General features: G+C 39.3%; 2 protein-coding genes across 5 annotated transcripts; both read right to left on the reverse strand.

Annotated features, from left to right (window-relative positions):
- Window positions 1–78,461: 78,461 nt before the first annotated feature.
- Window positions 78,462–83,699, reverse strand: KCNE5 (potassium voltage-gated channel subfamily E regulatory subunit 5). Its single transcript, XM_036270054.1, is given in 4 exon segments — window positions 78,462–78,677; window positions 78,680–78,817; window positions 82,083–82,209; window positions 83,683–83,699. Coding segments are annotated over 4 exon segments (498 nt in total).
- Window positions 83,700–114,980: 31,281 nt separating this feature from the next.
- Window positions 114,981–234,315, reverse strand: ACSL4 (acyl-CoA synthetase long chain family member 4). 4 transcript variants are annotated; one of them, XM_036271809.1, is made up of 15 exons: window positions 234,200–234,296; window positions 163,539–164,069; window positions 163,096–163,273; window positions 153,984–154,093; window positions 153,725–153,863; window positions 151,436–151,586; window positions 151,158–151,281; window positions 147,658–147,729; window positions 142,943–143,082; window positions 141,995–142,167; window positions 139,063–139,137; window positions 134,608–134,799; window positions 132,618–132,732; window positions 122,336–122,493; window positions 114,981–115,810 (listed from the first exon to the last, which is right to left on the reverse strand). In XM_036271809.1, exons 2-15 carry the CDS (start codon window positions 163,887–163,889, stop codon window positions 115,653–115,655), a joined length of 2,136 nt encoding a protein of 711 aa, XP_036127702.1. In that variant the 5' UTR covers window positions 163,890–164,069; window positions 234,200–234,296; the 3' UTR covers window positions 114,981–115,652. The 4 variants fall into 4 exon arrangements, with proteins under 4 accessions (XP_036127702.1, XP_036127703.1, XP_036127705.1 ...); XM_036271810.1 differs by having other exon boundaries at window positions 114,982–115,810; window positions 163,539–163,778; window positions 234,200–234,315; XM_036271812.1 differs by having other exon boundaries at window positions 114,982–115,810; window positions 163,539–163,775; window positions 234,200–234,300.
- Between the last annotated feature and the right edge of the window lie 54,043 nt (window positions 234,316–288,358).

Here is a 288,358-nt window from a genome sequence, read left to right on the forward strand (position 1 = left end):
TTACCTCTCCCCACCCCACCATCCATCCCCCTTCCCTCTGAATTTTGTCAGTCTGTTCCCTACTTCCATGTCTCTGGATATATTTTGTTCATCAGCTTATTTTGTTCATTATATTCCACTAATAAGTGAGATCATATGATACTTGTCTTTTCTGACTGGCTTATTTCACTTAGCATAATACTCTCCAGGTCCCTCCATGTCATCTCAAAGGGTAAGAGATCTTTCTTTCTTACAGCTGAATAGTATTCCGTTGTGTATATGTACCACAGCTTTTTTATCCACTCATCTACTGATGGGCACTTCGGCTGTTTCCAGATCTTAGCTACTGTAAACAGTGCTGCTGTCAACAATGGGATACATATATTTTTTTCTGCTTCGGATTTCAGGCTTCATAGGATATACTCCAAGAAGTGGGATCACTGGGTCAAATGGCAGTTCTATTTTTAATTTTTTGACGAAACACCATATTGTTTTTCATAGCGGCTGCACCAGTCTGCCTTCCCACCAGCAGTGTTCTAGAGTCCCCTTTTCTCCACACCCTCGCCAACACTTGTTGTTTGAGGATTTGTTGATGGCGGCCATTCTGACAGGTGTGAGGTGATACCTCATAGTTGTTTTAATTTGCATCTTTCTGATGATTAGTGACGTTGAGCATTTTTTCATATGTCTCTTGTCCATTTGTAGGTCTTGTTTGGAGAGGTGTCTATTTTGGCCCTCTGCCCAGTTTTTAATTGGGATCTTTGTCTTCCTTTTGTGGAGTTGTATGAGTACTCTATGTATTTTGGAAATTAACCCCTTATCTGATGTATCATTGGTAATGATGTTCTCCCATACAGTGGGTTGTCTTTCTATTTTGATGCTTGTTTCTTTTGCTGTGCAGAAGCTTTTTAGTATGATGTAGTCCCACACATTAATTTTTGTTTTTTTGTTTCTCTTGCCTTAGGCATTGTATCATTGAAAATGTTGCTGGGCGTGATGGCTGACATTTGGTTGCCTATATTTTTTCTGGGATTTTTATAGATTCATGAGTCATATTTAAGTCTTTTATCCGTTTTCATTTTATTCTTGTGTGTGATATAAGTTGGTGGTCTAGCTTCATTTTTCTTTTGCATGTAACTGTCCAATTTTCCCAACGTCATTTATTAAAGAGGCTGTCTTTGTTCTTGCCATCTTTGTCAAATATTAATTCAGCATAATGTCTTGGGTCAATTTCTGTGGTCTCTGTTCTCTTCCATTGATCTTATGTTTGTTCTTGTGCCAGTACCAGGCTATTTTGATTACTATGGCTTTGTAGTATAACATGATATCCAGTATTTTTATCCCTCCTACTTTGTTCTTTTTTTTTTTTTTTTTTTAATATTGCTGTAGCTATTCGGGGTCTTCTTTGTTTCCATATAAACTTTTGGTGTATTTGTTCTATTTCTGTGAAATATGTCATTGGTATTTTGATGGGGATTGCATTGAGTCTATAAATTGCTTTGAGTGGTATGGACATGTTAATGATATTAATTCATCCATTACATGAACAAGGTATTTAATTCCACTTTTTTATATCTTCCTCTATTTCTTTTTTCAATGAACTGTAGTTTTCTTTGAAGAGGTCCTTTACTTCTTTGGTTAAGTTTTTTTTCTAGGTATCTTAATTTTTTTTGCCGCAATGGTAAATGGGATTGCTTTTTCAGTTTCTCTTTTTGTGAGTTCATTGTTGGTGTATAAGAATGCGGTCAATTTTTTGACATTAATTTTGTATCCTGCTACATCGCCAAATTCGTTTATTAAATCTAGTAGATTTTTGATGGAGTCTTTAGGGTTTTCTATGTACAGTATCATGTCATCTGTAAATAATGACAGTTTCACTTCCTCCTTTTCAGTTTGAATTTCTTTTATTTTTTCTTCATATCTAACTGCTGTGGCTAAGACTTCTAGTATTATGTTAAATAAGCATGGCGAAAGTGGACATCCCTGTCTGGTTCCTGTTTTTAAGGGAAATGCTTGTAGTTTTTGCCCATTGAGTATGATGTTGGCTGTAGGTTTTTCATATATGGCCTTTATTATGTCAAGATATTATCCCTCTATTTCCACATTGCTGAGCCATCAGAAATGGGTGCTGAATTTTGCTTTCTCAGCATCTAGTGATATGATCACATGGTTTTTATCTTCCAGCCTTGCATCCCTGGGATGAATCCCAACTGGTCATAGTGAATACTTTAGTTAATGTATTGCTGGATCTAATTTGCTAATATTTTGTTAAGGTTTTTGGCATCTGGGTCCACCAGGGATATTAGCCTGTAGTTTTCTTTCTTAGTAGTGCCTTTATCTGGTTTTGGAATTAGAATTATGCTGGCCTCATAAAATGAGTTTGGAAGGTTTTGTTCTCAAATATTTTGGAATGGTTTGAGGAGAATGGGTGTTAGTTTTTCTCTGAGTGTTGAGTAAAACTCCCCCATGAAGCCATCTGGGCCTGGGCTTTTGTTTGCTGAGAGAGTCTTGACTATAGCTTCAATTTCCTTATTTGCTATTGGTCTGTTCAAGTTTTCTATCTCTTCCCAGTTCAGTTTTGGAAAACTGTTTTTCTAGAAATTTGTTCATTTCCCATAGATTATCCAATTTGTTGACGTATAATTGTTCTTAGTATGTTTTAACAATCCTTTATATTTCTGTGATTTCATTTGTTACTTTTCCTCTTTTGTTTCTGATTTTGTCTGCTTGGCTCCGCTCTCTCTCTCTCTCTTTTTTTTTTTTTTTTTTGCTTGTTGAGTCTGGCTAAGGGTCCATCCATCTTCCTTATCTTTTCAAAGAACCAGCTCTTTGTTTCATTAATCTTTTGAATCATTTTCTTTAGTTTCTTTGTTATTTATTTCTGCTCTGACCTTTACTATTTCTTTTCTTCTAATTGCTTTAGGTTTTTCTTTTTGTTTTCTTTCTAGTTCTTTAAGTTGTAGGATTAGAACGTCAATTAGTAATTTTTCTTATTTCTTGAGGTAGGTCTGTTGTGCTACGAACTTCCCTCTCAGGACTGCATTCACTGTGCCCCATAGTATTTGTGTTGTTGTGTGTTCATTTTCATTGGTTTCCAGGACATTTTAAATTTCTTCCTTAATCTTGTTGATAACCCATTTGTTGTTTAATAACATTTAGCCTCCATGTGTGTGAATGTTTTTGTTGTAATTGATTTCTAGTTTCATGCCATTGTGATCTGAGAAGATGCTTGATATGATTTCAGTCTTCTTGAATTTGTAGAGACTTACTTTGTGTCCTAACATGTGGTCAGTCTTCGAGAATGCCCCATCTGTACTGGAGAAGAATGTATATTCTGCAGCTTTGGGGTGAAATGTTCCATAAATATCAATTTAGTCCAACTGATCTAGTTCATCATTTAAGGACTCAGTGTCCTTGTTAATTTTTTGTCTAGATGATCTCTCCAGTGGTGTCAGTGGGGTATTAAAATCCCCCACTATGATTGTATTGCTATTGCTCTCTCATTTGAAGTCCTCCAGAAGTTTTAAAATATATTTTGGTGCTTGTAAGGTAGCCAGGCGCCGCCGGTGGGAGGTGGGAAGAAACCAGAGAGCCAAACAGCCGAATAAGCAGAAATCAGGCTTTATTGAGTACACTCCGGGCGGGTTCACAGACTTGGGGGGTCGAGTCCCAGAAGCCGCGCCCGATGCTGGGGTTTGTGATTTTTATATCTGCGCCTGTGGCAGCGGGAACTTGTTGTTAGGGTTAGGTCCTGAGGGGCTACGCATGGGGGCCCCTGGAATGTGAGTCTATTGTCCCGGAGCAAACAGTTCCTGGACTAGGACAGGAGAATGGGACAGGAGTTGATCTATGAGTTTGGGGCAAACAGTTCCTGAAACAGGGAGGGAGTTTAGGTTGGGTAAGCGAAGTAACGGCTGAGCAGTTTGCCTGGTGCCAGTTCCCAGGCTCTCGGACATTCCTGACTCTGTGATATAGGAACAGGGGCCAGGTCGTCTTTCTGACTACTTCCTGCTGGACAGGGGCGGCGTCAGGGGGGGGGGGGTGCCGAGTCGGTGTGGTCCGAGTTCGGGGGACTGGTCAAAGGCTGGTAATGTTGTAGCATCATTTGGTGGACCTCTATTGTCCGTGTGAGCTGTGCGAATCGGTCCTGGATGAAGCGGAGCAAACAGGGGGCAATTAGCAGTATAATTATTATGATGATGGTTGGGCCGAGGAGGGGGAGGAATAAGGAGTACATGGAGGAATTCCACCAGGAGGAGGCGTCTACTGAGAACTTTTGTTTTTTTAGTTCTGAACTTAGCTGGTGGAGGGTTTCAATGCGGGTTTCTACCAAACCTGATTCGTTGATATAATAGCAACATTCTTCCCCAAGAAAGAGATAGGTTCCTCCGTGTTCCGCTGTGAGAAGGTCCAGGGCGCTTCGATTCTGCATCGACAGCTGGGCCAGGGAGGTGATCTGCCTCTGGAGAGAAGCTAGGGACTCAGCCGAGCTGTCAATAGCAATCTGAAATTGAGATTCTAAGTGTTCTGAGGTGACTAAGGAGTGTGCCAGGGCACCCCCTCCCAGCCCAGCAGAGACAGCCGAGGCTGAGAGGGAGAGTCCCACTAAAAGGGGTAAAAAGATTGCCCGCTTTTGTTTCGGGTTGTAATATATGTATTTTTGTTGGAATTCAGCAGGTGTGTAGACCATGAGTTGGGGGGTTAGGGTGACAGGCAGGCAGAGAAGAGTGGGATCCAAGGGGGTCAAGAGGGTTTTCGATAAGGTATGATTACACCAGAAGAAATAGCCTTTAGGGGCAGTTAAGTTGAAAGTGGGAGATTGTGTGACATTGCAAAGGTTGGAAGAACTGTTACTGTAACAAAAGGGAATTTGAGAGAGATCAGGAGGCATATATAGGGTTACATCGGCAAGAGGAGTCATAAGTTTTGGTGTGGTGGATGTCCCGGAGCAGTTGAGAGCGGCGGGATAAGGGACCGCAGTCAGAGGAGGTTTTCCTAAGGTTGCACACATTAAACAAGATGAGAGGTTGCCTGCCCCAGTGAGATTGGCTAGCATTAGACCCTCCTGGAGGAGAGAGAGCCATGAAAAGGGGGAGGTTTGGGCAGCTAATTGTCTGGTGAGTAGGGATTCCTGGGTCTGGATGTCATCGTGGACTCCGCCAGTAAGTTGGACTAGGGCTCGCCAGACATAAATGTGGGAAGATGGCATATGGGAGTACCTGGAGGAGTATACGGCCCCCCTCTGAAGGGTCACCCATTTGGAGTCAGTCGGATCAGAAATAATGAGGGAGAAGGACTGTGTGCGGTTCATGGTGCGGCGATAGAGGGAGATTCCTGATGGGGATTGGGGGGTATTGGGCCTCTGGGCTGCATGAATGTTGCAGCTGCTCCATTGACATCCCATGCAGGGATGCCAGGGGCTGGAGGGGGACTGGCAGTGAGTAGGCAGATCCTGAAGGAAGCAGACTGCGGGAGCCCATTGGTTCTGTGTGAAAGGGTTTTTGAAGTCAGTGAAATTTAGGAAGAGAGGGTTTTTGCATCCCGTGGATGGGCAGTCGGTGGTAGTGAGTAGCCATCCCTGGGTATAGTGTCCCTCTGGATTTCGACAGATTTTAACAAATCCAGTCGTGGAATTTTCTGTGAGATAAAATCTCCAGACAAAGGTCTTAGTCTGGGGTCCTGTATTTGAGTCTGAGAGACAGAGGACCAATAGGAGTAGCGGTTCAAGGGGGGTCATCCTGAGGGATGGCCTTTTTTATCCTGGAGAGGTGAACCCACGTGGAGATGCCCAGGACCTTTGCTGCTGATGGGGTGGTTAGGACGATCGTATAGGGTCCTTCCCACTTAGGAGCAAGGGGCTTTGGGGAAAGGGTCTTTATAAAAACCTGGTCCCCTGGGGTGACCCGCTCCGTCGTTCCTGCCCCCGGGCTGGGCTCAGGAAGGGTGGAGTTAGCGTGTTCCCGAAGCAGGGAGTGGGGAAGGGAGAGGTAGGGTAAGTATGAAGCTAGAGGAGGCGGGTGCAATGGGGATGGGGCCGGCAGGAGGAAAGGTCGGAGTAGAGGAGTTCGAAGGGGCTCAGTTGGGAAGGCCCCCTCGGGGCAGCCCTTAGGCGGGTCAGAGCCAAGGGGAGAAGAGTGGGCCAGGACTGACGGAGCTCTAGGCTGAGCCTGGTCAGATGTTCCTTGATGAGCCCGTTGGCCCTTTCAACTTTACCAGACGACTGAGGGTGGTAGGCCGCATGCAGCTTCCACTGTATGTCGAGGGAGGTGGAGACAGCTTCTGTGACCTTGGAGATGAAGGCGGGCCCGTTGTCTGACTGGATGGAGGTAGGCAGGCCAAAGCGAGGGATGATGTCCCAGACCAGGTGGTCAGCTACAATCCCCGCAGTTTCTGAGGTGGTGGGAAAGGCCTCAATCCATCCTGAAAAGGTATCAACCATAGTTAAAAGATATTTAGGATTCTTGTGTCTGGGCATGTGGGTAAAATCGACCTGCCAGTCCTGTCCGGGGAGATGGCCCCGCATCTGGTGAAGTGGGCGGCGGATGTGGCAGGCCCCCTGGCTGTTTGTCCTGGAACAGGTAGAGCAGGAGGAATGGACGGCTTGAATAGTTTGCTGGAGGCGGTTGGGGTGGAAGAGGGGAGAGAGGAAATGATAAAGAGCCTTAGGTCCAATATGTAGGGACTTGTGAATGTCAGAGATTATTTGGTATCTCTGAGAATCTGGGAGGATGAGGAGGTTGTCCTTGAATGCCCATCCATCCTTAAGCTGGATTTCCGGGGAAGATTGAAAAAGGTCTTGTTCTGTGGAGGAATATTGTGGTCTGTATGTTTTTGAAAGAAAGCATATAGCAGAGGTGGGGTGTGCACGCACTATGGAGCGAGCTGTCTTATCGGCGAAGGCGTTTCCCTTAGCAACAGGGGAATTGGAGGTCTGGTGGCCTTTGCAATGCATAATGGCCACCCGCAAAGGCAGTTGGATGGCCTGAATGAGCCTAGAAATGAGTGTGCCATTGAGAACAGGCGTTCCCTTGGTTGTGAGGAAGCCTCGTTCCTTCCAAATTATACAGTGGGAGTGTGCGATGAGAAAGGCATATTTGGAGTCTGTGTATATGTTGACTGTCTTATTTTTGGCCCAGATGAGGGCCCGGGTCAGGGTGACTAGTTCGGCCTGTTGTGAGGTGGTCCCTAAGGGGAGGCTGTTAGCTTCTATGACCTGGGTGTCACAGACGATGGCATAGGCGGCCCGCCGGGGCCCCGGCGGTTCGGAAATTGAGTTGCCATCTATGTAAAGGGTATGTTGGGCTTCTGGCAGGGGATGGGCCATTAGGTCAGGTCGGGGAGATTTAGATTCCTCTAAGATTTCGAGGCAGGAGTGTGTAGAGACGGGCAGGTCAGAGACAGGAAGGAGGGTAGCTGGATTGAGAGGGCTACAGTTGGAGAGGGTGATAGAGGGGTTTACTATAAAGAGGAGGTGGTACAGCTGGAGTCGGGAGGGCCCAAGATGGGCCAGAGCCTGGTGTGAGAGAAGGTCTGTAAGGCGATGGGGAGAGAAGACCTGTAATGGTTGTTGGAGGTTGATTTTCAGAGCCTTGGTGGTGAGATCGGCTGCAGCTGCAAGAGCTCGGAGACAGGGTTGCCATCCGTGAACCGTGGGGTCCAGCTGTCTGGAAAGATAGGCTACCGGTACCAGAGTTGGACCCGTCGGTTGGGCTAAGACTCCAAGAGCTAAGTGATGTCTCTCCTCAGTATATAGGACAAAAGGTCGTGAGGGATTAGGTAAGGCCAGGGCCGATGCTGAGCAGAGGGCCTTCAGGAGGGCCGAGAAGGCCTGGCGAACACCTTCGGGGGATGTCAAGGGCCCCTCGGGCGTTTCCTTGGCTGCCAGATAGAGGGGTTTGGCTAGAAGGGCAAAGCCTGGGACTCAGTGGCGAAAGAAGCCTACCAGTCTCAGAAATGACTGGATTTCAGCCGCCGAGTTAGGGGGCTGCAGGCCCCGAAGAGCCTGTAGCCTGTCGGTGGTAATGGCTCGATGGGTCGGGGTGACTAGGAGGCCAAGGTAAGTGACAGACGAGGTGGCTATTTGTGCCTTCTTGGAGGATACCCGATATCCCTTGCTGCAAAGGAAATTCAGTAGGAGGGTGGTGGCCGTGAGGCAATCGGCCTTGGTTGGTGAACAGATCAGAAGATCGTCTACATATTGTAAAAGGGTGGAGGGAGTTAAATTGCAAGCAAGTAGGTCTGCAGCTAATGCTTGTCCAAATAGGTGAGGACTGTCCCGGAATCCTTGGGGGAGGACCGCAGGTCAGTTGTTGAGCGGTATTGGAAACAGGGTCCTCCCAGGTAAAGGCAAATAGGAAGTGGGAATCCGGGTGGAGGGGTATAGTGAAGAAGGCATCCTTGAGGTCAAGGACCGAAAAATGGGTGGTGGTAGGGGGAATGTGAGAGAGAAGGGTGTAGGGATTGGGGACTACTGGGGAAATGGGGACGACCGCTGCGTTGATGATGCGGAGGTCCTGAACAAGGCAGTACTGTCCTGAGGCCTTTTTAATGGGGAGAATGGGAGTATTACAAGGTGAATTGGTGGGGATCAGGAGGCCTTGTGTCTTAAGCCTGGTGATGATGGGCAGGAGTCCCATCCTATGAGCGTGTGAGATGGGGAATTGCGGGCGATTAGTAAAAGAAGATGGGTCTTTGAGTTTAATTAAAACAGGAGTGTGGTGGGAAGCAATGGTGGGGGTATCCGTGTCCCAGACCTCGGGGTGGACTCCAGGTAGGAGCTGGATGTTGGGGTCTGGGTCAGGCTCAAGGTCGGGGCCTGGCACCAGTGCCAGCAAGAAGGTCTGTTTCGGGGAGAATGAGATGCTTGCCTGGAGTTTGGACAGAATGTCTCTCCCCAGGAGGGGGACTGGACATGAGGGCATGACTAGGAAGGAATGGGAGAACGGGTGACCCTCAAATAGGCAGTTAAGGAGGGTCGTCCGCTGTGGGGTTGAGGGTGATCCGTCAATTCCCATGACCAAGACCTGGGAAGGAACCGTAAGGCCCGAATGAGAGGGAAGGACAGAGTAGGTAGCCCCCGTGTCTACCAAAAAGGAGACAGACTTACCCGCTACCTGGAGCATGACCCTGGGCTCGGCGAGGGTAACCGGAGTCGAAGAGCCAGGGCCCCCTCAGTCGTCCATTAGCCCCAGCAGTTCTAGGGCCGGGAACGTCTGGTTCTCAGTCCCCCTGCATTGAGGTGCCGAGGGCTGAGCCAGGGTCGGGCAGTCCGACTTCCAGTGGCCCATTTGTTTGCATTGAGGGCAAGGCTTGGTGGGGGGCCTAGGCTGCGGACAGGCCTTCGCCCAGTGGCCTTCCTTTCCGCATTTGAAACAGGCGCCTGGGGGCGTGTGCTGTCCTCCTTTGGAGGTCAGTCTTTTTGCCGGTTCCCCTGCCGGCCGGAGGGCCGCTACCAAGGCTTGGGTCTGGAGGCTGACCTTCTGCTGCAGCCGCGCCTGCCGGGCTGCTCCAACTGTCTCCTCCCGGGCGTTAAAAACTTTAAAAGCGATTTTTACCAGGTCTCGGATGGGAGTCTCAGGGCCCTCTTCAGCCTTTTTTAGTTTTTTCCTGATATCTGGGGCATACTGAGAGATAAAGTGAGATGCTAGGATTGTGGCCCCGTTGTGGGACCCCGGGTCTAGGCGAGTGTAGCGAACCAGGGCCTCCTGCAGGCGGTTGAGAAAAAGGGCCGGGTTCTCTTCGGGGAGCTGGGTAATTTCTCTCAATTTGTCATAGTTAACTATTTTATTGGAGACTGCGTCCATACCCCGAAGGAGGTATTGGAGCATGAGGTTCCGGCGCGGAATATTAGATCCAGGGCCGGCCTGATAGTTCCATGCAGGATCGTCCTGGGGAACTGCTTCATTGCCGAGGGGGACTGTATTGTCTATTAGGTGGTCTCTATCTGCCTGCTGCCTGGCGGCAGAGAGGATACGCTCATGTTCCTCAGGGGTGAGAGTGGAGGTGCAGATTACTTTGATGTCATGCCATGTCAGGTCATAAGTCTGGGACAGGTATCGGAACTCTCTGATGTAGGTTGAGGGGTCAGCTGAGAAGGATCCTAACCTCTTTTCAGTCTGAGAGAGGTCCTGGAGGGAGAAGGGGACATGTACCCGCACCAGTCCTTCTACCCCAGCCACCTCGTGGAGAGGGGCCAGGACAGCAGGCGGGGATTGGGGAGTGCGAGATCAGGTATGGGCTGCTTTGGGAGAGCCCAGGGGGTCAGCGGTAGGTGGGGCAGCCGGAGCCGGGTCAGGACCAGGGGGGTCTTCTCTGAGGAGGGTTGGGGGAGGCGATAGGTGATCAGGGAGGTCATCAGGCAGAGAGTAAGGAGGGGGGTCTATAGGAGGTGCCTTTGGAGGAGGGGAAGTCTGGGCTAGGAGAATCTGGAGAGTGGAGCAGTGTGAGCAAAGGTCAGGGCGGGAGCAGAGGTCCCAAAAAGCCTGAATGTCTGGGATCTCAGAGTCCTTTCCGGTCCGCTGGCAAAAATTGGCCAGGTCCCGGAGGACATTAAAGTCAAAAGTACCCGTAGGCGGCCAGTGAGACTGGTTTTCTAGGGTGTATTAAGGCCAAGCGACCTGGGACAAGAAGATGAGTTTCTTCTTGTGGAGGGTCTGAGAGTATCCCAGTTTGGAGAAATTTATAAGAAGACATCCCAAAGGAGTCTTAGGGTCTATTTTGGATTCAGAGTTTCCCATAATTTAGTGGCCTTCCGGACCCCTAAGTGTCGGAGGAGAAAGGGTATGAGGGAGGCGTCCCTTCCAGATACCTGTCTCCGGACAGAGATAGAGGGGTGAGTGAAAGGCGTCCCTTTCAATCAGTCCCCCTATATAGACTCCAGGAATCGTGAGGGGAGGGCTCTCCGCTGGGCTGAGTCTAGGACGAGAGACCCAGGCGGGGACACAGGGGTCCGGCAGGAAGGGAAAGGGATCGAATTACTTACGGTTGCAAGCCCAAGCCGTATCTGCCGGGAGCTCCGAATTCAAAGCGGTGGAGGGCAGCACGAGGCAGGGAGAGAGAGAGGGGGGACTCTCGCCTCAGCCTGCAGGGACTGAGGCGGGTCACAAAACCCCTCTCCTGGGTTTCGGCACCAGATGTAAGGTAGCCAGGCGCCGCCGGTGGGAGGTGGGAAGAAACCAGAGAGCCAAACAGCCGAATAAGCAGAAATCAGGCTTTATTGGGTACACTCCGGGCGGGTTCACAGACTCGGGGGGTCGAGTCCGAGAAGCCGCGCCCGATGCTGGGGTTTGTGATTTTTATATCTGCTCCTGTGGCAGCGGGAACTTGTTGTTAGGGTTAGGTCCTGAGGGGCTACGCATGGGGACCCCTGGAATGTGAGTCTATTGTCCTGGTGCAAACAGTTCCTGGACTAGGACAGGAGAATGGGACAGGAGTTGATCTATGAGTTCGGGGCAAACAGTTCCTGAAACAGGGAGGGAGTTTAGGTTGGGTAAGAGAGGTAACGGCTGAGCAGTTTGCCTGGTGCCAGTTCCCAGGCTCTCGGACAGTGCTCCTGTATTTGGTGCATATATGATTACCAAGGTTATATCCTCTTGTTGGATTGATTCCTTTAATATTATGTAATAACCTTCTTTGTCTCTTATTATGGCCCTCATTTTGAAGTCTATTTTATCCAATATGAGTATTGCTACACCAGCTTTTTTTTTTTTTTTTTTTTTTTTTTTTTCATTTCCAGTTGCCTGGAAATTTTTTTTCCATTCCTTCACGTTCATCCTGTGTGAGTCTTTTGTTGTGAGATGGGTCTCTTTTAGACAGCATATATGTGGGTTGTTTTTTTCTTATCCAATCAGCTACCCTATGTATTTTGATTGTATCATTTAACCATTTACATTTAAGAATATTGTTGATAGATACTTATTAGTTGCCATTTTTATTTTATGCCTGTGTTCTTCTCTTTCTCTATATATTTATTCTTCTTACAGCAGTCCCTTTAGCATTTCTTGCAGTGCTGGTTTGGTGGTGGTAAATTTCTTTAGCATTTTTTTTGTGTGTGTGTGAAGCTCTTTATTTCTCCTTCAATTTTGAATGATAGCCTTGCTGAATAGAGTAGTCTCGGGATTCAGACCCTTGCCTTTCATTGCTTTGTATACTTCATGCTACTCCCTTCTGGCCTGTGGTGTTTCAATTGAGAAGTCAGCTGACAGTCAAATGGAATCTCCCTTGTAAATAACTTTCTGTCTCTCTCTTGCTTCCTTTAAGATTTTTCTTTGTCTTTAACGTTTGCCATTTTAATTGTGATGAGTCTAGCTGTGGGTCTTTTTGGGTTAACCTTGCTTGGGACTCTCTGTGTTTCCTGGACTTGTGTGACTTTTTCCTTCACCAAATTAAGGAATTTTTCTGTCATTATGTCTTCAAACAGGTTCTCTATTCCTTTCTCTATTTTTCTTCTTCTGGTACCCCTATGATGCAAATGCTGTTATGTGTTGTATTGTCCCAAAGCTCTCTTAAACTCTCCTCTTGTTTTTTTTAAATTTTTTTCTCTAAATTTTCTCTAAATTTTTTTGCTCTATTGGGATGTTTTCTACCTTGTCTTCTAACTCACTGGCTTGGTCTTCAGCTTATTCTAATCTACTACTGAATCCTTCTAAGGTATTTTTTATACCAGTTATGTCATTCTTTATTTCCTCTTGATCTTTATTCATGGCTTCTACTACTTTTTTTAAACTCATCTTTATTGTTGAATGTATCACAGATGTTTCTTCCTTTTTTCCCCATTGACTGCCCTACTCCCCAATCTCGCCTCCACCCCCCTTCCCCGCACTATTGTCAGTGTCCATTGGTTATGCACATATGCATAGAAGTTCTTTGGTTTGTCTCATCTCACCCTCCCTCCCCTCTTCTCTTTGAGGTTCATCAGTCTAACATCCAATTTGTACTTCTTAATTCCTTCACCATTTTTCCCCACCCACCCCCACCCATTTGGCAAGCAACAAAAAGTTATCTATATCTATGAGTCTGTTTCTGTTCTGCTTGCTCATATTGTTTGTAGATGTTTTTGTTGATAAATATGTATTAATTGCCATTTTATTGTTCATATTTTTGTTCTTCTTCACCGTCAAGAAGACACTTTAAAATTTTATATAATACTGGTTTGGTGGTGATGAATTCCTTTAGCTTCTTCTTGTCTGGGAAACTCTTGATATGTCCATCGATTCTAAATGATAAATTTGCAGGTAATCTTGGTTGTAAGTCATTGCTTTTCATCACATTGAATATCTCTTGCCACTTTTTTTTTTTTTTTTTGACCTGCAAAGTTTTTTTTTTGAGAAATCAGCTGACAGTCTTATGGGATCCCCTTTGTAGGTAATGGACTGCTTTTCTCTTGCTGCTTTTAAGATTCTCTCTTTGTATTTAACCTTTGGTATTTTGATGATGATGTGTCTTGGTGTGGACCTCTTTGGGTTCAACTTTTTTGGGACTCTCTGTGCTTCCTGTGCTTGTATGTCTGTTTTATTCACCAAGTTAAGGAAGTTTTCTGTCATTATTGTGTCAAATAGGTTTTCAATTTCTTGCTTTCTCTCTTCTCCTTCAGGTACCCCTATGATGCAAATGTTGGCACACTTAAAGTTGTCCCAGAGGCTCCTTACACTATCCTCAATTTTTTGGATTCTTTTTTTCTTTTTACTGTTCTGATTGGGTGTTTTCTGCTTCCTTATATTCCAAATCGATGGTTTGTTTCTTGGCTTTACTACTCTACTATTGATTCCCTGTAAATTATTCTTTATTTCAGTTAGTGCATCCTTAATTTCTGACTGGCCCTTTTTTATTGTTGTTGATGTACTCATTAAGTTCCTTGGAGGTCTCTCTAAATTGTTTTTTTTTTTTTTAATCCTCACCTGAGGACATTTTTTCGTATTTTGTTGTTGTTGTTGTTGTTCAGACAGAGAGGGAGAGAGAGAGAGGAAGAGAGAGAGAGAGAGAAACATCAACAAGAAAGGGACACATTGAGTGGCTGCCACCCGCACGACCAACCAGGGCCAGGGACAAACTGAGGTACATGCCCTTAGCGGGAACTGAACACGGGTCTCTCTGGACCATAGGCTGACGCTCTAACCACTTAGCAAAACCAGCCAGGGCTCTTTAAGTCCTTTGAAGGTCTCACTAAGTTCCTTGAATGTCTCACCAAGTTCCTTGAGCAACTTTATAATCTGTATTTTGAACTCTGCAACTTTTAGATTGCTTATCTCCATTTTGTTTAGTTCTTTTCCTGCAGTTTTGTTTTGTTTTGTTTTTTAATTTGAGACATGTGTCTTGGTCTGCTTTTTTTTTTTGGCTGTTTCCCTGTGATTGTTTCTATGTATTAGGCAGAGTTTCTATGTCTCTTAAGCTTTGTAGGGTGACCTATTGTTGTAGGTGCCCTGTAGGATCCAGTGGCACAGCCTCCTTGATCACCCTAGCTGGGCCCTCAAGGTCCACCCCTACTGTGGACTACACACCCTTCTCTTGTATTTGAGTCTTGATTGCTGTTGGCATATCAATGGGAGGGATTTACTCAAGCTGATCAGCTGCAAGGACTGGCTGTACCCGCTAGACACTGGCCTCTGACTATCTTGGAAGATCAGCTGTGCAGGAGCCACCACACAGAGCAAGACTTACTTCATCAGGGCTCTGGTACCCACTGAATGTGTCACTTGTGGAGGTGGTTGGGTGGTGGTGTTTTGATGTGGTCCAAAGCTGTTCACTGAGTGTGCTGGCTCTGGGGCATGGTCAGCCACTGCCTGTATTCTATACAAGGCCACCTGGCATAAGCTACAAAGTGATCCGCAGATGGGTGCTTATTGTGCTGGGCTTGGAGGTGTCCAGGAAAAGCCATGTTGTGAACCAAGGTTGGCTGCTTCTAGTGCCAGGCCTGGGGCCACTTAGCAAGAGGTATGGGGCTTGCTGAGACCAGATGCTGCTTGTTTGAAAGATTTTAGGACACTCCGAGAGGATCCAAGACAGACCAATTCTATGGTAAAGCCTTTGGAAACAGCTTGTGTGGGCCTGAAAGTTGGGTGTGATAGGGCCTCAGGGAATCACCAAGGGAACAAACAGTGTGAGCCAGGGTGCTGGAATTTCAGATATGGTGTCTATCTGCTGCCCCAGGGAGGGACTCACCAAGGGTACATCAGCCTCTGCCAGCACATCTGTCCAGGGGAAAGCTGCCTCACCAGCCTTCGTCCTGTGGCCAAACAGCTCAGTTCTTCCCTGTATTTCTCTGGTGCCCCTCAAGCTGCCTCCCTTTGGAGCTCAGAGGAAGCAAGTCCCAGTTAGTTTGTGTGTGGGCCCTTTAAAAGGAGCTGTCTTGGGCTTCTACAGCCTCAGCCTCTCTCTGTCTTAATTGATGCTGGTTTTACGGCCAGAAGTTTGGGGACTTTTCTTCCTGGCACTGGGACCCTGAGCTGGGTGCCTTGTGTGGGACGGGGACCCATCACTCCTCAGGGAGGTCCTTCCCAGCCGAGGTGTCTCTCCTGATTTTTACCAGCCCATTCACACCTCCACCCCTCCTACCAGTCTTTATGTGGCAGCTGCTTTAATTTTGTAGTTGTAAAACTTCAGCTTGATTTCAGGCAGTTCTGAATGATGGTTGAGTTGTAGTTTAATTGCACTTTTGATGCGGTTGTGCGAGGAGGCAATGCTGCATTTACCTATGCTGCCATCTTGACCCAAAGTCTCTACCTTTTTTTTTTTTAAAGCTGATGTAGTTCCCACTGAGCTCTTTATAATTCTCATTAAGTTGTTTGTAGTTTTCATTGAATTGTTTGAGCACCCTTAGAACCACTGCTTTGAATTCTTTAACTGACAGACTGCGTGCCTCCATTTTATGTCCTTCCTTTTCTGGTGATTCCTCCTTTTCTTTCATTTGGGTGTTGTTTCTTTGTCTCACCATTTTAGCAGTCTGGTAGTTCTAGGCTCAGTGAGGGATGCTGGGATGTGTAGGCAGGTCAGTGTGTATCAGATAAGGCTGCTGTGCCTCCCAGACTGTTTTGGTGTGTGGTGCCTCTTGCCTGCTGAGGGTCCTGGAGGATTGAGAACTGGTGGCTCGTATTAGTCTGTTGTGGTGGGCACTGCTGGAGTGCACTGGTCCCACATGTGCACAGCTGCTGGGACATGCGGGTCCCACTGGTGGGAGGTTCCTGGTGAGCACAGGGTTTGCCAAGTTTTTATAATTTTACTCATGCTGTTGAGCTTTCTCATGATTACTACTCTGAACTGTCCCTCTGATATCTTGTTTAACTCTATGTCATTTGTTTCATCTTTTGTTGAATTACCTTGTTCTTTCATTTGGGATTTGTTTCTTTGTTTCATCATTTTGGCTGTCTCAGTAGATTTTGAAGCCTTCTGACTTTTCCTTGTGTGTGTTGGTGTTTCGCTGGTTGTGGCTCTCTTTACTGGGTTTGGATGAGTGTGAGAGGACCCACGTTAAACACCACTGTCAAGTCTTACTTTCCTGGGAAGTTTTGAAAGCCCAGGAAAGGTTCAGCTATCCTCTAGCTTTCTGACTGAAGGCTGTTAGTCCCTGTTACTTAATGTGCCTCAATTTGGAGCCCTCAGCTGAATGAAAAATCCCTCAGGTGTAAGAGGATTTCCAGTGGGTGTGGCACTTGCTTGCTATCAGACTTGATGTTAATGAACCTAAATTTGCATTTCTCTGGCCTGTCCTGGAGGTGTTACATTCCTATGGGAGGGGCCCTTGCTTCTCCCAGGGCTCTGGGAAGCAGCTCTTTGAGTAAGATGGCTACTGTCCTGTGAGAGAGTGATTCAGCCCAGAATTCCCTGGGTCTACCCCTTCAGCTTTCTCCTGATTCAGGAGCCCTGGACTCTCTCCACACAGTTTCAGTCCAGTCTGCCCCACCCCCACCCCCACCCCGCCAGAGCCCAAGGTGAGTGGCTGTAGCTGATTTGGTGCTTTTAAAAATCCTCATTTTCTCAGCAGGAAAATGCAGCCCTCTACTGCTGTCCATGGGCTCCCAGCACCCCACTCACGTGTCTCCCGTTTCCTACAAAGCTTGATTTGGTGTCCTTTTTCTGTCCCTGGTTGTATTGGCTCTCTCTGGCTGTTCTTTATTTTGTTTTTCCCAATGATTTGTCTTTATTTTAGTTGTAGTTCCAGTTTGGTCCTGGGAGACGGTTTGTGTAGCTTCCATTTACTCTGCCACCATCTCAAAAACCTGTATTAAAACCTGTTAAAGTTCCATGGTATTTATACATAACATAGAGTTAGGTTCTGGACTCATATCATTATAATCAGGTTTTGCACCCACTGGGGTATCCAGCAGAATACAGGATGGGGGGAAAGTAGGTGTACTGTTGTGAGTATGCAAAACACAGAGTTTATTATTGTATTACTACTTATTAATTATTGTGTTATTTTTCATATGAACAACTGTAAACCTACTTTTGCCCCACCTTGTATTTGAAGGTCTCATGGGACAATTCTTTGTCATGTGGGAATGCTGTGAACATTACTGAAGTTGAGTATCCTTATCCTCTTCTCACATTAATAATGTCTCCCAATCATTGTGATAAACAAAAAATGTTCCTACAAATTTCTCAATTGCTCCCTAAAAAGAACAGTATCACCAGAAACACTGCCCAAGTGGAAGGGGATGAAAGTGGAAGATGATAAACTTTCCAGTGATTCAGATTTTTATATGAATAAGCCAATTAGTTCATCAGAGAATCTTTCACACTGGGCTACTGAGGATTGACACAAAAGAGAAAGAGGGGTTGGGGACTGGTTGGGGGAGTAAGTTTTGGTTTGGAAAGATAAAGTAGGCAGAGTCAAGAGGCAGAAGAAGGCATAAAAGGAAGAGAAGCCTCAATGCCAGATTCCAAAATTGGGAAAGTTATTCAAGACAGTGTGCTGTGAATATTTCATCTAACACTGTAAAGCTCCTCCATGAGGGATCTACCTACCAAGACCACTTTAAGTCCCAAGAGGAGTCCTGGCCAGTTTGGCTCAGCGGTTAGAGCATTGGAGCATGGGTCAGAGAGTCCTGGGTTCAGTTCCCACTAAGGGCACGTAACTCAGTTGCAGTTTGTACCCGGCCCTGGTTGGAGTCATGTGAGTGGCAACCACTCCATGTGTCTCTCTCACATTAATGTTTCTCTCTCTCTCTTCCACCCTCTCTCCCTCCTCTTCTATCTGAAGATAACTGCAAAAATGTCCTCGGGTGAGAATTTAAAAAGAAAAGAAAAGACCCAAGGGAACCTTGGGACAACTAATAGCGAGGAGGGGAAGAATCAGTACCTGTACTTGAAGTGGGCTGGGAAGACTGAATCCAAAACTTGAGAATATTTCAATGTGGGTCAGTGGAAAATGGGTCTGACAGTTATACAACTTTATTAAATGTGTGAGGATGTTGTATTCTGGAGCAAAAGGGGCAATGAAGTCAACATGTGCCTTTTCTGGCAATGCCCACAAATGACATTAGGAATGATTCCACCAGCTTTATTTTCCCTTAACTAATATTGTCACAGAAGTCCCAGCTGTTTACTGAACTCAGTTTCAGGGTAGGGGGGCAGAATGAAGAAGGAAACAGGCTTAACAGATATGCAATTGAGCCAAAGTATAAGGTGGCTCAGAATAACTTAGCAAGACAAATAAAGCACTTGATACAGGTTCGGTGCCAGGAGTCAAGGACCAGATATTGGGTCCAGTTGCCCTGAGTGTAAGATGGCCAAGTGTTGGAAAGGCACATAGTATGTGGTAGGGAACAACAAGAATAACAGCCAACATAGAAAGTCTAGCCTGGGGGCAATGAGGAATTGGGGAAAGCAGCTGTTAAGGTGATATATTGTAATAATCAACTGCCTATTAGGCAGGTGAAAGGCAAGGGTCAGGTAAATACACTATGAGGCCACACTTATTGCCTCACAAGAAATAACTTATAAGTTATGTTAAAAGAAGAAATACAGGATTGCGGCAGACAGGACTGGAGGGAGGGTGAGAGAGTGAGCAAGTGTGTGAAAGAGTGTGAGTAAATGCCAAGGTAGATGACCAAACCTGAGAAGTGCAGAGACACGAAGCAGAAGGTTCCTGTGCTGTGGATGAAGCAGCCGGCTACAATGGTGAGAGGCCTTTCAGGGCTGTTGTTCCTGTGCCATGGGGAGGTCCCACCATTTTGGAAGATCCCTGGTCTTCCCTGTGAGGAGGCAGTGGGAACAGCTAGGGCCCAGCAACCTGAGCGCACAAGCACACCTGGCACCATCAGACCAGTTGACACTCTGTGACAACACAGACCAGTGTACAGTAATGGAGTCCCCAAGGTGCCTGTCCCAGAAGCTGCAGACAGCCCGGAGCCCAGCACCATCCCCCATAGTAGCAGCCAGATCAGGGTAAAGATATTTCCCCAGCAACAGAGGCTGGGACTCAGACATCCATTCCCAGGCAACAGAAGCACAGACCAGCAGCTGAGACCCATCCCCCAAAACTACAACAGCTGGGAAGGAGTTGAGACCCATGGGACAGCAGCATTCCCCAGCCACCACCTGCGAGACCTGGGGCTCCACAGAGGCCTGTGTGGTTCAGCAGCTCACAAGAGCAGTGGGAAGCCAAAGCCCAAGAGAGACTGGTGCAATCCAGCTGCTCACCCACAAGACCTACAGGGTGCAGAGGCACCAGAGAGGCTGTGCAACCCAGCAGGAACTGTGTGATCAAGTTACCGACATGGCCTGTGGGGTACTGAAGCATCAGAGAGGACTATGCAACCCAGGAGAGACTGCACAATCTAGTTACCCATGGGGCCTCTGGAGTGCTGAAGCACCAGAGAGGCCTGTGGGACCCAGAATCCCATAACATAGGCATAGAGCCTGGTTCCCAAAGGGACTGTGCTATCCAGGTACCCATGGGACCTGCAGGATGCTGGGGCATCAGGAAGGCCTATGCAATCCAGCTGCGCATAAGATTGGCATAGAGAAAGTAAAAAAATGGAGGCGTAGTGAATAGAAGCTACACAGATGATCTCCCAGGACAAAATGGGAATTACAACTAAAATAAAAACAAATCCTCAGAAAAAAAGCAACAGAAAAGCAGCAGAACAAGACCATATAACCAGGGACACTGGTAGGATCTGCAGAGGTGCAAAGGATGGCGGGCTAGGAGCCCATGGACAGCAGCAGCTTTACCTGTGAGTAGTGCCCTTGGGGAAAAAAGACCAAGCCCATTCCACAGTGCAGAGAGCCAGGACAGAGCGCTAAAATAGCCACAGCCACTCACCTGGGGGCAATGGCAAAGGGAAGGCAGACTGGGCTGAAACTCTGTGGGGAAACAAGGGATTTAGAGGGCAGTCAGAATTTTTGCTGATTTGCGGCCACAAAATACAATGGCCAGTGTGCTCCTTCCCAGAGCTGTGGGGAAAATCAGCACCCCCGCCCCATCAGAGATTCAGACTTTCCCAGGTGAGGCAAAGAAATAAAAATTGAGGCTCATTAATAACCAGCATTTATCCCACCTCCTGGAAATCCTCTTATGCAGAACAACTGGGTTACATTCTAAAGGACTGAGTAAATGAGACTGCTAGCCACTAGTAAAAAGCTAGAGGATAACTGAACCTTTTCTGGGCTTGCAAATCTACTGAGGAAAGTAAGACTTGACAGTGGTGTTTAACGTGGGCCCACCCTGGCTCATCCAAACCCAGTACAGGGAGCCACAAACAGCAGAACACCATCACCCACAGGAAAAATTTGGCAGGCTCCAAAACCCACTAAAATGGTGAAACACAGAAACAAATGCCAAATAAAAGAACAAGAGAACTCTATCGAAGATGAGATCAATTAAATGCAGCTAAGCAAATTATCAGAGGTAGAGTTCAGAGACATGATCTTGAGGAAACTCAACAGCATGAGTAGGGACATCAGCACCAAGAGAAAAGATATAAAAACATTGAAAACCGACCAAGTGGAAATGAAGCAGAAATTAAGTACACATTGGAAGGACTAACCAGGAGAGTAGAACAAGCTGACGACCGGATCAGTGAATTAGAAGACTGGGTAGAAAAAATTCAACAAATCAGAAAATGAAAAGGGAAAAACAATTAAAAAACATGAAGACAGCTTAAGAGAACTGTGGGACAACTGGAAACGTAATAACATTTGCATCATAGGAGTCACCAAAGAGGAAGAAAATGGGCAAGGGTTAAAGAATATATTTGAAGAAATAGTGACAGAAAACTTTCCTAACTTGGTGAAAAAAAGAAGCATTCAAGTTTAAGAAGCACAGAGAGCCCTATGTAAGAAGAACACAAACAGGCCCAAACCAAGACATATAGTAATTAAAATGCCAAAAATTAAAGAAAAAAAGAGAACCCTAAAGGCAGCAAGAGATAAGCAACAGGTTACCTACAAAGGAAACCCCATAAGGCTCTCACCTGACTTCTCATCAAAAACACTACAGGCCACTACAGAAGGGAGTGGCATGAAGTAACCAAGGTCATAAAAAACAAGGATCTGAATACAAGACTACTCTATCCAGAAGGCTATCATTCAAAGTAGAAGGTCAGGTAAAGAGCTTTCCAAACAACAACAACAACAACAAAAGGCTAAGGGAATACATTAACACCAAACCAGCACTGCAAAATATGCTAAAAAAACTCCTGTAAATAGTAGAAGAAATAGAAAGAAAAATAGAACCACACTAAACAAAAATGGCAATAAATAAGTACATATCAATTATTACCTTGAATGTGAATGGTTTGAGTACTCCGATAAAAAGACATAGAGTAGCTGACTGGATTAGAAAACATGACTCACATATATGTTGTTTACAAGAAACTCACCTCACAATAAAAGACTCACATAGAATGAAGCAAACAAAAGAAAAAAAAACCTGGGGTAGCAGTATTCATGTCTGATAAAGTAGATTTCAAAATGAAGGCCATTACTAGAGAAAAAGAAGGCCACTACATAATATTGAAAGGATCTATCCAACAGGAAAATATAACCTTGGTAAACATAAATGTACCCAATTTAAGAGCACCAACATATATTGAAAATATTTTTGAGGACTGCAAAGGAGAAATCAACAGCAATACCATCATAGCAGGGGACTTCAACCCCCTGCTGACATCACTGGATAGATCATCTAGACAAAAAATTAACAAGAAAATACAGACTCTAAATGAAGCATTAGATCAAATGAATTTAATTGATACCTACAGAGAATTACACCTCAAAATCGCAGAATTCACATTCTTCTCAAGTGCACATGGGACATTCTCAAAGATAGACCACATGTTAGGACACAAACTAAGTCTCTACAAGTTCAAGAAGATTGAAATCATATCAAGCATCTTCTAAGGTCACAATGGCATGAAACTAGAAATCAGTTGCAACAAGAACATGCAAAGACATTGGAACACATGGAGGCTATATAGCATGTAATTGAACAATGAATGGATTACCAAGGAGATCAAGGAAGAAACTAAAAACTTTTTGGAAACCAATAAAAATGAACACACAACAACACAAAATATATGGGATGCAGCGAAAGCAGTTCTGAGAGGGAAGTTCATAGTATTACAGGTCTACCTCAAGAAACAAAAAACATTTCTAATAGGCTATCTAACCTCACAACTTAAAGAACTAGAAAGCAAGCAAGCAAACAAACAAAAAACCCAGAGCAAGTAGAAGGAAAGAAATAGTAAAGATCAGAGCAGAAATAAATGTCATGGACACCAAAAATACAATTCAAAGAATCAAGAAAATGAAGAGGTGGTTTTTTTAAAAAAATAAACAAGATTAATGGACCCTTAGCTATACTCATCAAGAAACAAAAGAGAGAACCCAAATATACAAAAGCAGAAATGAAAGAGGAGAATTAACAACTGACACCACAGAAATACAAAAGACCTTTATCAAATACTATAAACAATTATATAGCAACTAATTCGACAATCTAAGCAAAATGGACAAATTTCTAGAAACACATAGTTTCTGAAACTGGACCGGGAAGAGATACAAAAATTGAACAGACCAATAACAACTAAGGATATTTAAGAGGTAATCAAGACTCTCACAGCAAACAAAATCCAGGCCCAGATGGCTTCATGGCAGAGTTTTACCAAAAATTCAAAGAACTAACACCCATTCCCCTCAAACTATTTCTAAAAATTCAAGAAAAAACAAAAACAAAAAACTTCCAAACTCATTTTATGAGGCCAGCATGATTCTAATCCCCAAACCAGAAAAAGACACTACAAAGACAGAAAGCTACAGGCCAATATCCCTGATGAACATAGATGCCAAAATCTTGAACAGCATACTAGGAAAAAGGATGCAGCCATACATCAAAAAAAATTATTCACCATGAACAAGTGGAATTCATCCCAGGGATGGGAGGCTGGTACAATATTTGCAAATCAATAAATGTGATACACAATATAAACAAAACGAAAGACACAAAGAACATAATCATATCAATAGATGCTGAAATAGCATTCGACAAAATCCAGCACTCATTTCTGATAAAAATGCTCAGCAATGTGGGAATAGAAAGAACATATCTCAACACAATAAAGGCCATATATGAAAGACCTACAGCCAACATCATACTCAATGGGCATCAACTAAAAGCATTTTCCTTAAGAACAGGAACAAGACAGGGATGCCCACTTTCGCCCCTCTTATTGAACATAGAACTGGAAGTCTTAGCCACAGCAATCAGAGACGAAGAAAAAAATAAAAGGGATCTAAATTGGAAAGGAAGAAGTGAAACTGTCATTATTTGCATATGACATGATATTATCCATAGAAAACCCTAAAGACTCCTTCTGAAATTTACTAAAATTAATGAATGAATTTGGTGAAGTAACAGGATACAAAAATAACATCAAGAAATTGATTGCATTCTTATACACCAATGATGAACTCACAGAAAGAGAAACTGAAAAAACAATGCCATTTTCCATCGCGGCAAGAAAATTAAGATACCTAGGAATAAACTTAACCAAAGAACTAAAGCACCTATTTGCAGAAAACTACAGGATATTGAAAAAAGAAATAGAGGAAGATATAAACAAGTGGAAGCACATACCTTGTTCATAGATTGGAAGAATTAACATCATTAAAATGTCCATAATACCCAAAGCAATCTATATATTTAATGCAATCTCCATCAAAATACCAATGACATATTTCACAGAACTAGAACAAATACTTCAAAAGTTCATATGGAATCAAAAAAGTCCCCAAATTGCCACAGAAATCTTGAAAAAGAAGGACAAAGTAAGTGGGACCACAATATCAGATATCAGGTTATACTGCAAAGCTACTGTAATCAAAAGAGCCTGGTACTGGCATAAGAACAGGCATACAGACAAGTTGAACAGAACAAAGAACCCAGAAATGGACCCAAAACATTATGCTCAATTAATATTTGACAAAGGAGGCAAGAGCAAACACTGGAGTAAAGACAGCCTCTTTAATAAATAGTGTTGGGAAAATTGGACAGCTACATGCAAATAAAAAAAAAAAAAATGAAACTAGACCATGAATTTACACCATACACAAATATAAGCTCAAAATGGATAAAAGACTTAAATGTGACCCGTGAATACATAAAAATTCTAGAATAAAATGTAGGCAACAAAATTTTGGACATCATACGCAGCAGAATTTTCAGATACATCACTTAAGGCAACAGAAACAAAGGAAAAAATGAACACATGGAACTACATCAAACTCAAAAGCCTCTTCACAAGAAACAACTATCAAAATTGAAAGGCAACCCACTGTATGGGAGAGCATGATTGCCAATGATACATCAGATAAGTGGTTAATATCCAAAATATATAAAGTACTCATACAACTCAACAAAAGAAAGAAAAAGAACCCAATTAAAAAATGGGCAGAGGGTCCTGGCCGGGTTGGCTCAGCGGTTAGAGCGTCGGCCTGCGGTGCAGAGAGACCCGGGTTCAGTTAACACTAAGGGCATGTACCTTGGTTGCAGTTTGTCCCCGGCCCTGGTTGGATCGTGTAGGTAACAACCACTCAATGTGTCCCTTTCATGTTGATGTTTCTCTCTCTCTTTCCCTCCCACTCTATTGGAACAAAATATGGAAAAATGTCCTCGGGTGAGGATTTAAAAAAAATGGGCAGAGGAGCTAAATAGACACCTCTCCAAACAGGACATACAAATGGCCAAGAGACATATGAAGAAATGCTCAACATCACTAATCATCAGAGAGATGCAAATTAAAACAACAATGAGGTATCACCTCACACCTGTAAGAATGGCCACCATCAATAAATCATCAAACAACAAGTGCTGGTGAGGGTGTGGAGAAATGGGGCTCTAGTACCCTGCTGGTTGGAATGCAGACTGGTGCAGCCACTATGGAAAACACTATGGTGTTACCTCAAAAATTAAAAATTGAATTGCCATTTTACCCATGATCCCACTTCTAGGAATATACCCTTTGAAACCTGATACACCAATCAGGAAGAATATGTGTATCCCCATGTTCATAGCAGCACTATTTACAATAGCTAAGATCTGGAAACAGCCCAAGTGTCCATCAGTAGACGAATGGATAAAAAAGCAGTGGTACATATACACAATGGAGTACTATGCAGCTGTAAGAAAGAAAGATCTCTTATCCTTTGAGACGACATGGAGGGACCTGGGAAGTATTATCCTAAGCGAAACAAGCCAAGCAGAAAAAGACAAATACCACATCATCTTAGTTATTTGTGGAGTATAATGAACATATCAGTCTGAGGAATAGCGTAGACCCAGAGACATGGAAGTAGGATACAGACTGACAACCCTCAGAAGAGGGGTTTTGGGGGAGGGAAGAGATAAACCACAGAACTTATATGCATGTGCGCATAACCAATGGACATGGACAACAAAGCCAGGGACTGGGTGGGGGAATGGGGAGGAAGGAGTCTATGGTGAAAAAAAGGAGAAACATCTATAACAAAAATAAAATTAAATAAATAAAAAAATAAAAATAAATTAATAAAAGTTATTTAAAAGTAAAAAAAAAAAAAAAACAATAATAAAAATGAAAATTAATATCAACAGTTCAGTAATTCTCCCCAAGTAAAGGTTGCTTAAAATTATCTGAGGGTGGGAGAAAATGCTATTTAAAACCAGATACCCTGGTCCTAACCCTAGATAAGAATCCCTGCCTTTGCAAACCACTGATATGAGTAGAAGTGTGTCATAGCACTCAGATGTCTAGGGACAGAAGTGAACAAATAAAAAGGTGAGAATCACTCTTCTCATCTAGTCCAGTTTTGCTCAAAATATAGTTCCCAGACCAGCAGCACTGCATCACGTGGGAACTGAGTAGAAGCGCCAATCATCAGGTTCTATTCCAGAACTTACTGAATCAGAAACTCTGGAGATAGGATCCAGCAAATGGTTTTTGCCAACCCTCCAAGGGATTCTGATGCACTTTAAATTTGTTTTTCTTATTTATTATCTTTATTGTTGAATGTTTTACAGATGTTCCTCATTTTTCCCTCATTGACCCCCCCTCCCCACTCCCGCCACCCTCTGCCTTTTCCCACACTGTTGTCTGTGTCCATTGGATATTCATATATTCATATAAGTTCTTTGGTTTATTTATTCCCTCCCCCCAACCCCCTTCCCTTTGAGGTTTGTCAGTCTAGCAACCAATTTGTACTTATTAATCCCTCCACCTTTTTCACCCATTCCCCCAAACCCCCTCCATCTGGCAACCAACAAAATCTTCTCTGTATCTATGTGAATGTTTCTGTTTTGCCTGTTCATTTTGTTTGTAGATTCTATCGTCGATAGATACGTATTCATTACCATTTTGTTTATTCATATATTTTATGTTTTTCTTCAAAAAGACCCTTCAACATTTCATATAATAATGGTTTGGTGGTGATGAACTCCTTTAACTTTTTCCTGTCTAGGAAAGTCTTTATATGGCCATTGCTTCTAAATGACAGCTTTGCCAGATAGAGTAATCTTGGTTGTAGTTTCTTGCTTTTCATCACTCTGAATATTTCTTACCACGTCCTTCTGGCCTGCAAAGTTTCTTTTGAGAAATCAGCTGACAGTCTAATGGGAACGCCCTTGTGGGTAACTAACTGCTTTTCTCTTGCTACTTTTAAGATTCTCTCTTTGTCTTGAACCTTTTGCATTTTGATGATGATGTGTCTTGGTGTGGGCCTCTTGGGGTTCATCTTGTTTGGGACTCTCTGTGCTTCCTGGACTTGTATGTCTGTTTCCTTCACCAAGTTAGGAAAGTTTTCTGTCATTATTGTTTCAAATAGGTTTTCGATTTCTTGTTCCCTCTCTCTCCTCCTTCTGGCACCCCCAAGATGCAAGTGTTGGCATGCTTGAAGTTGTCCCAGAGGCTCCTTACACTCTCCTCATTTTTTTAGATTCTTTTTGTCTTTTTGCTGTTCTGATTGGGTGTTTTTTGCTTACTTATATTCCAAATCAATGGTTTGCTTCTTGGTTTTACCTACTCTACTGTTGAATCTGTGTAAATTATTCTTTGTTTCAGTTAATGCCTCCTTCATTTCTGACTGGTGCTTTTTTATGCTCTTGAGGCCCTCACAAAGTTCACTGAGGTTCTCACTAAGTTCATTAAGCATCCTTATAAGCAATATTTTGAACTCAGCATCTGTTAGGTTGCTTCTCGCCTTTTCGCTTAGTTCTTTTTCTGGGGTTTTGTTCTGTTCTTTCACTTGGGACCTGTTTCTTTGTCTCCTCATTTTGGCTGCCTCCCTGTGTTTGTTTCTGTGTATTACTTAATGAGTGGTATTGAGCTAGCTGAGACCAGATGCTGCTTTTTTGAAAGAATTTCGGAAAACCTGAGGCAGGATCCAAGACAGGCCAATTCTATGGTTAGGCAACTGGCAACAACTTGGGTGGGCCTGAAAGTTGGGTGGGGCAGGACCACAGGGAATCACCAGGGCAGAGCATCCAGTATGAGCCAGGTTGCTGGAGTCACATATATGGCGGCTGTCTGCCGCCCCAGGGAAGGGCTCACCAAAAAACAAAGGCCTCTGTCAGCACGTTTGTCCTGGAGAAAGCCCCCTCTCCAGCCCGTGCTCCATTGCCAAACAGCTAAGTTCTTCCCTGTATGTATCTGGCGCCCCTCGAGCTGCCTCCCCTCCAAGCTTAGAGGGAGTGAGTCCAATAAGTCTGTGTGCGGGCCCTTTAAGCGGAGCTGCTGGGGGTTCCAGCCACCTCAGCCTCCCTGAGCCTCAGTTCCTGCTGGTTTTTTCAGCTAGAACTTATGGGAACTTCTCTTCCTGGCACTGGAACCCTGAGCGGGGCACCTTGTGTCGGATGGGGACCCCTCAGTCCTCAGGGAGGACCTTCACAGCCAATGTGTCCTCCTGATTTTTATTCGCCACACGTGGGTGTGGGACCAGTTTCTCCACCTCCGCCCCTCCTACCAGTCTTGATGCTGCTGCTGCTTTAATTTTGTAGTTAAATTTCATAGGACTTCCATTCAGCTTGATTTCAGGCGGTTTTGGATGATGGTTGTTCTGTAGTTTAGTTGTAACTTTGATGTGGTTGTGGGAGGACGTGATACAGAGTTTACTTATGCCACAATCTTGCCCAGAAGTCTGCACTTTCAAATTTGAGAATCACTGCTTTTGCCAAATACAAAGCCTTTAAAAATTATCACCCTCCTTGGCAAACCATCTACCTTCCACATCTCCCTGTAATAATTGAACCCATTGGACCACTCCCTTTTGCTTAACTATCTCTTTCTTGGTTTCTCTAATTCCTCCTGGTTTTTGTTTCTCCTTCAAAGTCTTCTTTTCTCTTCCCTTTAGAAAATGTGAATGTATGTCCAATGTTCAATCATCCGCCCCTAAATCCTTCCTTCTCCATTCTTCTTCCTTCATTCACTCTCATAATTGTTTTTTGGTATGTGCCCCTAGCGAGAACTGAACCTGGGACTCTCTGGTCTGCAGGCCAATGCTCCAACCACTGAGCCAAACCAGCCAGGGCTCTGATAATTCCAATGATCATTTCTGTGTTAATGCAGCTTGACATCTAAGCCCTTTATGACTAAATACCTATAGGCTAATATTAAACAGAGTTTTCTACCAAGTGGATATCCAGTCACTGCTTCAAATTCAAGATACACAACCTTCCCCACTCTCCATGGCAAGTTAGCTCATGTTTACTTTGATGGTCCCTTCTCTCTTCTCATCTAATGCATCTAAACATCCCATTTAATGTTTCTTCACAATGTCTCCTAGATATGTCACTCTCTATTCCTTTTCACTACCCAAGTCTAAATTCTCAACATCTCCCACCTGAACTTCCTAAATCAGCGGTTCTCAACCTGTGGGTCATGACCCCGTTGGGGGGGGGGTTGTATGACCCTTTCACAGGGGTCGCCCAAGATAATCGGAAAACACATATTTCCGATGGTCTTAGGAACTGAAACACCACTCCTCTATCGGTCTCCAGGCAGGTCCACCTACATGCAGATACGTCCACATACAACATGAGGAACTGTATTAAAGGTCACGGCATTAGGAAAGTTGAGAACCACTGTCCTAAATAATCTTTAAGATCTTTTGCAGTCTCTCCTCCTTCAATCCCTTCCAAACTGCCAAACAGCTGTCCACAATGACATTGTTTGCATCATATTACTTCCCTGCTCAAAAAACTTTTGTTAGTTTCCTATTATTCACTGCTTCAAATTTAATTGTTGGTTATTAAGACCCAACACAATCTGGCCCTTTACTTTACACCCATCAATCCCGCATCTAGTGATTTTGTTCATATCGTAGGTGTCATATTGTGGAAGGCACCTAAATGTTAGCCATGACTGCAGTAAGTATTCTCCCTGGATTATTCTTAATTTATCTTAATCAGCTGGTTCTTAATCCCTGGATTGGAACCCCTGACCCTTCAATAATTTTGATGAATTGGTGCAAATGTCCTCTCTACCTTACTGGAATCATCTCCCTACTTGACCCTTGGTTATGCCCACAACTCTGGCTTTAATATCACCCTCCTGTAGCTTAGGGGAGAAAGTTTGTTCCACCAACACTGGTCCTGAGGAACCCTTCCAGCTATACAACTCATCTACTACCTCCCTGTTTTCCCCATCAGAATACCTTCTTGGTCATTACCTGTATATTAAACTCCTCATTCCAGTAAATCTGCTTACTGAGCACCCACAAACATACACACACTTCTCTCATCCTCATGATGAGTTCTTTGTTTTTTATGTTCCTTTAATAGTCTATCAGTTTTTCAAGACTCATAATGGCCAGCCTGTCTGAATTCCCTGCACTCATAGACTAGACTGGCTTGGATGCCAATTAGTAGATCAGAGTCTGAGATTAGGTTTCAAGGGAACACAAGGGCAGATATACTTTTCCAAGTTGCCCAAATCAGGCACAGAAAAAGAACAGTAGGTCCATTCCAAGTCCAAGTCTTTGAAATGGAGAAAAAGATGAAGAAATAGTGACATAAGAAGCAAACATCCAGTTCTAAGGACTAGAGCAGGGTCATAAACAATATGTTGGTTTAAAATATTAAACTGTTAATCCAGCCAGTATGGTTCAGTGGTTGAGCATCAACCCATACACCAAGAGGTTACCAATTCGATTCCCAGTCAGGGCACATGCCCAGGTTGTGGGCCCAATCTCCAATGTGGGGCATGCAGGAGGTGGTCAATTAATGTTCTCTCTCATTGATGTTTCTATCTCTCTCTCTTTCTCCCTTACTCTTTCTCTAAAATCAATAAAGAAAAAAATTTTAAATAAATAAAAATTAAATTGTTAAATGTTAAAAGTAATAACAGGTCAAAAAATGAATAATTATCATAAAACAAGGAGAGTGGTGAAATATTTGCCAGGAACAAAGTTAGACATTCATGGATCAGTTTATAGAATGGCAGAAGTATGAGGGTAATATGTTGGTTTAAAGGTACCTGCAGTCTGTGTTTAATGATCAGAATCTTTTTTATTCTGTATCTCTCTCTAATTATCACTTTATTTTTCAGTCTTGATAACTTTGTTGGATTTTATTATAAATTTAATGATATAATTCATATGTAGTATATTTAATTAGAGGATATAAAAGAAGTGTTACTGGAGATTAAAGTAAAATTATTGCCAAATTTAAAACTTCAATAGAGACCTGGTCACTGCTAAAAACAATATTAGTTTTCCAGAAGACAGGCTAGAGAAATAGCACACAATATTAGAGCAAAAGCACTGGGAAATTGAAATTATAACAGAATACCTAAGAGATATACTTGTAGATATACCCTGAAAACCTGATATAAAAGATTTTGGGAATAAAAAACATTTTATAAAAGTGATAATCGAGGAAATGATAGAAAACTTCCCTGAACTTACAAATTCCACAGATAAGGAGAAAAATTTTACAAACTAAGAAGAGGCTTCTTTTTGTTTGTTTTTGTCAAGAAAAAGCAGAGTAAGACCAGAGCTCTCATGTTCCTCAGTGAAAGCAAGAGGATGATGGAATAATATCTGTATACAACTGAGAGAAGAGGGATACCATTTAATAATTTTATATTCATCCAATGTATCATTCATTTTTCTGGGCAAAAGATATTTTCAGACACTCAAGGACTCAAAAAATTGCTAAAGAAACTACTCTAATCAAATTGCAATGAAATCAAACCAAAGATGTCAAGGTAAGTAAAGATTTAGGGCCCAAGAAGCAGTGGTTATAATGTATAAAGCTAAATATAAAAAGGGTGATGATAGTGTGACAGTTGGCTGTAGTATATATTAAGTAAGAGTACTTTAAACAAAAGGTATATATATTCCAAGGGAAAACTTCTTATCTGAACTATAACAGTTACAGCTTAATTGGTCTCCCCACATCCTATTAGTCATCTATAATCAATTCACTTTGCAGTAGTCATTAATCTTTATAAAATGTGTGGCAGAATGAAGGGAACATGCTTATTATTTAATGTTGATATATCTAAACAGAAACATAGATTAAATGGTTGTTAAAAATAAAATGTAACTGCTAGCAAAACAGAGCTATATTTACAAAACTTATAGACTCTTTGGGGAGAGGGAGAGGGCAAATAAGGAATTTTTTAAAAACTTGATATATCTAGTAAAAGTAAAAAAAAAAAAAAAAAAAAAAACAAGAAAAGGATAAACAAGAAGTATAATAATGTATACGGCATGCTTATTTTACATTTTGGATCATTTATCTTAATAAATCGGCTCCAAATATATAAAAAAGGAAGTATAATAAAACATGATAGAAGCAATAAGATCAAACATATTTGTTATCACAAGTGAGGATGAGTTAAAAATGAGCTGAAAATAAAACTACAGAAAGACTGCATCACACAAGTGCAAACATAAAGCAGGAATAGCAACATTAAAATCAGATAAAGTGAAATTCTAGGCCAAGTGAATTAAACAGAACAAAGATACATTCTCATAATGATAAAAGGCACATTCCACAGAGAATTAATGTCATAAACCTGTGTATTAAACAATGTAGCAATGAATACATAAGAAAAAGTTAGAAACACAAAAACAACTTAATAGAAAGCCATAGCACAATAGGAAAATGTATATACCTCTTTGACTATTTTACAAATAAAAGGGGACATGCCCGGCCTATGTGGCTCAGTGGTTGAATGTCAACACATGCACCAAGAGGTCGCTGGTTCGATTCCTGGTCAGGGCGTATGCCCAGGTTGTGGGCCAAATCCCCAGGGGGGACATACAGGAGGCGGCCAAACAACGTTCTCTCTCATCGATGTTTCTCTCTCTCTCTCCCTCTCTAAAATTAATAAAGAAAAAAAATTTTAAAGGGGGAGAAAAAATAAGCAAGGATATAAAGAATCTGAATAATATAATCAACAAGTTCAGTTTAATATAAAATTGAACCTTACACAGAATACATATTCTTAACACATACCCATAAAACATTTCTAGAAACTAAACATATATTTGGCTAAAAAGAAAACTTTATAAATTCCAAAAGGTAGAAATTGATAGCTGCATTCTTTGACTAAAATAAAATAAGAAATTAACAAAAAGGATAATTCCCCCAAATTTAATATTTGTAAATGAAGAAATACTCTTCTGAATAGTCACTGGGTCAAAGATGAAATAAAAACTTAATTATCTAGAAAACAAATTATCTAGAAATTAATGAAATAACACTTCATAAAATAAAATCTATGAGATGTGGCTAGAATTAAACTTTGAGGAAAATTTATAGCCTCAAATATTATTATTAAAATAATAGTGAAGCCCGGCCTGTGTGGCTCAGTGGATTGAATGTTGTCTCATGGACTGAGAGGTACTGGTTTGATTTCCCGTCAGGGCATGTGCCAGGGTTGCAGGCTCCATCCCTGGTGGGGGGCGTATGGGAGGTGGCTGATCAATGTTTCTCGCTCACATCAATGTTTCTATTTCTCTCTCTCCTTTCCTCTCTCTAAAAAATCAATAAAAACATATTTTTAAATAAATAAATAAAATAATAGTGAAAACAAATGAACTAAGAATTTAACTTAAACATGGAGGAAAAAACAACACTAACTTAAAGAAAGTAGAAAGAAAGAATTAATAAAGATAGAAACTAAAATTAAAGAAATAAAAACTACCGCCACCATACAGCACCCCCCACCATTGCCTCTCCCACGAACACAGACACACAAAGGATAATGGGTAAAATGAAAATCAAAAGATCTATAAAATAAACTACCTTTTTCAGCAGCCTAATTTTTTGAATGAGAGCAAAGATTAAAATGTATACTATTAGGAACTGAAAATGAGAAATAACCACTTAAATAAGACTTTGAAATAAGTTAAGACAAAATTATAAGCAACTTTTCAACAACTTTGAAAATCTAAAGAAAATTAACAAATTTCTAGGATGACATAGAGTATCATAATTACTCAAGAAGTGGTAGAAAGTCTGCACAGATTCCAGTAATCATAGGGGGAAAAAAAAACAGAAAATTTCTGAGCTCAATCCACCCTTAAAAAAATAATAATAATTTCTGTATTACTCAAACTGTCCCAGATTTATATAGATCACCCCAATTTTTTTTACACATGATCTTTAAAAAATGTGACAACAGAATAAAGCAAAGAAAAAAAACTATAGACTACTTTCTTACTTATAAATATGGATGCAAAATGTTTTAATAAAGTATTAGCAAATGTATTCCAGCATAGTAGTAAGAAACTAATTCACTATGAGTAAACAGGATTTATTTGAGGAATGTGAATATGGTTAAATTAAGTAACATATCAATATAATTCATTACATCCACAAATTAAAATAGATTAATGTTATATAATTTTATCAAAAGGTAATGAAGCTGCATTTACTATAATTCAGCAAGCATGGCTAAGAGTAACATCTTTAAACAACAAACTTAGAAGGAAACCCCTCAATCTGATAGATTGTTCAGCAAAATCTAATGAATACTATGGGAATTACTGTGAGTAAAGAGGCAACATCAGGCCTTAGTCTGCTCCGGACCTGCCTGAGAGGGAACTTGGTCTCCCACAGCACTGAAACAGAAAAGTTAACATAAATGGAAATATTGTGTCTGTCGTGGTAGCTGTATGGAACTGCCCATGGGATAGGCCATCTGTGATTGCCAGCTGCACAGATAGAACTAAATATATAATAATGCACCCATTGTTTTACACTGAGAAAGAATGGATGTTGGCCAGATAACTGGGATCAAACTGTTAGACTGTTACCTTGTGCCACACATAAAAGAAATTTCAAATGGACTAAAGATTTAAATTTTCATATGAAGACCTTAGAAGAAAATATTTTTATTTATATATTTATTGCTTTTTTATTTATTTATTTTTATTAATTAATTTATTTATTTTTGTTACAATGTTTCTCCTTTTTTTCCCACTAATATCCCCCTCCTTTCCCACTCTATCCCCAGCTTTGTTGTCACGTCCATTGTTCATGCATACATGCATATAACTCCTGTGCTTTATTTCTTCCCCCCACCTCCTCTTCTAGGAATTGTCAGTCTGTACCCCACTTCCACGACTTTGGGACTACCCTGTTCCTCAGACTGTTATGTTCATTATATTCCACAAATAAGTGATATCATGTGATATTTGTCTTTCTCCCCTTGGCTTGTTTCGCTTGGGATAACACTTTCCAGATCCCTCCATGTCGACTCAAAGTATAAGAGATCCTTCTTTTTTTTATTATTAATTAATTATTGTTACAGATGTTTCTCCTTCTTCCCCTACTGATTTTCCCCCCTCCCTTCCCACCCTGTCCCCAGCTTTGTTGTCCATGACCTTTGTTCATGCATACATGCATATAAGTTCTGTGGTTTATGTCTCCCCCACCACCCCCTATTCTGGGGATTGTCAGTCTGTACCCCACTTCCACATCTCTGGGACTGCCCCATTCCTCAGAGTGTTATGTTCATTATATTACACAAATAAGTGAGATCACATGATACATGTCTTTCTCTGTTTAGCTTGTTTCACTTAGTATAATACTTTCCAGGTCCCTCCATGTTGTCTCAAGAAATAAGAGATCTTTCTTTCTTACAGCTGCATAGTACTTCATTGTGTATATGTGCCACAGCTTTTTTATCCATTCGTCAAATGATGGACATTTGGGCTGTTTCTAAATCTTAGCTATTGTAGTGTTGCTATGAACATGGGGGTACATACATTCTTTCTGATTGGTGTTTCAGGCTTCTTAGGGTATATTCCTAAAGTTGAGATCACTGGGTCAAATGCAGTTCAATTTTTAATTTTTTGAGGTAACACCATATTGTTTTCCATAGTGGCTGCACCAGTCTGCATTCCCACCAGCAGAGTACTAGAGTCCCCAATTCTCCACACCCTTGCCAACACTGGTTGTTTGATGATTTGTTGATGGCAGCAATTCTGACAGGTGTGAGGTGATACCTCATTGTTGTTTTAATTTGCATCTCTCTGATGATTAGTGATGTTGAGCATTTCTTCATTTATCTCTTAGCCATTTGTGTGTCATGTTTGGAAAAGTCTATTTAGTTCCTCTGCCAATTTTTTAATTGGGTTCTTTGTTTTCTTTTTGTTGAGCTGTATGAGCACTCTATATATGTATTGGAAATTAATCCCTTATCTGATGTATCATTGGCAGTCATGTTCTCCCATACAGTGGGTTCCCTTTTCATTTTGATGGTTGTTTCTTTTGCTGTGCAGAAGCTTTTGAGTTTGATGTAGTCCCATGTGTTCATTTTCTCCTTTGTTTCTGTTGCCTTAGGTGATGTATCAGTGAAAATTCTATTGCATGCGATGTCTGAAATTTTGTTGCTTACATATTTTTTCTAGAATTTTTATGAATTCATTAGTCACATTTAAGTCTTTTATCCATTTTGAGTTTATTCTTGTGTATGGTGTAAGTTGATGGTCTAGTTTCATTTTTTTTTTTTTTTTTGCATGTAGCTGTCCAATTTTTCTAACACAATTTATGAAAGACAATTTCTAACACAATTTCTTTACTCCACTGTATGCTCTTGCCACCTTTGTCAATATTAATTGAGCATATTGTCTTGGGTCCATTTCTGGGTTCTCTATTCTGTTCCATTGATCTATCCGCATGTTCTTGTGCCAGTACCAGGCTGTTTTGATTACAGTGGCTTTGTAGTATAACCTGAAATCTGGTAATGTGATCCCTCCGAGTTTGACTACTGTGGCTATTTGGTGTCTTTTACAGTTTTATATGAACTTTTGAAGTATTTGTTCTAGCTCTGTGAAGTATGTCACTAGTATTTTGATAGTGATTGCAATGAATCTATAGATTGCTTTGGGTACTATGGACATTTTAATGATGTTAATTATTCCAATCCATGAACAAGGTATGTGCTTCCACTTTTTTATATCTTTCTCTATTTCCTTTTTTCAATGACCTTTAGTTTTCTGCGAATAGGTCCTGTATTTCTTTGGTTAAGTTTATTCCTGGGTATCTTAATTTTGTTGTTGGGATGAAAAATTGGATTGTTTTTTTAGTTTCTCTTTCTGTGAGTTGATTGGTGTGTAAGAATGCCGTCAAATTTTTGACGTTAATTTTGTATCCTGCTACTTTGCAAAATTCATTTATTAACTCCAGCAGATTTTTGATGGAGTCCTTGGGGTTTTCTATGTATAGTATCATGTCATCTGCGTATAATGACAGTTTCACTTCCTCCTTTCCAATTTTGATTCATTTTATTTTTTCTTCTTGTCTGATTGCTGTGGCTAAGACTTCCAGTACTATGTTAAATAAGAATGGAAAAAGTGGGCATCCTTGTCTTGTTCTTGTTCTTAACAAAAATGCTTTAATTTTTTGCCCATTGTGTATGATGTTGGCTTTAGCTCTTTCATATATGGCCTTTATTATGTTGAGATATAATCCCTCTATTCCCAGATTGCTGAGCGTTTTTATCAGAAATGGATGCTGGATTTTGTCAAATGCTTTTTCAGCATCTATTGATAGGATCATATGATTTTTATCTTTTATTTTGTTTATGTGATTATCACATTTATTGGTATGTGAATACTGTACCAGACTTGCATCCCCGAGATAAATCCCACTTGGTCATGGTGAATAATTTTTTTGATGTATTGCTGGATCCAATTTCCTAGAATGCTTCTCAGGATTTTGGCATCTATGTTCATCAGGGATATTGGCCTGTAGTTTTATTTTTTTGTAGTGTCTTTTTCTGGTTTTGGAAATGCAATTATGTTGGCCTCATAGAACGAGTTTGGAAATCTTCCTTTTTCTTAAATTTTTTGAAATAGTTTGAGGAGAATGGGTATTACTTCTTCTTTGAATGTTCGCTAAAATTCCCCCATGAATCTATTCGGGCTTGGGCTTTTGTTTGCTGGGAGAGTCTTGATTACATCTTCCATTTCTTTTGTTGTTATTGGTATGTTCAAGTTTTCTATCTCTTCCCGATTCAGTTTTAGGAGACTATGTGATTCTAGAAATATGTCCATTTTGCTTAGATTGTCGAATTTGTTGTGGTGCAATTGTTCATAATATTTGTCAACAATCCTTTGTATTTCTGTGGTGTCAGTTATTATTTCTCCACTTTCACTTCTGATTTTGTCTATTTGGGTTCTCTCTCTTTGTTTCTTGGTGAGTCTAGCTAAGGGTCCATCAATCTTGTTTCTCTTTTCAAAGAACCAGCTCTTTGTTTCATTGATCCTTTGAATTGATTTTTTGGTCTCCATATAATTTATTTCTGCTCTGATCTTTACTATTTTCTTCCTTCTACTTGCTCTGTGGTTTTCTTTTTTATTGCTTTCTAGCTTTTAAATTGTGAGGTTAGATAGTCTATTAGAAATTTTTCTTGTTTCTGGAATTAGGCCTGTAGTGCTATGAACTTCCCTCTCATAATTGCTTTCGCTGCATCCCATAGATTTTGTGTTGTTGTGTGTTCATTTTCATTGGTTTCCAGGAAGTTTTTAATTTCTTCCTTGATCTCCATGGTAACCCATTCATTGTTCAATAACATGCTATTTAGCCTCCATGTGTTCCAATGTCTTTGTATGTTCTTGTTGCAATTGATTTCTAGTTTCATGCCATTGTGATCTGAGAAGATGCTTGATATGATTTCAATCTTCTTGAACTTGTAAAGCCTTAGTGTGTGTCCTAACATGTGGTCTATCTTTGAAATTGTCCCATGTGCACTTGAGAAGAGTGTGAATTCTGCAGATTTGGGGTGTAATTCTCTGTAGATATCTGTAAAATCCACTTGATCTAGTGCTTCATTTAGAGTCTGTGTTTTTTTGTTAATTTTTTGTCTAGAGGATCTATCCAGTGATGTCAGAGAAGTGTTGAAGTCCCCTGCTATGATTGTATTGGTGTTGATTTCTCCTTTGAAGTCCTCCGGAATATTTTTAATATATGTTGGTGCCCTTAATTATGTGCATTTATGTTTACCAAGGTTATATCTTCCTGTTAGATAGATCCTTTCAATATTATGTAGTGCCCTTCTTTGTCTCTAGTTATGGTCTTCATTTAAAAATGTATTTAATCAGATATGAATATTGCTACCCAGTTTTCTTTTTCTTTTCCGTTTGCTTGAAAATATTTTTTCATCCCTTCACTTTCAAGCTATGTGAGTCTTGTTGTGCGGTGGGTCTCTTATAAACAACATATTGATGAGTCATGCTTTCTTATCCAGTCACCTATTCTGTGTCTTTTTATCGAAGCATTCAAACCATTCACATTTAAGGTGATAATTGATATGTACTTATTTATTGCCATTTTTACTTTGTGTGGTTTTATTTTTTTTTCTATTTCTTCTACTCATTACAGCAGTCCTTTTAGCATATCTTGCAGAGCTGGTTTGGTGTTAATATGTTCCCTTAGTTTTTTTATTGTTTGGGAAACTCTTTATTTGACCTTCTATTTTGAATGATAACCTTGCTGAATAGTGTTAGACTCAGATCCTTTTTTTTCATGACCTTGGTTACTTCATGCCACTCCCTTCTGGCCTGTAGTGTTTCTGTTGAGAAGTCAGCTGAGATCCTTATGGAATTTATTTTTTGTAACCTGTTGTTCAATAACATGCTATTTAGCCTCCATGTGTTCCAATGTCTTTGTATGTTCTTGTTGCAATTGATTTCTAGTTTCATGCCATTGTGATCTGAGAAGATGCTTATCTCTTGCTGCCTTTAGAATTCTCTCTTTGTCTTTAATTTTTGGTTATTTGATTACTATGTGTCTTGGTGTGGGCCTGTTTGTGTTCTTCTTACTTGGGGCTCTCTGTGCTTCTTGAATTTGAATGCCTTCTTTCTTCACCAAGTTAGGAAAGTTTTCTATCACTATTTCTTCAAATATATTCTCTAACCCTTGCCTGTTTTCTTCCTCTTCAGGGACCCCTAAAATGAGAAAGTTATTATGTTTCCAGTTGTCCCACAGTTCTCTTAAGCTATCTTCCTGTTTATTAATTGTTTTTGTTTTGTTTTGTTTTGTTTTGCTTTTGCTTTTCTGATTAGTGAATTTTTTTCTACCCTATCTTCTAATTCACTGATCTGGTCCTCAGCTTCCTCTACTGTGCTGGTTAGTCCTTCCAGTGTGTTGTTTATTTCTGCTATGCCATTCTTCATTTCCACTTTCTTGGTTTTTAATGTTTCTATATCTTTACTCAAGGTGCTGATGTCCTCACTCATGCTGTTGAGCTTCCTCAAGATCATGGCTCTGAACTCTACCTCTGATAATTTGCTTAACTGCATTTTATTTATCTGATCATGGACAGAGCTCTCTTGTTCTTTCATTTAGGATCTATTTCTTTGTTCCACCATTTTGGCTATCTCAGTGGGTTTCGGAGCCTGCCAAATTTTCCCTGTGTATATTGGTGTTCTGCTGTTTGTGGCTCCCTCTACTTGGTTTGGATGAGCCTGGGTAGGCCCATGTTAAACACAACTATCAAGTCTTACTTTCCTCAGTAGATTTGCAAGCCCAGGAAAGGTTCAGTTATCCTCTAGCTTTCTTCTGATGGCTAGTTGTCTCAATTACTCAGTGCCTTGGAATGTAGCCCTGGTGTTCTGTCTAAGAGGATTTCCAGAGGGTGGGATAGATGCTGGTTTTTAATGAGCCTCGATTTTTATTTTTTTTGCCTCACCTGTGAACGGCTGAATCTTTGAGGGTATGGGGGCAACTCCTTTCCCCCACAGCTCTGGTAAGGAGCACACTGGCCACCGTACTTTGTGGCCACAACTCAGCAAAAACTCTGAGTGCCCTCCAAATCTCGATTGTCTCACAGAGTTCTAGCCCAGTCTGCCATCCCTCTGCTGTAGCCCCCAGGTGAGTGGCTGTGGCGATTTTAGTGCTCTGTCCTGGCTCTCTGCTCTGTGGAGCATGCTTGGTCTTTATTCCCCAAGGGCACTGCTCACAGCTAAGACTGCTTCTTTCTGCGGGCTCCCAGCCTGCCACCCTCTGGTGCCTCCTCAGATCCTACCATTTTTCATGGTTATATGGTCTGTCCTGCTGCTTTTCTGTTGCTTTTTCTGAGGATTTATCTTTATTTTAGTTGCAATTCCCATTTGGTCCTGGGAGGTCATCTGTGTAGCTTCCATTCACTCAACCTCCATTTTCACATCCTCTATTTCTATGTTGTGCACAACTGGATCACACAGACCTCTCTGATGCCCCAGCACCCTGCAGGTCCCACAGGTAACTGGATCACACAGTCCCTTTGGGGACCTGGCTCTATGCCTATGTTACGGGCTGCTGGATCACACAGGCCTCTCTGGTGTTTCAGCACCCCACGGGTCCCACGGGTAACTGAATGGCACAGTCCCTGCTGGGTCGAACAGGACTCTCTGGTGTCCCCGCACCCTGCAGGTCCCGTGGGCAGGCAACTGGATCGCACCAGTCTCTCTTGGGCTCTGGCTTTCCACCACTCTTGTGGCCTACTGTGTCGCATAGGCCTCTCTGGTGCCCCAGCACCCTGCAGGTCCCGCTCGAGGGCAGCTGGATCACACCAGTTCCTTTTGGGCTCCAGTTTCCCACTTCTCTTTTGAGCTTCTGGACTGCAAAGGCCTCTGTGAAGCCCCAGGTTTCACCACTGGTGGCTGGGGAGTGCTGCTGCCTCTTGGGGCTCAACTCTTTCTCAACTTTTGCTGTAGTTTTTGAGGATGGGTCTCAGCTGCTGGTCTGTGCTTCTGTTGCCTGGGGATGGATGTCTGCTCCCAAGCCTCTGTTGCCCGGGATATATATCGACTCTGATTGCTCTGCTACTATAGGGGATGGTGCTGGGCTCCCGGCTGTCCATGGCTTCTAAGACCGGCACCTTGGGAGCTCCAGTACTGTGCACTGGTCTATGTTGACACAGCTTTTCCACTGCTCAGATGGTGCCAGGTACACTGGTGGGCTCAGGTTGCTGGGCTCTAGCTGGTCCCACTGTATCCTCCCGGGGAAGACCTGGGATCTTCCAAAATTGTGGGACCTCCCAGTCGTGCAGGGAGAAGTGCCCTGAAGGGCCGCTTGCTGCAGTAGCCGGCTGCTTCTGTCAACAGCACAGGAACCTTCTGCTCCACGTCTCTGCACTGCTCGGGTTTGGTCGTCCACCTTCACGTCCACTCACACTCTCTCACACACTAGCTCACTGTATCACACACTCATCCTCCCTCTGGCCCTGCCCACCACCATCTTCCAAAGAATATTTTATAACCTCAGATTGGGAGAGACCTTTTTAATTAAGACAGGAAATTTAGAAGCCATAAAGATTGACAAATTTGACAACATAATTTAAAACTTTCTGTAGGGCCAAAGACTGTGTAAATATCCCACTAGAGAAAATATCTGCAATTCAAATGAAAGAAAACATTTTAATAGCCCTATAATATATATAATTCCAAAAATTATCTTAGCAAGCACCTACCGATTATGGTAGAGGTTGGGAATGGGCAAATCACAGAAGTGAAAATATAGATAATAAGCATATAAAAAGTTTCCAACCTCATAGGTTGTCAAGGATATAAAATATAAATTATTGGATAGCATATTTTTACCCCTTAGATTGGCACCATTTAAAAATATTGATAATATTCAATACTGGCAAGAAGATAAGAAAAAGGCCACTCTCTTACTTTAGTAGACTCTCTTATCTCTAGTAGAAGAGTAACTTGCTAAGACCATTTTGAAAGGTAATATGGCAGTAATTATAAAAAATTTAAAGTGTACAAAACTGTAATCTGGCAAACATCTTCCAGTAGTTTATCCTAATATGCTATTTTTTATAAGTGACCAGAGACCTATGTCCAAGGATGTTCACTACAATTGGCAGTGACAAATAAATAAAGGAAACAATCTGATGGTTCATCAGAATGGTAATGGTTGAGTAAGTTACAGGACAGCCATATACTGTAATACTAAAATGCTGAAATAGAACATGAGTTATAGCTCTACATCTGTTGGCCAGGAGAGTTGCCCATAATATATTGTTGCTTTTTAAAAAGATGCAGAGTGCCCTGGCAGGTTTGGCTCAGCGATTAGAGTGTTGGCCTGCAGACCAGAGTCGCAGGTTCTATTCCGGCCAAGGGCATGTACCTCGGTTGCGGTTCATTTCCGGCCCTGGTCAGCATCATGCGGAAGGCAGCCAATCGATTTGTCTCTCTCACATCGATGCCCCCCCGCCCCGACTCTACCTGAAGATATTTGAAAAAATATCCTCTGGTGAGGATTAAAAAAATTTAAAAGATGCAGAGTATTGTGCATAGTATGATGCTATTTTTATTTTAAAATAGGTGGGAAAAGGGACCATACATCCATGTACCTATATAAGTGCAAAGAGAAAGACTCAAAGGACAGTTCTGCTCACACTTACATACAGTCTTTCTCTGAATTATACTCAATGCAGTTCATGCAGTATTTTGAATAACAAGCTACAATTGAACATTTATATGGTAAATATGCTCTTGTCTATCAAACCAAAATACTTCACTTCTGTCAAAAGATTGTGATATTGTAGCTCTCCTGGTATATTGATTTAAGGAACATGTAATAAGCCATAAGTGTTCAAAAACAGAGAACATCTACAACTTTGTTAAGGTCTTCAAGTTAGAAAAGCCAGTATCAATACTTAAATCACCCTTTGCGTGATTGTGTATGTATGTGTGTTTATTCGTATTCTCATGGAGAAAAGTGTGAAAGATCACACAACAAACTGTTAACACTGATTGTACTCCAAAGATTGTGTGGAAAGGGGAAGTTTCTTTCCAAATACATCTTTGAATCGATAACAAGTATGTAATCTCAAAAAGCACTTAGCAAAAGGAATTGAGGAAGGAGAGAAAGAAAGAGCAAGCAAGGAAGCAAATTAGAGAAAAGAGAAGAGGGAAAAAGGAACGAGGTCAGCCTCAGCCTGGGAGCAGCTAATTCCTGGTCTTCTGCACTAGCTGTCTCCAGAGGCCAGGACTGGTGGGCACTGCAGTAATGTGGGAAGAAACAGGACCAAACTTAGTCATTTTCTGAAGCGCACCTAGGTAAGGAGAGCAAGTCTTTGAATCCATATGGGAGCGATTGCTGCCAAAAGTAGAGGGGAAAAGACAAGTGGGTGGAGTCCACCGCCCATGTACAGGAGCCAGGGGTGGGCTCATCAGAGACACCCTTGTGAAAGCTCCTGCTGCACCACATCCGGCTGCCCTGTCGTCCAGGACCACTAACCCCTTGAGCCACTGAACTCAGATAAGGCAATACCTCTTGCCACCAGAGGGTGAGAAACTGAAGGATGAGGTGAGGAAGCACAAATGATCAAAGCGGATAGGTGCGGGACAGAGACAAGCCAGCTACTATTCCATTTCTGCTCCCACTGGGCCCTGACCTTTAAGGGGGAGTCAGTGGACGGATCTTCTCTCTGCACCCTGGAAATGGGCAGACCCTGGGACTAGGGATGGGAAAAATACTTTTGGGAAGAGGGAGAGGCCTGACTCTGAGAAGAAAGAGCATGGAGCTGAAGGTATCAGCTAGGAACTCAGTCCCCTCATCCTGCCAACCCTGACCATTCGCCTTGAGGCCTTTCACACCAGTGAAGAAGAGGGGAGAAGTTGAGCACCCAGACCCTGGATTCAGATCTCAACTCTGCCACTTGCTAATTGTGACCTTGGGCAAATTACTTGACTTCTCTTGGATTCAGAGTCTTATTTGTAAAATAGGGACAATAATATTATTAATCCCCTCACAGGGTTTTGTGGAAGGTGAGAAAAAAGAGATTAAAGATAATGTATATGAAGTAGAGAGCCTGGGAAATTTTAAGTACTCAGTACCTCTTAGCTATTATTAAACATTAATTAATGTGTCATTTGTGTGCAGAGTCCTAGACAAGGTGCTGAGCCTTAATAACCAGAGGGGCTCCTTCCACTATCTTCAACCCCTCCCCAAGTCTTCTTCCTACCAGTGCCAGATCTAAAATTCTGTCTTGTTTTGGAGTGTCTTCAGCTGTTTTCTCCTTTTCCTCTAGCCTGCTGTTGGTGCCCTGTACCCCACAATCCCTTGGAGGACACCTTCTCTTGGATAGTGAAGTAAGTAGGGGAGCTCTCACACAGTCTCCGCTCTTCCAAGTCCCCGTAGAACCAAAAAAGGAATACAAAACCCTGCTTCTTAGGCCTTTGGGGGTACTTAAGGCTACCAGCAAATGCTTAACATTTTTTCCCCCTCAAGCATGTGCAGTTGTCGGGTGTAACACTAGCCTCCTTCCTCTGTGAAATGTGTGAACGTGCTATGGTCAAGCATTCTGCCTATTGATTCTCTCATATTCCACTGAGTTGATCTCTTTCTGCCCCCATTAACTCCACATAATGGGCACTTGTTCTTTCAAATCCAGGTAGACCCCCACAGATGGCCAAGTGTTATAATGGTTAACCAACCATCTCTTGTTCCCCATCTCTACTCAGAATATGTTATTCTATATATGAAAATGTAGGGTGTAAGAAGGAAGCCAAGAATTATCTTTGAACCATCACTGGTTTTGCCAAAGTATAAATATGATGCAGCAGAATGTGTCTAAATAGTCCCCAAATAGACCCAGTGCTGAGGCTATGCTCATGTCTGGGCATTCCCAGAACTGATTTTACTATCCAGCTTCAAGTCTGAGCAGAACATGGTGAGGAATTCTCACTTGATGTGGTGCTGAGTAGTCAATCGTTCAAGATTAAAAAGGCTCTTGATTTAGGAGACATTTGTTATGGAAAGATTTCAGTCCCCTTTGGGGAATCTCCTCCCCTTGGGTTTGCTCTTGCTTGCCCTAACCCCCAGATTCTCCTCAGGCAGGTTTTAGCCACTGCAAGGATGTACCTGCATGTAATTAGCCTGGACTACTCTGGGCAACCATAACTTTCCACATTTTCATTTATTTTCTCCAAGTTCTCTAAGTAGACATGCTTCTTTTTAGTTATTTATCATTAGCCACATCCACCCAACATCATGTCTTTAATATATATGTTTATTATATCTGATTCCAAACGTTAAACATGATTATGACCAATATGCATTTTTTATGATGCAATGTTGGGAAAAATTTGCAGACAGATCTAAAGTAGAAAGTCCTATAATTTCCTGTCTCAGTAATAACCACTATGTTTGTTGTATATTCCTTCACATATTTTTCTACTCTATACATATTTTTATTTCTTTTATTTTTAACTTTACTTCTATGTTTCTGGGTCTATTTTGTTCATCAGTTTGTTTTGTTCATTATATTCCAGAAATAAGTGAGATCATGTGATATTTGTCTTTCTCTGCTTGGCTTGTTTTGCTTAGGATAATACTCTCTGGGTCCCTCCATGTCATCTCAAAGGATAAGAGATCTTTCTTTCTTACACCTGCATAGTACTCCATTGTGTATATGTACTACAACTTTTTTATCCATTAATCTATTGAGGACACTTGGGCTGTTTCCAGATCTTAGCTATTGTAAATAGAGCTGCTACAAACATGAGGGTACATATATTCTTTCTTATTGGTGTTTCAGTCTTCATAGAGTATATTTCTAGAAGTGGCATGACTGTCAAATAGCAGTTCAATTTTTAACTTTTTGAGGTAACACCATATTGTTTTTTATAGTGGCTGCACCAGTCTGCATTTCCACCGTCAGTGTACTAGAGTCCCCTTTTCTCCACACCATCGCCAACACTTGTTGTTTAATGATTTGGTGATGGCGGCCATTCTAACAGGTATGAGGTGATATCTCCTTGTTGTTTTAATTTGAACCTCTCTGATGATTAGTGATGTTGAGCATTTCATCATATGTCTCTTAGCAATTTGTTTGTCCTGCTTAGAGAGGAGTCTATTTAGTTCCTCTGCTCATTTTTGAATTGGGTTCCTTGACTTCTTTTTGTTGAGTTGTGTAAGCACTCTATATATATTGGAAATTATCCTCTTATCTGATGTATCATTGGCAATTATGCTCTCCCATGCAGTGGGTTGCCTTTCCATTTTGATGATTGTATTTTTTGCTGTGCAGAAGCTTTTGAGTTTGATGTAGTCTCATGTGTTCATTTTCTCCTTTGTTTCTGTTGCCTTAGGTGAAATATCAGTGAAAATTCTGCTGCAAATAATGTCTGAAATTTTGTTGCCTACATTTTCTTCTAGGATTTTTATGGATTCATGAGTCACATTTAAGTCTTTTATTCATTTTGAGTTTATTTTTATGTATGGTATAAGTTGGGGTCTAGCTTCATTTTTTTTGCATGTATTTGTCCAATTTTCCCAACACCATTTATTGAAGAGGCTGTCTTGACTCCACCGTATGCTCTTGCCACCTTTGTTGTATATTAATTGAGCATATTGTCTTGGGTCAATTTCTGGGTTCTCTGTTCTGTTCTGTTGATCTATATGCCTGTACCAGTCTGTTTTGATTGCAGTGGTTTTGTAGTATAACTTGATATTTGGTATTGTGATCTCTCCTACTTTGTTCTTCTTTTTCAAGATTGGTGTGGCTATTCAGGGTCTTTTTTGGTTTCATATAAACTTTTGGAGTATTTGTGCTAGTTCTGTGAAATATGTCATTGATATTTTGATGGAGATTGCATTGAATCTATAGATTGCTTTGGGTAGTACGAACATTTTAATGTTGTTAATTCTTCCAATCCAGAACAAGGTACATGCTTCCACTTTTTTATATCTTCCTCTATTTGTTTTTTCAATGTCCTGTAGTTTTCTGTGAAGAGGTCCTTTACTTCTTTGGTTAACGTTTTTCCTAGGCATCTTAATTATTTTTACCACTATGATAAATGGGATTATTTTTTAGTTTCTCTTTCTGTGAATTCATTGTTGGTGTATAAGGATGCTGTTATTTCCTTCTTTCTTTCTTTCTTCTTTTTTTTTTTGTACATCCCCCTAGCAGGAACCAAACCAGAGACTCTCTGGTCCGCAGGCCGATTCCCCAACCACTGAGCCAAACCGGCCAGGGGCTGTTACTTCCTTGACATTAATTTTGTATCCTGCTACTTTGTCAAATTCATGTATTAAATCTAGTAGATTTTTTATGGAGTCTTTAGGGTTTTCTATGTACAATATCATGTCATCTGCAAGTAATGACAGTTACACTTCTGTCCTTTCCAATTTAGATCCCTTTTATTCTTTCTTCATGTCTTCATGTCTAATTGCTGTGGCTAGGACTTCAGTACTATGTTAAATAAGAGTGGTAAAAGTGGACATCCCTGTCTTGTTCCTGTTCTTAAGAGAAATGCTTTTAGTTTTTTTCTGTTGAGTATGATGTTGGCTGTAGGTTTTTCATATATGGCCTTTATTTTGTCATGATATGATCCCTCTATTCCAGTGGTTCTCAACCTTTGGGTTGTGACCCCTTTGGGGGTCAAACAACCCTTTCACAGGGGTCACCTAAGACATAACAGTAACAAAATTACAGTTATGAACTAGCAACAAAAATAATTTTATGGTTGGGGGTCACCACAACATGAGGAACTGTATTAAAGGGTCAGAGCATTAGGAAGGTTGAGAACCACCGAGTGAGTCTATTCCCACCTTGCTGAACATTTTTATCAGAAATGGGTGCTGGATTTTTTCTAATGTTTTTCAGCATCTATCTTTCATTTTGTTTATGTGGTATATTATATTTATTGATTTGTGAATATTGGACCAGCCTTACATCCCTGGGATGAACCTACTCATTCTTTTTGCCAAATTTTCTTCTTTGTTTTTGATGTGTAAGAGCTCTATGATAGTAGGCTCATTGTAATATGTATTGGAAATGTTCTGGTTTTAAGTTTTCCCACAATTTGTATTTCAGAGTGTTTATGGTAGAGCTATGTTTCATTTTCTTTGATTTTGCCTTTTTCATGTTTTGTTTATGGCTTTGTCATTCTCCATCTCTTTCTTTTCATATAAGAATCCTTCAAGGTAGATAAACAAGACCTAAAAAAGTGACATTAGTTCTCCCATGGTCACACAGATGAGTATGAAACGCTGGACTTAAACCCAGGTCTTCTAATTCCTAATCTAGAACTTTTCCCTTTACCAAGAAAGAGTAGAAATAGTTATCTCCACTTAAGAGGAAGGAAAACTTCTTTCTCAATGCCTGTTGTTAAATCCTGTGTATACTTCTATACACAAGTGAGCTACCGGTTCCATACTATACATTTATGCTTACCAATCTCAACTGGGCCCTTCCTACTACTCCACAATATTTGAGGTTTTCTAATTAGTTCATACAAACCTTTTCCACAATGACAATTTCAAATATTCTTCACTTTTATCAAACCTCTGATCATCCCCCATCACCTCCCTGCTCTCTCATTTCACAGTGAGAATAGAAACTATCAGGTGGAAATGTTGAACTTCCTGCCCCAACCCTCCTAAATCATCTAGTGCTTCCTCCCCCATCCTGTCACAAAAAAGAGAGGAGGAGGTTCCATTCTTTGTCTTCCACTCACTCCAGGACCCAGCTCCAGCTCTCATCCCCCTCTCTTTCCTGTATCTTCACTTTCTCCCTGTATACTGACCATCCTCTCAGTATTTAAACATGCTCAAGATTCTTGCTTCTTGAGGAATAGAAACAAATACAAACACTTGTCTTCAACCTTAGGTCCTCCTCCAACTCACTCCTTCCAATTCTGCAACTATAAAAGCAAAGACAGATCCTGTCTTGTGGTAAAGATGTCTGGGATGCTATGTGGGGTATCAAGTTGCTAAAACCTGTCTTGAAGATAAGGGGGAAAAGATTGCTTGCAGTAAGGGGACAAGTCTTCTTTGGGAGAAAATTTTTTTTAGCTTACTCTTGGTCTTCTGGACCCCTTGGCTGAGTTTAGGACTCTCTGATTAGGAGAATGGCCAGAAACCAACAGAAACTTTGTAAACTACTGTGTGAGCCCCCAGGCTCAGAGACTGATGGAACAATTTATTAGTGACATTATAAGACTCTATGCATAAGCAGGCTTAGATTTGGACCCTGCTAACTCAGTATGGAAGAGAATTAGGGAAAGGATGGCTTGTTCAACGTCTGTCTAAATCACCTCTCCAATGGCTCCTATAGGAGCATGTGGTACCGGACAGGTCCTTAAGCATAGACTCCAGCATGCCTCTGATGGCCATCTATCAGAAGAGCAGATGTGGACAATGGACTCTGGAGTATAAGTAAAAGAGTCGAGTAGTTAGTAGAGCTGACAGAGTGGTTTATAGGCACATGGGAGGCATCACTTTGGGGGATTCTCAGAAATAATTGGGGGGACTCTCTGAGAAGGCCAACTTTTAACCTGGAGCAACTGAGGGATGGGGAAGTACAGAAACTTGAACATAACTCTAATATGACCTAGAGTACAGGCTGGAAGGGTTGGGAAGCCTTTGGGTCACAAGACCATGCCCAATCATTCAAAAAGCAGAACTCACATTATATTGAGTCCTGAGCATTACATCTTTGAGATATCCTTTCTTCTTTTCCAAAGGATAATCAGGGCATATTGAAGACAGGGCCCTAGCAGCCTGTGGATGAGCCTTTCTACCCCCAAAGGAATGGACAAGATGAGAAGTAGGCTCTATCACATTGCATTTGGATTGGGCCTGGGCTTAGAGGAGAAATGTTGCTTTGCTATAATAGATGAGAGCAGGCTTGTTTCATTGAACCCTATAACTCCCTTCTGATGAGCCGACAGGGCTCAGTGGCAAGCTGAGCATTTTGTTTAAATTTTAATTCTCTGCTAAAAAACACTCCCACTTAGGAAAGCTCTAGTCAGTGTCACCAGACATGCATAGGAAACAACTTCAGCCATGGGAAAGAGGTCTTTGCAATTGGCAAACATCTCTAAGACCAACCTAGATAAGATAGCCTGATGGGTTGTAATTGTCGGTGGTCACTCCAAAGACTCAATGGGAAGGAGTAGAAGAACAAAGACAAGGAAGATAAAGGGGTTTTGTAAAGAAAATGTGCAGAGAAGTGTAACATCCCTCTTCATGTTACTTGTTTTTAGATGGAAACTCCTAGGAGGCAGGGTTTACATGTTGCTCAGAGAGCACTCAGTTAGCAGTTGTTCTCTATAAGATGTGCATTGTAGTTAGTTGTCAGCCTCAGAAAATGGGCTTCGTAAGTACCACTGTATGCCTTAAGCACTAAGCAGAACTTTCCCTGGGGGAAAAATATCTCTGATAAATTCCTGTTGATCTTGAACCTGGAGATCTCAAATAACCACAAGTCTTTCTTTGGGTGATTATGTACTGAAGTTTGAGGAGAAGAAGATGGCAGTAGAGATATTTTTTAAAACATAAAACCAAATTTCAATGAATGACTTGAGTTCTATGCAGATTCTGGAGAATTTTCTATAGTTTCTAGAGATACAGACCTGACCAATAGACATGTCTGGCCTCTGAGATTTTTACAAAATCCTTAAATGCATTCAGAATCCTGAAAGAATAATTCAGTAATGTTTAGTAGGGTTTGGGCACTGTCAGCGTTCTACTGTATTGTCATTTTTTTTTTCTTTATTGATTTTAGAGAGAGGAAGGGAGGAGGGAGGAAGGGAGAGATAGAAACATCGATGTGAGAGAGAAACACCGATTGGCCACCTCCTGTATGCCTCCCACTGGGGATCAGGCCTACAACCTGAGCATGTGCCCTAACCAGGAATCAAACTGGTGACCTCTTGGTGCATGGGTAAACACTCAACCACTGAGCCACACTGGCCGGGCTGTATTCTCATTTTTAAAAAGACAATATTTGTATGGGAATTTGTGGAGGCTTTCAAACTAGAGGGAGGGAGGGAAGTGGAGAGAGAAAAAGAGAGAGAGATTGAGATTGAATATTTTCCATTTTACAGGTGGGCAAATCTCCTTAAATAACACTAGGGTTTATTTGCTTCCTTAAATGCTTAGAGAAACCAGGCCAGGGAATGGTCTGTTATAAGTCATTTCTCCTTCAAAGCTACCTAGTTACTCACATACGAAGTTTACACAAGCTGTACTTATTTCACTGTTTAAGTAATGAGTTGAAGGACCATCTATCTTAAGCTGCTGTAATTTGAATTTAACCTCCATGACTTGACTCAAGTCTAAAGTGACTCCAAGAGGATGTTCTTACTGACAGCAGTTGGTAACTCCAGTCTGGTAATCACTGATCTCAAACACCCTGAGATTTTCATTAAAGCTCTGCCATCAGCTTTGCCTCTACTCTCCTAGATTCAGTATTATCCCTCTAAGATGAAATGACCTTTGTGAGAGGCAACACAGCATGATGGTTATGAGCACTGACCCTAAAGTCACTCTGCCTGAGTTCCAATTCCCCCTCTGTCACATGCTAGTAACTTTGTTGAGTTATTTTGTACCTCTGTTTGCTTATATATAAAATGAGAATTTATTGAGACCACTTATATAGAGCACTTTGACCAGAGTCTAACAAGTAGTGAACCTCTTACAAGTCTTTACTATTATAAAGCCTGGGCTCCCCAGGCCCTAACTTTCACTCCAGATCCACTCTAACTGATTGCTTCATATCTGCCCCTAAAGATCTCTAAGAAACTCAACATGTCCATAATTGCCTCATGTCTCCATTTCTACCTGTACAAGATTCCACTTTTTATTTACTCATCCCCCTTTGAGGTCACCATTATTCATCAGCATGCTGTCCAAACCTAATGAGGTTGGCCCATCCCTCTCACTCACCATCAATATTCTATCAGTTGCATAGCTCTGCCAGGTCTACCTTTTCAAATTTTCCAGTCTGGGTAATGAAAATGTTTTGAACTTACATCATCTGTATATTGTATTGTGTACATGCCACCCAAAGTCAAGTCTCCTTCCATCACCATTTATCTCCCCTTTACCCTCTTCTACTTGCCCCATCCCCCTTTACAACTCTGGTAATCACTATACTGTAGTCTGTGTTTATGAGTTGCTGTTTTATTACTTAATCCCTTCACGTTTTTCACCCAGCCCCCAACACCGCTCCCCTCTGACAGCTGTCAGTGTGTTCTCTGTATTTATGAGTCTGTTTCTATTTTGTTTGTTTGTTCACTAGATTCCACATATAAGTAAAATTATACGGTATTTGTCTTTCTCTGACTGGCTTATTTCACTTAGCATAATACACTGAATAAAATTGTACACTTGAGCCCTGACCAGTTTTGCTCAGTGGTTAGAGCGTCAGCCTGAGGTCCAGAGAGACACGGGTTCGATTTCCACTAAGGGCGCGTACTTTGGTTGCAGTTTGTCCCCGGCCCAGGTTGGTTGTGCAGGTGTCAGCCACTCGATGTGTCCCTTTTACGTCGATGTTTCTCTCTCTCTCTCTCTCTCTCTCTCTCTCTCCCTCCCACTCTACCTGAACAAAAAAAATGTCCTCAAGTGAAGATAAAAGATGAAAGAAAGAAAGAAGGAAGGAAGGAAGGAAGGAAGGAAGGAAGGAAGGAAGGAAGGAAGGAAGGAAGGAAGCATTGTACACTTGAGCCCTGGCTGGTTTCGCTCAGTGGTTAAAGTGTCAGCCTGCAGACCAGAGAGTCTCGGGTTCGGTTTCTGCTAAGGGCACGTAACTCAGTTGCAGTTTGTCCCTGGCCCTGGTTGGGGTCGTGTGGGTGGCAACCACGCTATGTGTCTCTCTCACGTCGATGTTTCTCTCTCTTCCTCCCTCTCTCCCTCCCGCTCTATCTGAAGATAAATGCAAAAATGTCCTTGGGTTAGTATAAAATAATAATAAATTGTACACTTGAAACCTATATAATTTTATTCACCATTGTCACTCCAAAAAATTCAATATAATTTTTTAATATTCTGAAATTGATAGTGATGATAGTTGCACACCATGTGAATGTACTAAATGCCACTGAATTGTACACTTTAAAATGGTTCAAAGGGTAAATTTATGTTAAGTGTATTTTACCACAATTTAAAGAATCTGTCCATGTTTTTCCACCTCCATAGTTACCACCATAGTCCAGGCCACTGCTGTCTCCTCCTGAATACTGTTATAACCTCTTAACTGGTTTTTATGCTTCAATTTTTGCCTACCAACAGGGTTACTGATCCCATAGTTCTGAAGGAAGAGCCTGAGAATCTGCCCTATTAATAAGCATTCCTCAGAGTGCTTACTAAAGTTTATGAAATCACTGCCTAGAGGATGAAGTTCAAACTGCTCAGTCTGGCAAGATCTTTCATGTCTTCCCCTAGTGTGTCTCTCATCCCTTTATTTTACTTTTGCATATAGTTGCTTTATATTTGGTCAAGAATGATAATTGGGCATGAACTGAGGAGTAGGATTAAGAGAACCAACTCTCTGAACTTCGAGAAGAAAAGGAGAGTTCCAATTTTAGATTTTAGCTCAGATTCTAGTTCTAACACATACTAGCTATATGATCAAAAGTAAGTTACTTAAACTTTCTGGTCCCCAGTGTCCTTATCTGTTTTTCTAAGAAGCATTATGCTACAATCTGGCTGTGAGAATAAATTAAATAACACATGCCAAGTGCTTAGCATTTGCATACTTTTATTTAAAAACTGGTTTTTAAGCTTAGGGAAAAAAGAAATGATACATGTTAAAGACATAGACTTTCAATAAAAATCAGAGCTGTTTTCTCCAAGCTTAGTCCAGTGTGTGGTCCATATCAAGAGCTAAATACTTTTTTTCTGCTGCTGTTGTTATTATTAATTTCATTAAAATTGGGACTAAGAGCAAGCAAACAGGCAAAGAGCTTAAATTTGGCAAAGTGAAGGAACACATCTTCTTGAGAGACAGAAGCATTTGAGATGGCTATGTGGAGATGTCTCAGATTGAAGCTAAAGAAGCTCCTGTCAATTGTCCTCAATCTTCTCAGTAATGAAGGAGGTGAAGTCATCTCCTGAGAATGAGGGGGTGGGGTGGGGCTGGAGCTTGAAGAGAGGGCAGGAAGTTTGGAGCAGCTGCTGTAGGGAATGTGATAGGGAGTCAACAAGCCGGGAATGAATGGATTGTTGAACAGCCAGAGGGGCCAGTTTAGGGTAGAGTATGCATTGGCAATGAACCCGCTGAGTAGGGTTTCTCCAAGAGCCAAGAATGGAAACAGTCACCTTGAAGGAGTCACCCAGGGCTGTATATTGGGAAGCCAAAAAGAGGACAAAAAGTTATGGTGGTGAAGGATTCTAGGGTGAGCACAGAAACAGTGGAACTATCCATAGACTTAGGCTAAAAAGAGAGGCTCACTTATTCATTCAACAGATATTTAATCACCACATACTGTACAAATATTATACAAGTGCCTGAGCATGGCAGATGCTGTAAAGAACCATATAAAAATCCCTGCATTCAGCATATATCCCCACAAGGACTTGCCCACAAATGTTCACAGAAGCATTGTGAAAAACTGGGAACAATCCAAATATTTATCCTTCAACATGTGAAAGGACAAACAAAATTTAGTACATCCCTGCAACTGCTCAGTAATAAGGAGATAAGAAATATTGAAACATGCAAAGACATGGGTGAATCTCATAATCAGTATGCTGAGTAAAATTGCATACTGCATGATTACATTTATCCAAAATTCTAGAAAATGCAAATTAATATAAAGCAACAAAAAGCAGATCATAAATTTTCTGGACAGTAGGAAGAAGGCACAAAGGATCACAAAAACTATTGGTGATAGATATGTTTATTAATTTGATTTTGGTGATGATGTCAAAAACTTATCATTATATCTTTTAAATGTGTGCACTTTCTTATGTTAACTATACCTCAAATAAGTTATAAATATTTCAAATTGACCTAAAATTTTTGCCTTCATGGAACTTACAGCTTATAAGAGAGAGACCGACAATAAACTAGTAAATAAACAAACATGATATTTTTAGACAGTTTTGACTTCTGCTATGAAGTTAAAATAAGTTAATGGGATAGAGAATAGGGTAGAGGCAGAGAAAAAGGGGCAACTAAGTTGGTCAAGGAAAGCCCCGGGGCAAGTGTCATTTGAACTGAGACATGAACAATAAGAAAGAAAGAGACATGAGAAAACGTGGAGGAAGAATATTTCAGGCAGAGGAAACAACATGCAAAGGCTCTGGGACAGAAATGAGCTTGATATGTTCAAGGAACAGCAAGAAGATTAGTGTAACTTGAGTTTATTGAACAAGAGGGAATGGTATCAGGAGATGAGGCTTAGAGAAGTCAGCAAGGGTCAGATCACATGGAGCCTTGTAGACCATGGTTAGGAGTTGGAATTGTATTCTAATTGTACAGTTAATCCAATAGAGGAACTTAGGTGAAGATGGTATATAATCTACTTTATGTCTTAATATTGCTCTGTCTATTGTGTAAAGAACTGACTGCAGAGGGGCAAGAGTAAATAAAGAAGACCAGAGAAAAGTCGGTCAAGATGGCAGCGTAGGTAAACGCGGTATCGCGTCCTCCCACAACCACATCAAAGTTACAACTAAACTACAGAACAACCATCATTCAAAACCGCCTGAAATCAAGCTGAATGGAAGTCCTACAACTACGAAATTTAAAAAAGCAGCTACATCCAGACTGGTAGGAGGGGCGGCGGCGCGAGTGGTGGCGGCGGCGGCTTGGCAGCGAGACGGGCTGGTCCCACACCCAAGCGTGGTGGATAAAAATCAGGAGGCTCCCGCGGCTGGGAAGGTCCTTCCTGAGTACTGAGGGGTCCCCGTCCCACACCAGGTGCCCCGCTCAGGATTCCAGTGCCAGGAAGAGAAGTCCCCATAACTTCTGGCTGGAAAAACCAGCGGAAACTGAGGCTCAGGGAAGCTGAAGCGGCTGCAGCCGCAGGCAGCTCCCTAAAGGGCCCGCGCACAGACTTATCGGACTCTCTCCCTCTAAGCTCGGAGGGGAGGCAGCTCGAGGGGTGCCAGAGACATACAGGGAAGAACTGAGCTGTTTGGCACTGGAGCGAGGGCTGGAGAGGGGGCTTCCTTGGGGACAAACGTGCTGTAAGAGGCCTTTGTTCCTTTGGTGAGCCCTTCCCGGGGGCGGCAGACAGAAGCCATATCTGGGACTCCAGCAACCTGGCTCACACTGGTAGCCCCACCCTGCTGACTCCCTGTGGCCCCGCCCTGCCCCACCCAACTTTCAAGCCCACCCAAGCTGTTGCCACTTGCTTAACCATAGGATTGGCCTGTCTCGGATCCTGCTTCAGGTTTTCCCTAAATCCTTTCAAACGAGCAGCATCGGGTCTCAGCGAGCCCCATACCTCTCATTAAGTAATACACAGAAACAAACACAGGGAGGCAACCAAAACGAGGATACAAAGAAACAGGTCCCAAATGAAAGAACAGAACAAAACCCCAATAAAAGAACTAAGCGAAATGGAGATAAGCAACCTAACAGATACTGAGTTCAAAATACTGCTTATAAGGATGCTCAATGAACTTAGTGAGAACCTCAGTGAACTTAGGGAGGGCCTCAAGAGCATAAAAAAGGACCAGTTAGAAATCATGGATACACAGTTGAAGGAGGCATTAACTGAAATAAAGAATAATTTACACAGCTTCAATAATAGAGTATGTAAATCCAAGGAGCAAACCATCGATTTGGAATATAAGGAAGCAAAAAATCCCCAATCAGAACAGCAAAAAGAAAAAAGAATCTAAAAAAATGAGCATAGTGTAAGGAGCCTCTGGGACAACTTCAAGTGTGCCAACATTCGCATCTTGGGGGTGCCTGAAGGAGAAGAGAGAGAACAAGAAATTGAAAACCTGTTTGAAACAATAATGGCAGAAAACTTTCCTAACTTGGTGAAGGAAACAGACATACAAGTCCAGGAAGCACAGAGAGTCCCAAACAAGATGAACCCCAAGAGGCCCACACCAAGACACATCATCATCAAAATGCAATAGGTTCAAGACAAAGAGAGAATCTTAAAAAGCAGCAAGAGAAAGGCAGCTAGTTACCTACAAGGGAGTACCCATTAGGCTGTCAGCTGATTTCTCAAAAGAAACTTTGCAGGCCAGAAGGGAGTGGCAAGAAATATTCAGAGTGATGAAAACCAAGAACCTACAATCAAAATTACTCTATCCTGCAAAGCTGTCATTTAGAATCGATGGACATATAAAAACTTTCCCAGACATGAAAAAGTTAAAGGAGTTCATCACTACCAAACCGTTATTATATGAAATGATGAAGAGTCTTTTTGAAGAAAAAGATAAAATGTATGAACAAACAAAATGACAATGAATACATATCTATCAACAATGGAATCTACAAACAAAATGAACAGGAAGAACAGAAACATTCTCATAGATACAGAGAACATTTTGTTGGTTGCCAGTTGGGAAGGGGGTTGGGGAAATGGGTGAAAAAGGTGAAGGGATTAAGAAGCACAAATTCATTGCTAGACTGACAAACCTCAAAGGGAAAGGGGTTGGGGGGTGGGAAGAAATAAACCAAAGAACTTATATGCATAACCAATGGACACAGACAATAGTGTGGGAAAAGGTGGGAGGGGAGCGGGAGTGGGGAGGAGGGGGTCAATGGGGGAAAAATGTGGAACATCTGTAATACATTTTACATCCAACAATAAAGATTTTGGAAAAAAAAAAAAAAGAAGACCATTTAGGGAGTGTTAGGTTTATTAGAAATGATGTGGGGTATATCTAGGGTGGTAGAAGTTGAGATCATGAGAAGTGGTAATATGTAGAATACCTTTTTGGAGATAGAATGAAAGGACTTGGCAACTAAATTGAATGCAGAAGGGTGAGGGAAAGAGTATAATCAATGACACTATTTTGGCTTACCTATTTACATGAAAAAAAAAAAACAAAAAAACAAGTAGATAAAGTGTCAATGCCTTCTAGCCAGTGACAAGCAAGAACAAGCCTGTAGTTGAACAAGTTGGATGTATTACTCATGATAGCAAGGGAGATTTCACACCATGGAGAACCATAGATGTCTAAGTGAAAGGTGTAAGAAAAAGCTTATTATTGGATTGGATCTTATGTTAGGTGATTTTAGGCAGGGTCCAAGTAAGCAAGTGTTCGCTCTGGATTAGATGCTTTAGAAAGTGAGGGTAAATATATGATTGGGTATTTTTCTCTTTTTTTTTTTGAGAGAGAGAGATGTCTTGTTCCACTTATTTATACATTCATCGGTTGATTCTTGTATGTGCCTTGACTAGGGATCAAACCCTCAACCTTGGCATATTGGAACAATGCTCTAAACAACTGAGCTACCCAGCCAGGGCTATGATTTAATATCTTAATAAATCTTATGTAGAATGAAGGAAAGCTACAGTGAGACTAAAGCTGAATGGGTAGAGGAGAAGAAGTCATCAGATTAACAAGGGAAGAAGGACGGTTGGTATTGTGTGAGTTTCATAGTAACCTTGTTTTGTCTGTACTTAGATAACTTTTGTCTCACTTCATCATGGTCATAGACATTTCTTTTCTTTTTTCTTTCAAGTGTTTTATTTTTTTAAATATATTTTTATTGATTTTTAAGGGAGAAAGGAAGGGAGAGAAAGATAGAAACATTGATGTAAGAAAAAACAGCTACCTCCTGCATTCTTCCAACTGGGGATTGAGCCGGCAACCCGGGCATGTGACCTGACCAGGAATCAAACTGGGACTTCTCAGTCCATGGGATGATGCTCAATCCACTGAGCCATACTGGCTGGAGAAGACATTTCTTTTCATTAGACGAGTCTGATGTTGGTGTTCTATGAGGTGGTTTATATCCAACAGGAGTATAACATGGTCTACCCGAGAACACAAGTCCAGCTTCTTACCAGCAGTGAGGCCTAGATGTGAATGTCAGACAAGTTCCCAAATAATTTTTCTTTCTCAAGTTGAAGGGCACATTTTGGGGGAAGGGACTCAAAAGTTCTGAGAACTTATGCATATAAGCATAACCAATGGACATAGACAACAATGTTGGTGGTGGGGGTGGGAATGGGAGGAGGATGTCAATGGGGGTAAAAGAAGAAACATCTGTAAAAAATTAATTAATTTAATTTTTAAAAAGTTCTGATTTGGATATGTTAACCTTGAGACAGGTTTAGACATCCAAGTAGAAATGTTAAGTAGGCAGTCAGATATGCAAGTCTAGAGCTCAAAGTAGGAGTTTCAAGAATAAAAAATATATAAATTTGGGGATCTTTATTATAAAGATGGTATTTATATATGAAGATGATATTTTGCATGTTGGTACTAGTTGACATCACCAAGGTACAGAGAATAGATGGCACAGAGAAGAGGTCCCAGAATGGAGCTCTCAACATTGAAAGGTTGAGGAGATCAGAAGGAACCAGCAGAGGAGACTAAGAAGAGAAAGGACTGGTGAAGAAGGAGGCACACCAGGATATCTCTTGTTGAAGACAAGAGAAAAGTTTCAAGGAAGGAGTGATCAATTGCATAAAATGCTGCTAAGTTGTCATAGAAAACGACGACTGAGAATTGAGTATTAGATTTGGCAATATGCAGGTCATTGGTGACCGTGACAAAGCAGTTTACATGGTGTGGTGTAGATGACAACCCCATTACAATGGAACAAGGCAAGACTGGAAACTAAAATTACTGAACATTTACCCTGAGCCAGGCACTATGTTAACTCCTCAGTCCTTACAACAACCCTAAGAGGTAGGTAGTATTTCTTACATCCAGTTTACAGATGTGGAAAGGAAACTTGCAGGTTAAATAACATTCTTGACATTACCCAGCTGATGAAAGGCATATCATATATTTGGACTCAGGCAGTTTGGCTCTAGAGCCCATGCTCTGTGTAGTACAATATTCTGTTTTAGTGGATGATGGGGAAAGACAAAAGGTAGAGGCACTTGAGCTGACTAACCTCCCTGGACTTGCTAGAGAAAAAACCAAAACCTCCAAGAGATGGTACCAGTTACTTGGGAATTGGGATGGAGACTAACCCAGCTGATTCCAGAAAAGCCTCCTCTAAGCAGGGCATGTTATTTGACCATGGTCTTGCTTTGGTAGAGTTGTATAGGGAGATAGCAGGGAAATGATAGGAATTTCATCCTTACAGTCCTCAGGGGATACATCTTAATATTTATTCCCTCATTCACATCAACCATTCCCCTCCAATGTCCAATGGACAGAGGCCTAGCTGGGGAGCAGGCCAAAGGTTATCACCACTTCTGCTTGTCCCAGTGACTTCTATCTTCAACCCCCATCCCATACTCCACAGTTAGGTTACTCACATGGAAATGTAGTTGCTCTCTTAGATGGCTGAAGGTTACAGTCTTCCCAAAACCCCCAAAAGTAATATTCTGTTTTAGTGGATAATTGGGAAAGCCAAAGTTCTGTTCTTGAATTACCACAATGGTGTGACTACAAGAGCAGCCTTACCCATATCAGATTTGAGAGTCTTAGGACAAACCCCCCACTTCATACCTCTCTCCCTTACCTGATGTCATTTTTTTAATTAATTAATTATTTTTGTTACAGATGTTCCTCCTTTTCCCCCCACTGATTCCTGCCTCCTCCTCCCTCCCCACCCTGTCCCCATGTTGGTTGTCCATGACCTTTGTTCATGCATACATATATATAAGTCCTGTGGTTTATCTCTCTCCCACCACCCCCTGTTCTGGGGACTGTCAGTCTGTACCCCACTTCCACATCTCTGGAACTACCACATTACTCAGACTGTTATGTTTATTATATTCCACAAATAAGTGAGATCATGTGATACTTGTCTTTCTCTGCTTGGCTTGTTTTGCTTAGGATAATACTCTCTGGGTCCCTCCATGTCATCTCAAAGGATAAGAGATTTTTCTTTCTTACACCTGCATAGTACTCCATTGTGTATATGTACTACAGCTTTTTTATCCATTCGTCAACTGATGGACCTTTGGGCTGTTTCCAGAACTTAGCTATTGTAAACAGAGCTGCTACAAACATGAGGGTACATATATTCTTTCTTATTGGTGTTTCAGTCTTCATAGAGTATATTTCTAGAAGTGGCATGACTGTCAAATAGCAGTTCAATTTTTAACTTTTTGAGGTAACACCATATTGTTTTTTATAGTGGCTGCACCAGTCTGCATTTCCACCGTCAGTGTACTAGAGTCCCCTTTTCTCCACACCATCGCCAACACTTGTTGTTGAATGATTTGGTGATGGCGGCCATTCTAACAGGTATGAGGTGATATCTCCTTGTTGTTTTAATTTGAACCTCTCTGATGATTCGTGATGTTGAACAATTCATCATATGTCTCTTAGCAATTTGTTTGTCCTGCTTAGAGAGGAGTCTATTTAGTTCCTCTGCTCATTTTTGAATTGGGTTCCTTGACTTCTTTTTGTTGAGTTGTGTAAGCACTCTATATATATTGGAAATTATCCCCTTATCTGATGTATCATTGGCAATTATGCTCTCCCATGCAGTGGGTTGCCTTTCCATTTTGATGATTGTATTTTTTGCTGTGCAGAAGCTTTTGAGTTTGATGTAGTCTCATGTGTTCATTTTCTCCTTTGTTTCTGTTGCCTTAGGTGAAATATCAGTGAAAATTCTGCTGCAAATAATGTCTGAAATTTTGTTGCCTACATTTTCTTCTAGGATTTTTATGGATTCATGAGTCACATTTAAGTCTTTTATCCATTTTGAGTTTATTTTTGTGTATGGTGTAAGTTGATGGTCTAGTTTCATTTTTTCTGTACTGCAGGCCAACGCTCCAACCGCTGAGCCAAACTGGCCAGGGCTAGTTTCATTTTTTTTAATGTAGCTGTCCACTTTTCCCAACACCATATATCAAAGAGGCTGTCTTTACTCCACTGTATGCTCTTGCCAACTTTGTCAAATATTAATTGAGCATATTGCCTTGGGTCCATTTCTGAGTTCTTTGTTCTGTTCCATTGATCTATCTGCCTGTTCTTGTGCCCGTACCAGGCTGTTTTGATTACAGTGACTTTGCAGTATAAGCTGAAATCTGGTAATGTGATCCCTCCAACTTTGTTCTTCTTTTTCAAGACTGCTGTGGCTATTCAGGGTCTTTTTTGGTTCCATATGAACTTTTGAAGTATTTGTCTGAGTTCTGTAAAGTATGTCGTTGGTATTTTGATGGGGATTGCATTGAATCTATAGATTGCTTTGGGTAGTATGGACATTTTAATGATGCTGATTCTTCCAATAGATGAACAAGGTATGTGCTTCCACTTTTTTAAATATATTCCTTTATTTCTTTTTCCAATGAACTGTAGTTTTCTGCGAATAGGTCCTTTATTTCTCTGGTTAAGTTTAATCCTAGGTATCTTAGTTTCTTGGTTGCTATGGTAAATGGGATTTTTTTTTGTTTTTGTTTTTGTTTTTTTTTTTAGTTTCTCTTCCTGTGAGTTTATCATTGGTGTATAAGAATTCCATTGAGGAGGAAAAAAATGGCGGTGGAGTGAATGGAAGCTACAAAGACCATCTCCAAGGACCACACTGGAATTACAGTGAAAATAAAGATAAATCATCAGGAAAAAGCAACAGAAAAGCAGCTTGGAGGACCATATAACCAAGGACACCAATCAATCCTGGTAGGCTTGTGGAGGTGCAAGAGGGGGGCTGGGAGCTCACAGACAGCAGTGGCCTTAGCTGTGAGCAGCGCCCTTGGGTTAAACTCCCAAGCGGCTCCATAGCACACAGACAGGACAGAGGCTAAAATATCCACAGCCACTCACCTTGGGCTCCAGCAGAGGGAGGGCAGACTGGAATAGAACTGTGTGGGGACACTCAGGATTTGGAGGGCGCTCAGAGCTTAAGCAGAGTTGTAGCCATGTAGGACGTTGGTCATCTTACTCCTTCCCAGGACTCTGGGGAGAGGCAGCGACCCCTCCCTTGGAGATTCCACCCCACCGGGTGGCCATTGAAATGCAAACTGAGTCCCATTAACAACCAGCATCTGCCCCACTTTCCAGAAATCCCCTTATGCTGAACACTTCAGGGAGTTTTTAACTCAACTGAGTGGCCAAGGCTCTTCAAGTAACCGCTACTGATAGCCTCCAGACAAAAAGCTAGAGGATAACTGTACCATTCCTGGGCTAGCAACTCTAACCAGAAAAGTAAAACTTGACAGTGGTGTTTAATGTGGGTCCTCCCTAGCTTATCCTAACCTGGGAGAGGGAGCCACAAACAGAAGAACACCAACACCCACAGGGAAAATATGGCAGAAACCAAAGCCAACTGTGATAGCTAAAATGGTGAAACACAGAAACAAAAGCCAAATGAAAGAACAAGACACCTCTACTGAACATGAGATAAATGAGGTGCAGTTAAGCAAGTTAACAGAACTAGAACTCAGAGCCATGATCTTGAGGAAGCTCAAGAACATGTGTAAGGACATGAGCACCATGAGTAAAGATATACAAATGTTTAAAATCAGCCCGTTGGAAATTAAAAACCACTGTGAGAAAATGAAGAATGACATATCAGAAATAAAGAACACATTGGAAGGTCTAAACAGCAGAAGAGAGGAAGCAAAGGACCGGATCAGTGAATTAGAAGACAGGGTAGAAAAAATCAACCAATCAGAAAACCAAAAGGAAAAAACAATGAAACAACAAGAAGACAGCTTAAGAGAACTGTGGGACAACTGGAAACGTAATAATATTCACATCATAGGAGTCCCCAAAGAAGAAGAAAATGAGCAAGGGCTAGAGAATATATTTGAAGAAATAGTGACAGAAAACTTCCCTAATTTGGTGAATAAAGAAAGCATTCAAGTTCAAGCAGCACAGAGAGCCCTAAGTAGGAAGAATCTAAAGAGGTCCACACCAAAACACATAGTAATCAAAATGCCAAAAATTAAAGACAAAGAGAAAACCCTAAAAGCAGAAAGAGATAAGCAACAAGTTACCTACAAAGGAAACCCCATAAGGCTTTCAGCTGACTTCTCAACAGAAACACTACAGGCCAGAAGGGAATGGCATAACTGTCCCAAGGTAATCAAGGTCATGAAAACAAGGATCAAAATGCAAGACTACCCTGCCCAGCAAGGCTATCATTCAAAATAGAAGGTCAGCCCTGGCCGGTTTGGCTCAGCGGTTAGAGCATCTGCCTGCGGTCCAGAGAGACCCGGGTTTGGTTCACGCTAAGGGCATGTACCTCGGTTGCAGTTTGTCCCCAGCCCTGGTTGGTCGTGCGGGTGGCAGCCACTCGATGTGTCCCTTTCACGTCGATGTTTCCCTCTCTCTCTCTCTTCCTCTCTCTCCCTTCCACTCTATCTGTACAAAAAATGGAAAAATGTCCTCGGGTGAGGATTAAAAAAAAAAAAAAAATCAAAATAGAAGGTCAAATAAAGAGCTTCCTCGACAAAAAAAAAAAAAAAAAATGGCTAAGGGAATACATTAGCACCAAACCAGAACTGCAAGATAAGCTAAAAATACTGCTGTAAGTAGCAGGAGTAATAGGAACAAAAATAGAACCACATTAAACAAAAATGGCAATAAATGAGTATATATCAATGATCACCTTAAATGTAAATGGATTGAATGCTCCAATAAAAATACACAGAGTAGCTGATTGGATAACAAAGCATGACTCATATATATGATGTTTACAAGAGACCCACCTCACCAAAAAAAGATTCACATAGGCGGAAAGTAAAGGGATGAAAAAAAGTCTTCTAAGCAAATGGGAAGGGAAAAAAAGGTGGGGTAGCAATACTCATATATGATAAAATAGATTTCAAAGTGGAGGCCATAACTAGAGACAAAGAAGGCCACTACATAATATTGAAAGGATCTATCCAATAGGAAGATATAACCTTGATAATCATATATACACCCAACATAGGAGCCCCAAAATATATTAAAAATCTTCTGGAAGACTTCAAAGGAGAAATCGATAGCAATACAATCATAGCAGGAGACTTCAACACCCTGCTGACATCATTAGCTAGATTCTCTAGACAAAAAATTAGCAAGGAAACAGAGACTCTAAATGAAACACTAGACCAAATGGATTTAATAGATATCTACAGAGAATTACACCCCAAATCTGCAGAATTCACATACTTCTCAAGTGCACATGGGACATTCTCAAAGATTGCCCACGTGTTAGGACACAAACTAAGTCTACAAGTTCAAGAAGATTAAAATCATATCAAGCGTTTTCTCAGATCACAATGGAATGCAACTAGAAATCAATTGGAACAAGAACATGCAAAGGCATTTGAACACATGGAGTCTAAATATCATGTTATTAAACAACAAATGGGTTACCGAGGAGATCAAGGAAGAAATTAAAAACTTCCTGGAAACCAATGAAACTGAACACACAACAACACAAAATCTATGGGATGCAGCAAATGCAGTTCTGAAAGGGAAGTTCATAACACTACAGGCCTACCTCAAGAAACAAGAAAAATTTCTAATAGATTATCTAACCTCACAACTTAAAGAACTAGAGAGCAAACAAAAAGAAAAGCCCAGAGAAAGTAGAAGGAAGGAAATAGTAAAGATCAGAGCAGAAATAAATTACACAGAGACCAAGAAAACAAGTCAAAGAATCAAAGAAAAAAAGAGCTGGTTATTTGAAAAGATAAACAAGATTGATGGACCCTTATGTACACTCACAAAGAAAAAAAGAGAGAGAACCCAAATACAGATAATCAGAAATGAAAGAGGAGAAGTAACAACTGACACCGCAGAAATACAAAATATCGTTAACAGCTACAATGAACAATTATATGGCAACAAATTCGACAATCTAAGCAAAATGGAAAATTTCTAGAAACACACAGTCTCCCAAAACTGAACCATTAAGAGACAGAAAACATGAACAGAAGAATAACCAAATTGAAGATGTAATCAAGACTCTCCAGGCAAGCAAAAGCCCAGGCCCAGATGGCATCACAGGGGAGTTATACAGAACATTCAAAAACAAACTAACACCCTTCTCCTGAAACTATTTCAAAAAATTCAAGAAGGAAGACTTCCAAACTTGTTTTATGAATCCAGCATAATTCTAATTCCAAAACCAGAAAAAGACATTACAAAGAAAGAAAACTACAGGCCAATATCCCTGATGAACATAGACGCCAAAATCCTGAACAAAATAAAAGCAAATCAAATCCAGCAATACTTCAAAAAAATTATTCAACATGACCGAGTCAGATTCATCCCAGGGATGCAAGGATGGTACAATATTTGCAAATCAATAAATGTGATAAACCACATAAAAAATGAAGAATAAAAACCACATGATTATATCAATACATGCTGAAAAGCCATCAACAAAATCCAGCATCCATTTCTGATAAAAATGCTCAGCAATGTGGAAATAGAGGGATCATATCTCGACATAATACAGGCCATATATGAAAGACCTACAGCCAATATTATACTCAATGGGCAAAAACTAAAAGCATTTCCCTGAAGAACAGGACCAAGACAAGAATGCTCACTTTCACCACTCTTATTTAACATAGTCTTAGCCACAGCAATCAGACAGGAAGAAAAAATAAAAGGGATCCAAATTGGAAAGGAGGAAGTGAAACTGTCATTATTCGCAGATGACATAATACTATACATAGAAAACCCCAAAAACTCCATCAAAAATTTACTAGTCTTAATCAATAAATTTCGCAAAGTGGCAGGATACAAAATTAACATCAAGAAATTGTCAGCTTTCTTATACACCAATAATTAGCTCACAGAAAAAGAAACTAAGAATACAATCCCATTCACCATTGCAGCTAAAAAATTAAGATACCTAGGCATAAACTTAACCAAAGAAATAAAGGAACTATTGGCAGAAAATTACAGGTCAATGAAAAAAGAAATAAAGGAAGATATAAAAAAGTGGAAGCACATATCTTGTTCATGGATTAGAAGAATCAACATCATTAAAATGTCCATATTACCCAAAGCAGTCTATAAATTCAATGCAATCCCCATCAAAATACCAAGGATATACTTCACAGAGCTCAAACAAATACTTCAGAAGTTCATATGAAACCAAAAACACCTCACATAGCCACAGCAATCTTGAAAATGAAGAACAAAGTAGGAGGGATCACATTTCCGGATTTCAGCTTATACTACAAAGCTACTGTAATCAAAACAGCCTGGTACGGGCACATGAACAGGCATATAGACCAGTGGAACAGAACAGAGAACCCAGAAATGGACCCAAGGCAATATGCTCAATTAATATTTGACAAAGGTGGCAAGAACATACAGTGGACTAAGGACAGCTTCTTTAATAAATGGTGTTGGGAAAAGTGGACAGCTACATGCAAAAAAATGAAACTAGACCATCAACTTACACCATACACAAGAATAAACTCAAAATGGTTAAAAGACTTAAATGGGACTCATGAATCCATAAAAAACCTAGAAGTTTCTTAGGCAACAAAATTTCAGACATCTTATGCAGCAGAATTTTCACTGACACATCACATAAGGCAACAGAAACAAAGGAGAAAGTGAACACATGGGACTATATCAAACTCAAAAGCTTCTGCACAGCAAAAGATACAATTATCAAAATGGAAAGGCAACCCACTGCATGGGAGAGCATAATTGTCAATGACATATCAGATAAGGGGTTATTTTCCAATATATAGAGAGTGCTCACACAACTCAACAGAAGGAAGACAAAGAACCCAATTTAAAAATGGGCAGAGGAACTAAATAGACACCTCTTCAAACAGGACATACAAATGGCTAAGGGACATATGAATAAATGCTCAACATCACTAATCATCAGAGAGATGCAAATTGAAACAACAATGAGGTATCACCTCACACCTGTCAGAATGGCCGCCATCAACAAATCATCAAACACCAAGTGTTGGCGAGGGTGTGGAGAAAAAGGGACTCTAGTACACTTCTGGTGGAAATGAAGACTGGTGCAGCCACTATGGAAAACAATATGGTGTTACCTCAAAAAATAAAAATTGTACTTCCATTTGACCCAGTGATCCCACTTCTAGTAATATACCCTAAGAAGCCTGAAACACCAATCAGAAAGAATATATGTATCCCCATGTTTGTAGCAGCACTATTTACAATAGCTAAGAACTGAAAACAGCCCAAATGCCCATCAGTAGACGAATGGATAAAAAAGCTGTGGTACATTTACACAATGGAATACTATGCAGCTGTAAGAAAGAAAGATCTCTTATCCTTTGAGATGACATGGAGGGTCCTGAAGAGTATTATCCTAAGCCAAACAAGCCAAGCAGGGAAAGACAAATATCACATGATCTCACTTATTTCTGGAATATAATGAACATAACAGTCTGAGGAACAGGATAGACCCAGAGATGTCGAAGTAGGGTACAGACTGACAATCCTCTAAAGAGGGGGGCGGTGGGGGAGAGTTAAACCACAGAACTTATATGCATGTGTGCATGAACAATGGACATGGGCAACACAGCTTGGGATAGGGCGGGGCAGTAGGGGGTTATCAGTTGGATAAAAAGGAGAAACATCTGTAACAAAAATAAATAAATTAAGTAAATAAATAAATAAATAAATAAATAAATAAATAAATAAATAAATAAACAAACATGAACAAGACAGGGATGCCCACTTTCACCACTCTTATTTAACATAGTACTGGAAGTCTTAGCCACAGCAATGAGACAGGAAGAAAAAAATCCATTGTATTTCTGTGGTTTCAGTTATTATTTCTCCGCTTTCTAATTTTGTGTATTTGGGTTCTCTCTTTTTGTTTCTTGGTGAGTCTAGCTAAGGGTCCATCAATCTTGTTTATCTTTTTGAAAAACCAGTTCTTTGTTTCATTGATCCTTTGCATTGTTTCTTTGGACTCTATGTCATTTATTTTTGCTGTGATCTTTACTATTTCATTCCTTATAATTGCTGTGAGGTTTTCTTTTTGTTTGTTTCTAGTTCTTTAGGTTGTGAGGTTAGAGATTCTGTTCAACATTTTTCTTGTTTCTTGAGGTAGGCCTGTAGTGCTATGAATTTCCCTCTCAGAATTGCTTTCGGGGCATCCCATAGATTTTGTGTTGTTCTGTGTTCATTTTCATTGGTTTCCATAAAGTTTTCAATTTCTTCCTTGATCTCCATGTAACCCATTCATTGTTCAATAACATGCTATTTAGCCTTCATGTTTTTAAACGTCTTTGCATGTACTTGTTGCAGTTGATTTCTAGTTGCATGCTATTGTGTTCTGAGAAAATGCTTGATATGATTTCAATCTTCTTGAACTTATAGAGACTTATTTTGTGTCCAACATGTGGTCTATCTTTGTGAATGTCCCATGTGCACTTGAGAAGAATGTGAATTCTGCAGTTTTGGGGTGTAATTCTTTGTAGATATCTATTAAATCCATTTGATGTAGCACTTCATTTAGAGTCTGTGTTTTCTTGTTAATTTTTTGTCTAGAGGATCTATCCAGTGATGTCAGCGGGTGCTAAAGTCCCCTGCTATGATTGTATTGTTATTGATTTCTCCTTAGAAGTCCTCCCAAAGATTTTTAATATATTTTCATGCTCCTATATTCGGTGCATATCTGTTTACCAAGATTATATCTTTCTGTTGAATAGATTCTTTCAATATTGTGTAGTGGCCTTCTTTGTCTCTAGTTATGGCCTTCATTTTGAAATTTATTTTATCAGATATGAGTATTGCTACCCCAGCTTTTTTTTGCTTGAAAGATTTTTTTTTTATTTCTTCACTTTCAATGTGTGTGAGTCTTTTGTTGTGAGGTGGGTCTCTTATAAACAACATTGATGAGTCATGCTTTCTTATCCAATTAGCTACTCAGTGTCTTTTTATCAGAGCATTCAGCGATTCACATTTAAGGTGATAATTGATATGTACATGTTTATTGCCATTTTTGTTTAGTGTGGTAATATTTTTCTTCCTATTTCTTCTACTAATTACAGCATTCCTTTTAACATATCTTTCAGTGCTGATTTGGTGTTAATATATTCCCTTAGTCATTTTTGTGTGTGTCTGGAAAGTTCTTTGTTTTACCTTCTACTTTGAATGAAAACCTTGCTGGATAGAGTAGTCTTGGATTCAGATCCTTGTTTTTCATTACCTTGATGACTTCAGGCCACTCCCTTCTGGTCTGTAGTGCTTCTGTTGAGAAGTCAGCTAAGAGCCTTATGGGGTTTCCTTTGTAGGCAACGTGTTCCTTATCTCTTGCTGCCTTTAGGATTCTCTCTTTGTCTTTAATTTTTAGCATTTTGATTAGTATATGTCTTGGTGTGGGCCTGTTTGGGTTCTTCTAACTTGGGGCTCAATGTGCTTCTTGAACTTGAATGCCTTCTTTTTTCACCAAGTTAGAAAAGTTTTCTGTCACTATTTCTTCAAATATATTCTCTAACCCTTGTCCATTTTCTTCCTTTTTGGAGACTCCTATGATGCGAATATTATTACCTTTCCAGTTGTCCCACAGTTCTCTTAGGCTATCTTCATGTTTTTTAATTATTTTTTCCTTTTGGTTTTCTGATTGGTTTATTTTTTCTACCCTGTTTTCTAATTCACTGATCTGGTCTTCAGCTTCTTTTACTCTGCTGTTTAGTCCTTCCAATGTGTTCTTAATTTCTGCCATGTCATTCTTCATTTCCACTTGGTTGGTTTTCAAAGTTTTTATATCTTTATTCATGGTGCTGATGTACTTACTCATGCTGTTGAGCTTCCTCAAGATCATGGCTGTGAACTCTACCTCTGATAATTTGCTTGGCTGCATTTCATTGATCTCATCTTCGATAGAGTTCTCTTGTTCTTTCATTTGGAATTTGTTTCTTCGTTTCATCATTTTGGCTCTCTCAGTGGGTTTTGGAGCCTGCCAAATTTTCCCTGTGGGGGTGGGTGTTCTGCTCTTTGTGGCTCCCTCTACTGGGTTTGGATGAGCCTGGGTGGGCCCACGTTAAACTCCACTGTCAATTCTTACTTTCCTCAGTAGATTTGCAAGCCCAGAAAAGGTTCAGTTATCCTCTAGCTTTTCTCTGGTGGTTAGTAGTCTCAGTTCCTCAGTGCCTTGGAATGTAGCTCTGGTATTCTGCCTAAAAGGATTTCCAGAGGGTGGAATAGATGCTGGTTGTTAATGAGCCTCAATTTTTATTTCTTTGCCTCACCTGGGAAAGGCTGAATCTCTGAGGGGGCGGGTGCTGCTGCTTTACCCCACAGCTCTGGAACAAAGCACACTGGCCACCATCCTTTGTGGCTGCAACTCAGCAAAAACTCTGAGTGCCCTCTAAATCCCGGTTGTCCCCACAGAGTTCCAGCCCTGTCTGCCCTCCCTCAGCCGTAGCCCCCAGGTGAGTGGCTGTGGCTGTTTTAGTGCTCTGTCCTGGCTCTCTGGGCTGTGGAGTGGCCTTGGTCTTTATTCCCCAAGGTCACTGCTCACAGCTGAGACTGCTATTGTCTGCTGGCTCTCAGCCCACCACTGTCTCATGCCTCCACAGATCATACCAGTGTCCCTGCGTATATGGTCCTGTCCTGCTGCTTTTCTGTTGCTTTTTTCCTGAGGATTTGTCTTTATTTTAGTTGTAATTCTCGTCTGGTCCTGGGAGATCATCTGTGTGCCTTCTATTCACTCCGCCTCCTTTTTCACATCCTCTAAGCCTATCTTGTGTGCAGCTGGGTCACGCAGGCCTCTTTGGTGCTTCAGCACCCCACAGGTCCCGTGTGTAACTAGATAGCGCAGTCCCTGCTTGGTTACACAGGCCTCTCTGGTGCCCCCACACCCTGCAGTTCCCAAGGGCGGGCAACTGGATCACACCAGTCTCTCTGGGGTTAGTGCTTTTCACTGCACTTATGAGCTACTGGAGCACACAGGACTCTATGGAGCCCTAGGTCCTGCTGCTGGTGGCTGGGGAGTGCTGCTGCCCTGTGGGGCTCAACTCCTGCTCTGCTTTAGCTGTAGATTTTGGGGATGGGTCTCAGCTGCTTGTCTGTGCTTCTGTTGCCTGGGGATGGATTTCTGCTCCCCAGCCGCTGTTGCTGGGGGTATATCTGGACTCTGATTGGGCTGCTACTATGGAGGATGGTGTTGGGCTCCAGATGTCCGCGGCTTCCATGACCAGCACCTTGGTAGCTCCACTATTGTGCACCGTTCTGTGTCGACACAGAGTGTCCACTGGTCTCATGGTGCGAGGTGTGCTGGTGGACTCAGGTCACTCAGGCCTAGCTGCTCCCTCTGCCTCCTCCCAGGGAAGACCTGGGATCTTCCAAAATGGCGGGACCTCCCTGTGGCACAGGGAAAAGCGCCCTGAATGGCCGCTTACCGAGGTATCCAGCTGCTCCTGTCCACAGCACCAGAACCTTCTGCTTCGCGGCTCTATACTGCTGTGGTTTGGTCCTCCACCTTCATGTCCACTCACACTCTCTCGCACACTCACTCACTCTCTCACACACTCATCCTCCCTCCAGTCCTGCCTGCCACCATCTTCCCTTACCTGATGTCTTAAAACCACCCTTAAAGATGAATGTCTTGGATCATCACTGGAATGAATAGCAGATTAAATGAAAATGGGTAAGATCATTAGACCCTGGCAGTAGGGAATGAACAGTTTTGCAGAACTGGGATTGGGAATGGGAAGAGGAATCTTGAAACAGAAAAAGGGAAAATGAGATAGATACCAATCCCATAGTTCTTTGAAAGTCTAGTCCTGACCACAGTGCCTCCAGAGGAGTAGCCACATGAGAAGCAGAGCAAAATTAGCATGACCATTGTCTCTACTCTTTCTTTTCTGGGCCCACTGGAACTGCAACTTCTACTAGATCACATCTAGATCCTAAAAAGAGCCAAGGGGAGATCCCCTGTCTTTCCAAGAACTTGAGGTATTTCCATGAATAGGCATCTTGTGGGTCAGGTATATGGGAATTCAGCACATTCCTACTGAAATGCAGTCATTCATGGCCACCATGACCCCCTCCCCCCATAGTTCTAAGAGTATCTGGCAATAAGAGTAGGATGTGATTCAGCCCAGCAGGTGTGACTCAGTTGGTTAGAGCATCGTCCCATACAGCAAAAGGTGGTGGGTTTGATTTCCAATGGGGCACAAACCCAAGTTGCAGGTTTAATCTCTAGTTGGAATGCATGCAGGAGGCAACCAATTGATGTTTCTCTTTCACAATGATGTTTCTCTCTCTCTAAAAATCAGTAAATTAAAAAAAACTGATTGCTCTTTTAAAAAGGCACAAAGACTAGGGTGTGATTTGAGAAGCTGTGCAAAGTACAGTATACTCCAACATGTAAACATTTCAAGATATCTCTCTTTTTATATTCCACTGAAATCCATACTAGAGATATTTTTTCTTGGATTTTATCATTACATTGTCCTCAGTGATCTAGTATAAAATATGAATACCCTAGAGGGGGAGTCACTTGAAGCAATAATTAAGCCATGCTGCTTCTATATAAAGTAATTTGGTGCTTGCCTTTTTCTGTGGCTTAAAAGGATACCGTGGCACCACAACAGGAATGTACTTAACATTATTAATCTGTACTCTTTTGCAAATGGCTAAGATAGTAAATTTTACATTGTGTATATTTAACCACAATTTAAGAACATATATATCTGAGATATCCCCCCTGTATGCTCGGACTGCACTCTTTTCAGAAAAAGAATGTCACCAAGACCCTGATCTCCTTCAAATCACAACTGATGGGGTTATCAGGTCCCATGTTCTGAGATTTTGCACAGAAAGAAAAGTTGCATTAATCACATTATTTGTCTTCCTGGACAGGCTGTAGGTTGCCAATTAACAAAAGAGGCTGGAAAGTAACCTCCTATTCAACTTCTCCCAAAGCCATTTTGATGAGTGGTTCAAGTTCACTTGGATTGACTGTCGACCAGTCTAACCTATTCACCCTTGGTGGTCCTCAGTCATGCTCTTTTACCTTCACAGAACATTCTACATTGCTCTTCCCCCTACCTCCCTCCTAAAGCCCACAGCCCATTATTCTTTCCATTCATTCTCTTCTCTTATGCCTTCTCTCACTCACTGATCTGTCTTCAAACTCTAGACTCCAATCCTGGTGGAGCCCTGAAAATACTGTATTATTGTCATAATTTGTTAAAGGCACTGTGAGCACAAAGGTAAAGGGGAGTAAGGATGGTGAGACCGCTACACACAGATTCCTGGTCATCCATGATTCTGAGATTGGAGAAATTAGGCTCAGAAATCTGGGGAATAGTAGCTTAGTCTCTGCAATCCTCTTTTTAAGCAATGAGAGTAAACTTTACATAATGAAGAATTTTGTCTTCCCCCTGCCCCCACACAACTTCCCGAAGAAGGAAAATGAGCATATAAACTAAACACCTTATGCTTCTATAGCTGCTCTACTTCCTCTACCCCTTTCCCATATGTTATCTCACTTCATCCTCAAAGCCCCACCACTATGGAGATGGACCCAGAGAGTGTAAGCAGTTCATGCTGAGAACAAATCTCTTAATTAGCGAAGCTAATGCTGGACTCCAGTTCTCCTGATTCTGGTCCTGTTCTCTCTCCAACACCACAGCACATTTGCTTTAGCATTCAGGCAAGATTCCTTGGAAAGTATTTATTTGTTGATACAAATCATTTGCAGATCTTTGGTTTCTAAAAGAGATGGCAAATTGCAACAAAGATGAAATGTAAACAAATGAAAGACCCTATTTATATCCCACTAGAAAATTGAATCAACAACACAGAATTATGTCTGCAATGGAAGAAAAGCTTCATTTATTTTTGCACTGTCTATGAGCACTTCCAGACATTGAAAATGAAAACATGTTTAGTTTGACTTTATTGCAAGCCTCAAGTTACAAGTAAAGGATCATGGGTCTTCTTCATTATTATTATGGAGCAAAGTTCTGAACCTTAAGTGAAACAGGATCTGCTTACACAGAAGAGAGAAATAGACTGCTGGTGGGTCAAAAAAAAGAATATTCTAATTTATTAAAATCACATTAAGGAGAAGGCTAACATTTTCCCAATTTGTATGGTCAGCTCACGCCATTCAGGAATACATTATCAAAACTGGGGATTGGCCAAACATCTAGTTTTTTTTTTCCTTCTCTGTCTTTTACTGAGCACAATATGATCACTTCTGTGTTGTCAACACCCCCACTGGGTGGTAGAGTGTCCAGATGTCTAGGAAACTTCATCATCTGGGACACAGTTACAACCCTGAGAGCATTTGAAGAAAGTGGTTGGCAGTAAAGGAAATCACTCTCCCCAGGCTTGCTCACTTTTTTTCACTGGGAGAGTTCTGTTGCTACTCTTGCTACATGTTCTTACTGGGCAATCTAATCATAATAAAAAGCTTAAAATATTTTTAAAAACAGGAATATTTTTTTGCTGTGGGATTTGTTTTTCACAGCTGACACATTAATGTTTATTATAGGCATTGTCTGAACTTCTCCCAGTTTCCTTCCTCTTTCCTTCCTTCATTTATTTATGGCAATATATTTTTAAATGTCTATGAAAAATTGTTAAAATGTTTACAAAGTTTCAACACCTAAATCGGTGATTATATTTCATTAATAAAACAATTTTGTGTCCCCAATTATGCCAGATAAGTGAGTGACATTGTTGTACTGAAATACAGACACTGTTGTAATCATCTGTCCCCCGTTATGCCAGATAAATGAGGGGAACTGTTGTGCTTGAAATACATTGCTGGGGAATAACCTCCCAGAATGCATCTGGCATGGCTCAATATCTGTCCCCTCCCTCCACACATTGCACTCAGGCCTTCCTGCCTGGCCTGGAGATGGTCTCACAACATCCATCTCTTTCTGTCATTATCTGGACTGCTACCAATCCCTGTCCCCCACCTGCAAGGACCAGGGACTATCTTAATGCTGAAACTAGGACTGGAGAGGAGTCAATGGAGCAAGGCCAGTGTATCTTCAAGGAGTCAACCCTGGGAATGAAAGTAAGTTAATTTAATTTTATTAATAGCTCCAGTAAAGTACCAGATGGGCTACAAGGTCAAAATCAATGCCTTGGATGAGGTTTTTGTATTATCAATGTATTTAAGTTATCCATAATCTCTTTGCCCTGCTATTATTGAGAAACACTGAGCCAGCTTGCTAAAATTCTGCATTTTTGATGAAGCCCAAAGAGCTATCATCAGGTATAAGCATTTAAGCCCTAAGCAAGCAAGTTTCTGATGACCTTCTAGAGACAAAGATAATAAATCAATAAACATACACCTCTAGCTTTACCCATCATTGGTTAAGATTACTTAGTTCAAGCATCTTCCCTCTGACTTAAGATTTACACTACTTGGTGGCTTTTTCTATTTCAATAAGCCAATTGTTTGAGAGAGTTACAAAAGTGCCTTCTCAAAATTAACCATGATAATAGTTATGAGAAGTATGATAGGTTTTTTTTTTAGTGTATCCTCAAAAACTGCATTTGAAAGTGCTTCAGAATTAAGGAAAAGGGAGAAGAGAAATAATAAAATTGCTCTAACTTTTGAAACACTTGAAAGATAACCCATTTAGACATATATACCTTTTCCTCACCCACAATCACATCTATCCTATTAGAACTGGATATGTAGATATAAATATCACCACAATCCAACCCCCAAATCTAAACATTATTTCCAAAACAAACAAACAAACAAAAAATCCTCCTCTAAATAGTACTGCGTCTTAAGGCTGGGATCTTTGAGAGAAGGGTCTTAGGTTATTGTTTAAACAACCTTTATTACCTGCTTCTGACATTCTCCAGGTTACAGAGCAGGAGACATCTGAGCCTTGGGTTCCATGGATGAAGCAGAGAGCTTCCATAACAACTGAATCAATAGAGGAGAAGCATTTGGAGGTATTGGGGTGATGCACCCAGCAATGATTACTCACAGCAGAAGATAGATGGCAACATTACTAAAAATCAGGCAAGTTATCTTTGGGGTGACAAGTAGGTGCAAGAAAACCATACAATTGGATCATAGGTCTTCCCATCCCCTTTGTACCCCTCCCTGCCTTCAGCCCCCATTATGTCCATTCTATCCCCCAGACTGGTCCTAATGTCCTTGTAGCTCCCTGCTGAAAGAGGAGGGGAGGGAAATGATATTTAAGATCTCCTCATTTTCTTTATCTCTGTCTCTAAAACAACAGGAACCTGGAGCTGCTGCAGCCAGCCTTGCAGTGATGGCAAGTCCATTGGCTCTGCAGAGTGAGCAGTCCCTGGCAGCCCTTGGAGCAGCTGCCAGTTAGACGGCCCAGAGTTCTGATAGACTTCATTGCTTTAGTTCAGTGCCAAGTGTTGGACATGTTGGTTTCAGTTTCCAGATGGCTTGAGCATGGGTTTTCTGAAGACAAAACAGCAGAGGCAGTTTAATGCATTTGGATGTGCAGGGTGAGGATGGAGGCATGGGGGAGAGGAGAGAGAAGAGGGAGAAACTGGCCTGAAGTGGGTGGTGCTTCTTCCAGACAAGGTCTCCTGGCCTCTCATCACTGTCTGGGCCTCAGGTGAGGCGAACCCTGGAAGAGGAGAAAAAGAAAGGCAGGGACTGCGCCCAGGGATAAGAAAGATGACAAAGGCCAGAGCAGCTGCAGCTGTGCCCTGGGCAAGGGCGGGCAGCATGGCCGGGGGGGGGGGGGGGGGGGGGGGGGGGGGGGGGGGGCAAGCTGACGGCAGCCCTCAGGCGGCGGGCAGGCGGCGAACTGGTGGCAGTCTCAGCGTCCGCGGTGGCCAGGGCTCACTGGTGTTCCGGGCAGGCCTGGGACGTCTCATCCTTGGCCTCGAGGAGCTTGCGGGAGCGGGTGTAGGCCAGGATGAGGCCTCCAGCCAGGCAGGCGTAGAAGATCATAATAAGCAGAATATAGAGATAGGCGTCATTGCCTTTGGCGCTGGTCACCTCGCGGCCAAGGAAGGATTCAGGCACGAACCCCATGCCCATATTGGAGCCGGGGCCGGGCTGGTGCCCAGACCACTGGCGTTGCCCCGGTAATGCAACTCCAGCAGCAGGCGAATCAGGAGGGTTCGCAGCCACTGGCTCTCAGTGAAGCTCCTGGCTGTCAGGGAGTGACACCGCGGCTCCAGAACGCTGCTGACCTTTCACCCTGAACAAGGGTGAGCAAGCAAGAGATTGCTACGGAACCCAGCTCTCCTGTGGGCTACGCAGTGGCTAGGGGCGCCTGCCACCGGGCCTCCTTATCCCCAACCCACGCCCCTCCTCCCCTTCCTCACCACGCCCCCTGCGTCTCAGGCAGTCTCTTTCCACGCTCTGGCTGTCTGGCCGCTCAGGGGAAAGGGGACAGCTGGTAGGGGGAAGAGAAAGGGACCGGGAACGGGGCGGGGGGGGGGGGGACTCGAAATGCGCGAGGGCCCAGGCAGCACAGGCAGTCAGGGCAGCTTGCTGGGGCCAAGCCTGTACCCTGGGTTTCGGAAAAGAATTCCTTTCAAGTTCTGACACCTGCCCTGCAGGCCCAGCTTTGCCCCAGATACAGCGTCTGGCCCCCAAAAGCAGGCCCTACCCCCGAGGTTCCTTCAATTTTTCAGTAAAGCATTAGCCGGGACTCTTGGTCGTCATCTTATGGCAATTACAGTCATAGACAAGGACCCTGGCCCAATTTGTGTGTGTGTGTGTGTGTGTGTGTATTCCAATAAAACTTTATTGGTGGACATGAACATTATTTAAATTAATTTATTTATTTTTGTTATAGATGTTTCTCCCCCCCCCCCCCAGATTCCCCGCCCTGTCCCCAGCTTTGTTGTCCATTTCCATTGTTCATGCATACATGCGTGTAAGTTCTGTGGTTTATATCTCCCCCACCACCCCCTCTTCTAAGGGTTGTCAGTCTGTACCCCACTTCCATGTCTCTGGGACTACCCCATTCCTCAGACTTTTATGTTCATTATATTCCACAAATAAGTGAGATCATATGATACTTATCTTTCTCTGTTTGGCTTGTTTTGCATAGGATAATACTTTCCAGGTCCCTCCATGTCATCTCAAAAGATGAGTGCTTTCTTTCTTACAGCTGCATAGTACTCCATTGTATAAATGTACCACTGCTTTTTTATCCATTCGTCTACTGATGGACATTTGGGCTGTTTCCAGATCTTAGCTATTGTAAATAGTGCTGCTATAAACATGGGGGTACATATATTCTTTCTCATTGGTGTTTCAGGCTTCTTAGGGTATATTCCTAGAAGTGAGAACATTGGGTCAAATGGCAGTTCCATTTGTAATTTTTTGAGGTAACACCATATTGTTTTCCATAGTGGCTGCACCAGTCTGCATTCCCACCAGCAGTGTACTAGAGTCCCTTTTTCTCCACACCCTGGCCAACACTTGTTGTTTGATGATTTGTTGATCCTGGTCCAATTTTTTTAACCTTCATTCCTTCCCCGAGATGATGAGAGCATCTTATTCAGATGGTCAGACCAAAATCAATGATGAAATGGTTAGGCACTTGCAAGAAAACCAACGCAAATTAGCATTCCCTGGACTTCCAATAAGGTTTCTGATAAAGTACCAGCCTCCTTGGAAGTACCCTTGCTCTGATCTCCTGCCATATTTTTAGAGGTGCCTACACATCTTAGCATGGGAATGCATCATCCATCATGTGACCATGTTTTAACAAGGTAAGCCATCTTCCCAGAAAGGAAATCAAGTTCTTCTATTAAAAGGATTAGGGACATTAAAACAGCCCTTTGACTCAAGATGTCTCTGGGTCTGAAAAGTGCCAGTTCTAAAAAATATACTCACCTCCCCCATCCCCATTCAGTTAGGCCAGCACACACTTCTGTCTAGGCCCTGCTGGCTCAAAGGTTTGCTTTATAGTGAGTACGAAGGGGAAAAAAAAACAAAAAAAAACAAACAAACAAACAAAAAAACGAGGTGGTTCTGGTCAGATCTGGTTGTAAGTGGTTACCAAGTAAGACTAGAAAAAAATGAAAGGAAAGTATACACCCCTATGCACACCTTGAAAATCAAGCTAACCTGTTCCAGACTGTGCAGTCCAGGGGCCATTCAATCTGCAGGTGCCATGGTTTAAAAAGGAAGGTTTTCTGGTGCCTCTTCTTACCATCCTCTCAGGGACTACAGTCTTCAGTTGTTTGGGGTGTATGGTTGGCACAAAGTATATCCAGGGTCTCAAACAGAGCCTTCTCAGAGACATTCCACATAACCCTGACCACTGGCTCCCTCCTAATCACCTTGCCTCAATGTCCTCACTTCAGAAGATCTCAGGGAAGAAATGTTAAAGTGACTTGGCATGACAGATGCCAGAGGGCACAGACAGGAAATTCTCAAAGCAGTACCAACCTAGGGACAGGATTGTAAAGCTAAAAGACTCCTGTTTATGTGTTAAAACATGCCCAGAAATCTCTGGGGATTATTTGGTTGGGGTGTGGAAGAAGAAGCCCCTTCACTGTAGCATAAAAATAATCAAACTTGTATTATACTTTCAACAGTTTATGAACTACTGGGATTATTCTTGTTTTCAGAAGAGGAAACAAATTCAAGTAGTTAAGTAGCTGAACTAGAATGGTAAAGTTTGACCTTGTTCTTTTCAGTTCTAACACATTAATCTTGACACGTGGGTGGTATCCCTGAACTGCCTCTTTCTTCCTTGGAACCTTCTAGAGTTTGGAACTTTCTGCCAAAACTGCTCTCTGTAAGTAAGTTCAGTAACAATCTCCTGGCCAAATTCAAAGGTCTCTGCTCAGTTTGAATGCTTGACCCTCAAGGATGAATTTGATACCATCAAACCACCTACTCCTTCCTGTAACTGTACTTTCCTTGGCTCTCATGGCATTGCATTCTCAATTTTCTCTTCTTATTTCTTACCCATCATTCTCTGTCTCCTCTATGGGCTCCTTTTCTTTCCTCCTCTAATTAACTGTTGGAATCCCCAAAGACTCAGTCCTCAGCTATTCTCTCTTAACATCCATTTCCTTGGAAAGTGTCTCCTTACATGGTTTCCACTACCACCTGGCATATATTTAGGCAAATTTGAATTTCTAGCTCTGATTCTTCCTTGGTAACATCTCTCAGATCCATGTGCTCCTTCCTTTCTGGTCTTATTGCTACAAGCTTAATCCAAGCTTTCATTACCTCAGGTCAAATATACAAACTGAGAGTCTACTGGCAGATCTCCCTGCCTATAACACAATCCACCCTTTTATGGCTAAAATAACTCTCCAACACCACTTCCATCAATTCACCCATTGTTCATAAACCCAGAGTTGCTCTGCATTGCTTCTTGAGTGGAATCCCACCTTCTTTGGTGGGCCTTAAGTCCTCACCACCAATAGACAGCATCTCCTCACGTTTGCACTTGTAAAATAGCATATTCCTGGAGTTACTTGCCAATACTCTTTGTCTTTTGTCTTCTTCAAATTTCACTGACTGAAGGAAGCCTTGCTTGAAACCTTTGTTTGTGGTCTCAGAGTCTTTACAACTCAGACAGCAGCATTCAATGCAGAAAATTTGGAAACTACAGAAAAAAAACAAGAAAAAAATTACCAATACTGCACCCATGTGCTGCATGCATACAACACATACACACACACAGCTCACACATGATTTTATAGCCTATTTTTTTCACTTAATGACATATTATGAAAATTTTTCTATGTCAATTTTTATATTTTATAACATCATTGTATTATCTATACAGTATTCCAGATTATGGATTTACTATTATATATTTAAATCACCTCTTATTGTGAGACTTTTTTGTTATTTCTGAGATCTTGCTATAAAAATAATGTTTTAATGAACACATACAAGATTAACTCTAATTCCAATAAAAGACATAATTACCAGAGCAAAAAGCACATTACTAATTCTCAGAAGACTGGCATCGAGAGTAGAAGATGTGTAGAAGGGGGTGGAAATAGGACTGTAGAATAGTTATAAAATTTAAAAATGCCCAACAATCAGGAAAAAAACAACAGGTATGTGTAGGAGGTATTCTGGCTTTCTTTTCATGCAAGGGGCTGCTGGGTGTCCCTTCAACTCCCAGTTCCAGGCCAGTCCTGAATGGCTGAAATGCAAACCCCTTATCTCCACCACACTTAATGTAACTGCAAATTCATCAGACAAGGATTTAGTCTGCTTCCTCCCTAATTTTCTATCCCCCTTCTACACCTGCCCCATACCTGTTGAATAATCATCTTTTTACCCATCTTCAGAACTCATTTATTTCCTGAATGGTAATCAAGTATATTGACAAAGGGAAGTAATTTATAATAATGTATTTAGATTTTAAAAATGTCTTGGAAAAAGTTCTGTTGCATGCCAAGGTTGTTTCTAAAGTACAAATGAGGCACCACAGACTAGGAAATGCTTTCACCATTCCTTGAGACTGTGAGTGCTTCCTGCCAATAGTGTAGCTCCATGGAAGTTGGTTAAAATAAAGAAAGAAAGAAAAAAAAGAGGAGAAGATTTCATGGGACAGTTCCTGAATCCAACTGAGGCTTCTCAGTTATTCTATGGGAATATGTGTGGCATTTTAGGGGCCTGGGGTTTAGTTAAGATCACAATAGCTGGGGGTTAGAATGTCCTCAGGGGCTTCAAGCACCTACCAAAGAGACTTCTTGGGGGTCTTGGTGGACTTGTGATCAGGTCACCCCATATCCAGGCCATATACTGAAGCATCAAATATGGTCTCTGAACTCATTTATCAAATACTTAGCATGTGCTAGGCATGTTACATACATTATAGTAATTAACATTACGACAGCCCTATGAGGTGGGAAGTGTTGGTATAAAAATATCTAACAGCAGTATGTCTTGCACATGGAACAGTCAGAATGGATTGACAATCAGAATAGATGCTGGCTATAACCAGTATAGCCTTCTAGAGCCACACCATCTTGGGGCAAAGAAGTAGGAGAGTGGTACAGACTAAATAGCTTCCTATTTCCCAGAAGATGAATCTAAGATCTTATCTCCTTGAGCTTACAAGCTCTCCTGGGTCATTCGGAACCTCCCTCCTCCCTGTGGATGTTTCCACCTGTTCCCTATGCTCATTGTAGGTAAGTGAAAAGCTCCCTTGCCTGGAAACCCTCTAAAGCAGTGGTTCTCAATCTTCCTAATGCCGCGACCCTTTGATACAGTTACTCATATTGTGGTGGCCCCAACCATAAAATTATTTTTGTTAATACTTCATAACTGTAGTTAAGCTACTGTTATGCCTTAGGCGACACCTGTGAAAGGGTCGTTCGACCTCCAAAGCAGTCACGACTCATAGGTTGAGAAGCGCTGCCTAAAGTACTAATATGTATTACAGCCACCCCTTTCTCCCAGCAGTTTCTTTTTTATTTTATTTTATTTTTGTTCTTTTTATCTTTATTGTTTTTTAATTTAATTAATTTATTTTTGTTACAGATGTTTCTCCCTTTTCCCCTCCTGATTTTCCCCTCCCACTCCCTCCTCGCCCTGACCCCGGCTTTGTTGTCCATGTCCATTGTTCATGCACACATGCATATAAGTTCTGTGGTTTATCTCTCCCCCACCAACCCCTCTTCTGGAGATTGTCAGTCTGTACCTCACTTCCGCGTCTCTGGGACTGCCCTATTCCTCAGACTGTTATGTTCATTATATTCCACAAATAAGTGAGATCATATGATGCTTGTCTTTCTCTGTTTGGCTAGTTTCACTTAGAATAATACTTTCCAGGTCTCTCCAAGTCATCCCAAAGGATAAGAGATCTTTCTTTCTTACAGCTGCATAGTATTCCATTGTGTAAATGTACCACAGCTTTTTTATCCATTTGTCTACTGATGGACATTTGGGCTGTTTCCAGATCTTAGCTATTATAAATAGTGCTGCTACAAACATGGGGTACATATATTCTTTCTGATTGGTGTTTCAGGCTTCTCAGGGTATATTCCTAGAAGTGGGATCACTGGGTCAAATGGCAGTTCAATTTTTAATATTTTGAGGTAACACCATATTGTTTTTTATAGTGGCTGCACCAGTCTGAATTCTTACCAGCAGTGTAGGAGAGTCCCCTTTTCTGCACACCCTCGCCAACACTTGTTGTTTGCTTCTTTTTATCTTTATTGTTGAATATATTACAGATGTTCCTCATTTTTACCCCATTGACCCCCTCCTCTCCATTCCCGCCCCCCTCCTGCCTTTTCCCACACTGTTGTCTGTGTCCATTGGTTTTGCATATATGCATATAAGTTCTTTGGTTTATTTCTTCCCACTCCCCAAACCCCCTCCTCTTTGAGGTTTGTCAGTCTAGCAACCAATTTGTGCTTCTTAATCCCTTTACCTTTTTCCCCCATTCCCCCATTCTCCCTCCCATCTGGCAACCAACAAAATGTTCTCTGTATCTATGAGAATGTTTCTGTTCTGCTTGTTCATTTTGTTTGTAGATTCCATTGTTGATAGCTATGTATTCATTGCCATTTTGTTTATTCATATTTTTTATCTTTTTATTCAAGAAGACCCTTCAGCATTTCATATAATAATGGTTTGGTGGTGATGGACTCCTTTAGCTTTTCCTTGTCTGGGAAACTCTTCATATGGCCATCAATTCTAAATGGCAGCTTTGCAGGATAGAGTAATCTTGGTTGTCTGGGAAACTCTTCATATGGCCATTGATTCTAAATGACAGCTTTGCTGGATAGAGTAATCTTGGTTGCAGGTTCTTGCTTTTTATCACTCTGAATATTTCTTGCCACTCCCTTCTGGCCTGCAAAATTTCTTTTGAGAAATCAGTTGAGAGTCTAATGGGAACTCCCTTGTAGGTAACTAACTGCTTTTCTCTTGTTGCTTTTAAGATTCTTTGTCTTGAACCTTTTGCATTTTGTTGATGATGTGTCTTGCTGTGGACCTCTTGGGGTTCATCTTGTTTGGGACTCTCTGTGCTTCTGGGACGTGTATGTCTGTTTCCTTCACCAAGTTAGGGAAGTTTTCTGCCATTATTGTTTCAAATAGGTTTTCGATTTCTTGTTCTCTCTCTTTTCCTTCTGGCACCCCCAAGATGCGAATGTTGGCATGCTTGAAGTTTTCCCAGAGGCTCCTTACACTATCCTCATTTTTTTTGGATTCTTTTTTCTTTTTGCTGTTCTGATTGGGTATTTCTTGCTTCCTTATATTCCAAGTCTATGGTTTGCTTCTTGGCTTTACCTATTCTACTATTGAATCTGTGTAAATTATTCTTTATTTCAGTTAGTGCCTCCTTCATTTTTGACTGTGCATCCTTCATTTCTGACTGGTCCTTTTTAATGCTCTTGAGGCCCTCACTAAGTTCACTGAGGTTCTCACTAAGTTCATTGAGCATCCTCATAAGCAGTATTTTGAACTCAGCATCTGTTAGGTTGCTTATCTCCATTTTATTTAGTTCTTTCCCTGGGGTTTTGTTCTGTTCTTTCATTTGGGACCTGTTTCTTTGTCTCCTCATTTTGGCTGCCTCCCTGTGTTTGTTTCTATGTATTACTTAATGAGAGGTGTGGGGCTAGCTGAGGGCAGATGCTGCTTGTTTGAAAGAATTTAGGAAAACCTGAAGCAGGATCCAAGACTGGCCAATCCTACAGTTAACCAACTGGCACCAGCTTGGGTGGGCCTGAAAGTTGGGTGGAAATCACCAGGCGGGGAAAATAGTATGAGCCAGGTTGCTGGGGTCCCAGATATGGCGGCTGTCTGCCGCCCCAGGGAAGGGCTCACAAAAAGGAACAAAGGCCTCTGACAGCATGTCTATCTCAGAGAAAGCCTTCTTTCCAGCCCGTGCTCCAATGCCAAACAGCTCAGTTCTTCCCTGTATGTCTCTGGCGCCCCTCGAGCTGCCTCCCCTCCGACTTAGAGTGAGCAAGTCCGAGTAAATCCATGCGCAGGCCCTTTCAGAGGAGCTGCCTGGGGCTCCAGCCACCTCAGCCTCCCTGAGCCTCAGTTCCTGGTGGTTTTTCCAGCCAGAAGTTATGGGGACTTCTCTTCCTGACACTGGAACCCTGAGCTGGGTGCCTGCTGTGAGACGGGGACCCCTCAGTCCTCAGGGAGAACTTTCCCAGCCGAGGTATCCTTCTAATTTTTATCCGCCAGGTGTAGAACCAGCCTGTCACGCCTCCGCCCCTCCTACCAGTCTCGATCCAGCTGCTTCTTTAATTCTGTAGTTGTAGGACTTCCATTCAGCTTTTTTTCAGGTGGTTTTGAATGATCGTTGTTCTGTAGTTTAGTTGTAACTTGAATGTGGTTGTGGGAAGACATGATACCGTGTTTACCTATGCTCCATCCTGACCCGAAGTCTCCCAGCAGTTTCTTAAGGACATTACTTGTTGGCTAAAAATTCTTAAATGGGCAAGTCAAATTATCACCTTAGTGTGGCTTTTGAGACACTCTGCTCTCACTTGAAGATACCTTTCAATCATATTTGCGGCAATAACTACACAGCATGTCTTCAATGCCAGACATTTTTTTTTTTACAAATTAATGTTTTTATTGAGATATTATTGACATATAACACTATGTAAGTTTGAGGTGTGTGTGTTGATTTGATACATTTATATATTGCAATATGATTATCACCATAGCATTAGCTAATACCTCTATCATGTCACATAATTATCATTTCTTTTTGTAGTGAGAACAATTAAGATACTTTCAACTGGATGAAATTTCACTTTCCTTATCAACCCTACAATATAATAGTGATACGTGTGCTTGTCAGATGGTCCTTACAATCCCTTTGAATGCAAGTGCTATATTCTTTATCTTTATATCCTTCACCTAGTTTGGCACATTGACTGGCATACAGTGAGTGCTCAGGAAATATTTACCTAGATTTTAGGTCTGCCTTCCTCAAAAGCCTTTCAAGTTTGATAATTACTTGTTCTATGCAAGATGTAGAACTTTGTGGCTATATTTTTTCAAAAAAATTTATTATGCAAAATTTCAAACGCAGAGTTGAGAGAATTTTACAGTGGACACCTTGTTACTTACTAGATAGAGTCTACCGCTCATGTTTTCCTGTACTGGCCTTATCCATCCCTCACCTATTCATCTCTTGATCCATCTATCCATCGTCTTTTTTTTTTGAAGTTGCAGACCTCAGTACACTTCACCCCTACTTTCCACACATCTATTCTTAACTATAGTTCAGTATTTGCTTTTTACTCTTTGTAAGGTAGCCAGGTGCCGCCGGTGGGAGGTGGGAAGAAACCGAAGAGCCAAACAGCCGAATAAGCAGAAATCGGGCTTTATTGGGTACACTCCAGGCGGGTTCACAGACTCCGGGGGTCGAGTCCGAGAAGCCGCGCCCGATGCTGGGGTTTGTGATTTTTATATCTGCACCTGTGGCAGCGGGAACTTGTTGTTAGGGTTAGGTCCTGAGGGGCTACGCATGGGGGCCCCTGGAATGTGAGTCTATTGTCCCGGGGCAAACAGTTCCTGGACTAGGACAGGAGAATGGGACAGGAGTTGATCTATGAGTTCGGGGCAAACAGTTCCTGAAACAGGGTGGGAGTCTAGGTTGGGTAAGCGAGGTAATGGCTGAGCAGTTTGCCTGGTGCCAGTTCCCAGGCTCTCGGACATTCCCGACTCTGTGATATAGGGATAGGGGCCAGGTCGTCTTTCTGACTACTTCCTGCTGGACGGGGGCGGCGTCCGGGGGGGGGTGCCGAGTCGGTGTGGTCCGAGTTCGGGGGACTGGTCAAGGGCTGGTAATGTGGTAGCATCATTTGGTGGACCTCTATTGTCCATGTGAGCTGTGCGAATGGGTCCTGGATGAAGCGGAGAAAACAGGGGGCAATTAGCAGTATAATTATTATGATGATGGTTGGGCCGAGGAGGGGGAGGAGTAAGGAGTACATGGAGGAATTCCACCAGGAGGAGGTGTCTACTGAGAACTTTTGTTTTTTTAGTTCTGAACTTAGCTGGTGAAGGGTTTTAATGCGGGTTTCTACCAAACCTGATTCGTTGATATAATAGCAACATTATTTCCCAAGAAAGAGACAGGTTCTTCCGTGTTCCGCTGTGAGGAGGTCCAGGGCCCTTCGATTCTGCATTGACAGCTGGGCCAGGGAGGTGATCTGCCTCTGGAGAGAAGCTAGGGACTCAGCCGAGCTGTCAATAGCAATCTGAAATTGAGATTCTAAGTGTTCTGAGGTGACTAAGGAGTGTGCTAGGGCAACCCCTCCCAGCCCAGCAGCAAAAGCCGAGGCTGAGAGGGAGAGTCCTACTAAAAGGGGTAAAAAGATTGCCCGCTTTTGTTTCGGGTTGTAATATATGTATTTTTGTTGGAATTCAGCAGGTGTATAGACCATGAGTTGGGGGGTTAGGGTGACAGGCAGGCAGAGAAGAGTGGGATCCAAGGGGGTCGAGAGGGTGATAGAGGGGTTTTCTATAAAGAGGAGGTGGTACAGCTGGAGTCGGGAGGGCCCAAGATGGGCCAGAGCCTGGTGTGAGAGAAGGTCTGTAAGGCGATGGGGAGAGAAGACCTGTAATGGTTGTTGGAGGTTGATTTTCAGAGCCTCGGTGGTGAGATCGGCTGCAGCTGCAAGAGCTCGGAGACAGGGTTGCCATCCGTGAACCGTGGGGTCCAGCTGTCTGGAGAGATAGGCTACCGGGACCAGAGTTGGACCCGTCAGTTGGGCTAAGACTCCAAGAGCTAAGTGGTGTCTCTCCTCAGTATATAGGACAAAGGGTCGTGAGGGATTAGGTAAGGCCAGGGCCGATGCTGAGCAGAGGGCCTTCAGGAGGGCCGAGAAGGCCTGGCGAACACCTTCGGGGGATGTCAAGGGCCCCTCGGGCGTTTCTTTGGCTGCCAGATAGAGGGGTTTGGCTAAAAGGGCAAAGCCTGGGACCCAGTGGCGAAAGAAGCCTACCAGTCCCAGAAATGACTGGATTTCAGCCGCCGAGTTAGGGGGCTGCAGGCCCCGAAGAGCCTGTAGCCTGTCCGTGGTAATGGCTCGATGAGTTGGGGTAACTAGGAGGCCAACGTAAGTCACAGATGAGGTGGCTATTTGTGCCTTCTTGGCGGATACCCGATATCCCTTGCTGCAAAGGAAATTCAGTAGGAGGGTGGTGGCCGTGAGGCAATCGGCCTTGGTTGGTGAGCAGATCAGAAGATCGTCTACATATTATAAAAGGGTGGAAGGAGTTAAATTGCAAGCAAGTAGGTCTGCAGTTAATGCTTGTCCAAATAGGTGAGGACTGTCCCGGAATCCTTGGGGGAGGACCGTCCAGGTCAGTTGTTGAGCGGTATTGGAAACAGGGTCCTCCCAGGTAAAGGCAAATAGGAAGTGGGAATCTGGGTGGAGGGGTATAGTGAAGAAGGCATCCTTGAGGTCAAAGACCGAAAAATGGGTGGTGGTAGGGGGAATGTGAGAGAGAAGGGTGTAGGGATTGGGGACTACTGGGGAAATGGGGACGACCGCCGCGTTGATGATGCGGAGGTCCTGAACAAGGCAGTACTGTCCTGAGGCCTTTTTAATGGGGAGAATGGGAGTATTACAAGGTGAATTGGTGGGGATCAGGAGGCCTTGTGTCTTAAGCCTGGTGATGATGGGCAGGAGTCCCATCCTATGAGCGTGTGAGATGGGGAATTGCGGGTGGTTAGGAAAAGAAGATGGGTCTTTGAGTTTAATTAAAACAGGAGTGTGGTGGGAAGCAATGGTGGGGGTATCTGTGTCCCAGACCTCGGGGTGGACTCCAGGTAGGAGCTGGACTTTGGGGTCTGGGTTAGGCTCAAGGTCGGGGCCTGGCACCAGTGCCAGCAAGCAGGTCTGTTTCGGGGAGAATGAGATGCTTGCCTGGAGTTTGGACAGAATGTCTCTCCCCAGGAGGGGGACTGGACATGAGGGCATGACTAGGAAGAAGTGGGAGAACGGGTGACCCTCAAATAGGCAGTTAAGGAGGGTCGTCCGCTGTGGGGTCGAGGGTGATCCGTCAATTCCCATGACCGAGACCTGGGAAGGAACCGTAAGGCCCGAATGAGAGGGAAGGACAGAGTAGGTAGCCCCCGTGTCTACCAAAAAGGAGACAGACTTACCCGCTACCTGGAGCGTGACCCTAGGCTCGGCGAGGGTAACCGGAGTCGAAGAGCCAGGGCCCCCTCAGTCGTCCATTAGCCCCAGCAGTTCTAGGGCCGGGAACGTCTGGTTCTCAGTCCCCCTGCATTGAGGTGCCGAGGGCTGAGCCAGGGTCGGGCAGTACGACTTCCAGTGGCCCATTTGTTTGCATTGAGGGCAAGGCTTGGTGGGGGGCCTAGGCTGCAGACAGGCCTTCGCCCAGGGGCCTTCCTTTCCGCATTTGAAACAGGCGCCCGGGGGCGTGCGCTGTCCTCCTTTGGAGGTCAGTCTTTTTGCCGGTTCCCCTGCCAGCCGGAGGGCCGCTACCAAGGCTTGGGTCTGGAGGCTAAATTTCTGTTGCAGCTGCGCCTGCCAGGCTGCTCCAACTGTCTCCTCTCGGGCTTTAAAACTTTAAAAGCCATTTTTACCAGGTCTTGGATGGGAGTCTCAGGGCCCTCTTCAGCCTTTTTTAGTTTTTTCCTGATATCTGGGGCAGACTGAGAGATAAAGTGAGATGCTAAGATTGTGGTCCCGTTGTGGGACCCCGGGTCTAGGCGGGTGTAGCGAACCAGGGCCTCCTGCAGGTGGTTGAGAAAAAGGGCCGGGTTCTCTTCGGGGAGTTGGGTAATTTATCTCAATTTGTCATAGTTAACTACCTTATTGGAGACTGCGTCCATACCCCGAAGGAGGTATTGGAGCATGAGGTTCCAGCGCAGAATATTAGATCCAGGGCCGGCCTGATAGTTCCATGCAGGATCGTCCTGGGGAACTGCTTCATTGCCGAGGGGGGCAGTATTGTCTATTAGGTGGTCTCTATCTGCCTGCTGCCTGGCGGCAGAGAGGATACGCTCATGTTCCTCAGGGGTGAGAGTGGAGGTGCAAATTACTTTGATGTCATGCCAGGTCAGGTCATAAGTCTGGGACAGGTATCGGAACTCTCTGATGTAGGTTGAGGGGTCAGCTGAGAAGAATCCTAACCGCTTTTCAGTCTGAGAGAGGTCCTGGAGGGAGAAGGGGACATGTACCCGCACCAGTCCTTCTGCCCCAGCCACCTCGCGGAGAGGGGCCAGGACAGCAGGCGGGGATTGGGGAGTGCGAGATCGGGTATGGGCTGCTATGGGAGAGTCGAGGGAGTCAGCGGGAGGTGGGGCAGCCGGAGCCGGGTCAGGACCAGGGGAGTCTTCTCTGAGGAGGGTTGGGGGAGGTGATAGGTGATCAGGGAGGTCATCAGGCAGAGAGTAAGGAGGGGGGTCTATAGGAGGTGCCTTTGGAGGAGGGGAAGTCTGGGCTAGGAGAATCTGGAGAGTGGAGCAGTGTGAGCAAAGGTCAGGGCGGGAGCGGAGGTCCCAAAAAGCCCGAATGTCTGGGATCTCAGAGTCCTTTCCGGTCTGCCGGCAAAAATTGTAGGCCAAGCGACCTGAGCTTGTGGAGGGTCTGAGAGTATCCCAATTTGGAGAAATTTATAAGAAGACATCCCAAAGGAGTCTTAGGGTCTATTTTGGATTCGGAGTTCCCCATAATTTAGTGGCCTTCCGGACCCCTAAGTGTCGGAGGAGAAAGGGTATAAGGGAGGCGTCCCTTCCAGATACCTGTCTCAGGACAGAGATAGAGGGGTGAGTGAAAGGCGTCCCTTTCAATCAGTCCCCCTATATAGACTCCAGGAGTCGTGAGGGGAGGGCTCTCGGCTCAGCCAAGTCTAGGACGAGAGACCCCGGTGGGGACACAGGGGTCCGGCAGGAAGGGAAAGGGATCGAATTACTTACGGTTGCAAGCCCAAGCCGTATCTTCAGGGAGCTCCGAATTCAAAGCGGTGGAGGGCGGCAAGAGGCAGGGAGAGAGAGAAGGGGGACTCTTGCCTCAGCCTGCAGGGACTGAGGCGGGTCGCAAAACCCCTCTCCCGGGTTTCGGCACCAGATGTAAGGTAGCCAGGTGCCGCCGGTGGGAGGTGGGAAGAAACTGAAGAGCCAAACAGCCGAATAAGCAGAAATCGGGCTTTATTGTGTACACTCCGGGCGGGTTCACAGACTCCGGGGGTCGAGTCCGAGAATCCGCGCCCGATGCTGGGGTTTGTGATTTTTATATCTGCACCTGTGGCAGCAGGAACTTGTTGTTAGGGTTAGGTCCTGAGGGGCTACGCATGGGGGCCCCTGGAATGTGAGTCTATTGTCCCGGAGCAAACAGTTCCTGGACTAGGACAGGAGAATGGGACAGGAGTTGATCTATGAGTTCGGGGCAAACAGTTCCTGAAACAGGGTGGGAGTCTAGGTTGGGTAAGCGAGGTAATGGCTGAGCAGTTTGCCTGGCGCCAGTTCCCAGGCTCTCGGACACTCTTTTTTCTTATTGAGGTAAAATATATGTAAAATGAAATACACAAGCATAAACTGCATATTTGCTGAGTTTTAACAAATGTAACTGTGTAACTTAAACATCTAAAATATAAATCATTATCACCACCGAAGAAAATCTCCTCTTCCCAGGCAATCTTTTCTCTTCACACCTAGAGACAACCACTGTTCTGAATTTTTTTCATCGTTGATTAGTTTTGCCTATAATAGAACTTCATATAAAGGGCATCATATAGTATGAACTCTTTTCTATAAGACTTCTTTTACTCAGCCTGATGTCTTTAAGAATCATCCATGTCATTGCAAACATCAGTAGTTTGTTGCTTTTAATTGATGAATAGTGCTCCATTTTATGATGACACCACAGTTCATTTATTATCCTACTTAAATTGCATTTTCCTGTCGATAGACATTTAGTTTCTGGCTATAAAAAAATAAAGCTGATATGAGTGTTCTCATACAGATTCTTTTGTGGATGTATGTTTTCCTTTTCCTCGGGTAAATACCTAGGAGTGGGAATGCTGGGTCACTGGGAAGATGTAGTTCAGTTTTATAAGAAGCTGCCAGACCTTTTTCCAAAGTGGTTGTATCTTTTTATGTTTCCACCAACAATGTCTTAGATTTCCAGTTGTTTGTGGTTACTTTTGCAACTGTCTGCTTCAATTGCACACTTAGCCTTCTCTTATACCCATGAAATATTTACCCTTATACTTACATAAGGGCAAAGCCTGACTATTTGTGCTTTATTAGTTAAAGCCTCCCTCCTATTTTGCTGACTACTAGATGTACATCCAAATTCTAGATAAAGTTGTTAAAATATGTGATAATAGCTTTTACTGAAAGCGTATGTGTGCCAAGCACTGTGTTAGCACTTCATAAACATTATCTCACTTAATCCTTACAAGAACCCTGTGAGGTAGGTACGGTATGATTCTTATTATACACATGAGAAAACTGAGGCCACAGAGGTTAAGTAGCTTGCAAACTCATGTAGGTTATAGGTGGCCAATCTGAGACTTGAATAAGAGTTCATAATCTTTATTACCACCGCTCTATAATGCTTCTGTATAATATACATTGTACAGATGCTTGCAGAAGAACAATAAATAAACAACTTCTATGTTGTAAGGCTCACCCGACCTCCTTATTTTCCAGTTGAAGATACTGAGGTCCATAAAGGACAAGGGTCTCGCCTGAAGTCCCCCATTAGTTAATAGCAGAGCCATCAGAATCCAAGTCTCTAGATTTCTAGTTAGAAAATTTTCCACTCCACTGCTTGGCCTCCTTCAATGCTTTGGCAATTCACATTTTTATTTCTAGCTTTTAAATGGTGACAAGAGTCTGAGAATCACTTTGAGGCCTGTGAAAGAAGTGCATGAATCTAAAAGGGTTTGGACCTCAAAACATAAGGTCATGAATTAAATTGTCAAATTTGTATCAATTCATGCCTAAACATTATCTTGAAAATATTTCTGCTACCCATTCAGCCTTCTCTGGAAAGGGAAAGCAAACATATTTGTGGTATTCTGTAGGAAAGGAGTGAGGAAGAAAAAGTCCTGAAGGCACTTTTCTCTTGGGCTCCCACAGTGCCATCTGGTGGAAGTTTCGAGTTTTCATTTCTCTTCATTCAGAATGTTTTTCTAGGTTGGGGATTAACAAGACAATTTCTTCCTGCCCTGATGAGTCGAACATTCTATGGGGCGGGGCCTACCCAGACCACTACAACACCGTGTGATAAAGGTCTTATTAGAGGCACATAGTAGAGTATGGTGCTTAGGAACAGCAGCTCCAGGCTCAAACAAACCTGCATTTTATTTTATTTTATTTTATTTTATTTTATTTTATTTTATTTTATTTTATTTTATTTTATTTTATTTTATTTTTTTATCCTCACCCGAGGACACTTTTTCATTCTTTGTTCAGATAGAGCAGGAGGGAGAGAGAGAGAGAGAAACATCGACGTGAAAGGGACACATCAAGTGGCTGCCACCCGCACGACCAACCAGGGCCGGGGACAAACTGCAACCGAGGTACATGCCCTTAGCGGGAACCGAACCCGGGTCTCTCCGGGCCGCAGGCCGACGCCTTAACCGCTGAGCCAAACCGGCCAGGGCCAAACCTGCATTTTAATTCTGCCTTGGCCACCTATCAGCTGTGTTACCTTGAGCAGTCACTCAACTTCTCTGTGCTCCAGTTCCTTCTTCTGTAAAATGGAGATGATAATAAAAGTTCTTATTATAGAATTTCCGTGGTGAGGATTGAATAAAGATAATGCTTTTAAGCATCTAGCACAATGCCTTGAACATTTAACTGTTCTATAATGTCGGTTGTGGTTGTTTCATCATTAACAATAAGCAGATGGTGCTATGGGACCCAGAAGAGGGGCACTTAACTCAACTTAGAGAGCTCAGAGAAGCTGCCCTGAGGATGTGACACTTGAGATATTTTTGAAATAGACACTCAGGCACTTTCTTCATGTGGAAAGCAATATCGACAACATATGGATAAACAAAACAAGAGGGTTTACCTCCCCTCACTCAGGTGTGACCCAGCATGTTTTGCCTCAGGGGTGCCACGGGTTTCAGTGAGGGCCTCTGAGCTGGAAGATGACATAGGAATATTTAGGAATTATGGGAATTGGGATCCAGACCAAGTGAGAAATTGGTTCCCACAGTGAGTAGGCAGAGCATGACTTGAAATAAGATGCAAAGAAAAAAATGAAACCAGTTGGGTTAAATACCATGAGTTTGTTTTAATCTTTGTGGGCAATAATGCTTCAGTGGTTCTTTATCCATTCAGCATTATGGGACCTGCTAATTTCCTACTGCCTCAAAACAAAATAAATGAGCAAGCAGAACAGAAACAGACTCATAGATACAGAGAACATTTTGATGGTTGCTAGAGGGAAGAGGGTTTGGAGGGATGAGTGAAAAAGGTGAAGGGATTAAGTACAAATTGGTTGTTACAGAATAGTCATGAGGATGTAAAGTATACAATAATATTGTAATAACTATCTGTAGTGTCAAATGGATACGAGATTTATCGGGATGATTACTTAGAAAGTTATATAATGTCTAATCACCAAGGTTTACACCTGGTGTAAACTAATATAATATTGTATGTCAAATGTAATTGAGAAAAAAATGGTAAAAAAAAAAAAACCACCATGAAAAATTCTGGGCCTCTGAACTGCTCTCCAAATTGTGCTTGGCACATACCATGATCATATCTGACTCTATTCATATTATTCTTCCCTGAAAACCTTTGAGCCTTCCACATTATCCAAGTTTTACTTATCCATCAAGCTCTAAACTTTCTCATTCATTTCATTCCTTTATTTATGAAAGATTTTCTTTTTAAAAAAGTTGAGGTGTAATTGACATATAACATTATATTAATTTTAGGTATATAACATTATAATTTGATATTTGTATATATTGTGAAATGATCACCATAAGAATTGTGGTTAACATTTGTTATTATATATAGTTATAAACTTTTCTTCTTATGATGAGACTTTTTAATATCTACTCTTTTAGCAACTTTCAAATATGAAATACAGTATTATTAACTATAGTCACCATTACATTACATCCCAAAGACTTATTTATTTTAGAACTGGAAGGTTGTAATTTTTTCTTCTTTGTTTGTTTTTTAATTTAATTTTTTTCATCACCATTTAACTCCTCTATGCCCTCTTCCATCTTCACCCCCACCCCCACAATCAGAACACTGTTGTTAATGTCCAGGAGTTCTATCTTTTTTCCTTTTTGGCTCAATCCCTCCACACACACCCCCAACACCCACCACCACCACCAGAGCTATCTGCCTGCTCTCTGTCCATGAGATTTTTCTCTATTTTTCTTGGTAGTTCAATTTATTCATTAAATTCCACATATGAGTAAAATCATATGGTAGTTTTCTTTCTCTGACTGGCTTATTTCATTTAGCATAATGTTCTCAGGTCCATCCATGATGCTGCAAAGGTAAAATTTTCTTCCTTTTTATGGCATAGTATTTTATTGTGCAAATGTACCACAGATTATTTATCCACTCATCTACTGATGGACACTTGGGCCGTTTTTAAATCTTGGCTATTGTAAATAACACTGCAATGAACATAGGGGTACATATATTCTTTCAAATTAGTGTTTTGGGAAGGTAGTCCTTTTTGACCCCCTTCATTTTGCCACCCTTCATCCCTGCAACCAATCTGTTCTCTGTATCTATGAGCTTATTTTCTTCTTATTTTTAGATTTCACATATAAGTGAGATCATATTGTATTTGTCTTTCTGTGTGTGACTTATTTAATTTAGCATAATGCCTTCAAGGTCCATCCATTTTGTTGCAAAAGGTAAATTCTCCCTTTTAGGGTTGAATACTATTCCATTCCTGTGTGTGTGTGTGTGTGTGTGTGTGTGTGTGTGTGTCTTGACTATAAATAATGCTGCAATGAGCATGGAGGTGCATACATCTTTTCAAATTAGTGTTTTCACTTTTTTAGATGTACACTCAGAAGTGAAATTTACTGGGTTATATAATAGTTCTATTCTGAATTTTTTGAGGTACCTACATACTGTTTTCCATTGTGGTTGTACCAATTTAAAATCCCACCAATAGTGCAGAAGGGTTCTTTTTTCTCTACGTCTTCGCCAACACTTGTTGCTTCTTGTCTATTTTATAATAACCATTATATACACGTGGGATGATATCTCATTAAGGTTGACTTACATGAAATATTTTCTGTGAACATACTATGTGCCATACACAGTAGCAGGCACTGGAGAATTAATACTGAAGGAGACAGACACAGTCTCTCTACCTCCAGAAAGCTTACAGTCTGTCTGGAACTACAGGCATGAAAAAAAGCATTGTCACCATGTGTTATCAATACTTTCCAAGAAGAGGGCTATATCTAGAACAGTGCCTTCCAATAATTTTCACCACATAACAAACATAGATAACATATACAACCCCCTGGAATAAATGGATAAGAAAGCAACTTACCAGGGATCTCTGGCTACCCCAAGGGTAGAGGTCATCAATATCTCAGGCACACCTGCAATCTCTGGAGATCTCTGATCTAGAATCTCAAGCTATGGCCCATGATGTTGCTGTTGCTATTACCCCACTTTGTCCTTGCAGGCTAATGGTCACAGAAGGAATACTGCTGCAGATGCATGCACACTTTGTTATTAGCTAGAAGTTGGTAAGAGTCCCTCTTGCCTCTTCAGCACTAGGCTGAGACTGGAGGTTCCAAGGAAGCCTTCCCAGACAACTGAAGTCTAAAAGGATCTTTGTCTTTCCCAAATTTCTACATATTTAAGAGTCTTCAGCTCGCAATTCAGCTTTTAATTCACCCCTAGTCTGATACAGCAGTTACTCAAATAACATTATTTGGTTCAATGTCATTTCATTCAGCATCCTTTCACTATAACACTGATGAGATGCCATAAGAATTTAACACTTTTATATCAATGAACCTATGGTAAAATTGGTTTCCTTATGCGTCCTTTCACTTAAAGTCACAGAACCTATTGATGACATTAAGTGAAGACTTAATATATTGTGTGCTGACAGTGCCAGACCTTTTTTTATCCCGCTATAGTAATACTAAACAGAAAAGGGTTCAGAAGTACTTATTATTATGTTGTAAGGCAAAAGAAATCTTACTGGAAGAGGACCTTAAAACAGAAATGGCTTTACTATAGAAGAAAAGTCCAGTTCCCAATCCACCTTTTTTTTAAAAAATTATTTTTGTTATAGATGTTTCTCCTTTTTTCCCCATTGACACCCTCCTCCCCATCCCACCGACCCCGTCCCCAGCTTTGTTGTCCATGTCCATCGGTTATGCATATATGCACATAAGTTCTGTGGTTTATCTCTTCTCTCCCCCCAACCCCCTCTCTGAGGGTTGTCAGTCTGTACCCTATTTCCACGTCTCTGGGTCTACCCTGTTCCTCAGACTGTTATGTATATTACAGTCCACAAATAAGTGAGATCATGTGATATTTGTCTTTCTCTGCTTGGCTTGTTTGGCTTAGGATAATACTCTCCAGGTCCCTCCATGTCATCTCAAAGGATAAGAGATCTTTCTTTCTTACAGCTGCATAGTACTCCATTGTGTATATGTACCATAGCTTTTTTTATCCATTAGTCTACTGATGGACACTTGGGCTCTTTTCAGATCTTAGCTATTGTAAATAGTGCTGCTATAAACACGGGGGAACATATATTCTTTCTGATTGGTGTTTCAGGCTTCTTAGGGTATATTACTAGAAGTGGGATCACTGGGTCATATCACCTAAGGCAAGAGAAACAAAGGAAAAGATGAACACATGGGACTCCATCAAACTAAAAAGCTTCTGCACAGCAAAAGAAACAACCATCAAAATGTATAGAAGAGCATAACTGCCAATGAAACATCAGATAAGGGTTAATTTCCAAAATATATAGAGTGCTCATACAACTCCACAAAAGGAAGACAAAGAACCCAATCATTAAATGGGCTGAGCAACTAAATAGACACCTCTCCCAACAGGACATACAAATGGCTAAGAGATATATGAAGACATGCTCAACATCACTAATCATCAGAGAGATGCAAATTAAAACAACAATGAGGTGTCACCTCACACCTGTGAGAATGGCCACCATCAATAAATCATCAAACAACAAGTGTTGGCGAGGGTGTGGAGAAAAGTGGACTCTAGTGCACTGCTGGTGGGAATGCAGACTGGTGCAGCCACTATGGAAAACACTGTGGTGTTACCCCAATCCATCTTTAAGAACTTTAAAAAAGAAAGTTCCCACGTTGAAAGAGAATGAAGTCATATAGCTTCCTCCTGGAGACAGGATGCTGAATCCCCACAGCTCCAGGTCAGTTTGGAGTTTTTCTTCTCTGAGCAAAACCAAAGGCCCACCAAGATAACCTACAACACTGGGAGATGGGGTTGAGAGACCTATTGTTTATAATGTAAGCAAAAGGAAAGAATTCACAAGCAAAAACAGCCCAAGGGACCTCTTGGAGAGAAAACAAAGACTCCTGCTGAAATGAAACAGAAGATTCTGTATCCTTCCCTTCACTTGGGTTCACTTAGAAAGGTTAATTCTCCCACCATCATCAAGCCTGATGGCAAATGAAATGTAGATTTGTATTAGAAATGATGTGACTTCGAGAAGTCTAGGATCAAATCTGACAGATTTTTTTTGTTATTCCTCACCTGAGGATATTTTTCCATTTATTATCAGATAGAGTGGGAGGGAAGGAGAGAGAGACAGAGAGAAACATCAATGTGATAGAGCTACATCCACTGTTTGCCTCCCACATGACCCTGACCAGGACCGGGGACAAAGTGCAACCAAAGTATGTGCCCTTGGTGCAAATTGAACCCAAGACTCATTGGTCCAGGGGCCAACGCTCTAACCACTGAGTCAAACCAGCCAGGGCTCAATCTGACAGATTTTAACTCATCTCTCGGCATTGTTCCCTCAGATAGTTCATAATTCAGTCACTGTCTGGGAAGGAAGGCTTTCTGAGTTCCCTCTCTGACCCTGTCCTTCACCTACTCTTGGGGAGCCACATTACTACTTTCCTGTGTGAATATGTGCTATTTACCATCCCAAATTGAATGTGGCCATTTCAGTGCCCCATTCAAAGGAATATTGAAAATACAGCTAAAATAGAGCTGATGATCATAAAGAACATATATGTGGGAATGTCTGTAATATATATGCATGTATACATATATCTGATTCTGAGCTTCTTATAAGTCATGTTCTAGCAAAGAGCTAGGCACAGGAATAAATATCTGACTTCAAAAGAATCACTTTCAGATTTTTGCAGCAAAAGTCAGTTTGGAGAGACACATGAGTGGATCAATACATTCTGTCTTCTTTTCCCTTTTCTATTGTCTGATTGATTTCTTACAACCTCAAGGCAAAAATACCATTTAGGTAAAGCTGATTTTTAGCACGTCCAAGTGGCCCACCACTAGAGCCCATTTCTGATTCTTGATACTCTTAGGAGTGTCTTCCAATAAATGTCCTGGATCTATACTTATTCTTTCAGAATCTCTGAGGTTTTCAAGTGTTGAAGGAAATAGCTAATCTGCCAAAGCAAAAGAAAAATTGATCCATATATACAGTAATTTAAGGGAGTCAACAGTTAACTAGGAGCCTTCCTTGGTAACCTGTGAAGACTGTCCTTCCTTCTTTGAGTTATTTTGTGATTTAATCCTAAAGAATGGTGTTTATGAAGGAATTTACAGGAAAGGCACTGTTGGCCAGTGAGAGAATGAGGCATGGATATTGTGATTTGTTTTGATTTTTGTCGTTGATGTTAATCTTCCCACGTGGTTCCTAAGTGAAGCCAGGGTGAAGAACCTCTTAGGAGAATGTGCTTGTCATACTGGAGAGTACAGAAGTAAAATAGAATGGAAGGTTCCTGATGGAGAGCTGAGGTAAGATAGGTAAAGTGAAATCTTTTGATTCTGGAACTTGAATACCAAACCAACATTTTAATTAGAATATGAATAGCATCTACAAAATAGCATCTTGATAAAAAGGGGTCAGGGTCTGATCTAGGGCGGTAATAGTGGGAAGAGAGTAAGAGATGAACTTTCAAGTACATTGAAAAGTCATGTCTCAAAAACTAAGTCCAACAGAGACTACAAATGGGTGTAAACATTGAAATATACTGACCTATATTAGGGTATTTTAAGTCTCCCAAGTTGTCTGGGCCTCTTATTTCATAGCTGCCTGCATCTGCTTCCCCCAGTCAGGCCCACAAAGATGCTCATCAGATGAGTCTTTCAGATTGTCCTGCACCCTTATTTAAATACACTTGTTCCAAAGACCATGTTTGAGGATTAGCATATGTAGGACAGAATATGATGAACCTAATTAGTTCATCCTCTTCTCCAACACACCTAAATACATCCATCTTTCAGTTTTTCCTCTATACTATCAACTGTACCTGTCCAGGCCAGACATGTCTGACCCTACCCAGGATGCTCCTATAAACAAAATATAGTACATTTCCAGCATGCCAGAAGGTTCCCACATGCTCCTTTCCAGGCAATAACATCACCCTCTTCAGAGAAAACTCTTTTCTGTAGTCTATCACCATAGATATTTTGCTGGTTCTTGGACTTCATAGAAATGGAATCATAATGTACTCTTTTGTGACTAGCTTCTTTTGTGCGACATGATTATCTGTAAGATTTATCTATGTTTGTGCATGTAGCTATAGTTATTTTTTATTTGCTATGTGGTATTTCTTTATATGGACATAATGCAACTTTTTCATCCATTCTCCTATTGATGGCTATTTTAGTTGTTTCCAATTTGGGGTCATTATGAGTAGTGCTGCTATAATTATTCTTGTGTGTTTTATTATAACATTGATGAGATGCCATAGGAAGTTAACTCTTGTTTGTATCAATTAGTCTGTGGTAAAATTGTTTTTGTTGTACATCATTTTACTTCAAGTTGCAGAACCTATCAACAACATTCAGAACTTACTGTACTTATTTCTCCTGGGTATATGCCTGGGATTGGGATTGCTAGGTCACTAGTTAAATGTATATTTACTTTTATGAATAGTGAAAAAGGCTTCAAACAAAATGGTTGCACCAATATCCACTCCCTCCACCAATGTACGTGAGTTGACATGCTTTATTCCACGTTGTCACCACCATTTAGTATTTTCAGGGTTTTGTTTGTTTGTTTGTTTTTAGTTTAACTATTCTGGTGAGTAGCTAAGCACCTCTTAATAATTTTTATACAGACCTCATCATATTTAATAAAGAAACCTTGGGGTTATTTCTCAGTAAAGAATAAAGGAGTTACAGACAGAAGGAAAACTCACTAAAACTACAATAAATAAAATTTTAGTAAACCCACAAGGACAGAGGAAATAGAAATGAAAACAGTAATACTTTTTGGAAGCCAGAAACCTGATATGAAGTCAAATCTTAACAGAAACCTAAATGGGCAGTGAGGAAAAAGAGAACCAACCTATTTACATTGTGTAGAATGTCCAAATGGTTCTGGAAATAGCAGGACCAGGTACTTCTACAAGTGGAGGTAAAGGGGTTAAAGTCAAAGGACTGATTGAAAGCTGTTTGTGTCTCCCTAAAATTTGTATGTTGAAGTTTTAATCCCAAATGGATTAGAAAGTGAGGCCTTTGGGGGGTAATTAGGTTATGAGGGTGGAGACCTCATAATGGGATTAGTGCCCTTACAAGAGACACAAGACTTTGCTTTCTCTGCTCTTTGCTATGTGAGATGGAGCAAGAGATTGGTTGTCTGTAAACCAGGAGGGGGCTTTCACTAAGGACCTGACAATATTGGCACCCTGATTTCAGACTTAGAACCTCCAGAACTGTGAGAGATAAATGATGGTTAAGCCACACCATCCATGGTATTGTTACAGCAAGGCAAAGACTGAGGTGGCTGTAAAAAAAAAAAAAAAAAAATACAGGTCCATCAACCACTTCCCTCATTCATACCGCCCACTTCTCACCCCAGCAGAAGATTGAAGAAGAAAAACTGAGGATACATTGGGAACAGGACAGGGGTACTATACAGAAAACAGGACAATTGACCAACTGTATGCATCATGAATAAAGAAACAAACCCCTCTCCAGCCTTGTTTTAGCATATGATCCCCTGGAATATCGATAGTTCAAAATTCACCCTCCATACAAGAAATTGGAAGAAACTTCTCAGGAGAATCCCATCAGCCCTAGAGGAAAATACTAAAGCTGTTGACATGTGATTTGTGAAATGGGTCAGACAAAATAACCTTACAGCAAAACTTTTAAAAAATGTTTTTATTAATTAATTTTTGTTACAGATGTTTCTCCTTTTTCCTCCATTGACACCCTCCTACTGATCCGCACCCCCGACCCTGTCCCAGCATTGTCTATGTCCATGGTTATGCATACATGCATATAAGTTCTGTGGTTTATCTCTTCCCTCCTCCCTGACCCCCTCTTCTGAGGCTTGTCAGTCTGAGCCCTACTTCTATGTCTCTGGATCTATTTTGTTCATCACCTTCTTTTGCTCATTATATTCCACAAATAAGTGAGACTATGTGATATTTGTCTTTCTCTGATTGGCTTGTTTCACTTATGATAATACCCTCCATGTAATCTCAAAGGATAAGAGATCCTTCTTTCTTACAGCTGCATAGTATTCCATTGTGTATATATACCACAGCTTTGTACTTACTCATCTACTGATGGGCACCTGGACTATTTCCAGATCTTAGCAATTGTAAATAGTGCTATGAACATTGGGGTACATATATTCTTTCTGATTGGTGTTTCAGGCTTCTTAGGGTATATTCCTAGAAGTGGGATCACTGGGTCAAATAGCAGTTGAATTTTTAACTTTTTGATGTAACACCGTATTGTTTTCCACAGTGGCTGCACCAGTCTGCATTCCCACCAGCAGTGTACTAGGGTCCCCTTTTCTCCACACCCTTGCCAACATTTGTTGTTTGATGATTTGTTGGTGGCGGCCATTCTGACGGGTGTGAGGTAATACCTCATAGTTGTTTTAATTTGCGTCTCTCTGATGATTAGAGATGTTGAGCATTTTTTTCATAGATGTCTTTGCCATTTGTATGTCCTGTTTGAGAGGTGTCTCTTTAGGTACACTGTTCGTTTTTTAATTGGATTCTGTCTTCCTTTTGTTGAATTGTATGAGTACTCTATGTATTTTGGAAATCAACCCCTTATCTGATGTATCATTGGCAATTATACTCTCCCATATAGTGGGTTCTCTTCCCATTTCTTTTTTTTTTTTTGGTATGTGCCCCTAGCAGGAACTGAACCTGGGACTCTCTGGTCCGCAGGGCAATGCTCCAACTGCTGAGCCAAACTGTCCAATGCTCCAACCACTGAGCCAAACTGGCCAGGGCCTCCCTTTCCATTTTGATGCTTGTTTCTTTTGCTGTGCAGAAACTTTTTAGTTTGATGTAGTTCCATGTGATCATTTTTTCCTTTGTTTCTCTTGCCTTGGGCATTGTATCAGTGAAAATTCTGCTGTGTGTGATGTCTGAAATTTTGCTGACTACATTTTCTTCTAGGATTTTTATGGATTCACGAGTCACATTTAAGTCTTTTGTCTATTTTTGACTTTATTCTTGTGTATGGTGTAAGTTGGTGGTGTAGCTTTATTTATTTTTTGCATGTAGGTGTGGACACCATTTATTGAAGAAGCAGTCTTGACTCCACTCTTGGAACCTTTGTCAAATATTAATTGAGCATAACGACTAGGGTCAATTTCTGGATTCTCTGTTCTGTTCTATAGATCTATATGCCTGTTCTTGTGCCAGTACCAGGCTGTTTTGATTACAGTAGCTTTGTAGTAGAACCTGATATTAGGCATTGTGATCCCTCCTACTTTGTTCATCTTTTTCTAGATTGCTGTGGCTATTTGGGGTCTTTTTTGGTTCCATATAAACTTTTGGATTATTTGTTCTGTTTTTGTAAAATATGTCACTGGTATTTTCATGGGGATTGCATGAATCTATACATTGCTTTGGGTAGTATGGACATTTTAATGATGTTAACTCTTCCAATCCATGAACAAGGTTTATGCTTCCACTTTTTTATATCTTCCTCTATTTGTTTTTTCAATGACCTGTAGTTTTATGTAAAGAGGTCCTTTACTTCTTTGGTTTAGTTTATTCCTAGGTATCTTAACATTTGGGCCGCAATGGTAAATGGGATTGCTTTTTTAGTTTTTTTTCTATGAGTTTATTTTTAGTGTATAAGAATGCCATCAATTTCTTGACATTAATTTTGTATCCTGCTACTTTGCCAAATTCATTTATTAAATCTAGTAGGTTTTTGATGGAGTCATTAGGGTTTTCTAGGTACAATATCATGTCATCTACAAATAATGACAGTTTCTCTTCCTCCTTTCAAATATGGATACCTTTTTTTCTTTCTTCATGTCTAAGTGCAGTGGCTAAGACTTCCAGTACTATGTTAAAATAAGAGTGGTGAAAATGGGCTTCCCTGTCTTGTTCCTGTTCTTAAGGGAAATGCTTGTAGTTTTTGCCCATTGAGTACAATGTTGGCTGTAGGTTTTTCATATATAGCCTTTATTATGTCAAGGTATGATCCCTCTATCCCCACATTGCTGAGTGTTTTTATTAGAAATGTGTGCTGAATTTTCTTGAATGCTTTTTCAGCATCTATTGATAAGATCATATGGTTTTTATCTGTCATTTTTTTTATGTGGTGTATCACATTTATTGATTTTCAAATATTGTACCATCCTTGCATCCCTGGGATGAATCCCACTTGGTTATGATGAATACTTTTTTTTGATGTATTGCTGGATACGATTTGCTAATATTTTGTTAAGGATTTTGGCATCTGTGTTCATCAGGGATATTGGCTTGTAGTTTTCATTCTTTGTAGTGTCTTTATCGGGTTTTGGAATTAGGACTTTGCTGGCCTTATAAAATGAGTTTGGAGGTCTTCTGTCTTCTTGGATTTTTTTGAATATTTTGAGGAGAATGGGTGTTAGATCTTCTTTGAATGTATGGTAAAACTCCCCCATGTAGCTCTCCGGGACTGGGATTTTTGTTTGTGGAGAGTTTCTTGATTACATCTTCAATTTCCTTAGTTGTTACTGGTCTGTTCAAGTTTTCTATCTCTTCACGGTTAAGTTTTGGGAGACTGTGTTTCTAGAAATTTGTCCATGTTGCCTAGATTGTTCAATTCGGTGGCATATATTGCTCATTTTATGTTTTAATTATCCTTTGTATTTCTGTGATGTCCGTTGTTACTTCTCCTTCATTTCTGATTTTATTTGGGTCGTCTCTCTTTGTTTCTTGGTGTCTAGTTATGGGTCCATAAATCTTGTTTACCTTTTTAAAGAATCAGCTCTTAGTTTCATTGATCTTTTGAATTGTTATTTTAGTCTCTATGTCGTTTATTTCTGCTCTGACTTTTACTATTTCTTTCCTTCTACTTGCACTGGGTTTTTCTTTTTGTTTACTTTCTAGTTCTTTAAGTTGTAGGGTTAGAAAGTCAATTAGATTTTTTTTTGTTTCTTGAGGTAGGTCTGTAGTGCTATGAACTTCTCTTTCAGGACTGCTTTCACTGTGTCCCATAGTGTTTGTGTTGTTGTATGTTCATTTTCATTGGTTTCCAGGAAGTTTTTAAGTTTTCCTTAATCTTGTTGGTAACCCATTTGTTGTTTAATAACATTTAGCCTCCGTGAATGTTTTTGTTGTAATTGATTTCTAGTTTCATGCTATTGTGATGAGAAGATGCTTGATATGATTTCAATCTTCTTGAATTTGTAGAGACACTTTGTGTCCTAACATGTGGTCAGTCTTCGAGAATGTCCTCTGTGCACTTGAGAATGTATATTTTGCAGCTTTGGGGTGAAATTTTCTGTAAATATAAATGAAGTCCAACTGATCTAGTTTGTCTTGTAAGGACTCTATGTCCTTGTTTATTTTTTGTCTAGATCTATCCAGTGATGTCAGTGGGGTGTTAAAGTCACCCACTATGATTGTATTGCTATTGATCTCTCCTTTTAAGTCCTCCAGAAGTTTTTAAATATATTTTGGTGCTCCTGTATTTGGTGCATATGTTTATGAGGGTTATTTCCTTTTGTTGGATTGATCCCTTTAACAGTATGTAGTGACCTTCTTTGTGTCTTATTATGGCCCTCGTTTTGAAGTCTATCTTATCAGATATTAGTATTGCTACACCAGCTTTTTTTTTCATTTTCATTTGCTTGGAAATTTTTTTTCATCCCTTCACTTTCATCCTGTGTGAGTTTTTTTTGTTGAGGTGAGTCTCTTGTAGACAGCATATATATGGGTCATGTTTTCTTATCCAATCAGCTACCGTATGTCTTTTAATTGGAACATTTAATCCATTTACATTTAAGGCTTTTATTGATAGATACTTATTAGTTGCCTTTTTTATTTTATGCCTGTGTTTCTCTTTCTCTGTGTCTTCTTCTTACAACAGCCCCTTTTGCATTTCTGTAGTGTTGGTTTGGTGGTGGTAAATTCCTTTAGCTTTTTTTTTTGTCTGTGAAAGTCTTTATTTCTCCTTCAATTTTGAATGATAGGCTTGCTGGATAGAGTAGTCTTGAATTCAGACCCTTGCCTTTCATTATTTTGTATATTTCATGCCACTCCCTTGTGGCCTGCAGTGCTTCAATTGAAAAATCAGCTGACAGTGTAATGGGAGCTCCCTTGTAGGTAACTTTCTGTCACCCTCTTACCTCCTTTAAGATTCTTTCTTTGTCTTTAATGTTTGCCACTCTAATTATGATGTGTCTAGCTGTGGGTCTTTTGGGGTTCTTTTTGCTTGGGATTCTCTATGATCCCTGGACTTGTTTGACTGTTTCCTTCACCAATTTAGGGAAGTTTTCTGTCATTATTTCTTCAAACAGGTTTTCTATTTCTTTCTCCAATTCTTCTCCTTCCAGTACCCGGTTCAAATGTTGTTACATTTCATATTGTCCTAAAGCTCCCTTAGATTCTGCTCCTGCTTTTTAATTTTTTCCCCCATTTGCTGCTCTATTTGGGTATTTTTTTTCTACCGTGTGTTCTACATCACTGATTCGGTCTTCAGCTTCTTTTAATCTACTATTGAACCCTTCTAAGGTATTTTTCATATCAGCTATGTCATTCTTTATGTCTGCTTGATTTTTATTCATAGTTTCTACCTTTTTTATAGCTGATGTAGGTCCCACTGAGCTCTTCATGATTCTTATTAAGTTGCTTGTTGTTTTCCCTAAATTATTAGAGCACCCTTTAAATCACTGCTTTGAATTCTTTATCTGAAAAACTGCTTTCTTCCATTTCATGTAGTTCCTTTTCTGGTGATTCCTCCTTTTTTCATTTGGGTGTTGTTTCTTTGTCTCACCATGTTAGCTGTCTGGTAGTTCTAGGCCCGGTGAGGGATGGTTGGATGTGTAAGCAGGTCAGTGTGTTTCAAATAAAGCTGCTGTGCCTCCCAGACTATCTTGGTGTGTGGTGCCTCTTGCCTGCTGTGGGTCCTGGAGGACTGACAACTGGCAGCTGGTATTCATTTGTCACATTAGGCGTTCTAGTAGTGCGTGGATCCAGCTTGTGCACTGCTGCGGTGTGTGTTCCACTGCTGTGCTTCTGGGGTGCATGGGTTCTGCTGGTGGTCTTCTGGGGTGCATGGGTCCTGCTGGTGCACTTCTGGGTTGCATGGGTCACACTGATGTGCTGCTGAGGTGCACTGCTGCCTGCTGGGGCTCAGCTCCTGATCAGTTGCTGCTGGGGGGTTGAGTGTCAGCTTCTGGTTTGCGTTGCTCCTGCTGGTGAACTTCTGGGTTGCATGAGTCACACTGGTGTGCTGCTGGAGGGCGAGTGTCAGCTCGTGGTTTGTGCTGCTACTGTTGTTGCCAAGGGGTGGTGTCAGCTCCCAGGACTTAGCTGCTGCTGGGAGAGGGGCTCCAGTCCAAATACACTGCTGCAGTTGTCAGGGACAGGTGTCAACTGCTGAGTCTTGCTGCTGCTTGGCCTGGGGCACTGCTCCTGATCAGCGTCTGCTGATGCCACTGGGGATGGGTCTCAGCTGCCGACCTGTGCTGCTGCTGCCTGGGAACAAATGTCCACTCCAGAGCCTCTGCTACTTGGGGTATGTCTCAGCTCCTATTGGGGGCGGGGCTCCACTCCCACCCAATCACTTCTGCTGTGGGAGAAGGTGTTGGGCTCTGATCAGGCTTCTACTGTGGGGGATGGTGCTCAGCTCTGATCAGACTGTTGCTGTGAGTGATGGTGCTCAGTTCCTGGTTGGATGCAGCTACTGCAGCAGGCACTTCGATAGCACTGCTACTGTGTGCTGGTCCACACTGACACAGTGGGGTCCACAGGTCCAACAGTGAAAGGTACTGTGGTGGACTCAAATCGCTCAACCCTAGCTGCTTCTTGGTGCCTCCTCCCAGAGAAGACCAGAGATCTTCCAAAAAGATGGGGCCTCCCAGCCATTCATGGAGAAGTGCCCTGAAAACCTGCTTACCACAGTAGCTGGATGCTCCCTATCCACAGCACGGGAACCCTCTGCCCCATGTTTCTGCACTACTTGAGGTTGCTCATCCACACTCAAGTACACTCACACTCTTTCTTACACTCGCTCACACTCTCACATACTCACCCTCTCTCAGGTCCTGCCCGCTGCCATCTTTAAATTCTAGAATCTACAGCAAAACTCTTTAACAGTTTCACCCACACTCTTAGACCATCCAGTCAGCTTTCTAGTACTTTCTTCTGTTAAACAAGCAGGCAAGGATAATAAAATGTTTTTTAGAACAGAGACAAAAGCAATCAAGAAAAAGCTAAATTGTAGTGAATTTTCTCTGCAGGGTAAAGAAAGCTCAAAAAGAAAATATTTTTTTCTTTATTGATTTTAGAGAGAGAGAAAGGGAGAGGGAGAAATAGAAACATCAATGAGAGAGAACATTGATTGGCCACCTTCAGCATGCCCGCCACTGGGGATTGGACCTACAACCCAGGCATGTGTCCTGACCAGAAATCGAACCAGCGACCTCTTGGTATATGGGTCAACACTTAACCACTGAGCCACACCAGCCAGGCAAGAAATTATTTTCTTTAAAATACCATGAAGCAAGAAAGAAAAAGGAATATAGAAGAGAACAATAAAAAAATCACAGCTCTTACAAATTATAAGCATGATAGCAGCAATGAAAAATTCAATTGTTGAAAAAGCCAGTAGAGGAAATCTCCCAGAAAGAATTATTTTAGAAGATGAAAAGTAGGAACAAAAACATAAAAACAATTAAGGATCAGCCAGGTGATTCACCATTTGCATAACAAAAGTTCAAAAGAGAGAGAGCAAAGAAAATGGAGGGGAAGAAATCAACTAAATTGAATAAAATTTCCCAGAACAGATGTACATATGAGTTTCTGGACTGAAATGGCCTAGCACAATGAATGGAAACATACCCACACCAAAGCACATGATCATGAGATTTCAGATCAGAGAGATTTTATGAGCTTCTGTAAGGAAAAACAAGTTGCATAGAATGGATAGGAGTAATTGGAATGGCTTTGAATTGCCAAAAGTAGCACTGGAGGCTTAATGTCAATGGAACAATGTTTTTAACATGAAGAGGACACTTTCAATCTAGAATTGCACACCCAAGCAATTAATCAATTAAGGTCTGAAATGTATTTCCCATATATCCCTTCTCAGTAAGCTACTGCAAGATGTGTTTCATCAAAGAGGAAATAACCCAAATAAGCAAAAGGCACGGGATACCCAAAACGAGATCCAACACATGACAAAGGTGAAGGGAACTTTATGGATGAGAGTGAAGATATATCCTAAGAAATAGTCTTGTACCAGGTAAAGAAGGATGAATGATCTAGATTGGAGTAGGTCAGAAGATTCTAGGAAAGATTTATTCCATAAGATGAATTATTAGAGTCCTTATCTGGAAGTCTGGAGAGAAGACAATTGCTGGAGAGTCTGAGGTTGAATTCTTAGTGATAAGTACAAATAAAACCAAGCAAATGCAAGAGAGACTATTAAATAAGTACAAGAAAAGAAAGTTAATCAGTTTGAACCAATGTGGGTCACATTCAGCTTAAATAAATAATAGAAAGTCAGTATCACATTCATATTGTTTTTTTCACACAAACATTGTCATAAAATACTATTTTATATACACATAGCATATGTGCACAGCATTTGAATCACAGTAAAAAATAGTTTAAAAGAACTGCTTTCAATTATGTGTACAGAACCCTGATTTTTTTTTTTTAAAAAAAGAGAGAATGTGACAGAGACTCCTTGTAATTAGTAGAATCCTCACTTATTGTGATGGCATTATCCATAGCCTGTATCCCTACAGGAAACTTGGAATCTAGAGCATCATTAAAACAAAACAAAACAAACAAACAAACACCCAGGGACAGCAAAATTACAACATGAAAGCTAATTGTGATGGACCTTAGAAATTATTACATTGCTTATGACTTCTGCCACTCATCTTTCCCTTTCCTCAATGGGCATAGTTTTTATTATTTTTAATAAATGGAAAGAAAAACTAAGGTTAAGAGGGTTGAGAGGGTGTTATGAGATTTGTCCATGCTTACAAAGCTAGTGATAGAATAAGCCTTGGTCTCCTCACCTCTAAAACCAGAAATCTTTCTACAAAGTCTTCAGGGGCGGGCAATCAATTCCCTAGGGCCCTGAGTTTGCTAGCTAATACATTAAACAACCTGATGAATACTGTCTAGATACAATAACTAGATGATGAGGATGATGGTGATAGTTAACGTAAGCTTACTGTGTTTTAAACACTATATATGGATTAACTCATGTTACCTCACAACCATCCTATTGGAGCTAGATCCTATTATCAGTCAACCCCACTTTTCCAGGTGGGAAATGCAGCTGAGAGATGTTAAGTCACTTGCCCAAAGTCATAAAGCTAGTGAATGGCAAAGCCAGGAAATAGATTGAGGAAGTCTGATTCCAGAGCCCTAACACTACTCATACAACTCAGATAAATTTCTCCATAAATTTTAATTAGACTAAATGCAACAGTTATCATTTATTAGCACATAATAATAATCCACACAACATGACTATGTTTTGTCCCACAATATCAGTTCTAAAGGGTTTTTATTCTATTAACTGCATCAAAATAACAGTTTTGGGCTCAAATACTGCAAAATGGAGTATGGATGGATCTTATACAAACCAGGTTAACTGCTTAATGCAATTCCATATATTTAAAGATAAGATAAGTACTTTAAATATATGTGTTTAAAAGTTTTGCTAATATTCTTCAAACTTGCAGATTTTATCTTGGCACATAATTAAACACAAATTAGCCTGATAATATGGGTGGATTTATTTCTTAAGATTTGAGTACAAACTTAAAAACAAGAACAGAGCGTGTCATCAAGAATAAACACAAAAATCTAAGTAACAATCTTTCAAACGTGCATTTAAACAGAAAGTAAAAATATGAACAAATTCTAATTTGAAACTACATTTAAAAATTAAAATATTTCTCTCCAAATACCAAATACCACACATTCTTTAACCTGTTTTTATCTTACCTCAGTAACATTTTTCCTACACTATCAAGAAAATATAGATGAGAATTTTTAGTCAGTCTTTATGACCAAAGAAACATTACTTTCCTTAACTTCTGACTTTTTAAACCATTCACCTGTGTCTCAGTTCTGAAAAGCCATATAATTATACCTGCACTCTAGAAAAAAAAAAAAAAGAATCACATATAAAGGATGCAAGATACTTTCATAAAATTAAAGCAAAGGTCACAAGTGTTCGACTTAGAAATGTACATAACTGTAGTATATTTTTAAAGTATACTTTATTTTAATAGCTGACATGTAGGAACAGTGAATGATTTAAAAACATATAGAAATGTAGGATCAAAAATTGTAGGCTCAAGTACTTGAAAAGTCACTATGAATATGGAAAGATCTGTTTACATAAATATGTATATTTCCTAATGAAAAATCAGGGGCTAGTGGCATCTCCCTGGTCCCTTAACAATATTTGGATTTTCGCAAAGAATTAGCAGCACCCAACCTTAAGTGTTAATTGTGTGTTTCTGAAGGACCTATACAACAGATTAGTTGGCAGTGTTCTAGCTTTTGGGAGATGGAAGTGAGTGCGGGTGCAAATATCTGAATATGCATGCACTTGCACATTTAAAATCACCATTCTGAATGGGGGGAAAGTCACATACTGAAAAAATCTAAGGAAATCATCCTTAAAGGATCAACAGTGGGCCAGGAACAGAAGCTGAATAGTAGTCTATTTGATAATAATGGTTCGTCACTCTTCAAAGGCAAGTTGGGAAGAATGAGAATACTCACATATACATAACTTCAGGGAGAACTTGCCTCAAATTTTACACTGCAGAACACTGAAAGAAATCTTCACAAAAACTTTCATTCTTGTTTATAATAACACCAGATGACTTTTTCCTTTTTACCACCATATACATAACATTTAAATATTTTCCTTATAAATATTTTAGAGCAAAACGAATGTATTTTGTTGCAGTGGTGGCCCACATCTGTACAAATCAATAAGCCATATATGTATATATATATAAAATGATTAAGAAAAAAGTGCAAAGAGTAACAGTATTAAGAATTTTTGCTGTTTACAGTAACTATGGTTCAAGTCTGAATATCTATCAGGAATATATAATCCCTGATTTTAATTAAAGGTTCAAAAAAAAGCCCAGACGCCAAGCTACTGCACAAATATCATTCCCTTATTGAGTAACTTCCCTTCTCCTAAATCCAGCATTTTCCAGGTTCTAAACTCTTCTCACAAACAGGAGAAAAGTGGTAACAGTGTTCTTCCCTTTAACTTCCCCAAACTCATCCGAGTCAATTAGTCATTCATAGATTCAAATAAAATATTGGGGAAATTATTCATCATAACCTGATTTGCTAAAATTAAAGCAAAATGAAAGGCTTTTTGAAATGCAAACTATTGCTCAAGAATCCAATCAGCAACCGCAAATAGACCTGAATTACAAGTGTAATTTAATATAAGCACATTTAAAAAACAGTCCCTGTTATCAAACATAAACTCAGTCTAAATACTTTCCCAGGTTCAGTGCTGTGCAAGGGTCATAACACTAAACACTTATGATTTCATCTTTTCTAACAGAGAAAACGCTTCCTGTTAAAATCTGATTAACTTCCTATCATTTTACTCTTGGTCTCAGTCTTCTATTTTGAACGAACAGAGAAAGGAAATCTTCAACCTTTTTCAAATGTACCTAAGTACTCTCAAGTCATTCAAATAATTATAATTACTGATTTTAGAATTCCAAGTTTAAAAAAAAGGAGTTCAATTTCCCTTTAAATATATTACTAGATATTTTTGGTGTGTTTATGTTGTTTTATTCTTACTTCAGGCACTGTAATTATCACAACACACAATAATTCTATGTGAAACCTATGCAACAATCATGAATCTTAAAATGGTTTCCAAAGTGTTATTTGATTCTCTCTGTTATATTATGACTGAAATTTTCCTTTAGGATAAATGGTTGGAAGATAATTTTAAAGGCCTGTAGCATTTCTGCTTTGAGTAGTGTTAATACATATTTTTTGTCATGCTTAGTATTTTTAAGCTTCTACTGAACTAGGAAGACAACAGACATTGGAAGCTGCAAATCTCCTCAAACTACATTCTACTCCAACTCCAATTTATTTTGTTCAACATTACATATTTTTTTTCATAAAAACAAGTATCTTAGGCTAATTTTTGAAAACAGAATTTTTACTCTAAAATTAATAACACAGCTAAAGGGAAACAATTTTTCAATTTCAGCTTCACTATAACTATGTAAAACTAAGTTAAAGTTGACTCAACAATTATTTTAATCACTTTTTTTTATTATCATGTCTTTAGGATGATATACTTTACATTCTAACAGACAGCTCAAGGCTTAAAACTCTAGAACTAAAAAACCAGATCACCTCCTGTACAACTGTAAAGAGAACAGCATTTTATTTGCCCCCATACATTCGCTCAATGTCTTTGAGGTAATGATTCTTCAGTTCCTTCCTTTTCAGTTTGAAAGCATCAGTGACCAAACCAGTTTCAGGGGTCCAAGGCTCTGGGCTTAAACGAACCTTGATTGGAATTTCAAAACGCTCCAACTTCACTGAAATGAGAAGAGGGCAGGTGTGGGGGTAGGGGGATGGGAAAGTGGAAGAAAAATAATTAATAAAACATGAATTTGCATGATTTACCTAGATGATACAGGTGATGAGGCAAACTTATTTAATTGTATGTTAATGATACACCATCTTACAATTTCATTTTATGTTTCTCAAAGTATACATAAATTGTTTCATGGATCATTTCGGTCTATGAAGTTTTATTTTTTTTAAATCCTCACCCAAGGATATTACTACATTTATTTTCAGATAGAGTGGAAGCGGGGGGAGAGAGAGAAACATCGATGTGAAAGAGACATATCAATTGGTTGCCTCCCACATGACCCTAAACCGGGGTGGGGAACCAACCCCTTGACCGGAATTGAACCTGAGACTCTTTGGTCTGTGGGCCGACGCTCTAATCACCTAGTCAAACCGACCAGGGTGGTTTATGAAGTTTTTATTCTGATATATACGTAGACACCTGCCTCTTCAGAGTCTTTCTACTTGCCGTTCCCTTGGCCTAGGATGGTCTTCCCCTTTGTAGATTCACAGCTCACTTCACTTTATCTCAGTGTCCATTCAAATGCCATTCCTCAGAGAGGACTCTCTTGACCATGCATAACAAAACAGAAGTCCCTTTGTTTCTCTATATCCTCTTACACTGTGTTTTCTTAAAAAATAAATAAAAAACTTACCACCTAACGTATTATATATTTTTATCATCTATTAGAATGTAAGTTCCATGAAAGCAGGGTCTTTGTTTTGTTCACTGCCATCCACAGGGCTCCAACAGACATATCTATATCCATATCTATATCTATATCTTTATCTATATCTATATTCACTCTACAGCAAATTAAGCCTCTAGACAATTGTTCTTCCTAAGCTTTATTATACATTCAAATCAGAATCAAAAAGGGGATTTTGAATTCCATGCTTTTAAATGGTATAAGATACAGCATATATGTTATTTGAGATAGACAACTCAACATGTTGAAAGAAATGTAAGAAAATGAGGACATAGAAGCAATAAATACAGTATTCAATTTTAAATTCAATAAATTACATTTCATCAAGTTACTATTAATACAGCTCATCCTTAAAATTCTGAAGGCACATTATCAATAATGTGAATCTACAGATGAGCTTTATTTTATATGCAAGTATTTAAAACAGCAATTTTGAAGAAGCAAATATCTGCATGTTTAAAAACTGCTAATAGTGTAGGTGATTTTAGAAACTTGGTTTCAGAGATAAGTACAAAATAACTCAAATTCATGGAAGTTTTTGTTCCAATACTACTCTGAGTTTTATGAAAGTTTGATTTAATTAGTGAGCTTCTCATTAAAATGAGAGAAAAAATATAAAGCTGCCCAGCTGGTGTGGCTCAGTGGATTGAGCATCATCCCATTGACTGAAAGGTGCCAGTTCGACTGCCGATCAGGGCACATGCCCAGGTCGTAGGCTCAATCCCCAGTATGGAGAAGGAGGTAGCTAATTGATGTATCTCTCTCATAATGTTTTTATCTCTCTCTCCATTCCTCTCTCTCTAAAAAAAAATCAATAAAAAATATTTTAAAAAATAAAGAAATAATGCTGAGTGAGAAAAATAACCTTTCAAATTACCTAGAACCAACTTCCTAAAAGTAATGCCTGAACAGGTAGTAAAGGAACAAAAACTTGCTCAAATTAACCACGTTTACCTGGTTGATATATTCCAGGTCAGTTACACAGGAGTGCCTGAAATAAGCTCATATGCTCCTAAGGTCACATTTGGATCTCAAGGAAACAGTTAAATTTTCAACTATAGATTTGGCTCCAAAACCCTTTATTTCATATTACTGTCACTACTTACACAGGTTGTATTCCAGAAACACCGACAAAAATGGGACAAGGCAGGTGCATTATTTCAGTTGCACACAAGCAAATTCAGCACATTTATAGAAGTTCCTATACTTAATCTTTATTAACTAAATTTCTGTTCAAAGCCACACACACACACATACACACAAACAAGAGGATGCATTAAAGGTTTCATTTTGGGAACTCCTAAATATCATCTAGTACCACAGGCTATAGAGAGCAAAAAGCAACCACAGTTTTCTATAAACAAAATAAATTGCCAAGAAGTAGGCAAGATTTGTGGAAAGGAAAACAAAAACAATCTTACATGTGTCATTTTTATCAGAATTATCTAGAACACTATAAAATGTGGCCAGCAGGTGGGAGCAAAGGACAATTTTTCTACCCATTAGGAAGCTGTCATATCACCACAAAATTCCATACTTTGTGTCCTTTTGATACTACATATACCTCACTTATATTTAAAATATGAAAAGGACTGCTATGAAATATATATAATGTCAGACAGCTGAATACAATCAAGACTGTTTTATACTTACTGGCATAAGTCTTGAAATTATAATTTCAAGCAAAAAGTTGGCAAGAGAATCCTTTGTGGCACAGAAAAGCTTATGATTTATACATTTAGCTCATGTTTAGTTCATTATCCAGATCATGAGTTGTTCAATTTTATTCCTCATTCCAGCAGAGAAAAGTTATGGGGGCCTAGAGGGTCCGAGAATTTTATTCCATTTTCCACCTAATTGTGATACAGCTTGAATTTCCCCATGATTGCTTTTCATAGTTACATATGCAATGACAAATTATTCAAGTCACATTCTATTCCATGAGTAACATTCAGAGAGTGACTAAGAATAACAGCCTATTGGCTGGAATACTTTTTAAAATACTACATCTAAATAAAAAAATCAGGATTTGTATCAATAAAAAAATTCTGGTAGCCTGGTGATATTAAAAGTGTGCTACATCAATAATTCCAAAAATAACAAAACCATCATTAGGAAAAAAAACCCACATGAAGTCACTGTCTTTATGGTTATAATAGGTAATTGTTGCTTAAATAACTTTACAATATCCAGAGTTGACTATAAGAGTGTTGTTCTTGAGGAAACACAGTTTTTCATCTTCAGCTTTCTAACTAATTATACTACCTATATTTTGAAACCAAAATGGAACCTAGGTAGTTAATTTAAAAAATAAATAATAATAGCCTGGTTAGGAAAATACGTGTGGCTCCTGCATCTATGATAGGAATATAAACTAGTCCAATTTTTCTGGGGAAGGAGGAGTTATTTGACAACATTGAAAAAGACCTAAAATCATATATTTTCTTTGACCTGGAAATTCCATTTTTAAAAATTCATACTAAGAATATCATTACATAAGAAAATAACTGAGCCCAGCCCGTGTGGCTCAGCAGTAGTTGAACGTCGACCCATGCACCAAGAGGTCACCAGTTCCATTCCTGGTCAGGGCACATGCCCAAGTTGTAGGCCGATCCACAGTGGGGGGCATGCAGGAGGTGGCCAATCAATGTTCTCTTTCATCGATGTTTCAATCTCTCTCTCCCTCTCCCTTCATTTCTCTCTAAAATCGATAAAGGAAAAAAAAATTTTTTTTTTTTTTTTGTACAGATAGAGTGGGAGGGAGAGAGACAGGAAGGGAGAGAGAGAGAGAAACATCGACGTGAAGGGACACATCGAGTGGCTGCCACCCGCACGACCAACCAGGGCCGGGGACAAACTGCAACCAAGGTACGTGCCCTTAGTGGGAACCGAACCTGGGTCTCTCTGGACCGCAGGCCGACGCTCTAACCGTTGAGCCAAACTGGCCAGGGCGGAAAAAAAAATTTTTAAAGAAAATAACTGAGTATACAAGATATGTGTTATGTTTGTTTACTGTCAGAGGAAAAAAGTAGAACTCATACTAAAAGTCCAACAACAGGAACATAAGTGGATATGCTTATACTGGAATACTATTTAGTTATTAAAAATTATAATGCAATTCTATATCTACTGACTTAGAAAAATATCAATAAGGTTTGTCATATAAGTACATATACCAGAATGCAATGTCACCACCCAAAGTACTATTAAGTGATTTTTACTTCCTCCTAATAATTTTCTGTATTGTCCAATATTTATAATTACTATAGATAACCTACAATCAGAAAATTAATACTTTAATTTTTTAGGAGGAAAAGCAACAGGTTAAAAGTAGGTTAACAGCCTCCAATTAAAAATGAAGGTGATACAATTCATCTCTGCTCCCCTTGTAAAATAATTTAAACAGTTTAAATAATTTTAAAAATTAAAAAGGCATTAACTACGAGGAAAATAAACTGAAACGAAAGAAAGAGGGCACTGGGTGAGAGAGTTCAACAAAATTTTAGAAGATCAAAAGCAAATGATTAGCAGTCACTGATTGGGAGCCAAGAGAGCTAAAATCTAGCTGACTGACAATAAGAAGCCCACAAAAAATAAACCAACCTCTTGAGATTGTGCCTCTGAAAACAGAGATGAGCAGTACACTGTTTAAATGACAGTTTTCTTTCATTCTGCTCTTCCCTAATCAGGCTGAAAACACATTTACTTTTTGGAAAAACTAAATGAGTCTCTGGACTCGAGGACATAGGTACAATAGAGGGAGGAAATAAAGCTGGAAACAGAAGGATTCAATGAGGTTAAGGTGGAATCACTCCACTCCCAGCCCTTTTCCAATTTCCTCTATTTGGCTACCAGAATACAGGCAGTGGGGCTAATAACCGCGAGGCAAGAGACTGAAGAAGTCATCTTTGGAGAAATGGAATGTTCCAAGACACTGACATTTGAATAACTTTTCAGTGAAGCCCAGTAAAATTTACAAGCAAGTTTTCAATACCTCATTCTCAAATGTGAATGGACAGACAAGGATCAGCAGATACATGAGAAGCCATGACCAAAGCAAGCAGACAGTGGAACTTGGAGGAAACAGCCAATAACAGAGGAAAACTTCATAAAAGGAATCCCTTTAACATCTTCAGAAGAATAAGAGATGACACATTGACTGCATACATGAAAGAACACTGAGAAAGCAGGAAAGAGCCCTGAAAAATAAAATTCTGATATTCGAAATTCAAAAGACAGAAGACGATCAAGTTAAGCATGCTGCCAGAATATAAACAAAAGGATGGTGTAGGAAAGAAGAAGAAAATTAGAGGGTAAAAACAGGAGGTCCAACCTCCATATAAAAATAGCACCAGGTAAAAACACAAACACAGAATTTGGTGAAGAAAACTGAAAGAAGAGCAAACAAACAAAAAATGATACACAGGTATTTCCCAGAACTGAAGGGCAGACACCTCTAGACTGAAATGGCCCACACCAGGTAAGTATACATAATAATATACAATAAAAGGACTCTTGTACTGGGACTGCAGACTGGTACAGCCACTGTGTAAAACAGCATGAAGTTTCCTCAAAACATTAAAAATGGAATTGCCGCTTGACCGAGCAATCCCAAATCTTGGAATATATCCTAAGAAACCTGAAACACCAATCAGAAAGAATATATGCACCCCTATGTTCACAGCAGTGCAATTTACAATAGTCCAAGTGTCCATCAGTAGATGAGTGGATAAAAAAGCTGTGGTACATATACACAATGGAATACTACTATTGGCTATAAAAAAAAAAAAAAAAAGAAGGAAGTCTTACCCTTTGTGATAGTATGGATGGACCGGGAGAGTGTTATGCTAAGTGAAATAAGCCAGTCAGAGAATAACAAATACAATATGATCTCACTAATATGTGGAATCTAATGAATGAAATAAACTGACGAACAAAATGGAATCAAAAGCATGAATACATGAAACAAATTGGCCAGGGCCTAAGGGAGAGGTGACTGGATAAAGAAGGTGAAGGAAGTAGCTAAAAAACATATAAGCATACTCCATGGACATGGACAATTATTTGGTAGAAGTCAAGGAAGGGGTAGGCGGAGTAGGGTGGAGGTGGGCAAACAGGGGGAGGAGGACTCCTGCAATTATGTCAACACTAAAATACACTTTAATAATTTTTTAAAATGATGAAAAAAAAAAGATCCTTATAAGGTCACATCATTATGAACTATCAGAACAAAGATGGACCATTCCAAACACAGGCTAGAAGATCACTTAGCAGAGATGTTGTAACATGTAATAAATAATTAGATAGGTTATTCTACTATATAACATTTAAGAATTCTTCCAGCCCTGGCAGGTTTGGCTCAGCGGTTCAAGTGTTGGACTGCAAAACAAAGAGTAGCAGGTTTGATTCCAGTCAAGGGCATGTACCTTGGTTGCAGTTCAGTCCTCAGCCCTGGTGGGGGTTGAGCGAGAGGGCAACCAATCAATGCGCGCGCGCTCTCTCTCTCTCTCTCTCTCTCTCCCTCCCTCCCCCCTCCCTCTCTTCCTCCCTCCCGCTTTGTTTGAAAATAGATGGAAGAATGTTCCTGGGTAAGGATTAAAAAAAAAAAAGAATTCTTCCAACATGGAAAGTCATCATACATATTCAAGAGGCAGGTTCTTTAAACCATGTATTTTGTTATTAAAACAAAGCAAATAAACAGACCTCTTGAAGATGCTAGTACACAAGATACCATTAAATGACTTTAAGGGACATAAAGTCAAGCAATTTCTTACTTACTGGCATTTGCAGCTTCTCTAATTTCTTTCAGTATTTCAGCTTCCATGGCTGGGTTATTGCAAATATCAACCCAAGTTCCTTCCACTCCTTTCTGTTGTGCCAAAAGTGTCAACCTTTTCTGATTAGGAACCACAAAACTAATCACATAGGACTGGTCACTAAAAAATAGAATATAAAACAAAATAGAAATTAAAACACTGAGAACAGCATTCGTCAAGTTTTCAATGAAACGGTACATTACAAGATAATTTCAAAGCATATTTCTTTTTGTTACAGTTCCATTAAGAAGTAACAAAGCCTGTAGTACTAGCATAAAGACAGATAATATAAACCAATGAGAAATAAGAGATCTTAGAGGTAGACCCTTGCATACACGGTCAAATGATCTTCAACAAGGGTGCCACGAACACTCAATGGGTAAAGGACAGTCTGATCAACAGATGGTGTAGAAAGAACTAGATATCCACATAGAAAAGAATGAAGTTGTATCTTTACCTTATTCCACATACAAAAATTGTAATCAAAGACCTAACCATGTAAGAGCTAACATTATAAAACACCTAGAAGAAACTATAGGGGGAAGATTCATGACATTGTATTTGACAATGCTTTCATGGCTATGACACCAAAAGCATAGGCAATAACAATAAAAAAGTAGATAAATGAGAATTAACAAGTATTTTTTTTATTCTGTGACAAAAATTACAATTAATAGAGTGTGAAAAGACTACAGCATTGAAAAAAAATATTTGTAAACCATGTACCTGATAAGGAGTTAATATCTAGAATATATAAAAACTGCCTACAAATCAATAATAAAACAAAAATAACCCAATTAAAAAGAGAGTAAAGAACTGAAACTGTAAATATTCTAGAAGAAAACATAGGGTGTAAGTTCCTTGATATTGGTCTTGGCAGTGATTTTTTGGATTTGACAGAAAAAGCAAAGCCATCAGAAGAAAAAATAAACAAGTGGGACTATATCAAACTAAAAAGTTTCTGCACAGCAAAGGAAACCATCAACAAAATGAAAAGACAACCTATGGAATAGGAGAAAATATGTGAAAATAATATATCTATCTGATAAGGGGTTAATATCCAAAATATATAAAGAACTCATAAAACTCAATAGCTACGTAAATAAACAAACATAATCTGATTTTAAAATGGGCAGAGGAACTGAATAAACATTTTTCCAACGAAAACATACAAATGGCCAACAGGCACATGAAAAGGTACTCAACATCACTAATCATCAGGAAAGAAATGCAAATCAAAACCACAATGAGATATTACCTCAGACCTGTTAGAATGGTTATTGTCAAAAAGACAAGAGATTTAAAAAACAAAAACAAAAAACAAGAGAAGAGATAACAAGTGCTGACAAGGATGTGGACAAAAAGGAACCCTTGTACACTGTTGGTGGGAATGTAAATTGGTTCAGCTACTATGGAAAGCAGTATGAAGGTTCCTCATATAATGTAAACTAGAACTACCATGTGAACCAACAATCTGCATAAATCCTCAGCATAAATCCAAAGGAAACGAAAACAGGATATCAAGGTGATATCTGTACACTCATGTTTCTATGTTCATTTCATCATTAGTCACAATAACCAAAATATAGAAACAACCTAAGTATCCATCAACAGAAGAATGGATAGAGATGTGGTACACACACTAGAGTATTATTCAGCTATGAGAATGAAGGAAATCCTGTCATTTGCAACAACATGGATGAATCTTGAGGGCATTGTGCAAAGTGGGATAAACCAGGCAAAGAAAGACAAATGCTGCATGGTAACACTTACATGTGGAATTTTTTTTTTTTTTATAAAAGAAAGTCAAACTCATAGAAACAGAGAGTAGAAAAGTGGTTGCCAGGGTCTGTGTATTGAGGAAATAGGGAGATGTTGGTAAAAGAATATAAACTTGCAACTATAAGATAAATAGGTCTGGGGTAAAAAAATGGCAGCTGAACAGACCGTCTCCCAGGACCAAACTGGAATTACAACTACAATAAAGACAAATCAAATCATCAGGCCCTGGCCGGTTTGGCTCAGCGGTTGGAGCATCCACCTGCGGTCCGGAGAGACCCGGGTTCGGTTCCCGCTAAGGGCATATACCTCGGTTGCAGTTTGTCCCCGGCCCTGGTTGGTCGTGCGGGTGGCAGCCACTTGATGTGTCCCTTTCACATCGATGTTTCCCTCTCTCTTCCTCTCTCTCCCTCCTCTATCTGTACAAAAAATGGAAAAATGTCCTCGGATGAGGATTAAAAAAAAAAAAAAAAGACAAATCATCAGGAAAAACCAACTACAAAGCAGCTAGAGAGAACACTAATAACCAGGACAGAAAGACGACACCAAATCGAGCCTGGAAGGAACCACGGAGGTGCAAGAGGGCAGGCTGGGGGCCCATGGACAGCAGCTAAGGGCTGTTTCAACTGTGAGCAGTTCCCTCTGAGAAGCTGAGGGTTAAAACTCCACGCCGGCTACACAACACAGAGAGGCAGCTGCCCAGGAAAGAGTGGTGGCTCCTAGCACAGAGGGGCGGGCCCCCCAGCACAGAGTGGAGGGACAGGGAAAAGTATCCGCATAACACCTGACTAAGATCACCAGAGCTGAGGCTTAGTAAAGCAAGGAGAGGTGCAGGCAAAAAGGGCACCTCCATGAGGGCCAGAGCACTAAGTAAGCTACAGCCACATACCCTGGGCACTGGCAGAGGGAGGGCAGACTGGACTGGAACTCTGAAGAGAGTCGAAGGATCGTGGCACAGGTGAGAATGCTGGGAAGGAGGGCACCAGAAATTTTAGGCTGAATCACTCCCTCATTGGACAGTAGGTGTCTTACTCAAAGAACCCTTGCCCAGAGCCCCAGGAGAAGCAACGGCCTCTCCCTCACAAATTTACCACCACCAGGCCAGGCCAGAAAAATAAAAACGGAGGCACATTAACAGGTAGAAACTACCAGCAAGCAAGGTGGGGTGGGGGGATACACTGCCCCATCCACTGGCAATCCTCTTAACCTGTACACCTGAGGGACTGTTCATTCAGCTGAGGCCTACAAATCCAGCTCATAAAGTAACTGACACTAATAGCCTGCAGGCAAAAGCAAAATGACAACTGAACCTTTGCTTGGCCTGCAAATCTACCCAGAAAAGTCAGACTGGACAGTGGGGTTTAATGTGGGTCCTCCCAAAGTAATCCAAACCCAGCAGAAGGAGCCATAATTAGTGGAACACCAACAACCACAGGAAAAGTTTGGCAGGCTCCAAAACCTACTGAGACAGCCAAAATGGTGAAACAACAACAACAAAAAAAACCCAAATGAAAGAACAAGAAAATTCTACAGAAGAAGAAATAAATAAAATTGAATTAAGCAAGTTATCAAAGGTAGAATTCAGGGTAATGATTATGAGGAAGCTCAACAGCATGAGTAGAGTTCAACAGCATAGGATATAGGAACATTGAAAAACCATCCAATTGGAAATGAAAAACCACAAAACAGAAATGGAAGAATGACATGGCAGAAAAAATAAGACACTGGAAGAAATAACCAGAAGAGTAGAGGAAACCAAAGATTAGATCAGTGAATCAGAAAACAGTGTAGAAAAAAGTCACCCAATCAAAGAACCAAAAAGAAACAAAAAAAAAAAAAAAAACAATTAAAAACAGGAAGACAGCTTAAGAAAACTGAAGGACAACATGAAACATAACAACATCCACATCACAAGAGTTCCAGAAGAAGAAGGAAATGAGCAAGGGTTAGAGAATATATTTGAAGAAATAGTGACAGAAAACTTCCCTAACTTGGTGAAGAAAAAAGGCACACAAGTGCAAGAAGCAGAAAACCCCAAAAGAACCCAAACAGGCCTACACCAAGATATAGTATCATTAAAATGCCAAACACTAAAGAAAAAGAGAGAACCCTAAATGCAGAAAGAGATAAGCAACAGGTTACCTACTAAGAAACCCCCATAAGGCTATCAGCTAACTTCTAAACAGAAACACTACAGGCCAGAAGGGAATGGCATGAAGTAATCAAGGTCATGAAAAACAAGGATCTGAATCCAAGACTACTCTATCCGGTAAGGCTATCATTCAAAACTGAAGGTGAAATAAAGAGCTTCCCAAACCAAAAAAAAAAGAGCTAAGGGAATATAGTAGAACCAAACCAGCATTGCAAGGAATGTTAAAAGGCCTGCTGTAATAAGCAGAAGAAATAGAAGCATAACCATAATAAACAAAAATGGCAATAAATAAGTACATATCAATAATAACCTTAAATGTAAATGAATTAAACATTCCGATCAAAAGACACAGAGTAGCTGAATGGATAAGAAAGCATGACTCATATATATGTTGATTACAAGAGACCTACTATACAACAAAAGAGTCACATAGGCTGAAAGTGAAGGGATGGTAAAATTCTCCAAGCAAATGGAAATGAAAAAAAAAGCTCAGGTAGCAATACTCATCTCTGATAAAATATACTACAAAATGAAGGCCAGAACTAGAGACTAGGAAGGCCACTTCATACTATTGAAAGGGTGTATCCAACAGGAAGATAGAAATATCCTTGTTAACTGTATATGCACCCAACATAGGAGCACAAAAATACATCAAAAAACTTATAGAGGGCTTCAAAGGAGAAAACAAAAGCAATGCAATCACAGCAGAGGACTTCAACACCCCTCTGACATCACTGGATAGATCCTGTAGACAAAAATTTAACAAGGAAACAGAGACTCTAAATGATGCACTAAATGCAATGGATTTAATAGATATCTACAGAGAATTACAACCCAAATTCGCAGAATTCACATTCTTCCCAAGTGCACATGGGGCATTCTCAAAGACAGACAACTTGTTAGGACACAAACTAAGTCTCTACAAGTGCAAAATATTGAAATCATATCAAGCATCTTCTCAGATCACAATGGCATGAACCTAGAAATCAGTTACAATAAAAACACTCAAAAACATTCAAACACATGGAGGCTAAATAGCATGTTATTAAACAATGAAGGGGTTACAAAGAAGATCAAGGATGAATTTAAAAACTTCCTGGAAACAAATAAAAATGAACACACAACAACACAAAATCTATGGGATGCAGCGAAAGCAGTCCTGAGAGGGAAGTTTATAGCACTAGAGGCCTACCTCAAGAAAAATCCTAACTGACTATCTAACCTTACAACTTCTAATTCTAACCAAGAATTAGAAAGTAAACAAAAAGAAAAACTCAAAGCAAGTACAAGGAAAAAAATAGTAAAGGTCAGAGCAGAAATAAATGACATAGAGACCAAAAAACAATTCAAAGGATCAATAAACAAAGAGCTGGTTTTTTGAAAAGATAAACAAGATTGATGGACCCTTATCCAGACTCACCAAGAAACAAAGAGAAAGGACCCAAATAAACAAATTCAGAAAGGAAAGTGGAGAAGTAACAACTGACACTACAGAAATAGAAAGGATCATTAACACATACTATGAACAATTACACACCAACAAATTGGACAATCTAGGCAAAATGGACAAATTTCTAGAAACACATAGTCTCTCAAAACTAAAACAGGAAGATAGAAAACCCGAACAGACCAATAACAACTAAGGAAATTGAAGATGTAATCAAGACTCTCTCAGCAAACAATAGCCTGGGCCCATACAGCTTCACAGAGGAGTTTCACCAAACATTCAAAGAAGAATTAACACCCACACTCTTCAAGCTATTCTAAAAAATTCAAGAAGGAATACTTCCCAACGTCTTTAATGAGGCCAGCAAAATTCTAATTCCAAAACCAGATAAAGACTCTGCAAAGAAATAAAACTCTAAGCCAATATCCCTGATGAACACAGATGCCAAAATCCTTAACAAAATATTAGCAAATCGGATCCAGCAATACAACAAAAAAAGTGTTTACCATGACAAGGTGGGCTTCATTCCAGGGATACAAGGCTGGTACAATATTTGCAAATCAATAAATGTGATGCACCACATAAACAAAATGAAATGTAAATCCATATGATCATATCAGTAGACACTGAAAAAGCATTTGATAAAATCCAATACCCATTTCTGATAAAAAAGGCTCAGCAATGTGGGAATAGAGGGATATCTCAACATACTAAAAGCCATATATGAAAAACCTACAGCCAACATCATACTCAATGGGCAAAAACTAAAAGCATTTCCCTTAAGAACAGAAACAAGACAGGGATGCCTACTTTCACCACTATTATTTAACATAGTACTGGAAGTCTTAGTCACAGCTATTAGACTAGAAAAAAATAAATAAAAGGGATCCACATTGGAAAGGAGGAAGTGAAACTGTGACTATTTGCAGATGACATGATATTGTACATGGAAAACCCTAAAGACTCCATGAAAAACATACTAGATTTAATAAAAAAAAAATTGGCAAAGTAGCAGGACACAAAATTAACATCAAGAAATCAAGCCCTGGCCGGTTTGGCTCAGAGGTTAGAGTGTCGGCCTGCGGGGTTCGGTTCCCGCTGGGGGCATGTACCTTGGTTGCAGTTTGTCCCCGGCCCTGGTGGGTTGTGCGGGTGGCAGCCACTCGATGTGTTCCTTTCACATTGATGTTTCTCTCTCTCTCTCTGTTCCTCTCTCTCCCTCCCACTCTACCTGAACAAAAAATGGAAAAATGTCCTCGGGTGAGGATAAAAAAAAAAAAAAAAAAGAAAGAAATCGAGGGCATTCTTATACACCAATGATGAACTCACAGAAAGAGAAACTAAAAAGAAAAAAAAACCCATTTACCATTGTAGCAAAAAAATTAAGATATCTAGGAATAAACTTAACCAAAAAAACAAAGAATCTGTTTGCAGAAAACTACAGGACATTGAAATAAGAATTAGAAACATCTCTAAGAAAAATTAATTAATCCATAAAAAAATAGAGGAAGATATAAACAAGTGAGAGCATATACCTTGTATAAGGATTGAAAAAATTAACATTATTAAAATATCCACACTACCCAAAGCAATCTATAGATTCAATGCAATCCTCATTAAAATAACAACAGCATAGTTCATAGAATGAGAACAAATACTCCAAAAGTTTATATAGAACCAAAAAAGACCTCAAATAGATACAGCAATTTTGAGAAAAAAAGAACAACGTTGAAGCGATCACAATACCAGATATCAGGTTATACTACAAAGCCACTGTAAGCAAAATAGCCTAGTACTGGCACAAGAAAAGGCATATAGCCCTAGCCGGTTTGGCTCAGCGGTTGAAGCATCGGCCTGTGGACCAGAGAGTCCTGGGTTTGGTTCTTGCTAGTGGCATTAAAAAAAAAAAACAAGAAAAAAAACCATGCATATAGATCAATGGAAAAGAACAGAGAACCCAAAAACTGATCTAAGACATTATGCTCAATTAACATTTGACAAAGGTGGCAAGAGCATTCAATGGAGTAAAGACAGCCTCCTTAACGAGTTTGGGCCTGGCCAGTGTGGCTCAATGGGTGAGTGTCAATCCATGCACCAAGAGGTTGCTGGTTTGATTCCTAGTCAGGGCACATGTCCAGGTTGTGGGCCAAATCCCCAGTGGGGGGCATGCAGGAGGCAACCAATTGATGCCCTCTCTCAACGATGTTTCCATCTCTCTCTCCCTCTCCCTTCCTTTCTCTAAAATATCAGTCAAGAAAAAAAATTTTTTTTAATAATAAATGGTGTTGGGAAAATTGGGACAGCTACATGCAAAAAAATGACACTAGCCCACCAACTTACGCTATAGATAAGACTAAACTCAAAATGGATAAAAGACTTAAATGTGACTCGTGAATCCAGAAAAATCCTAGAAGAAAATGTAGGCAACCAAATTTCAGACATCACAAGCAGCAGAATTTTCACTGATACAACGCCTAAGGCAAGAGAAAACAAAGGAAAAAAATAATACATGGGACTACATCAAGCTAATTCTGCACAGCAAAAGAAACAAGCATCAAAATGGAAAGGGAACCCACCATATGGGAGAGCATAATTGCCAATGATACATCAAATAAGAGTAATTTCCAAAATATATAGTGTACTCACACAACTCCACCAAAGACAAAGAATCCAATTAAAAAATGGGTAGAGGACCTAAATAGACAACTTTCCAAAAAGGACATACAGTTGGCCAAGAGACATATGAAAAAATGCTCACTGTTACTAATCATCAGAGAGATGCAAATTAAAACAACTACAACCTCACACCTGCCAGAAAGGTTGCCATCAACAAATCATCAAACAACAAGTGTTGGCGAGGGTATGGAGAAAAGGGGACTCTAGCACACTGCTGGTGGGAATGCATATTGGTACAGCCACTATAGAAAACAATATGGTGTTACCTCAAATAATTAAAAATTGAACTTCCATTTGACCCAGTGATCCCACTTCTAGGAATATACCCTTAGAAGCCTGAAACACCATTCAGAAAGAATATATGTACCCCCATGTTCACAGAAGCAGTATTGACAATCGCTAAGATCTGGAAACAGCCCAAGTGTCCATCAATAGATGAGTAGATTAAAAAACTGTGGTACATATACACAATGGAGTACTATGCAGCTGTAGGAAAGAAAGATCTCTTATCCTTTGAGATGACATGGAGGGACCTGGAGTGTATTATGCTAAGCAAAATAAGACAATCAGAGAAAGGCAAATATCACATAATCTCACTTATTTCTGAAATATAATGAACAAAATAAGCTGATGAACAAAACAGACTCAGACAGAAGTAGGGTTCAGACTGACAATCTTCAGAGGAGGAGTGTAGGGGGAAGGGAAGAGATAAACCGAAGAACTTGTATGCATATATGCATAACCAATGAACATAGTCAACCATGCTGGTGGGGTGGGATCAGGAGGAAGGTGTCAATGAGGGAAAAGAGGAGAAACATTTGTAACAAAAATAAATTAATAATAAAAAAAGATGAATAGGTCTGAGGATCTAATGTAAAACATGGTGACAATATTTGGTAACATTGTACTGTATAACTGAAAATAATAGAAAAAATTTTGTGGACAAAGGACTCACTAGACATTTCTCCAAAGGTTAATATACAAATGACAAACAAGCATAGAAAAGGATGCCCAACATCACTAATCATTAAAGGAGAGATATCCTCTCACCCCTATTATGATGAGTACCATAAAAGAAAAAGATATGAGTGTTGGTAAGTATACAGAAAAATGAGAACCCTTGTATATGGTGGAAAGGTAAAAATGGTGCTGCTGCTATGGAAAACAGTATGGGATTGCCTCAAAAAAAAAAAGAAGAAGTAGAACTACCATATGATTTGGTAATCTCACATCTTGGTATATATCCAAAAGCACTGAAAAGCAGGATCTTCAAGAGATATTTGCATATCCATGTTCATAGCAGTACATCAGAAATAGTCGAGAAGTGGAAGCAACCCAAGTTGTCCATTGACAGATGGATGGTGAAACAAAATATAGTCTCTATACATATAATGCAATATAATATAGCCTTAAAAGGGAAGGAAATTCTGACATATGCCACAATATAGAAAAGTCTTGAAGACATTATGCTAAGTGAAACAGGCCATTCACAAAAAGGCAAATATTGTATGATTCTATTTATATGTGCTATCTAGAATAGTCAAATTCAGAGAAACAGAAGTAGAATGGTGGTAGCCAGGGGCTGGGTGGTGGGGAAGGAAAATGGGGATTATTTAATGGATATAGAGTTTTAGATTTCCAAGATGCAAAGTTCTATAGATGAGCTGCACAACAGTGTGAATATACTTAATATTAGTGAACTGTACACTTAATAATGGTAAGACGCTAAAGTTTGTATTGTGTTTTTCAGAATTAAAGTGTTAAAAGAAGTAATAAAGCCCATAAAAGTAAAACATTAATAAAGCCCATAAAAATAAAACATTAAAATATAAAGAAAATAGTTTAATCTTCCAGGATTATTATTCAGAAAACTTGTACTAGCTGTGTTATTTTCTTGGAAAAATTACTTATGCTAAGTCTCAGCTGTTATGAAAGTTAAGTGAAATGAGTTTTGAAGCATAGATAAATATTTAGCAAGATATAGTACGGGGGTCTAATAAATAGTTCAAATGTCTAGATTATTTTAAGCAATCTTCAAGTTATTGAATTCAAGAATGTTCAGAAATGTGTAACATTCCCCAAACTCTGATGAAAGTTTCATGTTTCCCTTATGATTATACATAATCAAACTTTTTCCAATCACCCTTTTACTATAAGTATATGAAACACAAACATAACTTTTAAAATTACCTTTTGGCAAAAGCACAGATGTTGTCAATAAGTGGACAGTTCTTCAATGCAGCTTCCACTTTCCCAAGAGATACATATTCTCCTGCCTGTAATTTCACCAGATCTTTCTTGCGATCTGTAAGTCATGGAGAATGTTAAGTTATCCATAGTCCATTTTATTAGGGTCTGTACAATTATGAATTTATTTTAATATCATTGCCCTTTTTTTAAAAATCCTCATCTATGGATATTTTTTCCATTGATTTTTTAGAGAGAGTGGAAGGGAAAGAGGGAGGGGAGAGGGTGAGAGGGAAAGGAGGGAGGAGAGAGCGAGAGAGAGGGACATCAATGTGATAGAGGAACATTAATTGGTTGCCTCCCAACTGGAGCCAGGGATCAAACCTGCAACTCAGGTATGTGCTCTTGACTGGGAATCAAACCCATAACCCTTCAGTGCACAGGTCAACACTCTAACCACTGAGCCACACCAGTCAGGACTCATTGCTGTAATCTTTATTTAAAAAGATACTTCTTCTAAAATCTTGTTACATATAATGTTTGCACGCGCAGGCGCACACGCACGCGCGCACACACACACACACACCAGTTAAGAAAATACCTAGTTAAAATAAAGAAATACTTGCTAAAATATTACACACCATACTGAAAGCTTTAATGTCTTATAATCAAATATTATAATAAAATCAATAGAAGGAACAGGACTTTGGAGTATTAGACTTGAATGGTAGCTCTGCCAGTTACTAGCTATGTGATCCTGGGCAGGTCAGTGAACCTCTCCAGCCCTCAATTTTATCAGGGACAATGATGGCTACCTCATACATGCACGCAGTACAATGTCTGGCATAGACAGAGAACATGGTCAATAAATGTTAATTACCCATTTTCCATATGTGACGTTATCTTGTTAAAATGACAGTGCTATAAGAATGTGTTGGCACAGGATCATATGACATGAATAATCATCAAGCTTCCTTATGACCCTCATCTGAGTGTTGACTTGCCTACTCATGGCTTGAGAACACACTCTACATGCCAAAAGAAACAATCTTTGATTCCAGTACAATGACGGATCAAGAAAAAGGTGGGAAGGGGCAGTTATTGATTTTAGATTGAGCCATATTTCCTAGAAATTTCCCCAGCAGATCCAACTTCTGGATAAAAAAATCAAATTTCCCCAGAAATCTTTAAGTATATTCAGGTCAGATATGGTTCCAGAGACAGACTTAAATGGATCACTAGAAATATGACTAAGGAAATGTTATGGCTGTAAAAGGACCTGACCAGGACCCTACAGAGTGTTCATTATCAGCTAGTCAATTTTTTATTTTAACTTTTGCTTGATTAAAAGTTGAATAGCATTAAGTGCCATTTGGGGTAGCTTTTTGAACTTACAAGCCTATTTCAGTAGGCTCAAAAAAGACAGTGCCAAACCAAATGACATTCTCAAAAGAACAGATTAATGTTGAGGATTGACATTATAATTTTCTAAGGTTCAGGGTTGTTGAGAGACATATAAACGGTGACTAGGGAAAATGTGTCCACACTGCCTCTTGGGTGGGGAAGTAATCAGCGAGGAATGACTAGAATAGGGTATGTTACAGTAGATGGTTATACAGAACCACAAGCAGTTGAACAACAACAAAAATACCTCTTCTGAACAATTTTTGTTTTCTTATTATCCATCTTATATTTTCCTGCCTATCTCTAAAGCTGCTGCTGCTCCTACCAGTTACTTAGATGTAGGCACTGACCACCCTGGCTCTAAACGTTTGACATATATCAACTTGTTTAATCCTAACAAAAGCCATACCAAGTCAGTATTCTTGTCCCTGTTTTACAGATGGAGAAGTACAGACATAAATTAAATAACTTGCCCAAAGTTTAAACCAATGGAACCATCAACTCTATTAATGACTTGATCAATATTATCTTTCACATATGCTAAAGTTGCAAAAACTAAAGAAAACCACAAAAATAGAAATACACTGACCAATAATTTGTAAACATCCATCAGGATGGAATTCTCCAATATCACCAGTACAAAACCACCTTTGGCCATTTTCATCCACAGAATAATCCTCTGCCGTTTTTTCTTCATTTTTAAAATATCCCATGGAGATATTCTGCCCACCAATTACGATTTCACCTCTGGGGTTTGGTTTGTCGTGAATTGTGTAACCGCCTGGAAGTTATTAAAGCAAATTAGTTCTTGTTCTAAAACAAAATTTACTTGCATTAATTCCTAAAGCTCCTTTGCAAATATTTCCTGTTGATCAAACTGCACATCACTTTATGGGAGAATATCAGTTTGTATTTATTCAGATTTATGTGACGATAGTGGGTAACTATGATTTCAGGAGTACCAGTCTCATTGATAATCACGAACCCACCCCAAACCTTCCCATGACCATAAAATTTCACACTTAAAATATCATTAAAGATTAAAGTTCATAGAGCTCTGTTAAAATAAGACTGTTCCCAAGAAGGGTAACACTGGAAGCAACATCACTAACCGAGAAAGGGAGTCTATGGGAAAAAGGAGAGAAATTTTATTTCCTTAATTTTGCCCATGGCCAGACATGACTTTTAAAATTAAAACACTGAATTGACAATAACTATTAAAACATTTAATCACTATTCATTACCTCTTTAGTACTGAATGAAGCTTATTTTAAGAAAAATATACAAAAATATGAATTTATAAACAGGCATGCTAATTAGATTTTGACATAAAAGAATTAAAGGCAGTATCCTCATCAGCTGTTAGATGCTCTTTAAATTGAAAACTATTCAATATTTCAAGACAAAATACATTGTATGTAAAATATTAAGATCTTGCCTATTATATAAAGCACAGATTCCTTCATAGCAAGGAAAACTCGAAACAAATAAATATGCAATAATGGACCCACTCCCCAAAACTGACATTGAAGCACAATACCAGAAAATTTGAAAATAAAAATTAAAGGCAAAATTCTCCTTATTAAGTTTTACTATATATACTGTTTCTCTGATAACCCATCTCATAAAACAATTTTGAAGCTGGTGCCCAATCAAGGGGATAAATAAAGTAGGTTTATAGTTGTGAGTATGCAAAACAGTTTATTCTCGTATGAGTTGTATTATGACTATAAACCTACTTTTCTCCACCCCTGTACTATCTGTATTTTCTTTAGATTTCCATTCAACAATTGGATGGGCATTATCATGGGAGAAAGGATTTATTGCCAGGATGTAAAACACTTGGAAATAAAATTGGCTCTTCAGTATGGTATTTTTTAAAAGTGGTAATTTGCTCATAAAGCACCAAAAATAATGCACATAAGTTTATGCCAGATAAAGTAGATTCACTTATGTGGGTTTGACCAACCTAAGAAATATACTATACGGTAACTGATGCTTTAAATTCTCAGTTTGTGACCATCGATTAAATGAAAAAATATGGCGGTGGGCAAGACAGGAGAGAGGGAGAGTGTGTGAGAGTGTGAGCAAGTATGAGAGAATGTGAGTGACCATGAGTGTGGATGAGCAACCTTCAGCAGGCATATAAATCAATGGAATAGAACAGAGAACAACCCAGAAATGGACCCAAGGCAATATGCTCAATTAATATTTGACAAAGGTGGCAACAGCATACATTGGAGTAAAGACAGCCTCTTTAATAAATGGTGCTGGGAAAATTGGACAGCTACATGAAAAAAAAAAAAATTGAAACTAGACCATCAACTTACACTATACACAAGAAAAATGAATAAAAGACTTAAATGTGACTCATGAATCCATAAAAATCCTAGAAGAAAATGCAGGCAACAAAATTTCAGACATCATACGCAGCAGAATTTTCACTGATACATCACCTAAGGCAACAGAAACAAAGGAGAAAATGAACACATGGAAGTACATCAAATTCAAAAGCTCTGCACAGCAAAAGAAATAAGCACCAAAATGGAAAGGCAACACACTGTATGGGAGAACATAATTGCCAATGATACATCAGCTAGGGGTTAATTTCCATACAGCTCAACAAAAGGAAGACAAAGAACCCAATTAAAAAATGGGCAGAGGAACTAAATAGACACCTCTCCAAACTGGACATACAAATGGCTAAGAGACATATGAAGAAATGCTCAACATCACTAATCATCAGAGAGATGCAAATTAAAACAACAATGAGGTATCACCTCACACCTGTCAGAGTGGCCGCCATCAACAAATCATCAAACAACAAGTGTTGGTGAGGGTGTGGAGAAAAGGGGACTCTAGTACACTGCTGGTGGGAATGCAGACTGATGCAGCCACTATGAAAACCACTATGGTGTTACATCAAAAAATTAAAACTTGAACTTCCATTTGACCCAGTGATTCCACTTCTAGGAATATACCCTGAGAAGCCTGAAACACCAATCAGAAAGAGTATTATGTACCCCCATGCTCATAGCAGCACTAGTTACAATAGCTAAGATCTAGAAACAACTCAAATGTCCATCAGTAGACAAATGGATAAAAAAGCTGTGGTACATATACACAATGGAATACTATGCAGCTGTAAGAAAGGAAGATCTCTTATCCTTTGAGACGACATGGAGGGACCTGGAAAGTGTCATCCTAAGTGAAACAAGCCAAACAGAGAAAGATAAAAATCACGTGATCTCACTTATTTGTGGAATATAATGAACATAACAGTCTGAGGAACAGGGTAGTCCCAGAGACGTGAAAGTGGGGTACAGACTGACAATCCCCAATAGAGGGGGTGGGGGTGGAGAGATAAACCACAGAACTTAAATGCATGTATGCACAAACAATGGGCATGTACAGCAAAGCTGGGAACAGGGAGTGGAGTATGGGGGAGAGGGTATCAGTGGGGGAAAAGGGAGAAACATTTGTAACAAAAATTAATTAATTAATTAAATAAAAAATTAAATTAATAAAAATGGGCAGAGGACCTAAATAGACTTCTCCAAACAGGACATACAAATGGCCAAGAGAAATATGAAAACATGCTCAACATCACTAATCATCAGAGGGATGCAATTAAAACAACTACGAAGTATCACCTCACACCCGTCAGAATGGCCGCCACCAACAAAGCATCAAACAACAAGTGTTGGCGAGGGTGTGGAGAAAAGCAGACTCTAGTATACTGCTGGTGGGAATGCAGACTGATGCAGCCCTATGGAAAACAATGTGGTGTTTCCTCAAAAACTTAAAAATTGAACTGCCATTTGACCCAGTGATCCCACTTTTAGGAATATATCTTAAGAAGCCTGAAACACCAGTCAGAAAGAATATATGTACCCCTATGTTTATAACAGCACTATTTCCAACTCCTAACATCTGGAAACAGCCCAAGTGTCCATCAATAGATGAGTGGATGAAAAAGCTGTGGTACATATACACAATGAAATACTATGCAGCTATAAGAAAGAAAGATCTATTACCCTTTGAGATGACATGGAAGGACCTGGAGAGTATTATGCTACACAAAATAAGCCAGTCAGAGAAAGAGAAGTATCACAGGATCTCACTTATTTGTACAATATAATGAACAAAAGAAGGTGATGAACAAAATAGACCCAGAGACACAGAAGTAGGGTTCATACTGACAAATTTCATAGGAGGGGGTGGGAGGAGGGAGGAGATAAACCACAGAACTTATGCATATATGCATAACCAATGGACACAGACAACAATGCTGGGGGTTGGGGGCTGGGTGGGAAAGGGAGGAGGGTGTCAATGGGGGAAAAAGGAGAAGCATCTAAGACAAAAATAAATAAATTACATAATAAAAATAAATAAACAAATTCTCAGTTTCTAGCTCCATCCCAAGCTGTATATTCTCTCTTAAAATCTTAGGCTTTTTAATTATTCTTCCTTTATCAGGCAAGGCTAGGCTGTTAATTATTTGTTAATTTTGTAGGTCTTGTGTATGTTTAGTGTATTTTTCCCAATGTCATCATAGGAAGACAGAAAGTTGTTTCCTTCTTTCTTCAACTTATTTGTAAAAGGATTATCACCAATGACTGTAAGTTCAGGTTTCCTCTAAGTGGCTTGCCTTTGCAGTTACCTATAAGAATTAAACTATACATATAGCTGGACTACTGAGTTTCAATTATGAAAATGTTTGCTGGAATCAGAATCTAAGTGTGCATGTGATTAGTCAGTCACTCAATCCCCTGAAAATGATACACATCCTTCTCTAACCCAGGACTGCCCCACTAAGATTTTTTCCCCCTTTATCATCAAGTATTCCCCAATTCAGAATCATCATGCCTTGATTTGAGAGATTGTCTTTTCCTCTTGGCAACCTACAGATGTTACTGAGAAAAAGAAAGCACAGGGAACAAGTAACAGAAAACCTAACACTGTTAGGATGTTAGGATGTCATGAGGCTCACAGTGGTTTGCAACATAACTAGAATCACTAGCACTTGTCATAAAATTCTTACCTTCCTGCCAATCTTTCAGCTTAATTTCACAGCAAATGAGAGGGGCTCCAACTCTGCCAGTAGTATAGTCAGTAACTATGAGGGGGGGAAAAGCAACAAAGGTATTAGTATATCACATTCCAGACTCGCACCAATGGCATGACAGGAATATTGGAGCTAGAGCCAGATTCTGAATGATGACAAAAGAAGAGAACATAGTAACAGGAGTACCAACTGTGATCATTTTTCAATATATCAACTTCATTTCAGCAGTGCAATGGACTCCAATGTTTTTACATAATTTTTGCTTCTGATGGCTATATTTCAAATAATTAAGTACGAAAATCTGTTAGCTGGCTCCACCATTATCTATGTGGATCTGACAAGACAGATTTGAATTCCTTCTCTACCATTCATCGATTGGCTGTATAACTTTGAGAAGTTATTTAACCTCTCTAAGCCCCCATTTCCTCGTCTATTAAATTGGGATAGTGTTAAATGGGAGGATTAAATGAGATGACACTTAATTTGAGATTATTACTAGCAATATCAAGTGTTTATTGACTGCCTATTATGTACCTAGTGTCATATTAAATATTGTGAAGACAATATAAGGGTTAGAACCCTGCCCTCAATGAGCTTACAAAGTACTTGGGAAGAAATACATGTGAACTAATTTAGAGCACATTAAAATTTTTTCCCTTTACTGATATTAGAGAGAGAGAGAGGAAGGGAGAGGGAGAGAGACAGAGATATATGATGAGAGATAATATTAATTGGCCACCTCCTGCATGCCCCTCACTGGGGATCAGGCCCACAACCTGGGTATGTGGCCTGACTGAGAATCAAACTGGCGACTTCTTGGTGCATGGGTCAATGCTCAACCAGTGAGCCACACCAGACGGGCTAGAGCACATTTAAATAGTAAACTATATGGTACTACTGGTAATCACAACAGTACCTTAGAGACTAGAAAGATCTATGTAAAATGAAATTGTTGGGGAAGGCTTAATTGAAGAGCTGCCCACTAGGACAGTTTTTTTAAAAAGGGTATTCCAAGAGAAAGGAACAGAAAATACAGAAAGGTGAGACCAAGAATGCACATATGAGAAATGGTGAGAAGACTGACTTGTCTGGAGAGAGGAGCCAGGTGTATATTCATGTGGGAAAATGGAAAATAATAATGGGTAGGTACAATAGTATCAGATTAAAGATCTTTCAGCTTAATTTCACAGCAAATGAGAGGGGCTCCAACTCTGCCAGTAGTATAGCCAGTAACTATGAGGTGGGGGAAGCAACAAAGGTACTTGGGAAGAAATAGTCTTGAAAACTAGGCTTGCCCAGCCAGTGTGGCTCAGTGGATTGAGCATCATCCCATGGACTGAGAAGTCCTGGTTCGATTCTCAGCCAGGGCATGTGCCCAGATTTCTGGCTCGATCCCCAGCAGGGGGCGTACAGGAGGCAACCGATCAATGTTTCTCACATCAATGTTTCTCTCTCTCTCTCTAAAAAAAAAATCAATAAAAATATAATTTAAAAAAGAAAGCTAGGCTCACCAGTTGTGAAGCAGTGTTTGAGGTAGATGATTCTGACAGAAGTATATAGGATGAATCAGAAGTTATACATTAGAGTCAGACACAGATGCTGAAAGGCAGACACAGCCATTGAAAGGCTGTTACCTAAGAGGAGTATAAAGTGATAAAAGGTTGGATGCCAAAGGTGGCATGCAGGGGAGGGAGTGATTCAATGAAGAAATGGGAAGATCTGATCAAATTTAAATATATTCAAAATAATCAGAAGACTTCAAAGTGTGAATAGATTTAAGGATGATAATACCACTGTCACAAACAGTTTGTAAGGAAGACAGTTTGTGATAATGGCCCTTGGACACAATGAATTTAAAGCAAATGTGAGATAATCCACAAACATTATACCCACTATTTCACAACCTGAAGCGATTCTGTCCCTCAGAGGATATTTGGCAATGTTTGGAAAAACTTTTTGGCACACCTGGGGGAAGTAGGTTACTATTACTATCTAGCCATTAAACATCCTATAATTTATTGGAGAACCCCCAACAATAAAGAATTATCTAGTTTAAAATTTCAAGTGTCATGCCCTGGCTAGTTTGGCTCAGCGGTTGGAGCATTGGCCTGCGGACCAGAGTCCCAGGTTCAGTTCCCGCTGGGGCATAGGCCAAATAAAAAAATTAAAAAAATTAAATTTCAAGTGTCCAAGTTGAGAAAACTTCTGTAGGCTGTTGAAAATACCAGAAGAGAAAACAAACAAGAAGACAGAGCAGGAATATAAATTCAAGAGGGAGCAAATAAAGTGATACTTGATTCCAAGAGTGCAGTTCTTCAAAGAAGAGATCATTTAGAAAGAAAAGGTCATAGAACCAGGGTGTCAGAATTTTGAGGACTGATAATATGGCATAAACACATATTTACAAGGCTTAAAAATAAGGGTATCCTGGCCAGTTTGGTTCAGTGGTTAGAGCATCGATCTGCAGGCCGAAGGGTCTTGGGTTTGATTCCTGGTCGAGGGCATGTGCCTGGGTTGCAGGTTTGATCCCCAGACCCAATCAAGGTCCTATTGTGTGGAAGGCAACCAATCGATGTGTCTCTCTCACACCAATGATCAATGTTTCTCTCTCTTTCTCTCTGTCCATCCCTCCCTTTCTTCCACTCTATCTAAAAATCAATGAAAAATGTCCCCAGGTGAGGATTAACCAAAAAAAAAGAGAGAATAAATGCCTGTTGTTTAAAAAGAATAATAATAATAAGGGTGTATACAATACTAAACTAAACGTTTCTAAAACTAAAACAATGTAAGTTTGTATTGAATCCTGATATTACCAACAAGGTATAATATGACCATGTTTCCCAAAAGTAATGTAAATGGGCTTTATGAGTAGTAACTACTATAGAACTGCCATGTTAGAAATGCTTACCTTCAGTAACTGTCCCAGCACCACATGATTCTGTCAATCCATAACCCTGACCAACTGGGCAACAGAAGCAGACATTCATGAATCGGTGTGTCTGAGGTGACAATGGTGCTCCACCAGACAGCATCATACGGACATTCCCGCCCAGCAGAGCCTTCACCTTTTTAAATAGTATCCTTAATAAAAGGAAGGATAAATTATTGTAGTACATCCATACATTATTATTGGAAACAACTAATTAATAAGCATTGGAAAAGATTTCTCAACTTTGGTTGAGACATCTAAATTTTAAAACCATGTTGATAATGAGAGCAACAAAGCAACAAATAGTAACCCTTGAAAAAATGTCACAAAAACTCAAAAAAAAAAAAAAAAGTTCAGTGTTGAGAAGTTGTTTTGACGCACAGTAAATAAAAGAAAATGATGATGTCAAAGGAAAAATATTTTAAATTATCTTTAGAACATTTAGTCATCTTCTCCCTTCCAGTGAAAAAAGTTTCTCCATCTCCACGTCCCAGCACTGCATTTACAGTAACTGTTATATTCATAGACTTACTACACTGTTTTATGAAAATAATAAATCGGAATTCTTCATGCAGAATAGATCTTGAAAATCACTTTTTTAAAGTTGGAAATGACACTGTTTTTAAACTCAAATGTCTTTGATGCAAAAGTCTATTCTAGTTTTTCTTTAAGAGACCAAGTTTTAAAATTATATCTCAAATATTCACTCAATTATTAAAATTTGTTAAGTTGACAAGATCAGAGTTCAGGGTCCTCTGCTTGCTGTATCAGCAATGGGATTAAAAGTAAATGTTTTAAAAAATCAACCTTATGATCATGGTGGTGATTCTCAAATTAAATTAAGTTGCCATTTACTTATTTATCTTCCAGATGCAAAAACACAAAAAGATCTAAAGACTCAAAATAGAGTCTATAATATGTACTTACAGATTGCAAAGTGGTGCATCATATCCCTTTTTGATCTGTTCCAATTTGTAATCATACCCTATCTTGAACAGAGTTTTCTGAATATAATTCATCTCTTGGACTTTGCTCATAACATTCTTATAAATTCGATCCATGATTTCCTATAAGGTAAGCAAAATATTCAATAACCTAAAAAAAGTACACCAACTGAGACAGTCTTTAGTTAAAGATACCTTATCTGCAACATCTTATGTAAATATCTTTAGTATAATGAATATATTTATTTTATTATGTAATTAATTTCACTGACTTGTCTACTATTTCAAAAAGACTAAGGATAAGTATATGAGTCTCTTTAGTTCTTTATACTAACTTTATCTAAAATTTTTAAAAATGTTAACTAGATTAAAAATATTCACCTCTCACATAAAGGTAATGTTTCCAAATCCTGTTCTTTCAAATATATTCCCTTATTTTCAAATAGTGCCCAAACACCCAACTATGTTGATTATAGTCCTAATGTTTTTCTCTTTATTACTACTACCTTGTAACTCTTACAGCATGTCAGAGAGCTTTACAGTTTCTTAAAATTCTTATGTCCCTGTAATTTAGGCATTTCTATTCCATTTTAATAGAAGCTCAGACAACAAAAATGAACAGGATTCTTGCTCACAGTTCCTTAGAAAATTAGAAGTAGAACTAAGTTTGGGATCAACTTTCTCCCATGCTAATACATACAAAATAAAAAACAAAAAAGACAAGACTATCACTAAATGATGTTTTCTTGAAATTACTTAGCTGAAATTAACAGCATTATTATATAAAGCACACCTATTTATAAATACCTAGTTTTAAATAGTGAAAGTGGTAATTAGTGTAAATTCAGTTATGCTATAACTTTATGAATGGCTCTTCTTAATAAAATAAAGGCCAAAGATAAAAAGCTGTTCATAAATGAGAGTCACAGAACCATCACTTGGTATTATGCTGAGTCAGACCGAGAGAGATAAATACTGCATGATCTTACTAACAAAGACAGACTTATAGCAACAGAGAATAGATTGGTTGTTGCCAGGTGCCAGGGGTTGGGGTAAATGGGGAGATGTTGAAAAATCAGTTCGAAGATGAATAAATTCTGGGGATCTAATGTACAGCATGATGACTATAGCTAACAGGACTGTATTGTAATTTTGACAGTTGCCTGAGAGTAAATATTAAATGTTCTCACAACACACACACCCAAATTAACTGTATGAGGTGATGAATGTGTTAACTAGTCTTATTGTGGTAATTACTTCACAATATATGCATCTGTGAAATCATCATGTTATGTTTGTTAAACTCACACAATGTTATATGATTATATCTCAATAAAGCTGGAGGGCAGGGAGGCTACCATGTCATTCAAGCATGGTACAATGTTGTTTTCTCCACTTCCACAAAAGGAATCACTATTGTATAACTAAATAATTGCCAAGATCTATGATTGAGAAACATCAAAAGTTCCCTAAAAGGGTTTTACCATCCTAAAACTATCCCTCTTAAAAAAGTGTATGGGCCCTGGCTGGTTTGGCTCAGCAGTTAGAGCATCGGCTTGTGGTCCAGAGACACCCAGGATCGGTCCCTGCTAAGGGCACGTACCTTGGTTGTAGTTTGTCCCTGGCCCTGGTTGGGTGGTACGGGTGGCAGCCACTCGATGTGTCCCTTTCATGTCGATGTTTCCTCTCTCTCTTTCTCTCTCTCTCCCCCTCCCTCCGTCCCACTCTATCTGAACAAAAAAAATGGAAAAACATCCTCAGGTGAGGATAAAAAAAAGTATATGGGATGCCCTGGTTGGATGGCTCAGTTGGCTATCACATCATCCAGAACACCAAAAAGTTGTGGGTTTGATTCTCGAGTAAAGGCACATACCTAGTTTGCAGGTTTGAGCTCCAGTTGGGGCATGCAGGGGAGGCAACCAATCGATGTTCCTCTTTCTCTCTCTCTCTCTCTCTCTTCCCCCTTCCCTCCCTGTTTAAAAAAATCAATTAATAATAATAATAAAAACACACATATCCTCAGGTGAAGATTTATAAATAAAAGTGTATGGGATGTTGAGGTTAAAAAAGCATGTGAGAAGAGACAGGTGTGTGAGAACCACTTCCACTGCTCCTTTCAATACTAGATACCAATCACAGGCACAGAAAGACCGCAATGAGTAAGCAACACAGACAGCTGCAACAAATTGGCAAGATTTATTGTTAGCACATTGTCATCCATTTATCTCAACCTAATTACATGATGTTCAGTTGACAGTTTATAAGAAGCAGTGATTTGTTCTGAAGTCTCACAATGTAACTAGTTCAATACCAAATGGATCTTTTAGGCTGACTCAGGAAAAGAACAAACTCAGAAAACAGAACCTACCAAAAACAATTCTCAATAAAAATATTTTAAAAGCCTATTTATAGGAGTGTGAAGAGCTAAAGGAACCAACAAGGTTTGGTGAAGCATCAATGGACTAGCAACATGGGAGATCCTTTACTATCCCTAGGCCTGAAGAAGCACAAGAAGTCAAGTGTTGTTTTTAGATCTCTTATCCTTTGAGATGACATGGAGGGACCTGGAGAGTAACCTGCTAAGCGAAATAAGCCAGTCAGAGAAAGACAAATATCACATGATCTCACTTATTTGTGGAATATAATAAACAAAATAAGGTGATGAACAAAATAGACCTAGAAACATAGAAAGAAATAGGGTTCAGACTCACAAACTTCAAAGGAGGGGGTGAAGGGGAAAGAAGAGATAAACCAAAGAACTTATGCATATAAGCATAAACAATGGACACAGACAACAGTGCTGGGGGGGGGGAGGAGAGGAGGGTGTCAATGGGGGTAAAAAGGAGAAGCATCTGTAACAAAAATAAATTAATAAAATAAAATAAATAAAGATAAATATGTATTTATTGTTTTTTTAGAGAGAGAATAAGGGAGAAAGAGAAACATCAACCGGCTGCCTCCGGCATGCCCCCTACTGGGGATCAAGCCCACAAACCTGTGCCTTGACTGGGAATCAAAACAGCACCTCTCAGTCCATGGGACAACCTTCAATCTACTGAGCCACACTGCCAGGCAAGAGAAGTGTTACTGAAACTTGAATGAGGACTATAACCAGGGAAAAGACCTGGTTACAGCCAATGGGAAAGAGCCTGTCCAATGAGTGCCTTAAAGCTCTCCAAAATTGCAGCCAAGCAGGAAAGAAGCAAAGACAGAAAGTATGCAGACAGATCCCTCTCTCACACTTCCTACCCTCTGATCTCTCATGAGTGCCAACAATTGGCTGAATCCAACCAGAAATCATAAGGCAGGCAAGCCCTGGTAATTCATTCACAGAAGTTAGCCTCCCAAGACACAAAGTAAAGAAGAATGGACAACGGGCAACTGGAAAATACACAGCACATCAGCTAACTCCTGTTTATTCTTCAAGCTTAAATTCAGACATTACTTCCTAGATTTCTCAGCCCTCCGCACTCCCAAACTATGTTCTCTGATAGGGTTTACTGGGGACTCCTATACTTTGGATAATACAACTAAAATACTATTTCCCAAAACAAAACAACAAAAACAATCCTAAATGGACAGGCATGGTGGTTAAGAAGACTCTGGGATCAGACTGGTAGAGTTCAAACTTCAAATCTACTACCTATGGGCCGTGTGACCTTAGGCAAGTATTTTTCTTTATAAAATGTGGATAACAAGACCTAATAGTAAAGTTTTAAAGATAATTAAGGGAGATAATCTACCTAAATAAAGCACTTAGCACAGTGCCTGGAACAGTAAGTATTACCCTACCTATTATCAATAACATTTTAGTTTATACAGCACCTCTAAATAAAAAGGCAAACACTACTCTGACTTATTCTAATCTTTGGTTATTTGGTAATTTTGTAACTAGAACCTAAAAAAAACCCAAAGTATGTTCCATCTCTAATTCTTAGAATAACTTATCCTGAACACTTCATTATTTAATCTTAGACTTTCCATGTGCAAAGACAGTTCTGTGAAAGATATTGGGATAAGATTCAAAGTCTGATCATAATACAAGCAGTAGTGATACCCAGCCCCACTGGAGTTTCCAAAGCCGAAAAGCAGTAGAGTATGTTTGATTATCTATGATTATCTAAGTTTGAAACACTGCATTAAATATTTCAAAATCTGTCATTATAAGGCTATAAAATGTAACATATTATTTGTATAAAAGGTGGTACTTCACACAAGGATATTGAATAAAGAGAATTAAACTATTTTCTTTGGGAGCATTCAAATGACAGCTTTCTAGGTCACCATAAGGGTCAGGAGGCTTGGATTCTAGACTCAGCTCTATCACTAACCAGCTCCGTAACCTTGGATATGCTGCCTCCATTCTCCAGGATAGCCTAGGTTTCAATTTTTTTTTTAATTAAGTGACTAAACAAAATCTTCTTTAGAGTATATTCTAACTTTAAAGTATTATAACTAATCCTCACTCTAGGTCATTTTCAGCACCTAATTTGCAAGCATCAGCAAACACTACCAGCTATATATTTCAGAAGTTTGCTACTTCATTTTCCCCAATATTTATCTGAGGTTTTAAGGAACATATTTGCCCTAATACACACAGAGAAAAATTATTTCAAAATATGCACAAATACCTAAGAATATTACTTTTTAAAAAGTCCAAGTTGCAAGCAGCAAATACCATTTACAGTTTGCACTCACCGGAACAGCTGCCATGAGCGTAGGTTTCAGTACAGTACAGTCTCCTTTGCTTCCTTTTTTAATTTTGCTGGACTACATCGAAGAATAAGTTAACAGGATTAGGGCAACTAACCAAAGCAAAGAACATTATAATTCAAGTGTTAACAATAACAAAGGCAGAAATTTACACATGGAATTTGATCTTCTGCTCTCTAAGTTATTGGTTAGAACCATCATAACCTTTAAGCCTTAAGTATCAGTGCTTTGTTTAGTGCTTTATCCCACAGATTATTTCTTCTAGCACATTTCAGCCTTCCTTAGAGGAGAAAGTGTGACAAAGAAGAAAGGAAAGAGATATTTTGGTAAATCAAGCTTTCTTATTAACAACATTACCATCAAACATAGCACTGACAATCCATTTTTCAACAAAACAAAATCCCTCAACTAAGGTAGATAAACACTAAAACAAAGTTGAAGATAATTCTAACTTTCTTTGATTAGCTAAAAGGCAAAGCCACCATCGCAAAGTCACAGCTATGAATATCAATTAACATACAGAAATACTAACTTGATAACATTTTGGTTGACAGAATACTGAAGATACTACCAGTGACCATGTGGGGACATGAACATATATTTGTAAATGCGTGTATATATTTTTTCAATTTTTTTCTTTTCTTTCTTATATACATAAATACTATCTGGAATTTCAAATGTCAGAGCAGTAGGTAGAAAAACTGATGATCACCCAATGAAAGAGGTAAATAAAACTGAGAATCTTCTTCCCTGGCCAGTTTGGCTCAGCGATTGGAGCACTGGCCTGCAGACCAAAGAGTCTTGGGTTCAATTCTGGCAAGGGCACGTACCTTGGTTGCAGTTCATCCCCAGCCCCGGTTGGGGTCATGTGGGTGGCAACCAATCAATGTGTCTCTCTCACATCAATGTCTCTCTCTCCCCCACCCCCTCCTTCCCACTCTGTCTGAAGATAAATGTAAAATTATCCTCAGGTGAGGATTAAAAAAAAAAAATAAGAATCTTCTATAATGCAGTTAGTTTGTAAGTTTAGCTGTATCAAGTGTTAGCTGTGGCCAACACAGGCAAGAAGAGAACCAGCTCTTCAGAAACAGTGGGATCCTCTGTTACCACCAGTTCTGCCACCACGAAGGTTCTGCTGGTAGAACTCAATACCTTTTATCCTACTTTAAGATGAACAGGGGCAATAAAATAACTCCTTGTGTTTCACATATGTGTGTGTGCACATTTGCAAGTGGAAACTTACACCTGCACACGCACACTACACACGGAGGGTTGCTCTGTGGAGAGAAAGATCGGCTCTTATGTACCTTCAAGTCCAAGCTGATCTCCATGTGCTGCTGGCCAGTTTTTACTACAGAGAGCAGTTCCAGAATAGCAGTAGCCACAAGGAGTCCTTGCTGGCCTTCTTTACTATTCTTAGCAATATTTCAGTTCATGTCTTTATTATGATCACAGTAATCCTAGTTTTGACAACATTGCTATCATCTGCTGCCTTCCAATATGGTCCCCCTGGTCTCCCAACTTTTTCTGATTGCCTATGTAAGGGATACTTCTGGGTTTTAGATTCCTAGTCAGATTGAGGCTCTTTATAATAGTTTATTAAAAAGGTAGGTATGAATGCCCCTCACAGTTTTATAACAGGATTCTAATGTACTACTTGGCCTGAGAGGCAGCAAGAATGAAGTCAGACCAGCAATAGACTCCAACTGTCCCCCTTCCCCACACTGAAGCTATTGTTTTCAGAAAGGCAGTGAAAGCAAAGGCTTTCTGTACTTCCCTGCTGGGGTGGAAATCATACTCAAAGCTAATTGAAACATCATAGCTGTTTTGAAAATGTCTCCAAACATAAGAAAAACTCACTATAATGCATTACATGTCAACACCGCAGAATTTTCTTTAAATGTTTAAAATAATTTAAGCCTCAGTATCATTCATAGGTCTGCTATGACTTCACTATATCAAGTCCTATTTATCAGTTTACTTGGTAGTTTACTTCTTTTATTCATTACTCTTCTAGCAGCTTTTAAATGTGAATTTTCAGCTGAGTGGTTTAGTGAAATACAACAGGTTCTCCATCTTATAAAGAGGTTTGGTTTTCAAAGTACAAAATAGGTAATTATTTGGAACATAGACTATTTTCTCATGGTAAAGCCACTTAAAATGATTGGATTATGCTTGGGGTAGGGTAATTGTAATGACTAGGAAGGGACACAAGGGGCATTCTGGGATCTAGAAATGTTCATTTTCCCACTTGATCTAGATGGTAATCATCACAGAAGTCTACACATTAAATTTAATCAAGCAGTCCTCTTAATATTTGGGCACTTTAAGTTTACATCCAAAAACAAGCCCCCAAAACAGAAAAAAATGGTTGCAATCTCAAATAAATATTTTTAAAAATCTATTTAACATGTTTGTCTTAATATTATATAACCTACCTAATCTTTACCTAAAATGGTATTTCTACCAAGAAAAAATATTACAATTTCTAACTGTGAACACCAAGGGCACATCTTCCTACTAAATGCTCCATCAAGACTCCCAAATAAAAAGCAGCATTGCCTAGGGTTCGGAAAAGTGACAGCTGGGCCTCCAGTGATGGGAGTGTCAGAAGCCACACAGAGAATCGAGTCATTCCTACCTACACTCCATTTATCTTTCAGCATTCTGAACTCCACAGCTCCCTTAGAAGCCCCCCACTCCCAATGTCTGGTTAAAGCTTTTCTATAGACAACAAAGAAATTATTCAGAGCTACGGACAGTAGGTATTAGATGTGTGGATTCAAATGGGCTTAAAATACATGAATTAGCCCTATCTATTGTTGAGCTTCCTGCCATGAACAACAGGGTGAAGGAAGAAACCTGACTCAGGGTAGAAATCTGGGGGCTGCGTCTGGACATGCTGCAATGCTGTCCAATAGAACTTTCCATGAGGATGAAATGTTCAGTATCTGTGCTATCCATATGGTAAACACAAGTGACATGTAGTTACTACTGCGAACTTGAAATGTGCTAGAGAAACTAAAAAAAATGAATTTTTCTAATTTAATTTTAATTAACCTGTATTTCAATATGTAGCTAGTGGCTACTGTATTGGACAGCACAACTCTAGAAAAAACTCAGAGCAAAATTAGGCCAATATCCTACCACCATACCTCTCCAAAAAATCACCACTGTTCATGAGTAATATGTCAAATAAGATTGAGTGTATTTATATTCTTTATCTTAGCTCTCTGAAATAAAAATCTAATAGAGAAAGATAAGATAAAAGACATTGCTAGTTTCAAAATAATTTAAAAATACGTAGATAAAGCAATGTAAAAACAAGTTTATTTACTATAGCTACACACTGCTCGGTGGGAACTATTTTTGAAGTCATGGAATAAGTTTTAGCTGAAATAAAATATCTCATGCTTTAGTAATATGTTCTCAGACAAACAACAGAACTTGATATGATCAGGCCAATATACTGAAACGCTTGTCACCTGGTCAGAGAGTGTAAGTGGAGAAGAATATCCAATTCGACAGCCATAGGTAAAGCAAGATATCTCTGCTGTCAATTCTAGGACATGAGCCAAAGGCAGGTAGCCAATATATGTGTCCTTTGGTCTAAAACAAAATAAGATAAACATTTTAGTGTACCTTAAAAAGACATTATAAAATAGAAATGTCAATAATCTTATCATTTTAATATAGATTAAGTCTAGAGAATGCCAATGTGAGCTCTGATTTCTAAGAAGAAAGTTGAACGATTATCCCTTACCCAAGGCCTGGAATTCTCTCACACTGGCCTGTCATTCCAGCTATCAAATTGCTATGATGCATCATCACTCCCTTAGGTCGGCCAGTAGAACCACTGGTATACATGACGATAGCCATGTCTGAAGGAGTTGGTCTATTTGGAGGAACACTTGCTAAATGAATGACAAAAGCACCACATTAGTGACTGGAACATACACAAAGATCCACAATATTATCACCACAATCAGGGCAACAGACATTCATATAAACTTGCTCAGTTTCCTTGGGTTCTGTTGTTAACTTATCTTTAAAGTGACTTCAACCCTAAAATTCTTCTTTTTTGGTTAATCCTCACCTGAGAATATTCTTCCATTATTTCAGAGTGGAAGGGAGGAGGGGAGAGGCAGAGAGAGAGACAGACAGACAGACATAAACACACATTGACTGGCTGCCTCCCATACAACCCTGACCAGGGCTGGGGATCGATTTTCCTGCAACCCAGTTATGTGCCCTTGACCGGGAATTGAACCCCTGAAGCTTTGGTCCGAGAGCCAATGTTCTACTGAGTCAAACTGGCTAGGGCCAACTCTAAAATTCTAACATGCTAAGTTTTAAACAGCACATTGGGGTTTCAATTTAAAGATAGTGTATCATGTTGACCTAGTAACCTCCTTTCTATACTAGAATATATCAAAATGTCCAAGAAGACAAAGATATATTATTAGAATTTAATAAAAATTTAGTAAGATTCTTAGATTTTTAAAAATCAGTTTATCCTCCATATGATACTATAATAGTGGATACATGTCATTATACATTTGTGAAAACACCAAGAGTGAACCTTAACGTAAGCTATGAACTTTGGGGTTTATGACATGTCAATGTAGGTTCAACAGCTATAACAAATATGCCATTCTGATAGGAAAAGTTGATAGTGGGAGAGGCAGTGTGTATGTAGGGGCAGGTGGTATATGTGAACTCTCTGCACCTTCCTATCAATTTTGCTATAAATCTATAACTGTTCTACAAAATAAAAATTTACAAAAATAAGTTCATGAAACTAAATCACATACATTTTATGTACAAGTTAAAATAAAAATTTTAAATAATGTGATTTTCACTGAAATAACCAAAGATAAAGTTATACTTAAATTGGCTAATGCTCCTTAAAGATATTTACTGTCAGAGCTTAGAAAACAAGAAAATTGGAACTAAATCCTTAATTTGATGACTAATAGATGCAGTACCAGTACATACAAGGTGGGGCAAAATCGGTTTACAGTTTTTCATATGGAAAATAATACAATCATTTATAAATAATAATACAAGAATAAACTGTTTCACATACTCAGAACTGTAAACCTACTTTTGCCCCACCCTGTATGTTAGGCTCTTCTTCATTCTAAGCACATAAGGTGACACTTCACTTCGTCATCCTAGTAACATCTATCAACTTAACGTATCACACAATGTCTTATCTAGTGTAGTCTATCATGTTGTTGTTATGAGGACCCAATACACCATAGTTTTGTGCCAACATCCTTTGATGAATCAGCAGAATTGGCTATACTTGATACCTGTTATTGCAAACATGTGTTCAGTCTCTAGTGGTCAAATATTCCTAAGCTAAACAGAGGTTCAACCAACATTTTCTACTGCCAAAATAAATAATTTCCTCATCTAGTAGAGTATTGTGACCTTCACATTAAACATGACAGAAAAACTATTTATTTATTATTTATTTATTTATTTATTTATTTTGGTTACAGATGCTTCTTTTTCCCCACAGAAAAAATATTTAAATGGAGTATTTAATATCTGCAACCCTCTATCTTGATGACCAAATGATATTTTGCTACAAGGCGAATTTACTTGTTTCAAATGAAATACCAACGAACATCTCAGTGGTAGAATAAATCCAAGCATGAATATTGGCCAACAGCTTTGACATCATTAAGATCAGTATTTTTCTAGAAGTTTACTGAATGGAAGGCCTGAGACCTTTGCCTCATGTGAGGTCCAAACTGGAATGTTACAGAAGGTTATTTGAAAAAAAGAAAAGTTAGGCAGCACCACCATAAAATTCTGAACTGCGTACATCTCCACTACTTAGTAAATTTTAAAACTGTGATTAACTTTTAGAGGAAATAAGGAGGGAGAACCTTCATAATATATGTTCTTGATAGTTTTAAACACTTTAAAACTTTTTAAATCAAAGAACTTTACACTTTTCACTCATATCACTTATTTTCCTAACCTTCTGAAAAAACCTTAAACAGATGAATAAACTAGTTTTAACTGCTTTACTTACAGTTTTCTGGCTTGGATCCCAACTCTTCTACTGATTGCATGCTGTGAATCTCAAATCCTTCAGGGTATTCTGCTTTATTGATTGTCTTATTGTCCACATAAATGATATGTTTAACATAACTGATGTCTAACAATGCAGTCTGTTGAGCAGAAAGAAAATCCAGTTATTAAATATGGGCCTACAGTGAACTCAATTACTGAACATTTTCCCGTACTATCATATAACACTACCATTAATCAAAAGAAAATTTCACACCTACCTTAAGTTTACTTTCCAGAAGTTCAACACTAGTAATCAGATACGCAGCCTCAGATTCATTTAGTCCATGAACCACAGCTTCCCTGCCAAGTGTGGCATATAAAGTCACGACTACATAAGAAAATAAACACAAAGTTAAATGATAAACATTTACTTAGTATATTATTTACATTACCCTTTAATGATAGGCATACACACAGATGCAAAGACATTTTATAATTTAATTTGATTTCATAGTCTCTGCTATATTACCCTACAACCTTGCCTCAAATTTCCTGGTACACCAAAATTTTCTTCACGAATACTCAGAATTCTAAATTTCTAAACCTGAAAAAAACCAGAAATACAGGAAGTTCCACAACTGGTCAAAAATCAGTCAATTAAGATGGTCAAGGCCAATAGGTTCTGGCTGAACTTTTTTTTTTTTTAATTAATTTATTTATTTTTGTTCCAGATGTTTCTCCTTTTCTCCCACTGATTCCATACTCTCGCTCCCTCCCTGCCCTGTCCCCAGCTTTGTTGTCCATGTCCATTGTTCATGCATACATGCATTCAAGTTCTATGCTTTATCTCTCCCCCACCACCCCCTCTTTTGGTGATTGTCAGTCTGTACCCCACTGCCACGTCTCTGGGAATATCCCATTCCGCAGACTGTTATGTTCATTATATTCCACAGATAAGTGAGATCACATGACATTTGACTTTCTCTGTTTGGCTTGTTTCACTTAGGATGATACTTTCCAGATCCCTCGATGTCTTCTTAAAGGATAAGAGATTTCTTTCTTACAGATGCATGGTACTCCATTGTGTATTATGTACCACAGCTTTTTTATCCATTCGTCTACTGGTGGACATTTGGGCTGTTTCCAGAACTTAGCTATTGTAAATAGTGCTGCTACAAACATGGGGATACATGTATTCTTTCTGATTGGTGTTTCAGGCTTCTTAGGGTATATTCCTAGAAGTGGGATCACTGGGTCAAATGGAAGTTCAGTTTTTAATTTTTTGAGGTAACACCACATTGCTTTCCATAGTGGCTGCATCAGTCTGCATTCCCACCAGCAGTGTACTAGAGTCCCCTTTTCTCCACACCCTCAGCAACACTTGCTGTTTGATAATTTGTTGATGGCGGCCATTCTGACAGGTGTGAGGTGATACCTCATTGTTGTTTTAATTTGCATCTCTCTGATGATTAGTGATGCTGAGCATTTCTTCAATATCTCTTAGCCATTTGTATGTCCTGTTTGAAGAGATGTCTATTTAGTTCCACTGCCCATTTTTTAATTGGGTTCTTTGTCTTCCTTTTGTTGAGCTGTATGAGGACTCTATATATATTGAAAATTAACCTCTGACCTAATGTATCATTGGCAATTATGTTCTCCCATACAGTGGGTTATATTTCCATTTTGATGACTGTATCTTCTACTTTATTTCTATTACCTTAGGTGATGTATCAGTGAAAAGTATGCTGCGTATGACTTCTGAAATTTTGTTATCTATAGTTTCTTCTAGGATTTTTATGGATTTGTGAGTCACATTTAAACCTTTTATCCATTTTCAGTTTATTCTTGTGTATGGTGGTCTAGTTTCATTTTTTTTGCATGTAGCTGTCCAATTTTCCCAACACCATTTATTAAAGAGGCTGTCTTTATTCCACTGAATGCTGTTGCCACCTTTGTCAAATATTAATTGAGCATACTGTCTTGGGTGCATTTCTGGGTTCTCTGTTCTGTTCCACTGATCTGTTCTGTTCTTGTGCCAGTACCAGGCTGTTTGATTACAGTGGCTTTGTAGTATAACCTAAAATCTGGTCATGTAATCCCTCCACATTTGTTCTTCTTTTTCAAGACTACTGTGGCTATTCGAAGTCTCTTTGGTTCCATATGGACCTTTGAAGTATTTGTTCTAGTTCTGTGAAGTATGTCGTTGATATTTTGATGGGGATTGCACTGAATATATCGATTGCTTTGGGTAGTATGGACATTTTAATGATGTTAATTCTTCCAATCCATGAACAAGATATGTGCTTCCAGTTTTTTATATCTTCTTCTATTTCTTTTTTCAAAGACTGTAGTCTTCTGTGAATAGGTATTTATTTCATTGGTTAATTTTATTGCTAGGTATTTAAATTTTTTGCCACAATGGTAAATGGGATTTTTTTTTTTTTTGGTTCCCTTTCTGTGAGTTCATAATTGGTGTATGAGAATGCCGTCGATTTCTTGACATAAATTTTTTATCCTGTTAATTTGCCAGATTCATTTATTAAGTCTAGTAAATTATTGATGGAGTCTTCGGGGTTTTCTACATATAGTATCATGTCATCTGCAAATACTGAGAATTTCACTTCCTCCTTTCCAATTTGGATCCTTTTTATTTTTTCTTTCTGTCTGATTGCTGTGGCTAAGACTTCCAGTACTATGTTAAATAAGAGTAGCAAAAGTGGGCATCCTTGTCTTGTTCCTGTTCTTAAGGAAAATGCTCTAGTTTTAGCCCATTGAGTATAATGTTGGCTGTAGGTCTTTCATATATGGCCTTTATTATGTCGAGATATGATCCCTCTATTCTCAGATTGCTGAGTTTTTATCAGAAATGGGTGCTGGATTTTGTCAAATGCTTTTTCGGCGTCTACTGATATGATCATATGATTTTTTGGTTTCATTTTATGTGGTGTATCACATTTATGGATTTGCGAATATTATACCAGCCTTGCATCTCTGGGATGAAATCCACTTGGTCATGGTGAATAATCTTTTTGATGTATTGCTGGATTCGATTTGCTAGTATTTTATTCAGGATTTTGGCATCTATATTCATCAGGGATATTGGCCTGTAGTTTTCTGACTTTGTAGTGTTTATTTCTGGTTTTGGAATTAGAATTATGCTGGCCTCATAAAACAAGTTTGGAAATCTTCCTTCTTGAATTTTTTGAAATAGTTTGAGGAGAATGGGTATTAGTTTTTCTTTGAATGTTCGGTAAAATTCCACCGTGAAGCCGTCTGGGCCTGGGCTTTTGTTTGCTAGGAGAGCCTTGATTACATGTTCCATTTCGTTGGTTGTTATTGGTCTGTTCAAGTTTTCTATCTCCTCCCCGTTCAGTTTTGGGAGACTATGTGTTTCTAGAAATTTGTCCATTTTGCTTAGATTGTCAAATTTGCGGTGGTATAATTGTTCATAATATTTGTTAATGATCCTTTGTATTTCTGTGGTGTCAGTTATGAATTCTCTTTCATTTCTGATTTTATGTATTTGGGGTCCTTTTGTTTCTTGGTGACTCTAGCTAAGGGGTCATCAATTTTGTTTATCTTTTCAAAGTACCAGATCTTAGATTCATTGATCCTTTGGATTTTTTTTTTTTTTTTTTTTTTTGGTCTCCATGTCGTTTATTTCTGCTCTGATCTTTACTATTTCTGTCTATTTGCTCTGTGGTTTTCTTTTTGTTTGCTTTCTAGTTCTTTAAGTTGTGAGTTTAGATAGACTATTAAAATTTTTTCTTGCTTCTTGAGGTAGGCCTGTAGTGCTATGAACTTCCCTCTCAGAACTGCTTTTGCTGCATCTCATAGATTTTGTGTTGTTGTTGTGTTCATTTTCATTGGTTTCCAGGAAGTTTTAATTTCTTCCTTGATCTCCATGGTAACCCATTCATTGTTCAATAACATGCTATTTAGCCTTCATATTTTCAAATATCTTTGCATGTTCTTGCTGCAATTGATTTCTAGTTTCATGCCATTGTGATGTGAGAAGATGCTTGATATGATTTCAATCTTCTTGAACTTGTAGAGACTTAGTTTGTGCCCTAACATGTGGTCTATCTTTCAAAATGTCCCATGTACACTTAGGAAGAATGTGAATTCTGCAGTTTTGGGATGTAATTCTCTGTAGATATCTATTAAATCCCTTTTATGTAGCGCTTCATTTAGAGTCTGTATTTCCTTGTTAATTTTTTTGTCTAGAAGATCTATCCAGTAATGACAGTGGGGTGTTGAAACCCTTGATATAACTGTATTACTGTTGATTTCTCCTTTGAAGTCCTCGAGAAGATTTTTATTACATGTTGCAGCTCCTATATTGGGTGCCTATATGTTCACCAAGGTTCTATCTTCCTGTTGGATAGATCCTTTCAATATTATGTAGTGGCCCTCTTTGTCTCTAGTTATGGCCTTCATTTTGAAATCTACTTTATCAAATATGAGTATTGCTACCCTAGCTTTTTTTCCTTTCCATTTCCTTGAAAATTTTTTTCCATTCCTTCATTTTCAACCTATGTGAGTCTTTTGTTTTGAGGTGGATCTCTTGTAAACAACATATATGTTAGTCGTGCTTTCTTATCCAGTCAGCTACTCTGCGTCTTTTTATCAAAGCATTCAAACCATTCATATTTAAGGTCATAATTGATATGTACTTATTTATTGCCAGTTTTGCTTAGTGTGGTCCTATTTTCCTTCTTATTTCTTCTACTAATTACAGCAATCCTTTTAGCATATCTTGCAGTGCTAGTTTGGTGTTCATATATTCCCTTAGCCTCTTTTTGTCTAGAAAGCTCTTTCTTTGACCTTCTATTTTGAATGATAGCCTCCTGGATAGAGCAGTCTTGGATTCAGATCCTTGTTTTTCATGACCTTAATTACTTCACGCCACTCCCTTCTGGCCTTTAGTATTTCTTTTGAGAAGTCAGCTGAGAGCCTTATGGGGTTTCCTCTGTAGGTAACCTGTTGCTTATCTCTTGCTGCTTTTAGGATTCCCTCTTTGTCTTTAATTATTGGTATTTTAATTACTATTTGTCTTGGTGTGGGCCTGTTTTGGTTCTTCTTACTTGGGGCTCTATGTACTTCTTGAACTTGAATGTCTTCTTCTTTCACCAAGTTAGGAAAGTTTTCTGTCACTATTTCTTCAAATATATTCTCTAACTCTTGCCCATTTTCTTCCTCTTCAGAGATTCCTATGATGCTAATGTTAGTACGTTTCCAGTTGTCCCACAGTTCTCTTAAGCTATCGTCCTGTTTTATAATTGTTTTTTTTCCTTTTGGTTTTCTGATTGGTGGATTTTTTTCTACCCCGTCTTCTAATTCACTGATCTAGTCCTTAGCTTCCTCTACTCTGCTGGGTAGTCCTTCCAGTGTGTTCTTAATTTCTGCTATGTCATTCTTCATTTACACTTGGTTGGTTTTCAATGTTTCTATATCTTTACTCATGGTACTCATGCTTTTGAGCTTCCTCAAGATCATGGCTCTGAACTCTACCTCTGATAATTTGCTTAGCTGCATTTCATTGATCTCATTTTCAATAGAGTTCTCTTGTTCTTTCATTTGGGATTTGTTTCTGTGTTTCACCATTTTGGCTATCTCAGTGGTTTTTGGAGACTGCCAAATTTTCCCTGTGGGTGTTGGTGTTCTGCTGTTTGTGGCCTCCTCTACTGGGTTTGGATGAGCCTGGGTGGGCCCACGTTAAACACCACTGTCAAGTCTTACTTTCCTAGGTAGATTTGTAAGCCCAGGAAAGGTTCACTTATCCTCCAGCTTTTTCCTGGTGTCTAGTAGTCTCAGTTACTTGGTGACTTAAAATGTAGCCCTGGTGTTCTGCATAAGGGGATTTCCAGAGGGTGGGATAGATGCTGGTTATTAATGAGCCTCAATTTGCATTTCTTTGCCTCCCGTGGGAAAGTCTGAATCTCCGGGGGGGAGGGGCTGCTGCTTTTCCCCACAGCTTGTGGAAGGAGGACACTGGCCGCCGTCCTTTGTGTCCACAACTCAGCAAAATCTCCGAGTGCCCTCCAAAACCCAGGTGTCCCCACAGAGTTCCAGCCCACTGTGCCCTCCCTCTGACTAGCCCCCAGTTCAGTGGTTGTGGCTATTTTAGTGCTCTTTTCTGGCTCTCTGCACTATGAAGTGGGCTTGGTCTTTATTCCCCAAGGGCGCTGCTCACAGCTAAGGCTGCTGTTGTTCGTGGGCTCCCAGCCTGCCACCCTCTTGCACCTCTGCAGATCCTACCAGTGTCCCTGGTTATATGGTCCTGTCCTGCTGCTTTTCTATTGCTTTTTTCTGAGTATTTGTCTTTATTTTAGTTGTAATTCTTGTTTGGTCCTGGGAAATCGTCTGTGTAGCTTCCATTCACTCTGCCTCCATTTTTACATCCTCTACACCTATCTTGTGCACAGCTGGGTCGCACAGGCCTCTCTGGTGCCCCTGCACCTTGCAGGTAATGCTGGTAACTAGATCACACAGTCCGTTTGGGGACTGGGCTCTATGCCTATCTTATGGGCTGCTGGGTAGCACAGGCCTCTCTGGTGCTTCCGCACCCTGCAGGAACCATGGGTAACTGGATCGCGCAGTCTCTCTGGGTTGCACAGGCCTCTCTGATGCTTCAGCACCCCGCTGGTCCTATAGGTAACTAGTTTGCACAGTCCTGCTGGGTCGCACAGGCCTCTCTGGTGCTCCCGGACCCTGCAGGTCCCGTGGGCAGGCAGCTAAATGGCATCAGTCCCTCTTGGGCTCTGGCTTCCCAGAGTTCTAGTGGGCTACTGGGTCGCACAGGCCTCTCTGATGCCCCAGCACCCCACAGGTCCCACGGGAGGGCAGCTGTATTGCACCAGTCCCTCTCGGGCTCTGGCTTCTCACCGCTGTTGTGGGCTACCGGGTCGCACAGGCTTCTCTGGTGCTGCAGGACCCACGGGCATGTGGATTGCACCAGTCTCTCTCGGGTTCAGGCTTCCCATTGTTCTTGTGAGCTGCTGGACCACACAGGCCTCTGTGGAGCCCTGGGTCCCGCCGCTGGTGGCTGCGCAGTTCTGCTGCCCTGTGGGGATCAAATCCTGCTCAGCTTTTGCTGTAGTTTTTGAGGATGGTTCTGAGCTGCTGGTCTGTGCTTCTGTTGCCTGGGGATGGATGTCTGCTCCCCAGGCTCTGTTGCTGGAAGTATATCTCGACTCTGTTCAAGCTGCTATTGTGGGGGATGGTTCTGGGCTCCTGGCTGTCCAAGGTTTCCACGACCGGCACCTTGGGAGCTGCATTGGTCTGTGTTGACATAGAGTGTCTACTGGTCCCATGGTGCCAGGTGCGCTGGTGGGCTCAGATTGCTGGGCCCTAGCCGCTCCCACTGCCTCCTCCCTGGGGAGACCCAGGATCTTCCAAAATGGTGGGACCTCTCCGTGGTGCAGGGAGAAGTGCCCTTAAGGGCTTCTTACTGCAGTAGCCAGCTGCTCCCTTCCACCACACAGGAACTTTCTTCTCTGCGGCTCTGCACTGCTTGGGTTTGGTTGTCCACCTTCATGTCCACTCACACTCTCTCACACACTAGCTCACTCTCCCACACACTCATCCTTCCTCTAGTCCTGCCCGCCACCATCTTCAAGATCATATCTGAACTTTTTTTTTAACTTCTATTTTTTTAATTTAATTTTTTTTCAATTACAGTTTACATTCAATATTATTTTATATTAGTTTCAGGTGTACAGCAGTGTAGCTGGACAAAAATATACTTTACAAAGTTTCCCTCCTGATATTTACAGTAACCAACTGGCACCATACATAGTTATTACATATCACAATATTATTGACTATATTCTCTACACTGTATTTTACATTCCATGACTATGTTGTACCTACCAATCTGTACTTCTTAATCCCTTCATTTTTTTCATCTAGTCCCCCTCCAGCAACCATCAGTCTGTTCTCTGTACCAATGAGTCTGTTTCTGTTTTGTTTGTTTATATTTTCTTTAGATTCCACATGTAAGTGAAATCATATGATATTTGTATTTCTCTGACTGACTGACTTCAGTTCGTGTAATACCTTCTTCATCCATGCTGCCCCAAATGGTTCTTTTTATGGTCTTGCGAACTCTCAATGCAGGTCATAGCTATCGCAGCAAGAGTTCCCCTGTGATACACACTTTCATTGGTCATAGCGCCAAAGAAAGGATATGTCCTTGGGAATCCTCACTTTTTGAGGCTCTCAAGTCAGAAGATAGGCCATGAATCACATTCTCACTCCTTCTAGGAAGCTTTTTTATTGGGTCTCATGTTCATGCTGATTGGAGACCTCCAAGCCTAAACTGGAATGGACAAGTAGATCTACTCTTTAAGATTTAACAAAGAAAATATAAACTGAAATCCATATCAGTTAGAATCATAGGACATCTGCTAAACTTAGGCTTCGAAATTCATCTCTAGGCTGGTAACCAAAACAGCAACGTGGTTGAGAACAGCTACTTTTTGCCCAGTTGGTGTGGCTCACTGGTTGAGCATCGACCCATGCACCAAGAGGTCGCCGGTTCAAGTCCCCATCAGGGCACATGCCATTTGTGGGCCCAATCCCTGGTGGGGGCATACAGGAGGTGGTCAATCAATGTTCTCTTTCATTGATGTTTCTATATCTACCTCCCTTCCCCTCTCTCTCTCTAATATCAATTAAGGAAAAAAAATAAGTAAAAAAACAGCTACTTTTCACAAGCTGTTGAATGTTAAAGTTTGGTGATGAATATATAGGGGATCATTTTCACATTATCTATATTTGTTTGTTTGAAATGCAAACCCTTGATTCTTATACCACACCTATAGTGTTCTATTTCATTCAACAAATAACTGAGTGCTTAGTATTGACAGGCACTGTTCTGGACTATTAATATTTAAAAATAATTCCTTGCACAATGGATAAAGAAATATACCCAATTTTACTCTCTGGAAAACACATTTAATGCCAGTTCAAGTTGTCACATACTTCTTTCACATGCAAACAGGAAAAAGTAAAGTAAGAGACCTTAAAGTGAAACAATGAACTAGAATCATCTTAAGCAATGATTTTTTTGTGATTATTTTTGGGCGACTTCTTAAAAAATGCCCCCAAACCCTAAATCTTTCAAATGCAATTCACTTCAATTGAAAAGTAAAATTCTAAATTACATCCATTGAGCTGCTGAATCCTATACTAGATCTTAGAAGTTATTATATTTAACAGGAGTTATGAGGTATCTTTTAATCATGTTACATACTGTTTTACAAAACATAATTTAGGCAGATAAATGACTAAAGGGCACCTACTTTGAACACTCAAAGATCTCAGGACAATTTCACATGTAAGCAAAGCCCTCTCTCTTCCCCTCCAAAAACACAAGATACTTACGAGGAAAGTTGTACTTAAAGCAGGTCTGTGCCGCAATCATCCATTCGGCCCTGGTCTCACAGAAAATGGCAATAGTGCTCTTTGGTTTTAATCCCAATGCAGTGAGTCCACTACCAAAATTATTCACTCGACAGTTCACTTCAAGGTAGTTTATCCATTTATAATTCCCAAGAATTAACTGTTAAAGTGAGACATTCTCTAATATTAGTACATTAATTCAAACAAGCAATTAAAAAAACTATTCATAAACTTAAAAAATCTATTCAAAATGTAAAACTCTAAAATTGCCCTTAAGTGAATATACTGAAACTATGGGGACCTTCTGAGAATTGGTTACAAAGCACCATAATAAAATGCAAGGATATTTAAAATGCACTTGGTTTATGCTAAAGTTAAAATTACACTCCCCCTTTAAAAAATTAAAAAGCACATAAATGTTTTACCTTCTTAAAAACCTTTCCATTTGGCTGCATTTCATTTTCTTCACTTAGGATTTCCCTGGTTCCAAGGCTGTCCTTCTTCCCATACTTGGATACAGCATGATCAAATAGTTTATCAAGAGTGTCTGCTCCAGGGATGTCTATGACAGCTAGTGAGTCGAAGTGTGTGACAGAGCGATATGGACTTCCAGGTTTGTCTGAAGTGGGCTTAGCTTTTATTCTCTTTGCCATAGCGTTTTTCTTCTTGGCATTGGTAAGAAAATACCATGGAATAAATATAAGGGCACTGTATATTGTTATTAACAAGTGGATAGGCAGCAAAATAATGGTGGGCACATTTAGCTTAAGTTTCATAGTGGCAAGGCTTCTAAAATGGTGTTTATTTCTTGTTATTCTTTGGCTTCAAAAGCCTTATTTTGCTGAAGAAAGCAAATAATGGAAGCAGCAGCAAGAGTAGCAGTATAGCCAAGGCAGTTCAATTTTAATGAAACAGATAAAAGTTAGTAATCTTTGGAAGCTGACAATATAGTACACCTGTAGGCGAAGACAATGAATGAGCCAGTCAGAGAGCAGGAAAAAAAGACAAAAACAAAAACAAAAGAGTATTAACAAGTTGATAGCACTATTGATTTAAATACCCAGGTCTTTATTAGTTTATATAATTGATTTGATACAGAAAGTTGAAATAACTGGTCTGAAAGACTGGCATTTCCCATTTTAATCATTATTGTCATAAACTTTGAATTTACTCTTTTGTAGGTTTTTAGGTATAACTGATACTCTGCACATCATTCTGTAAGTCAGTTGAGTAACACTACTTTAATACTTATACAAATGCATGAATATGATATTTAGGTTTGGCTAAACTGTGGGAGAGTAGGGATGCCAATAATGAGTTTCTCTTAAATATGTATATGTAAATCAGAAACATGTATAAGGAAATCAGCTTCAAATCAGATTTGGTTTTGTATCCAAAAGGGAAAACCAATCCAGCATTTTTGGTTTATTTCCCAAAGATCAATCCTGAAATCTTATTCTGAGTTCTTCATTAAGGTAAGTTTTTGAGATAACGCTATTCACTAAGTCCTATCCCCCAAAATTAGGGCAATGCAATCATAAAACCAGTTCCTAAGGGTACACTTTGTGCTCAGAATTGCACCAATTGCCTGGGAGTAGTATTAAGTCTGAAGCAGTGTTAACTTGTAACTTGCCCATTAAAGCTAACACTTATGAGGCAATCAGCACACCAGATAGATGCAGCATTTTTCAAACTCTTCTGAGAGGAGGGAGGTGCAGCCAGATCACTTCTTCAAATAAAAATCCATACAGGTTGTCCCTATATAAAACTAAACTGGAACTGCTCTATTGCTCAAGCAGGGATTGGGAGTATCCAGAGTCCCACCCTGAACTTCCTTGAACCCCACACCCCAGGTGACCACTGAAGCATTTGCAATGAAAGGCCCAGTAAAAATACATAAATGCTATGGTGTGTAGAAAAGCAATAAATACAATAAGAGTTCAGAGGAAGTACAAAATGGCCAAGAGTTAACTAGTGAGGATCTGTGGAAATTAGACTTAAGCTGAACCTTATATTGTGGATCTGGAAATGAAGGAGAAAATGGAGGGCATTTATCGTAGGACAATAACATGAAGTTACAGAGGTAGGAATGAAAGGACTGTGAGAGAGAAGAGGGTGCCAATAATGACACTAACCTGACCGAGGCACAGAGCTAGCTAAATAGGCTACAATAGCACATGATCTGACAAATCAGGCAAAGCAGTTTTGATTTGATTTGATTTGCAGAAAACAGGAGGCCCCTGCAGGTCAGGAGAACAGCGCCAATTGAAAAGGAAATGCAGAAACAGCCTCCAGGATACTCTCTCTCAGGGTGTGTGCCTTCAGCTAAGAAAGCTATTTGGGTGAGTGGCAGTGTATTTTAATCATACAACTTAAAATATTAGTGCACTTGAGACAAATTGAAGCTCATCATTCTGCAAATCTTGTGGAAACAGACTACTGACACCAGGATGATTGTTTTTTACACCAATTACTATGAAATAGTAGCTTAATTCTGCCTCTGCTTTTGTTTATGTCCTTCAACTGAGTGTGGTGAAACAAACAAGAAACTACAAGTGAAAATACCTGGGTTTCAGTCCCCATCTTATTCATTAACTGGCTGTGTAACCTTGAACAAAGCCATCTGTTTGATCTTAAGATAAGCCTAGATCAGTAGCCCTTTCTTAGAGGTGATGGGCCCCCTTTGAGAATCCAGTGAGAACTATGAATCCAGTTCCCCGAAGAAAAACATGCAAAACATTACACACAATTTCAGGGGATTCATGAGTTCCCTGAAATGCATCCATGAACCCCAAAGGGTGACACCAACCCTGAACTAAGAATTTCTGGTCTAGCCCTGGCCGGTTTGGCTCAGCGGTTGAAGCGTCGGCCTGCAGACTGGAGAGTCCTGGGTTCGGTTCCCACTAGGGGCATATACCAAAAAAAAAAAAAAGAATTTCTGGCCTAGATGATTTCCCGGGGCCCTTCCAACTTCAAATTTTATGATTTACCCTAACTAGAAATTGCTTTCTTAGTCTCTCTCACAAGTATGGTCATTGATTTCTTTCAGATAGGGTATGTCAAGTGTCTATCACAGTGCCTGATACACAATATGAAAGATCCCTTCCAACAATCCTCTCCTTATCAGACATTTCATGGTTACCCAAATCCACAAATAATTCTGTTCTCTAATTTCCTGCATCACTTGAAATGTCTACTACTCATTTTGATCCTTGATTGTACCATCATTTCCAGACATGTAAGTATCCAAGCATGGAGTACAGACCAATAGTTCTCAACTCTATCAAACCCAACACTTCTTTTTTATACTAAATATTTTATAACACTCCTTAGTAAACCTTAAAGAATAGTTACTGATAATAATCTACCTACACACATAATTTTTAAAATTCCTTACAGGTTATTATAAAGTAATATCAAAAATAAATTAATTAAAAATAAGATAATACTTATTTCAACATATAAATTCTCAGGGACAATACTAGAAAACAATAAAAGTCTCCAATTGATGAAGTGCCCCTAAGAGGCAAGTACCACCTTACCCTCATTTGAGAAACTGTCATACTTGAGGTTGAAGACATAGAAAGAAGTAGAAGACAGCCTTTGAAGGGCTTTATAATCTAGTTGGATTTAAACAGCGCTGCATGTTTTTTAGTTATTCTTGTCATATACATTTAATCTTTTATACATGCTTGCCTTAAGCCTTGGAGGTAAGGAAAAGTCTTCTACTTAAATCCTCATAGTATGGAGACACATACATGTACACACACACACATACTCACACAGGGGGCAGGGCTCAAAGAACATTCAGGTGAGGAAACATCAGAGAGATCATTTAGTCCAGGGGTTTTCAAATTCTGTCTGGTGGTAGTGAGGGTCATCTATTTGAATACAATTTTATATGGACATGAAAATACAAGTATAGATAAAAGTAAAAAGCAGAGTTGCTTTGGTGGAGGAGGCTATGACAGCCCCTGAAGGGACTCCTTGGACTCTCCAGTTCAGCTGAATATTTTAAGCACTGATACTCTCTGATTCCTTATTTCACAGAGAAGCAAATGAAAGACAGTGCAAATTATAACCAAGGCCAATCTTCAAGTCTGGTGCTGTTTCAAGCTCACCAGCCAGCCTATGCCCAGTTTTGCCTATCTTTAAAATTCTTTCTTGTCAAAAGTTTCCCAGGGTTATACTCATGTCTATTGATCAATTCATTTAAAAACAAGATTTGAACACCTAGTATGTGTAAGTTTTGAGCACTTAATACAAAGATGGGTAAAACACACCCTGCATTCTTTGTATGCATGTACATATGTTCATATATATGGGAAGGGGCAGAGATATCAGTTCACAAATATATAACATAGAATGTGATAAATTCCATATGAGAAACAAGAACAAAATGCTAAAGATATTCAAAAAGTGTGGGGCGGTAGCATCCAGTTTGGGGAGAAGAGATAAGGAAGAAAGTAGAACCATCCAGAAAGGTTTCACAAAAAAACAGCATTTGAGGTGGGTGTGAAGGATGCCTTATGTTTTCAAAAGGAGTGGGTGATGATTGGGAAATGAAGATAGTCCTATCAGAGAGAGCAAATGACTGAGCAAATGAATGCAGCAGTGCAGGATATAACAGAAAAGCAGCAAGTGCAGCAGATGTTTTAATGCTCTCTGTGTAAAGTATCACTCCACTCTTATGATCCAAAGCACGGAGAAAATGGAATTGTTCCAGAGTCAACTTTACTAGATTACAACTATACTCTGAGAGACACATATATATGACAATTTGGTGACTCAAGATTAGGTACCCTGCTATTGTATTAAGAGAAAATGATTTGTTCTCTAAAGAGAGAACATCTGATATCCTCTTGGGTGGTAAATGGGCTGAAATAAATTAAGAGATTAGGATTCTCGCCTCAGTGTCTGCTATGAAGTGTGACTTTGAACAAGTTACATGACCTCTCACTGAAAATCTCTGTATCAGTGGCACCATATGTAAAACAGGACTACTGCTTTGTAGTAGCTATTGCATGGTATTGTTGGTAGAATCCTTCATTTCTTTAAAATTTATTTATTTATTTTTCTTACAGATGTTTCTCCTTTTTCCCCTACTGATTCTCCCCTCCCACTCCTTCCCCGCCCTGTCCCCAACTTTGTTGTCCATGACCATTGTTCATGCATACATGCATATAAGTTCTGTGGTTTATCTTTCCCCCACCACCTCCTCTTCTGGGGATTGTCAGTCTGTACCCCACTTCCACGTCTCTGGGACTACCCCGTTCCTCAGACTGTTATGTTCATTATATTCTGCAAATGAGTGAGATCATATGATACTTGTCTTTCTCTGTTTGGCTTGTTTCGCTTAGGATAATACTTTCCAAGGTCCCTCCATGTCATCTCAAAGGATAAGAGATCTTTCTTTCTTACAGCTGCACGGTACTTCATTGTGTATATGTACCACAGCTTTTTTATCCATTTGTCTACTGATGGACATTTGAGTTGTTTCTAGATCTTAGCTATTGTAAATAGTGCTCCTATAAACATGGGGGTACATATATTCTTTCTGATTGGTGTTTCAGGCTTCTTAGGGTATATTCCTAGAAGTGGGATCACTGGGTCAAATGAAACTTTAGTTTTAAATTTTTTGAGGTAACGCCATATTGTTTTCCATAGTGGCTGCACCAGTCTGCATTCCCACCAGCAGTCCTTCATTTTATCCAGTTTAAATTCCATGGGCAATAATAATCAGTCCCTGGAATATACTGTCAACACTGTTGCCTCTCTCTCAATTTGTTGTACTTAGTCAGCTAAACCATGACTTGGTTAAGCCCAGTTCTCCACCCAATTGGCACCGGTATGCACACAGTTGAATTTGACTGGAGAAAAACCTGACTGTGCTGAATGCCCCCCTTTAAATCTGTGATTGCTCCCTGAAGTGGGCCATACTGTACTGTACTAGTCCATGCACTGGACCACTCTCCAGGATTTCATGCCTTCTTCTCTTTTCCCAGACCACCAATATCCCCCCTCCTCCATCCTCATTCTCAGCAGTCTACCTAGTTTACTATTTTTCTGAGAAAACTAAACAGTCTGAAGAGAACTTTCATAGGCTCCCACTGCCCATCACTGCATCTACCCACCTACTAGTATATGTAGTCACATGTTTTTTTCACTTCTGTGACTATAGATGAACTGGTGACACTCCCAGGTAAGGACAACCGCTTCACTCACGCAGGCAACCTTATTATACAATAAAAAGCTGGAGGTGCTGCTCTACCCATTCTTCCCTCCCTGCTCTCTTGCCTCATTCATTTTTCTAGCTCTACTGAATAGTTCCCACCAGCATTACAATGGACTACTATTTCTTTCATTTTAAAAACCATTGCCTGAGAGCTGATGGAGGTCAAACTGGGAAGAAGCAAGTTATGCCCCACTAAGGAGTTGGTGATAAACCACTGAATTTTGTAATGAAGGGAATAATATCAGATTTGTTTTATAAAGATCAGTATGAGAGACAAAAACAAACAAACAAAAAAACCGACACAAAGGCAAAAAACATTACCATTCCTTCTCTTGTACCTTCTTCTCTGGCTACAGCCCCATTTCTTCTTCTCTTTTGGACTCCTTAAAAGATTTGTCTATGCTGTCTCTCAATTCTTTCCTATTTTCTCTCAAACTCACTACACTCAGGCTTTTGCCACCCACCACTCCACAAAACTGCTGAGATCAAATTCACCAATGACTTCCATGTTGTCAGATCCCATGGCCAATTAAAGCTCAGTCCTCACTTACCTTGGCCCACCAGCATCCTTTAACACAGTTGACCCCTTTTCCTGCTTGAAAAGTGGAGGAAAAGGGGACACATGCTAACCTGACAAGCTCAGGGAAGGCCTGAGTGATGGCCTTGCAAACTCAAAGACCTAAAGTCACCACAAAGAATGGTCTGAAATTTAAACTTTTTAACTAAAAGCAGTTTATGGCAAGTAGTCATGTCCTAGGATAATTTTCACCTTACTTGAGCCTATTGCCTTTTTTTTTTTTTTTTGCATCTAAGATAACATACCTTTGGAATCTGGGGCAACTTCCTTTTTTCCAGACCCCTCAGAGCACAACCTATATGCCAGGCATCACCATTGTTATTACTATCAAGTTAATTGTTGACTGTTAACTCCTGTACCCACCTTATGTAAAAGAAGAAGGTCTCTACCATTTTAATTTTTATCCAATCCAAGAGATTTCCCTGCTTTGCTTTCTCCTGCCTCCCTAATCTATCACCAATGGATTTCATGTAACCCACATATGCCTTCTCTTTTTATTGTAATGTATAAAATAAAATTCAAAACTGTCATTCTCTGGAACATTTTCCATTGAGGTTTTGTTTCCCAGCATTTGACAACAGTTTGGCTCAAATAAACTCACAAAATTCTTCACAGGTTTGAACGTTTCTTATGTTGACAGAAACTTCTTCACTTGGCTCCCAAGAAACCATGTTCTTCAGGTTTTCTTCCTATTTTCCTGACCATTTCTTCTCAATTTTCTTTGCTGCTTCTTCCCCCACCCCACGCACCCAAGGCTATAGTGCTCAGACCTTGAGCCTCTTCTCTTCTTTATCTATACTCAGTCCCATGATAATCTCATTTAGTCTAACGAATTTTAATAGCATGTATATGGTGATGACTTCCTAATTGCTCTCCCTAGCCTGGAAGTCTCCCTTAAACGCCAGTTTTGTATATACAACTGTTTCCTCAACAGATCCATTTAGATATCAATTAAGTATACCTCAAACTTATTGTGTTCAAAATTGATCCTCATATAATCCATTCACAAATCTCTTCCAACCAGTCTTGCCCATTTCTGTAAATTACAGTTGTTTTGACCAAAGAGCTTAGATTCACTCTTCCATTCCTCTCCCTTTCTCATAAAGTCTATACCAAATTAATCAGCAAATCCTACTGGCTTTACTTATAAAATAGATATCAAATTTGACCTCTTCTCACCACTTCCACTCCTACCATCCTGGTTGAAGCCAGTACCATCACTATCATCTGTTATCTGGATAAATGCTAATAGCCAATATGATCTCCCTGCTCCCATCTGGATAATAAATTCTAAACTTGGCAGCCAGAGTGTTCCAACTAAAATACAAGTTAGATTATGTCATTCCTCTGCTCAAATCATTTAAAAGAATCCTTTTATGACTCACTCAAGAAAAAAAAAAACCAGCCCTGGCCAGTTTTGTTCAGCGGTTAGAATGTCAGCCCGCGAACCAGAGTCTCAGATAGGGTTCCCACTAAGGGCATGTACCTCTGTTGCGGTTTGTCCCTGGCGGGTGGCAGCCAGTCAATGTCTCTCTCTCTCATCAATGTATCTCTCTCTCTCTTCCTCCCTCTCTCCCTCCCACTCTATCTGAAGATAAATCCAAAAAATGTCCTTGGGTGAGGGAAAAAAAAGAGAAAAAAACAAAAACTAGTCTTTACTATGAAATATGACACTACAGATTTTTCCCCTAGCTCTTAAGTGTCTGACTTCAATTCCTACTGTACTTTCCCCTGATCCATTATGCTATAAGTCACTTGTTCCTAGATGTTTCTGGAACATACAAAGCATGATCCTGCTTCAGGGCTTTGGTACATGCTTTTCTCTCCACCTGGAATGTTCTTTCAAGATACCTGTATAACTGACTTTTCACTTCCTTTTTGTCTTTACTCAAATAATACCTTCTCAGTCAGGCCTTTACCGGTCTCTCTAAAATTGTGCCCCAAGATTCCAATCATTTTCTCACTTTATTTTTCTCCTTAGCACTTATCATTAATACAACATATGCTTTATTTTTCATATTCACTATCAATGTTTCCATTAGAATACAAGTTCCTTAAGGGAGAGTTTATTGTTTGCTGTGGAATCCTCAGCAAGTACAACAGTACCTCCATGTGTTAACTGTTCAATAAATTTGTTGACTGAAATAAGAACGTACATGGAATTACTCTGAAACTATAAAATAAAAATGTATGCAAGACAACAGCCTAAAGATAACCAACCTTAGTTATCTTTTAAAAAAATCACTTGTCCATGCCAACACTCTAGTACTTAAAATAAATTTCAACATGTTTTTGGTTGCTTAGTAAAAAAAATATAAAACTAAACACACTGTTGCAAAGGGAAGAGATTGGTGTTATAAAAACATGAGGGCTATACAGTTTGAAATATGTGCTTTTTTACAGATGCCTTTCACAAAGGTATTCTGTCCTTCTATGTATGAAGTGTGAAACTGCTGTCCACCATTAGTAGAACATAAACTTTGAGTTGTGCTTCCTTGAAATGACGTAGTGCATTTATGTCTATATTAGCTAGAAAAGGCATATTAATTACCACTTATTAAGCATATAAAATGGTCCAGGCACTGTGCTCAATCCTTTAGATACATTATTTTATTTAATACCCCAGAAAAACCCTTTAAGGTAGTATCCTTATTTTACTGCTGATGTAACAGTCTCAGACAGATTAAAGAATTTTCCCAAGATTACATCATTTAGTAGGGATTTCTGAGCCCAGTCTATCTTATTTTAAAGACCATGCTTTCAGTTACATTGTCTGTGATTCTGGTCATATAGGTATAATCGAAATTGGTAAGAGTGATAAACTTTGTGTATAAAGAAATCCTGGCAACAATTTTGAGCACTGATCTGCCCTACAAATTAAAGCATTTTTAATAGAGGGGGAAAGGTCCTTTCAATAGTAAATCCTAGAAGTTTTAGTGAAAAATCAGATGCAATTTTATTTTATTATGTTTTGTTTTGAGGCCAACCCTAATAATAAGTATTTCATTCCAGTTACTTCAAAAGTTCTGAGATAGTTAGGCAAAACACAAAAAGCATTAGTTATACATTAAGCTCTAGTATACAAAAGAAACAAATACTACATACTGATTAAAATCCAAATTTAAAAGAATAACCATCCCCAGAAGCATATGACAGATACATCATCAATTTAAGAATGAGAGAAACTAATAATGTCAAGTCATATAAAGCCAAAACAATTTTTTCAGGAGCTTAAAAAAATTGAATAAACCAAGCAAGGATCCACGCATCTGCCAAGTTCAAACACTCAGTACTGACAAATTAATCTGTCTTTGACATAAGCCTTTATAAATGTAAAAAAATATAAATTTGAAAAATCAATGATTAACTATCTAAGTGCTACTTTAACAAATCACATATTTGGACTTCCGGTCAAGATGGCGGCGTAGGCAAGTGGTATCACGTCCTCCCACAACCACATCTAAGTTACAACTAAACTACAGAACAACCATCATTCAAAACCGCCTGAAATCAAGCTGAATGGAAGTCCTACAACTACGGAATTAAAGAAGCGGCCACATAAAATCTGGTAGGAGGGGCGGAGACAGATGGGCTGGTCCCACACCCACGTGTGGTGGATAAAATTCAGGAGGGTACCTTGGCTGGGAAGGTCCTCTCTGAGGACTGAGGGGTCCCCGTCCCACACCAGGCGTCCTACTCAGGGTTCCAGTGCCAGGAAGAGAATCCCCATAACTTCTGGCTGGAAAAACCAGCAGGAACTGAGGCTCAGGGAGGCCGAGGTGGCTGGAGCCCCAGGCAGCACCTCTTAAAGGGCCCACACACAGACTTATCGGACTCTCTTCCTCTAAGCTCGGAGGGGAGGCAGCTCGAGGGGCACCAGAGACATACAGGGAAGAACTGAGCTGTTTTGCACTGGAGTAAGGGCTGGAGAAGGGGCTTTCTCTGGGACAAACGTGCTGTCAAAGGCCTTTGTTCCTTTGGTGATCCCTTCCCTAGGGCAGCAGACAGCTGCCCAACAACCTGGCTCATGCTGGATGCCCCGCCCTGGTGATTCCCTGAGGCCCCGCCCCACCCAACTTTCAGGCCCACCCAAGCTGGTGCCAGTTGGTAAACTGTAGGATTGGCCTGTCTTGGATCCTGCTTCAGGTTTTCCTAAATTCTTTCAAACAAGCAGCATCTGCCCTCAGCTAGCCCCACACCTCTCGTTAAGTAATACATAGAAACAAACACAGGGAGGCAGCCAAAATGAGGAGAAAAAGAAACAGGTCCCAAATGAAAGAACAGAACAAAACCCCAGGGAAAGAACTAAACGAAATGGAGATAAGCAACCTAACAGATGCTAAGTTCAACATACTGCTTATAAGGATGCTTAATGAACTTAGTGAGAACATCAGTGAACTTAGTGAGGGCCTCAAGAGCATAAAAAAGGGCCACTCAGAAATGAAAGATGCACAGTCAAAATGAAGGAGGCACTAACTGAAATAAAGAATAATTTACACAGATTCAATAGTAGAGTAGGTAAAGCCAGGAAGCAAACCATCAATTTGGAATATAAGGAAGCAAAAAACACCCAATCAGAACAGCAAAAAGAAAAAAGAATCCAAAAAAAAAATGAGGATAGTGTAAGGAGCCTCTGGGACAACTTCAAACATGCCAACATTCGCATCTTGGGGGTGCCAGAAGGAAAAGAGAAGAAGAAATTGAAAACCTGTTTGAAACAATAATGGCAGAAAATTTTCCTAACTTGGTGAAGGAAATAGACATACAAATCCAGGAAGCACGGAAAGTCCCAAATAAGATGAACCCCAAGAGGCCCACACCAAGACATATCATCATCAAAATACAAAAGGTTAAAGACAAAGAAAGAATCTTAAAAGCAGCAAGAGAAAAGCAGTTACCTACAAGGGAGTTCCCATAAGACTATCAGCTGATTTCCCAAAGGAAACTTTGCAGGCCAGAAGGGAGTGGCAAGAAATATTCACAGTGATAAAAAGCAAGAACCTACAATCAAGATTACTCTATCCTGCAAAGCTGTCATTTAGAATTGATGGCCATATAAAGAGTTTCCCAGATAAGAAAAAGTTAAAGGAGTTCATCACCACCAAACAGTTACTATATGAAATGTTGAAGGGTCTTTTTGAAGAAAAAGATAAAATATATGAACCAAAAAAAAATGGCAATGAAAACATATCTATGGACAATGGATTCTACAAACAAAATGAACAGGCAGAACAGAAACATTCTCATAGATACGGAGAACATTTTGGTGGTTGCCAGATGGGAGAGGTGTTGGGGGAATGGGTGAAAAGGGTGAAGGGATTAAGAAGAACAAATTGGTTGTTAGACTAACAAACTTCAAAGAGAAGGGGGTTGGGGGTGGAAAGAAATAAACCAAAGAACTTATATGCATAACCAATGGACACAGACAACAGTGTGAGAAAAGGCAGGAGGGGGACAGGAGTGGGGAGGAGGGGGTCAATGGCGTAAAAAAGAGGAACATCTGTAATACATTCAACAATAAAGATTTAAAAAATCACATTAAGTCACATCACTTAAAGGTAATTTTTTTTTTTTTTTTTTTTATCCTCACCCGAGGATATTTTTCCATTTTTTGTACAGATAGAGTGGGAGGGAGAGAGAGGAAGAGAGAGAGAGAAACATCGACGTGAAGGGACACATCAAGTGGCTGCCACCCACACGACCAACCAGGGCCGGGGACAAACTACAACCGAAGTACGTGCCCTTAGCGGGAACCGAACCCGGGTCTCTCTGGACCGCAGGCCGACGCTCTAACCGCTGAGCCAAACCGGCCAGGGCTTAAAGGTAATTTAAATACCAAATAAAGAGATCATTTGCTTTCAAAAAAGGATTAGCTGTATGTATTAAATATTAAATCAGAAACCCATTATAAAAGTTTCAAGAGATTAAACAGATAACCATACCTATAGCACTTTAAAACAATATATTCCTCCATAGATGTTGCACCACCAAGACTTTTGCAAAGGGTAGAGTGCTTTCTTAAAAATCCTATTTTCTCTCAAACATTATTAAAAAGTTCCAAATGATTTTAAAACATACAGGAGAAGGCTCAAATACTATGTTTAAAAAAATGGCTGCAGCACAGCAAAAGAAACAACCACCAAAATGAAAATGCAACCCAATCTATGGGAGAGCATAACTGCCAATGATACACCAGATAAGGGGTTAATTTTCAGTATATATAGAGTGCTCATAAAGCTCAACACAAAGAAGACAAAGAACCCAACTGAAAAATGGGCAGAGGAACTAAATAGACACCTCTCCAAACAGGACATACAAATGGCTAAGAGACATAGGAAGAAATGCTCAACATCACTAATCATCAGAGAGATGCAAATTAAAACAACAATGAGGTATCACCTCACACCTGTCAGAATGGTAATCAACGAATCATCAAACAACAAGTGTTGGTGAGGGGGTGGAGAAAAGGGGACTCTAGTACACTGCTAGTGGGAATGCAGACTGGTGCAGCCACTATGGAAAATACTATGGTGTCACCTCAAAAAATTAGCAATTGAACTGCCATTTGACCCATGATCCCACTTCTAGGAATATACCCTAAGAAACCTGAAACACCAATCAGAAAGAATATCTGTACCCCCATGTTTATAGGAGCACTATTTACAATAGCTAAGATCTGGAAACAGCCCAAGTGTCCATCAGTAGAGGAATGTATAAAAAAGCTGTGGTACATATACACAATGAAGTACCGTGCAGCTGTAAGAAAGAAAGATCTCTTATCCTTTGAGATGACATGGAGGGACCTTGGAAAGTATTATCCTAAGTGAAACAAGCCAAACAGAGAAAGACAAGTATCATATGATCTCACTCATTTGCAGAATATAATGAACATAACAGTCTGAGGAACGGGGTAGTCCCAGAGACGTGGAAGTGGGGTACAGACTGAAAATTCCCAGAGGAGGGGGTCGAGGGAGATAAACCACAGAACTTATATGCATGTATGCATGAACAATGGACATGAACAATAAAGCTGGGGACAGGGTGGGTATTGAGGGAGAAGGGGTATCAGTGGCGGAAAAAGAAAAAAACATCTTTAACAAAAATAAATTTTAACAAATGGCTGCATTTGGTTAATGAAATAAAACTTTACAGAAGCTATTATACAATATAATTAACTTTATATTAATAGTAAAATTTAATATTTTAAGGAAATAAAAGGCATGAAGTGTAGCTAGCAGGATCTTTTGCTATCAATCTACAAGACTGATTAATCATGTGAAATATACTTTAGTATGCTCCTTGTAAGTCTCATTTGACTCAAATTGGTAGATCAATCTATTCAACATGAAATAGCTTGTACAATCAAACTTTAAACCCGATAATTATAATAAATTTGAAATTTGTAATAAATACATGTATTTATTGTTATAATAAACATACTTGAAAACTGAAAAACAAAATATAAACCTAGGGTGAATAATATGGATGTACTATAACAATACATTGCACCTGTGCCTAGCTACTTTGACTAGAAGTGTCTCAAAACTATGACAGATTTTTGGGTGCATCGCTTTAAGAAGATTAGCCAAACCTGTTTATTTCATCACCTGAAAAAGTATTAACCGCTGAAGTTGCCATCCTGTCAATTTCTTCCCAGCTTTTCCCAGCAAAGAAAGCACCTCAGCTGCCATATTGAAGCTGATCTTGCATGCTCTAGCACAAGCTCCCTCCTATAATATCTTTCAGAATTCCCCCAGAATGCATCAGATAATGTTCTTTCTAGGTCACATAATGTTGTAACTGGGATTAGATCTATATGTGTTGAAATGAGGAGCCCTAAGATACAGTATCGCTGCCAGTACATTTCAAATACACTGTGTATATCTATTTCCTCACTTCAGTAATCACATGATTTTTAAATAAGCAACTTTCTAAAGTCAGGAGTTAATTACATATAATTGAATACAAAGCTTAAATATAAGGTATTTTGTGGATAAATCATACTAGAAGTGGTACCAACTGACAAAGCATGATGTTACAATCAAACTTTATTAGATATCATGAATAGGGAGAACTATGTTTTGGAAGTTATATGTTTGTAGAGAAATATAAAGGGTTCAGTGCTATAAACAAGAAGCAGATAGCACAGTGACAATGTTCAACAGCTGCTACTAAAGAGTAACTGCAACAGGTCCCTGTAGACAAAATCTTGCTGCTAAGTTAAGATGGACCATTGGTCCATGAGGTAGACTTCAATTTTGTCTGTAAAGTCTTCCACTTACTGGGTAGTTTTCTCTATGGGAACAGTTATGATTTTAATATAAGTTAATCAACAATAATTGAGTTATAAAATTCACCTTTAAAATGAACCCACTGTTACAATAAATGTGTTTTGTCCCAGTGGTGAATACACAGTAGTCTGCCCTTATCTGTGGTTTTGCCTTCTTCAGTTTCAGTTACCCATAGTTAACTGTGGTCTGAAAATAATAAATGGAAAATTCTAGAAATAAATAATTCATAAGTTTTAAATTGTGTGTCATTCTGAGTAGTGTGATGAAACCTCATGCGTTCTTGCTCCATCCTGCCCAGGATGTGAATCATACCTTTGTCCAGCATATTCAAGCTGTGTATGCTCCCCATACACTGGTTACCTAGTAGCCATTTCACTAACCGGATAAACTATCACAGTATCACAATGCTTGTGTTCGAGTAACACTTACTGTTATAACTGTTCTATTTTATTATTAGTTGTTGTTGGTCTCTTACTGTGTCTAACTGATAAGTTAAACTTTATCATTGGTATGTATGTATAGAAAAAATACAATATTTATAGGGTTTGGTATTATCCACAGTTTAAAGTATCTACTGGGGGTCTTGGAATGTTTCCCCCGTGGGTAAGGAAGGACTACAGTATAAAGTATACCTATCTCCTGTCATCTTACCCATTTATCATAATACAGTAATACAACTATGGGCTGCCAACCATGAGTACAGGTCCAAAAAATAATTCTGTCACTAGCAGTTAATAGTGCACACAGGAATACCTTTATGTTACAGGGAGAATTTATGCCACTACACCTTTTGCCGCATGATCTACCCTCTACATTTGCTAGAGGAGGAGCCAGTTTAATAGTTTAGCTCTTTGTTAATGTTGTTTCCCAGTTTCATACTATTAAAAAATCATACAACCACATAGTCTTAAATCATTTCTTACAAAATGACCTAATAAACCAATGAAACTACTAAGTTAGCTACCTGGCCACCGTAATATGACTGTATCATGTTTTGTTTTTTTGGTTTTTTTTTAAAGCTCATTCTGCTCTTCAGTATTAAATATACCTTTTAAATGAGACTAATGAATAAAAGAACTCAAAGATGGATAAATGTGTTTAAGATGGAAATCTTTAGGCATTCAGTCAACCCTCAAATATTAGCACTTGTAAAGAAGGGAAGAACACAGATATTCCAAAGGTAGCAGATAACTCAAAATGTATTTTTTATTCCAAACATTTCATTATGAATGTCTGATGTTTCAGAAATTAAAGAATTCTTTTTTAATTAAATTTATTGGGGTGAGAGAATTCTTAACTAAAGAAGGGAGCCACATCAAGCCAAATACAAGTAGCCACTGAAAAAGACTCATAGAGTTAATGTCTTCATGTTAGGGATAGAGAAATACTTTCCATTCTTTTCTCTCCCATGATGTTCATTTCTCCAGACCGCAGGCCAACACTCTAACCGCTGAGCCAAACCGGCCAGGGCTGAATGTTCATTTCTTTACCTGGCATTGGCATGCTTCACTAAGGTGAGTGAAGCAAGGAAGATAAGGGAATTGGGTATTTGTGTTTTGAAGTGTATTTTGGGATAGCCAAGGCAAAGCTATGCCAATGGAGTCTCTAAAGTGTCACAGACACTCCAAAGTGGCTATAAACTCCTAAAACACTGGCCAGATGTTCCTGCTAATGCTTCTGCTAACTCTTACTCTTCACCTATATAGTTTTTTCTTATACATCTAGATGGGCTGCAGGCCAATTGCTATAAACGTTTTGTCTATCTGTGTAGAGAGGTGTGTGTGGGTGTGTGAACCAGAGAGAGAGAGAACACACATGAGAAAGCAAGCAGACTCTGTGGGTAAATAAGTTAACTTTAGAAGCCTAAAAACTACTACCCTCATAAAAACACCACTATCTCTTTCCCAAAGGAAAATGCTAACCTCAATGATATCATTACTCCTTTGTCAATCACGGGGTAGCATGCTGCCTAAGTAGCTGAATTCAGAGACAACTAATTGTGGCCTGCTGATGAAAATCTTTGGCCATGTTTAAGGTTTTTCTAATGCAGGCTAATCAGGAGACTTGAGCATTCAGCAATAGAAGAATATTAAGTCTTTCAAATGTCTTTATACTTGGAATTCAAAGTTTGTTACCAACACGTACAAACGAGTAGATCTCCTGTTTCAACTTCATAACCTATTATCATGAAAGCAATTCTCAAAAGACCAGAAATACAAGAGAGGCAGCATTGTGTATGGGGTTTTGATCCTGGTTCAGCAGTTTGTTGAGCTTTAAGACCTGAAACAAATTAAATAATTCCTAGTCTGTTTCATCATCTATAAAATGGGAAAGTTGGATTCAGATTTTAAGATATCACAGAGTAGTGAAAAAGTTATAAAGGACAGTGAAGAGAATAACATAGCTGTCAAGTTTTGTCCAGGTATGAACATAACAAAAAACAAGAACAAAAACAAAAAACCTACCACTATCACAATTATGTCATAAAACACAGAGTAAGTTTAACTCCCCAAAGTGAAAAGGATATATCTTATAATAAGAAGCAATCCTTTAAACAGAAAAAGGTTAGCTTTAAAAAACTCATGGGCTATTGTCCTTATTTTCCAAAGTTCACCATGCACTAGTAATAACTCTTCACTGACCAGCACTGGTCTAAAAATCAAAAATCAATATTTGGGAACTACTAGACCAGGTAATATTCAAGGTCCGAGGCTCTAACACTATAATACTAAGTTTAGGTGCTCAGTTGTATTTATTTTATTCTATATTATTGTCTAGAATAGGTGCCCCAGTGAAGCACAGTTCTAATATTTAATAATTTAGAAGGTCAGAAGTAGAGTAACTACAGAAGTAGAGTAACTTCAATTTATTACAAGAAAGTGTACACTACTACAGATGTAACTTCATCAACAGTAATGAACCATTCATTGGACACTCACTATTAAGCCCATTTTACAGATGTGGAAATTGAGACAATGGGAAACTAAATAGCTTGCCAAAGACACACACAGCCTATAAACCACAGCAGACTGGAAATGCAATCTGCAACTCCATTTTTAAAAATTATTACTCAAAGAAAAATATTTTATTGCGATATTAATTATCACATCCTCTTTTATAAATGAGTGACAGATGGTTTAAATCTTAGGAGTCACACAGGGTAAAAAGTTTTCCTATTACATTTCCAAATGCCTTTCTTTTAACAAAAACATAAATATTGGCAGGGTTTTTCCCACTACTAAAAGATTCAAGATGTCTGTTATTATGGGCAGTTAATTTTCTCCAAAAGCTGATATATTACAAATTTAGAATTGTTAAAGAACAAATACTTAGAGATATCTTCTCTTTCACTTAAGAAGAACGCATATATATTTTGCAATTTCAATCTGCAATATTAGACATTTATGGATAAATTGACATAAAAAAGAACGTGTTTTTAAAAAATCTCAAGTGCTGTTTCACATTACCTGTGCACCTTAGCTTATCATGAGCCATATACTAAAGGAAAAACAAGAAATGACTAGAGAAGTCTAAATAGAAGTAGTGCTATTAGAATCTCAGAAAAGTAACTGAGCCTGAGTTCAAATTCAATGGGCGAATGGCGAGATTAAAAAACTAGCAGAGAAAAAAGAAATGGCGGCAGAGTGAATGGAAGCAGGAGCTACACAGACTGTCTCCCTGGACCAAACTGGAATTACAACTAAAATAAAAACCATTCATCAGGGAAAATCAACAAAAAAGCAGCTGAAGAGAACCCTTAAAACCAGGGTGGAAAGAGGACACCAAATCGAGCCTTGTAGGAACAGTGAAGGCACAAGAGGGCAGGCTAGGAGCCCACGGTCAGATGCTGAAGGCTGTTTTAGCTATTGGCAGTGCCCTCGGAGAAGTTGGGGGTTAAAACCCCAAACTGGCGCCCTGGCCGGTTTGGCTCGGTGGTTGGAGTGTCGGCCTGCGGTCCAGAGAGACTTAGGTTTGGTTCTCGCTAAGGGCATGTACCTCGGTTGAGGTTTGTCCCCGGCCCTGGTCAGGTCGTGTGGTGGCAACCACTCGATGTGTGTCTTTCACATCAATGTTTCTCTCTGTCTCCTTCCCACTCTATCTGAACAAAAATGGAAAAATGTCCTCGGGTAAGGATAAAAAAAAAACAAACCTCAAGCTGGCTCCATGTCACAGAGTGGTGGCTCCCCACCCCAGCAAAGAGTGGCAGGCCCCCCAGCACAGAATGGCAGGACAGGGAAAGGCGCCCACATAACAGCTATCTAAGATCACCAGACATATTTTGTCCAGCAAGGAGGGGCATAGGGAAAAACAGCACTTCCCTGAGGGGCCAGACTACTAAATCAACTACAGCCACTCACCTTGGGCTCTGGCAAAGGAAGGGCAGACTGAACTGGAACTCTGTGAAGAGAGTCAGGGATTCATGGCAACAGGAGAGATAGCCGGGAAGGAGGACACATGGAGTTTTATGCTGAATCACTCCCTCATAGGACAGTAGCCATTTTATCCAAAGAGCCCCTACCCAGAGCCCCATGGAGAAGCAATGACCGCTCCCTCAGGAATTTACCACCAGGCCAGGCCAGAGAAATGCAAATTGAGGCTCATTAACAGCTAGAGACTACCAGCAAGCAGGGAAAGAATGAAAAATGAAAAACTAAGCCATTGCCCTACCCTCTGAAAAACCTCTTACCTTGTACATGTGAAGGATTTTTCATTCAGCTGAGGGCTATAACACAAAGCTCATCAAGTAACTGAGACTAATGGCCTGCTGGCAAAAGCTACACAATAACTGAACCTTTGCTTGGCCTGCAAATCTACCCAAGAAAGTAAGACTTGACAGTGATTTTTAACGTGGATCCTCCCACAACCATGCAAACAAGTAGAGGGAGCCACAATAAGCAGAACACAAGCACTCACAGGGAAAATATGTCAGGCTCCAAAACCCACTGAGACAGCCAAAATGATGAAACAAACAAACAAATCCCAAATGAAAGAACAAGAGAATTCTACTGAAGAAGAAATAAATAAAATTGAATTACACAAGTTATCAGAGGTAGAGCTCAGAGTAATGATTATGAAGAAGATCAATACCATGAGTAAAGAGCTCAACAGCATGAGTAAAGATATAGAACACTGAAAATCAACCAAATGGAAATGAAAAACCACAAAACATAAATTAATAATGACATGACAGAAATAAAGAAGACACTGGAAGGAATAACTAACAGAGTAGAGAAAGCCAAGGATCAGATCAGTTAATTAGAAGACAGGGTAAAAAATAAATAAATAAATCACCCATGCAAAGAACCAAAAGGAAAAAAAAAAGAACATTAAAAATCAGGAAGACAGCTAAAGAGAACTGTAGGACAAGATGAAACGTAACACCATCCTTATCATAGGAATTCCAGAAGAAGAAAATGAGCAAATGTTAGAGAATATATTTGAAGAAGTAGTGACAGAAAACATCCCTAACCGAATGAAGAAAAAAGGTACACAAGTTCAAGAAGCACAAAGAGCTCCAAGTAAGAACCCAAACAGCACCAAATCAAGACACATCACATAATTAAAATGCCAAAAATTAAAGACAAAGAGAGATTCCTAAAGGCAGCAAGAGATAAGCAACAGGTGACTTACAAAGGAACCCCCATAAGGCTATCAGCTGACTGATCAACAGAAACACTACAGGCCAGAAGGGAATGGCATGAAGTAATCAAGGTCATAAAAAACAAGAATCTGAATACAAGACTACTCTATCTAGCAAGGCTATCATTTAAAATAGAAGGTGAAATAAATAGCCTCCCAGACAAAAAAAGGCCAAGGGAGTATATTACTACCAAACCAGCACTCCAAGAAATGTTAAAAGGACTGCTGTAATAACCAGAGGAAATAGGAAGGGAAACATAACCATAATAAACAAAATTAGCAATAATTAAGTACATATCAATAATAACCTTCAATGTAAATGGATTAAAGGCTCTGATCAAAAGACACTGAGTAGCTGAATGGACAAGAAAGCATGACTCATATATATGGATCACAAAAGGCCCACCTCACAACAAAATACTCACATAGGTTGAAAGTGAAGGAATGGAAAAAAATTTTCCAAACAAATGGAAATAGAAAAAAACCTGGGGTAGCAATATTCGTATCTAATAACATAGAATTCAAAATGAAGGCCATAACTACACACCAAGAAGGCCACTACATAATATTGAAAGGATGTATCAACAGGAAGATACATCCTTGATAAACACATGAACCCAATCTAGGAGCAAAAAAATACATTTTAAAAAGTCTGGAGGACTCCATAAGAGAAATCGACAGAAATGCAATCATAGCATGGGACTTCAACACCCCGCTGACATCACTAGATAGATGCTCTAGACAAAAAATTAACAAGAAAACAGAGAGTCTAAATGATACACTAGATCAAACGGATTTAATAAATAACTGCAGAATTCACATTCTTCTCAAGTGCACATGAGACATTCTCAACGACAGACCACATGTTGAGACACAAACTGAGTCTCTACAAGTTCAAGAAGATTGAAAACATATCAAGCATCTTCTCAGATCACAATGGCATAAAACTAGAAATCAATTACACTAAAATCACACAAAACATTCAAACACATGGAGGCTAAATAGCATGTTATTAAACATCAAATGGGTTACCAAGAAGAACAAGGGAAAAATTAAAAACGTATTGAAAACTAATGACAATGTACATACAACAACAACAACAAAATCTATGGAACACAGCAAAAGCAGTCCTGAGAGAGAAGTTCATAGCACTACATGCCTACCTCAAGAAAAAATAAATTCCTAATTGACTACCTAACCCTACAACTTAAAGAACTAGAAAGTAAACCAAAAGAAAAACCCAGACCAAGTAGAAGGAAAAAAAATAGTAAAGTTCAGAGCAGAAATAAACAACATAGAGACTAAAAAAACAATTCAAAAGATCAATGAAAAAAAGAGCTGATTCTTTGAAAAGATAAACAAGATTGATGAACCCTTAGCCAGGCTCACCAAGAAACAAAGAGAGAGGACCTAAACAAACAAAATGAGGAATGAAAGAGAAGTAAAAACTGACACAAAGAAATACAAAGGATTGTTAAATAATACTATGAACAATTATAAATTGGGCAATCTAGGCAAAATGGACAAATTTCTAGAATTACAATCTCCCAAAACTGAACCGGGAAGAGAGAGAGAATTTGAACAAACTAATAACAACTAAGTACATTTAAGATGTAATCAAGACTTTCCCAGCAAACAAAAGCCCAGGCCCTGATGGCTTCACGGGGAAGGTTTACCAAATATTAAAAGAAGAATTAACACCTATTCTCCTCGAACAATTCTGAAAAATTCAAGAAGGAAGGAAGGAAGATTTCCAAACTTGTTTTATGAGGTCAACATAATTGTAATTCAAAAACCAGATAAAGACTCTACAAAAAAAGAAAACTACAAACCAATATCCCAAAACCTTTAACAAAATATTAGCAAATAGGATCCAGAAATATGTTAAAATAAGTATTCACCATGACCAAGTGAGCCTCATCCCAAGGGATGCAAAGCTGGTACAATATTCACAAATCAATAAATATGATACACCACATAAAACAAAAATGAAAGATAAAAATCATAAGGTCTTATCAATAGATGCTGAAAAAGCATTTGACAAAACCAGCACATATTTCTGATAAAAACACCCAGCAAAGTGGGAATAGAGGGATCATATATCAACACAATAAAAACCATATATGAAAAACCTACAGCCAACATCATACTAAATGGGCAAAAAATAAAAGCATTTCACTTAAGAACAGGAACAAAGCAGGGATGCCCACTTTCGCCACTCTTATTTAACATAGTACTGGAAATCTTACCCACAGCAATTAGACAAAAAGAAAAAATAAAAGGGATTCAAATTGGAAAGGAGGAAGTGAAACTGTCATTATTTGCAGATGACATGATATTGTAGATAGAAAACCGTAAACACACCATCAAAAATATACTAGAGTTAATAAATGAATTTGGAAAAGTAGCAGGATACAAAATTAACATCAAGAGAGATAGCATCCTTATACACCAATAATGAACTCACAGAAAGAAAAACTAAAAAAAACTATCCCATTTACCATTGCAGCAAAAAAAATTAAAAAAAAAAAAAAAGATACCTAGGAATAAACTAAACCAAAGTAACAAAGGACCTATTTTCAGAAAACTACAGGTCATTAAAAAAAGAAATAGAGGAAGATATAAAAAAGTGGAAGCATACATATTGTTCATGGATCGAAAGAATTAACATCATTAAAATGTCCATACTACCCAAAACAATCTATAGATTCAATGCAATCCCCATTAAAATACCAACGAGATATTTCACAGAACTAGAACAAATACTCCAAAAGTTCATAAAGAACTAAAAAAGACCTCAAATAGAGCAATCTTGAAAAAGGATAAAGTAGGTGGGTCACAATACTGCATATCAGGTTATGCTACAAAGCTACTATAATCAAAACAGCCTGGTACTGGCACAGGAACAGGCATATAGACCAGTGAAACAGAACAGAAAACCCAGAAATAGACCCGAGACATCATGCTCAATTAATATCTGACAAAGGTGGCAAGAGCATAAAGTGGAGTAAAGACAGCCTCTTTAATAAATGGTGTTGGGAAAATTGGACAGCTACATGCAAAAAAAATGAAACTAGACCATCAACTTACACCCTACACAAGAATAAACTCAAAATGGATAAAAGACGTAAATTTGACTCATGAATCCATAAAAATCCTAGAAGGAAACATAGGCAACAAAATTTCAGACCTCACACACAACAGAATTTTCACTGATACAATGCCTAAGGCAAGAGAAAAAGAGGAAAAAATTAATATATGGGACTACATCAAACAAAAGCTTCTGCACAACAAAATAAACAAGCATCTCAATGAAAAGGGAACCCACTATATGGCAGAGCATAATTGCCAATGATACAGCAGATAAGGGGTTAATTTCCAAAATATATATAGTACTCATACAACTCCACAGAAGACAAAAAATCCAATAAAAAAAGTCCAAGAAAAAATGGACAGAGGACCTAAACAGACACCTCTCCAAACAGGACATACAAATGGCCAGGAGACATATAAAAATATGCTCAATGTCACTAATCATGACAGAGATGCAAATTAAAACAACTATGAGGTATCACTTCACACCTGCCAGAATGGCTGCCATAAACAAATCCTCAAACAACAAGTGCTGGTGAGGGTGTGGAGAAAAGGGGACTCTAGTACAATGAGGGTGAGAATGCAGAGTGCTGCAACCACTATGGAGAACAATAAGGTGTTTCCTCAAAAACTTAAAAATTGAACTTCCATTTGATTCAGTGATCCCACTTCTAGGAATATATCCTCAGAAGCCTGAAACACTGATCAGAAAGAATATATGTACCCCTATATGTAGCACTATTTACAATTGCTAAGATCTGGAAACACCTCAAATGTCCATCAAAAGTAGAGTGGATAAAAAATCTGTGGTACATGCGACAGGCAACCAGTCGATGTATCTCTCTCACGTTGATGTTTCTCTCTCTCATGTTGATGTTTCTCTCTCTCTCACTCTCCCTTTCTCCCTCCCTCCCACTCTATCTGAAGATAAATAGAAAAATATCCTCAGATGAGGGGGAAAAAAAAGCTGTGGTACATATACACAATGGAATATCATGCAGCTCTAAAAAAGAAGGATCTCTCACCCTTCGAGACAGCATGGAGGGACCTGGAGAGAATTATGCTAAGTGAAATAAGCCAATCAGAGCAAGACAGATATCACATGATCTCACCTATCTGTGGAATATAATGAACAAAATAAGCCGATGCACAAAATAGACTCAGAGAAACAGAAGTAGAGTTTAGACTGACAAACCTGGAGGGGGGGTGGATAAACAAAAAAACTCATATGCATATATGCATAACCAATAGACATAGACAACCATGCTGTGAGGAGGGGGTACCAGATTGGGAGGAGGGTGTCAATGGGGGCAAAAGGAGAACATATGTAACAAAAATAAATTAATTAAAAAATAAATAAAAGAACCAAAAGGACTGGGAAATCCCTTAGGGAAAAAAAAAGCAGAGGAAATAGTAGACATTTTTTCTAAGAAGACATACAGATGGCTAAGAGGTACATGAAAATATGTTCAACATCACTAACCACAAGGGGAATGCAAATCAAATCCACAATGAGATAGATAGCACCTCACACCTGTAATAGTAACCATTATAAAAATGAGAAGAGATAATAAGTGTTGGCAAGGATGTAGAGAAATGGAAACCCTTGTGAACTGTTGGGGGGAATATAAATTGGTGCAGCCATTATGAAACATAGCATAGAGGTTTCTCAAAATACTAAAAATATATCTATCATATGATTTATCAATCACACTCTGAGTAGATATCCAAAGGAAATGAAAACAGGATATCAAACGATATCTGTACCCCCATGCTCTTTGCAGCATTCATTCACAATAGCCAAGATATGAAAACAACCTAAGTATTTGCCAGCACATGAATGGATAGAGAAAATGTGGTATACACATACAATGGGGTATTACTCAAAAATGAAAACGAAATCCTGGCATTTACAACATGAATGAACCTTGAGGGTAATATACTTCATGAGATATGCCAGAGAGAGAAAGACAAATATTGTATGATATCACATATATATAATCTAAAAAAGTTGAAGGCATAGAAACAGAGTAGAATGGTGGTGACCAGGGGCTGGGGGTGAGGGGGAAAATGTGGGCATCTTATTAAAGGGGACAAATTTGCAACTAGAAGATAAATAAGTTATGGAGATCTAATATACAGCATAGTGATTATAGTTAACAATACTATGTTACAGTCTTCAAAACTGCTAAGAGATTAGATCATAGATATCCTCATCACAAAAAGGAAATGATAGTTATGTGACATTATGGAGGTGTTAGCTAAAGTTATGATGGTAATCATATTACAATATATAAAAATACAGTATTAAAATAGCACAGTATATACCTTAAACTTACACAATGTTATATGTCAATTATATCTCAATAAAAAGAAAAGAGAAAATGCATGTTTATAGCAGTGCTATTTATAATAGCTAAGATCTGGAAACAGCCCAAGTGTCCATCAGTAAATGAGTGATAAAAAAAAGCTGTGGTACATTTACACAATGGAATACTATGCAGCTCTAAAAAAAGAAGGATCTCTCACCCTTCGAGACAGCATGGAGGGACCTGGAGAGAATTATGCTAAGCAAAATAAACCAGTCAAAGAAAGAAGTATAACATGATCTTACTTACTTGAGGAATATAATGAACAAAATAACCTGACAATAAAATAGATCCAGAGACATGGAAGTAGGGAACAGACTGACAAACTCCAGAGGGAAGGGGGATGGTTGGTGGGATGGGAAGAGATAAAAGAAAGAATTTATAGGCATACATGCGTAACCAATGGACACAGACAATAGTGTGGTGAAGGCCTGGGTGGGGTGCAGGAGCGGGGTGGAAGGTGTCAATGAGGGGGAAAGAGGAGGGGACATCTATAATACTCTCAACAATAAAGATGATTTAAAAGAGAAAATGTAAGAAACCGTAGTCATGTTCTTAATGGTTTTATTTGTACCTCTTATTCCTCCATAAGAGGAAACAAGGATAGGAGACAAGTTCAGAGACAGAGGCAAGGCTGAGCACAGAAAACTCAGACATTCCCACCCCCAAATGCCTGCAGGCACCAATTTTCTCATCAAAATGAATAATTTCCTTTAAATAATACAAGGGTCTTTCTAAATAAGCACTGGTCTAGGTAGAAGCCTACACATATTTTTATCCCCCCTCAAGAATATGACGTTCTTCAAAATATATACACTATGAAGGTTTAGGGGTCAGTTTGTAGTTGAGGATTAACATATTTTGGAATATGCAAAAGACAACTACTTACCATCTGAATACTCATAACAGTAAAATAAGGTCCTTCAGTAATCTGATATTGCTTGCTTACATTTCAACAGCCCTGGGGTATCCTGGGCATGATATTATGATTCCAAAGAACTAAGCTTTAATTTCCATTCAATAGTACCCAGTACTACTTGCATATGATTATGAGAAAAATCCTTCAGTTTTTAAAATCTAGACATCCCAGTGGAAGTCATAAAACAAACATCCATACTAGCTGATATTAATTAAGGCAGTTAATTTTCTCCTTTGCTACCATTAGAAGAATGAGAGAAAGAAGGATTTATACTCAGGCCTATTACTAACTGAGTATTCTGTTTGTTTTTGTTTAATAGAACTACTTTTCAACATCAAGTTACTATCGACAATGTACTCTTGGGGAGGGAGTGCTGGCAATAGTACCAGTACATGTGTGAACACAAATGGTTAAGAGTACTTATAAACAGAAAGCATGCTATTTAATATTTTCTTATTTTTCTCCCAGAGGGTTAACATTTAATATTAACAAAAAAAGGTGGTAAATTCATATACAGTCAACAGTGGACTGCATATACAATGGTGATCCTTTAAGATTATGGAGCTGAAAAATTCCTATTGCCTAGTGACGTTGTAACATCGTGACGATGTGGCACAGTGCATTACTCAGGTGTTTGTGGCGATACTGGTGTAAAAAAACCTACTGCACTGCCAGTCATGTGAAAGTATAGCATATACAATTATGTACAGTGCATAACACATCATAATTATTTACTATGCTATAAATTTTTTTTATAAGTAGAAAGAGTACATTCTAAAATAATGATTAAAAGTACAGCATGTTACCATACAAAACACCATGAGATTAAATCAAGTACAAGAGAAAATGATGCAATCGAGAGACACATAAGCACAAGATATATGAGGCTGCTGCTGGCACAACACAAGATCCTAACTAACAATCACCTGGTGGTATGGAAAAAGAGATAATACAGCCTCTAGAGTTAACCATCTTTCAAATAGGGAATGAGGCAGCACCGAGAAAGTTGTACTCACTGTATGATGCCAGGGAGCAAAACAGCATCCATGCAGCTAATAGAGTGATTAAGGAAAAAGTGATACAAATCCAAGGCAGTGTTATTTAACTTCAGATAACCCTCATAATTTGAGACAGTTAAAAACAAACCATTAATGTGCTTCGTTTTTCCCTCTCTGCAAATAAGTTAGTCTGTTAACCAATATTTTGAAAACATTCTTCTAGAAGTAAATACTAAACTTGTGATAGCATCTGGTGGAAATATTTCAAGCATGATGAATCTTCCTCCTGTACTTAATATCAAGGATCAATCTTAACAAACTTAAAAACAAATGTTTCAGGAAAAGAGTAGAAAACATTAACAAAGCCCTAAGCACATAAGTGTTCAAATCTAAAAGTAAATTCTGGTGAGGCCCTTACAAAACAATTCCCTAAGCAATAGTCTTTTATAGGTCTTGTTTTAGATAAATATTTTTGTCATATACTGGCAAGTATTAGTAGATGAAAACTGCCATACAACAATATAGTTCAAAAATTAGACATGTTGAAACCAAGAAATAACACAGGTACAATTATATACACATATATTTGAGTAGGTACATATTCACAGAAATATTAGCAAGATATACACCAAATATTAATGTTAGTTATTGCTGTGTGGTAGAAATACAGGTGAATTTTATGTTTTTATATTTTTTATTCTTTGCTGACTTAGTATCTTCCAAATTTTCCATAAATAAAAATTATTTACTTAAAATCTGATTTAAAAATCACAAAAAAACAAGAAAATGACTCTTAAAACAGGTCAACAGAACTGTCATAAGCCAGTCAAAGTACCTACTGGAGATTAGGGCTCAGAATTTAAGCTAGAGCAGAATCCTTTATTTTCCCTTTAAGAATCTACATGAGTATAAGTGGTCCAGAAGCCTTAAGTGGTCAAAAAGATTGTGAGTCACCTGATTGATAAACATTAAAATTTGTTAAAGAAAATGTTATAACCTGCCCTGGCTGGGAAGCTCAGTTGGTTAGAGTGTTGTCCCAATATGCCAAGGTTACAAGTTTGATCCCAGGTCAGGGAACATACAAGAATCAACCAATGGATGCATAAATAAGTGGGACAAAAAATAGATGTTCTCTCCCTCTCCCTCTCTAAAATCAATTTAAAACAAAAAGAAATGTTATAACCTAAGTCAAACAACTTAATATCTATTGTGTATTGTATAAAGAGTATGGATATAATTTCAGACTGTAATAGATTAGAATGTTGCTTCATGGAAAAGTTAGGTAACCTAAAACAAAACTTATTTTTAAAACATTTATGATATCTCAACAAAGCTGTTTTAAAAAGTGAAACATTACAAAATATTAAATACAAAGTTAAAGTACCTTTTTTACTCAATCCTCAAGAAGTAACAGCTTTTAATAGTTTGATGACTTTGAGAAGTAACAGCTTAAGAGTTTGATGACTTTGGGAGAGGAGAGGAGGGGGACAACTGGGGAGAAAAAGGGGAGACATCTGTAATACTTTCTACAATAAAAAAGAAACCAAGGTTCTTTGGAGAACAAGTTGATTTCCAGAGGCAGGGCAGAAAATATACAAGTTAAGCCAAGTACTTCCTGGTGCCAGAAAATAAGAAAGTGCTTTTAAAAAATGAGGACATGTCAAAAGGACACAGGGGCCAACCCGAAAGAGTTCCCAATGGTCAAAGCTGGAACAATTTGAGCAAAATTACTGATAGTATTAGATTATATCCCAAAGAATAAAGTAGATAAATATGCATGGGCCCATACTAATACAAATAAATGATTGATTGAATAAATAAATAGATGAGGGAGAAGAGACCAATGTTCCTAACAGACGAATTATGATTAACATATCAGAAGGAATAAAGGAAAGAGAAAATCTCCATTAGTTAATCATAGTAATAATTGGGGCAGGCAAAATCCATCAATAGATACTAGCAGTGGTGAGTAAAAGTTTAGAGTTGAACTGGATATATTCATGGTCTCAAAGCACATCCCCCAAATATGTATGAATACAATATAATACAGTATAATTATTAATATTTATTAATTCCAAAGAGAAAAATTGTAACTTCACTGTAGTAAAACACAGGTGAAACCACTTTAACCACATGATCAAGATTACCATCACCAGAAGTAGTGTACAGTAAGCCCTCGTTTATCGTAATCAGTTCCAGACTCTACTGCGAATTTTCGCAAAGTAGGATTCTTCATTTATATACAGTCGTCCCTCGCCACTTTGCACTTCAACTTTCGTGGCTTCACTCTATCGCAGTTTTTTCAAATACAGCATAGTATATTTGTACATACTAATTTATATAGTATAAATCATGTACCTGACACACTGAAAATGACACAACTTTGCTTCTGTGGTATTTTTTGCCCAAATTGCACAATCTAAATCTTTCCATGAAAAAACATTAGATAAACCCAGGAATTAGGGACACTCTACAATGTAACTGACCAATAGTCTTCAAAGTTGTCAGGGTCATGAAAGACAAAGGCTGAGGAACTGTCACGGATTTGAATTAGAAAACACTAGGAAGACATGAGCACTAAATATAATGTGGGATCCTGGATTAAATCCAGAACACACAAAGCTGTTCGTTGAAACATTAATAAAATCTGAATTAAGTCTGTAGCTTAATTAACAGTATTGTACCTATGTTAATTCTTTAGTTTTGGTAATTATACTGCAACATAATAATATAAGGTATTAACATTAGAAAGAGCTAGGTGAAGGATCCGTGGAAATGTGTACTGTTTTTGCAACTCTTTTAAAAGTCTAAAACTTATTTCCCAAAGAAAAATTTAATGCCCTGTAAAAAAGAATATACCATTTCACACTCCCACCAAGAGTGCCCATTTCTCCACATCCCCTCCAACACTACACTGAATTGTTTGGTAGGTACCAAAAACACAGTTTTAATTTTCAATGAACATACATAAATATTAACTATATCTGAATTTCTCATATGAGCGACTTGTTCAAGTCCTTTGCTCATTTTCCACTTGGTTATTCATTTTTCCTTACTGATTCATAATAGCCCTTTGTCTATTAAGGAGAGAAGCTTCTGTCTGATGTATTATAAATACTTTTCTCAGTATAGCTTTTTTCTTTGTTTTAAGTGCTTTGGACCAAATATTGGTTTCTAAGTTTTAATTAATAAAATATTATCAATAGATTCCTCTGTATCTTCTGGATCATTTTCCCACTTCAAGATTATAAAAAATATTCCCTCATATTTTCTAGAAGTATGATTACTAGGTCAAAGATATAAGTTTTTTTGGCATGTGTGGTAGGGTGGAGTTGGGAAAGGAGGCTATTAATATGCATTATAAAATTACTTTCCAGAATGGCTACAACTATTTATACTCCCATTAGCAGCATTAAACATGTTACTATAAATGATTGTATTAATTTAATAGAAAAAGTACCTATCTTACCTGTATTCTACCCAAAATAAACCACATATTACTTTAAAAAACTGTCATTCACATTCCCTTGCTTCAGAAACTTTATTCATGTTCTACTTTCTACCTAGAATTCTGCTCAAAAGCCACCTTTTCTGGGATACCTTCACCAAAATCAAGGTAAAATGTAGAGCCTTCTTTTGAACTTATATAGAGCTCTTCCCTAATAGCTCTAAAATTATTACCTTGCATTATTTATAAATTTATCTTGATCATTTACCTAGACTGTAAGCTCATTCAAGGCAAGGATTGTGTCTTATTATCTCTGTATCTCTTTAAGTTGCAAATAGCATCACATATTTGTTGGAATGGGTAAGAGAAATAACAATTGTCAGAGAATATGGCTGGTTTAAGTCATTGTTTATCCTTCACAATTAATATCACCCTTCACTTCATTTCTTTATAATTTTTAAGATAGAATTTTTTTATAAACAAGTTTATTTGTAAATTCAGTCAACATTTGTAATTGACCTGAAAACTTCAACAGAAGGATACATTTAATAACCACTTGGAAGACCATCTCTATAAAGTGATCTTCTCAGGACCATGTATCAGATCTAACCTAAATGGACGCCATCTTAACTAGCAGAGGGTCAACCTGGCTGGTTGACTCAGCAGTTAAGAGTATCCACCTGTGTACCAAAGAGTCATCAGTTCAATCTGGTCAAGGGCACGTACTTCAGTTGTGGATTGTTCCCCCACCCTGGTCAGGGTTGCGGCGGGAGGCAGCCAATTGATGTGTCTCTCTCACATAGATCTTTCTTTCTTTCTTTCTTTCTTTCTTTCTTTCTTTCTTTCTTTCTTTCTTTCTTTCTTTCTCTTTCTCTCTCTCTCTCTCTCTCTCTCTCTCTCTTCTCTTCCCTCCCTCCCTCCCTCAACCCCTCTCCCTCTCCCTCTCTCTCCCTCTATCTCCCTCTCTCTCCCCCCCCCCTTACTCCCCCCTCCTTTGGCACTATCTGAAAATAAATGGAAATATATCCTCGAGGTGAGGACTAAAAACCAAAACAAAACAGTTAAGTAGCAGGAGCTATGTGCCCCTCCCCCACAGCAAGTTTACTCTAAGCCTTAGAGCAGTTCTCAACCTGTGGGTCGTGACCCCTTTGGGGGTCAAACAACCCTTTCACAGGGGTCACTAAGACATAACAGTAGCAAAATTACAGTTATAAAGTAGCAATGAAAATAATGTTATGGTTGGGAGTCACCACAACATGAGGAACTGTATTAAAGGGTTGCAGCATTAGGAAAGTTGAGAACCCTTAGAGTCTAAGGGTAATTATAATACAAACTCCACAAGGAAAAGAACTTTCTATTGTTTTCTTTTGGTAGAGAAAAACTCAACCTAGTTATGAAATCAAATACAATACAAAGAAAAGCTGCACTAAGTTGTTCAGAATATTAGCAATAGATGATGCTGGTGTGAATAACTTGTATTATATTCTAGAGCCCTTATAAAATCTCCCAGTTAGTGTTTGCATTATCAGGTAGAAGGTTGCTTAATATGTGGTAGAATTAAAACTTATGCATGGTATAATTTGCAAAGCATTTTACCACTATGAAAACAAGTGTAGTCTAGTTAGGAGAAAACCAAATGGATCCTAAACTACACACACCTTAATAACAAGATTCCCCACATGTGAATGTAAAACATTTAATTTTAAAATATCGATACTACTATACATAAAATAGCTATTAGTGTATTCTATAGCTGGCAGGTTATTTTATTTTATTTTATAAAACTGTAAGTTACACTGTGGTTAAGACTTGTATCTTCACCCTTGAAAAATTCCACATTCTACATTTTATCAGTGATGCATGGTCAGTTTTGACAGCCCCCATTGTTAAACATTTGGATCAAGTCATAAACAGTTTTATTGCAAAAGGTCCCTGTACACATTTATCAATTCTAGTACCTTAATAGCTAGCCAACAAGGCATTAACATACAGAAATATAAAAAGCAAGAAGTATCACACATCCCTTCTGCATATCAGCAAATTGTTACTCCTGAGCAACAGTGTTCATATCACTGAGGTCTGTGAACAGTTACTTTTTGCATTTATCCTGAGAGAAAGATGGAATGAGTTAAGTACAATGCAACGTGTTATAAACAATTTCTTACCAAAACAGGCACATATTAAACCAAAGTATTTTACAGAATTTACTACACTACCATAAAAATTGCCTTTCACTTAAGCTCTCCCTCCCTGTATCTGCTGAGCCAACTGGATGTCTCTGTTCATGATGGTGACTCTCTTAGCCTGGATAGCATACAGATCAGAATCTTCAAATAAAGCCATCTCAAGTACGCTTCACTAGCCTCCTGTACTGCACAGATGATGACACTCTGAAACCTTAGTCAGTTTTGAAATCCCGGGTGATCTCCCTCACCAACCCCTGGAAAGGCAGCTTCTGGATCAGAAACTTGTTTGATTTCTGGTAGTGATGGATTTCTCAAAGCACAATGGTCCAGGGCCTGTAGCCATGAGGTTTTACATCCTGCCAGTAAAGGGAGCGCTTTCCCTGCAGCTTTGGTGGCTGTTTGCTCTGCAGCTGTTTGCGAGTAAACTTTACCACCTATGGATTTGCATGCAGTTTGCTTGGTTCAGGCCATTTTCTTTCACCCAAAGCCAGAAGTCTTAGGCCTCTTCTTGGACAGCCGCACCGCTTCTGCTGCCCAAAGAGGAACTGCAGTCACTGGGCAAAAGAAAGAAGCTCTCCAACGAACAACAAAACTGCCTTGCCAGATTTTCTTTATTTTGTTATCTTCAGCAGATATTTTGGGAAAGTACTTATAAGAAAGAGCCGTCATTATATTTTAGTTAAACATAAAATCCTTGGTTCTTCTCATAACTCAAAGCTCATTTTCAATGTTGGAAGAACATGAATTGTATGACAAGAGTGGATTATTCATTTGCATAGATAAATTTGCAGTATTCTGGGGTAATTAATACTGCACCCATTGCCTTTGCCCAACCTTAAATACAGAGTTAGTTGAATACCAAGAGAAATACTCCAACTCCAGTTAAGAAATTTCTTATCACCCATTTTGATTTATAACTTTCCCCCTTATGCAAGGGTAAGTACATACACACCCTGAGTTCGTGAAACTCAAGAAGGGATATATCTGCCAAAAAGGACTCCTACAGGTTAACTGGGTCCAAATTCATAACCAGAGTCCAGCAGCCGTTGCTGGCAGAAGCATCTCACGTACTCTGTATTTCAGGAGATTGAAAGCCAGATTGAGCTGCCAGCCTCCTGCACTGTGTTCCTGCCTGGATCAACCCTTATAAGGGAGCTCCTGGCACCCTGTTTAGATGAAGAGGGCTGAGACCTGCCTCATCTAATCAGAACTGCACAGATATATCCTAATTTGGATCTACACTGACCAATCAGAGTGGCTCCATGTCAACCAATCAAAATGTGCGAAACTGAGCAATCAGGATAGTTCTATTTGGATCTGCCAGACTTTGTAAATTTTGATATCCCACGCATAAAAATGGACTAACCTGGAATGAGGGCAGGAACTTTCCCTATTATAGGTGGCCTCTAGCCCTGGCAGGTTTGGCTCAGCGATTAGAGCTCGGCCTGGGGTTGCAGGTTTGATCTGTGGCCCCAGCTGAGGTCGTGTGGGAGGCAACCATTCGATGACATGATAACATCGATGTTTCTTCTCTCCCTCCCACCTTCCCTTACACTCTATCTAAATAATCAATGGAGAAATATATTCAGGTGAGGATTGAAAACAAGGTGGCCTCTGATTTGCCTTTGTGGAGCACACTTTCCGTATCCACCGGAGGCTGCCTTTCCCCAAATTGCAAACTGTTCATCTGAATAAATTTTATCTGCTTTCCCCACCCCAGACTGGAGACTCCTATTGACATTAAATTAGTGGTTGTGACCTTTTGTTGACAAGTTTTACCATTAATATGGTAAATTATATATATATACACACACACACACACACACACACATATGCATAAATTGTGTATGCATAAAAATAAAAGTACCTAATATGCCCTGGCCGGTTTGGCTCAGCGGTTAGAGCTTCGGCCTGCGGTCCAGAGAGACCCGGGTTCGGTTCCCGCTAAGGGCACGTACTTCGGTTACAGTTTGTCCCCGGCCCTGGTTGGTCGTGTGGGTGGCAGCCACTCGATGTGTCCCTTTCACATTGATGTTTCTTTCTCTCTCTCTCTCTCTCTCTCTCTCTCTATTTCTCTCTCTCTCTCTCCCTCCCTCTCTCCTTCCCTCCCTCCCTCCGTCCCACTCTGTCTGAACAAAAAATGGAAAAATGTCCTCAGGTGAGGATTAAAAAAAAAAGAAGTACCTAATCTACAATGTAAGTATCAGACTTCACCTGGGACAGGACGATAAACCACATGCAAATTTATTCCACTCCTTACTTACAAAGTTGTAGGTTTGCAGAACCAAAATAGGCTTTAAAATCAGAAACTCTGCTCCCTCTCCCCTCCAAAAGACCATAGGAACTAAAATAGAGTCTGCTTTCTAGAACATTAGTATCTTATGTGCTTCCCTACACTGTAAAGAACTTTTTTCTAATCATTACTGATTAGTTTTACTCTTAAGATGAATGTCAGAATATTAGAAAATAACAAAAAAGTGTGCTATTCCTATGCTTTCGGCTACCTAAGATTAAATTAACCACAATATCAAGAAAGAGAAACACATTCTCTAAAAAAAAAAAAAAAAAAAAAAAAAAAACCTGAATATATCTACTGCATTTAAATAAAAAATTTTTAAAGTCTCAAACACCAATAAATTCTATTTGTAAAGTCTGTCTAAGACACAGCTTGACTGTTATGAAACAACCACTGAGGAAAAGAATTTAATACAGGAAAATTGCTGTCACTCTGGTAGTTCTTGAATCAGGACCAACAATCTTATGATACTGCTGTTTTAAATATTTTGGATAAACAGATTGCATAATATCAAACACTGGACTTACCAAATCTCCTCCTTCCAAGTTTATTCAAGAAGTGTGTTGAAACATGAACGGTTCTTAATTTACAAGGCTTTCATTAAAACACTAAAGACCTGAATAATTGAAAGAAGTGTTTGTTACTTTAAGTGATCTTGACAAGAAAGTACTCCTGTGTGATGATCAAAACTTTCCAAAAATTTGTGCAATTTTTGGCAGAAGTTACATTTTGTTTTTAAAGACAAAATATGGGTCAAGAAATACATGCCCAGAAAGGACTAACGTAATGAACAATAAGTACTCATGAGGAAATAATTTTAGGAGAAAAAATTAGCACTTTCCATTACTTTAAAGCTAAGACTGATAAACTACTTGATAAAAGAAAAGTATATTTTTAAAAACACAGACTCTCAGAGTCAAAATATGGCTTGTTTTCAATGATTCTCAAAGTATCTGGGGCTAGCAGTTCCTTGCAGCACTATTGTTTATATTACATTTCCACTTTCATTTTCACCAGGAATAATTTTATTTACTAAAACAGACTAATACACTGAGATTTCATCAATAGTGCCAATTAAGAATAAAGAAATTACAAAGTGCTGTCAAATATATTTTTAAAAGGCACTTTATATACTGTTGACAGAAGTGTAAATTGGTACAAGCTTCACAGAAAGCAATTTGGCAATATGCAGCAAGAGGCCTTAAATCATACTTCATAGCCTAGTAATTTTACATATTCTAGGAATATGTTAAGAAAATAATCAGAGATACACACATAAAAATGTAGACAATAGTCATCATTGTAATATAAAGAACAGAAAAACTAGAAATAACTTCAATTGCCCAAAAGGAGACTGGTAAAATAATTATGTATCCATATGACTAAATACTGCAGTCATCAAATACAACGTTATCAAAGAATATTTAAGGATATGAGAAAACATAAGAACTGAAATTGGTTTAATGTGAAACTTAAAGTACAGTATCAATTTCTTCAAATACATGCAGGCTACAAGACAAAATGCTCATCTCTGGATTGTAGAATTATAGGTGATTTTGTTTTATCCTTATAATTTCCCTAAATTTTCTAAAACTTCTACAGTGAATATATTACTTTTACCATTTAATAAGTAGAAAATACAACACCATTCTTTTAATTAATTCTAGTATGTTTCTGCGTATGCTGATAAGTGGCAATGAATATGGCTATGCGGCCCTACTCAAGTGGCAAAGTGACACCGTAAGAGGAGCCACAAGAAGTTGACCTCAAACTGCTACGGAAAGAAGATTGGACACTTCTGCTTTTAAACTCAAAGAAAAATAAACTTATTTTTCTTGTGTACTATAATCTATGCAGCTAAATAAAATTAAGTTTCTTTTCTTATTATAAAATGGTACATATGCCCTGGCCAGTTTGGCTCAGCAGTTGGAGCGTTGGCCTGTGGTCCTGAGAGACCGGGGTTCAGTTCCCGCTAAGGGCGTGTACCTCGGCTGCAGTTTGTCCCCGGCCCTGGTTGGGTCGTGTGGGTGGCAACCACTCGATGTGTCCCTTTCACGTCAGTGTTTCTCTCTCTCTCTCTCCCTCCCACTCTATCTGAACAAAAAATGGAAAAAATGTCCTCAGGTGAGGATAAAAAAAGAAAAATGTTACATGTTTCTTTGCAGTTGCCTATGTCAAAATGTGACTAATATAATTTGACTACTACTAGCAAGTGAATAGACAATAGCAAACAGCCAGACAATCATGAGGGGTTCTGGACAGACAGAAATATAATTTTTTTAAGCTCAGAGTTCCACTCACTTATCCTATTAAAACAGGAATTCAAATGCCAAAGTCTGATGATATCTGCATAAGATTTAATAGGTACCATGTCATATTTGCAGTTTTCTGCTTCAAAAGAAAAATGTTTCTCACCTGACCAGAACCAGCCCCCTTATGGTAAGTGTGGTCTGCCACTGGAAAAAGTATCACAAGCCAAATGGCACCAAATAAGTATCATTCCTTTGCTTTCCCCTCAGGTGATGACAGGGGTTATGAAAGGAGGGGATTTCAGAGGTTAGTTCTCCATCAGCACCCTTTTGTTTACAAGCTGAACTCTGGGATCAACTACTCAAACTTCAGGGGATATCATCTTAACTAAGACTATCTCACTTCAGACATTACAATCAACTGTAACACCATGTTACAAATGTGTACAAGCTAAGCTTAACATGGAAAAGAATTAGGAGTCAGAAAAGGCTGAATCATTTCTTTCCCTCAAAATTTTCATTTTAAAATGTTGTGGGCAACAGAAAGGTATTAAGTAATCTCACTTCCTGTAGGGCCCACATAGTTCTGAATGTGTCCTTCGATAACCTCGACAGGGCCTCACAGCACAGAGTTCACAATGCAAAAACTTGTAAAAAGAATATAGCTGGTACACATATAATTCCACTGCAATATACAATAATACACTTACTTGAAATTTAATGGTTTTGTTCCAAAGTAAAGGAAAACCTATCTGTGATTGCTGGTTACCACAATGGATTGAGCTAATGCTACTGAAGCTAAGTTCACAAATTTGATCCCTGTATGAATTGGTTGAAATAAGGGTGATCACATTTCCCACCTTGCCAAGGTCTGCCCCGTGGTTTACAACTATTGTTCTGCATAATTATTATCAGAGCCCCCCCCCCCCTTTATTTGCAAAAACATCCCTAGTGATGACCCTAGTAATAGCGCTGATTCTGGTCCCACAGAGAACAAGGCAAGAATGTATGGCTACATCAGCAGAAACCAACCCTCACAACTGAAAAAGACATTTCCAACTACCACCTCCTGATTGAACCCACACTCATGTACAAATGGACAAATAACTGAAAGCATCAACTTTGTGCCATTTTACACACACCTGCACACACACACACACACACACACACACACACGACTCTCTATTCCATGTTTCCACTTCCAATTTCAAATCATGACATGCTTAAACAGTTTATATACAACTGAACATCCAACTTCTAAAATCTGGGTAAAACCTTAATTGATAACTTCAAATTGAAGTCAATTCCTTATATTACAAAACACATACTTGTACTTTAGGTACATAAAGAATAAATCAGATCCACTGTAAGAAAGTATCTTCATGTATAGATTTTTAATTCATAGGACATTTTTTTATTTTATTATTTAATTAATTTATTTATTTTTCTTACAGATGTTTCTCCTTTTTCCCCCACTGGTACCCACCCACCCTCCCCGCCCTGTCCCCAGCTTTGTTGTCCATGTCCATTGTTCATACATACACGCATATAAGTTCTGTGGTTTATCTCCCCCCCACACACACTTTTAAAGACTTAAGCCCTATCTACAAAGTTGTGTTTGCCCTCTGACTAACTTTAAAAGTCAGAGAAAATGATATGGCCAAGTAAACTTGAGCATTCCAAACAAACATTCTTGCCTTGCAGGCAGTACATATTTTATACTCATTTTTTGCCAAAAAAAACACAACCAATCATAACTTCCCACCTGTGATTTTTCTGGGAAATACCAGTTAGCAAACTTAAGGGTTACATATCAAATAAGTATTTGATTTCCAATCAGTGATACAAGACTAAAGCAAATGGGAGAGTTTCTGAGCTAACCCACATACTACAAGCTTAAGGGACTTTTCACATATTCCTAAATTCCAGCTCTTGGAATAGTTTGTGACTAGTACAGTTTACTAAGAAAGATTTCATTTAACCTTGCCCATCAGAATAAAAGATCACAGATTAACATGGAAGTCTACAGAGGCGGCCAATGAAGCTCCAATATGACACAATGCCCTGTTGACAGGCAGTCTATTGCGGTAGTTCGGAGCCAATATCCTGGAGCCAAATGGCCTGGGTCCAATTCCTGACTGTGCCACTCCCTAGAGTTTGATAACCTTGGGCAAGCTATTTAACCACTTTGCCGCATTTACCACACCCCTAAAATGGAGGAAATAATACTACTACCTGTGAGGACTGTTGTGAGGTTTAAATGATTGATCTCAGGGCTCCAGCCACCATACGTTTCTTAAAAGCACCGAGTTTAATCTCTCACCTCTGCATCTAGCACACACTTTTCCATCTGCCAAGAACATCCTTCCACCTTTGTCTGACTTCCTTTAGGTCTCAGTTTAAATGACAATTCTGAAAAGCCTTCCTTGACCTACCCATGCTATGTCAGGTACCTCTGTTATTTGACCTCTAAGCACCTATATAGCACAGCACTTAAACTTGTTCCAATTTCTCTGTTGCTTTGCTGGGCTGTAAGTCCATTCAAGGCAGAGGCCAAGTTTGTTCTGATTGCCACTATAATCTTCAGAACCTAGCAAAGTACATGTTCATGGTAAGTGCTTACTAAATAGATCTTGAATGAAATAACAAGTCATAGTCAGGAAAAAGGAAACCAAAGAACGTCTTCTGAGTTAAACATTTCACTTTAGGTAGTAGTTTATGCTTCTTCACAACTGAGATATATAGGAGTGCTTCCTCTCATACATTGAGAAGCTTGAAATTAAACATGAGAAGTGCCATATTCTGACACTAAGAATTTTACACCCAGTTTTTCTCTTGGAAGATGGTGGCAGGCAGGACCAGAGGGAGGGCGAGTGTGTGAGAGAGTGAGAGTGTGAGTGGACATGAAGGTGGATGACCAAACCTGAGCAGTGCAGAGCCACGGACCACAAAGTCCCTGTGCTATGGACGGGAGCAGCCAGCAACCACTGTAAGCAGCCCTTCAGGGCGCTTCTCCCAGCGCCTCAGGGAGGTCCCATCCTTTTTGGAAGATCTGGGACTTCCCTGGGAGGAGGCAGTGGGAGCGTCTAGGGCCCAGCAACCTGAGCCCACCAGCGCACCTGGCACCACGGGACCAGTGGACACTCTTTGTCAACACAGACCGGTGCACAGTAGTGGAGCTCCCAAGGTGCGGGTCACAGAAGCCACAGACAGCCGGGAGCCGAGCACCATCCCCCATAGTAGCAGCCAGATCAGAGTCGAGATATACCCCCAGCAACAGAGGCTGGGGAGCAGACATACATCCCAAGGCAACAGAAGCACAGACCAGCAGCTCAACTCATACCCAAAAACTACAGCGAAAGCTGAGCAGGAGTTGAGCCCCACGAGACAGCAGCACTCCCCAGCCACCAGCTGTGGGACCTGGGGCTCCAGAGAGGCCTGTGTGGTCCAGTAGCTCACAAGAGTAGTGAGAAGCCAGAGCCTAAGACAGACTGGTGCAATCCAGCTCCCCGCCCGCAGGAATTGCAGGATGCAGAAGCACCAGAGAGCCCTGTGCAACCCAGAAGGGACTATGCGATCCACCTACCTGCGGGACCTGTGGGGTGCTGAAGCACTACCGAGACGTTTGCAACCCAGCAGCCCAACATAGGCATAGAGCCAGGTCCCCAAAGGAACTGTACAATCCAGTTACCCACGGGACCTGCAGGGTGCGGGGGCACCAGAAAGGCCTGTGCGACCCACCTGTGCACAAGATAGGCTTAGAGGAGGTGAAAATGGAGGCGGAGTGAACAGAAACAACTCAGACAATCTCCCAGGACCAAACAGGAATTACAACTAAAATAAAGGCAAATCCTTGGGGAAAAAGCAACAGAAAAGCAGCAGGACAGGACCATATAACCAGGGAAAATGGTAGAATCTGTAGAGGCGAGAGAGGGTGGCAGGCTGGGAGCCCATGGACAGCAGCAGTCTTAGTTGTGAGCAGCATCCTTGGGGAATAAAGACCAAGTCCGCAGAGCCAGGACAGACCACTAAAATAGCCACAGCCACTCACCTGGGGGCTATAGCAAAGGGAGGGCAGACTAGGCTGGAACTCTGTGGGGACACCCAGGATTTGGAGGGCACTCAGAGATTTTGCTGAGTTGCAGCCACAAAGGACTGTGTGCTCTTTCCCAGGGCTGTGGGGAAAAGCAGCAGCCTCCCCTTCCTTGGAGATTCACCCTTTCCCAGGTGAGGCAAAAGAAATGCAAATTGAGGCTCATTAACAACCAGCATCTATCCCACCCTCCTGAAATCCTCTTATGCAGAACACAAGGGCTACATTCCAAGGCACTGAGTAACTCAGACTACTAGCTTCCAAGAAAAAGCTAAAGGATAACCGAAACTTTCCTGGGCTTGCAAGTCTACCCAGGAAAATAAGACTTGACAGTGGTGTTTAACGTGGGCCCACCCAGGCTCATCCAAACCCAGTAGATGGAAACATAAACAGCAGAACCCCAACACCCACAGGGAAAATTTGGCAGGCTCCAAAACCCACAGAGATAGCCAAAATGGTGAAACAAAGAAACAAATCCCAAATTAAAGAACAAGAGAACCCTATCGAAGATGAGATCAATGAAATGCAGCTAAGCAAATTATCAGAGGTAGAGTGCAGAGCCATCATCTTGAGTAAGCTCAACAACATGAGTAAGGACATCAGCACCATGAGTAAAGATATAAAAACTTTGAAAACCAATCAAGCAAGTGGCAATGAAGAATGACATTAGAAGGACTAACAAGCAGAGTAAAGGAAGCTGAAGACCAGATCAGTGAATTAGAAGACAGGGTAAAAAAAAATATCAACCAATCAGAAAACCAAAAAGAAAAAACAATTAAGAAACCGGAAGACAGCTTAAGAGAACTGTGGGACAACTGGAATCATAGTAACATTCGCATCCTAGGAGTCCCCAAAGAAAAAGAAAATGGGCAAGGGTTAGAGAATATATTTGAAGAAATAGTGACAGAAAACTTTCCTAACTTGGTAGAGGAAGAAGGCATTCAAGTTCAAGAAGCACAGAGAGCCCCAGGTAAGAAGATCCCGAACATGCCCACACCAGGACACATAGTAATTAAAATGCCAAAAATTAAAGATAAAGAGAGAATCCTAACGGCAGCAAGAGATAAGCAACAGGTTACCTACAAAGAAAACCCCATAAGGCTCTCAGCTGACTTCTCAACAGAAACACTACAGGCCAGAACGGAGTGGCATGAAGTAATCAAGGTCGTGAAAAACAAGGATCTGAATCCAAGACAACTCTATCCAGAAAGGCTATCATTCAAAATAGCAGGTCAAATAAAGGGCTTTCCAGACAAAAAAAAAAGGCAAAGGGAATATATTAACACCAAACCAGCACTGCAAGATATGCCAAAAGGACTGCTATAATTAGTAGAAGAAATAGGAAGAAAAATAGAACCACACTAAACAAAAATGGCAATAAATAAGTACATATCAATTACCACCTTAATGTAAATCGTGTGAATGCTCCAATAAAAAGACGCAGAGTAGCTGACTGCATAAGAAAGCATGACTAACATATATGTTGTTTACAAGAGACCCACCTCACAAAAAAAGACTCACATAGGTTGAAAGTGAAGAGATGGGAAAAAAAAATCTATCAAGCAAATGGAAAGCAAAAAAAAAGCTGGGGTGGCAATACTCATATCTAATAAAGTAGATTTCAAAATAAAGGCCACAACTAGAGACAAAGAAGGCCACTACATAATAGGAGCACCAATATATATTAAAAATCTTTTGGAGGACTTCAAGGGAGAAATCAACAGCAATCCAATCATAGCAAGGGACTTCAACACCCCGCCGACATCACTAGATACATCTTCTAGCCAAAAAAATTAACAAGGAAACACAGACTCTAAATGAAGCTCTAGATAATATGGATTTAATAGATATCTACAGAGAATTACACCCCAAAGCTGCAGAATTCACATTCTTCTCAAGTTCACACGGGACAATCTCAAAGACAGACCACATGTTAGTACACAAACTAAGTCTCTACATGTTCAAGACTATTGAAATCATATCAAGCATCTTCTCAGATCACAATGGCATGCAACTAGAAACCAATTGCAACAAGAACATGCAAAGACATTTAAAACATGGAGGCTAAATAGCATGTTATTGAACAATGAATGGGTTACCATGGAGATCAAGAAAGAAATTAAAACTTCCTGGAAACCAATGAAAATGAACACATAACAGCACAAACTCTATGGAATGCAACGAAAGCAGTTCTGAGAGGGATGTTCATAGCAATACAGGCCTACCTCAAGAAGCAAGAAAAATTTCTAATTGACAATATAACCTCACAACTTAAAGAACTAAAAAGCAAACAAAAAGAAAACCCGAGAGCAAGTAGAAGAAAGGAAATAGTAAAGATCAGAGCAGAAATAAATGATATGAAGACCAAATAAACAATTCAAGGGATTAATGAAACAAAGAGCTGGTTCTTTGAAAAGACAAACAAGATTGATGGGCTCTGAGCTAGACTAGGCAAGAAACAAAAGCCCAGGCCCAGACGGCTTCATGGGGGAATTTTACCAAACATTCAAAGAAGAATTAATACCCATTCACCTCAAACAGTTTCAAAGAATTCAAGAGGAAGGAAGACTTCCAAACTTGTTTTATGAAGCCAGCATAATTCTAATTCCAAAACTAGAAAAAGACACTACAAAGAAAGAAAACTACAGGCCAATATTCCTGATGAACATAGATGCCAAAATCCTTAACAAAATACTAGCAAATCGAATCCAGCAATACATCAAAAACATTATTCACCATGACCAAGTGGAATTCATCCCAGGGATGCAAGGCTGGTACAATATTCGCAAATCCATAAATGTGATACACCACATAAACAAAATGAAAGATAAAAATCATATGATCCTATCAATAGACGCTGAAAAAGCATTCCACAAAATCCAGCACCCATTTCTGATACAAACGCTCAGCAATCTAAGAATAGAGGGATCACATCTCGACATAATAAAGGCCATATATGAAAGACATACAGCCAACATCATACTCAATGGAAAAAAACTAAAAGCATTTCCCTTAAGAACAGGAACAAGACAAGGACACCCACTTTCGCCACTCTTATTTAACATAGTCCTGGAAGTCTTATCCACAGCAATCGGATAGGAAGAAAAAATAAAAGGGATCCAAATTGGAAAGGAGAAAGTGAAACTGTCATTATACGCAGATGACATGATACTATACGTAGAAAACCCCAAAGACTCCCATCAAAAATTTACTAGACTTAATAAATGAATTTGGCAAAGTAGCAGGATACAAAATTAATGTCAAGAAATCGATGGCATGCTTATACACCATTGATGAACTCACAGAAAGAGAAACTAAAAAAACAATCCCATTTACCATCGTGGCAAAAAAAATTAAGATACCTAGGAATAAACTGAACCAAAAAAATAAAGGACCTATTCGCAGAAAACTATAGGTCATTGAAAAAGAAATAGAGGAAGATATAAAAAAGTGGAAGCACATACCTTGTTCATGTATTGGAAGAATTAAAATCATTAAAGTGTCCATACTACCCAAAGCAATCTCTGGATCCAATGCAATCGCCATCAAAATATCAACTACATACTTCACAGAATTAGAACGAATACTTCGAACGTTCATATGGAATCAAAAAAGACCTCGAATAGCCACAGCAATCTTGAAAAAGAAGAACAAAGTTGGAGGGATCACATTACCAGATTTCAAGTTATACTACAAAGCCACTGTAATCAAAACAGCCTGGTACTGGCACAAGAACAGGCATACAGACCGGCAGAACAGAATAGAGAACCCAGAAATGGACCCAAGGCAATATGCTCAATTAATATTTGACAAATTGGACAAGAGCATACAGTGGACTAAAGATAGTCTCTTCAATTAATGGTGTTTGGAAAATTGGACAGCTACATGCAGAAAAATGAAACTAGACCATCAACTTACACCATACACAAGAATAAACTCAAAATGAATAAAAGACTTAAATGTGACTCATAATTCCATAAAAATCCTAGAAGAAAATGTAGGCAACAAAATTTCAGACATCATATGCAGCAGAATTTTCACTGACACATCACCTAAGGCAAAAGAAACAAAGGAGAAAATGAACACATGGTACTACATCAAACTCAGTAGCTTCTGCACAGCAAAAGATACAGTCATCAAAATGGAAAGGCAACCCACTGTATGGGAGAGCATAATTTCCAATGATATATCAGATACAGGGTTAATTTCCAATATATAGAGAGTGCTCATGCAACTCAACAAAAGGAAAACAAACAACCCAATTGAAAAATGCGCAGAGGAACTAAATAGACACCTCTCCAAATAGGACATACAAATGGCCAAGAGACATATGAAGAAATGCTCAACATCACTAATCATCAGAGAGATGAAAATTATAACAACAATGAGATATCACCTCACACCTGTCAGAATGCCACCATCAACAAATCATGAAACAACAAGTGTTGGTGAGGGTGTGGAGAAAAGGGGACTCTAGTACACTGCTGGTGGGAATGCAGACTGGTGCAGCCACTATGGAAAACAATATGATGTTACCTCAAAAAATTAAAAATTGAACTGCCATTTGACCCATGATCCCACTTCTAGAATATACCCTAAGAAGCCTGAAACACCAATCAGAAAGAATATATGTACCCCCATGTTTGTAGCAGCACTATTTACAATATCTAAGATCTGGAAACACTCCAAATGTCCAGCAGTAGACGAATGGATAAAAAAGGTTTGGTACATATACACAATGGAGTACTATGCAGCTGTAAGAAAGAAAGATCTCTTATCCTTTGAGAAGACATGGAAGAACCTTGGAAAGTATTATACTAAGCGAAACAAGGCAAATAGAGATAGACGAGTATCATATGATCTCACTTGTTTGTGGAATATAATGAACATAGCAGTCTGAAGAATGGGGTAGTCCCAGAGAGGTGGGAGTGGGGTACAGACTGACAATCCCCAGAAGAGCGGGGGAGAGATAAAGCACAGAACTTATATGCATGTATACATGAATAATGGACATGGACAACAAAGCTGGGGGCAGGGTGGGGAGGGAGGAGGTGGGGGGAATCTGGGGGGAAAAGGAGAAACATCTGTAACAAAAATAAATGAATTAATTTAAAAAAATAAAAAATTTTACACCCACTTTCATGGTCTTATGGCAGAGAAATAGCCGTTGATTCAGTGTGTTTCCTCTATTTCATGTCTCATATTCCAAAGTATTTAAATAAAGATATCATAGCAAAATTAAATGGCTTGTATATCTTCCTGAATATTATCAGCTGGGCAAAATTAAACCCATAAGTGTCAATAGCATAAGTGGGGAGAAAGGGAAGGTGAGATCATGAACATGCACAAAGGAAAAGAAGTGAAAGTATTTGAAATGTTGGAATAGTAGTACAGGAATAGCAGTCTCTCATATGTAAACCACTGGGTGGCACCAGTGCTCTGGTTATCCAATCCAGATATGGAACCAGGAAACAGCCATCCAGCTACCTTGCAGAGCTTAGGTTGAATGCTCAGAAATCTATCTTTACTATACTGATGGTCAGATGCAATTCACTGGAGTTCAAGTTCTCTGCATATGTCATGGACATAGCTTAGGTCTTAGGGATGCTGTATTTTTCAAAGCCACCTGGAAGGTGTTTGTCAACATTTTTGCTTGGCCAACATGTTTCATTCAGCTCACCATTCTAACAGGCAGAAATTCTCAGTAGAGTGAGAGGCCAGGGATTCTCTAGCAGTGGAGTGAGAAGGGGGTAAATAGATCAGAACAACCTAGAAAGTTTTTCCAAACTATTAGATAGAACCATATAAAACTGCCAATAGTCACAAATATGTTACATACAAAAAAAAACAGCAATTTCAAATTGTTCAACTTAATACACACATATTTAAAATCACTGACTTAATGAGCTACTTTTATGTGTCATATTTTCAGGTTTGTTGGGTGGGGGGAGGAAGGGGTTGAGAACTCCTGCACGTTTGACCTTAAGTAATGAACAACCAAAGAAATGGAAACAAAATACCTAAGGATAGAGAATAGATTAAACTATAACTACATTAAAACAGCTGACATGGAAGATATTCACAAAAATGTAAATGCCATATTAAGAGTAAAAAAGTAAATTACAAAAGAGAAGTATATGAAACACATTTTTAACCTGTCTTTGAGGAAAATCCAAAGTTTTGGGGGGAAATGATTTATATTCTCTATAGAAAAAAAATGGAAAGATATATACTAAACATTTCAGTAGTTGTCTCTGGAAAGGCTCTGGTAGAAAAACTAAGGAAATTCAAATAAACTCTATAGTTTAATTAAAAGTATTGGACCAATGTTATGTTATGTTATGTTACATAAAATGTTCATATTACGGGGTGCTGGGGAATAATATATAGGACTTCTGGGCTATCTTTACAATGTGCTGTAAATCTAAAATTGTTCCAAAATGAAATATTAATTTTGAAAATAAGTCATGTATTAAGATCCCAATTTTCTTTATTTTTTTTTCCCTTATAAATTTTAGAGAGAAAGGGAGAGAGAGAGACAGAGAGAAAGAGAGACAGAGAGAAACATCAATGAGAAAGAAACATCAATCATTTGCCTCCTGCATGCCCCCACTGGGGATTGGGCCCACAACCTGGGCATGTGCCCTGACCAGGAATCGAACTGGTGACCTCTTGGTGCCTGGGTTGACACTCAGCCACTGAGCCACACCAGCCAGATAAGATCCCATTTTAAAACTCTAGAAGAAAGCCCTGGCCAGTGTGGCTCAGTTGGTTGAGTGTTGTCCCCTGAACTGAGAAGTCTCAGGTTGGATTTCCAGTCAGGGCACATGCCTGGGTTTCGGATTCAATCCCCAGTAGGGGGTGTGTAGGAGGCAAATGATTTATATTTCTGATGTTTCTTTCTTATCGATGTATCTCTCTTTCTGTCTCTTTTTCTATCTCTCTCTCCCTCTCCCTTTCTCTCTCTCTAAATTCAATGAAAACATATTTTTTAATTTTTTTAATTTTTTTCTTTATTAATTTTAGAGAGAGGAAGGGAGAGGGAGAGAGAGAGAAACATTGAGGAGAGAGAACATCGATTGTGAGCCTCCTGCATGTCCCCCACTGGGGATCAGGCCCACAACCTGGGCATGTGCCCTGACTGGAAATTGAACCGGCAACCTCTTGGTGCATGGGTCAACACTCAACCACTGAGCCACACCAGCTGGGCAATAAAAATATATTTTTAAAAATCTAGAAAAAATAATCCATTTGGTTAAGAGATCCCTACATAAAAACAATACATTGGAATAAAACTTATCCGGTTGTAAATCACTAGATTTTTGAGCATGGCAATAGAAAGCTGAAAAGACTATTACATACTATGGCCTCTCCGAAATATAAAAGTAATACCACCCTATTGGGTATACTCACAAATGCAGAAAACAAATGGTTAAGTCTCTATTTTCTTTTGTTTTATAAACATCATTGCTGAAGACTAAATACCATAACATTTCTTTTATCTTTTTTTTTTTTTATTTTATTTTTTTTATCCTCACCCGAGGACATTTTTCCATTTTTTACTCAGATGGAGCGGGAAGGAGAGAGAGGAAGAGAGAGAAACATCGATGTGAAAGGGACACATCGAGTGGCCGCCACCCACACGACCCAACCAGGGCCGGGGACAAACTGCAGCCAAGGTACATGCCCTTAGCGGGAACCGAACCCGGGTCTCTGTGGACCGCAGGCTGACACTCTAACCGCTGAGCCAAACCGGCCACGGCTCTTTTATCTTTATTATTATAAGTATTACAGATGTTCCCCTTTATCCCCCCCTCATTGATCCCCTCCTCCTCACTCCCATCCCCCTCCTGCCTTTCCCACACTACTGTCTGTGTCCATTGGTTGTGCATACATGAATATAAATTCTTTGGTTTATCTCTTCCCATCCTTCATCTCCCTCCCCTCGGAGGTTTGTCAGAATAACATTTTAATTTGAGGAAAGTAATTAAAAATAAATACAGCCAGTAACAACCCTTTTCCTTTGTAATATTTTCAAAAATCTAGTTTCTCAAGTCCCAGGTAGTGAGTGAAGATACAGGCACATGAATTGGTCTAAGAAATATTCAGTGAACATATATTACGTCCTGTCCTTGTGGAACTTACTATTCAATAGATAATACTTTAAGTGAACATTAGTCTAACAGAGAGTAGACATATAGGTATAATAGGAAAGGATGGTCACCCATGAGGCAACCCTCAACCCTGTAATAATAATACACTCAACCAGACAATTATATATTTTTAAAAAGCTAATAATAATAATAGCTACTCTTTGGGAACATCCAGTTATACCTGTTACAGCTTAGGTATCATCTGGCTTGCCTAAACATGAATTTTTTCAGACTTCCTTCAAATACTGGGGAAAGCAAATGTATACAAAGATTAAAAAAAAAAAATCAGAAACCTAAAACGACTTGATCCGATCATTTCCTCTGTGGCCTATTTACAGCTGTTACAAACAACATTGTCTTCTGGTCATAGTACTTCTCCAGCAAGTATAAAATTTGGAATAGGTTAATTCCACTGTGGAACACACCCAATGGAGGTTTCCTTACTTAAGTATTTAAAATGCCTCAACGTATACCCGGCCGGTATAGCTCAGTGGCTTGAGTGTCATACCATGGACTGACTGAGAGGTCCTGGTGGTCAGGGCACATGCCTGGGTTTCAGGCTGGATTCCCAGTAGGGGGCATGCAGGAGTCAGCCCATCAATGTTTCTCTCTCACATCAATGTTTCAATCTCTCTCCCTTTCTCTCTCTCCTTAAAAGAAAATCAATAAAAACATATTAATTAAAAAAATAAAATAGAATGCCTCTCAATATGAGGCACTTTACATAAGACGAGCTCCAAAACAAGAATTTCAAGAACAGATTTAATGAGCAGCATCAGAGTTCTAAAACTCACAGAGCAGAAGTCTTTCCCATCTCAATGAAATACTGTTTAAGGAAAAGGTTATGTATTTCATACAAAGGTCAGTCAAGAAACTTGTTACAGTTTCAACAGTGTGGTTATTTCTTGCTAGTAGATATGACCCATTTATCCCTAAAGAATTTAACTCAGTGGTTCTCAACCTTCCTAATGCCGTGACCCTTTAAAACAGTTCCTCATGTTGTATGTGGGCGTTATCTGCATGTGGGCAGTCCCGCCTGGAGGCAGATAGAGGAACTATGTCTGGGTTCCTAACACAATCAGAAATATGTGTTTTCCGATGGTCTTGGGCAACCCCGTGAAAGGGTCGTTTGACCCCTAAAGGGGTTGCGACCACAGGTAGAGAAACGCTGATTTAACTTCTGCTGTATCTGCAATGTCATTTGCCTTTCAGACATTTCTTGGCAGTTATTTCCCGGTGAATATTTACTCTAAAACATATCATCTTTAAACTCAGTTATAATTCAACCCTCCTTGAAGTATCTGCAACCAATGTGAGCAGCAATAAAAGATAAGAAGGTGGTTTCCTCTCTCATGTCTATGGGGCAATCTGCTGCTTACTCTTCAAAAGCAAAACTAAGGTCAATACAAAGGAAGTTTAGAAAGCAGAAGTTCTCTTTTGCCATACATGGCGAGGTCTGATGGTTACATGTCTTAAGATATTATTAAAATGCTTCCAACATCCCCATCTTATGGTTTCCCAGGCTGGTATGCTTGAATGTAGAGGAAGAAGGCATTGAGGACCAGAGCTTGGTGCCAAGCTCAGGCCAACATCCTAGTATTTCAATAGCAATGGGGCAGTGCCACCAATAGCAAAAAAGGGGGGGGGTTGTAAAAAGGGTCTAGCAAGAACAGGACATGGCCTCAGATCTGGCCAAGTACCCAACTCCATCTTAAACACATCCCTAATCACTCCTCCCAATGCAAAAGAAATGAGAAAATGTTATGATTTCTAGAAGTGAATGAACAAATAAGATGATCTCAGTGTTACATTAGCTAGGAATAATGCAAAATTAAAGAAATCAACAAGGATGATAAACAATTCTTTCAACTAAAAGTAGATGCTTCAAAATGAGTAGCCTGAATCTCATTAAAGTAACATATGTATGCTACATATATAACAATAATCCCACTTTTGAGAACATATTGCAGATTTCCATTGGAGACTGATATCATTAAATATTACAGGACTTCTCAACTACATATATAGTAAATCCTCACTTAACATCATCAATAGGTTCTGCAACTTTAAGTAAAACTATGTACTAGCAAAACCAGTCATAATAGGTTGATTGATAAGAGTTAACTTCCAACGGCAACTCACGTTATAATAAAATGATACTGAACTAAATGACACTATTTGAGGACCTGCTATACACTTAGCTTAAGAAACCCTATAGGCTATAACGTGTTTTTAAAATGTCTCAAATACAAACTAGAGATGAGATTCCTGGTTTTCAAAACTCAAGGTCCACTCTGGCTATAGACCATAAATTTAGTCCCACCTGCTACTCCTTTTGTAATTGCCTAATATAGCATCCACCTCCTCTTTCTTACCAGAAGTACCCTAAGCATCACGCATCTTCAAAGGCAGGAAGGGAACTGGTTAACTGTCTTCATCAGCTGAGGTGAATTAAAAATAAGATTGTAAGCATAAACTTTCTCTGTAAAGAGGTTTGAAAATGCACTATAAACTTTAGGGTTAGGGGCTTTTTGAGAAAAAAGATCAGCTGTCTGAAAACTGTGTTAGGATATCACTGTGACCATAAGCCAGTCACTCCACACCATTTCATGTAACCAAAAAAACAATGGCCTAAATTCAGAGCACCACCAAGATACAGGGATGGGGGGGGGCTATCAGAGCATTGAAATATTCTCCCAAAAGCCAGAGATGCCACCTTTATAGAGCACTTATGCTTACAGCAGCTCCAGGGTGACCCCCATATAGCTAGGATTCAAGACAGTGAGCAGGACTGATGCAAGTGTCTTTTTATCTCCACTGAATACTTGGTGGTACTCCTGGGATCATGAATCACCCCTCATTCAGTTCTACCCACTCAGTCCCAAAAGAAATACTGTAAAGGTAATGTGGGGAAACTCCATTTCAAAGAAGAAATAAAAAAGGAGGTGGGGGTTTCACCATGAAGGTTTCTGCTTTGCAGTTGTCTCTTCTAAAACTGCTTTAAAGGATACCACCTATAAAGAAGTAAATGTTAGGAGGGTTATTTCCTACACAAATCTAGTCCCCTACAAATATTTTAATACTTAACAATCACTTGGTGGTCAAGAGAATATTAAAATTAATGTGAACATGAATATAAATTAAAGACCTACTTCCACATAAAAATCCTGACCTTCATACTTGACACTATAGGTAAAGGAATCCAAAAATTTGGGAGGTGGGGTGAACATCTGAGTTTTATAACATCCTTACAAGTTCAGTCATTTTGCTTAAAAGTGTATAACCTGTAACTACATTTGAATGAATATATATGTCATTTCTTTCTACTAGAGGAAATAAACACTACACAGACTCCCATCAGCAGGTTGCTATAATTCACGAACAGTGAGCCTCAACCCTGCCTTTTCTGGTCTCCACCTTATGGAAACTACTTGCTTCACAGAAATTCTAACCTACTTCTGTAGGGAATTGCCTGGGCACAAAGGCAACCCCAAAAATTTTACTTTAAACCATTCTAGACTAACCCTGCTCTTGACCAAATCCTGGTGGTTTTTGTCGTTCTGGGTATAAGAATACCATGACCCCTGGTCTATTTCTTTTTCCTATTTGTTTGAAACACATTCATCTGACAATTGTTTATAGCTAATTCTGGCCAGTTCTACCTCTCAGTCAAGTTATGATTTCTCAACTGTTCTTTTAAGCTACTTCTCAACTTAGTATCATCAGTGGTCATGTGGAACATAGCATCTTTTCACTTGTATTCGTCCCATGAGATATTAGTGCTTGTTCTATCTTCTCGTCTCCTTCCAAAGCCATGGCTGAATTTTATGCTCATTCACCAAGTGCCTGTTTCCTGCCTAAGGGTTTTCAGCTTTCAGTTCATTTGAGAAGCAGAAATTACTAATATGCAGGTGTCCCTCACTTTTTAAAAGTTCATATTATGCCAATTCACTTTTAGAAAAGAGATACATTAGTTCCTATTTTGCTAACAGAGTGAAATCTGAAGATTTTTGCTGCTATGAAAAAGGGTGAAGTATGAAAATAGTGTTCAGTGTTTGTTTTGCAGTGAGTGCTTTCAGAGGCAGTGTGCACCCTAAAACAGCAAGGATGGCCCTGCCCAGCTCCTTCCTGGGAACTACACTAAGCATCTCATTATCAAGTCGCCAAACTTTGAACTGGTTGAGCATCTGTGCTTTATTTTCATCTATTCTGAGCATCTGTTAGCAAGATGTGTCCTTATTCACTTTACACCATTTGAGCTTAGGAAAGGTTTCATAAGAATGCTCTACTTTCGGATAGCAAGGGAAACCTACATTCTGAACATAATGACTGCTCACCATTTCAGTGTTAGCAGCTCTGCCCATGTCTCCAGGTTTTCTTTGATGACTCATCCATCACTCAGGTACCGCCAGGGCAGTGGTCGTTCAAAACCCTATCATTCCTTTTTTTGTAGTACAAGAATGCTTTAAACACATAGGTAATAAACAGAATACTTAAAATGGGTATTTCCCCATGCCTTCCACTGCATTAACTTCATAACCACTAGACTCCATCATTAATATTTACCACATCCCTCTAATAGTCTAATCTCACATATCCCTCTCATTAATCAAGTGAGAAATAGAGAACCTCTACCCTGACTCCCATGTAAAATCAGCTAATTTGACAGTGCCAAGGAGAGAAAAATCCTCACGCTATTAAATCAATTCCAAAAAGGCCAAGAAGCATAGCCTTGGAGATCAGGGATACTGTTTCAACTGCCATAACAAAAACAAAGCAGCTAACTGCTCTTCACATTTAATACCAATGTCTACATGGTAGACTCTTCTAGACACTACTGAATCCATGGAAAAAGGTTCAAGTATCAAAAAGTCTTCACTGTACCCTGGAGGGTTTGGCTCAGTAGTTAGAGCGCTGGCCTGCGGACCAAAGACTCACGGGTTTGATTCTGGTCAAGGGCATGAACCTTGGTTATGGTTTGGTCCCAGCCCTGGTAGAGTCCTGCAGGAGGCAACTAGTTGATGTGTCGATGTGTCTTTTATATCGATGTTGATGTTTCTTTCTCTCTCTCCCTCTCTCTCTCTCTCTCTCTCTCTCTCTCTATCTCTCTCTCTCTCTTTCTTCCCTCCTTCCCTCTCTGTCTGAAAGTAAATGGAAAAATATCCTCAGGTGAGGATTAAAAAAAAAGTCTTCACTGTAAAGCAAGGTATTTCACCCTTAAGACCCATGGTATAAATATGAAAATTTTATACTGAGTCTTCATCAGGAGTGCTTAATAAATATTTTTAGATGATATAAGAGAGCAGAATATATACATACTTGACAAATCAAACCCGATTCTCCAACACAGTTCTCTTAATATTCAATTTTGTATACTGTAGCCTAAGATACCATAGACAAAGATTCACGTTGCTATTGATGCACAGATTTTCTTTACTTTCATAAGTTGTAAACAAATACATGTAGGCCCACACCTTTAAAAAAAATTAGAGCAGTTGGTTTTTCCTTGAACCAAAAAAAAAAAATGTTCAAGGTCAGTTTAAAAATTTTTATTAAAACCAAACTTCACCCAAAAATATTACTAATGACATTTTAATATATTGTACTTACTCGTCATTACTAATAACTGCAATTTAAATAGTTAATAGTTCAAGTCAAAACAGAACTGAACTGGTTCAATGCTGAGGAATTAAAAATTCCTTGGTTATTTACTTTTGGTGACCATGACTTTTTTTTTTTTTAAGATTATATAGTTTGTTCTAGAAACCAGTTGTTTTAACTAGAACAGTACACTATATTTACATGGCACCATGTTGTTCTTTTCTCACCAAGATGTCTTTTTCACTTACACAGTTACCAATCGTGAAAGATACTTATAATATAGTGTCAAGTGGAAGGTAGCAAGTTACAAATCACTGTGTTCACTAAGAACCCATTTTGTAGAAAGATAAATGTTTGCACATGTGCATGCCCGTGTACAGGCAGTCAAGTTTCCATACAGGTGTGTACACAAATATGTGCACAAGCATATGTACTCAAAGCTGCCAACAGATCTCTCTGGGGATGAGATTAGGTGATTTTATTTTTCTTTATACTTATATTTTCAACATAGAAAATTTTGAAAATACAAACAATATTTTAACAAAGGGAGAAAAGTATTGTTTAAAAACACCTGAGTGCTCAATAAATACATGGCACTATATTTCTAGCAGTGTCACTATACAATATATAATGAAGAAATCATATTGCAAGTGTCTTCTAGTGTGTAAATATTTTATATTATTAATCTGTATAGTTACTACCAAAAGAGCACTCATAAATTTAGAAATATACTGTAGAATGGTATAGGATAAAAAGTAAAAGAATCTCTAAACGGCTTTCCTCTAATACTACTCTCTTTTCTCTAGAGATTACTCGTGGTATATATCAACTAGACCTTTTTGTGCTATCCATACACACGGTAAGGCCTTGTTTTGTTTGTTTGTTTGTTTGTTTGTTTTTTGGGGGGTTCTTTTTAGATAAGAGGAATAATGGTATATGGACTGTTCTATAACTCTCTCCCCTGCCCCTCACCACTTTAATAGTGCTTTGGAACTCCTATGCCAGTTTATATAGGTCCAAGGGGTTTCTTTCCTCTAAAAGCTTTATGGTATTCCATAGAACAGCATATTATTATTGAAATAATTCCCCTATTGATGGACATTTAGGTTACTTTCACGTTTTCACTGTTATGACCTGTTTCACTACAGTAAAATTGTATGTGTATCTTCATACACATGTGCAGATATGTCCCTAGAATAGGTTCCTAACAGAATTGCTGGGTAAAAATATTACGCACTTTTTTAAATTAGAGAATCTTGGTATAGTTTATCAAAAAGTTAAACAATATGTACTCTCATTAAGTGCATAACACTGCCCAGTTCTTTCTAAAAGTGGGTATTATAATTTTTGCCAGTGTATTTTGGTGAAAATTGTATTTTAAAAAGGGAAACAGCAGCCAAAATTGAGTCATTTTTGCTAAGTCTCGTCACCAAATCAAAACTTAACAACTAACCTAATTGCAGTTTTAGTGTCACCCAGGAGTGGAAATTCAAACCAATCAGTCTGAAATTTCCTGATCAATACCAGTGAGATAATCTGTATGATAAAATCGTAGCCATTCTTGCCCTGGCCAGCTGATGTGGCTCAGTTGTTGGGCATCATCCCATACACTGAAAGGCTGCCAGTTCCATTTCTGGTGAGGGCACATAGCCAGGTTTCAGGCTTGATGCCTGGTAGTGGGTGTGCCAGAGGCAGCCGATCCATGTTTTACTTGCACATCCATGTTTTTCTCTCTCCCCATCTCCCTTCTTGTCTCTCTTAAAAAAAAAAAAAAAGGTAAAGAAACTCTTTGCCATTCCCTTCCCTCCCCCCAAAAGAATATGTTGTGGCCTAAATTCTTTCTTTTCTTTCACTAATAACACTCCTGCCACATCCTTCTTCCTATAAATCCTTACATTTTGTACAACCCTTAAGAATACTCTGCTAGTTAGAAGGAATGTTGCTGGATCCATAAATTGCTTAATAAAGCCAATCAGAGCTTCAAATTTACTAGGTCGAATTTTGTTCTTTAACAATGGTTTTTATTTCTCTAATTACTAGAATAGATTTGAGTATCCTTTCTTTTTTATTCACATTTTTTTCCCTTGGGAAATGCCAATTCACAACCTCTGCCACCTTTTCTACTGGGTACCTTTTTCCTCATTCATTTGTAGGAGCTCTTTATATATGATGGATATAAAGTAGAATCTAATGTTATTTGGAACAGATGATTAGTTCATTGAAAAGGTAAATTAAGGTGAATAATGATATAAAAAAATCATATTAGAAACATTTCACAGCAGTTTTGGGATCAGGAGGAACAGAAGATATTCTGTCATTTTATCAGTGGTAAATACACACTCAGTCATGAAATTTTTGATATGGGACCAAGAAGCCAAAAATTTTTAACTCCAGGCCCACTGAGTGTAAGGAAATGTAAACAGGATTCTTAGAAAACACAGAACTTCAAAGAACTTAACAAACATTGGCAAGGCATTGAGTAAAGAACCCTTTTAGATTTTTATATTTATTTTATACGAATCTTTTATTGTCTTAATATAATTGAACAGTAATAACTTGCTTTCCTTGACTCTTTCCAAAACACTTAATTTGTTTTGTATTTTAAAAAATGAACCTAATGTAACTATCACCCAGCTTCAAAAAGTATCCATATGTGCTGTATCTTATTTATTTTATATCTCTACGCAATCACCTAGCTTCAAAAAGTATCCATATGTGCTGTATCTTATTTATTTTTTATCTCTACGCAATCCACACCTCCACACCTTCTTTGAAGGAAGTCCCAGACATCACATCATTTCATCTGTAAATTTTCAGTAAGAACTTCAATTCCCCCCACTCATATTTTATCATGTCATAAAATATGAAAATAAATTACATATTTACAAAAACAAGAACAACCAGTATATATAGGTTCAGTGATCAAAGCATCTGTTCTACTGATGGATACACAAGCATACTGGCATACTGGAGATCAGCTTACTAATAGCGAGTGTTCACTACAGTTTTTACAAAGGAAATGAAAAGCATTATTTAATGTGGCGAATCACTTAAGTAGAAGTCAATTAAATCTTCTACTGCATATTTAGAAGCTATTTTCCTCAGTCCATCATTTGCCTTTTTAACTTTGTTATGGTTGTCTTATGCTTTCCAGGTGTTTTGTTTTTTTTTAATATATGTTTATATTTTAAAATATATCTTTATTTTTGTGTATGATATGAGATGGGAATAAATTTCTTTCCAAATGTATAGCTAACTGTCCCAATTCAATTTCCATTTTCAACATTACACATAGGTCATTTAAAAGAACTAAAGTGTTACCCTGGCCGAGGGGCTCAGATGGTTGGAGCGTTGTCCCATACAACAAAAGTTTCTGGGTTTAATCCCTGGTCAGGAAGCGTACAGGAGGCAACCTATCAATGTTTCTCTCTCACACCGATGTTTCTCTCTGCCCCTTCCACTCTCTGAAGTCAATAAAGACATATCTTCAGGTGAGGATTTTTAAAAATTAAAAAGAACTAAAGTGTCAACTTCTAACTTACAAAAGACTGTTATATAAAAAAATAATAATAAACCAACTGTCTAAGCTCAGTTTGATAGGCTCAAACTACTATGTATTTAAAAATCACAGAGCATGCCTGGCCAGTGTGGCTCAGTGGTTGAGTCTTTGACCCACGCACCAAGAGGTCCCTGTTTGATTCCTGGTCAGGGCACATGCCCAGGTTGTTGGCCTGATCCCCAGTGGGGGGCTTGCAGGAGGAGGCCAATCAATGTTCTTGCTCATTGATGTTTCTATCTCTCTCCCTCTCCCTTCCTCTCTCTCAAAAATCAATAAAGGAAAAAAAATTTAATAAAAAATAAAAATCACAGAGCAGTTTTGAGATCAGGAGGAACAGAACTGCCATTCCTGGCCCTCTCATCACCATGCTGGCAACAACAGAATCACCAAAGGACATCAGGACCACATAGGCCTCTTTCTGAATATCACTAGTTGTCACATCTCTAAATTTACATTCACAGTTAAATAGCCCACATTTGACAACAAAATCAACCCTCTTCATCCACTCCTTAATTTTGCTCCTAAATGACAGTGTCTTGTGGACATAGTAAAGAAAATAAATATACTCTTCCCAATCACATTTTCCCATGGAAATATAACTAAAAGGTAACAAAAGTTGAGGTAAATTTTGTTAAATTTCCTCTGTAACATAAGGACTCAATGATTTACAAGGTTGTATTGTCCCTACGTAAACATTTTTCTGTAACAACCAGGGATTAAATAGGCTTTTAGGGTCATAAAATCTCTGTTTCAACTTTGACACTGTACTTTAAAATTTTGAAAGAAGGGAATTCTAAAATGGCAGCGGAGTGAATGGAAGCTACACAGACCATTTCCCAGGACAAACTAGAATTACAAATAAAATAAAAACAAATCATCGGAAAAACCAACAGAAAAACAGCTGGAGAGGACCCATATAATCAGGGACAGAAAGACGACACTAAGTAGACCATGGTAGGAACTGCAGAGGTGCGAGAGGGTGGGCTGGGAGCCCATGGATCACAGCTGTTTTAGCTGTAAGCAGCGCCCATGAGGTTAAAATCTCAAGCTGGCTCCACAGGTCAGAGAGCTGGAACAGAGCACTAAATTAGCTAGTCATTCACCTAGGGCTCCACAGGGAGGGTGGACTGGTATGAACTGTGTGGAGAGACTCCGGGGCTTTGAGAGCTACAAGGACACAGGAAGTTTTGTGCTGATTCACTCCCTCATAGGACAATAGCCATCTTACTCAAAGAGACACTTCTCAGAGCCCCAGGGAGAAGCAACAGCAGCTCCCTCTGGAATTTAACACCACTTGGCCAGGCCAGAGAAATGCTAATTCAGGCTCATTAACATTGAGTCTAATAGCAAGCAAGTGCCCCACCCACTAAAATCCTCTTAAACCTGAGGGATTATTCAATAATAATATAACTATAATAAACAAAAATGACAATAAATAAGTACATATCAATAATAACCTTAAAAGTAAATGGTTTAAATGCTCTGATCAAAAGACAGAGTAGCTGATTAGATAAGAAAGCATGACTCATATATATGTTGTTTACAAGACACCCACCTCACAACAAAAGACTCATGTAGGTTGAAAGTGAAGGGATGGGAAAAAAATCTTCCAATCAAACACAAAGGAAAAAAGAGCTGGGTTAGCAATACTCATATCCATTAAAATAGACTTCAAAATGAAGGCCATAACTACAGACTAAGAAGACCACTACATAATGTTGAAAGGATCTATCCAACAGAAAGATATAACCTTGGTAAACATAGATGCACCCAATACAGGAGCACCAAAATACATTTAAAAGCTTCTGGAGGACTTCAAAGGAGAAACTGACAGCAATACAATCATAGCAGGGGACATCACTGGATACACACTCTAGACAAAAAATGAGCACAGAAAGAGGGACTCTAAATGATGCACTAGATCAAATGGATTTAATAGATATCTACAGAGAATTACATGCCAAAACTATAGAATTCACATTCTTCTCAAGTGCACATGGCACATTCTCAAAGACAGACCACATGTTAGAATACAAAGTAAGTCTCTACAAGTTCAAGAAGATTGAAATCATATCAAGCATCTTCTCAGATCACAACAGCATGAAACTAGAAATCAATTACAACAAAAACATTTAAACACATGGAGGCTAAATAGCATGTTATTAAACAATGAATGGGTTACCAAGGAGATCAAGGAAAAAACTAAAAATTTCCTGGAAACCAATGAAAATGAACACACAACAACACATATTCTATGGAATGCAGCAAAAGCAGTCCTGAGAGAAAAGTACATAGCAATATAGGCCTACATCAAGAAACAAGAAAAATTTCTACTTGACTAACCTCACAACTTAAAGAACTGAAAGGTAAACAAGAAAAACCCAGAGCAAGTAAAAGGAAGGAAATAGTAAAGACCAGAGCAGACATAAATGACATAGAGACTTAAAAAAAGAAAAGAAAAAAAAAAAAAAATTGAAAAGATCAATGAAACAAAGAGCTGGTTCATTGAAAAGATAAACAAGACTGAATGGATCCTTTGCTAGACTCACCAAGAAACAAAGAGAGAGAACCCAAATACACAAAATCAGAAACGAAAGAGAAGAAATGACACCACAGAAATACAACAAATCGTTAACAAATACTATGAACAATTATATGCCAACAAATTGGACAATCAAGGAGAAATGGAAAATTTTCTAGAAATACATAGTGTCCCAAAATTGAATCAAGAAGAGATAGAAAACTTGACAAGACCAATAATAACTAAGGAAATGGAAGATGTAATCAAGAATCTCCCAGCAAACACAAGCCCGGCCCTAGACAGCTTCACTGGGAAATTTCACCGAACATTCAAAGAGAACTAACACCCATTCTCCTCAAACTATTTCAAAAAAATTCAGGAAAAAGGAAGACTTCCAAGCTCTTTTGATGATGCCAGCATAATTCTAATTCCAAAACCAGATAAAGACCCTACAAAGAAAGAAAACTACAAGCCAATATCCCTGATGAACATAGATGCCAAAATTCTTAACAAAATATTAGTAAATTGGTCCAGCAATACATTAAAAAATTATTCTCCACAACCAAGTGTGATTCATCCCAGGGATACAAGGCTGGTACCAATATTCGCAAATCAATAAATGTGATACACCACATATACAAAATGAAAGATAAAAACCATATGATTACCCAGCCAGTGTGGCTCACTGGTTGAGTGTCAACCCATGCACCAACAGGTCGCCAGTTCAATTCCTGGTCAGGGCACATGCCCAGGTTGTGGCCCAGATCCCCAGTGGGGTGTATGCAGGAGGTAGTCAATTGATGTTCTTTCTCATTGATATTTCTGTCTCTCTCTCCCACTCCCTCCCTCTCTCTCTGAAATCAATAAAGAAAAAAAAAACAAAAAACATATGATCATATCAATAGATGCTGAAAAAGCATTCAACAAAATCCAACAACCATTTCTAATAAAAACACTCAGCAATGTGAGAATAAAGGGATGATACCTCGACATAATACAGGCCATATATGGAAAACCTACAGCCAATATCATACTCAGTGGGCAAAAACTAAAAGCATTTCCCTTAAGAACAGGAACAGGACCAGGATGCCCACTTTCACCACTTTTATTTAACATAGTACTGGAAGTCTTAGCCACAACAATTAGACATGAAGAAAAAATAAAAGGAATCCCACTTGGAAAGGAGAAAATGAAAGTGTCATCATTTGCAGATGGCATGATATTGTACATAGAAAACCCTAAAGACTCCCATCAAAAATCTACTAGATTTAATGAACGAATTTGGCAAAGCAGCAAGACACAAAAGTAACATTAAGAAATTAATGGCATTCTTATACACTAATAATGAACTCACTGAAAGACAAACCAGGAAAAAATCCCATTTACCATTGTGGCCAAAAAATTAAGATACCTAGGAATAAACTTAACCAAAGAAGTAAAGGTCCTATTTGCAGAAAACTACAGGACGTTGAATAAAAAAATAGAGGAAGGCATAAAAAGGTGGAAGCATATACCTTGTTCATGGATTGGAAGAAATAACATCATTAAAATGCCCATACTACCCAAAGCAATCTATAGATTCAATGCAATCCCCATTAAAATACCAATATTTACCAATACCAATATTTCACGGAAGTAGAACAAACACTCCAAAAGTTTATATGGAACCAAAGAGACCCCGAATAGCCACAGCAATCACAATACCAGATATCAGGTTATACTACAAAGTCACTGTAATCAAAACAGCCTGGTACTGGCACAAGAACAGGCATATAGACCAGTGGAACAGAACAGAGAACCCAGAAATGGACCCAAGGCAATATGCTCAATTAATATTTGACCAAGGTGGTAAAAGCATTCAATGAAGTAAAGACAGCCTCTTTAATAAAGTGGTGCTGGGAAAACTGGACAGCTACATGCAAAGAAATGAAACTAGACCCCCAACTTACACCATACATAAGAATAAACTCAAAATGAATAAAAGACTTAAATGTGACTCGTGAATCACAGAAAAATCCTAGAAGGAAATGTAGGCAACACAATTTCAGACATCACATGCAGCATAATTTTCACTGATACAACGCCTAAGGCAAGAGAAACAAAGGAAAACATTAATACATGGGACTACATTCGACTTAAAGTTTCTGCACAGCAAAATAAACAAGCATCAAAATGGAAAGGGAACCCACTATATGGCAGAGCATAACTGCCAACAATACAGCAGATAAGGGGTTAATTTCCAAAATATATAGAGTACTCATAAAATTCAACAAAAGGAAGACAAAGAATCCAATTAAAAAATGGGTAGAGGACCTAAAGAGGTACCTCTCCAAACAGGACATGCAAATGGCCGAGACACATATGAAAAAATGCTCAACGTCACTAATCATCAGAGAGATGCAAATTAAAACAACTATGAGGTATCGCCTCACACCTGCCAGAATGGCTGCCTTCAACAAATCCTCAAACAAGTGCTGGTGAGGGCATGGAGAAAAGGGGACTCTAGTTCACTGCTGGTGGGAATTCAGACTGGTGCAGCCACTATGGAGAACAATATGGTATTTCCTCAAAAACTTAAAAATTGAACTACCATTTGATCCAGTGATCCCACTTCTAGAAATATATCCTAAGAAGCCTGAAACACCTATCAGAAAGAATATACGTATCCCTATGTTCATAGCAGCACTATTTACAATAGCTAAGATCTGGAAACAACCCAAGTGTCCATCAATAGATACATGGATAAAAAAAGCTGTGATACATATACACAATGGAACACTATGCAGCTGTAAAAAAGAAAGATCTCTTATCCTTTGAGACAACATGGAGAGTATAATGTTAAGCGAAATAAGCCAATCAGGGTAAGACAAGTTACAGTGGTTCTCAACCTGTGGGTCATCACCTCTTTGGGGGTCGAATGACACTTTCACAGGGGTTGCCTAAGACATAACAGTAGCAAAATTAGTTACAAATTAGCAACAAAAATAATTTTATGGTTGGGGGTCTCCACAACATGAGGAACTGTATTAAAGGGTCGCGACATTAGGAAGGTTGAGAACCACTGGACAAGTATCACATGACCTCTCTTATTTGTGGACTATAATGAACAAAATAAACTGATGAACAAAATAGACCCAGAGACATAGAAAGGAGCATGGTTCAGACTGACAAACCTCAGAGGAGGTGGGGGGGGAATGAGATAAACCAAAGAAATATGCATGTATGCGTAACCAATGGACATAAACAATGCTGGAGGGCAGGGTGTGGGATCAGGAGGAGGTGTCAATGGGGGAAACATTTGTAACAAAAATAAATTAATTAATGAAAAAAATTAAAAATAAAAATTTTGAATGCAGCCAGACAATACATAAATTAAATGATGTGGATGTGTTACAAAAGAAGTTGTTTTTTTGGTATGTTTTGTTGTTTTTGTCTTTACAAAAACAGGCGGTGGGCAGGATTTGGTTATTGGCTGTATTTTGCTGGTCCTTTCATTATACCAATGGTTGACCTCTTTTAAATAGCAATCCACTACCTTAGCTCTACACTTGTTTGAGCAAATTTGGTGACACTGAAGAAACAAGTAATCATTTCAGTACCACTTACAGAAATGAATACTTTCAAAGTTAATCACTAAACTTTTCCTGTAAGTTCTCATAAAATGAACACGCAGATACATTTTCAAAATATAAAATTGCAAGTCCCTTTAAAGCTAATGTTTATTTTAAAAGATAATTAAAATGAATATTAGGTAACTACTATAAAAAGGAAAATAAACAGTCTAGACATATAAATTCAATAGTGAGTATAAAATCCTACCAAGTACATGGTCATGATTCACAACTTCACTACTCAAAATGCAGAAGTAAATTTCCAAAGTACATTTAAGTTTGAACACAAAAATTTTCCTTCAGATTATTTACCAGAAACCCTGATTTAAAAAAAAAAAAAACTAAACAATTTTGCAAAAATATTTTCAATTTAGAAAGTGAAACCAAAAATTCCCTTGGCATGTCATGTGCTTATTTAATTTTAAAATATTAATTTTAACATTTTACTTGATAGCCTTGTAAGGCAGAAATTATATTTTAAGGCACAAAAGAACATAGCCATTTTAATATAGCAAGAGCATGTGTGAGTATATATTCACACTCTACATTTACACATACTCTAAGCCATCAAGACCACTTGTTCACAGGATACATTAAAACTCTAAGATTGTGCAAGAAAAAAAATGTTCAAACTGCTTACAGAAATATTGGATCTTACAGAGAACAGTAAGGAATACATTAAATAACAAAGATATTTATTTAAGACTCCTTGACCCCAAATGCTGATAGATAAAAGGAAAAACTGATAATCTGGGACTCATCAAAATTAAAGATATTGTACTGTGAAAACCCCTGTGAAGAGGATGAAAAGACAGACTACAGACTGGGAGAATATATTTGCAAGCAACACATCCAACTAAGAACTAATATTTAGAATATATAAAGAATTCTCAGAATTCAACAGTAAAAAAAGAAAATCCAACTAGATAATTGAAAGACATGATTATACATTTCACTAAAGAGGATACAGAGATGGCAAATGAGCACATGAAAAGATGTTCAACATCATTAACCATCAGGGAAAGCAAATTAAAACTACAAGATATCACTAGACACCTATCAAAATGGCTAAAATGAAAAATAGTAACACCAACAAACACTGGCAAGGATAAGGAGTATTGATAATGTTGCTGGTGGGAATGTAAAATAGTAAGCCACTCTGGCAAACAGTTTGGCAGTTCTTCATAAAACTAAACATGCAACACACACCGGCAATTGTACTCTTAGGTATCTATCCCTAAGAAATGGAAATTTATATTCACATAAAAACCACTACACGATTGCCCAGTCCGTGTGGCTCAGTGGTTGAGCGTCAACCCATGCAACAAGAGGTCGCTGGTGGATTCCCAGTCAGGGCACATACCCAGGTTGTGGGCCCAATCCCCAGAGGGAGGCATGCAGGAGGCCACCAATCGATGTTCTCGCTCATCAATGTTTCTATCTCTCTCTTCCTCTCCCTTCCCCTCTCTCTAAAATCAATAAAGAAAAAAACAAAAAAAACACTACACCATTATTTATAGAAGCTTTATTCATAACACGTTTAAAAAAACAAAACAGGAAACAGCCAGATGCCCTTCAAAAGGTGAAAGTTTAAACAAACAGTACATCCACACCATGGACTATGACTCAACAATGAAAAGGATCTAATGATACAATACACTTGCCTTGCATGAATCCCCAGGGAATTATGCTGTGTGGAAAAAAAAAAAGCCAATCTCAAAAAATTATATACTGTATTGCCATTTATATAGCATTCTTGAAATGGCAAAACATATAGCCATGGAAAACAGATTAGTTGGTTGCCAGAGGTCAGGGAGGGAGTAAAGGAGGGAGATGGCTGTGGCTATAAAAAGGTAATGGAACAGCTCTATATCTTGACTGTGGTGGTGGTTATACAAATGTAACCATGTGATAACACTGTATAGAAATAAATACACACAGGAAAATGAGTATGTAAAACTGATGGTCTCTTAATCGGATGGAATCTATCTCTTTCAGTTTCCTTGTTGTAATATTATACCACAGTTATGCAAGATGTTACCATTGGGGAAAATTAGATAAAGTGTAACATTTCTTAACAACTTTTTAAGAATCTATTACTATCTCAAAATAAACAATTAAAAGAGAAACAAGAGAAAGAGGAGCCGGTGAGTGTTAGGAGTGGGGGAAAATAGCTTTTATTTTTGCTAAAGTCTCAGCAATGAAAAGTTAAGGAAGAAAAAAAAAAAAAAAAAAGAATGCCAACAAAAGAGTCTGCAGGCTACAATTAATAGTCACCCACCCCTTCTTCCCCTGTAGAGCTTCAATATCCTCAGGACTTTATGTCCATGATTTGACTGTTGTTGTTAAACTTTCGTTAACAACCCCCACCACTATCATTACCATCCCAGACTAAACTCATAGGGTAGGGCTTGTCTTAACCATCACATCCTGGTGGTCAGACACAAAATAAGATAGATGATGGAACAAGATAAATTAAATCAACAAATAAATGAATTAAGTTACTTGCATATTCTTTTAAAGTTCTTAGTCAATTACAATTACAAGGCAGTACTTATATATTTCCTTACAAATTTCTAAAAGCCATGGACATTAAAAAAAAAAACAACTGTGGTATGAACCTGGCTGGATGGCTCAGTTGGTTGGAATGTAGTCCCCCATAGACCAAAAAGGTCGCGGGTTGATTTCCAGTCAGATCACATACCTAGGGGTTTGGGATTTGACCCTGGTCAGGACACATACAGGAGGCAACTGACCTATGTATTTCTCTTTCTCTCTCAAATCAATAAACATATCCTCAGGTGAGGATTTTTTAGAAAGTGTGGTATACACACATTTTACTTACAAACAGAAATTAGCAATACCTGATGTTTTGTAAAATGCTTCCTAATTTACAAATTTCTACGTATAGTATATTTACTTAATAAGGATGAAGAATTATGTATATATAAATTGGAACTAGTATATACAGATCTTTGAGTAAAACATTCTAAACAACTGGAAAAACTGATTATATATGGCACAACCTTGATGCAAATTGCATCAGATAAATACATATTATACATATTTTTTTCAGTATAAGAACAAAGAATGCAAATTGGGGGACTTATGAATCATTGTGTCAACCACCAAGACGTTTTTACAGATGCAAAAACTAAGAGAGGTGAAGTGACTTGTTCAAGGTTATACAATTAGCTAGAGCTGGGACTGAACCAGCATCCCAATTCATTTCTCACTGAATTAGGCAAGATTCTCCTTTCTCCATCCCCTTCACCCCTACCTAAAACAATTAAGCAAAGAAAAAAACAGAAGCCTCATGGACAAAGAAAACAGTAAGGTGATTGCCAGAGGGACGACTGTGTCTGGGGAGGTAAAAGAAGGTAAATGGGTGATAAATGGTGATGGAAGGAGAGTTGACTTGGGATGATCAACACAATACAATATACAGATGATGTATTGTAGAATTGTATACCTGAAACCTAAATAATTTTATTAACCAATGTCACCCCAATAAATTCAATTGAAAAAAGCAGATACAAATCTTAATATATATCACTTATTTTTTATTGCTTTTGAGAGAGAGAGAAACATCCATTTGATGTTCCACTTATTTATGCATTCCTTGGTTGATTCTTGTTTGTATCTTGACTAGGGATGAAACTCGAAACCTTGGCATATGGGACCATGCTCTAACCAACTGAGCTACCAAGCCAGAGCTAAATCAATTATTTTTAAATAGGATTTTAAGGAGGGGGTGCTGAATTTACTCAAGCTTTTCATTGTTGCATTACACCTTCAGTGGACTTTTAGGTGTCGAATTATTTCTCATATCAGAACAATAAGATACTTTATTCTTTGGTGCAAGTACTATACTAATAGTTTAATGTTTCATCCTCCAGTTAAATGGCAGAGAGGACGTTAATTCTTACAGGAGTCTTACATATCTTACACTTTACCAGCTTCAATGGAAAACATGAGCTATTTTACAATTCAAGGAAGAGGCCTTCACCATTATAAGCTTGATTGATATGCTCATGGATGGTACTGTAATTGAATCTCCATTTGCATGCAGCCTTATAAATCAAGAACAGTTAAGCCTTGGTCCCCTTACACCAAGGTTGCAGGTTCCATCCTAGTCAGGGCACATACAAGAAGCAACCAATGAATGTACAAATAAACGAAACAACAAATCGATTTTCTCTCTCTCTAAAATCAGTAGATAAAAATTTTTAAAAACTATTTGTTAAAGGAAAAATAAAAGAAAAACTAAAGTGACAAGCAACTACCGGGAAATGATTAATTAAACCATACAGCAGACTGTTTACTTTTTCAAAGGGATTCATTTAAATGCCATTTGCCCTTATTCTGCATCTCACCGCAGTGATGACTAATTTTGTTTTTTTTAAGGTCAAAGAGCAAACGGAACAAATTCACTGCAAGAGTGAAAAAAAAAATGTCTTTGAAGGAGATGCTGGCGTGAAGAAGAGAAATGACGTCTTATTTAAAATATGTAACCCCTTGATGGGGGTTAGGCAATGAATCATATTGTCCTCGATTTTTCTATGTGCTATAGACATCAGCCACAGTTCTTTCTGTGGGGCACTGGAATGAGAGGAAGAGGAAGTGAATAAAGCTAATACTACATATATAGCACCGAGGACAGGGACAGAGATACAAGGAACAGGAAAAAAATAAGAGCATGCTTGTTAAAATCCAGACGTTTTCTAATATACGTAACAATACGGAAGCTAAGAGGATAGCGAAAGCCAGGGCATCCCTCACATTAGAAGGGCGGATGCTTCTAGGGTAAGAGAGACCGCTTACCCTCGGATATAGAGCGAGCCAGAGGGGACAAAATGGAGTTGAGGTCTAGGTCGTTGGGAAGCCTGGCAGGCCCCTGATGTGCCTCTTGGAAAAGGGCATAGCAAAGGTTAGTACCCCGATCAGGAAGATGCTTCAGGCTCTCCCGAAACGGTGAGCGGCAGAAGAGGCAGCCTAGGGTCTCGAGAATCCCAGACTTCAGTAAAGGGGAAGATGTAGAATCTCGGGGATCTTCACCGCCCTGGGTGGGGTGGACGGATGTATCGCTCTGGCTCAAAAAGAAAGCGAGCCAATTTGGGGAACGGGAACATTCTCTCAACCGCCTCCGGGTTCAGGTATGGGACGGTGGCACCGTTTGAACTGGGGCCCGGAATGCGACAGGGCAGTGGCGCCGGGGCCGCAGCCTCGCCAGCGGGGGTTACTTACCAGAGGCGTCGCCCACGGCGCCCTAACAGCCGGCCGGCGCCTGGTCCTTGGAAAGCTGGCGGAAGGGAGCCGCGTGTCCGCTAGCGCTGGAGCGAGGAGGGGTGCGCCGGGGAGGCCCGAGAAAAAGCCGCAGCGGCGCGCGCGCACCCCAACGACTGGCGGAGGAGGAGCGCGGAGCGAGAAACGGCGCGGCGCCAGCCCGGAAAAGACGCGCCTGGAGGGGTGGGCGGAGTCGCAGAGCGCGGTGGTGAGGCCGCGCCGCCGAATCGCCGGCCGCCCACGACTCGGCCCACCCACGCTCCCCCTGCGCTCGCTCAGGACGTCAGCCGACGAGGCGGGGCCCAGCCGGCCTCGGGCGCCGAGGGAGGGGCGGTGCGGAGGAGCCTTGTGTGCTAACGGCGCCCCGCCGCTCGCCGCAGGTTCTCTAGCTCCAGCTTCCCTGCGGCTTCTGCTGGGCTGGCCAGGGCCACGTTATCCAGCATGTTTGAGGGTCTGCGCCTATCGGATGTCAGCGAGGAGTGCGACCGGCCCACGCCAGCACTTGTGCTGGCCTCATAGAATGAAAATTCCCCTCAGGTCATCTTCCAGCTGCCCTTTAAAAATAATTCGTCTTTGGACTTCACTCTGCCCTTGCTGTGAAGAGAGATCTTAGCGATCTGGTGAAAGACCTTGCTCCTCCAAGACGAAGCTAATGCCTCTATCTTCCGTTTTTCTCGCCTCTGTTGCCTACCCGCGGCTCCCTCCTGCTAATGGAATGTCACAAGGATGCAGCGTTTTTACTTTATGCCTTTAATATCCACGATGGTGTAAGGAAAAGTCACTGCAGCGCTGTGACATCTCACTGGACCCGATCGTTGCTTGTGAGCCACAAATACTGTTCCCAAGAGATTGAAGAAATTGCTGTTAAAAATGAAATTCGGGCAAACTGTCCCCGGACTTCAAAAGGAATAGATCATAACTGCAAATGAGCCACGACAAACTGCCAAGAATGTATCACCAAAAATATAATAATAATAATAGTAGTAGTAATAATACGCCAGTGTTCTTCCAGCTCCCTGATGCATAATGGAGGACTAGCTTCCTCTTCCTACTAGTAATGGACATTTCATTTCACTTGCTGTTTTTCGTTTCCCATAGAATTACAAGAGATAAAAACATGCATGTGTGTCTCACCACCTCAGATTACAGGCTAGAGTTATTCTAAATCTTTAATTTGCATCCGATTCATCTGGGAGTTCTTGTTAAAATATGAGTGCCTGGAGCTACAACCCCCAAGTATTGTAATTCAGAGCTGAGTGGGGCTGAGAAATTTAAATTTGTAATAATGATTCCAGGTAACACTATAAGTGTTTGGAGGCTCACAATTAGACAGCCTGGAGTTATAGCTTTTGTATGTTACTACTCTGAAGTGGGATCACCCATCCAATTTCAAACAGGCCCACCCACTTATATGTAACATGCCTATAAGTATTGCTATGGCAGCCCTAGAACTTCCTTTTTCGATTGACCTAGAAAGTTAAGGACTTCAAACAACTTTAATTGTCATGTTTATTTTATGAGATCTTATAATCCCAGAAATAAGTTGTCATTTGTCAGCTATATAATTCACTGGGTACCTATAGTGTACAGCAGATTCTCCAATAAGGTGGTTTGTTCAAGTCGTTTTTTTATAATGTTGACGAGATGCCTAGGAACTTAACTCTTGTATCAGTTAGCCTAGGGTAAAATTGGTTTCATTATATCTCGTTTTTCTTACAGTGGTAAAACCTATTATAGATGAAGGTAAGTGAGGATTTACCATACAGAGAGCACTGTAATCTATAGTTAGATTAACACAAATGAAATCAAATAGATGATGATAACTTCCCTCAAGGAACTTAACGTCTAGTTGTGGAATTAAAACACAGGCATAGTACAGACCCAGTGTAACACATCAATCTGTTGGACCAAGATGAAAAACAACTTGTAATTAAAGAGTACTTTTGTCAGTTTCCTTTACTATAAGTCACTTAGCCCAGACCTTTCTAATAGGTAATTTCCTCTGAACACTGAGTCCTCAGTTTACTGCAGTTCCTCCAACTCTACAAGGTTTCGAGAACAGAGCCTGAAGCTCTCAGTTTTGTGTTTGTATGTATGTGTACATAACATACTATGATTATGCATGTGTGTATAATGTAGATATATTTATCAGACTAAGAAACTACTTGAATTTTCAATATCTGTATTACTTAAGCTATTCATTAATGCTGACAGTTCTGGCTATTTTTATCACCCACTATAGCTCACCTTTTTCCTCTACAGTTAATCACACCCAAGATGTAGAAGAAAGAAGAGCTACATCTCCCAAAAGGAAACCAAGTATATTCACACTATTTCCAGCTTTTCTTTTTTCACCTTTCAGGATAAAAACAAACCTTGTTTAATTCCTTGTCATCAGAAACCCTCCAGAACTACAACCCAGAAGTAAAACATTCCCACTGCCAGCTGTCTGACATTTTAGAGAGAACATTTGCACCATTGCTTACTAGTTAGGAAGACAGTGGCTTATTATCATTATTTTACAGATGGAGAACCAGATGCAGGTCAGATGACTTGTCCAGTCACACAACTCACTAGTAGCAGAACCTGGATTTCCAACCACAGTTTTCATGACTCCTAGACCAGGGTGCTTGCCACTACATCCTGCTTTCTTGGTAATAAGTCCTTCTAGAACAACCAATCCAATTAGAAACAGAAGAGCAAACCATGGAAATTGAAAAGAGTTAGGAAATTGTACAGTGCAATTAACAGGTTCAAAATACAGCATAAAATTCACTGAAATCATGAAAATTAAACTGTTTGAAGCCAAACAGAATTGAACACGACAGCTCTGTAGCAGGTACTGATATTTAGGCCTTGCCCATTTTACTCTCCTGTAATAAGAAGCTGAAACAGATAGCCAGCCTGCTGGCATTAGTTATTTATGGAAGGGCAGAAAACAACAGTTCTTCATTGACTGGGTAACAGGCCTTTGTGTGTTAAACGTATTTCACAGGTTTGTAAAATAATAATTTCCACTTGTGGAGGAAATTACAAGCAGCAGGATTTTATAATAATTTTTGCATTGTCCAGTTATGTTTTGTCATTAACAAGACTTTATTTTTTTCAGATTCAATAACCAGGACAAATATTGTTTTCAATGGCGTGTCTGAAACAACTGGTGAAATTGGAAACCTAGACTGAAGATGACCTCACTGTGAGCATAAATAATAACCCAAGCTACTCTTTGAAAAAATGGTCAAAGGCATAGTAGTTAGATCTAAATGTTCTTTTTGAGAAATTATTCTTTAGTCATGTCAACTATTTATTTTCATTCTAGTATATTTTAGAGGTTTTTTATTTTTTATTTTTATTTTTTATTATTATTTTTTATTGATTAATTTTTGTTTAGAGATTTTTAATTAATTGAAGGAAAAAAAAAAAGGAAAGACATCTAATGCATCTGGATGGGAACAGTGAGTATTGTCAAGATTTAGTTCTTCCCAAATTAATCTATAAAGTCAGTGCAGTACAAATAAAAATCCCAGCAGGGTTTTAGTGGAATTTGATTTCAGTGTATCTCACTAACTCATTCTTTGTCTTTTTAATAGAGAGTCTTTACTTTGGGTGGTGAGTACACAATGCAGTACGCAGATGGTGTTTTATTGAGTTGTACACTTGAAACCTGTATGGTTTTATTAACAAATGTCACCCCAATAAATTCAAATTATAAAAAGCAAACTCTTATCCCCTCTAAATAAAATCCTCTGCAGTATCCTTGCAAATTGATTTACCACCCTTCCCAAAAAGGGAAAAAAAGCACAAAATAGTCATATTATCCATAACACCAGAGGCAAGTGAAATGGGCTGCGATTGTCAAGTCTGCAAGAAAGTTACCTTTGGTATATGTTGACCCACTTTCTGTAGTGATTCTAGCCTAGGTTAGGAGAAAATGTCATCAATATCAGAACTCACCTTAAATCTCTATTTTTCTTTCCCTTTCACATACAAGAAGATTCTATTTCATCTCCCATTCTTAAAAGACAAGACAAATAACAAAATTCAAAAATGGCCCTTATTCAGAATCATTAACTCTTAGCGTCAGGAAGCCACATAGAGGCAGAGTATCAGGACAGAAACCATTTGGGCTTTGAACTTGGACCACCCTAGACCACATTACATAATGTCTTCAGAGCCTCAGGTTTCTTTCTCATTTGTAAACTGAGGATAATAATGTTACATATTAAATGAAAGGATTAAATGAAATAATGCTTCTAAAATGCCTGGCTTATGGAAAGTGTGCAGTAAATGGTGGCTACTAATTATCAAGTCCAATCTCCTCATATTTTTAAAACTACTTTCCATTATTGATTTTAGAGAGAGATGAAGGGAGAGGGAGAGAGATAGAAACATCAATGGGAGAGAACAGCAATCAGCTGCCTCCTGCATGCCCCCCAATGGGTATCGGCCCACAACCTGAGCATGTGCCCTGACTGGGAAACAAACCAGCAACCTCCTGGTGTAGGGGTCATCGCTCAGCCACTGAGCCACACCAGCCTGGCCAAACTCCTCATTTTACAGATGGGTTAAAAAAAAAAAGAAGAAGAAGCTAGAACCAAACACATATTCTTCCATTATAGCAAACAAGTCTTTCTTTAGATTCTCCTGTTTATTGACTGACTTTCTTTAAAGTGAAGGGTTAAATTCTTGAAGAAGTGGTTTACCACCACCACCTTACTTTCATTCATTAAATCACTTTGTGATCTCCAAGATAACCTCCATTCCCTTCAATTCTCTAAATACACTCCTTGATAACGCCTTCTATTAAATGGACAAACCCCATCATTTTACCTAGATATTCATTCTGCATCAACCTTCAAATATTTATTCAAAGCAATCCTAAAATGATGTAATAAATCTCTCTCCTTCACTTGAACCATATATGACAGCTGGTACAGGCCAAGTTATTGTTAGTCAAATGGAAAATCTTTAGCAATGTGTTTGAATAGTAATGGACACCAGTTGTTGAGTACTTACTATGTGCCAGGCCCTGTCCCCCTGAACACTTTATATATATTATTTCATTTTACCCTCACAATAAGCCTATAGGGTAGATGTTATTATTTCAGAGAAAAGTGTACATCTGAGTGAATACATAATGTTTCACATATCCATCTCATTGTCACATAAACCGATGTAGAAGAGAAGCTAAGTCTCATTTTGGAATACCTTACTTCTATATTAGACCCAGGAGAAACCTCTCCCATGAAAAGACATTTGAAGCAAATACTACCTGTAGAGTAAAGTTATAGATTTTGAAAGTGAGTTTTAGCTATGATATGTATTAAAGACACATCATCTTTAAAAGTAGCTTTCAGAATCAATTGCAAACCTCAACTTTTGGTAAGCTGTTTTCAATGATATTTATGAAATAATAAATTTCTGATTTTGTTGCCACTGAGCAACATTTAGGTATGACAATCTGTATCAGCTTCCTCCCTGTGACTATTCTCTCTTTATTGAGCCATGGTGCAAATTAGGCCCAAGTGAAGGTCTCTAAACTCTTTGTAACTGTACATCACTGTACATCGACTAATATATTCCTAAGTCTATTTGCAAAGCCAGTTTTCACATAGTAATCCCTACTTTTCCACTGACGATCTCTTTATTTTTGTTTAATTTTTATTTATTGATTTTAGTTAGAGAGAGAGAAAAACATCAATTTTTTGTTCCACTTATTTATATGCATTCATTGGTCGATTCTTTTTTTTTTTTTTTTTAATCCTCACCCGAGTATATTTTTCCATTATCTTCAGATAGAGTGGGAGGAAGGGAGAGAAAGAGAGAGAGAGAGAGAAACATTGATGTGAGTGAGACACATCTATTGGTTGCTTCCTGCATGACCATGACCAGGGCCAGGTACTGAACTACAACCGAAGTACATGCCCTTGACTGGAATCAAACTTGAGACTCTTTAGTCCGCAGACCAATGCTCTAACCGCTGAACCAAACCAGCCAGGGCCATTAGTTGATTCTTGAAAAATGCCCTGACCAGGAATCGAACCCACAACTTTGGCATATCAGGACAACCCTCTAACCAACTGAGCTACCTGACCAGGGCTCTTCATTTTTTTTTTTTTATCACAAAAGAAGTGCATGTTCACTTCCTTTGTTGAAATGGAAGTACATAAATAAAAGAATCTCTGATCCCACTCCACAGAGATAAAACTATGAACAATCTGGTATATATCTTTCCAAATGTTTGCCATGCCCATATACAGTCACATATACTTATTTTTTTAAAAAGAGAATATAGTATACATATTGCTCTACAAATTACTTTAATTCACTTGATAATATTTAAGAAATATAATTCCATGTCATTATGTTTGTATGCATATATCTAAATAATTATAATTTCTTTTATTGTTATAAAGTATTCCATAGTATGGATATACCATAATATATTAGTCATATTCTTGATAAACATTCAGGATTTTTTTCTAATTTTTCACAATACTCCAATCAATATCCCTATGCATATATCTCTGTGAATTTGTTCAAGCAGCTATATAGAGTAGCCCTATAAGTGGGAATGATGCTGGGTCAAAGAGTACGTGCATTTTATTTATTTATTTTTAAGATTTTTTTTTCTTTCTTTATTGATTTTAGAGAGAGAGGAAGGAAGAGGGAGAGAGAGAGATAGAAACATCGATGAGAGTGAACATCGATTGTCCACCTCCTGCATGCCCCCCACTGGGGATCGGGCCCACAATCTGGGCATGTGCCCTGACCGGGAATCGAACTGGTGACCTCTTGGTGCATGGGTCGATGCTCAACCACTGAGCCATACCAGCTGGGCAAGGGTATGTGCATTTTAAAATTTAAAAGATATTGTCAAAATTGTCTTTTAAAAGGGCTAAACCAATTTAAACCTCTAATAAGAGTATAAGAGTGCCATTTTCCTCGTATTCTTAAAAATATTGAAAAATATCAATCTTTAAAAATCTTGCAAGTCCAATAAACAGACAATGCTATCTCATTGTTGTTTAATTTCCTTTCATTAAAATGTTTGATAGATTTTAATATCTTTTTCTAAAAGTAATAATTATTACATAGAAAATATGGAAAACTCCAAAAATACCCAAAGAATGCTTTTTAAATCCACATCTGCTGCCCTTGGAGAGCCACTATTAATATTTTAATCTATTTTTTACTAGTTTCTTCTTATGCATATTTTTCTCAAAATTGGAACCATTCTCTCTATATAGTATTGTGTGCTTTTTTTCCCTTTACATTTAATATGAACTCTCCCCCATGTTATTAAACATTTTTTAAAAGCTATGTTTAGGGATGCATAATATTGTAGTATATAGATGTCACATAATTTATTTAACAAGTTTCCTGTTGTTTGTGGGACATTTAGGATAGTTCCGAAATTTATCCAGTGCTATAAATGTTCTGAACATTCTTGACTATAAATTTGTGTTTCTCTCAAATTACTTTCATAGAATAACTCCTACATGTAGACTTGCTGAATCAAATAATACATTACAAGGTAATTGACTCATATCACCAAAACAGTTTTCCTCTGATTTTCAAAATAAATGGGAAATAATTAATTTGTAGTAATAGTTCCATTGATAAATAGGCCCACAAAAGAAAAAAAGTGCATACACTGATCTGCTGTAGAATCACAAAGGTTATATTTAAATACAATGTCATGATTCTTGAAATAAGTTATCAACACTAAATTGTGTTTAATTCAGGGTAGAGAGGTTGTTGTTGTTCTTTTGTTGTTAATCCTCATCCAAAGATATTATTTCCATTAATTTTTTTAGACAGATTAGAAGGAAGAGGGGGTGGAGAGGAACAGACAGAGGAAGAGAGAGGGAGAGAGGAAGAGAGAGAAGGAGAGATGAGGGAGAGAGAGAGAGAGAGAAACATTGATACGAGAGAGACCCATCAATTAGTTGGTTGCCTCCTGCACGTACCCCAAGTGAGTCTGGGGATCAAACCTGCAACCCAGGTCTGTACCCTTGACAGGGAATCAAACCAGCGATCCTTCAGTGCAAGGCCAATGCTCTAACCACTGAGCACACCAGCCAGGGCAAGAGCGATTGTTTCTTTTATTTAGGATTTGAGTTTGGGAAACTTTTTGGCAGGAGTACCATATTTTAATATTCTACTGGGAAAAAACGTCAGGGGAGAGATAGCTTAATGAAACAGAACACAGTATCTTAAAAGTCCCTTTAGCTTCAATCACACATCCCTCTCCCACATCCCATACTCTACCCTGTTTCCCAGCATTTTTCAGAAGCTGCTACTTTTTTGGAAATAAACAAGCTGACCTATGGCTGAAAGAAAGACTAAATACAGAAGCCAAAGGAAATTACACCTGTAAATTAATATAAAAGAAATAACCAAAGTTATAAAAATATAAAAAAAAAGTCTTTAGATAATGCAGATTGGATCATCCCTATGATAAATGCTCTATAATAATAAATTTTGATAGAGGCTTTATCTTATCTGGTACAGTTTTTAAATATTAGAAAATCTCCAAAATTGAAAATAAATACTATGGCAAAGACCATGTCAGCTACTTTTATCTGAGATGACCAGATTCACCTTTTGCATTGGCTTTGTATTTTAATCCCAAGATTATCAACAAGCTCATGCTATGCTGTACCTAAATGTAACATAATCTTTCCCAGATAGATCTTAAGCTCTTGACTCCTCAACAGAGGCTAAAGTTGCCAATTGTACTCTCCTGGCAATGAGATGACCCAGCTCTCCCTGAATCCTGTGTTAGAAAGCCTGGAGGGAAACCCCTATGGTGGCAGGGCAGAATCACTTTACCATTTATTATAACTTTTCATTACAAGTGACTAGGAGGGAAAGTTTCAAAACCTAGTATCTTCCTTCAGATAAGAAAATGCATCATCAGGTTAAGCGAAAGTCAAGGTGTCCTCATTTGAAGTCAGAGAAGTTATAAAATTAAGACTGGAAAAGTTCAGGAGATAAGAAGCGTTTCAGCCACTGACTAGGATATTATGCTGTGTCCTGTCTGATCCAGTTGTACTCCATTTGATAAACAAACATATAGGACACACATTGCAACATGTAGATTAACAAACCTCAGGGCAGAGGACATATCATCACACATAGAAGTGTACCTAGACACTTGGCCAGTACAGAAAGTAGAACATGACTTCAGAACTTGGAAGTCTATGTCCCTGGGCCATTTATTCCCTTTTAACTTATTCTGTTGATACAGGTTTAAACAGTTTTAATTTCTATACATGCAAACAAAGAGTTAGTTGGCTTTTCAAGTTTAAAGTACATAACACATGAACTTATCAAATATAATTTTGGAGCTGTAAAAAGGACTTTAAAGTTAATCTAAAAATCCAATCATTCATTTATTTACAAATGAGGAACCTGAGTCTCCCCAAAAGTCTGGGTAATTTATCCAATGTTATGAAACTTGTTATTTCAGAACTGGTGACTGGAATACATACCTCCTGACTCTCATGGCAAAGCTCATCCTACTTTGCCATCTTGCCTACATCATATCAATTTCCCAGAGGTTTGACAATCTAACCATAAGCAAAGTTAACATAACCACACTTATTAAAGTACTCTGAATTTCTAAGATAAAATAACATCAGGAATTTCTAGGGAAAATATGGTCTGTTCAGTTTATATGGAACATGTTTAAGAAAGCAAGCAGAAATTTTGAGGGGAAAGATGATATTTTCATCTTTATCTAATTTTTTAAGGGGGGAAAAGGCAAACTTTTCCAATACATTTGTCTATTATCTTCATGTGCTCAATCTACTGTACAAAAGTCCTCTCCAGGTTGAAAATTCCTTCTTACTCAGTGGATACATGGAGTTGAGAATCAGTGGATACATGGAGTTGAGAGTCAGTGGCTCCATGGAGTTGAAAGGCCATCTACCATTGGCTTTCTTATTTCCTGTCTGCACTCTTATGACCTTCCTGCTATTTCAGTTAACTGTATCAGCAAATATTCAAGGCCTGTAAGAACCAATATTAGAAAGCAACTTTCCAGTATTGCAGAAATTGTGAAATTCTCAAGGGTTGGGGCCAGGAAGACCTGTGGCTCATTTTGTAGGAGCTCATTTCTACATCTGTGTAGGACCTTAAATCCTAAAACCCTCAGCCTCAGCATTGATGTTTTCATCTGTCCTCAATGGGTTTTCTGCTTCTATTAAATGGGGAAAGTCTAGAAATAAAATTTTAATATTTTAAAATTCAATCTAAATTCATAATTACTTGAATAAATTCTTCATTTACATGCAATATAACAAATATAAACATTTTATGATGTAACAAAATGTACATAAAATGTAGTGTGTCCCTAAGTGATGAAGCATTCAAACTATAAATGGTTCCTTTGAAGTATTCCATATTTTATTTTATTTCATTTTTAAAATATTTTTAGAAAGAGAAAGAGAGAGAGAGAGAAACGTCTATGTGAAAAAGAAACATTGATCAGCTGCCTCCTGCATGCCCCCTACTGGGGATCAAGCCTGCAACCCAGCCATGTGCCCTGACTGGAATCAAACTGGGACTTCTCAGTCCATGGGACAATGCTTAATCCACTGAGCCACAACAGCTGGGCAAAGTATTCCATATTTTAAGTTTTTGCTCCCCAATTTTATTTTTTTCTTAGGCTAAAGAAGCACAAAATATTTCCTGCAAATTCAGAATTTCAAAAAAATGTGTATCTTTATTCCAAAGTCATTTATACATCCATTCAGCCATTCAACAAGTATTTATTTAACGGTGTCTTATAGAGTTGGGGGTTTGGTGGATGAACAAAATGTAAACTTGAGGTATGCATTCTCACAGCCTGGCCAGCCAAGGACCAAAGTATGCATGAGAATAGATAAGGTATGCATGATGCGTTCCAATGCCACCCTGAAAGTGCCAATAGGTTTTATGGCCCAAGTGTGAATGTGTTTGTTATGTATCTCCACTGAAAACAGTGAGGGGCAGCTGGAATAGGAAGAATGATGGGCTTGGCTGAAAGGTCAGCAGAGGTGCGATTTCAAGGACTTAAATTACCTAAAATCACCTTATAACCTAGGTGACCACTTTGCAAATAAATTGGGCTGCATCCAGAGATCAGGAGCATTTGCTCCCTTGGATGCTCCCTCTAAATCCAAACCTTGTCTGCTTGTAATTCATTGCTTTGTGATGACCCCCAGCAGGCCTAGAGTCGGCAAGTGGTGACCCCAACGTGACTCAAACATGCAGGGACTTGATTCGGCGTGACCAACAATGTAACCGTATGAGAAAGGGAATTAGTGATCCAGATCGAGTATAAAAGTAAGCTTGGGTTATCTAAAGTGAGCATCACCTGGTTTGGGATAGTGGCCAGCATACCTTGACTGAGGGGATTTCTAGTAAGACAGAATGGGGTTGGGATTTTCTAAAGATCAGAGACTTTATGCACAAGTCTTAAAACTGTTAAAAACAGGTCAATGCTCCACATTGGGGTGGAAGCTCTTAGAGCTTTTGAAGGACATGCAAGAATACTGCCTATGGTTCCCTAAGGAGGGCACGTTTGATTCTATGTGTGGTTCAATGTGGGGGAAGCTTTTAGGGTGTGCAAGTATTTGGGGTGTAATCTTGCCACCTCAACTCCTTTTATGGCAACTGGTATTTACAGCATTGTAGCCTCTAACTAAAGAAACAAGTTCTAGCACTATGGTGGCTCCAATCTCCCCTTTGGAGAAGACTCAGGAATCAGCCACCCCCCCATGATCATCAAAGGAGGAAGATCCCACCCCCTCCACCTTGTGTGGAGGATTCTTCAGCATCTCCATGCACAGCTATGGAGGACTGTCTTAAAGAAGCTAGGAAAGCTGGAGATTTTGGAGTTTTCCTGGCTGTTATTCAGCCAGGTCAACAACCTGTGCATGGATCTTTGCCCTATCAAGTTTTTCAAGAATTCAGGTGAAGCATAATGGAAAATGGTTTGCAGAGTTCCTTTACTATAGGAATATTGGAGGGAGGTATCAGATGACTTTGTGGGATTGGGCTGCACTCATAAAAACAGTGCTGACCCCTGTCCAATATGTCATGTGGAAGTTAGAATATCAGGAAGGAGACACACAGTAGGCAACGGAAAATGACAGAGCTGGTATGAGTTGACCAGTGATCCTTAAAAGGGGAAAAATTACTACAAGCAAACAAATTAGTGAAAGAAAAATTGGAAGCAGGTCATGTAGAACCTTCAGTCAGTCCCTGGAATACCCCCATTTTTGTTATTTCTAAAAAAGGTGGTAAATGGAGATTACTACAAGATTTAAGGGCAATCAGTGCTGTTATGGAACACATGGGAGAACTACAACCTGGACTCCCCAGTCCTACAATGATTCCTGAAAAAATGGCCTGTAATTGTTATAGATCTTAAGGATTGTTTTTTCAATATCCCTTTAGTCCCTATAGATCAAGAGAAATTTGCTTTTTCTGTTCCCTCCATTAACAATGGTGAACCAATCCAACAGTTTCAATGGAAGGTACTACCCCAAGGAATGATGAATAGTCCAACAATTTGTCAATACTATGTCCATCATGCTATTGATCCAATAAGGAAACTATTTCCTGCCATTTATCTATACCATTATATGGATGGTATTTTGTTAGCTGCCTCTACCCCAAAAGAAATGAATCAGGCCTATGTAATGCTTCAAGAGACTTTGAAAGAGCAGGATTACCAATTGCTCCAGACAAGGCACAGCAATTAGAATCTTGGCAATACTTAGGGTGGATATTAGGGGCAAGTACTATTCACCCCCAGAAACTTACCATTCCAGTAAAAGTAACAACTTTAAATGCATTACAAGAATTATTGGGGGCCATCAATTGGCTTTGACCTATGTTTGGTATCACTACTCAGCAGTTCATTCATTTATTTAATGCTCTCAAGGGTGATCCATTACTAAAGTCACCTAGAACTCCATCTGTAGCCGTGCAACAAGAACTTAGAGAAATAACCACTCAACTACAAACCCAACAAGCTCATCGTTGGTCATTAAAGGACCCTATTTGGCTATTTATATATCTAACTGTGACTTACCCTACAGCATTGATAGGACAATGAAGTCCTGAAGTAAAATGTCTTGAATGGATCTTTCTCCCAGCTACCCCATCTAGAACAATAACTCCCTTTATCAAACAATTGGCAGATCGAATAGCAAAGGTAGAAAAAGAACAAAAGAACTAACAGGGTATGACCCTCAAATTCTACATTTGCCTCTTACTCAGGAACAATTTACCATTTTGATTTGTCAGGCAATAGACTTTCAAGTAGCTCTAGCAGATTTCTTTGGGAAATTAATTATTCTCCTCCAGCAAATAAATTCTTACACAATATTTCTCAATTACACCTTTACATGTTGCAAAAAATCAGTACTACCCCATTACCTGGAGCTAGAACTGTATTCATTGATGGATCAAGTAAGTCTCACAAAGTAGGTGTAGCCATGAAAGAAAATGAGGAATGGAGAAATATTAGGAGCATTGAGCGTGAGTCAACTCAGCGCGCTGAATTATGGGCTGCAATATTAGCTCTTCAGCAATTTACAGAAGAGCCCTTACATATAGTTAGTGATTCATAATATGTAGTTAAAGTGTTACAAAAAATTGAGCAAGCCTTTATTAAACCTTTAGCTGATCAGCATCTATTAACCTTATTCTCATCTCTCCAAACTTTGATAGACCAACGAAATCATCCTCTTTTTATAATCCACATTCGATCTCATTCCACCTTCCCTGGACCATTAAATCAGGAGGAAATCAGCAGGAGGACACCATCATAGCAACAACTCTTGCATTTCAGCAAGTGCAAAGTTTAATGCTGTTTTTCACCAAAATGCTTGAGCACTCATGAAAACTTTTCATTTGACCCTTTCGCAAGCTCAAGATGTTATTAAGGCTTGCCCAGATTGCCGATTTTCGGGAGGGACTCCAACATCAGCAGGAGTCAATTCTCAGGGTTTAACCTCTAATTCCTTATGACAAACAGATGTAACACATATTCCATCACTTGGTCGATTTCAGTGGGTACATGTTACTGTTGATAGCCATTCCAATTTTCTGCATGCAACTGCCACTACCAGGAAAACGCCAAAGACATTAAGTGTCACTGGCTGTCCTGTTTTGCATGTACGGGGATGCCCACAGAAATTAAAACAGTTAATGGGCCTATACATCTCAAAGCATTAAATTATTTCTACCACAGTGGAGCACTAGACATAAAACTGGCATCCCCTATCACCCTACAGGGCAAGGTATTGTTGAACATGCTCATGCTACTTTTAAATTGTTAATTGCAAAATAAAAAAGGGGGGATGCAGGTGAACCCCCTGTGAATAAACTTTCTCTGGCAATCTATATCCTTAATTTTTAAATTGAGATGGCTTCAGCACTATGGCTGCAGAGTGACATTTTCTTTTTTTTTTTAATCCCCACCCCAGGACATTTTTGCATGTATCTTCAGATAGAGTGGGAGGGAGAGAGGAAGGAAAAAAGAGAGAAACATTGATCTGAGAGAGACACATCAAGTGGTTGCCACTCACACAACACCAACCAGGGCCAGGGACAAACTGCACCCGAGGTACGTGCCCTTAGCGGGAACCTAACCCAGGACTCTCTGGTCCGTGGGCCGATGCTCTAACCGTTGAGCCAAACTGGCCAGGGCAAGAGCGATGTTTTCCACAAAAACCTTCTGCTCTTGGCCCAAGCCTTCAGACCGGTACTAGGATACACAGCAGGGCCTGAATGGCAAGGTTCTGTAGAAGTATTGTATGGGGGCATGGGTATGCTTATGTTTTGTCTCCTACAGGTCCCAAGTGGCTAGTGGCTTGGTGGATAAAACCTTACCATAAGTAGGAAGGACCTGCCCTTCAACTTGGTTCCTCAGATGGCGCAGCTGACCTTGGATACTAATCATAACACCCACTATTAGATAAAGCATTTGGACACCCTCATAAAAGGAGGTTTGTTAGATGGCTTATAGTATTCATAATGTCAGCCATAGTCATTGCTGCTATTGCAGCTATTTCAGTCACCCCCTTGACAGAATTGGTCCAAACTGCACATACAGTGGCTGAAGTAATGGCCAGTATTACTAAAGATACAATTTCCCAGACAGAAATTAATCAAGGGATTCTAGCTCGATTAGATGCCTTAGAGGCAGCTGTATTATGGCTGGGAGAGCATGAAGAGGCCTTAGCCACTCACTCTATGTTACCTGTGATTGGGAGTTTAGTCATAGTATGTGTGTAACTGCATTACCTTGGGAGGCCACCTCCCACAATTGGACAGTGATCAAACAAGTTGCAAGGAGCATTTGCTAGCAAACTTGGAGGGCAATAGCTAATCCACAAAGGGCTCTGGAAACACAGTTAGTAGATATACAACAGTGTGCTCAACAGAATGTTTTGAAGGCAATCTCAGATAATGTCCAATGGCTGCATCCAAAGCACTGGTTTGAGAGTTTCAATCTTAGAATCTGAGTTTTTACCACTTTTGTTTTTTTTCTTGTTTGTGTTGGCCTCATGGTACTCTGAGGACTCTGGTGAATGGTGTCCTCTATGCAGAAAACAAAAAAGCGAGTGATGATGCTCCTGACCACTGCAGCAGTGGTAATTCCTCAATTATAAAAAATCGGGGGTGTGTAGGGTTGGGGGTTTGGTGGATAAACAAAATGTAATCTTGATGTATGCATTGTCATGGCCTGGCCAACCAAGGACCAAAGTATGCATGAGAATAGATAAGGTATGCATATTGAGTTGGAAAGCCACCCTGAAAGTGCCAATGGGTTTATAGCCTAAGTGTGAATGTAATGTTATGTATCTCTGCTGAAAACAGCTAGGGGCAGCTGGAACAGGAAGAATGCTGAGCTCGGCTGAAAGGTCAGCAGAGACTCTATATCAAGGACTTAATTACCTAAATCACAGAGTAACTCAGGGAACTGCTTTGCAAATAAATTGGGCTGCATCCAGAGATCAGAAGCATTTGCTCCCTTGCAGTGCTCCCCCTCACTCCAAGCCCTGTCTGCTTGTAATTCATTGTGTTGTGATGATCCCTGGCACTCCTCCCTAATACAAGACATCACAAAAAACTGCCCTATCTGTTACACCGTGTCTGCCCAAGGAAGTGTCTGGCCCCCTTCCTTCCTCACACACCAGGCCAGGGGGGAAATTACAGGACAAGACTGGCAAATTGATTTTACTCATACCCCCTATTAAAAAAACCAGATACCTACTCACATTAGTAGACATCTCTTTGGGATAGGTAGAGGCCTTTCCCATCACCTCTGAGAAATTGTCTGAGGTAGTCTGCGTAATAATACAGGAAATCATCCCCTGGTTTGGTCTTCCAACCTCCTTACAGTTGGATAACGGTCCTGCCTTTATATCCAAAATAAGTCAACATGTCTCTTCCACACTGAACTTACACTGGAGCTTACACATTCCCTACAGGCCTCAATCTTCAAGGAAAGTGGAGAAGGCTAGTTCCATCATTAAATACCACCTAACTAAACTACGCCTTGAAGCTAAGGAGCCATGGACTGCCTTACTGCCACCTGCCCTCACCTGCATCAGAGCAGCACCCAGGGTCCCCTCCTTTATTACTCCCTTCGAATTACTGTACAGAGGGGCCTTCCTTCTAAGCAAATTCCCTTCCAAACAAATACCACTGGGAGACTACTTACCTGTTCTTAACTTAGTCAGACAATTGTTGAGGGAACATGAAGGCAAGACTCTCCCTTGGTCACTAGAGGGAAAAATACCCCCAGGAACCCTGCAACCAGGAGATTGGAACTCAGTAAATAAATTAAATTATCTGCCCTGGTCAGTTTGACTCAGTGGTTGGAGCATTGACCTGTGGACCAGAGAGTCCCGGGTTCGGTTCCCATTGGGGCACATACTTAAAAAAAAAAAAATAGAAAGAAAGAAATTAAATTATCCACCTAATCTCAAGCCCAATTTCAAGCCCTGATGGCAGGGCCCCTACCAAGTACTCTTAACTATCCCCACAGCAGCCAAACTTCTGGGACACCCCACCTGGTATCAACTCTCCAGGCTAAAACAAGTTCCTGAGAACTCTGTGCCCTATGATTTACAAGAACAGTGATCCCTGAAATATCATAGCCAAGAAATCAGAATACCAGATTCTGCCTGACCCAGATCCCAGGAGAGGAGAGCAAATGAACGGACTCCCTTGTTTCTGTCATCTTCATGAAGGGATAAGTAATCCAACTTTCATTAATATGCCCCCTCCTCTGCCTATATTTCAGCAAATAATCTAGGTTTTGGCTATGGCTTCCCACCCTCATACAACCCTATTCTGATATTTGGATTCTTGTCCTATTTATCTTCCTCTTTATCCTCCTCATCAGACTCTACAAGTGTCATTATAACCCTGCCCAGATATATCTCTTATAACATACCAGATATATCTCTTTTCTGCCTGTGTTCAGAGCCCTAGTCTCTCCACTGAACCCTCCAACCCTTCCGACAGGACTCCTATTTGCAAGGAGATTCTGATTATCTATGAGAGAAAATCATCCATAATAACCATGCCAACTGGCCCTCCTAAAGCGACATGAGTTCTTCCTTTCTCCTTTTATTTCTTTCCTTCCTATTAGCTTCTAGCACGCCCTTAAAGGATTTTTTAAAACTCTTATTTATATGTTCTGAACTCTTAACCTCACTCATTACCGCTTAGATGCTAGAAATCCCTGACTGGCAGAGAATCTCTGGCTCTGTCTCCCTATATTCTCCTCCAGATATACAGAAGCCCCAGCCTCTCTACATGCACAGACTTCCTTTAATATATCTCTACATTATAAGGTGAAAGGGGAAGACCCATTTCACCTCATGCAACTCAGTGAATTCTATGATTTCAAAATCACTGAAGTCACAAAAGAGACTCTAACAGCAAGGGGTGTACAACTTCTCTAATGGTACCTTTTCAATATAACAAAATACTCCTCTAGGTAGACCCCTATTTTAGGACCCATAACCACTAACAACATCTTAACCTTTCAAGCTCACTTAAACATCAGCAGGAGCTAGGCCTCTGGCAAGGCACTGGGACACCTTAATCCTAGTTTCTGCAACTTCACTCCTAATATCTACCCTTCTAAAGATCATCCTAATCATTATATTGCCCAATATGCATCCTTCAAAAACCCTGTTTGATTCTCATGGAAGCCATCAGTTGCCACCACCAAACTCCTTGTCAAGGATTGGGGCTTCTGTCAAGGCAGACCTTCCAAGTGTCTTCCCCTTTTCCCATGGGAAAATTGTACTAACCCCACCACTAAAGAATGTCTTCAAATACCTACTACTTCTCACTCCTCTGATTGGTTCTGGGTAGATGTCTAAAGGAATTTTATTCACTATGAAAACAGAACCCAAGGGACATCACAGACTTTACCCACAGGCCCTTTCCAGCCTCTCACAAGAACCACCCTAGCAAGGACCCTTTCCATATAGGAAAATGAAGTTAAAACTTCCAGCAGAAATAAAAGAATTACTCACCTATTCCCTATAGAAACAACCTTCTGCTTAGGGAATAAAGTAATATTTTTCCTCTGTGGCACTAATACCTATCTCTATCTTCCAGCCAACTGGACAGGAATCTGTGCATTAGTATTCCTAGCACCTGAACTAAACATTGCCCCCAATAACCAATCTCTAAATATCCCTCTAAGTGCTTTGGCAAAACCAAAGCAGGATATAGCTCTTCTCCCCCTCCTCACCTCTCTGGGCATCACAGTAGGCTTGGAAACAGGAATTGGAGGGTTAGCTACCTCCCTCAGCTATTATCAAAGCCTCTCTAAAGACCACCCCAACAGCCTAGAAGATATTGCAAAAAGCATTGTCACTGTTCAGGATCAAATAGATTCTTTCACAGCAGTCATTCTCTAAAACTGGAGAGGATTAGATGTCCTAACAGCTGAGAAGGAAGGCCTCTGTCTCTCCCTAGAAGAGGAATGCTGCTTTTATGCCAATCAATCTGGTATAGTTAGAAATACAGCAAAACAATAACAACAACAATAACAAAAAAAAAATTAGCTGGTCGGGCCTCAAATATTTGACAATAGCTCTCAGAATCTTGGAGTTCATAGTTGCAAAAATTAAATTAGACCTTTTGGCTTCTTCCTTTAGCACAGCAGTTCTCAACCTTCCTAATGCCGTGACCCTGTAATACAGTTCCTCATGTTGTATGTGGGCATATCTGCATGTGAGCGGACCCACCTGGAGACAGATAGAGGAGCGGTGTCTGGTTCCTAAGACACATCGGAAATATGTGTTTTCCAAAGGTCTTAGGCTATCCCTGTGAAAGGGTCGTTCGACCCTCAAAGGAGTCGTGACACACAAGTTGAAAACCGCTGCTTTAGCAGGACCTCTACTAATGCTTCTCTTTGCTCTTCTTTTTGGTCCCTGTATCCTATGCCAATTTTGTTTGTTTCTCCAGAACTGTGTTTGGGCCTTCACCAACTAGTCCATTGGTGAGATGATACTCCTTCAATCATCTGTCCAATACCAACCTCTCTCAAGTCCCAGAAGGCCAGTACCGCATTACAGTCAACTACTATCAAAGTCCATCCCCCTGTGACCACAGTACCCCACTCCAGTAGGAAGTAGCTATGGAAGAAATGATCTCTGCCTCAGTCCTTAATAACAAAAGGCTGGAATGTTAGGCCAGAGAGCACCCTGCCATAGGAGCTCCTCTGTGGATGTGACCTTTCATTGTTCACCGCCCATCCACCACTGGTGTGGGAACCTGAACCTTGGCAGTTTTGGTTGAGTAACAGCTATCTTGTTTGCCTGGTCTTTTTTCCTGTACATACCACGAAGCATCTACCAAAAGAAAGCCTGACCAAAGCTCTTTATAAGCAGCAAGCCCAGGCCAGGTAGGAGCTGATGTAATTTTGGACTCAGCTCATCTGCTTTATAGATGTCCTAAACAAAATTCTATTCCTGCATCACTTTGGCCTCATGTGTTTCAGTGATCTAACAATATTCAAAAATGCAAACAAATAGGCCAACCTCCCCCCCCCAAACCTCTTAGATCTAATAAGCAGTTTTGGTGAAGTTACAGGATACAAGGTTGTTACAAGTCAATCACTTTCCTATATACCAACAATGAGCAAGTTGAAGTAGGAATTAAAACCATAATACCATTTACATGAATACCTGAAAATAAAATATTTAAGTTTACATCTAGTAACATGTGTACAGAATCTATATGAGAAAAACTATAAAATCTCTGATTTAAAAAATCAAGGAAGAACTAAATAAATGGAGAGCTATTTCATGTTCATGGATAGGAAGACACAATATTGTCAAGATGTCACTTCTTCCCAACTTGATCTATAGATTCAACACAATCTCAATCAAAATCTCAGCAAGTTATTTTGTGGTTCTCAATAAAATGATTTTACAGTTTATAAGAAAAAGCAAAAGACTCAGAATAGTCAACACAATATTAAAGAAGAATATAGTTGGAAGATTGACACTATCCAACTTTGAGAATTACTCTAAAGCTACAGTAATTTAGACAGTGTGGTATTGGTGAAAGAATATACAAATAGGAAAAAGGAATAGGATACAGAGCCCCAAAATAGACCCGCCAAAGTAAAATCAGAGATTTTATAGTTTTTCTCATATAGATTCTGTACACATGTTATTAGATGTAAACTTAAATATTTTATTTTCAGGTGTTCATGTAAATGGTATTATGGTTTTAATTTCAACTTCAACTTGCTTTGTCATCTTTGACAAAGGAGAAAAGGTAATCTTTCCAACAAATGGTCCTGGAACAACTGGACATCCATATGCCAAAAAAAAAAAAAAAAAATGAATCTAGTTATACTGTCCATAAAAAAAAAACTAAAAATAAATCATAGACCTAAATATAAAATTCAAAGCTATAAAACTCTGATAAGATAACACAGGAGAAAACCTGGATGACCTTGGGTATAACAATGATATTTTAAATACAACACCAAAGCCAAGATCCAGGAAAGAAATAATTGATAAGCTGGACTTCATTAAAATTAGAAACTTCAGTTCTGTGAAAAACAATATATAAAAAAAATGAGAACATAAGCCACAGGTTGGGAGAAAACATTTGCAAAGAACATGTCTGATAAAGGATTGTTATTTAAAATATACAAATAACTCTTTTTTTTTTTAATTCTCACCTGAGGACATTTTTTAATTTTTTGTTCAGATAGAGTGGGAGGGAGGGAGAGAGGGAGAAAGAGAGAGAGAGAGAAAGAGAAGGAGAGAGAGAGAGAGAGAGAAACATTGATGTGACAGGGACACATCGAGTGGCTGCCACCCACACAACCCACACAGAGCCGGGGACAAACTGCAACTGAGGTACGCGACCTTAGCAGGAACCAAACCCGGGTCTTTCTGCACCACAGGCTGACGCTCTAACTGCTGAGCCAAACCAGCCAGGGCCAAAATATACAAAGAATTCTTAAAATTCAACAATATGAAAACGAACTAAATTAAAAATGGACAAAAGACCTAAACAGAAGCTTCACCAGAAAAGATATACAGATGGCAAATAAGCTTATGAAAAGATGCTTCATAGTATATATCATTAGGAAAATGCAAATTAAAATAACAGTGAGATACCACTGCACACCTATTAGAATGGTGAAAATCCAGACCACTGACAACAGCAAATACTGGTATGTGGAGCAACAGGAATTCTCATTCATTGCTGGTAGGAATGCAAAAACAGTACAGCCACTTTGGAATACAGTTTGGCAGTTTCTTACAAAACTAGACATGCAATTGATGTATGATTGAGCATTCACACTTATTGGTATTTATCCAACTGAGTTGAAAACATATCTACACAAAAACCTGCACATGACTGTTTATGACAGCTTTATTCACAATTGCCAAAACCTGGAGCAACCAAATATCTTTCAGTGGGTGAATAATGAATACACTATGGTACGTCCAGATAATGGAGTATTATTCAATGCTAAAAAAAAAACAAGCTATCAAGGCATTAAACAATATGGAGGAAACTTAAGTGCATGTTGCTAAGTGAAAACAGCCAATCTGAAAAGGCTATATAGCATATGATTCCATCTATAGGATATTCTGGAAAAGGTAAAACTCTGAAGGCAGTAAAAATGTCAGTGGTTGCCAAGGGGTGGGGGGGATGAATAAGTAAGCACAGGGTATTTTTAGGGCAGTGAAAACACTCTGTAAGATACTGTAATGGTGAACACATATTATTATATATTTGTCAAAATCCATAGACTGTGCAACACCAAGAGTGAACCCTAATGTAAACTATGGAATTTGGGTAATTATAATGTGTCAATGGAGATTCATCAATTGTATCAAATGTACCACTCTGGTTCAGGATGTTGACAATGGGGGAGACAATGGGTATGTTGGAGCCTAGAGTATATGGGAACTCTGTATTTTTCCCTCAATTTTTCTATGAACCTAAAATTTATCTAAAAATAAAGTCTATTTAAAAGGGGAAAACCACAATGGACAAATTGTTTAAAAGTTAAATTATTCTAAAGTACTAATAAGGCAGTATTATCTTCAATGGTTACATCAGAAATTTCAGTTGCAAAACTTTATTCTTTTTATTTCACTGGTATTTAAATTTATGGGAGCCATAAGGAGGTCTAGTTTGCCCATCCTTGAATGTACTATTACAAAACACAGGCAACAATTTGACCTTGAGCATGGTTATGGAATCCAGTCAGTAGCTTAAAGAATGTAAAAAATTTGAAAAGATCTAGTATTTTTTTTTTCTCCAGGGAAAAAGGTACTGACACAATGCACTTAGACATACTTAGTCATGCATTCAGCAAGTGCTCATTAAGTGTCTACTAGGTGCCAGACACATAGTGTGTGCTATGAACTAAGAATGCTAAGCTCTTGCTCTCAACAAACTAACAACCTAGTGGGAAGAAAGACAATAATGAAGTAATCACATTATCAGATGTCAAAAGGAACTGACACATGCTACATAGGATAGTACACAGTGCTATGACACCTTATAACAGCTGGAGTTGACCTACTCAGGATGATTAAGGAAGGCTACCCGGGGAGTTACTCAAAATGAGATCTGAAGAATGAATAAGAAGAGACAGAAAAAAACAATAAATGAAACAAACAAATAAATCAAAATATGCCAAGATTCCATAGCAGGAAGGAGCATGGTGACATGAAGAACTTAAAGACAAATGTGGTTGTAGTGCGGAGAGTGAGAGAGTTCAAGATGACCCTGGAGAAATAACCATGTGCCAGATTATGCAGTGCCTTGCAGGCTATATTAAGGAGTTTTTGTTGTTGTTGTTTTAATTGTAAGAGTGATGAGAAACCACAAAGCTTTTAAGCTTGAGGATAATATGGAGTTTCTTATGCAAAGACCATTCTGGCTGCAATCAAGGGAACAGATTAAAGGGGAGCCAGGGTGAATGTAAAGAGATTAGGAGCTATTGTAGTAGTCTAGAAAAGAAGTGATGGTAGAATGGTGGTAATAGAGATGGAAAGAAGTTGATGGATTTTGGGAGACTTTTTAGGAAGTAAATAAGCAAAATTAGACCGTAAAACCCCACCCAAACCCGAGTTCAGAGTGGGGGAGGAACAGGGAGGTATCAAAGGTTCCCTGAATACAACTGGATAGAATGGTAGGGAAATCCATTGAGATAGGGAAGGCTGTAAGAGGACCAAGTTTCAGTAGCAAGTTGAGTATGAGGGGATATCCTTGAGAAGAGGTCCAGTAAGCATTTAAATATATTGATCTGAAGGTCCAATCAGAGGTAAACTGGAGAATTCATCTGTGGGCAAGTCGTAACTAAGCTGTGGATGTGGATGAGCGTGCCCAGGAAGAGTATAGAGTGAGAATGGAGATAGCAGGCCCTCATGAAAAGTCAACATTTGCAATGAAAAGTAGCTGTGATAATACATGGATTCTCTCTCCACTCCTGGAATTCAGAAATCCTGCATTATTTCTTTTGCATTGCCACTCAATCACTTGATAATGTCCCAAAACTCTCCCCTTTTAAAATCAGTATTCCATTTTGGGAAGGGGATTGAACCCATGGGATGACTCTCAATCCACTGAGCCACACTGGCCAGGTGGATTGTGCCATTTTTATGAGGAGGTACTTTTTATTTTTTATCAAATATTATTAAGGTGCTAATAAATATACTGTTAAATTGAGAATATGATGGCAGAAATTTAACTTGGTACAATATTGAGCATTATTTGTAGACACGTGGGACTCAGAGAGGTCTGCTGTACTCTTCCAGAGTGGTTTCTGCCAGGATAGGAAAAGGAAAGCCCTGTACTATTGTGATGTTCAGGGTAGTGGGTTTCTACATGCCCAGCCATTTTGTGAACGTAGAGCTATACTTTCAAAGTATAGAGGCTTCTGGTCAATGATCCTGCTGTGGGAGAAAGACACAGAGAGAGGTTTCCTCCCCTTCCCTTACTAAACTTTGCAGTTCATCTTTTTATGCCTTTGAGAACTTGAAGAGAAAAAGCAGCTAGTAATTTGGTTGATTCAACATTTTGACCTCTGAGTCAAAAATTACTCAATAATCCTTTAGCAGGCAATGAGACGGTGGTGTATTCAGAGTCAGGAGTCTCCAGCTCTGATACACTGACTCATGCTGGGTGATTTTGGGGTAAACCATATCAACTCCCTTCATTTCCATATCAGTAATACCACCTGCCCTCTCCATCTCTTGGGGTTGTTATGAGAGTCTGATGAGATCACAGATCTGAAAGCATTTTGAAAATATCAGATATTATTATGCCAAAATGTCATAACTAGATTGCCTTGAGTAAGACACAATTTTGTCACACTATACCTATGCTTTCTTTTTTTCCAAATCATGTTTCCTTTGAAAATAAAGGCCTCTGAGCTACTTAGATATATGCTGGCTGCTTCTACCACAGCAACTAATTATCACAATAACAAAATATAGCACTATTCTATTAATCAATGTTCCAGTTTACAAATGGAAACTCTAAAACAAATGTAAAACCAAGATCGGTTTTTACCATTATGTGAGATCTAAGGCATTGACTTAGACCACTAGACCTTATATTATCCACTTCTTTTCTATCTCTTTGACCTCAGCTTATACCACTCTCCTTTAATCTTTTAGCAAAACCTCTTTGCTGTCCCTTGAATAACCAAACCAAGCTTTATCTTACCCCAAGGTCTTGCATTGCTGCTACTCAGAATGCAATTCCTTCTAACATTCCTCATTTCATTCAGGTCTCTGGATACAGAAACCCTTCTTAACTACCCTATTTAACCACCCTATCTAAAGAAGCATACACCCGCCTTGGCTGGTTTGGCTCAGCTGTTAGAGCATTGGGCTGTGGTCCAGAGAGACCCGGGTTCAGTTTCCACTAAGGGCACATACCTGAGTTGCAGTTTGTCCCTGGCCCTGGTTGGGTCATGCGGGTGGCAGCCACTCGATGTGTCCCCTTCATGTTGATATTTCTTTCTCTCCCTCTCTTCCTCTCTTTCCCTCCCACTCTATCTGAACAAAAAAGAGAAAAATGTCCTCGGGTGAGGATAAAAAAATAAAAAAATAGAAAATAATAATAATAAAGTAGCATACACCCCTAACACTCCTTCATTCTTTCTCTCTCTCTCTCTCTGTCTCTCTCTGTCTCTCTCTCTCTCTCTCCTTCATTCTTTCTCTCTCTCTCTCTCTCTCTCTCTCTCTCTCTCTCTCTCTCTCTCTCACTCCCCCTTAACTTACGTTATTATTCTTCCTAGTATTTATAACTACTTGATATCTTGTATTTGTTTGTGTTTTCCTCCCAGCAAGAATGTAAGCTCCATGAGAGCAGGGGATTCTCGTCTGGTTTGTTCCACTGCTATATTCTTAGCACTTAGAACATAGCCTGGCACATAGTAGACACACAATAAATAGCTGTTGAATGGAAAAAAGAAAGAACATATTTCTATCGTTCCTCTGGCTGGCAAAATTCTTCCTAATACAGTACCTCACAACCATGAACTCAAGGAATTAAAATAGGATATCAAGCAGCAAGATGCTTTGTTGGGCATGATAATTTGGCTGATTTTGCAAAAATGTGACGAAGAATATCAAGATTGCACATGGTATTTTGACCTACAGAGGCCCTTAATGCCATCAACAGAACTGGGCTATGGCAACTTGTGAATAAATTTGGCTGCATTAAAAATTCTAGCAGGTTCACAAGTTCCCCAACACAAAAACAGTATGGGCCTATTAGTAGGAATTAGACATCTCCTCTAGGTATCCCTTAAATTTGTTACCTTACCAAATTAAGTGTTTTGGGGTCAGCTACAAACTATAATTAGCATTAATTGTCAGGATAGTTTCACCAATAACCAAGTCCTGGAATACAACCAGGCTACTGGTATTGAAACAGTGTTAGTTTATGCAACACAAATTGGAGAATAGAGGACATTGAAATGTATTGCTACTAATGCTGACCCCAAATCATGCAGTTATCACAGAAGGCAGAAGCAAAGCTTTGTGAAAAAACTGAAGCACAATGTGGCCCATCTTTTGGTGAGGGAAATATCAATTTAGTTGGAATCTGGGAATCTGTTCTTTAAATAATTCATGTCTGAGATCATATGGCCACTTTATGAGAGGAGAAGATGGTCTGTTAGAGTGTATCACTGAACTAATCAGAGCCCATAAGAACAATGAACAATATATAGAAAAAAAAAAAAAAAAAGGAGCTAAGCATTGATTGTGGTGGTGGGCATGACAGCACTGTTTTTTTTTTTTTTTAATATTTAATTAATTGATTTATTTTTGTTACAGATGTTTCTCCTTTTCTCCCCACTGATTCCTCCCTGCCCATCCCTACCCGCCCTGTCCCCAGCTTTGTTGTCCATGTCCATTGTTCATGCATACATGCGTATAAGTTCTGTGATTTATCTCTCCCCACCACCCCCTCTTCTGGGGATTGTCATGAAGTCTGTAAAGTCATATCAGAAAACTGAATGGAATAGGTTAGTTTTGTAGTCACATTTTATTTAATGAAATGTGTTATTTTTTAATTGAGGTATAATTGACAAATAACATTTTATTAGTTTCAAGTGTACAATATTATGATTCAATATGTGTATATACTGTGAAATGTTCACCACAATAAATCTAGTTACCATCATCCTTATACATTGTTACAAAATATGTTTTCTTATGATGATAACTTTTAATTACTCTCTTGACAACTTTCAAATATGCAATACTGTATTATTGGCAATAGTCACCAGGCTGTACATCCCCATGAATTATTTATTTTATAAATGAAAGTTTGTACCTTTGACTCTCTTTATCCATTTAGCCCACTCTCTCCTCCCTTCTGGTAATCACCATATAATATGTTCTTTGTATTATTTTAAAACTTATAGAGTATGACTTGTTGATTCAGTACTATAGTTAATTAATTACTGCTTGCTTCTATCTTTCTTTTGGTTTACAAGAAAGAAATGATCAAAGCATTTAGATATTTCTACTTCCTCTCATATGCTCCCAGGTAACAAGATCCCTAAGCAGTAAATCCAATACATGGAACTACTCATTTATTGGCAACGACCTAGGATGAGGTAAAATTCCTAGTAGAGAATTCTTTCTCTTCTTGCTCTACCTCTTCAATGCCATCTCACCTTCAACAACAATAGGGCATTTACTGATTAAATTTTATGTGTCTAGCACTCTGCTGAGCACGAGAATATTAAAATAATTTTTGCATCTTACCTCCAAACCTCAAAACTCTAAATGATTCCACTTAGAAACAACATAAACTGTCTTCATACTGAGAAATTGTAAATAGGGTGGCTCTTTTGGAGAAAGGAATTCAAACAGGCAGGATGGCAGAATGGTTAAAAGCACAGGTCCTGTCTGGAGTCAGAGTCCCTCCAAATCAAATTCTTGCTCAAGTACTTTCATAAGGTGTGTGGTATTGGCCTGTTGTTTAACCCCTCTGTGTCTTAATGTTCTCATCTGTAAAGCAGGAATAATAATAAAAATTAAAAAAACAATAATACCACCATAGAGTTATTGTGAGACATAAATGAGATAATCCTATGTAAGGTGCTTAGAACTAAGCTTGGTTCATTGAGAATGTTCAGTAAATATTAACTATTACTGTGCAATAAACTAAAAATTTGCAGGCTCTATGAAGGAGCAACTCTGGCTACAAATCAAAGAATATCTTATCATCTTTTGTGAAGATTGTGTGGAAAGATTATTAGTTGTCTAATATCTTTTTGCGTCAAGCCTTCATATACAGTGATCTTTATAACTGTGTAAGTAGAAAGTCCAGCTATTGATAGGAAAATAAACTAAGATACAGGGCTTTCAAAAACCCATACATTTCTGTAAAAAAGAGGTTGGCAAACTTTCTCTTTAAGGGGCCAAATAGGAGATATTTTAACTTCATAGGACAGACAGTTCCTGTTGCAATTTCTCAATTCTGCTGCTGTAGGGCAGACACAATCATAGGTGATATACAAATGAATGGGCATAGGTGGTTATCAATAAAACTTTATTTAAAAAAAAACAGGGTTTGGGTCAGATTTGGCCCAAGTGTAATAGTTTGCCCATCCAAGCTCTAAATAATTATCCTAGACTATGAGGGTTCTAACGGCCATTTCAGCTGAGCAACCACAGAAAGCAAACTGGGGAGGAGAATAAAGGGAGTAAGAAGAATTTAAGAAATGAGAGAATATGCAATGACTCTTCCAATCCCTCCCCCATTCTAACTAGTTTTAGATGCCATATGTAACAAGAGAACAGCATAGTCCATTTACTCTCTCCTTCATTTAACACATAATGATGAAACACTTACCATGCCCCAGGCACTGTGCTGTGACCTACAATGCTGAGTGAAAACAGACCTAGTACCTGTCTTCATATAACTTACTATCTAGTCAGGTAGGAATGGAGACCAACATTAGTCAAATAAACACAGAAGCAAATGAAATGCACCTATGCTAGGTTCTGCAAAAGCTATAAGAGGAGGTTTGCTCTAGTCATGGAACTCAAGGTAGGCTTTCCTGAGTAACCTAAACCTGAAACTTGAGCTGATATCTGACAAATTAGTAATAATTAGAGAATAGAGCAGGAGGCCATTCTAAGCAAAGAAAACATCATAGGCTCTTTAATGGTAGAAAGTGTGGTGCATTCAGGGAATTAAAATAAGGTCAGTATGATGTCAGTTCAGAAGTGCCTGGTGGAGTAAGATGGGAGATGGGGCTAGGATGGTGGGTAAATGTTGGACAATGAAGGATCATGTGGTAGTAGTCAATTATTTATTTATTCAGAAAACATTTACTGAACACTACGACAGGCTCTGTGGATGCTGTGGTGAATGAGAAAGGCAGATATTAAACAAACACAAATAAATCTATAATAACAATACTCTGCCTCTAGAAATTCTATGCTCCAAAACTCTGTTCAGTGGGCTGATACATTTTTTAAGAATTACCTGGCCTGTTTCCAGGATGCAGTCCCAATTTAACCAAGTTTCCTGGTTAGAGCTATATGCAAATATTACTCAGTCTATTTCTTTTTGGAATCATAGGTGGATTTGATAGATCATCACTAGGGCTCAGCCTGTGACACATGTTCCAGGTTAATAAGGACCAATTAAAATTCTTTTTGGAGGTGGTGAACTTTCAGACAGATGTTGCCCCCTTGTGCTGTTCATATTGAAAGTATGACTTGCTATTGAGGATGTTACCATAGGCAAGATTGTGACAATAACCTAGATCTCAGTATTTGGCATATAAATTCAATTGTTTAAATATGAGCTCATTTAAAAAACATTTTGCTACCTGCTTCTCTTACATACTTATTCCTGTGATGAACTCTATCAATATATTCTTGCTTACATTTAAACCCTTAGAACAAACGGGGATCTGTTCTAGGGAATTGCAAACTTAACAAATGCTTTTTAATGTTGACGACTGAAAATCTAAAAAGACTTTTAGAGTTTCAAAGTGATTTCATTACAAAGATACTGCTTCACTCTTAACTCCTTGGTCCACTTTTTTTATCAAAGAGGGAAAAAAAATGTCATGGAATGACTTGTGTTTCAGTACTTGATGTTAGTCTAGATGGGTAAATGGATTATTTGATTATCTTCCTTATGGCAGTGGTTCTGGTTCTCCAAGTGTAGTCCAGAGATGCTTGGGAGTTCCCATGACCCTTGGACAGTGTTGCAGAGGTCAAAATAACTTTCTTAATAATATAAAAATATTATTTGCCTTTGTTTGAGTGTATACATTTGTGCTGATGGTGAAAAAGCAGTGATGGGTAAAACTGCTGGTGCCTAGGCATGAATCAAGGCAGAGGCATGAAATTATACTACTAGTCATTGTATTCATTAGCACCATGCACTCACAGAAAAAGAAATGTCATTTTGCTGAAGAAGTAGAAATTATATTTATCATTAAAGTGCTATTTTTGTTAATGTGCAATTAAATGTATTACTTTTAATTTCTACTTTGATGAATATAGATAAATTATAAATCACATAAGCAAAAGATCTTTGGAGTTCTCAATGTTTAGGAGTGTAAGAGGCTCTTCACATCAAAATATTTGAGAATTGCTGCTCTCTTAACTTTCTTTTCTTTCTTCTTCTTCTTCACTATCTCAGTGCTACTTTTATGAAATAGTTTATTAAATTTATTGGGGTGATATTGGTTAATAGGGTCAGATAGTTTTAGGTGTAGCTTTCTATGATACAAGATCTGTATATTGCATTGTATGCCCACCACGCAAAGTCAAATAATCTTCAATCACCATATATTAGGCCCCCTTCACCCCTCTCACCTCCTTCCCTGGCAACCACCACACTGCTATTTGTGTCCACGACCTTCAGTTTTCTATCCCATATATGAATACAATCATATGGTTCTTTGATTTTTCTGACTGACTTATTTTGCTTAGCATTATATTCTCAAGGTCCACCCATATTGTCGCAAATGGCAGTATTTTGTTTTGTTTTTTTATGGCTGAGTAATATTCCATTGTGTATATGTACCGCATCGTCTTTATCCAATCCTCTATCACAGGACACTCTGGTTGTCTCCATATCTAGTCTATGATGAATAATGCTGCAATGAACATACAGGTGCATGTAATTTTTAAAATACATAAATTAGAGTTTTTTGGGGTATATATCTAGGAGAGAGATTGCTGGGTCATATGGAAGCTCTATTCTTAATTTTTTTGAGGAATTTGCCAGACTTGTTCATAGTGGCTGTACCAGTCTACATTCCCACCAGCAGTGAGTGAAGGTTCCTTTTTCTCCACAACCTCTCCAACACGTGTTATTACTTACATATGTTAAAAATTTTTTCCCCTATATTGATTTTAGAGAGAGAGAGGAAGGGAAAGAAAGAGAGAGATAGAAATATTGATGAGAGAGAACACCGATTGGCTGCCTCCTGCATTTCCCCCACTGGGGATTTGGCCCACAACTTGGGCATATGCCCTGACCAGGAATCAAACCAGTTACCACCTGGTGCATGGGTGGATGCTCAATCACTGAGCCACACTGGTTGGGCACTTATATATTTTTTAAGATTAAAAAATTTTTTTTTAGAGAGAGAGAGAAAGAGGGAGGGGGAGAAAAAGAGAGAGAGAGAGAGAGAGAGAGAGAGAGAGAGAGAATCACTGATGTGAGAGACTATTGATTGGCTGCCTCCTGCACATCCCCTACTAGGGATGAGCCTGCAACCTGGGCATGTGTTCTGACTGGAAATCCAACCAGCAACCTTTCAGTGCATGGGAAAACACCTAACTAACTAAGCAACACTGGCCAGGGCATTACTTGTCTTGTTGATAATAGCTATTTTAACAGGTATGAGATGGTATCTCTTTGTAGTTTTGATTTGCACTTCCCTAATTGCTAGTGAAGTTGAACATCTTCTCATATATCTGTTGGCTATTTGTATGTCTTATTGGGAGAGCTGTCTGTTCAGGTCTTATGCCCATTTTTAAAAATGTATTTATTAATTATTATTATTTTTAATTTTTTTTGCAGATGGATTTCCTTTATCCCCAATTGACACCCTCCTCCTGATTCCCCATCCCCACCCTGTCCCCAGCATTGTTGTCTACGTCCATTGGTTATACATACATGCATATAAGTTCTGTGGTTTATCTCCCTCCCAACTCCCTCTTCTGATGTTTGTCAATCTGTACACTACTTCTATGATGCTGGGTCTATTTTGTTCATCAGTTTGTTTTGTTCATTATATTCCACAAATAAGTGAGATCATGAGATATTTGTCTCTCTGACTGGCTTGTTTCGCTTAGGATAATACTCTCCAGGTCCCTCCATGTCGACTCAAAGGACAAGAGATCTTTCTTTCGTACAGCTGCATAGTACTCCATTGTGAATATGTACCACAGCTTTTTTATCCACTCATTTGTTCATGGACACTTGGGCTCTATACAGATCTTAGTGATTCTAAATAGTGCTGGTATGAATATAGGAGTACAGATATTCTTCCTGATTGGTGTTTCAGGCTTCTTAGGGTATATTCCTAGAAGTGGGATCACTGGGTCAAATGGCAGCTCAATTTTTAAGTTTTTGTTTTCCATAGTGACTTCACCAGTCTGCATTCCCACCAGCAGTGTTCGAGTCCCCTTTCCTCCACACCCTTGCCAACACTTGTTGTTTGATGATTTGTTGATGGCGGCCATTCTGACAGGTGTGAGGTGATACCTCATTGTGTTTTAATTCGCATCTTTCTAATGATTAGTGATGTTGAGCATTTCTTCATATGTCTCTTGGCCATTTGTATGTCCTGTTTGGAGCGGTGTCTCTTTGGGTCCTCTGCCCACTTTTTAATGGGTTCTTTGTCTTCCTTTTGTAGATTTGTATGAGCACTCTACATATTTTTTAAATTAACCCCTTATCTGATGCATCATTGGCAATTATGCTCTGCCATATAGTGGGTTCCCTTTCCATTTTGATGGTTGTTTTGTTTGCTGTGCAGAAGCTTTTGAGTTTGATGAAGTCCCATGTGTTCATTTTTTTCTTTTGTTTCTCTTGCCTTACACATTGTTTAAATAAAAATTCTGCTGCGTGTGATGGCTGAAATTTTGTCGCGTCCCTTTTATTCTAGGATTTTTATAGATTCACAAGTCACATTTAAGTCTTTTATTCATTTCAAGTTTATTCTTGCGTATGGTGTAAGTGGGAGTTCTAGCTTCATTTTTTTTTGCATGGAGCTGTCCAATTTTCCCAGCACCATTTATTGAAATAGCTGTCTTTACTCCACTGTATGCTCTTGCCACCTTTGTCAAATATTAATTGAGCATATTGTCTTGGGTCAATTTCTGGGTTGTTTTTTCTTCTGTTCCATTGATTTATATGCCTGTTCTTGTGCCAGCACCAGGCTGTTTAGATTACAGTGGTTTTGTAGTATACCCTGGTATATGGTATTGTGATTCCTCCTGTTTTGTTCTTCTTTTCAAGGTTGCTATGCCTGTTTGTGGTCTTTTTTGGTTCCATATGAACTTTTGAAGTATTTGTTCTAATTCTGTGAAGTATGTCATTGATATTTTGATGGGGAATGCTTTGAATCTATACATTGCTCTGGGTAGTATGACCATTTTAATGATGTTAATTCTTCCAACTTATGAACATGGCATGTGCTTTAACTTTTTTTTTTTTTTTTACTTTTTTTATTAATTAATTTTTGTTACAGATGTTTCTCCTTTTTCCCCACTGATTCCCCCCTCCCCCTCCCTCCCTGCCCTTTCCCCAGTTTGTTGTCCATGTCCGCTGTTCATGCATACATGCATATAAGTTCTGTGGTTTATCTCTCCCCCACCACACCCCTCTTTAGGGGATTGTCAGTCTGTACCTCACTTCCACGTCTCTGGGACTACCCCATTCCTCAGACTGTTATGTTCATTATATTCCACAAATAAGTGAGATCATATGAATCTTGTCTTTCTCTGTTTGGCTTGTTTCACTTAGGATGATACTTTCAAGGTCCCTCCATGTAGTCTCAAAGGATAAGAGATCTTTCTTACAACTGCGTAGTACTCCATTGTGTATATGTACCACAGCTTTTTTATCCATTCGTCTACTGATGGACACTTGGGCTGTTTCCAGATCTTAGCAATTGTAAATAGTGCTGCTACAAACATGGGGGTACATATATTCTTTCTGATTGGTGTTTTAGGATTCTTAGGGTATATTCCTAGAAGTGGAATCACTGGGTCAAATGGAAGTTCAATTTTTAATTTTTTGAGGTAACACCATATTGTTTTCCATAGTGGCTGCACCAGTCTGCATTCCCACCAGCAGTGCACTAGAGTCCCCTTTTCCCCACACCCTCGCCAACACTTGTTGTTTGATGATTTGTTGATGGCGGCCATTCTGACAGGTGTGAGGTGATACCTCATTGTTGTTTTAATTTGCATCTCTCTGATGATTAGTGATGATGAGCATTTCTTCTTATGTTTCTTAGCCATTTGTATGTCCTGTTTGGAGAGGTGTCTATTTAGTTCCTCTGCCCATTTTTTAATTCGATTCTTTGTCTTCCTTTTGTGGAGTTGTATGAGCACTCTATATGTATTGGAAATTAACCCCTTATCTGATATATCATTGCAAATTATGCTCTCCCATACAGTGGGTAGCCTTTTCGCTTTGATAATTGTATCTTTCGCTGTGCAGAAGCTTTTGAGTTTGATGTAGTCCCATGTGTTCATTTTCTCCTTTGTTTCTATTGCCTTAGGTGATGTGTCAGTAAAAATTCTGCTGGGTATGATGTCTGAAATTTTGTTGCCTACAGTCTCTTCTAGGATTTTTATGGATTCATGAGTTACATGTAAGTCTTTTTTCCATTTTGAGTTTATTCTTATGTAGGGTGTAAGTTGATGGTCTAGTTTCATTTTTCTACAAGTAGCTGTCCAATTTTCCCAGCACCATTCATTAAAGAGGCTGTCCTTACTCCACTGTATGCTCTTGCCACCTTTGTCAAATATTCATTGAGCATATTGCCTTGGGTCCATTTCTAGGTACTCTGTTCTGTTCCACTGGTCTATATGCCTGTTCTTGTGCCAGTACCAGGCTGTTTTGACCAGAGTGGCTTTGTAGTATAACCTGAAATCTGGTATTGTGATCCCTCCAACTTTGGTCTTCCTTTTCAAGATTGCTGTGGCTATTCGAGGCCTTTTTTGGTTCCATATGAACTTTTTGAAGTAATTGTTCTAATTCTGTGAAGTATGCCATTGGTATTTTGATGGGTATTGCATTGAATCTATATATTGCTTTGAGTAATATGGACATTTTAATGATGTTAATTCTCCCAATCCATGAACAGGGTATGTGCTTCCACTCTTTTATATCTTCCTCTATTTCTCTTTTCAAAGACCTGTAGTTTTCTGCGAATAGGTCCTTTATTTCTTTGGTTAAGTTTATTCCTAGGTATCTTAATTTTTTTGCCGCAATGATAAATGGGATTGTTTTCTCAGTTTCTCTTTCTGTGAGTTCATCAATGGTGTATAAGAATGCCATCGATTTCTTGATGTTAATTTTGTATCCTGCTACTTTGCCAAATTCATTTATTAAGTCTAATAAACTTTTGACGGAGTCTTTGGAGTTTTCTATGTGTAGTATCATGTCATCTGCAAATAATGACAACTTCACTTCCTCCTTTCCAATTTGGATCCCTTTTATTTTTTCTTCCTGTCTGATTGCTGTGGCTAAGACTTCCAGTACTATGTTAAATAGGAGTGGCGAAAGTGGGCATCCTTGTCTTGTTCCTGTTCTTAAGGGAAATGCTTTTAGTTTTTGCCCATTGAGTATGATGTTGGCTGTAGGTCTTTCATATATGGCCCTTATGTCTAGATATGATCCCTCTATTCCCACACTGCTGAGCATTTTTATCAGAAATGCATGCTGGATTTTGTCGAAGGCTTTTTCAGCATCTATTGATATTATCATGTGGTTTTTATTCTTCATTTTATTTATGTGGTGTATCACATTTATGGATTTGCGAATATTGTACCAGTTGCATCCCTGGGATGAATCCCACTTTGTCATGGTGGATAATTTTTTTGGTGTATTGCTGGATCCAATCAGCTACTCTGTGTCTTTTTATGGGAGCATTCAGGCCATTTACATTTAAGGTGATTATTGATATGTACTTATTTATTGCCATTTTTGTTTACTGTGGTTCTATTTTTCTTCCCATTTCTCCTGGTAATGCAGGCTCCGCAGGCCAGCAGGGCGGGGCCGGAGCGCACTCACTGGGCGCTCTGTCCTGCGTCCCATGTCGGGACACGGCCTGCTGGCGGAGAAGCGGCGCAACCACCACGCTGGGCGCAGAGCTGCAGGCGGACCCAGCACGTGCCCCCACCTTCCCGCCCATGCTCACCTCTCTCGCCACTTAACTTTTTTATATCTTCCTCCATTTCTTTTTCAATGACCTGTAGTTTTCTGTGAAGAGGTCCTTTACTTCTTTTGTTAAGTTTATTCCTAGGTATCTTTATTTTTTTTGCACGATAGTAAAGAGATTTTTTTTTAGTTTCTCTTTCCCTGAGTTCCTCATTCGTGTATAAAAATGCATTAGATTTCTTGTGCGCTGCTGGGTCACACAGGCCTCTCTGGTGCCTCAGCACCCCCAGGTCCTGTGTATAACTGGATCACACAATCCCTTTGGAGACCTGGCTCTACGCCTATCTTGTGGGCTGCTGGGTCTCACAGGCCTCTCTGGTGCCGCTGCACCCTGCATGTCCCTCTAGGGCTCTAGCTTCCCACAGCATAAAATTGCCATTATTTCTTGATGTTAATTTTGTATCCTGCTACTTTGTCAAATTCATTTATTAAATCTAGTAGATTTTTGATGGAGTTTTTAGGGTTTTCTATGTACAATATCAATTCATCTGCAAATAATGACAGTTTTACTTCCTCCTTTCCAATTTGGATCCCTTTTATTTTTTTCTTCATGTCTAATTGCTATAGCTAAGACTTTCAGTACTATGTTACATAAGAGTTGCAGAAGTGGGCATTCCTGCCTTGTTTCTTTCTTAAGGAAAATGCCTTTAGTTTTTGCCCATTGATTATGATGTTGGCTGTAAATTTTTCATATATGGCCTTTATTATGTCAATATATGATTGCTGAGTGTTTTTATCAGAAATGGGTGCTGGATTTTGTCGAATGCTTTTTCAGCATCTATTGATAAGATCATATGGGTTTTTTTTTTATTTGTTTATGTGGTGTATCACATTTATTGATTTGCAAATATTGTACCAGCCTTGCATTCCTGGGACGAATTTCATGTGGTCATGATGAATACTTTTCTGATGTATTGCTGGATCTGATTTGCTAATATTTTGTTAAGGATTATGACATCTGTGTTCATTGGAGATATTGATCTGTAGTTTTCTTTCTTTGTAGTGTCTTTATCTGGTTTTGGAATTAGGATTATACTGGCCTCATAATATTATTTTGGAAGCCTTCTGTCTTCTTGAATTTTTGGGAATAGTTTGAGGAGAATGAGTGCTAAATCTTTGAATGTTTGGTAAAACTCACCCATGAAGCCATCCGGGCCTAGGCTTTTATTTGCTGGGAGTTTCTTGATTACATCTTCGATTCCCTTCATTGTTATTGGTCTGTTCAAGTGTTCTATCTCTTCCAAGTTCAGTCTTGGGAGACTGTGTGTTTCTAGAGATTTTTTGGAGTATAATTGTTCATAATATGTTTTGATGTTCCTTTGTATTGCTCCTCTTTGGTTTCTGATTTTGTTTATTTGAGCCCTCTCTTTTTGTTTCTTGGTGAGTCTGGCTAAAGGTCCATCAATCTTGTTCATCTTTTCAAAGAACCAGCTCTTTATTTTATTGATCTTTTGAATTCTTTTTTTAGCCTGTATGTCATTTATTTCTGCTCTAACCTTTACTATTTCTTTTCTTCTACTTGCTTGGGGTTTTTCTTATTATTTGCTTTCTATTTCTTTATGTTGTAGGGTTAGAAAGTCAACTAGGAATTTTTCTTGTTTCTTGAGGTAGGCCAGTAGTGCTATGAACTTCCCTCTCAGGACTGCTTTTGCTGCATCCCATAGATTTTGTGTTGTTGTGTGTTTGTTTTCACTGGTTTCCAGGAAGTTTTAAATTTCTTCCTTGATCTCTTTGGTAAGTTATTCCTTGTTTAGTAACATGGTATTTAGCCTTCAAGTGTTTGAATATTTTTGTTGTAATTGAGTTCTAGTTTCATGCCATTGTGATCTGAGAAGATGCTTGATATGATTTCAATCTTCTTGAACTTCTGGAGACTTTGTTTGTGCCCTAACATGTGGTCTATCTTCGAGAATGTCCTGTGTGCACTTGAGAAGAATGTATATTCTGCAACTTTGGGGTGAAATGTTCTGTAAATATCACTTAAGTTCAACTGATCTGGTTTGTCTCTTAAAGACTCTGTGCCCTTGTTAATTTTTGTCTAGAATATCTATCCAGTGGTGTCACTGTGGTGTTAAAGTCACCTACTATGATTGTATTGCTATTGATCTCTCCCTTGAAGTTCTCCAGAAGTTTTTAAATACATTTTGGTCCTCCCGTATTTGGTGCAAATATGTTTACCAGTGCGATATCTTCTTGTTGGACTGATCCTTTTAATATTATGTAGTGACCTTCTTTGTCTTTTATTATGGCCCTTGTTTTGAAGTCTATCTTATCAGATTTGAGTATAGCTCCACAAGCTTTTTTATTATTATTTTTCATCCTCACCTGAGGACATTTTTCCATTTTTTGTTTAGATAGAGTGGCGAGAGAGAGAGAGAAACATCGACGTGAAAGGGGCACATCGAGTGGTTGCCACCCGCACAACCCAACCAGGGCCAGGGACAAACTGCAACCAAGGTACGTGCCCTTAGTGGGAACTGAACCTGGGTCTCTCTGGACTGCTGGCCGACGCTCTAACCACTGAGAAAAACTGGCCAGGGCCGCAAGCGTTTTTTTTTTTTTTTTCATTTGCTTGGAAAATTTTTTTTATGTCTTCACTTTCATCCTGTGTAAGTCTTTTTTTGTGAGGTGGGTCTCCATATATATATATCATATTTTCTTATTCAATCAGCTACCCTATGTCTTGTGATTGGAGCATTGAAGCCATTTATATTTAAGGTTATTATTGATAGATACTTATTAGTTGACATTTTAATTTTATGCCTGTGTTCCTCTCTCTCTCTCTGTTTCTTCTTCTTCTTCCAACAGTTTCTTCAGCATTTCTTTTTTTTTTTTAAATCCTCACCCAAGGACATTTTTCCATTTTTCGTTTAGATAGAGTGGGAATGAGAGAGAGGGAGAGAGAGAGGGAGAGGGAGAGGGAGAAAAAGAGAATGAAAAAGTGAGAGAGAGAGAGAAACATCAATGTGAAAGGGACAGGGCCCAACCAGAGCCAGGGACAAACTGCAACAAAGGTATGTGCCCTTAGTGGGAACCGAACCCAGGTCTCTCTGGACCGCAGGCCAATGCTCTAACTACTGAGCCAAACCAGCCAGGGCTCTTCAGCATTTCTTGCAGTGCTGGTTTGGTGGTGGTAAATTTCTTTAGTTTTTTTTTTTTTTTTTGTCTGTGAAGATTTTTTTTTTCTTCAAATTTGAATTATAACCTTGCTGAATAGAGTAGTCTTGGATTCAGACCCTTGCCTTGCATTACATTGTACACTTCATGCCACTCCCTTCTGGACTGCACTGTTTCTATTGAGAAATCAGCTGATAGTCAAATGGGAGCTCCCTTGTAAATAACTATCTCTCTCTCTCTTGCTTCCTTTAAGATTTTTTCTTTGCCTTTAATGTTTAACATTTTTATTATGATGTGCCTAGCTGTGGGTCTTTTGGAGTTTATCTTGCTTGGGACTCTATGTGTTTCCTGGACTTCTGTGTCTTTTTTCTTCATCTGTTTAGGGAGAGTTTCTGTCATTATTTCTTCAAACAGGTTCTCTATTCCTTTCTCTGATTCTTCTCCTTCCGGTACCCCTATAATGTGAATGTTGATACGTTTTGTACTGTCCCAAAGCTCCCTTAAACATTCTTCCTGCTTTTTAATTTTTTCCCATTTGCTGACCTATTTGGGTGCTTTTATTTACCTTGTCTTCTAAATTGTTGATTCAGTCATTCGGTCTTCAGCTTCTTCTAATCTACTATCGAACCCTTCTAAGGTATTTTTCATAACAGCTATGTCATTGTTTATTTTCTCTTGATTTTTATGCATAGCTTCTATCTCTTTTTTTAAGCTGATGTAGGTCCCACTGAGCTCTTCATAATTCTTATTAAGTTGCTTGTAGTTTTCACTAAATTGTTTGAGCACCCTTAAAATCATTGCTTTGAATTCTTTATCTGACAAATTGCTTTCTTCCATTCTTGCAGTTTCTTTTCTGGTGATTCTTTCTTTTTCTTTTACTTGGGTATTGCTTCTTTGTCTCACCATTTTAGCAATCTGGTAGTTCTAGGCTTGATGAGGAATGTTGGAATGTGTAGGCAGGTTGGTGTGTATCAAATAAGGCTGCTGTGCCTCCCAGACTGTCTTGGTGTATGGCACCTCTTGCCTGCTGTGGGTCCTGGAGGCTTGATACCTGGCAGCTGATACTGGTCTATCGTGCAGGTCTCGGCTCCCTGAGTCTTGGTGCTGCTTGGGCTGGGGTACCATTCTTCATCAGCATCTGCTGATGCCACTGGGGATTGGTCTCAGCTGCTGATCTGTGCTGCTGCTGCCTGGTGTGCATGGGTCCACCTCGTGCACTGCTGGGGTGCATGGGTTCTGCTGGTATTCTGCTGGGTTACGTGGGTCCCACTGGTATCCTGCTGAGGTTCATGGGTACTGCTAGGGTGCATGGGTTCTGCTGATGTTCTGCTGGGTTATACTGCCTGGTGGGGCTCAGCTCCTGATCAGTCACTGCTGCGGGTGAGTGTCAGCTCACAGTTTGCACTGCTAGTGCTGCTGCTATTGCTAGAGGGTGCTCTCAGCTCCCAATCCTCTGCTGCTCTTTGGGGCTGAGGATGCTCTGTTCCTGGGACTTTGCTGCTGCTGGGAGGAAGGGCTCCACCCTAAATTCGCTGCTGCCGTTGTCAGAGGCAGGTCTCGGCTGCTCAAGTCTTGCTGTTGCTTGGGCTGGGGCACTACTCCTGATCAGCCTCTGTTGATGCTTCTGGGGATGGGTCTCAGGTGCCAATCTGTGCTGCTGCTGCCTGGGAAAGCATGTCCATTCCCAAGCCTCTACTGCTGGGGGTATGTCTCTGTTCCTGAGCCTCAGCTGCTGTTGGCAGTAGGGCTCCACTCCCGCCTAGTCACTGCTACTGTGGGGGAAGGTGCTGGGCTTCTGTTGTGGGGGATGGTGCTTCGCTCCCAGCCGGCTGTGGCTACTCTAGTAGGCACCCAACAGCACCGCTACTGTGCGCTGGTTCCCGTTGACACAGTCAGGTCCACTGGTCCAATGGTGCAAGGAGCTCTGGTAGACTTAGGTCACTGGACCATAGCCACTCCCCACTTTCTCTTCCTAGAGAAGACCAGGGATCTTCCAAAATGGCGAGGCCTCCCTGACACACTGGGAGAAGCTCACTGACAAACTGCTTACCATGGTAATGGGCTGCTTTCCGTCCACAGCACAGGGACCTTCTGCCCCACATTTCTGCACTGCTCAAGGTTGCTCATCCACACTCATGTTCACTCACACTCTCTCTCACACTCACTCACACTCTCACACAGTCATCTTCGCTCTCATCCTGCCTGCTGCCATCTTCCTCCTTCCCGCCCACTTTTTAAATTGGGTTGTTTGTTTGTTTAGTGTTGAGATTTGTGAGTTCTTTATATATTTTGGATATTAAATCTTTATCTGAGCTCTTGTTTGCAAATATCATCTCCCATTTAGTCGGCTGCTTCTTTTTTTTATTGTCAGTTTCTTTTGCTATGCAGAAACTTTTTAATTTGATATAGTCCCATTAATTTATTTTTGCCTTATTTTCTTTGTTTTTTGGGTGAAGTTTATAAAATGTTCTCTACAATCAAGTTTCATAAGTTTAATACCTGTTTTCTTGTATGTAATTTATTGCTTCAGATCTTATATTTAGGTATTTGATCCATTATTAATCAATTTTTGTACATGGGGACAAACTGTAGTCTAGTTTTATTATTTATCATGTGGCTTTCCAATTTTCGCATCACCATTTATTGAAGAGGCTTTCTTTATTTTATTGTGTATTTTTGGCTCCTTTGTAAAAAATTATCTCCCCATATACATGTGTTTTTATATCTGGGCTCTTAACTCTGTCCCATTGATCTGTGTGTGTTTTTCTGCTAATACCATGCTGTTTTGATTATCATACTCTATATAGTATAATATAAAGTCCGGTAATGTGATACCTCTGGTTTCATTCTTTCTTCTCATATTCGCTTTGGCTATTCAGAATCTTTTGTGATTCCATATAAATCTGATGATTCTTTTGTTCTATTTCTTTAAAAAATGACATTGGGCTTTTGATGGAGATTGCATTAAATCTATATATTGCTTTGGGTTATATGGCCATTTTAACTATGTTGGTTGTTCCAATCCATGAACAAGGGATATGTTTCCATTTTGTTTTGTCTTTTTCAATCTGGTTTAATAATGCTTTGTAGTTTTCAACATATAGGTCTTTCAAGTCCTTTAAGTTTATTCCTAGGTATTTTATTCTTTTGGTTGCAACTGCAAAATAAATTTTTTTTAAATTTCTTTTTCTGAAGTTTTGCTATTAGTATACAAGAAGGCAGTGCAATTTTGTACATTGAGTTTGTGTCCTACAACTTTATTGTATTTGTTCATTGTTTCTTACAGTTTTTTTGGTGAAGTGTTGCGAGTTTTGTATGTACAGAATCATGTAATCTGCAAAAAGTGACACTTTTACTTTTTCCTTGCCACTTTGGATGCCTTTTATTTCTTTCTTATGCCAGATTGCTCTGGCAAGGACTTCCAGAACAACCTTGAAAAAGAGTGGTGAGAGTGGTCATCCTTGTCTTGTTACTGATTTTAGAGGAAAAGCTTTCAGTTTTTACACTACTAAGTATAATATTGCCTGAGGATTTGTCATATATGGCCTTTAACATGTTGAGGTACTTTCCTTCTATTCATGTTTTATTGAGTGTTTTAATCATAAATGGATGTTGTAGCTTATCAAATGGTTTTCTGCATGTGTTGAAAAGATCACATGGATTTTTATCCTTTTTTGTTAATGTGCTATATTACATTGATTGATTTGTGTATGTTGAGCTATCCTTGTGCCCCTAGAATGAATCCCACTTAATCAAGATATATTATTTTTGATGTATTCCATCTGCTAGTATTTTTTGTTAGAATTTTTGCATCTATATTGATTGGAGATATTGGTCTCTATTGTGTGTGTGTGTGTGTGTGTGTGTGTGTGTGTGTTATACTTGCCAGGTTTTGGTATCAGGGTTATGTTGGCCTCTCTTAACTTTCCAAACATCATTCTTATCAAGAAAAGTTTCCACTTTGATTATGGGTTTTATGCACACTTTTTCATATATCTAAATACATCTCTTTCTCATGACTTCTCAAAAATAATGACTAAAGACTGTAAAATAACCTAAAATTCCTTAAACACTCTCCTGTCGGTTCAGCCAGTTTGTTTCTTCTCACTCTCTCCTAGTGTGACATTTTGGAAAGAGTTATCTGGATTTTCTAGAATTTTGGTGGAGTGTGCAATTATAGTTGTGGTTTTTGTCTACCCCCCACATTTTGACATCTTTCTTCACCAGTAATGTCATCCCCTTCACTTTCAAGAAATCTATCCCTACTTTTTGTCTTCCTGGTGAAGCTTTCAATCACAGTGCTCCACCTTTATTCCCAACCCTGTTGGCCTAAAAGAGTAGGCACATGATCCAGGCCTGGCCCATCTGTAGCACTGCATATCCCAGGAAGCAGTGATTAGTCCAAGGGAGAGGCACATAAACTAAGCTGAGTGAATTGAAATCCTTACTCAAAATTGTCTCAAGAAAAAGTTGTCCTCACTTTGATCATGAGTTATAAGGTATATGATTGGGGCTACTATCCACCTTTCCCATCACATAAAAAGAACCTGTCTATAGAATGAATCCCAGTAAAGACATGAAGAAATAAAGAGGAGTGGAGAGAAATTTCTGGCAATGTTGGGTTCTTATTTCAATCTCTTTGGTCCTGGATCCTGGTGACTTTTTCTTTCTTCAGTTCTGTCAAGTACCATGCAGTTATGTGAACAAATAAATCTGCTTGTGTGCTAAAGCTACCCTTGCAGTTGAATGAATTTGAAATAGTACATTTAAGGAAGCTACTTAACCTTCTGAATTCAGTATTATGGAAATATCTACTCTCTAACTTCACAGGTTGGGAGGATTTAATAAGACAATGTTAAAACACATCGAAAACAATAAAGTGTTATACAAGTGTTAAGTATAATAAATATTTTCTTTCTATATCTCAATAACAAGGTGGCTAGTCTTGATACCCCAAATTTATTTATTTTAGACCACTAAGTATACTCTACTCATCTCAAATCCATGGTCTGAGAATGTCTTAAGAGGCACTTGCATTTCTTCTGAAAGCCAAGTGAGGTTTAGAAACCCTTTCTAACAGTTATTATATCTAGAGTGTTCACCCTGAACGTAGTTCAGTTCAATAATCATGAAGATGATATAGTAGGCAGTTAGACAAACAGACATGAGCAGAGTAGGAATGAGAGGTCAGATCCAGAAAGTCACCAGAGCAGAAAGACCCAAGTATCTAGCAACAGGAAAAATGGGAAGGTGTATTGCAGGGTGAGACCTCATCCACGGTGTGAGCTTTCCTCTCATAGCATATTGCTACTCATGCAGTTTGGACAATCCCTGCCCTTTCTTTCCCTGGCATGTTACTATTCATGTGGTAGACCCCATAGAGGAGGAACAAGGGGGCCAGGGAATAGCCACACAGGACTACTATACAAGCCTTTGCACAAAAACCCCCTTAAGCATTAAGCCCTCAAGATAATGAGTTTCTGACTCCCATCCAATAATCTTAGGAACAAAGCCTCGAGTCTGTTGACCACAGGGAAAAAGTTTTGGTCAAACTATAAATAGCATCTAGGCCTCAGATGTGTTTTATCTCCAGGCCCAGAAAAGCAGAAAAATCAGATGAAGAGATGCGATAGCTACATCAGGACCAGCTGTGATGATTAATGATCTTCTGCCCTGTCTCTGACTAATCAGTGGAGACCACAACCCTGAGGAGACACACTTGGAAAGCTAATGAATATTCTATTGAGATCCTACCCTGAGACCCCAAGCACTTAAGATGAAGGACCCAATGCACAGGTGCTCTCTTTCTCTCTCTCTCTCCCTCTCATTCTCTCACCTGAGCCTTACCCCACACCCTTCTTTCTTCTGGTGGCTCTCTCTCTCTAGAGCAAGCCCATACCTTTCTTCCCTCAAGGCGCATACTTTTGCTTTCTCTCTCTTAATCTCCAAAGGCCCTGCTTTCACCTCTGCAACTTTTTTTCCTGACTCCATGAAGCTCAGCTTTCTCCCTTCTTCTATGGCACACTTATTCTACCTCTGTGACTTCCTAAATCAACTTTCACTTGTATTTGAGTCTTGGCTCTGAATTCTTCCTAGCCAGAAATAAAAAACTGAAGTGTAATATCTGCTGCCATTCCCTGTTAACAAGGGCACCAGGAAAGCAGTGACTGTTCAAGAATCTGGTTGAAGGTCTGAATCGGCTTTCAGAGAGCTTCAGGAGGTTCAGAACAAAAACAGACAACAGAGAGAGGAATATTAAAACTAGTGACTCTTCCTTCCTAGAAGGTTTACTCAGCCCAAAACAAGAAAATAAAGACTAGAATGTCTTCAGAGGATTGTCACTTGTTAACTAAAGAGGACTCCTGCACAACTAAATGCTACTTAATATGAAGCATAAATGAATGAACAACAACAAAAAAATGGTTCAAGTGCTGGGAGGAACATGGTCAGGTGAATCATATATGACATATGGAATTTGGGGGCTAAATGTTCTGGAAACATTAGTGGCATCTATAGTGTGCTTGGAAGCTCTAGGTTGCAAGAATATTTTTAGTCAAGTATTCTGTTACTGTGGTCTGATACATCCAAAGACTACATTGGATTAGAACCAAGGTGTTCTCATTCACTTAATGGCTGCTTTATACTGTGCCTTTTTAGAAAATTACACAAGGAAATGTGAGGCCTCCTGGGGGACACTCTACAGTTCTGTCTTATCAAAAGACTGACTTCCCCTTAAATGACTCTTCTATTATTTCTCATTGTCTTACTAATTGAATTTGAATATGTAGCTACAGAGAGCACAATATTCCAGATGAGGCTTCTGATCAGAAAGTTGATCATTTCAAAGTAAATGCATGACAAACCATTCAATGAGAAGGTTGAGAGCAGCAGGAGAGTAATTTTATTTCAATAGTTAAAATACCAATCCTTCCCACTCATTTCAAAAAATTCAAAGACAGTGAGACAGGCATTTTCAGTTTATATTCCAGATAAATATGCATAATTTTTACTTATTAGATAATGAATACGAATGGCTTTTATTTTATTAAAAATTTTTATTGATTTTAGAGAGAGAGGAATACAGAGGGGGGAAGAGAGAGAGAAACATCTATGAGAGAGAACATCAACTGGCTGCCTCTTCCATGCCCCACACTGGGGATTTGGTTCACAACCTGGGCATGTGCCCTGACCAAGAATCAAACTGGTGACCTCTTGTCTTGGTCCATGGGTTGATGCTCAACCACTGAGTCACACCAGCCAGGCAAGAATGGATTTTAATTTTGAACAAGGATTTCATAATTAACATTCTTTGTTTATTTTCTGTTTTGCCAAGGATCTGCCAGATGGCCTTGTTTCTGGGGGTAAATATTTTACTTATCACTCCATTGTCTCTTTAATATAACAATGTGAAAAATTTCCTTTCATTTTAGTATTCCTTAGGCCCTTTTCCCTGCCATCAGTGAGAATTCATGTGGCTTTATAATCATTAAATTCAGGGATGAACGTAATATACAACCCACTGAAGCCCTGAAATTACAACACACTCACAACTCCCCACCCTAAATTGTCATTGAGCTTATTTCCTGTGTTGAAAACCAAATTTAGTCAAATAATTTTGGTTTCCCTGTCTCAGTAGATAGAATTCCCTTTATACCACACAAGAATAAACTTTGCAGTGCCTCAAATGAAATTCAGAACTTGAAACTTGTAGCATTTACCAGACCAAACTGGAAAAAATAAAGTCCATTCATTTCACTACAGTGCAGGAAACATTTCACCACAGAAATGTGCTCTAAACAGCCCCCATGACCAAAACCACCTCAGGTTTTTTACAGACAGAACAGTCCAGAACAGTAAGAACAAACCAGTTTTCCATTAGCTCTACCTTTCTGAAAAGCATGTTTGTTTGATATAGGGTTACAATCAGTTAATGTCCTATGTCATTCAGGTGTAGCTTTGTTATTACTATTTTATAATGAAGTGTATTTAGCTGACACCAGAAATCTGCAGAAGAGGAAATGCCAAGGGGAGAGGGGTTGGAACAGTCAGCTGCTTGACAAGTATAAATTTCTGTGTGACCCTGAAATTTACAAGGCCATTTGGCACATTTTGCTTCCTGACCCAACTCAGTCAGGTACCTTATAGGCCTCAAGGCTATACTCACTCCTCCTCAATCCTCCTCACTCCAAGGTGTTCTAGTTCCTTAAATGCTTTCTAGGCTTTCTTTTCTTATAGGTAATAGAACCAATATTTTAGGAGATAATGCAACACTAGTAAACATTGCAAATGTTCCCCGGGATATTCATATTGATCCACTGAGGCTAAACTTTTGACTATGACCATTTGTAGCTTTTTATAACTATGATTTTGATAAGACTGTTTTTCTACAACTTACCAAAGTAACTCACATTATCAGTCCAAAAGTCCACGTGCCTGATGCTTCAAAAGGCTCAAAATAAAAATTTCCGGGTTTGGAATAAGGAAAGGTTTATTGATTGAGAAGGTGCCAGTGGAGAAGATAGGAGACCTACTGGTTCCTCAAATCCATCTTAAAAAACTACAGAATTCGCCCTAGCTGGTTTGGCTCAGCGGTTAGAGCATCGGCCTGCAGTCCAGAGAGACCCGGGATCGATTCCCACTGGGGGCGCGTGCCTTGGTTACAGTTTGTCCCTGGCCCTGGTTGGCAGCCATTTGATGTGTCCCTTTCACGTCTATGTTTCTCTCTCTCTCCCTCCCTCCCTCTCTATCTGAAAAAAAAAAAATGGAAAAGTGTCCACGGGTGAGGATAAAACAAACAAACAAACAAACAAACTACAGAATTCAGGTTTATTTTATGTCAAAGGAAAGGAAATTGGAAGAGCAAGAGGTGATTAACCACCACAGACATATGGGTGCCAGCAGGAGTCCCAAGAAGATTGTGCTAGTTGATATGAGTCCAGTCATAAGATTCCTACAAATCTTTGACAAACAATACATGCTTCCCTTATCTCCTCAAGCCATAAGCAGAATTTCTCTAATGGTTAGCATGTTTATATGCAAGACTAAGCAGAAGCTATTAGCCTGAAGGCCATGGGAACAAAGCATGCTTAATCAAAATGGACTCAGAGGGACAAAGCATTTTACTCTGTTACAGTTATCCCCTTTTGCTGTTTATTCTTCAGTCTTCAGGGATATAGGGCAACCAAGTCCAGGTTTATTTAAGAGGGAGGGACAGCTTTTAAGATGGAGTCAGATTTCTCTGCCCATTTTTCCCCTCTTTTAAGAAAAAAAAAATTTTTCTTTATTGATTTTAGAGAGAGAAAGGAAGGGAGAGGGAGAGAAAGATAGAAACTTCGATGAGAGAGAACATCAATTGGCTGCCTCCTGCATGCCCCCCACTGGAGATTTGGCCCACAACCTGGGCATGTGCCCTGACGGAGAATCAAACTGGTGACCTCTTGGTGCATGGGTCAACCTTCAACCACTGAACCACACCAGCCAGGCCCATTGTTCCCCTCTTATCTGACTCTTATAATCTCACAGACCTACCTCTTCCATGATGGTCCCTAAGACTAAGAAGGGGCATTCTGGGTATTCAATTTAAACAAAGAATAAATAGTAACGTTTGTTATTATGTATCCCCTGAATCCAAATCATGATGAGTTGGCCACTGCACAAGCACTTTCTTGTTCAGCCTACAAGTAATCTAAAGCAATACTATTGTCTAAGGCAGCAATTCTCAACCTTCCTAATGCCACGGCCCTTTAATACAGTTTCTCATGTTGTGGTGACCCCCTATCATAAAATTATTTTTATTGCTATTTCATAACTGTAATTTTGCTTCTGTTATGTCTTAGGCAACCCCTGTGAAAGGGTCGTTCGACCCCAAAAAGTGTCACGACCCACAGGTTGAGAACCGCTGGAAAGACTCATGTGCCAAGGACTATAAGGTGGTCTGTTAGATTTTTAGTGGTTGAACAGTAGAATGGGCCAAATGACTGACTATATGGGTTAAATTCCATAAGATTTTATTTGCATTTGGTGCTCAGATAAACTTTTTGTGTGGCTTACATAGCATCAGTCACTGAGATTAAGTATGAGCTATTGTGTCAATATCTGTGAAATTTATATCATGTAAAACAAAACTCAAAAGACAATGGATAACACTAGAATTTAATAATCATAAAATATATTATAGTGCCTATTGATATATACTTTTCAGCTTTTTGGCTAAGATCAAGTGTGAAGTATACTTTTATGTCTATAATCACCCCCATTTTTACCAAAGATAGCCAAATTAAGACTAATATATCTGCAAAATAAGTCTAGTTTTAATAAAATTGGCTTGATTATTTGTATAAGTCCAGCAATAATAGTAATTAACCATATAGGTAGCTTTAAATCTGCTTTGCTGGAATTTTCCTAAGGAATCGTCAGATTGAGCTTTAAATAGCTTCTCAAGGGTAAGAAGCAAAGCCATACTTGCCATGAGACTTTGCCTGTAATACCTATATATTTGGGTGAATTCCTCTCTTCTTGAGGTCTCCATGTAGCCTGAGGTTCTTTCCTTGCATCTCCCAGGAAGCAACCTTCTATCCTCACCTGTAAAGTCTGCTGTGACCATGTGAACATGATACCAGGCTGTTTTCACAAAGAGGATTTTATTGGCTTCCAAAGTAAATCTTAACTCCTCAAAGTTTTCTGGTCATATCCAGGTATATGCATGTCTCTCTCAAACATGACGTTCCAGTCAAAGTCTTGGTAATAAACCAGTTTAACAGATTCTTATTAAACTTATACAAATAATTACATTGTCATGAAAATAAAAATACTGACTTATTATTGGATTCTGGAGAGATTAAGTAGGGAGAAAAAATATTTTAATTCTGCTTACAGAGGTGTAATTTACCAAATTGCTAAGTCATAGGTAAACAAGTTTCCTTTCATCTGGATAACAAAAAGATTAGAAAATCAGCAATCTCAAAAAAAAAGTCACAAAAATTTTAACTATTTTCATCAGTCCTGTGTAATTAAACTTGCTCTGCTTAAATTCAGTTTTGCCATTAGTTCTCTAGACTCTGCCTTATAATTGAGGGTGATATGTCAGTGATAATTACAAAAAGTTTGCAAGGCTGTTCATCAAGGCTCATATGATTTTCTCAGTGAAATGGGTACCCCAATCACTAGGGATTGTGGAAGGTATACCCCAAGTGGGAAACACATTTTGTAAGAATCAGCCTTGTGGCAGAAGGAAGCTTCAACTCATTCAGAAAACATGCACACAAAAGCTAGAACATATTGATCACCCAAACTAAGTGGAGGTTGAATGGAGTACAGCTTAAATGTACTATAGTGGATGAAAGCATGCAGAAATTGAGAAAATGCTAGGGAACCAGAAAGAATCAAGCAGCTGTCTTGGGTTTCCCATAGCCCTGAGTACATTTAATTTACAGTTATTATTATTATAATGTCTCAAATTCAGGAACAGACTGTTGCCATGTTACAAGAACATCAGGACTGCAAAAGTCTGGCAAAGGGGTCATTTTTTCAAAAACATAATGGATTTCATCCACACATGCCACACTCTAATACTCAGGTTCAGTTGTTTTAGTGTGTCACTCAGTTTTTTGTGTTTTTTTTTTTTTTCCAAATCTTTATTGTTGGATGTAAAATGTATTACAGATGTTCCACATTTTTCCCCCATTGACCCCCTCCTCCCCACTCCCGCCCCCCTCCCACCTTTTCCCACACTATTTTCTCTGTCCATTGGTTATGCATATAAGTTCTTTGGTTTATTTCTTCCCACCCCCCCAACCCCTTTCCCTTTGAGGTTTGTCAGTCTAGCAATGAATTTGTGCTTCTTAATCCCTTCACCTTTTTCACCCATTCCCCCAACCCCCTTCCCAACTGGCAACCAACAAAATGTTCTCTGTTATCTATGAGAATGTTTCTGTTCTTCCTGTTCATTTTGTTTGTAGATTCCATTGTTGGTAGATATGTATTCATTGCCATTTTGTTTGTTCATACATTTTATCTTTTTCTTCAAAAAGACCCTTCATCATTTCATATAATAATGGTTTGGTATTGATGAACTCCTTTAACTTTTTCTTGTTTGGGAAAGTTTTTATATGTCCATCGATTCTAAATGACAGCTTTGCAGGATAGAGTAATTTTGGTTGTAGGTTCTTGGTTTTCATCACTCTGAATATTTCTTGCCACTCCCTTCTGGCCTGCAAAGTTTCTTTTGAGAAATCAGTTGACAGCCTAATGGGAACTCCCTTGTAGGTAACTAGCTGCCTTTCTCTTGCTACTTTTAAGATTCTCTCTTTGTCTTGAACCTTTTGCATTTTGATGATGATGTGTCTTGGTGTGGGCCTCTTGGGGTTCATCTTGTTTGGGACTCTCTGTGCTTCCTGGACTTGTATGTCTGTTTCCTTCACCAAGTTAGGAAAGTTTTCTGCCATTATTGTTTCAAACAGGTTTTCAATTTCTTGTTCTCTCTCTTCTCCTTCGGGCACCTCGAAGATGCGAATGTTGGCACGCTTGAAGTTGTGTCAGAGGCTCCTTACACTATCCTCATTTTTTTGGATTCTTTTTTCTTTTTGCTGTTCTGATTGGGGATTTTTTGCTTCCTTAGATTCCAAATCGATGGTTTGCTCCTTGGATTTACATACTCTATTATTGAAGCTGTGTAAATTATTCTTTATTTCAGTTAAAGCCTCCTTCAATTCTAACTGTGTATCCATGATTTCTAACTGGTCCTTTTTTATGCTCTTGAGGCCCTCCTTAAGTTCACTGAGGTTCTCACTAAGTTCATTGAGCATCCTTATAAGCAGTATTTTGAACTCAGTATCTTTTAGGTTGCTTATCTCCCTTTCGCTTAGTTCTTTTATTGGGGTTTTGTTCTGTTCTTTCATTTGGGACCTGTTTCTTTGTATCCTCATTTTGGCTGCCTCCCTGTGTTTGTTTCTGTGTATTACTTAATGAGAGGTATGGGGCTCGCTGAGACCCGATGTTGCTCGTTTGAAAGAATTTAGGGAAAACCTGAAGCAGGATCCAAGACCGGCCAATCCTATGGTTAAGCAAGTGGCAACAGCTTGGGTGGGCTTGAAAGTTGTGTGGCGTGGGGCAGGGCCTCAGGGAGTCAGCAGGGCAGGGCTACCAGTGTGAGCCAGGTTGCTGGAGTCTCAGATATGGCTTCTGTCTGCCGCCCCAGGGAAGGGCTCACCAAAGGAACAAAGGCCTCTTACAGCACGATTGTCCCTGAGGAAGCCCCCTCTCCAGCCCTCGCTACAGTGCCAAACAGCTCAGTTCTTCCCTGTAAGTCTCTGGTGCCCCTCGAGCTGCCTTCCCTCCAAGCTTAGAGGGAGTGAGTCCGATAAGTCTGTGCGCGGGCCCTTTAAGAGGAGATGCCTGGGGCTCCAGCTGCGTCAGCTTCTCTGAGCCTCATTTCCCGCTGGTTTTTCCAGTCAGAAGTTATGGGGACTTCTCTTCCTGGCACTGGAACCCTGAGTGGGCCGTCTGGTGTGGGACAGAGACTCCTCAGTCCTCAGAGAGGACTTTCCCAGCCGAGGTAGCCTCCTGATTTTTATCCACCACACATGGGTGTGGGACCAGCCTCTGACACCTCTGCCCCTCCTACCAGTCTCGATGCAGCTTCTTTAATTCCGTAGTTGTAGGACTTCCATTCTGTTCGATTTCAGGTGGTTTTGAATGATGGTTGTTCTGTAGTTTAGTTGTCACTTTGATGTGGTTGTGGGAGGATGCGATACCGTGTTTACCTACGCTGCCATCTTGACCAGAAGTCCTAAAAGAAGCTCTTTATTTTACTTAGAGTTTTTTTTTTTCCTTGTGGACCAATTTTGCAACCGAAATAATGTGACCTATTTACCCAAACCAAACTCAGCACCAGCTTTAATACAAAATATTTTCCCAGATCACATGATCATGAGAAGCAGTTCAGTTAGTTTCTATATTTCTGGGAATTTTAGAATACCCAATCCTTACAAGCGTCTGTCCTTAAATTAATTTTTTAAAGCACACGCGTGCACACACACACACACGCACGCGCGCGTGAAACAGACAAAAACAGGAGTTTGAGGAAGATTGTGTTCATTGATATGAGTCAGGTCAAGAGTTTCCTGCAAATCTTTCATAGACAATACATACCTTCTTTATCTCCTCAAACCACAAGCAGAATTCCTCTAATGATTAGAATGTTTGTATACAAGACTCAGCAAAAGCTATTAACCTGCAGGCCATGAGAACAAAGAGGAGTTGAACAGACAAGTCAGACCCTGAGCATTTCACTCTGTTACAGCATTTGATCTCAAGGGTGAACCAATGAAGACTTGAGAGCCAATATTCAAGCCCCTTGATTCAGTTTCATTGATTCTGTCAGCCTGTGGGCAAACAAAAACACAAAGGTCCAATTATATAATTATTAGAAGATAATACAATTAAACTAATTCAAAGAATAAATTGTGGGGATATTTATTTACACCACTTTAGATATCTTCCAAAGCATTA

Source organism: Molossus molossus, unplaced genomic scaffold (genome assembly GCF_014108415.1).
Source record: "Molossus molossus isolate mMolMol1 unplaced genomic scaffold, mMolMol1.p scaffold_m16_p_2, whole genome shotgun sequence".
Taxonomy (NCBI): domain Eukaryota; kingdom Metazoa; phylum Chordata; class Mammalia; order Chiroptera; family Molossidae; genus Molossus; species Molossus molossus.

Excerpts from the sequence above, each read along its gene's own strand:
- ACSL4 (XM_036271809.1), bottom strand. The coding sequence starts at position 163,889 with ATGAAACTTAAGCTAAATGTGCCCACCATTATTTTGCTGCCTATCCAC. Across the intron at positions 151,587-153,724 it reads GGGATCCAAGCCAGAAAACT|CAAGTGTTCCTCCAAATAGA; the intron begins GTAAGTAAAGCA and ends TCATTCATTTAG. Across the intron at positions 147,730-151,157 it reads CACTTACACTCTCTGACCAG|TCCAGCAAAATTAAAAAAGG; the intron begins GTGACAAGCGTT and ends TCTTCGATGTAG.